The following is a 288,358-nucleotide window of genomic DNA, read 5'->3' on the forward strand; positions in this document are numbered from 1 at the left end:
TTTCTTATAGTTCAAAGAGCTGGTAAACCAATTCTGTTTTCTTACTGTAATTGTAGATAGTAAGAATGTTTTGGGATAATGCACGACTTTAACTTGGAAGATTCAGTGGACTATTTTGTAATATAAAAACATAGAAAATAAGAAAAGGTCAAATTTTAATTTTTCTGAGAATGAGTTCAATGTTGGCATAAATTATTGATTAAGTACAATTTTCTAAGGGTAGAATATAAAAAGAATTTATTATATAGACACATATGCCGCTTTTAGGCATTCGTTAGAAAATAGTAAATTTTAATATGTCTAGGATGTCCATTTTTCTCTAGACATCCTAACTTTCAGCAGAACTTCTCCCTCCCATACCCTACGGTTGAAACTGAGTCACTGGATCTGTTTTGGCGTAAGCAGAATCCCACACTTTATTCTTGCTATGAAGTGAGAGAGTGACTCAGGTCTTCTTGTTCCTTAAAATTACTGTCTCAGGGTTAGATTTCCTGTAAACTTTGCTGGTTTGGGCTGAGTGGTAAGTTCTTTGCAGTTCCTGTAAAGGATGATGTTTTATTACCTGGAGAAGTATTAATCTCCCAGATATACAGTCCCACCTAGAGCAATCTCAGTGATTAAGAGAAGCCTGTAGTCTAGTGAAAAGAGCAAGCTCTCTAGAGTCAGCCAGGTCTGAGTTCTTTTTCTTTTTTTTAATTGAAGTACAGTTGATTTACAATTGTATATTAGTTTCAGGTATACAGCATAGTGATTCAGTATTTTTACAGATTATACTCCATTAAAAGTTATTATAAGATATGGCTATAATTCCCTGTACTATGTAATACATGCTTGTTGCTATTTTATACACAGTAGTTTGTATCTCTTAATCCCTCATCCCTATCTTACCCCTTTCCCCTTTCCTCCCCTCACTGGTAACCACTTGTTTGTTTTCTAGGCCTGTGAGTCTGTTTCTGTTTTGCTATATACATTCATTTGATTTATGTTTTTAGATTCCACATATAAGTGATGTCATACAGTATTTGTCTTTCTCTTTCTGGCTTATTTCACTGAGCATACTATTCTCTAGGTCCATCCATGTTGCTGCAAATGGCAGCATTTCATTCTCTTTTATAGGTTGAGTAATATTCCATTGTGTATCCATTTACCACATCTTCTTTATCCATTCGTTTGTTGATGGACATTTGGGTTCAGGTTGGGGTTCTGATCCAGATTCCACATTGTCCAGGCTGTGTGGTCACGAGCAAATCTCTGCTCTTTCTGAACCTATTTCTTCACCCCTGACATGGGAAGATACTATATACGTGGGAAGATACTATACCCCTGACGTGGGAAGATACATGTATGTAGTGATACATGTAAAGCTCCTGAAGGCTCCCCATTTTATAGTAAAAGCTCAACATATGTTGTCTCTTCTTATTAGGAAAATTATGCCTCTGGTTATTGTAATCCAGTAAGTTCGTTGAGACAACATTGTGCTGCAATAATGTGTACAAAGCAACTAGCACAGTACATAGCTGCAGAGCAGGCACTCGATAAACGACAACTGTTAATATTATCAATAATCTACTCCTTGCTCATAGACATTTTAAGCATTGTACTAAGTGTGTGAGGAAAGAGAAGGAAGGAGTAATCCTAATATGTCGATGTCACCTGTCTTAGGACTTTGAACAAAGTCAAACTCAGTTCCCCTGCAAGAGACTGACGATGGCGATGATCATGACGATGACGATGCTACTGATGCTGGCTGGCGTTTACCGAGCACGTCCTCTGGGACAGAGGGGAAGCTCAGCACATTCTCTCGCTTGTCCCTCCCGACGAACCTGTGAGGTGAGTACTAGCATTACCCCCACACTTTAGCTTGGGTCTCCCCAGTTCACACCTTGAGACAAGGAATTTGCATGGGAGGTAGTCTCAGGAGCATGGTGGGGAACTGGCAAATGACACAGGGAAGGCGGGAGGCCAGGAAAGGGTGAAATAAGGAGATAAGGAGTGAGTCTGCTGTGGGTAACTGGGGTCTAGAAGCACAGATTTCCCATTGGTCACTGGATATTACAGTAAACAAGTCCCCTTGAAAGTCTATTCCTTGGTGCCCAGACCCACGTGTTCTAACTACTGGGGACACAGTGCCATGTAATGCTCGTTGATTTGGGGAGCATAGTAAATTCTGGAGGATGGCACTCACCCTTGCAGGGTACCATCTCCAATCTGCTGCCTCAGCTGTGCATTCAAAAGGCTGTTGCATTGCCCTGATGGTGTGGGACGAGTGATCCCAGCTCAAGTGCTCACGGCTAATAGCCTTTGCTGTAAAATGGTTTCACTGATCCGAAGTGAGAACATTTTCCTAACAAAGCCCCTCTGCCCTTTTTGAGTCCAGGTTAGGGACAAGCATCACATTGCGTATCCCTATCATCTATTGTCAGAACTCCCAAAGGACAGTTTTCCTTTGCAAGACCGAAGCAGCAGGCAGGTATTAGGAAACAATTGCACAGGTGCCTCTGGTGGGAAAGGATATGAATGCAAATGAGAGTGAGCTGGGCAGAGGGATGGACACAGGGTCCTTGGCCAAGTGGGAGGATGCTTGATGCTGTTGGTAGAGGCTCCCAACATAAGGTGTCCAGAGGAGGAACGTTAACTGGAAAAGAACAAATCCCGATACCCAGGAATTCAATTAAAAGAATTATTATAACCAGCACTACTCTTGAGCCAAAGGTAAAGCAAAAAAGAAAAAGAAAAGTAAAATTCTGGAATTTATTCTAGAATTTTGTTGCAGAAAGGGATTCAGTTTTTCCACTTTATTGTATAAATGAGAAACACGGGGTTGGGAAGATGGACCCACAGTCAAAGCAGAGCCTGTTTCAGGTACTTGGGAGAAGGCTGGGGTAGGAGGAATTTGTGTGGACATGAAATCATCAGCTCGAGAGGTTTCCTGAGTCAGGGGACAAGGTTCACAGAACACAGGACAAGGACTGAGCAAAGCCCAGCACTGGGGGAGGCCATGGCAACCCAGAATAAAGAATGCTTGGGACACCGAACGGCAAATACAGATTATCATCACCACACCCTTCTCCCTGCTTTGTGCACTTGCAAAACTTTCAATAATAAGTAGACAAACATGCAGGGCAGATTTGGTGGGTGAGGTTGAGGTCGGCCCCGGAAGGTCTGTGTACCTGTGAAGTTGAGAGCCTTGTGACCCGGGTTTCTCAGTGAGCGTGAACATTGCAGGCTTGTGTTTGAAAGCACTGCTTGGTAACTGGCTTCTCTCAGAACCATATGATTCAAAAATGAATGTTGGCCTGGAAGCAGAGGGACCCTCAATTTGGCCCTGACGTGTACAACTGAAGTGACTTAGGGAAGACCCCCAGAAAACACGTGTCTGGTCCTTGAGCCTGGCACTCCACCATTGCAACTTCAGCCTTTTCAGTGAAGAAGAGATCCCTTATTAAAAAGGTTAATATGCCTGGGAAGGATAACAGATAGTAACTGTTATCAGTCCTCAGTTCCTTGGGGCTCATTAATGCATTCACTGATTAGTTATTAAGCAGTTACTGTGGGCTAAACGCTAGGTGCTAAAAGGAATAACTACAAAAGAATAATGGTAACACTTTACATTCAACAGGGCCTGTACTAAAGGACTCTGTATGCTTATCTAATCGTTGTTAAAATATTAGATATTTGGGAATACAAGGATATATACGAACCAATTCATAGATATCATGGCCAAGTAGGAGAAACTTATGTCTAACTAAAATGAGGATGCAGTGTAGTTTGGCTACCACACAGATATGCCCAGGGCATTAGGGGAGCCCAGCAGAAGGACATCTAATGCAGCCTGTGGGCAGAGGGGTGGAGGTCAGCCTTTCCAGAGGTGGTCAGGATAGGGGTGTGTCTTGAAAGACAGCAGTGAAGGAGCAAAAAGAGCCTGGCTGTGGAGTCAGCCAGACCCAGCTTCAAACCTCTGCCCCAACAGTAACCTGGTATAAGGTATGAACTTTTGACCCTCATCTCTAAAAAGAGTTCTAACACCTTCCTTATATCGTTCAGATGAGGGAGCTGGTGCAAAGATGCCAGTTGTGGCTGATAGTGTGAGAGACTCCCTCAGCACCCATTCCAACCGCTCTGTAGTATGCCTCCCTGGAAAACCAGGAACTACATTTCCCAAGCTCCCTTGCAGCCTGGTTCAACCTGTGACCCAGGTTCAGTCAAGCATTCGTACCTTCTTAAGAGTAGGAGGCAGAAGTGAGCAGTATGGCCTGCCATTGGGAGAGGGGAAGTAGCCTCTTGTGGCAATCAAATGCGGAGGCATCCGGCTCTTCTCGGGTAAAGGCTGTTGTTGTCTCACAGGAGCCAAGCAAAAAGCAGCAGTGATTCTGCTCCCACAGCGCCATGGAATGGCTGGGCATTACTCTGGGCTACCTTGTTCCTGGCTGAGAGCCTTCCAACCTGGGTTTTCTAGCCCTCCCAAAGATTGTGTTGCCTCCTAATATCTTATTAACAAAACCGCATTCTGCTTAACCAGAAAAGAGGATTTGGTTTCTACTGCTAAGAACCCAGGTAGATGCCATCCTTCTTCCCCTGCACCTCCAAATCCAATCTATCACCAAGTCCTGTTGATGCAATCTTTTCCATCTGTCCACTTCTCTTCTTTCCCTCTACTTCTTCCCTGGTTCAGAAACCACCATCTCTTGTCCAGATCCCATCCAGAGCCTCCTGCTGGCTCTCTCTGACCGCTGTATCACCCCACTCGAATTCATTCTCCTCACTGACACCAGCGTCATCTCCCTAAGATGCCAATGTGCTCATGACACTTGCCAGTGCAAATTACCTGCCCCCCCCCAATCTAGGCTTCCACCATAGGGGGTCACTTTCTATTACTAGTGTGTACAGGTGATCCTCTTATCACCAGACTTGTGTGAATTTACCCTTTCTACCTAGAACGCTTTTCTCTCCAATTACCAGGTGGAATTTTACTCATCTTCCAGGTCTTAGGTAAAGTGTTCTTTGCTTCAGGAAGCATTTCCTGACTTCTCAAGTTCAAGTTAGGGGCCTTTGTACTTCTACAGCATCCCAAAACATATTTGACTTGCTGTTTATTTATCAGGATTCCCTACTACACAAAAAGGGCTGGGAATCTTTTGTTTAGTTGATAAGCATGCCTCCAAAATCTGGCAAACAGCCTGAAATATGTGAACACTCAATAAAAGCTAATTAAATGAAGAATGGTTTCGAATGTCTTAGAAAGGACTAAAGTATAAGGATTGACCATCATCCATGAGTTCTGACAACTTAGAGGCTCCTGATGACCTCAGTAGGGGCAGTTTCTGTAGAGAAGTGGCAGCTGAAACCAGGTCCTATGGGGGCGAGGACGAAGTGGATACAGGAAGTCCACTGGTTTATCACATCGTTCCCCACTCCATAACTTGCCAAGATGTTCTGATGAGATCGGGGGGCAGGACAGGCCATGGAAGCAGGAAGGTACTAGATGCCCAGGATATTTGTGTGAAAAAAACAGCAAAGGAGCTGAAGCACCAACTTAGGCTGAATTCTCTACTAGGCACAGGAAGCAGTGTCTAGGACACCCACTACTTTTAGGGGCCCACAGAATTGTTTTAATTTCATTTTTAATAAGAAGAACAAAACCTGGTGATGTAAATGTGCTTTTAATCATCATGAACCTGTTCTAGTGAACCCAGTTTGGTTTATATTCCTCTTTATACCAACACAATCATAAAATATAATTTTTTATATTATTTAACGGGGGAAGGGGACCCCATAGATAAAAGTGCCTGCAGCCCACTGCAGTCGTGATGCAGCCCTGAGCAACTTTGTTGACCTCACAGTATAGTCTTGTCTCTGAGATTCATTTGTCATGAATTGGGTCACCCCCTTTCTTCTTTCTCTCAGCCTCTGGCTCTCACCTTGGCTTTGGCTCTCCTACACTTGCTTCCTGCATTGACCTGATGGGAGCAACCATATCCTCTGATATCTCAGGGGCTGTGGTTTGGAAAGGTCTTGTCAAAGGTCAAAGGGCGATACTGTTTTTCATGATTTTCAAGCAGATATAGGGTTCAGCATTTGGGCATGTCTGTTTCTTTATTTCTGTTTCCACTCAGTGTAAGCAAAGTCTGCAAATAAGATACCATCTTCCCGGAACTGAAGAGAGAGAGAGAAGACCAGTCAAATTGCCAACACAGCACAGGATCTGGAGAGAAGTGCTGACTTTGTTGGATGAAACAATTAGCAACTAGTGTACATGACCAGATAGATGAAGAAACCCTGGCAAAGTAACAGGGGACCCTGGTCAATGATTATTTCTCTCAACAAGGGCAAAGAAAGCTTATCAGAAAACACTTTAACTTGCAGATGCCTTTCCCAACAAGGTAGCCTTTCTTCTAAAGAGAGGTCGAATTTGCTGTAGATAAATTGGGGAAGTTCTCAACTTTATAAGAATCTCCACCTCTTAGAGGAGGTGAAGTCTCTCTGTAGCCCTTGGTATATGGGGCTGGGAGAGGGGTTGCAAGCAGAGGCCATAAAAAGGACTTTGTCTCTTAAGGCTTTTCTTTGGAAACCACCTGCAGCCAATGCACAAGGCCTCAGTTTTGGGGAGATGGAACTAAGGCATGCATGCCCCAGCCACCCCATTTCATGGCTGTAGAGCAAATGCTCTGTCTGATCAGAAGTTCTGCAGGTTGAGTTTATCAAATTAAGTCATTAATCCATTCATCCTCTTAAGCTCCTTCAAAGCTCCAAATGCTGGTGATGTAAATGTGCATAAAACTCCATCCCTGCCTGCTTTGCTGGCACTTATCTTTGTAACCTGATGTTTTATACATTTACTTGTTTACTCTCTCTCCCTCCACCCTCTATCCCACAAGACTGTAATCTCCATGAGACTGGGGACTTGGCTCTTTTGTTCACTACTCTAAATTTAGTGCCTAGAACAGTGACTAACATTGCTAGATGAATATTTCTTGCACGATTTTTGATGAATGAATGAATGAAATTATTTTAGATAATTCTTAATCCTGAACAAAGAAAAAGAAAAGTCCATGAGTTGCATTCAAAGTAGTTTTGATTACCATTTTCCAAAGATTTGATTTTGAAAACATTTATGAAGACATGGTAAAATTAACATGGAAACACCAACACTTTTCTTTAATACAAACTTGATATACGTATGTAACAGGGCACTACCAAGCTCTACCTAAACTTATTAGAAGTTATTCACTTTGAGGAATTTGAACTTCACTTGAACTAGCAATTGTCTTTAGTAACTTCTAAATACAGCATTCACCAGCTCAGTAATGCAATTCACCTTTTAGTTGTTTGAAATTGTTCGTTGACACAAGTCTAGATCCCTTACTAGGAAAGATTAATCTGTTCGCAATGATCTCTGCACATGTTCAAAGCCTGGTTGGCCTGTTTTGACATTTAAAAAGAAAACAGACTTGTGCTGTGAACCAAATCAAACAACTCTCCAAGACTGAGCCATACGGCTTTGTAAAATAATCTGGTAGACAGAATTTGGCCTTAAGAGCATCAGGTATAGAAAGTCATATGCATTGATTGTCTCTTGAGTTCCACTCTTAAAGGGTCAATCTTTTGGGTCACAAAAAGCTTCTTAATCTTTGCGTTTTCCCCTATAAATTTGGGAGAACTAAATACTTTAAGCCAGCATGTCTTGAGCAACCAGACAAAATTATGAATTTGTGAAGTAGGGGGATACATGACAACAGGGAGTTGGTGGGGGGTGGGGTGGGGAAAGTGAACTATAGATGCTTATGCCTCCCGATTTCTGTCCAGCAGCGACTTTAGACTTTATATTTAGAAGGATGACCATCTAACTGGGGCTGGGGATGGGATGGAGTCAAGGGTACTGGTGCTCGAAGCTAAGTTTGCATGGGAGTCTACATAAAATAAACACAGCATCCTTTGCTCCTGTCAAAGCAGGGGGGGACAAAGTACAGATGGAAATTATACGGGAAGAATAACTGAAGTTCTCCAAAGACCTACCTTGAAGCTATTCCTCTCTCAAGTCCATTGCTTCCCTGTGAAAATTGGGCCCAGTATTGTCAGAGCAGTTGCATTTTCTAAAGAAGCTGAAAACCCCAACTTTTCTGGGAAATGTCCTGGTGCTTGTGGTAAATGTTTAGATCAGGTAGTCAGAAAAATCCTGATTGATAAGGTGATATCTGAGTAAAGTCTTGAAGAAACTGAGAAAGAGTGAACCACGAGATAACAAGGGATGAGGAAAAGAGTGCACAGCCCTTCAGCAGCAGTGTGCTTGTGAGTCAGCGAGTGGCCATTGTGTCTGGAATAAAACAAGTGGGGAGAAGAGTGGCTGGAGATGAGGGCAGAGGAGCAGGGGGAGCAGAACATGGAAGTGCAGACAGGTCTAGTGAGGGCTTTGATGAGACCATGATGGGAGTAGCATGGGAAGCCCCTGGAATGCTTTGATCACAAGAGTAGCATGAGCCAACCTGGTATTATTCTGGCTGATGCTGTGGGAGAATAGTTTATAAAGGAGCAGAAGCAGGGAAAAAAATCAGAAGGCATATTGTCTTGAAGGAAGTTCAGCAGGGACAGTGTTCTCCAAATAAGAGAGGCTTTAAGTAGAAGTTGGTTTCTCTCTCATTCATAAGTTCAGAGGTCTGAATCTAGAGGTAGATGGCAGCTTCATTTACCAAGTCCTCAGGGATTCAAGAACCTTCCAACTCATTGCTCTAAGGACTTACATAGGGCGTGAGTGCTGAGAGGAAAGAGTAAACTTAAGGCTGCCACCTCTCTGCGGGTTAAAGAGTTATCTATGTAGCAGGAAGCAGGATGAGAAAAAGATGAAGAGGAAGCTACAAAAGGTACCTTATGACTATCTCTTAAGGAACATTCCTAGAAGTTCCACAGATATTTCTGCTTACATCCCCTTGGCTACACCAAGCTGCAAAAAATGTTAGGAAATCTAAATTCTGGAAGACCAGGTACCCAGTTAAAAATTCTATCAGTATAGAAGGAGGGAATAGAGATATTGAGAAGAAATAAGCAATTTTGACCACAGGATACTATCTTAGTAATCCAGTGAGAGATGATGGTGATGGAGGTGGTGAGAAGGTGTCAGATTCTGGATATAGTTTGAGGTAGAGGCAAGAGATTATGCTGATGCACTGGTTGTAGAGTGTTAGGGAAAGAGAATAGTCAAGGAGGATGAAGGTTTTGGCTTAAGCAACTCAAATATGGAGTTACTTTTATTGAGCAGGCTTAAGGATAATCATGAGTTTGATTTTGGGGAAAGTTAAGTTTGATACCCAAGTGAAGATGTCAGGAAGGCAGTTGGATATACAAGCCTGGGGTTAAAGAGAAACATCTAGCTTAGAAACAGAAATTTGGGATCCGCCTGCATAAATATGGTCTCAAAAGCTATGAAACTTGACAAGATCCTCTAGAGAATGTGTGTACATAGGAAAGAGTAAACATAAGATACTGAGCCTGAGGCATTCCAACATTAGAGGCTGGGGAGATGGAAAAGTGACCAGTCAGGAGGGCAAAGAACCAAGAGAGAAGGGTCCCTGGAAGCCAAGAGATTCAAGTATTTCAAAAAGGAGTGATAGACTGTATTAAAATTTGCTAACAGGTTGAGTAACATGTAGATTAATAATTGACCATTGGGTTTGGCAACATGAAGGTCATCAAGGATCATGATATCAGCTGCTTCAATGAAATGGTGAGAAAGAAACGCTGTTTGGAGTGGGTTCAAGAGAGAATGAAATTAGAGAAAGAGTGAATATAGACAGTTTTTTTTGAAAGATATATAAAAATTAGCAAAGAAATGAGATAATAGTTGAAAGAGGGTGTGGAGTCAAGTTTTTTGTTTTTTAAAATGAGATATATTGCAGCATGTTTTGTGTGTTGATGGGAAAGATCCAGTTTAGAGGGAAAATTTGATGAGCAGGAGAGAAAGGAGAGAGTTGTTTGGAGTAAGACCCTTGAGTAGATAAGAGGAAATGGTGCCCAGTGCACATATGAAGGTTTTGGCTTTAGAAAGGAGCACAGACAATTCACCCAGGAGGGAAGACAAATTACATGAGAACAGATGAAGGTAGGCAGTAGAGGCCTGGTGGGAGCTAGTGGAAATTCTCCCCTGATTGCTTCTGCTTTCTTACTGAAAAAGAATTCAAACTCCTTAGCCGAGAGGGAGGAGGAGGGTCGAGGACCTGGCGATTTGTGGAGGGAGAAGGAAATATGAACTAGTTCTGTAGGAGCCTGGATGAGCGAATGAACTATGGAAATGTAATGAGATTGCTGGGCACCACTACGGACCTATTTTACTTCAGCGGTCATGAATTTAAAGTTCGTGAGTATGGGAGTAGGTAGACAGTTGGGTGTAAGCAGAGCAGGGGATAAGGAGAAAGAGAGAGAGAGAGAGAGAGAGAGAGAGAGCAGTGGTGGGAGAGGGAGAGAAGAGATTCAGAGTGGATTATTCAAGGGAATCGTAAGAAATAAAAAGAGACCATGCAATCTAATCTCATCCTGAAGGGATGGATGGTGATGAGGGACAGTGTAAAGGTTTTGGATTCAATGGATCAGCTATAGCCTTTCTTGGAAAAATTGACAAACTGTGCAAAAATAGACACTACTACTTTTTAGCATGATGTGTTAGGGAACGTTAGGCTGCAGTTAAAATAAAATCCAAATATCGGTAGCTTAAAACTCAAAAAGCCACTACGATAGCATCTGAGTGGAAGGCACCTCTCTTCCACACAGCTGTTTAAGAACCCAGGTTGACAGTGGCCCTGCCAACTTCAACATGTGATCTCTGGGAGTCATCCAAAACCTTGCCATGTCAGTCAGCCAGTAGGGAGAAAGGGCATAGAGGGACAAGAGTGAGAGGCTTTTATGGGCCATGCTTGGAAGTGGCATGTATCACTTTAATAATATTCCACTGAAGAGAACTTAGTCACTTCTCTTCTGGGGTTGTTGAGAAGCGAAGTCTAGCTGTGTGCCCGGAAAGAAGGGGAGAATGGATTTTGGTAGACCTCTAGTAATCTCTATCACAATTAGCCCTTTTGGTCACCATCATCCCTTACATAAAACATGCATACTCTTTAGGGGAGAAAACCCAAAATTTCATCCAGTTATTATATCTGTCTCAAAGTCTAGGATCTCCATGTGATGCTCAGACCACTCCTTCAGATCCAGATATGGTCCCTCAAGGTCAGGCACCCTCTGTACCAAAAGATAAGTTACCTGTGCTCTATCTGCTCACTTAACATACAAAAGTGGACAGGATAACCATAATAAAAACCCTCAAAGCAATCCACAGCAATGATGGTCCACAGCTGGTCCACAGCAATGATGGTCCACAGCTGGTCCACAGCAATGATAGAAAAAGAACCCCAACCCTTAGAAGGAAATGTCTTTTAGACTCTGCATCTGTCCTTTGCAAGGAGCTTTCTTGTCCTTGTTCTTGGTGGCCCTAGTTTTTGCCCGCCTGGAGAATATTCTTGTCCACTGTGCTCATGGTCACCTATGGGGTGGATATCGGGGAGTATGTTATAAGCTGTACATCTTTCAAAGCCCACTTTCTGCTACTGTATGAGGGTAATTTTACAGACCCAAACTTGTAGTTTCTGGGTAGTACAGTTTGCTCAAAAACATGACAGGCTTCTGACCTACTTGCTTCCAGTCAGTTTCATGTAGAAGTAAATAAGCTCCAAATTCTTTTCTAGATCTGTTCTAAAGTCTGTTTTTTTGGTTTTTTTTGCTCAGCCCATCCACTTTGCCCTCATGGAATCTACACTGACCTCTGAAGCAATCGTCTTAGGTGGTAAGGCAACATCCTTGATATCATCTTTGCCACTGGGCTGGGTCTCCCCCCTTTTTTTATGACATACAAATCTTATCTTCTAGTATTTGAGGTACAGAAACCATCAGTTTTCTCAGCCCTAGGAAACCCTGAAGTTTAAAAGTCTTGTTATTTAATTCCACTTCAGCTGTCAAACTAGACAATTTTTGCCTGAGTTCATCTCTTTCTTGTAATACTTTGCTAACAGTGATAAATAGGAGCCAACACACAATAATATTCTTGCTTTTCCAATTGCTTTCCCTTGAGCTACAGGCTTAATAGGCTCTTGGTCTTCCTTCCAAGTCATCATAGATGATAATTTTATTAAGTTTTTTCCCCCATGGATAACACGGGGCTCTAGCTTTCCAGTCTTTGATACCCATTTTCTTCCTTCCTTCGTTCTGAACACTCAGCTAATTCCATACATTTTAGGTGTTTACTATGGCGCTCACTTTCAGGTAATGATTTCAGGAAATTGAGTAGGGAGTATGGTAAACAAATAAACCCTTAAAGTTCAGTGGGTTAAATAGAAATGTGTTCCTCTCTCACTGAGGGAGTTTAAGTCAGCGGCAGCAGTGGCATAGTTTCTCAGGGATCCAGGTGTGATGGTGAGTCTGCCGTTCTCCACACATGGCCACCAAGGCTTCCTATGGTCACCTTCCCAGTCACCCAGAAAGAGGAAAGCACGCGGAGGAGCACGAGTTGGGGGGAGGTTTCATGAGCCCTGGAGGGTGCATATTATTGCTGTTCACATTCCAACGGTGAGAACCAAGTCACCTAAAACAACTGCGAAGGAAATCGGGAAATCTACTCCAGCCATGGGTCCAGGAAGGAGGACAGAATGGATTTAGGTGGCCAGCTTGTGGTATCTGTTACACACAATAATAAGAGTGAGAACAAATAAATGGGACTAATTCTTCCTATAGAACGCCTTAATGTCTTTGAAGTGTCATGACTTCATGGGAAGAATTAGAAGAGGTTATAAGATTTCTAGAAGAAAACAAGGGTTAAATGAAGGGATTTTTAAAAAAATCAATGACAGGAATTCATTAAAACAAGTGCCTAATAAAGATAAAACTTTTTGATTTGATCTGGTTTGCAGCAACAGAGATGGATGGGAAAACTATCTTTTGAAAGTGGTTGGTTTTTCCATTTCTAGAAGTTGAGATTTCCTTTGTTTTGAAAAAAACCCTAAGAGAAGATTTGAGAATAAAAACCACAGCAAGGTAGCTCATTTTAAAGGAGAAAACAGGGCACCATACACCTCAATTATATTTCAGAATAAAATGACAATGCTTTGCTTATGACATGAATTAAGGTCAGCCTTAAACAGAGTATGCTTTGAACAGCTAAAGAAATGATTTTTTGAGACTTCCCTCGTGGTCCAATGGTTAAGACTTTGCTTTCCAATGCAGGGGGTGCAGTTTCTATCCCCCGTTGGAGAGCTAAGACCTCACATGCCTTGAGGCCAAAAATCTGAAACATAAAACAGAAGCAACATTGTGACAAATTAAACAAAGACTTTAAAAGTGGTCCACATCAAAAAAATCTTAAGACAAAAAAAAATTTTTCTTTTAACTGTATAACTGGACTCAAATGGTGGCATCCCCCATGTGGTGTTATTTTATTGAATAACCCAGACTTTGAGAAATATACTAACAGTCATTATAATTCCTTTGCTGCCCTGAGGTCAGGTTACACCCTGTGAGTGGAGGTGAGAGAGCTTATGAAAGGAAACTGATGTTTCCACTGCCAGTCATTCTGGGGATAAGGATGAATGAATAGACTGGGGAAGGGTCTTATTGATGTGAAAGGGTGGGGAGAAGGTTAAAGAGGCTTACTACATATTTGGCCACGTTGGATTTGAACTAGTTTGCTCCCCTGAAACCCAGCAGGAGCTAGACAGGAATGCAAAGGTTAGATTTTGGCTTGCGATCCTCCAAAGTGATGAGTTTTAGGAACACTTAATCATATTTTGAAAGCTTATCCCCTAAGCAACCAATAAAGATAAAAAAAGTTTTTCACTGTTAAATGAAAACTTAGATACAAAAAACTCCATGATACAAAATTATACTTTAATGAATGATTAAAAGGCAAATAACTCTTGTAACCACCGCCAAGTCAAGAAATAGAACTTTGTCAGCTACCTCAGAAGCCCTCCACATACTGGATCCCTCTTCCCTAAAAGTAACCACTCTCTTGATTTTTATTGTAATCACTTTTCTTTAAGAGATCATTTTTTTTTCACCCAGTCTTGCAGCCATCAATGCTATAGTTTATTTTTTTCTATTTTTAGATTTGTCTTTTAATCTAATGTTTCTCCCCAGTTCCCACTTTATCCCTTGTAAAGCATTTGTTGAAGAATCTAGGTTGTTTGGCCTGTAGAGACTCCCATAAGATGATTATGTCATCATGGTGTAGTTTAAGAGGTTCTTCTGTCCTCTGTATTTCCTATAAATTGATAATTGCATCAGATTTGGGTTTGTTTGTTTGTTTACTTGTTTTGGCAAGAGTATAGGGGTTTTGTGTCCTTTCATCAGGGGGCACAGATTGTCTGGTTTCGTCTCTTTTTGTGAAATTAGCAGCTATTTCTGATCAATGCCTAGATCAGTGAATTAAGTAGGGGCTGCAAAAGGGGAATTTCACTTCTTCTTAATTTATTGACTGGAATCTTCCTTTGAAGAGTCACTTCTCCTGATCTGCTATTTAGGTACAGAGATACAATTCATATAGGAAAGACAGGATGAGTGCTTGAGGCTTTCCCCTTGATTAGTTTTCAAGATAATAAGTTGGTTTCCCAAATCCTTCTCTAAGTATGACTAACCCTAAAAACTCATATATTTATTTAAGCACATTTGATATGTACTAATCTATTGTAGTTAATATCTTTATTAAAACTCAAATAGCCCCATATTTGGCCTTGAGGAGCTTCTTCAAGTTGGTTCCATTTAACATGACCCTTATGGGCTAAGAACATGGTCCAGGATCATCTTGTGTATTTCCTGCCACTGTCCTGAAATTAGTCACATCTCCAAGAAACCCTCATTTCAAATCATATTGTGGGTGTTATGCAGGCTCAGTGCTACTGGGTTGTGTCCTTGTTTCCAGAAATTTTCAGTGGATAGATTTAGGATCAGCCCATTGACACAGAGCATCCTTTGCACCCAGACCATGATCTTGAAATGAGAGCTTCTTAAATACATATATATATATACATACATACATATATATTCATAAATATAAATTTGAATTCTACTAATATACACTCATTCAATTCAAATTCAGGACAATTGAGTTTTTACTTACTCTCTTCTAGCTTACATCTGTCTCTTCTTTTTTCCATACTAAGAATCCTGGTTCTCCAGAACAGAGGGAATAATAGAATTAGAATAGGTCGTAATTACTAATTTGTTTTATCCTATGTCATACACAGTGTTGTCCCATAATACTGATATTAATACTATCCATCAGAGGATTATGAAAACAATTAAAAGCTTTTTTGTGATGCTCCCCCCAGGCATTTTTTAGTTAGACTGTGATTACATCGTCAAAACATATAACTATTACACACTATAATCTTGTCTTTTTACACTCATTTCAACTTAGTTCTATAAATAACTACATGCCAGTATTTATGACAAAGTCCTAGACATGTTGTGTGTCTGAAGGTTGATCTCTGGTAGATTCAGGAAAGGGTTAAGTATTGAATATTTAGATGTTGATACTAAGTTTAGAGCTTTTGATATTGAAAGTCAATTTGGCTGGTTATACAACCCTTAGAGCACATTCTTTTTCTTTGAGTGTCTTAAATATATTTTCATTTTCTTCTGGAGCGTTGTTTTTGAAAATCTGATGACAAATTTTCTTTCCGTTATAAGTCACTTGATCATCTCCTCTAGGTGCTCACAAATAAGTTTTGTTAAATAGTTTGGGAATTATGAGAGGGGATCATGTCCAAGCTTAGAGGAATCTGATAAGGATGTGGAATGCTCTATGAGGTGGTGAGAGGGGCTATGCCTGCCTTTGGAGAAGCAGTGGTTCAGAGCATGGGCTGCAGGAACAAGTGGATGACTCCACCAACAGAGAACCATTTATGTAGATACATTCCTTAGAGCTTCTCCAAAATCTATTGGAAAGTGAAACCCTGGAGAAAAATAGGTTTCTAGTAGTCCATGCAATAGCCTAGTACTCTTTGTATCTTGAATACCAAAGAAAATAAAATATTATTTTGCAGTCACAGACTGCTGACTCTGATAATATGCTGGATACATTTTAAAGAGCTTAGCAAAGTGATTAGAACTGAATGCAAGTATGCCTCCTATATACCAGTATTAACTAGCAAGAATAGATAATAAAATAGAGATCTCATTTTACAATAGTAAGCAAAACAAAAATTTTTTTTATAAGTTTATTTTATTTATTTTTGGCTGCTTTGGGTCTTCGTTGCTGTGCTCAGGCTTTTCTCTGGTTGCCGCGTCTTTGTTGCGGTGCGCGGGCTTCTCACTGCAAGTGGCTTCTCTTGTTGCGGAGCACGGGCTCTAGGCGTGCAAACTTCAGTAGTTGTGCAGCACGCAGGCTTTAGCTGTGCGACACGCCGGCTTAGTTGTTGCGTGGCATGTGGGATCTTCCCAGACCAGGGCTCGAACCCGTGTCCCGTGCAGTGGCAGGTGGATTCTTAACCACTGCACTACCAGCGAAGCCCAGCAAAAAAAATTTTTAAAGGACTAATCCAAGACTTCTGATTTTAGAAAGCTGGTGGATCACGTTAATACAAAAACTTGCATAACATGTAGAAATTCAGGATACTATATATAATATATAGAAATTTTTAAAACGTGTGCTTCCCGGGCTTCCCTGGTGGCGCAGTGGTTGAGAGTCCGCCTGCCGATGCAGGGGACGCGGGTTTGTGCCCCGGTCCGGGAAGATCCCACATGGCGCGGAGCGGCTGGGCCCGTGAGCCATGGCCGCTGAGCCTGCGCGTCAGGAGCCTGTGCGCCGCAACGGGAGAGGCCACAGCAGTGAGAGGCCCGCGTACCGCCAAAAAAAAAAAAAAAAAACGTGTGCTTCCCAGTTTCACATGATAGAAAGAAAATCGCAGAAGTGAGAAATAAATAAGGAATGAAAAAACAAGCATAGGTCCAGATGATGTTATAGGCAAATTCCAACAGTTCTTCCAAAACCAATTCTTATCTTATACAAACTGGTCTAGAAAATAGAAAAAGAGGGAAAATATTCCATCTCATTTTATGACATATGGTAATCTCTGCAAATTCAGAGAAAGCATTCATAATGCTAATACTAATTTATAATACGAACTTATAACAAATTTTTTAACCTGAGAAAGGAAATCACAAAGAAAGCCAAGAGCAAATATTACACTTAATAGTAAAATCTGACAAGGATGTCTGTTATGCCAGTTTTAATCAACATTATTATGAAGGACCTAGTTAGCAGAATAATATATGAAAATAGATAAAAGTTAAAATGATAGGTAAAGAAAAATCAAATTGTCATTATTTGTGAGCAAAATATTAATTTCTACATAGGGAACTAAAGGAATTGAAAGGCAAAAACTAGAGCTACTAAGAGACTTCATCAAAGTTGCTAGATACTAGATTACCTTATGAAAAATGAATTCATTCTTGTGCATCAACCACAAACCACAACCAATGAAAGGATACATTTTTAAAAATGCCATTTGCAGTATCAAAAACTTGTAATAAAATCTAGAAGTGACCTAGCAATAAGTCTAATATAGATGTCTAAGATCTTTATGGAGAATATTATAAAACTTTATTGAAAGCCATAAAAGATTTACACAAAATAGAAACATATGCTAACTTCCTGGATGAGAAGTCATAAATATGTAAAATGTCCCAAAATATACCTGTAAAATTCAATGCAATTCTAACGAGCATTTCAACAGAGTCTCCTCACAGAACTTGATAAATTGGTCCAAAAAGCCCAATGGAAGTGAAATGGGCCAAGAACAAAAAAATTCTTGAAGAACAATTAGTCAAGAGGGGGAGAGTCTCCTTACCAGATATAAAGATTTATTATAAAGCTATATGGTAATTAACGCAGTGTGGTGATGGTATAAAAATAGGCACAAAAGTTCAGTGAAAGAGGAGAGAGTGTAGATACAGACTTAGGTTCACACCAGAATTAAGAAATACGGGAAAAGTGGCGTTGTGTCGTACAGGAGGGATGGCCATTCAATTAACAGTGCCAAAAAATCGGCTCCCCATGTGAAAAAAATAAAGATATTTTAACTTTTATACACACACTACTCATTGAACTAAAGTTTCAGATAGGCTTCTAAGTAATAATCATAGACTCCGCAACCGAAGAAAGTGGCATCCTTATCCAACTACGTGATGATTTATAACTAGGAACATGAAGAAATGGAGCAAAGATGGTCCCAGGCTGAAGGACCAGCATTTGCCCTGATGCAGAAAGGAGCAAGGCGAAAAGCAGGAGGCCAGTGCGATGGAAGCTTGGAAAGGGGATAAGTGGCCAGAGTTGAGATCTGATATATCGTTAGGACTGTGTCAGACCACAAAGCTCTTGTGGACCATGTTATGAGTTTTAGAATCTGCCCTAAGAGCAGTAAAAGCCAAGAGAGTTTTCAGTGGGTTGAGTCCCGATCAGACTTCTTAGAAGATCCCTCTAGCTGCTGTATGAAGAATGGATGAGAAGACGCAGGAAAGACCACGCTGGAGGTTCTACCAGTTGTCCAGGGGCTTGAATTATGGAGGGGGCAGTATTATGAGAGAGACATTTTAGAAGGATATACCTAAAATGGGAAAAAGGTCACATGAACAAAAATGTATTCTGTTACAGTTCTTCCCATAATTTCACACAGGGAGTCTAAAGCCGCAAATGAAATGAACCTTTCAAACACCGCTAAGGTCAACAAAAATGTCCTGCTTCTCTATGTTTAGAGCTAAAGGACCAAAGAAGGAGAGAGGCCTCATGTTTGGGTGGGGGAGTGGAGAGATGGAGAGAATGCTAGAATCACATGGAGAGCTTTGTTCAAGTTATATACATCCTGGCCACGCCAACCTTCCAATTCAGACATCAGAAATTCTAATAGGGAGACACAATTAGGTGAATCATTGAGAATTTAATATGACAGCATATGAAAATTCAAACATATTGTTGTCTTACTACTTCTAAGGAAAGTTATGCTGACCATTCTTGGGCGATGGGACAGAGATTGTTGCTCTGGTACAGACTGAGCTCTTCACAACCCTCAGAAAAATATTTGCTCCACCGTGAGAGCTCCAGTAGTCCACAAGGAAGTAAAGGGCAGAGGGAAAGAAGGTATCAATATAAACTTCAAGTCAGGGACAGCTGCAAGGGTGCAAGAGAGGACTAAGCAGGCGTGGAGACACACATCCCTGGACACCACAGCTGAGCACAGGAGCATCATGGCTGGACACTCATGTGAGTGGATAGCAGCATCGCGTGGAGACTCAGGGCCTGGGCCCCTCAGCCTTTTCCCAGCGTCGTGTAACCTTCAACAGAGTAAGAAAAGGAGCCCTAGGAATGAGTAAACCTTTCTCAAACTAAGCATCTCGTTATCTCTACCCCCAGGCCCACAGAGAATAACGGCTGTAAAACTTCAGGAGCCTCATTGTTAAGAAGGGGTCTTTCCTAAGGAGGGCCCTTTTTGTACATTCCAAGTTCTCCAAGGTTTTCTCCAGTCACTTTGGAATGGCTTACATTTATTTTCGTGCAGTTATCCAGATACGCCTAGATTCAAACTGGAAGAGACCTGCAAGAGCATCTAAGCCCCACTTTACAGATGAGACAACTAGGCATTTGGCCAAGGTCACACAGCAAGAGTATGTATCACTGGGACAAGAATTCAGGTCTCTTGCCTCCCGCTCCAAAGCTACATCATCACACTCTCTCCACTTCAGTAAAGGTGACTTGACCCAGAAGCACAAGCTGTTTCTAACCTCCCGCTCATAAATGTGAACTGCTTCTTGGTTTGCGGTCGACTTGTGGAGTCACATCATGAACGTACGATAGGAAAACATTCAGCGGGATGAATTCTTTACTTTCGGGCTCCCTACTGTTCTCACGTATATTACTTCAGCTCTCAACAGGGAGTTGCAGTTTCAAGGAGTCAGTGAAATAACTATGCAGAGCCATTACCTCATGTACAACCAATGGGGGATAAGCAACCGTGGAATACACAATGCCTCGTGCAGGATAACAGCTTGTTTTTTGTTTTGTTTTGTTATTTTTTCCTTGGACAAACATCTTTATTTAGGATATCAAATAAATATGGTAAAAAATTATGCTAACAGCTTCACACAAAGATACAAGACCAAACTTAGAATTACTTGCTCAGGTTACTCAGAATGGAACAAACTTCTTTCTGTGCTCGCAATTAGCACAGAAAATACCCAGTTATATTACTTGCTTTTCAATGGACATTTACTGGTTTACTGTAAGATCCCATGCCATTACAGTACAAAAGAAGTCACTCCTGCCCCCTCCGGTATGATATACAGCCTAAACAACCAAGAGCGCAAGGGTTAATGTGATGCAAGCTTTTCCTTATTTACAATTCTAAAACTGCCGTACAACTTTTTCCTAGTACAGCTATCAACGGGTTCACTTCATCTTTAGTTTACTGTCTGAGGAAAGGAAACATAAGAACATAACCTGTCACTTTGGTCCTAGCCTCCCACTTGACAAACATGGATCCAGGATTCTAGGATTACAGGAGGATCGCCGTTCCCAGTCTCCGACAGGGGCAGGCCTGTGGCATTTGGCACCGCAAGGCTGTCTGCTCTGGCTTCTTAGTGTACATATACTACTTCTATGTATTCTACCTATACGTTTTCATAACATCTCAGATGTATAGATGAGCCCCTGTATGTGCTATCAACTTCATCCCCTACTGCAGAAGCTTTTGGGTTTAAATCTGCCTACCAAATCTTGACCATGACATTTGGAACGAGATCAAGCTATCTGAATGAGGAAATTCAAAAGTTTATTCTCAATTTTTAAAATAGAAATATTTCAAGATTACCGATAAAGAACGCTTCATAAATAACACTGTTCACAAGCAAATATCAATCTGTTGATAATCGTAAGAAACTGAATATACTATGTTTAAATATGAAAGCAATTGCATTAGGTTTCGATAAATTGAGACTACAACTAAAACTTTTCCATGCTGTTTAATCAAGTTACTTACAATGTACACATTCCTGAGTATACCCTATTGTAGTGACACTGTTTACTTCCAAATTTTTTGCATTCAGCATGAAAGGTGTTTCTTCCCAAGAAACTGAACTTTTCTGTCAAATGCGCTTGACCAAATAGGAGAATTGGGTTCATAAAATGGATTCATTTCAAGTTTTATGTATAAATCATAGACATCGATAAAGGAGTTTTTTATTCCGGCTTCTTGCCTGACGTCATGCAACATAATAAATCTCATATGACCCGCAGTGACGAATGCTGAAACAAACCATTCACTGAACTCGGCCCCCGTCTTCAGGTACATGTTGTTTGACAGCCACATGTTCTGTCTACGAGGTCGATAGCAGTGTGAGCTACGAACTCGTTCAGATGGCGGTGATCGTCTTTGGATTCTGCTTTTCCAGCTGGCAGAAACTCCATTTCAAAAACTGGATTATCATGGTGACCAACAATGACAACGTAGAAGCTTCCAGACATTGTCTTCAATAGATAGGCCCTGCGGCAAGACACCAGTAACGGAAATGCCCAGTGAATTCCCGTGGCCTAACAGTTTGTTTTGATGAAGGCTTATTTCTAGAAAAATGAAAAACAACTTACTTTTGTTTCTGATTTAAAAAGAAGACAAATTTAAAATGTACAAGTGCATGTACTTATATCTTTTTGTCTCGGTTCATTTCTTGCAAAAATATCTATTTGTCATCATTCATTCATACATAGGCCTGTAGGAATGTTTCCCAAAATGACTCTCAGGGAATTGGGGTCTTTGAGGTATTTCATGAGAACATGCAGGAGAGCTGCAGTCTTGTTTCCCCTCTTGGACCCTCACCAGGCTCATTTAGCAAACTAAAGGCTTTGGAAGACCTTTCATTTAGCCCTTCTGACCGACGTCTTTGATCAGGAAACCTTGAATATTTTTTTCATTTAACGTCCGTAGAACTCCAGTTCCACAGAACACCCTTTGGGAGGTGCTGGTTCATGATTACTCTCAAGAGCTTAGCACCCTGGAGGGGCATTTTTGGTCCCACTGGCTCTCTGTGGAGCCTCATAAGTGTAGCACTAGCTGTGAGCCCATCATCAAGGTGATCTCCTGACATCAGCAGGTTCTTTTCTGTCACAATGGGACAGACAGCATCTTTCAACTTCTTTTTGCAACTCCTGAATGTCTAAAATTACTCTCAGTGAATATTAGCTCTTATCACATTGAGACATAGACCTTGGGAGAGACATTCCTGACCATCCAGCTCCTGTTTTCATACTGACCATATCACCTGGGCAGAAACCTTAACACTTACTATGTCAACAAGGTGTCCTAATCCCAAGCGCTGGGAGTTGAGTCGTGGAAGATCTGGAGGCTCACAGCAGGCTACTTTGTGCTTTATTCTTTCCTGTCCCTCTTCCTTACATTCTCTTTCCCAGTCCCACAAAGGCCATCCAATTCCTCTCCTTGTCATATGCCTGCGATTTTTGGAAACAGTTTTGTTTTGAACATGCCCTTGGGAGGACTCACCTTTTACCCCAAGCAACAAATATACGTATTTCTACCAAACTGTTGGCATGTTCCTTCAAGAAGAAATCTTCTTCTTCAAGAAGAAATCTTTCCCATATCACTGTTATTGAAACTGCATATATATATATATATATATATATATATAAAGGGAAGATGCCAATGGTAGTGCTTGCTCAATGAATATAAGTCACCCTCCACCCTCCCCTCTCTGTTGGTCTGGAAGTGCTGTCATCAACCCTGGCTGCACATTACAACCATGCGAGGAGCTTTTAAAAACACAGATATCTGGGCCCCGCTTTTAGACATTCTGATTTAAATGATGGAGTCCATATATGCATTGATTTTTTTTAAGCACTGAGGCAATTCAGTTGTACACATCAGGGTAGAGTTTCACTGATTTAGAGCATGGAATCAATGAAGGTGGAAAACGCCATCAGTTACCGAATCATCAGAAAGAAGAAATGCTGAAATATTTCACAGGGAACGAAGACACCTGAGCACCCACAGCACCTATTCAGCTATCCCCCTGATCACCAACAGCTTTCCTTCCATATGTTCAGAAAAGTGTGACAACATAGTAATTTATCCCACTGCACTCCCAGCTTGTGAGAATGGGAAAATGAATCTAGAACATTTAGGCACTTTCTTTATAGCTGTCACTGGTGTGATGTCACAGTTAAAATTCTGCAACCTGGATGAATATTCAACCAACTCTGATGCACCCAGTGCAGGGTAATAGTAACTACCACTAGTAATCTAATTTGAAAATCCCATTCTTATGGTTTGACTTCTAGGGTCACTCCTGATGCCAACCATTTAGCCTGGGCTCCCTTGGAAGCACAGCTTAAAGGCTTGAGAATAATCCCAGAGATCAGGGCAAGGGGAAAGTAGATGTAAGGAGAGCCAACGTGAGGATTCGTTAGCAAGCAGGCTGCCACTAGGTGTGACTGATCGCTCAATTCTGTGTGTCCATCCCCTGAGAAGACATAAAAGCTACATCTTAGACCTGTCCGTTAGTCAAGGGAGAGATAGGACATTACTCAGTAAGAAAGTGATGAACAGCAAGCTTGGTTACCCATTTTGTAAGGATGATTGATTGGCCTTGCGTCTGGAAGGAAAAGGACTGGAAAACTAGGGACAAGCAAGTCTGGGGAAGAGGTATGTACACTCACCTATAGGAATGGGCACAAAGTATGCAGATATTACTGTCCCCCAGGGAACATCCACTGCAGAGGGGTCTCTCAACGACCAGTGGGGAAGGATGATTCTGTGCTGCACAAAAGGCGCAAGAACAGAGTGGGCGTGTGGCAGAGGCTTGATGGGTCCCCACTGATCTAGCTAATGCTGCTCTTGAATGCCCAACCTGCCAGCAGCGGAGACCAAGGAGAGCAGCCAGCCTTTTGGTAGCAGGCTGTTTACAACAGACATCTTCCACTCTGGGGAGACAGAAATTTGTCCTTACAGGAATTGATGTTTCATTTGAATATGGGTTTTCTGTATGTAGAGTCTAAACGTAGCTGTATTGCAACATCTATGGCCCAACAAAGGCAAGGAAAACAAGGGCTCAGCTTCCTCAGAGGTGAAGGTCAGTGTCACTGCACCAGCACGCCAACCCAGACCAGTGTCCTCTGGGACCTGGAGTCAAGAGTAATCATCTTCCTAAAGCACAAATTTGATCGTGTCATTCACTGGCTTAAAAATTTTAATAGCTACTTATTGACCTTAATAGAAAAGTCCAAATTATTTAACGGAGCTAAGAGACTCTCAAGATTTAGCTTCTGCTTCTTTCCATTCTTTATCTTTTGCCACTTCCTCCCTCACAGTGCCAACAACGCTGAACTACTTTCATTTCCTTAAAATGGAGCCAGGCTTTTGTCTGTGTTGCACCTCAGCCTGAAACACCCTCCCCCAGCTTGATTAAGGCCTACTCAGCCGTTAGATCTCAAAGGAGACAGCAAGTGTTCTTGGACGTTTTCCTAGACCCTCTGAGACTGAGTCAGTTGTGGTCATGCCCACTCACCCTTCTTACTTAACTCTTACTGTAATACTCACTATATTACATTGCTTGTCCCTGGATCCCCTATTAGACTAGACGTTTCCCAGTACTCCTGGAACCCAGCAAAAATTAAGCACTTGACAAAAATTCATTAAAAGAATTAATAAATGAGTTGAGTGTTTTTCTTTTCTTTCTATTAAACTGTTCACTATCTCTTATATCATTTAAAAAGATGAGTGTGCATTTTTTCTCATATACTTCTCCAATGTGCTTAAGAAGTAAAAAGAAATGGAATATGGACAGCATGAAATTGATGGGGAAATTCGGCAAGGTAAGGTTCATATCATTGGGCTTAACCTCTTAGAGCCGTCATTTAGGAAAAATAGATTAAGCTCCATATATAGATTCTCAGTCACTGAGCATTCTCCTACATTTTTTACATTAAAAAAAATCCTGGGCTTCCCTGGTGGTGCAGTGGTTGAGAGTCCGCCTGCCGATGCAGGGGACACGGGTTCGTGTCCCAGTCCGGGAAGATCCCACATGCCGTGGAGCGGCTGGGCCCGTGAGCCATGGCCGCTGAGCCTGCGCGTCTGGAGCCTGTGCTCCACAATGGGAGAGGCCACAACAGCGAGAGGCCCGCGTACCGCAAAAAAAAAAAAAAAAAAAATCCTGTGTTATGTTTTTACCACAATAGTATATTGCAAAGCTGAGCACTCTGGCTTTTGACCATTTGTCTTGCAGATGGGCTTGAATTGTGATATCGCAATAATTAGAATCTAGACTTCATGGTGACTAACAGAGAACAGCAACTCAATACAGCTATTCCCTTCTCAGCTGTTAACATAGGGTCCTCAGGGGATAGTGGCTGTCCCTTTCCCAAAAAAGTATCAGTGATGTATCTGCAATGGGTACATAAGTGTCTTCTGAAATGAGAAGAATAAAACTCCCTCTGCATCTTGACCCAAGTAAGACCATTCTTCTATGAGGATCAATCGGTTTTTACTATAAGAGAGAAAGAACAACATGGAAACAGATAGGCTATAAAGTATGGTGGTTAGGGTCACAGGCTTTGGACTCAGACATTTAGATTCAAATTCTTCTGCTGTAAGCCTCTCTAAGCTTCAGTCCTTTCACATACAATGGAGATAATAACACCTACTTCATATGATATTGGGGAGATTAAGTAAAATATTGGATGTAGAGTTCTTAACACATAGTATACTCTCAGTGCACCCCTGGAAGCTGTCACTGATGAGTTCTCATGAAACTGGGACAATAAGGGAATCTGATCAAAAGAGTCTTAGGAACCAGGATATTCATAGAGGGATGGGGGTTAAGAAGAAAGGGGGGAGGTAAGAGGGGATGAGGGGAGTGTTTCCATTTTCTCCAAAGCAGTTTTTATCAAACCACAGCTTCCAATCTGGGGTTTGAAAATCTAGGCAATTGTCCTAGGAGCCAGCAGTGCAGAAATACATTGTGATAAGCCTAGTTATATTATGGAAAATATCCTCAGCAAGCTGCAGGGGAGAGTTAGCCGGAAGATCCATGGCTAATGTACAGTTTTTAAAGGACTCGCAGAACTCACTGGGACGCAAGGATGTTTTGTGCTTTTGTCTACTCATAAACAGATAATAAGCACAGTGGCTCACTTGTCAGGCAGAAAACTTGATTAACCTTGTTTATTTTCCCCCCAGCAATAAGCAGAATCCCAGTAAATCATCTCCTCAATGCAATCCTGGAGTAAACTGGAGGTTAATTCCTCATTAATTCATTTCAAATTTCACATGGTTAAAACATACTGCCACATATAGAATGCATCAAATGCACTTTAGAACTTTTCCTGATGTAAGAATTACCAAACTGCATAGCCATAAATAAAACATATTATATTACCTATGCTCACATACAAAGGCTGAAATGATCAATATGAAATTAGTACTTTGTCATTCCCCATACACTTTTTTTTTTTTTTTTGCGGTACGCGGGCCCCTCACTGCTGTGGGCTCTCCCGTTGCGCGGAGCACAGGCTCCGGACGCACAGGCTCAGCGGCCATGGCTCACGGGCCCAGCCGCTCCGCGGCATGTGGGATCTGTGGGATCTTCCCAGACCGGGGCACGAACCCGTGTCCCCTGCATCGGCAGGCGGACTCTCAACCACTGTGCCACCAGGGAAGCCCTCCCCATACACTTTTATATCTGATATTTCATTTGTACTGAATGACAGATACCATCAGATGGGCAAGGGAAATATTATCTTCATATTGAAGATGAGGAAACTCCGTCTCTGAGAGATTATCTGGCTTTTTCAAGGCCACAAAGCTAGCAAACAAAGGAACAAACACTCGAGCAAGTCTTATGACCCCAAACCAAAATGAAGCCCCAGTGGGCCTCACTGTGGCTGTTGTCATGTATGTTCACAATCCCACACGTTTCAAAGGATTTCAATTATAGATGTTTAGCGGGCAATGCTGCAGTGTAGGAATTTAGACAAGGGCATACAGTCAGACATCTCATGGCCCATGAATAGAGTGCACATGTAACTGAGAAACTGAATACTGTCTGTTCCTCCTCTGGACCCAATCTTGATCCTTGTCTGTCCAGCATTGTGCTCTGAGAGGCTGACCTTATGATCCACAATGATGAGATTCCTGCTTCTGGCCTCCTGATGGGTCACCCAATAGAGACCTTCTACAGAAAATTGGATGGAGGGAGGAGAGGAAGGTTTGGGAATTTGTTGTTTCCCCAGCTCCCATTTTGAGGCTGTATCCTTACTAAAGGTCACAGCTTCAGTCCCGCTGCCCTCTCCAAACAGTCCTCTGTGCCTCCTGGCTTAGGGGTCACCCCCTCCTCTTGCCCCTTCAGGGCCGGGGGGTCAGGGAACCCAGATGTTACTACCCTCCAGATACTGCACCATCTCTGTACCTCCCCTACACCCTTTGCTTTTGTAAATATCTCTTTATTAAACTCTCTTAGATTATCTAAATTAGAGGGAGCCCCTGTTGCCTGCCAGGTTCCTTCCTGACATTACCTTCCAGAGTGAACATTGTGCAAGGTGTCTATTCTCTATAAAAAGAAGACCATTTTCTCCCCTTTCATAAGATTAAATAAACTAACCTTCCTTTCAATTGAGAATAATACAAGGTGTGTGTCTGATGTCACAGGTGTATCTGGGCCACACAGCCTAGAAGGATGCTGTCATAGAAACAGACTCTTTTCCCTCCTCCTTTTGGTAACAATATTCTGATTTTCCATTGAGAAGCCACTCTCTCTTCTCCTTTCAGTCTCTGAGCTTAGGGTGTGACTGTCTTATACTCCAGGAGCATGTGTCATCTATGAGAGAAACTCTAACCACAGTGACTGGTTTAAAGCAGTGAACAAAGGCAGGGGAACCAGCATCTTGAGTCAGGAAAGAGACTCTCTCTTCCCACTGGATTTTCTAAGTTGTGGAACCTTAGGCTGGAGGTGCCAGTAGCCATCTTTGACATGACATAAAAGCCAAAATAGCAGAAGGTGGAAAGGAATGATGGTGAAATATGTCTTCCTGGCAAACTGAGTTGAGCACTTGAATTCAGCCATACCCGAAATTGCCCCTGGAATTTACTTCTCTGGGCCAATAATTTTTTTTCCCCTCTGACAGTTTGATTTGTTGCTTGCATCCAGAGGAGTCTGCAGTAAAGGAAAAACCTGACCTGGGAGGCTTGAAAGTTATTCCAATCTCTGTCATTTAGGAGTTGTGTAAATTATTTTACCTCTGTGAGCTCAGGTTCCTCACCCATAATAGGAGGATTTTGTTCTAGATGTTCTTCACATGCCTCTCTAGAGCAGAATATGGAGAAGGAGAAAAAGAGGCCAACCTTCCAACTCAGTTGGAACTAAGAGGAAAGTCATGTCTCAAAGCGAGCTCATTCTCTGTTTCCAGCGCATCTAGGACAGCAGACAGGTAGCCCTGCTCTCCATCCAATAGCAGCTACTACAAAGTATGACCATACCCAGCCCTTGTCAGCTCCATGGATATTCCTAGGAGCTCTCATCTTGTCTTCCCTTCTTTAAATCAACCAAGTACACCACGTAATTTTCATGATATCTCTCTTCAAATCTAATTAGCACATCGAATGACCAAATAAATCTTCAATGCCTACTGTAAGTAAGCTGAGGTGCTAGGTATTGTGGTTATTAGCATTCTATCTTTGTGTGTATCCTCCTTGGGAGGGGCAATTCATTTCAACAGATGAATGCCAGAGGGGGGGAAAATGAGTTTTGAAGTAAAGAGGAAGGAAACTTTTGAAGAGTAGGTCATCCTCCTTATTATCTATCCATCCATTCTTGCCACACACAGTGTCCTGGATACTGTTTCTGGGCTGTTCCCAGTAGCTCCATTTTCTGCTATTATTTTCCAGTGGAAGAAACTTCAGCTTAAATAAACTAGGCTTATACAAAATGAATGTAACAGCAAAATCCTACACACTTTGTCACATTTTTGTTGAGTTTCAAGGACACATTTTTACATGGACATTTGGATGTGGAGAAGAAACTATTATTATCTTCTTTCTCCCCCCATTCCCACTGAAGGTGGGGAAAAAACTGAAATTTTCACATTGAGGATATTTCAGGCTCTGCTGCTTAAACAGTCTTTTAGAGATTTGTTTAGTATCTTTTGGATAAATACTCAAAGTCAAGATTCCTGTTTCCTCTTAGGACTCACCTTAGATATCCACAAGATGACTCCAGGGTGGAAGGGAAGCTTAGCTGTCCTCTTTGTGGTGAGGAAAGGGATGATGTCCACCTACGGGTCCTGATGCTGTCCCCTGGTCCCCTCTAGCCTTTGAGATGATGTCCTGTCCATCCACTGGGGATCCTCCTGGTAGAAACTGCTGACAGTGCAGTCAGCATGACTTGCGATGTGGTGGCCTACTGGGGTCCAGGGTTTCTCTGTCACCTTGGTCCTCACTAAAGCTGCAGATTCTCTGGGTCTCAGCCATCTCCCTCCATCCTGGGTCTATGGTTTTCCACCATATAGCTTCTGCCACAGGGTCAGTTTCCCCCTGCTCTTCCCACCGCCCTCCTCACTCTTCCACACCTTTCCACCTCTGGGAGCATGTCAGAGTGTTTGGATACCTACCCTGCCCCACATGAGCTGACCGTTCCCAGATACCTTTTCTTTGCACCCTCATGGCATACTACCATGTCTATTTTTCTCTTCTGTTGCTATTTTCTCTTTCTATTTTTTGCAGGAGTTCTCTGAAGGTGGTCTCCTCCTCAGGCCCCAAACAGGAAAGTCCCCTCTGCTTCTGCCTTTCCTCCTTGACCTCTCTTGATTTGACCCCAGGGGCATGTCCTCTCTCTTGCTCTAGCTTTCTCTACCTCATGGCTTCCTCCTAGAATCAGAAGGTATATCTGCTTCAGCTTTCTACCCAGTGGGACATCACTTAGTAATATCTTCTTTCATGAACTATGACTCTTTGATACCTCCCTCTTTTTTCCTGGGCAGTAAACTGAGCTTTAATGATGGATGGGCTTTGAGAGAACATCAGTCATATGAGAATAGAAAGTGTAGCTGTTTAATATCTTCTAAATGTGATTCCTGTTACATCTAGAATGTGCAAAACTTTATGTTCATTTCTAGCAAGGGAGCTGAGCACGGGCTTGGAAGAGATACAGAGGTGAATAAAATGTGGTTTCTACTCTCCAACAGCTTCTGACCTGGTGGAAGAGATACAGGAGATCACCATTGGCAAAAGAACCAAATGTAGCCTCCACTTCAGTGCCATGAGACCAGAGAGGTGAAAGGCTATACAGCCCTTAAAACCCGGCAGCTTTCAGTCTAATTGCTTCTGTTCAATTCTGCGAGTTAGAAACCACAGCCAGAAACCTACCTGGACACAGTTTTTGAAACGTAATGATTTCTGTCTCTTAGTAAACTGCAGGTAGGGACTGGCCTTGGGAGTGGGAGGGACCCACAGATATACTCCCTGCCTGCAGGCTGTATACATTTGTACCTTCACTGTGGGAGAGGCAGTACTTTTTCTCTGGTAGGTGGTAATTGACAAAGAAGATCCTGGGAGAGAGTGGCATGAGATTAGAGCTGGGGTCTCAGTGTGTAGCTCGCCCACATCAGGGTTACTGGGAAACTTGTCAGAAATGCAAATTCTCAGGCCCCACCCTAGCCCTCCTGGATCCGAAGCTCTGGGAATTGGGGCTTTAAAGAAAAAACATACCCAGTTTTTCCTTTACTATGTGTGTTCCATGTGTCTTCTTTAGCACTCACACAAAACACCACTTCTGACACTTCTGGTCACCAAATGTGTGGAGGTTTTTCCCCATACCAAGCAAATCCCGGCAACACCAGCTGGGTGTCCTCCAGTTTAACTCAATTCTGATACTATCTACATGGAGAGGGAGTCAGATCCCACACGTTAAGGGGTCAGTCCCAGAAGACGGCTCCTGCCTCACTTCAGAGGCCAGTCACAAGCAGCAGGAGCCCAGGTTACCCACAGCTTCTGTCCAGTTGGACTTCAGATCAGAGGTTCCTATAACCCTCCTTCAGGTTTGATTAATTTGCTAGAGTGGCTCACAGAACTCAGGGCAACAATTAGGTTTACCAGTTTACTAAAGGATATGAAGAAGGATACAGATGAACACAGGTGAAGAGACACACAGGGCGAGGTCTGGGAGGGTCCTGAGCGCAAGATCTTCTGTCCCTGTGGAGTAGGGGTGTGTCACCCTCCTGACATGGATGTATTGCCCAACTTGGAAGCTCCACACCCCATACTTCGGGGATTTTTATGGAGGCTTCCTCATGTAGGCATGATGAACTATGAACCCCATTTTCAGCCCTTCTCCCTTCTCAAGAGAAAGGAGGGTGGGGTTGAAAGTTCCAAGCTTCTAATCATGGCTTGTTCTTTCAGGTGACCAACCTTCATCCAGGAGCCATTCAGGAGCCCACCCAGTCACTTCATTAAAATTCCTATCACCAAGGAAATTTCAAGGGTTTCAGGAGCCCTGGTTCAGGGATGGGGTCAAACGCCAAATATTAGAACACGAGATGCTCCTGGTGCTCTTGTCACTTAGGAAATTACAAGAGTTTTAGGAGCTCTGTGCTAGAAATGAGGAAGAAGACCAGATATTTCTTACTATAAATCACAATACCACAGGGGCCCAGCACTCTGTTTCAACAAGCCCTCAGGGTGGTTCTGTTGCACGTGAAAGTCCGAGAACCACTTTCTAGACTCTAAAACTGTGCAACTCAACACCCGGACCCAGGGCCTGGCAGCATTGGCATTACCTAGGAATTTGTTAGAAATGCAGTATCTCACAGTCCACCTAAGATTTACTGAATAAAAATCTTTTAAACCAAGATTCCCAGGTGATTCTTATAAACATGAAAGTTTGAGAACCATTGCACTTGTGATTGGACCTGTAGTCAACCTGACTTGTAGGTCACAGGTAGACAGGATTATTTTAAAGAAAGGTATGTTCTCCTCTCTCTCTGTTCCAGTGGGCCCCCTTTAGTCAAAACCTGGGCATCTGAGAGACAATGATCACGCTGGTCTGAATCACCAACTTGCTGGATAGCAGGGAGCAAAAAATTATTTTCCTTGTGAATTAAAGATATATCCACTTCTTCCTGCTTAAACTGTCTCATTGGGTTAACTCAGTTACTTTGGGGTAGATGTTCAATCTTTCAAATATACTCCACCTCTCCTAGCTCCTCCCATGAAGGCTGTGTGAAATGGAAGATGCTTATATAATCTTGTGGTGCCAGGGGAAAGGCAGGGTTAAGCTACTCACATGGCATTCTGTGCAAATTAGAAAAAGATGAGTCTTCCTTAAGACACTCTCCTTCCAGTGTTGGGACATTGTCACACTGATTTTGTTAGAACTTGTTGCTGCCATATGCTCTAAAACTGCCATAATAAATGTATGAATCTATGATGTCTGTGAAATGAGTGTTGCCCTACAGACATGGATTTCTTGTGCAGTGCTCAACCTGCACAACTGTAGGCTGATCTCTAGTTTTGTACCACATTGCTGTGTATCAGGATGCATACGGGACTTCTCCCAGAGACTTGCAGCTCCCTGCAGGGAAAGCAGATTATTAGCATTGACTATTCTCCCCTACACACTCTGAAGTTTCTGCTGCTCCTCAGGCCATGAGGTTCCACATTTGCCTCTGATGTCCTCATTGTAATTTTTACTACCTCCTCCCTACAGTCCACTGGAGTCAGGCGGCCAGGCTTTTCCATTTTCTTGCAAAACAGGAACTTTTGTTTACATCATGACCGCATCATCACTTCCCTTGGCTTAAAGAAAAATCCAAATTTAAGTCATCCAGGCCTGGTTCTTGGTATGAAATGGGAGCCCAAGGGATTTTAAAAATTCTTTTCTTTCTCCATAATGTCTAGCTTTTGAGACTCTGCTCTCGAGTGACTCACAATTAATATTAGCTTCCCTTTTCTAGCTAAAATTCCCCCTTTTCCTGAAGCGTGAAAACATATTGCTCCAGGGGATAGGCCCCTCGGGCAGCAATATTTTCTAGATTTGAAAATATATCAGGAAAGGTCTCACAAAAAATTGTGTTATTGTACCTTTCTCTTGTGGGACCTTATTGAGGGCTATAAAAAGAAGCCCAAAGACTCCAATGTCTTGAGTTTTTCCTAACAATTCCCTAATGGGAGAGCCTTGGTAGGCATTTTCTGAGTCCCAGGACATAGCAGAAAACAGTTGATGAAGCAGTTATTTTGCTACCATTTAGTAACAAGGGCTGCCAACATCGTTCTCAATGGTGAAAAATTGAAACCATTTCCAGTAAGATCAGGAACAAGACAAAGAAGTCCACTCTCACCACTTTTATTCAACATAGTTTTGGAAGTTTTAGCCACAGCAATCAGAGAAGAAAAAGAAATAAAAGGAATCCAAATTGGAAAAGAAGAAGTAAAACTGTCACTGTTTGCAGATGACATGATACTATACATAGAGAATCCTAAAGATGCTACCAGAAAACTGCTAGAGCTCATCAATGAATTTGGCAAAGTAGCAGGATACAAAAGTAATGCACAGAAATATCTTGCATTCCTATACATTAATGATGAAAAATCTGAAAGAGAAATTAAGGAAACACTCTCATTTACCATTGCAACAAAAAGAATAAAATACCTAGGAATAAACCTACCTAAGGAGACAAAAGACCTGTATGCAGAAAACTATGACACTGATGAAAGAAATTAAAGATGATACAAATAGATGGAGAGATATACCGTGATCTTGGATTGGAAGAATCAACACTGTGAAAATGACTATACTACCCAAAGCAACCTGCAAATTCAATGCAATCCCTATCAAACTACCAACAAACTAGTTCTGTTTGTTCTACAGAACTAGGACAAAAAATTTCACTATTTGTATGGAAACACAAAAGACCCCGAATAGCCAAAACAATCTTGAGAAAGAAAAATGGAGCTGGAAGAATCAGGCCCCTGGACTTCAGACTATACTACAAAGCTACAGTAATTAAGACAGCATGGTACTGGCACAAAAGTAGATATATAGATCAATGGAACAGGATAGAAAACCCAGAGATAAACCCACACACATATGGTCAACCTTATCTTTGACAATGGAGGCGAGAATGTACAATGGAGAAAAGACAGCCTCTTCAGTGAGTGGTGCTGGGAAAACTGCACAGCTACATGTAAAAGAATGAAATTAGAACACTCCCTAACACCATACACAACAATAAACTCAAAATGGATTAAAGACCTAACTGTAAGGCCAAACACTATAAAACTCTTAGAGGAAAACATAGGCAGAACACTCCATGACATAAATTACAGTGAGATCCTTTTTGACCCACCTCCTAGAGAAATGGACATAAAAACAAAAATAAACAAATGGGACCTAATGAAACTTAAAAGCTTTTGCACAGCAAAAGAAACCATAAACAAGATGAAAAGACAACCCTCAGAATGGGAGAAAGTATTTGCAAATGAAACAACTGACAAATGATTAATCTCCAAAATATACAAGCAGCTCATGAAGCTCAATATCAAAAAACAAACCACCCTATCCAAAAATGGGCAGAAGACCTAAATAGACATTTCTCCAAAGAAGATATACAGATTGCCAACAAACACATGAAAGGATGCTCAACATCCCTAATCATTAGAGATATGCAAATCAAAACTACAATGAGGTATCACCTCACACCTGTCAGAATGGCCATCATCAAAAAATCTACAAACAATAAATGCTGGAGAGGGTGTGGAGAGAAGGAACCCTCTTGCACTGTTTGTGGGAATGTAAATTGATACAGCCACTGTGGAGAATAGTATGGAGGTTCCTCAGAAAACTAAAAATAGAAGTACCATACGATCCAGCAATTCCACTACTGGGCATATACCCTGAGAAAACCATAATTCAAAAACAGTCATGTACCAAAATGTTCATTGCAGCTCTATTTACAATAGCCAGGACATGGAAGTCACCTAAGTGTCCATCGACAGGTGAATGGATAAAGAAGATGTGGCACATATATACAATGGAATTTTACTCAGCCATAAAAAGAAACGAAACTGAGCTATTTGTAGTGAGGTGGATGGACCAGAGACTGTCATTCAGAGTGAAGTAAGTCAGAAAGAGAAAAACAAATACTGTATGCTAACACATATATATGGAATCTTCAAAAAACAAAAAATGGTTCTGAAGTAGCTAGGGGCAGGAGAGGAATAAAGACGCAGACATAGAGAATGGACTTGAGGACACAGGGAGGGGGAAGGGTAAGCTGGGATGAAGTGAGAGAGTGGCATGGACATATATACACTACCAAATGTAAAATACATAGCTAGTGGGAAGCAGCTGCATAGCACAGGGAGATCAGCTTGGTGTTTTGTGTCCACCTAGAGGGGTGGGATAGGGAGGGTGGGAGGGAGATGCAAGAAGGAGGAGATGTGAGGATGTATGTGTATGTATAGCTGATTCACTTTGTTATACAGCAGAAACTAACACACCATTGTAAGGCAATTATACTCCAATAAAGATGTTAAAAAAAAAGTAACAAGGGCTGCTAATTTCATAAGCTAGAGCTGTCCCCATTGTCCTTTCCTTCAGACCTCTTCAGTCCTATTTCTTCAACAATCTTAGTCTGTAACTTACATCACCTTCACCTTCACTTCCATGTGCACTTCCACATTCCATTAGGACCCTAATGGAACCCTTTGGGGTTCAAGAAAGGAAAAAAATCTGACTCAGACTGATTTACAGAATAAGGAGGCTGATGTGGTTCACATAATTGCCATGTGTGGAGAATCATTGTCTCAGAAGAACCAGCTCCAGTGCTCTGATTCCCTGAGATCTTTCTTCCGTATGTTGGCTATTTCATGACCACAAAATGGCCACGGAGATTCCAGGAAGCTCATCGTCATTTGACATCATCCAGAGTGAAACAAAGAGCCTTTGTCCCAGCATTCTAAGCAGGTTAAGCCACCTGGACACCACTGAACCAATCATAGTTCCAGGGAATTGATCTATTTTGATTGGCTTAACTTAAGTACATGCTACACTCCTAAGAAACCACGTGGATTTTGAAGAGAATGTCGACCTGATGCACAGAACTCTGGGTCATTAGCTGGCTTCTAGTCAGTCTTGTCAATGAGCCCTGGCCCCAGGATAATCAGGGAGGCAGCAAAGAATAACTGAGGTTCAAAGAACCACTGAAAGCTTAGATAATGTCATTGTCAACTGTGATCATTAGAGACTGGAAATCAAAGGTCCCTCCTCCATTTTCTTAACATCATGTAAACCTCCCTGATTCTGGTGTGAACCTGAAAAAGGACAGCCAAGTAATGACTGAGATGGAATTTCCTATAGCTTGGTGGTATGTGGGCTGGGAGTTACATATTTTTTTTGTAGCACTGAGTCAGTGAATAGAGGCAGTCATGTCATTGTATAGTCTGCAACAAAATTTAGTCCATATATGAACAGCTGACTAAAAATTTAAGGGAAGAACAACCTAAAAAACAATTTTCATGAGCACAGAATGATAGATGTTAATCAATATAATACCTATTTTTACCAATTTAAAATGAATGTCATTGAAAATATTTGTTTCTATTTTCCTTTAACAAATGTAAGAAATATTAATAAAATCTTTCTTAAAACTATTTCTCCATAACCTCATTTTCCCATATAATCTTAAAGTTTTTCAACTGGAAGTACAAATAGTTCCAAGGGTTTCAGAAACTGAACTCTGGGGTTAGGACAAAGGGTGAAATTGTACCATTTTTAGTTCATTCCGTTAAAGAACTTTATTCACTTAACAAACAATTCCGATTACCATTGAGAACACCCTTAATAATAGTCCTTTTAGGAGTCAGAACAAGATTTGTAGAGCAAGAATCTCTGCTTATTCCAGACCCTGATTTGGCTTGGCAATTCTTTCATCCAAGGGGAACTGGATGAGTGTTGAAAAGCATTAGGTCTTTCTGTCCCATCATCTTTTTTTCTTTTTTCAAAAAATAAATTTATTTAATTTTGGCTGCGTTGGGTCTTTGCTGCTGCGCGTGGGCTTTCTCCAGTTGTCTCGAGTGGGGGCTACTCTTTGTTGCGGTGTGTGGGCTCTAGGCCACTGGCTCAGCAGTTGTGGCTCGCGGGCTCTAGAGCGCAGGCTCAGCAGTGTGGCACATGGGCTCAGTTGCTCCGCGGCATGTGGGATCTTCCTGGACCAGGACTTGAACCCATGTCCGCTGCATTGGCAGGTGGATTCTTAACCACTGCGCCACCAAGGAAGTCCCTGTCCCATACTCTTTTTGAACATAGGGTGTCACATGCTCCTTTCTTGGGTGAACTGCCAGAGAAGCACAGAAGGCATTGCCCCAAAGATTCAAAACAGATTTCCTTAGCATCAGCGAGTGTCACTTCCATGAATGGGTGAGTGGTATGACAGAGGATTTTTTTTTGTTATTTTTATATATATATATATATATATATATATATATATAAACATCTTTAATGGAGTATAATTGCTTTACAATGGTGTGTTAGTTTCTGCTTTATAACAAAGTGAATCAGCTATACATATATCCCTGGATCTCCTCCCTCTTGTGTCTCCCTCCCACCTTCCCTGTCCCACCCCTGTTATATATATTTTTAAAACACTAATAAAGCTTAACAGAGCTGGCACTTATCATGCACACGCTTCTAAGGTTGCCGGTACGCCGCTCTGTGGCATTCCTACAGAGGCACTTTTTAGTCCATTATCTCAATTCTTTGATTTGATCCATTTAACTATCAAAAGAAAACAGGGTTTCCAAGTTAATCTATTTGTTAGTAAGTGTCAGTAGTCTTAGAAGCAAGATCAGAAATTTTACAATAATTTTGAAAAGGATTCTTTTAGAAGGATGTTTACAAGTTCAATCACATTTCCAAGAAGGATTGATGAAATGCTGAGAACTGAAGTTAATATTTTTCATATCATGGGCAAGTCCAGTCATTGCAGAACAAGATTTCTTGATTGTATTTGATTTTGAAATTAACTGAACACACATTTCCTAGATAATGAAATTTGTATTTTTATTTAAAAGTTTGCACTGAACAATGACATGCAGACTTCCCTAGCCCATTTCTGTATTGGCTTGCTTTTTGAACACCTAATTACAACATTATTTGAGGAATCATAACCTATTTTTTAAATGTGTAAAAACCCACTGGTGCTTCATAAAGAGCTTAAGAAAATTATAGGCAGAAGAAAAGTAGATTATAAGCCATTAATGTGTTTAATGATATGCAAATGGTGTTAAACTAGAAGATGATTGTATTACTGTTCTTTGGGGAAGAACAGATTTAAACAATTCAAAATAACAGACGTAAGTTTTTAGTGCTGAGATCTAACAGTAATAAATTAGAAATGAAAGTCATACGTGTATTGAATTACATCTTGACTTTCATAGATTATAATTTCATCACAGTAGACAAAATTGCAAACCGCTTACAGCTCATATGTTTTATGTTTCTCTTCATGTGAAAGGTGGCCAGTACTTTCTTCTGTGGGTAAGTTAGCTGAATTAGAACAAGTCATCAGTGTTATACCCACGATCCTGCAGAAATGATATGATTTAGCCTACATTCTCTCACATGTAGACTGACCAATTTAACCAACTGGAAAAAAAAAAAATTAGAATGACATAGGGAGTTTAAACCAAGTGAAATTATCTGATGGTTACTGAGCTTTCTAGAAAGCAGAGAAATAAATAATGCAAACTGAATTTCAGCAGTTGCCCCTATTCATTTCCAATTCATAGGGAATCTTTCTTGTTTCTTGGATGGAAAAATGTCATTCTAAGCTCCTCTTTGCTTCTGGAGGGTGGCAGCTAGCCGTGAATTACAGGGTCCTGAATAGAACACGATCAACACCTAGTGGCCACAGACAAGTCTTGAGTGTGATTTTTCTTGGCCAGCAACAAGTGATGTCGTAAGAAAAGGATCTTTGGAAAAGAAGAGGAATCTTAGCTCCCACATCACTTTTCCCTCACCCAGGTTTGACCTGATGCTGCCATTGCCACCTTATTCCTGCAAACAAGGGGCATTCAACTAACGCAACTAACAAATGCTACCATCACACTGTCGTGATGGGTAAGCTGTATGAAATGTGAAAGAATAAAAGAAATAATAGGTGTCAAAAATTTTTTTTTTAACTTGAATTGAATCAAGTGTTTATACCATGAACGAAGAATAAAACAGGACATCCCTGCTTTCGTTTAAATTAACCTTATGTTATTTTCCCCCCAGGACATGTAAATAAAACATCTCAGTCAGAACTAGATTTTTCCAGAATAGTAGAGCAATGGAAACAATGCAGATACAAGTTTTCTTACCATGGCTTCCTTGGCAGCCACTTCTGGTTGAAGGAGAAAGAAGGGAGGAGGCAAGGGGAGGGAAGAATCTCAACAGTGTCTCCCAGCTGCTGACTCAGTAAACAAGAAAATAAAACACTCATGCGTGCATTATTTCAGAAGGCAAAGAGGTCATATGTGTTCTACTTGTTGCTATTAGACATCTTGCAAAAGAGTACAAACATAGGTTAAAAGGTCCCAAGGAATTTTTGTTTGTTTGTTTTTGTGAGGTGAGGCAGGTTGTTGGAGTCTATGAGTATGTGTTCTTTGTGTGTTGTAGCATCTATTGGATGAACAGACTTCTGATTCACAGCAGAGTCACCTGATGGACCTAGACAAAGAAGTCTCTAATCACAAAGGCCTTCACAGGTCAGGGTGTTATTGTAGCTGATGTGTTTCCATAGCAACCTGTGGATGGGTTTCACCAGAAGAGAGGCCCACGTGTAAATGACAGAATGATGACAGTGATGTCTGGGCAAAAAAGAAGCCCAGGGCAAGATAAACATGTTTTAAACAGAAATGCCTACAAGCTATGTATCACAAATTCTATTTAAAAGTAGGTACTGTCTAGTTAAAAACAGGCGAAGTCAACAGAAGCAATTGGTAAATAATTATGTATTTGATCATAACATTAAGGATTGGAAATATAATTTCTTGGGGAGAACATTTAGCTTAAATTAAAAAGAGAAAAGGGAATAAATCAGGTCGGAGAGACAAATTTTCTCAGGATGCTCCTAGGGAAGTGATGCTATGTAATTTGAACAAAATGAGGTGATTTTTTTTATGTCTTTTAACTTCTTCACCCATGAAGCTTCTCCCAGACTAGGTAGAGAAAAGGGAGGTTTTAAAAAGCTCTTCTCAGTCTCTTCACTGACCTATCCAAGATGTCTAATTGAGTTCATTCAAATAAAAAATAACATTCTGAATAAAGAACAAAAGGTCAAAAACTTAAATTAAAAATGGATCTCTACCTGTTTATGGTGACGTACATAGCATGTGTCTCCTCAGAAATGTGAACTCCTAGAAGAAGGCACTATTGAGGATGTGGAAGCAACAATAAAGGCCCTTAAGTTACCATAATGGACTTGTTGAACCATCTGGGAGAAGTAACCATAGCAGTGGTATGTGAGAGCCAGCCCCTACTAGCTCACGCTGCTATATTCCTACGCTCAGAGTGCCTCCAGGGACTGTTCTATCTTGTGGGTAGCTATCCACTAATCATGATGAAGATGAAAATAACTGATAATAAGAAACATTTAGAAAACTCATCATAGTTTACAAAGTGTTTTCACATCTACTTGTTAAAGGCAAGTGATGCTACTCTCCCTGCTGTTTATAGAAACTGAGCCTTAGGGAGAGCTGAACATTTTTTGAGATCAAACGGTTCATAAGTGGATAACTGCTGGTGTTCTAATCTAGGTCTTCTGACAAAGGCGTCCCAGGTAATAATAGCTACAAGGTCTTATTCCTTCCAGAAATCCTTTTAGTTTAATGGAGAACTGTAATCAGGAACCTATAAAGCCGTTCAAGACTAAAGGATTAACTTCCCAATGTTGGGATTGTCCATAATTTTAGATCATGTCTAGAGTGCTTTACCCTAAATCATATGAGCATCCTCCTAATGTGGGTTCTCCATGGTTGGCCCTGCTTATAGATTTTGGCGGCCTGGTTCATTTTGGAACTTACATGTTAGATCAATGGTTTTGCTGTTACTTATTAAATAGAACGTTCTTACTAAGGGGGCCACAAATTTGTATCTGCCACATCTCTTGATATAACCAACTGAGAGGTCAAGTTCTAACCAGTTCTCTGTAACAGATCAGCTTAATTGCTATCTATGACTTATTTTATTTCCAGTGGTATTAATTTATGAAATAACTCTCCTTTTCCTCCTTATTCTTATCTTAAATCCAATGACTATCTTGAACAACTCTCCATGTATATATGCCTTTTGCATCCCTAAAGAAAGAAATGGTAGAAATGTCAAAAAAAAAAACCCAAAACATAAATGCATGAAGGAGGAATAGCAACTCTGGAGGGAAGTCAGGGTTTCTGGGCTCAAGATGTGGCTCTGCTTCCAACGAACTGTGTGATCTCAGACAAGACAATCTGCATCTGAGTTTCCAATGTGGGCAAAATTGTTCCTGGATCTTTTACTTTCACACGTATTCAATGTAGGTGCTGCCAATAATTTATCAGGAAAGAATCGAACAGCCCAAACTATTTTAGTTCCTTTTCATTTCATTGGTGTATCTTTAGCCTTTAAGTATGTATAAGTGTATCTCAGGGTGCCCAGACTCAATCTATTAATTCTCCAGAAACTTTATGATGAGAAAAGTGCAAAGAGCAGAGAAAGCACATAGGGCCTCAAAGCAAGGTGGTTTTCTCTTGTGCACCCAAACTGTCATGGACAACTTTAATAGAAAATGGAGTCAGTTTGTGCACTAACTGAGTTTTTTCAGCGTATATCTAGAAATTCATTATTTGTCTTTTTTGTTATCAGATTTTTGTTTTCTAATATGAGGGCACAAATGATACCAAGACATTTACTATCTGATCAATTTGGGGGACTGGAAGGAACAGATAGTAAAGAGAAGGGAGAGAAGGAGAAAAGGAGAATAGGAGGATAAAAACATCTTCGAAAATCTTAAAAAATACTTTGGTTAAGAAAAATGTTTACCTAATGCCTACTTAAAACTAGGCGGAGTAATTTCTGTAATGAGAAAATATAAATATAAAAGAATATATTATATCAAGATTCTCTAAATACTCTAAACCCCCAAAGAAGTCTCTGAATGTAAGATTTAATATAATAAATGTCTTTTTTGTTTATAGTATATCTTTTTGTCTAAACATTAAACTTCTAATACTGTACTCAACAGCAAATTTTGAAAGAATCAAAATTTTAAAAATTGTGATTTTAAAGAAAGTAAAAAGTTCTCTGATTAACTGAAAGAACTTTCACAAAGCTCATGTCCTTTATATAATGGACGAGACCTTCAGACTCTCACTCAGAGACTATTTACTTTTATTTTATAAAGAACACTTACAAGCTCAGTGGCTATGTTTCCAAACTGATATAAGCTTCAAAAGGCTTATGAGATCATTTCTGTTGTAACCCCAGTACTTACCACAAAACCTAGCACGTGGAGTGGGCTCAATAAATGTTTGTTATCTAATGAGAAGATTAGAAGCAGTATTTAGTAGTTGGTGTTGTTGGCTGGGAGAAATGATAGCCTGAGATCCATAGAAAGAGTGAGAAAAATCACAACAACCAGACACGAAGCTCACCAATTTAAAAACACACGGTCTAGTACATCTTACTGGACTGAGCGATTAGAGCACAGATGCAAAAGCAATTGCCATTCTACAGTGATGACCCTGAGTCATTAGGAATATATTCAATTTTGTTTCATTCTTGTTTAATAAAAGTCAGGGAGCTATAGAGCACACGTTTGAAATATTTCCATCGGAGAGGATTAAAATAGTCCCTCAGTGGGAACATTTACTCCCCTCTCATGCTGAGATTTCCTTTTGAAAATATAATCTTGATGGTATAATATTGCATATCTTTAAAAAATTAGACCGTGGTTCTATTCCAGGATGTCTAATTCCACAGTATCTTTTGTAGACATAGAAAGTATGCTTTTTCCTTGTCCTTTTGATTTATTAAGCTTCTTAGTAAAGACTCTGAATACATTCCACATATCCGATCTTCCTGTTTCAGTTACGAAACAGTACAGAATTGGATCAGCAACACAATTTAAACTTGTTAATGCAACTGTGATTCTATAGATTTTATAACTCTGCTTCCCAGGCTTGTTATGGTCAAACATACGTTCATCTAAGCTCACATCATGCTCTAAAACGCTGCGAATCAGCAACATCACATGAAAGGGGGTAAAACACAAGATAAAAGTCAACGTGATACTAACAAGTAGTTTTATGATTCTCTTCTTTTCACTGTTTTCTGTAGCTTGATTTTGCTGCACAGCTTTGTAGACTTTCTGGTTGCAAGCCATTATGATGACCAAAGGTATCATATAGCCTACACACGTCCTAGCAAAGTTAAACCGGATTTGCCATTTCTCCAAAGGATATTTGTCATAGCATAAAGTAAAGTTAGACTTTGTGGCATCACAATATTCAACAGCTGTTTCATCTTCCCACAGAATGACAGCATTGAAGATGGTTTCCAATATCCAGATGAAAAGGCTCACCATGAACGCACATCTTCTTGACCTAAGAAAAGAAAACTTCAAAGGGTAGACAACTGCTAAATACCGATCAATCGCGATGCAGGTGAGGAAAGCTGTGCTACTGTAAAAGTTCATGTACATGAAGAAGGCACTCCCTTTGCACAGGGCAGGAGAGAATGTCCAGTTGTCTTTATTCCAAGTATAATCAATCCATAGAGGGAGAGTTAAGGCATACAACAGATCCGATAAGGATAAACTGAAGAGGTAAATGCCTAATTCATTTTCCTTCTTTGCTTGCAGAAAAGACACACATAGAGAACCGATGTTGGCTGGAATGCTGACTATTGTCACAAAGATGTAAACAACTGGAAACAAATAGTGATCCAAGTCATGCTGTTCTTCAATACATGTGCTGTTCATGTTTTCTTTTTTAGGTGCTGATTATATGCGTTCTTAGATGATAAGTACCAAGATAAGTCTTGTCTCTTGGTAGTTTGTTTTCAACACCTAACTCTCTTTCACTAAGATTTCTTCAGTTGTCCTTTGCTTTCAAAAGTTCTGATGGATTCATCAATGGTCTTAAAGGATGAGTGGAGATCAAGTTTCACACAGGTATCGATGGCTGGAAGTCAGGATCCAGGTTCCCGGCAGTTACTAAAGTGATCAGGGATTTTAATGTGCAGAAGTCCATGTGCTTATTCTCACAGCCTGCTGATGAAGAACCCTGGAGGATTCGCCACATTATCCATCAGTTTTCATAGAATGCTGTCTTCAGTTTGGTTTTCTTCGTGAAACTCAGAGGAGATTGGGGCGAACGTGAATATAGAAGGCTTTATTTTCACAAAGGTTGACATCTCTTTTTAAAATGGCTTCGTTTCTGTAATGAAAGACAAACTAGAATAGTTTGGGTGCTTAAAAGAGACATCATGAGTTTTGAAACAATCTTATTTTATTTCATTTATTGAGGATATCAAAATGCATGAAATTGCATACAATGAAGGTGTTTAAAAAGGGAAAATTGTCTAATTGACTTCAGTAAATGAAATCAGGCTGAGATATTTGACCTTTTTCAAATAAGAATTATCCAAGGGATGCCAGGTTAGAGGGAATTATATTGCTCACTAAACACAATCTAAGCACGCAACACTAAAGTTAAAAGTCATTTTAGAAGCTAATTTAAAAAAAAGATGGCGGATTCAATTATTTGTTTGTAATCAGTAAATGCATTTGAGTGTATGGTAAACTGTATGATTATAGGATTTCAATTTTTTTATTTCGTGTGCAATCTATGTATAAGGCACTTATTTGCAAAATATGCTTATTAGCCAAGAAAAAATTGTCACAAGAAGTTTGATAAAGTGAAGCACTTGAAAATATAGCAGTTTGCTGAAACTTCGTAAATAATTAGACAACACTACCTCATTTGTTTCTCCTTTGCTTTCTTTGTGGGCTGATTTACGTTATCTTTCTCGTACTCTTGTGAAAGAGAGGGCAGAATGTGCTCCATTCTGGGTAAAATCTGTGGTCATCAGTTTCTACATTTATACCTGATTGTTTACTAGGTTAGCTTTTTAAAAATGTCTGATGTACATCCACGTAGGAACAGAGAATCCATCCTTCTCTCCGTATTGGAATAGAGAGCTACTAGCTTTATTCCTCTGCTAGTGAGTCCTGTTGGTGCTTTGGATGATTTATCTGAGGGGAATCTTCACAGAAAGCTTTGTAGAGTCACCATGTAGGGGGAGGAAGACATGTCCTCTTCCTGTGTGCTGTGAGGCCTACAGGACCTCAAAACCGTCCCTTTCCAAGTGTCGACGCGCCCTTAGCACAAAAGAGACCTGCCACCACAAGGCACCAGTATTCTGCTGGGAGAGTAAACCATATCCAGAGCCCATAGGATATGTCACTCTTAACACAAAATGGAGCACTAAAATTCCTGAAATCACCTAATTTTTCCACACCTAAAAATATGAATAAACAGTCTTTTATTTTTTAAATTTTTATTGGAATATAGTTGATTTACAAATGTTGTGTTAGTTTCAGGTGTACAGCAAAGTGAATCAGTTATACGCATACATATAGCCACTCTTTTTTTTTTTTTAAGATTCTTTTCCCATATAGGCCATTACAGAGTATTGAGTGGAGTTCCCTGTGCTATACAGCAGGTTTTTATTAGTTATCTATTTTATATATAGTAGTGTTTATATGTCAATCCCAATCTCCCAATTTATCTCTCCCCCTCTTAAACAGCCTTTAAATAAATAGGGAAACCTTCCAGAGAGGAAAAAAAGGAAGCAGGAGCTAAGATCAGAGAGGTAAGTGAGCAGTAAAGCTCTGGGTACCCTAAGGCATACGTGGATCTGGAGGAACTAACTAGAGCTTTGACTGCAGAGAACAAGTGACAGAGCATGGACCAGTGACAGAGCATGGGCCAGTGGCAGGGCATGGGCCAGTGGCAGGGCATGGACCAGTGACAGGGCATGGACCAGTGGCAGGGCATGGGCCAGTGGCAGAGCATGGACCAGTGACAGAGCATGGGCCAGTGACAGGGCATGGGCCAGTGACAGAGTATGGGCCAGTGACAGGGCATGGGCCAGTGGCAGAGCATGGGCCAGTGACAGAGCATGGACCAGTGGCAGGGCATGGGCCAGTGGCAGGGCATGGGCCCACACAGGTAGCATGGGGTCCTCGACATCCCACTCATGCTGGGATCCAGGAGCCTCAGCCATCAAAATAAACAAAATAACAAACTTTACAGATATTTGCAGACAGACAGCAGGGAACGTTGGCAAATTCCCTGTCTTACCTTTGTTTCTGTGAGGAGCTATCATAAAAAAAACAATCCCTGAGTACTCATGGCCTCTGGCTGGTCCTCACTTGGGAATGGGGTCTGAGTCTATACTATTAATCTGGTTCCATAAACTTCAGGCCAATAGTGAATTAATATTGGATCTATGTGCTCAACTTCACTAGTCGTCAGAAATCTACAAACTAAAACCACAGAGGGATACAACTACACACCCACCAGAATAAACGGAATGAAAAAAGATAGCAAATACCAAGTCTTAGTGAGGATGTAGAACACCTGGAACTCTCATATACGTTGGCAAGAAAAATGTTTGGCTCTTATGCAAATCATATGGTTCAGCAACTCTACTTCTAGGTATATGCTCAATAGAAATACATCCATGTGGTTCCCAAAAGACGTGTGGTAGAATTAGAATGTTCACAGTAGCACTATTTGTAATATCCCCCAACTGGAATGCCTATTAGTGTTAAGAGAGGTAAATAGATTGTGCTATATTAACACAATGAAATCTATACATTAATGAAAATGAACAAATTATTGTTACATGCAATAACATGGTTGAGGCTCAGAAACAATGCAGAGGGATAGAAAAAGGCAGGCAGAAAGGGTACATATTATCTGATGAAGAACCAGGTAGTGTTAATCTATGCTGTCAGAAATCAGGGTAGCAATCCATTTACTGAGGGCTTTCTGTGTGCTGGACTCCATATAAAATGGCGTGCATATTTATTATAATTTATGTTTTATTGTAACTCTGTGCTGTTTATTACAATCCTATATTACAAAGAAGAATTGAGCCACATATTAGGCAATTAGCCCCATATTGCCTGTCTAATCTTGGTAGAACTTGGCTGCAATCCTAGGTTTAACTCTAAAGCCTCTTGACTCAACTATTTTGTCTTCTGCCTTTTACATAAAAATGCCTTAGATGTCTGAGGTATTTTTGCTACGGCACAGACTAGCTTTGTTGAAAAGGAAGAGAATATTTTCTACTTTCCTCCTAAATAGTAGCACTGATGGATTCGTACAGGTCTTTCAACTCTAATGGCTCTTCTAATTAAAGAAAACAACGTGAATGAAAATTTCTGCAAACTAGATATAAAATAATCAGCCCTACATTTTCTAAAAGATGTCACTTTTATGTTCTCTATTAAACTGTGTGGACTTCAAATAAACTTGTGAGAATCATCACCTTACATCATGTCTCACACTCTGACAATGTGTCCTTATGTTTCCGTATATCTGTCAACACATTTTCTTTGGAAGGTTAAACACGTTCCTTTTCAGTAATTTATATAATGGATAAGGCAACATTTTATTTAGGCTTTTATTTTTCCTGTACTTGATTTTAGAAACAGATGGCTAAAAAGGAGCAAATATCCTGCTACCACGGGGAGGGCGGGAGCGGGGTGGGAGTGGGGGGAAGATCTCCCAGTTTTTTGAGTCAGGAGGCTGAATTTTGAAGGGTCTATTGTTTAGATCAGGAATCATCTGTGAATTGGTTTAAAGCCGAAATTAATTATCTTTCACCACTCACAATGTGGTAATAAAAAAATGTAAATAAGACCAACTGGAAGTGGGAAAACCATCATGCATTCCCGTTCTTCTCAACAAAGCCCACCTACATTGTTGCAAACAACTATGTAGAATGTCATATTAAATATTTAGTTATAAAAAACAGAGAAAGAGGGCTTCCCTGGTGGTGCAGTGGTTGAGAGTCCGCCTGCCGATGCAGGGGACACGGGTTCGTGCCCTGGTCCGGGGGGATCCCACATACCGCGGGGCGGCTGGGCCCGTGAGCCATGGCCGCTGAGCCTGCGCGTCCGGAGCCTGTGCTCCGCAACGGGAGAGGCCACAACAGTGAGAGGCCTGCGTACCGCAAAAAAACAAAAACAAACAAACAAACAAAAAAAACAGAGAAAGAGGAGTCAGATGGCTGTTATCTTTGGCGGGGGTGGTGGTGGTGGTGGTGGTGGTGGGTGAGTAATGACAGGAAGAGGGCACCAGCAGGACTTCTGAGAATTGGGTAATGTTTTGTTTCTTGATATGAGTGTTGATTCCATGAACAAGTTCAGTTTGTAAAAATGAATCATGCTGTACACCTAGGATATGTTCCTTTTTGCTGCATGCAGATTATATTGCAATTAAGGTTAAAAAGTGAAATCAAAAGGCTATGTGAGATGAGATGTAAAAAATCTTGACAACTAACATCTGAATAACCTGCAGATACAGCATATATGTCTTCCTAAGAAATGGTATGATTTCACTTCTTTCCTCACATATAAAAAGTAATTTATAGAAACACAACAAAACAAACAATAAACAACTTAAATAATCTGAAAATAAATTCACCCATAATAAAAGTTTACCATATGAAAGAATAAGTATTCTAGGCACGTGGAAGAAGTAAATACAAACCATGCCTTGAGGGAAGCTCCCTCAACCCAGGCTTTAAAGAGTTCTCACAGATCTTGTTCTAACAAATATAGACTGATTAAAACCCCCCAACCCCAAACACACTCGATTTTAAAAATAGATGGATAAAAAGAACAAATATCCTGCTACCACACTAGAAGAAAACACACACACTTACACACATACAGAAATTAGCTTCTATGTGTGAGATTCAGCAAAAGCAAGAAAGAAGAGTACTAGAACCACAAAAGCTTTAGAGATAAAATTAATAGATATATAACACAAAACAAGTATGTTTAATACATTTAAAGAAATAAGAGAAGGAATCTGAACACATGAGTAAGGCTCAAGAGACTATAAAAGATGACTGGGCATATTTTTTAAAAGATTGAAATAGACCTTTCAGAAATTAAAAAATACAGTAATATAAAATTAAAAATTAACACAGGGACTAACCGACTGCCTAGCTCCAGCTGAAGAGAAAATTAGTATATTGTAAGACAGAGCTAAAGAAATAACACAAAATTATCAGAGTGCTAAAGAGACAGGAAAATACCACAGAGACATGGAGGATAAAGTGAAAAGGTCAGCGTATGTATAATTAAAGTTCACAAGGACAGAAGACAGAAAGTAGGGGAGAGGCAATGTTAGAAAATATGCTGACTGAGAGATGTCTGAAAGTGATGAAGGACATGGCATCCTCAGATTTATGAAGCTCAGCAAACCCCAAATAAGATTAGAAACAAACAGAGCTGGAAATCTATACTTAGCCGACATTGCAATCAAGCTGCAGATCACCAAAGACTAAGAAAAAAAAGAGCCAGAGAGAAAAAATGGACTACCTACAAAGGATGAAATTTTGACCGACAATGACATTTTCAACAACAATGATAACATAAACCAGAAGACAGTGGATTGATATTTCCAAATTGTTATGAAAATATATGTCATCCTATAACTGAATACCCAACAGAACTAAATTTCAAAATGAGAGCACAAATGAGGATATTTTAAGATAAACTACCACTGAGAACATTGGCCCCCAAAATCCTCATTAAAGAGACTTCTAAAGAACATAAGTGAAGAAGGAAAATGACACTCGAAAAATGTCTGAGATGCACAAAATTTAATAAGATACAGAGGATGGAACTCTGACGGTTACGCAACATCATGTCTATCACTAGACTCATGCGTCTGGGGAAGAACACTTAAACCATGAAAATATTCTTCCTTAGAAGAAGGACTTGGGAGAACTGGGTGATGAGCAGGAAGGTGCCCCTTCCTGCTTTGTCCATGTTACTCAACAAATGCTCATCTTAAAAAAAAAAAGATAGGAAGGGTCAAATGGAAAAATAGTTTTGAGAGGACTTACAAAATTCTCAGTGGAATAAATTCCTTTCTCTGTAGAAATATTTCCTGCCTTAACTAAAACAACCATAAGACTGAATGGTTTAATGAAGCAGATACTGGGTGTCTTCTGGGTTGGGCAACAGAGGCAGTGTTTCTGGGGGCTTGTGGTTACATGTGTGAGGGCTCTGGAGACTCAAAGGTTCTCAGCAGCTCTTGGGGGATTTGTGACCATGTGTGTTCTGTCACCTCTCTAAGTTTCAATTTTCACAGGCGTAAGATAGCAACCATTTCACAGAATTCTTGTGAGGATTAAATGAGATAACACATGAAACTCAGTACTGAGCACATGGTAAGCCTTCATGACATGTTAACTGATATTGTTCTAATGACAACACTGGTAGCCTGTGTTGTCCCCTACATTTCCTGAAAGCAGATCATCTTTGGCCACCTATCCAGAGCATAGCAGAGAAACCAGAGGCACTCAGTATATAATTTATATAATAACATTTCACATATGATACCAAACGCTGCAGAGGAGAGCTGTTAAATTAATTTGTGTGAATCTGAGATTTTAACAGAATATATAATTCTTATTATTCATACATCTTTTCAGATATTATTTTGATCGCTTTAATCATATTTTGAGAAAACTGTTTTTAGATCCAGTGCTGAGAAATTTGGATAAGTTTTTAATTCTGATTTTAATTTTTACCTGATGCCCAAAGAAGATAATCCACAGCTCCTAAAACAGTACCAACCATTGATGGTTGGTAAAAATCAGAATTAAAACAGTACCAACCATTGATGACAATGATCAGAAGATAAAATGTTATAGGAAACATTTGCCTTCATTTATCAGTTGAATAGCTACTTATTAACACTTTACTGTGTGTCAATGTGATAGTCATCTCTTAAGAATTATTAATTAATTAATACATACTAGAAATATTAATTAATACTGGAAATATTATTTTCAAATTTCACATAGTTTCTGATGGTATAAAAACATATCACTAGACCTTTATACTGCTGAGGAAGTGGTGCTAGATAGCTCTACAGCCAGGAGTTGGTACATTTCTTCCCTAACCACTTAATTTTCATTTTGCCAATATACTGTTTCCTGTAGAGGAAATGGAGCATAAGCATTCCTCTTTTATATTTTGATAGTGTTACCTATTTCTAAATGTAAATTTTGACATCCTTTACTACTCCTCAAAGTAGAGAAGACATGTGTCATCCTCATTTCTCCCCGTCTTATAATACTTTGCATGACCACATTTATACAGCCCAAACTAGAAAAAAATGTTGCAAATATTACTGACAATCATTCAAAAGTATGTTATCTACTTAAAGTCTTATTTTTTAATCTTACACTTACCCATGTTTCTTGGGATGATGATTTTGTTGACCGAGGAGCCAGATAAATCTGCTTGCACCCAGAAGAGAAACCAATATTATTGAGGGGACAGGAAATTGCACTCATATTTCATCACAAACCAATGAGGAAGCAGCATATTAATGAGAAGGATGTACATTATCCAAGTTTGAGAAACAGAAGTCTCCTAAGTATTTTAAAAGATGTTTTATGTATTATTTACTGTAGTATAATTTTTATTACTCACTTTTCTCTTTGCATCTTAATTACAATTGTATATTGATACTATATGTGCTTTATTTGATAGAATATGTACTAGAATCTCATTCATTCATTCACTCCCTCCCTCACTCATTTGTCTGTCAACACATATATCTATCCTCCTCTCCTAAGAGACCACTGTGCTGGCAGATATATAGGACCTGACCCTAACCCATAAGGAGCTTATCACTTAGTGAAGGAGAAAGCGCTAATAACCGCAATGGTAAAAATAGTAAAAATGGATAAATACTCCAAGAGAGGTACAAAAAGATAGGATGAGTCGTTGGATGTGTAGAATAGGAGAGGCTGTTGTAGATGGAATCAGGGTGATCAAGATCCTGGGAGAAAAACAACAGAGAGAGAATGCGGATGTGTGTATAAAGAGCATGTTCATTGCTTAATGGCATGATGGTGGGGTCAAGGTAGCCAACCAGGTAAAGTTTTTGTTTTTTTTCAAAGGGATTATATATTAGCTATACAGTATTTTATTGTAGAACCATTTTCTCCTTTGATTTTCCTCTTGGAAGAGAAGATTCCATCAGAAATTGCTAAACCATGCTAAAGCCACTTGAACTAACTGGCTTAGGCAAATCAATAATTTTATGAGACTTGAAACTTTATTTGAGAAAGACATGGGATGTTATAATGAAAATTCACTTAGTATAGTAACACCTTGACAGTTGTTGCCAAATCTGTAAGTGATCTTTTTTTTTTTTTTCGGTACGCGGGCCTCTCACTGTTGTGGCCTCTCCCGTTGCGGAGCACAGACTCCGGACGCGCAGGCTCAGCGGCTATGGCTCACGGGCCCGGCCGCTCCGCAGCATGTGGGATCTTCCCGGACTGGAGCACGAACCCGCGTCCCCTGCATCGGCAGGCGGACTCTCTACCACTGCGCCACCAGGGAAGCCCTGTAAGTGATTTAATGTGAAGTGAAATTAGCTCCTGGAACCTCTGAGATATAAAAAAGCCAGAGACTTCACTTTTGAACCTTGCTTTAATAAACTTTTATTACACACGAAGAGGAAATTTTTACTTTATAAGGACAGAATTAATTTGGGATGGAAAAATTTAACTTCATTTTAAAAACTGTAATCATGACAATTTGAGCCTGCCTTTGTAAAAGGACATTAGAAGTTCCTGTTGGTAGGGTTTTTAAAATTTCTCCCCAGAACTGGAAAAGATGATCTTGTGATATAACCAAGATTTTTAACCTTGAGGTTATTCAGGATGTAACAAGAGTATAATGGGTTTCCTATACTTCCTTTGTAGGTCTTTTATTGAAAATAATAAAAGTAATCATTTAGGTTTATAAAGTACATTTGCAAAGTAATTTAGCATATAGGAACTTAAAAATTCAGAATACTTTCTATTTTTACTGAAATAATAAAAAATTTAAGTACAATGTAGAAAATTAATAGTAAGACAAGCCTTTAAAAAAAAATGAAAGTAATGATTTCAGTTTACTTGTCACTCTAATCCAAAATTCTCATTTTTGTTCGGTTTTGCACATCCACTTATCTGTGGCTTCTATACATGGGTATCTCATGACACTCACAATTTCTTATTTTACCTAAATAGACTATACTTCTGCTTTTAGGGAAATGGCATCTTAATATCCACATCAGATTTTTATGTATTTTGCTATTCAAAAGAAAAAAAGGATGTTGTTACAAAGCACAGGAAACGCAAACTTTCACTTCTGATTAATTAGGAGAAAAACTGTGGCTGCCCTATGCTGAAACTTTGTCAGTTCCACATAATAGGACATTTAAGAACCTGTAATAACTCTGCTTCTTATTTAGTCCAGAATATTTGACAATACTGTATTTTCAACTACAGAGCTAGCTGATGAAGAGATGGAAATTCCAGAGCTGTTGAGTCTCTGACATTTAAACAACTCCAAGGTGAGAAAAAGCCAATTAGAAGCATTCAGAATACTACCTTGAGGGGTTTGGTGTTCCTGGCATGTTGGTATCTGGTTTCCTGAGGCCACAGAATGGACACCCAACACTGGCCCGTGCAGGGCACTTGGGCTGCCCATGGGGAAAAGGGGAAGTGAATGTGGTCTTGCTTGGCTCCAACTTCTCCGTGGGGCAGACAGTGGAAGAATCTAATCTGCTGATGAAGGGTCCTTTGCATCCACATTTTCCACTTGCTGCAATTTCACTAGTTCAAGTAGCAGCTAAACATGGCAGGGAACATTCTGAAATACTGATTTATTTCCCCAGCATTACTTCCTTTTACCCCATCCCTATTCCCCCCCACACACACACTCAATTAGCCATTTTGCATTTATTGCCTCAAGAGAAGGAATTCTTGGCAGAAAAATACGAGGTTGGGAGGAGAAGACAATCCTAGGTTTAGAGTTTCAAAGGATTCATGCAACTCAGGAGAATGAAAAGGACTGAGGTGCAGACAATCTGCTTGGAAGAATATCTGTTGAGCTAAAGCAAATCTTCCGGCCCCCAAGAACAGATAAAAGGTTTTTCCTGCCGGTGGGGCTGGGGCTTAGGGTTGTGAGAAGGGAAGTCATGAGAATTCAGATGTGGTTGCCTGATACAGGGACACTGCATCCTGACTGTTTGTACCCTCTCCCCTGCAATCCCTGAGGTGGGGGTGGGGTGACAGTTACTCTGATGAACTGCATGATGTGGGGAGGAGAGTGATCCTGTCTCTCATGTCCAGGGTGAAGTCCAGATAGGAGGCTATCTCAGGACTACATGTGTGAGAGGCCTGAGACAAACTTACCACATTCCCCTGTGCCCAGCACAGCGCTGGTCAGGGCACACGAGGGGTGCACAGAAGTGATGCAAGACCTCAGCCCACCTCATGGCGCTTCCAATGGTCCAGTGTGTCACAGAAGAAGCCTTGTCCGCATTGATGGGGGACAACCCAGGTGAGTCCTGCATGGGCTAACTACTGAGGACCAGAAGGGAATGAGGACATCTCACGAGAGGCCAGCATGCACAGAGGGCAGCCTTGAGAATTGGGGCTTGAGGTAAACCTCTCCAGCCTTACCTACATACAAACTCCCTGGATCCTAGATGGTGTTATGGGCTGACTTGCATCCCCTTACCTCTCTGCCAAAATCCATGTGTTGAGGTCCTAATCCCTAGTATGTCATAATGTGACTGTACTTGGAGTTAGGCTCTTTAAATAGATGACTAAGTGAAAATAAAACTGTTAGCATGGGTCCTAATCCAATCTGATCGGTGGTGTCCTTATAAGAAGAGGAGATTTGGACACACAAAGAGACACCAGGTATGCGCATGCACAGAGGAAAGACCAGGTGAGGACAGAGAGAGTAGGTAGACATCTGTAAGCCAAGGAGAGAAACCTCAGAAGAAACCAACCCTACTGACACCTTGATTTTGGACTTCCAGCCTCTAGAACCGTGAGAAAATAAATTTCTGCTGATTACACCACCCAGTCTGTGGTGTTTTGTAATGGCAGTCCTAGCAAAGTAAACACAGGCAGAATCCAGAGGAAGAAGACGTAGGATCCTGAATTGACTGTGATTAAGTGTCCACCAGTTTGGTAGAATGGGGTATTGAAATGGAATTTTAGTTGAGTTACAGAAAGATAAAGAATATTTTATTTCTGGCATCTCTGATTATGGCCTGAGATTGGAATCCACTTCATGTGTTTGATTTAAAATGTGTAATTCAACAAACATTTATTAAGCCTTTGAATAGGACTACTGAGCAAAAATATTTTTCTCATTACTTGTCAAGGAGCCTAAAATGTAACTATTAGATGACTTTTATTGGGGGGGGGGTCTTGAAACTTTTACCAGCAGGCTTCCTTTCTAAGGATGCAAATATATTCCTTGTGTTCGGGCGGGGGGGGGGGGGGGTGGCGGAATATTAAGTTGTCAGATAAAACCTTACTTGGCTTCTACATTATGGCAAAGCTGCCTGAGATCCATTTACATCAATGGTTCTCCAAGTATGCTTCTTGGATTAGCAGCATCAATGTCACCTCTGAACATTGGAGAATTAAAATTCTCAGTCTCACCCCAGGCCCAGGGAATCAGAAGCTCTGGGGCTGGAGTTCAGTGATGTGTGTTATAAAAAACACTCCAAGTAGTTTTGATGCCCAAAGTTTTGTTTTATTTAAGGAACAAAGTTATTTTTTAAAATAAACAAATAAATTTATTTATTTATTTATTTATTTATTTATTTATGGCTGTGTTGGGTCTTCGCTGCTGCGTGAGGGCTTTCCCTAGTTGCTGCGAGCGAGGGCTACTCTTCCTTGCGGTGCGCAGGCTTCTCATTGCAGTGGCTTCTCTTGTTGTGGAGCACAGGCTCTAGGCACGCGGGCTTCAGTAGTTGTGGCACGTTGGCTCAGTTGCCCCAAGGTTTGAGAACAACTGGTGTACAGGATGGTTGCCTGGGTAAGAGACTGTTGGGGTGGGTGGTGGAGAGGCAGGGAGAACAGAACCTCTAAAAAGGGAAGAGTATGGAAACACTTTATGTTCAAATTCTTGCTTGCTTTTGGTACTTTAACCCTGTCAGAAAGGAAGAAATTTTTCTCTACCCTTCTGTGTTCCTCTGGCTGGTCCAAGAATGAAATTGACATGAGACAGATTAACAGGAGAAAATAAAACAAAAGTTTAATAGCATGTATGCACTGGAGAGGCCCAGGAAAACTGAGTAAATCACTAAAATGGCTGAAATCCTCACCTTAAGTATTATCTTCAGCTAAAGACAAAAGAGGATGTTGGGGGTAGTTGTTCAGGACTGCAAAGAGGAGGAAGGCAATTCATATGGAGATGAAAAAGCAAATGTTTGGTAAACAAATGTTTGCTGGGTCCTGCAGAGACAATGGGGCACACAGAGGACTCTGATCTCTAGGCTCTGCTGAGTTTCCCCCATCACAGTCCACATTTGCAGATATCTCTGGTGATAGCTCTAATCTGGGAACAGGCCCTTTATCCAAATTCTCTTAGACAGTTAAGGGGGGAGGTAGCAAGAAAAACTTCCCAAGTCTTCTGTTTCTTAAAAATAATCAGTCTAAATCAATTCTCATACCAAAGAGACACATTTTGGGGTGGCAGATTTTGTTCCCCTACAGCCCTATTATCCCTTCATCAGTATTTAAATTCCATTCTGCATCATTGTACCATTAGTTCACTTAGCTCTGCCCTTTTCAAAACAGTTGAGCTAATACAGCCTCTCATTTCAGACTTGTAAATGATTTTAACTTAAAGCTTAAGTCTGAACGTAAGTATAGTAACAGTTAAAATGGAGATATGTTATCAAACTAAGGACTAGAGTCTTTAATATCTTAAATACCTTTTCAGAACATCTAATATGTATTTCATGATGTCTGTAAATTGCATAAATGCCTTTTAATTCCTTTGTTATATTCATTTATTGAAATAACCAAATTTAAGAAGATTAACTCCAAATAGTTTCCTCTGATGTATTGCGGATGTGCAGACTGCTGATTAGCTTAATTTTTAAAGTCAGGATAAGAAGTGTAAGTCCTTGTGGAATTATCTGTTGAGTTTGCTTATGGTAGGGATAACCAGCTAATCGTTTAAGTTTTAGGATCGAAAAAATATTTCATGAACTTAGATTTAACCAAGACATGTACTAATATTTAAGGAGGTTCAATCCAAAGGATAGGGCAGAGAAGTAGAAATGATTGGCAAAAAATTGAGTCAACTGGGGCAGAGGGGCTAGGGACAGACAGGAGGGAGGATCTGAAGCCAGCTTAAGTGTTGTGGGTTCTATGGCATCTGGACTGGGGAAGGCAGGTTCTGTTACCCAAAGCTGTGGGTCATACCAGAATCCGCAGAATGAGCAGAGCAGAGCAGAGATTATAGTGAAAACCCAAGAGTGATAGGAATACCTGCCATTTTACAGAAAATAATGCTAGAGTGTTTATTTTCCTTGGTGCTTTTTTAGAGGATGCTAAAGTATCTTTGCAAACGTGCAGTAACTGAGTAAATCCCTTATATCATTTTATCATACCCATTTCTATGAATAAGCCCTCAAAATATTAGTTACTGCAATATTTAATACTATATCATATGAGTGGTTTGCTGAAATGCATCATGGGTAAGTGTTGTGATTTTAAAATATGTTCACAAATTCCTTGGCACCCCTCCTTTCAAGAGGTAGAGCCCGATTTCCCTCCCCTGGAGTGTGGGCTAGACTAGATGACTCATTCCTAGAAAATAAAGCAGAAGTGATGGTGCACTATTTTGGAGACTAGGTCAGAATAATCCTGTGAATTCCTCCTCATGCTCTCTCTCTCTCTGCTCACTTGGTCTTGAGGGACGCCAGCTGCCCTGTCGTGAGAAAAGGTCCACGTGGTGGGGATCTGAGTGAGCCAACAATACTGAGTAACCATCTTGGAAGTACATCTTCAAGCCTCCAGATAATTACAGCTCCTGCTAACATCCCTACCGCAACCTCACTAGGGATTCTGAGCTAGAACCACTCAGTGAAGGTGATCCAGTATTCCCAACCCACAGAAACTGAGAGATACTAAATATTTGTTGTTTTCAGCTACTGAACTTTGGATACTTTATGACACAGGAACAGAAAACAAATTCAGTATATATATTGTTGAGTTGATGTGAATGTTGTGACATGGAGAAATTATGAATTTGGGATTAATTCAGGCAATTGTCAGTGTTCAAGAAATTTTCCCTTTTTGTAGCCAAAATACTCTGTTAACTCTCTGGGTTTATGGCATATACTTAACTCATTTTAAACAAAATTTCCTAATAATCATGGTTACTTATTGCTAATTAAAAGACAACTGTCTGAAAAAAAAAAAGAAATTTTAATCCTATGGTTTGGACATGCAAGCAGTACAGACAGACAGTAGGTGTATAAGTCAGCTCAGGCTGTCATGACAAAATACCGTAGACTGGGAGGCTTCAACAGTAGAAGCCTTGATTTTCTCATACTTCTTGAGGCTGGAAGTCCAAGGTCAAGGTATCTGCCATTCAGTTTCTGGTAGGGGATCTTTTTCTGTCTTGCAGACAGCTGTCTTCTCACTGTGTACTCACATGGTAGAGGTGGTGGGGTAGAAGGGATGAAGTGAGAGAGAGAGAGGATGTGAGAGCAGGGGGCGGGGGGAGAGCCCACAAGAGCGCACTCTGGTGTCTCTTCTTATAAGGACCCTAATCTTAGTGTATCAGGGCCCCATCCTTATGATCTCATTTAACTTTAATCACCTCCTTATAGTTTCTATCTCCAAATCCAGTCACAATGGGGGTTGGGGCTTCAATATATGAATTTTAGAGGGAAACAATTTAGCCAGTAATCAAAGTCTGAGATGGGGTGGGAAAGCAGGTTGTTGTCCAAATTATCCTCTCCTGATGTTGGGGAGAAGTACAGTGAGTGGGGGATGGAAACCAAACAGCATTTGAGGCTTCCATGGGGCCAGAATGCAGGAGGGGGAGGTCTTTCATCCAAACTGTTGGTGTCAAAATCAATTAAGCAAAGTGAGAAGCCAGGGCTGCTGAAGTAGCCTGTGACTGGAGGGATAGAGCCCAAAACAATACTGGCAGTCAGAGTATGGAGACGGGAGTCGGAAATCTAGGGAGGAAGATCACAGCAGTGAATGTAGAACAAGTACTGGCAGGTAATTCTTACAAATAGGCATGAATGAACATGGTGGGGTTATGTTTGCTGCAGGCTGGTGCCTGGGACGACTGGCCACTACTGTTCTGTTTCTCCTTGCAGGACACCTCTGACACCCAGTGTGTGTGGGTTTTCCTTCCACCAACAACCAGTTCTCCAGTACTCCAGACACAAGCTAGAAGTCCTTCAATTTAGTTCACTTCTGACACTAATTACCTGGAGTACGCACCAGATTCCACAAGGTAAGAGCTCCATCCCACAGGGCTGTTTCCACTTCAGATGCTGGTCACAAGACCTCAGTCTCCAGTACTTTGGACCAACTGGCTGTCATTTGGGGGTTCCCACAACCCACTCCTCAGGTTCAATAATTTGCCAGAATGGCTCTTGGAACTCAGGAAAGCATTTTACTGACATTTACCAGTTTGTTACAACTGAACCACTGTTAGATATTGTTACAGGCTGAATTTTGTCTGCCTCAAATTCATATGTTGAAGCTCTAACCCCAGTGCCTCAGAATGTGACTGTATTTGGAGATAGGGCCTTTATAGATGTGATTAAGTTAAAATGAAATTGTTAGCATGGGCCCTAACCCAATCTGACTGGTATCCTTATAAGAAGAGGAAATTTGGATACACAAAGAGACACCAGGGATGTGCATGCACAGAGGGGAGACCGTGTGAGGATGCAGAGAGATGGTGGCCACCTGCATGCCAAGGAGAGAGACTTCAGAAAAAGCCAAAGTTCCCACCACCTTGATGCTGAATGTCAGAACTCTGAGAAAATAAATTTCTGTTGTTTAAACCACTGTTTTGTTGTATTTTGTTATGGCAGCCCCAGCAAAGAGTGGATATCCTTCAATCTCATCTTTAGCAGCCAGAGGCAACCCAGGGCCTGGCATACATGAGATCTGCTCAGTCCAACCCCAGCACCACTGGCCACATGTGGCTATTGTGCACTTGACATGAGGCTAATCCGAATTGAGGTGTGCTATCTGTGTAAGACACACTCTAGATTGTTGAAACCTTCTTATGAAAAAACCCCCACAAAATCTTTTATTAATATATTTTCATACTGATTACATATTTATCAATAATATTTTGGATATCTGGGGTTAAATAAAATGTATCATCAAAAGTTAATCTCACCTGCTTTTTTTTTTAACTTTAATGTGGCTACTAGAAAATTTCAAATTATGTATGTGCTTTGCCTTACATTTGTGGGATGGAATTGTACTAGATGTTTAAAAAAAATCTTTTGAGCCATGGGAACCTCTTGTACTCTTATTTTCTTCATGCCTAAGACTTGAAATTAGGTGGACTCTAGAATTCTTCCCCTGGTAGGAGTGCAGAAAATGGTATTGACGATCCAAAGAAGAATAGACATATCACAGGTGAAACAGGAGGACAGCAAAACTTCCTGGAGTTCCTTTATTGGAACTAATCCATGCATTAACAATTACCAACAGGGACTTCCCTGCCGGTCCAGTGGTTAGGACTCCACACTTCCACTGCAGTGGGTGTGGGTTCAATCCCTGGTGGGGGAACTAAGATCCCACATGCTGCGCAGTACGGCCAAAAGAAAAACCAAAACCCAAAAACAACAACAAAAAACCCAAAAAAACAATTACCAACAAAAGAACTACAGGTGGTGAAGGCAGTGTTTAAAGTAGGGTTAATGCAGACCCAGAGGCTGAGAATTCTTTGCAGTGATCACAACTGGTCTTGATTATTACCTGGTGTATCAGTCAGGGTTCTCAGCTGCAGACAACAGCACCATCTTTGGCTAACCTGAGCAAAAATGAAAGACTTAGAAATCAAGATAAGGCACAGAATTGCTGCTGAGGCTGCAGAACCTGTCTTGTGAAATGGGCCAAAGGACTAGAAAGACAGCCCAGGTCATCCTGCCTGAGCAATAGGTTAGGATGGCACTTCTCACCCTACTGCTCCTGGCACTTGAAGCCCATCTGGTGGAGCCTCTATGCCACCACCTCCTCTGCACTCTGACACTGCTCCAGGGTGCTTTCTCAGCTGTCCATACATCTAATCACTCTTCCAAGATCAAAGTCACAGGTTTGGGGAACTGACTGAGGGAGCTGGGTCACTGGGGCTCTAGAGCCCATGCTGCTGGGGGTGAGAAGAGGGAGGATGTGGCGCCTTAACTCCTGAAAGAGGTGGAATCTGCCTCCCACCAAGACTCACATGAGGGGAAGCAGCCACACGGGACATGGATTTGGATGAGTGTAGACAACGAAAACAGAAAAAAAAATTCAGACCAGTACAAAGACAGGAAGAATCCTTTTCCTCAGGACTGTCTTAGTTTTGTGGAGAGCAATAAACTCAAGAGCTACACTATAGTTAATCTGTATTCTATTTATGTTATTATTTATATAATAAACCCTTTCATAGCATGCAGTATGATTATATATATATATAAATATAAATATGGTGGTCACTCTTCTAAATGTTTCATAAATATTAATTCTGCTAACCTTCATATCAACTTCTCTATCATCATCTCTATTTATGGATGGTTAAACTGAAGCCCAAAGAAGTAAAGTAACTTGGCCAAAATCACACAGCTAGTAGGTGGTAGGAGAGATTTGAAGCTATGTAGTCTGGGGTTCCAGGGCTGATCGTTTAACTACTATACCACACTCCTCCTTACTATAGCAATTTTTATCTGTAGTTATGCTTAAGAAGATGTTTAGTAAGCAATATATAATTTATTCCGTTATGTGGGTTCTATCCTTTGAACCATTTTTACTGTTTTTATATATAAAGCCCTGAGTTTACAGAGAGAAGTCATTGAATAGCGGGTGATGTAATTAACAACTGCAATCAAGCAACTTACGTACAAGTTGTAAAGATCAGATAAATGACAGATGTTACAGGATAGTTCATGATAAGAAAATACTTCATACTTTTGGCCCCAGAGGACTCTTACTTTAAGAAATGTTTCCAACTTCTTTTATAAATAATTCTTTTTTCTTACCCCCTTATATGATTTTTCAGTGATTTTCTAAAAATCAAAATTTATTTTGTTGTGTCAAGATATTGAGTCCTATCCAGACCCCTGGTTATACAGGAATTTACTCATGTTTTCTAATAGAACTTGTAAGGTTTCATTTATTTACATTTAGAGCTTTATCCATTTGGCGGTTATACTTATGTGTGGTGTGAGGTATAGATCTAAAATTTGATCTTTTCCCAAATAGTTATCCAGCTGTCCCAATATCATGTTTTAAAAAGCCCATCCTCTTCCAGTGATTTAAGACACCATCACCTAATTCAGACTTCTAAAAGTAAAGCCATTTCTTAAAGTGAGACAACAGACTTTATCAATAACGTTTCATTAAAAGGCAAGATTGCTCACTTTTCTCAAGACCATCTGATTTTGATCACTTCAGAAAACTGAGAAATTTGCTGTGGCTGAAGTACAGCTGTGATACTCAGAAACGTTGCTTATTTAAGAGAAAAACTGTCCTTACTTTTTAAACTCATCTGACTTTTGAGAACTGAGAGACGCTTCTTTCCTACTGTCTGGTGTATATCAGGGACCCTGAAACCACAGAAGCAAGGGAAGCCGAACACACAATCACTTGTCTGATAACGGCCGTTTCCCTTTATCTCATGTCTTGAGCACATCTGAGTGCCGTGCCCAGCAGTTCAAGGATCTCTCTTTCTCAGCTTGTATTTACTGCTTTTTTATTAGAAACTTTTTTTTTTTTTTCCCCCGGTACGCGGGCCTCTCACTGTTGTGGCCTCTCCCGTTGCGGAGCACAGGCTCCGGACACACAGGCTCAGCGGCCATGGCTCACGGGCCTAGCCGCTCCGCGGCATGTGGGATCTTCCTGGACCGGGGCACGAACCCGTGTCCCCTGCATCGGCAGGCGGACTCTCAACCACTGCGCCACCAGGGAAGCCCTATTAGAAACTTTCTCGTCTAATGGTTTCCTGAGCGTAGATTAGAAATTTGCAACAAGAGACATTTTCCCTGGTAAGGAATTACTTTGGTTATGAACTAATGGGAACTAGTGGTACATATTTACTGTTAAATATTCTGTTTCCTCTTTTACAAATATCACACATTGCACAAATATTTGTGGTGTGCCTTCCAAATACAAGGTGCAACAGTGTGTTACAGAATGACATATGCTGGGTTCTGGTTTCAACTTCCCAGTTTCGCTTGTATGGTATTTTTTCCTCTATTTTCTTCTAGTTACATGATTATGCAGATGTTACATGCATATCCCAGATATAAAATCTCAGGGTTGGTAGGAAGCTTAGCAGTTACTTGATTTATCAGCCACGTCTTGCATCCACTGGTGCTCCGCTCATGTTTAAAATTTTATTAGAACAGATGGATCAGAGTGAGTTCAGAGAAGGTACATCTATGGAACTTGACAAGTTACTGACTTGAATCACAGAATGGTGATTGTAAGGAAGGTAGTTCAGATAAGTGCTGTATGGGGAAAAGAAGAAATGGAAGAAAACAAGTGGCCAATATACAGGGAACTATATAATTTATCATACAAGCAAGAACATTTTTGAGGGTGAAAGGGATACTATCAATAATTATGTTAGGACAATAGACACAAGCTGGGACTGTCCTTGGTAAATCACAATAGACCTATAGTAATTTAGGAAGGTGGAAAGAGTAAGCATATTGTCCATTAAGAACCTAGAGATATCATAAGGGCCTGACGAGTGTGTTTACGGGACTGCCCAGATAAATTTTTCCTCCTGGTATAATCGTAGTCTTGACACTTAAATTTACGTTTGCAGTTAAGGGGCAAAACAATCAGACCTGGGGATCAGAGATGCTTTCTCTGCAGCCTCTCAATAGTCTCTTCAATTTGTTTCAATACCAAGGAAATCAGAAATCTCAGACCAATGCCGGATGTGGCAGGAATCCCAGGACAATCCACAACTTCCCTGCCAATTTAGGGTTATCTGCCTGGAACCATTTCAACTGGCAGCGGCAAGTACCTTATGAAGCAACCAGGATGAAGTTGTTACCAGGATGAAGATCCATGTCAACTAAGGCTTGCTAAGTGTGTCACGCATTCAGCTAAGATTTACTGCCTGTCTGTTGCCTTACTCGTATTTCATTTAATCATATGTCCCCATGCGGCTGCTCTTCTTGCTTCATCTTACGTAAGAGGAGACTCAGGCTCATAAAGCTAAGTGACTCCACCAAGGTGACAGCTGAACAGGGACTAGGATAGAGACTCAAGCCTGCTCCTCTTTCTCGTTCTGCCACGTACTGGCAGGTGGCAGAAGCGCCCGGAGACGTTCGGGGAGGTCCATAACAGGCCACGCACTGCCCTGCTCCCTTGGCCTTGGACATCCACCTCCCCTTCGATAAAGTGCTCCAGTGGGTGAAGCCGAAGGAGAGGCAGCGAACGGATACACGCGAAGGCTTAACTCGGACCGTGAACTTCGGCCGAGTAGGAAAGGCTCGCTCCGCCCTCCCCCAACATTACGGCGGCTGCGTCAACGAGCTGCGGCCCACACTCAACATGGCGGCGGCGGCGGCGCCCGCGGCCTCCTGCCCTTCTCCATCATGGCGGCAACCGGACCCGCCTCCGCGGGCGCTGGAGTCATGTGACCCACACAATGGCTGAGCACCTACTCCAGGCTTCCCGGCAACGCCAAGTGAAAGTCATGACGGCCGCCGCGGGTTCGGCGGGCCAAGCCGCGGTGCCCCTGCTGCTGTGCGCGCTGCTGGCGCCCGGCAGCGCGTACGTGCTCGACGACTCCGACGGGCTGGGCCGGGAGTTCGACGGCATCGGAGCTATCAGCGGCGGCGGGGTGAGCAGCGGGGGGTGGGACGCACGGGTGGCGTCAGGGCACAGCTCCGTCTCGCCCCACAAGCCCCCGCGGCATAGCCCAGCGTTTCGACGCTCTCCCGTCGCGGCCCGGCTACCGGCGGGCGCCCTTCGCCTGGCTGTCCAGACCCGCCGTCGCGGGGCTGAAACCTGCGTTTGCTGGTTTAAAATGAACCTGTAGAGCCAGTTAGATTTAACAGATCCGGGGGTCCACCGAGTAAGTGACAGGTCTAGATAGTGACAAGGCTGGAGCTCAAACCCTTCCTTTCTCTGGGCAGCGGGGCCTGTGTGTGTGTGGGGTCTCTTCGCCTTGGAGAGGGCACTCTGGGAGGGTCGCTCCAGAGACGGCCAGGGAGCCGAGGAGCATCCGTCTGCTGAAGAGGATGCCCCAGTGGGATGCTTTGGCTGTGCCTCTTCTTTTTTAGGGAGGGGGTTCGGGAGTCCTGGACCAGTACTGCAGGATGCGGTTGGGCTCTTTCAAAGGGTCAACTACCGAATAAGTTTTTTTTTTTTTTTTTTTTGGCGGTACGTGGACCTCTCACTGTTGTGGCCTCTTCCGTTGCGGAGCACAGGCTCCGGACACACAGGCTCAGCGGCCATGGCTCACGGGCCCAGCCGCTCCGCCGCATGTGGGATCTTCCCGGACCGGGGCACGAACCCGCGTCCCCTGCATCGGCAGGCGGACTCTCAACCATGGCGCCACCAGGGAAGCACCCGGATAAGTTTTTGTTTGGAGGCACAGCAGGTATCTCAAGGCCTCTTTAGGAAGGTGAGAGGCTAGAAACTGGGACTTTTTTTTTTTTTTTTCTTTTTCTAATGGCAGGCTACACCAGTATCAACTGATAGTTTAGGATTGTTTACTGTTGGAGGGTTGTTTTCCCCTGGGATGGCAAAGGCCTAAGGGGGTGAGTTGCCCTCTGGAAGGGGCAATGCCTCATTGGTGGCTATTTATGTGTGTGAGGAGAGGGAAACGATGGGTCACCAGTCAAGATAGTGACTCACCACCGTTAAGATGCGTAAGAATCACCTGGTCGTTTGTTTCCATGCAGACTCTGGCCTCCCCGCCAGCTCCCATTCTGACTTTACAGTTCTGGAGTGGGGCCTGAGAATCTGCTTTTTAACAAATGCGCCAGTGCCTTCTCATACTAAATGTTGAGAGAACTATTTTCCTGATTCAAGGATCTCTGGAGCAAGCGGTTTTCTGTTTTTTAAATAAAATTTTAATTTAAAGATAGTTTCTGATGTACAGAAAAGTTGCCTAGACAATACAGAGTTCTCATATACCCTGTAGCCAGTTTTCTCCTGTTATCAGCATCCCACATTAGAACGGGACATTTGTCCCAACCAATATTAATTACGTTAATGAAAGTCTGTACTTCCTTTCATATTTCCTTAGTTGTTACCTAATGCTCTTTTTCGGTTTCGGGATCCCATCCAGGATACTAATTGCATTTAATTGGCATGTCTTTTTAGTCTTTTTTAGGCTGTGTCACTTGGGATAAGTTTGTATTATCTGGGCATTTTAAAATACTTATGTTAAGGGAGACATGAGGGCCATTCCAGCTTAATGCAACATTTGTGTGGGCACAGCTGGTAATTTCCTTAGTTCCCTAGTCATGCTGATGGGTGGCTCCTAGGCCTGGGAGCTTGCCACAGTAGCTTGATTGTCCTTGGCTCCTAACAATTTACTTAGTCCTGTCTCATGCTCTTTGTAACCATTGTCTTGTCTTTGTTTTATCTCCTTGTGTTTGTAGCTTTTGGGTCCATGGGGTTTATGGTGGCAGATCTTTGGGTGAGAGGGATTTTCTTTTTTGTACCCCAGATCATAGCTAAAACTGATTTTATTTGAAAATGGTAAGGCAGAATTCTTGAATTGGTTGAATGGGTTGTTTGTTGGGTTGAGTCAGATTGGTGCTTGTATCCTTAGATGCAATTCAGAACCAGCTTGAATGCTTGCTTGCTGGGTGGATGTTTTGGGCTGGTCTCAGCCTATTGATAACCAGTGCTGTGGAGGGACTGGTCCTTGAGCTTCTTTTTTTTTTTTTTCTAACGTTTTTATTGGAGTATAACTGCTTTACAATGGTGTGTTAGTTTCTGCTTTATAACAAAATGAATCAGTTATACATATACATATATCCCCATATCTCTTCCCTCTTGCGTCTCCCTCCCACCCTCCCTCCGTATCCCACCCCTCTAGCTGTTCACAAAGTACTGAGCTGATCTCCCTGTGCTATGCGGCTACTTCCCATTAGCTATCTATTTTACATTTGATAGTATATATATGTCCATGCCACTCTCTCACTTTGTCCCAGTTTACCTTTCCCCCTCCCCGTGTCCTCAAGTCCATTCTCGGGTAGGTCTGCGTCTTTATTCCTGTCTTGCACCTAGGTTCTTCATGACTATTTTTTTTTTTTTTTTAGATTCCATATATATGTGTTAGCATGTGGTATTTGTTTTCTCTTTCTGACTTACTTCACTCTGTATGACAGACTCTAGGTCCATCCACCTCACTACAAATAACTCAATTTTGTTCCTTTTTATGGCTAATATTCCATTGTATATATGTTCCACATCTTCTTTATCCATTCATCTGTTGATGGACACTTAGGTTGCTTCCATGTCCTGGCTATTGTAAATAGAGCTGCAATGAACATTGTGGTACATGACTCTTTTTGAATTATGGTTTTCTCAGGGTATATGCCCAGTAGTGGGATTGCTGGGTCGTATGGTAGTTCTATTTTTAGTTTTTTAAGGAACCTCCATACTGTTCTCCACAGTGGCTGTATCAATTTACATTCCCACCAACAGTGTATGAGGGTTCCCTTTTCTCCACACCCTCTTCAGCATTTACTGTTTGTAGATTTTTTGATTATGGCCATTCTGACCGGTGTGAGGTGGTATCTCACTGTAGTTTTGATTTGCATTTCTCTAATGATTAATGATGTTGAGCATTCTTTCATGTGTTTGTTGGCAATCTGTATATCTTCTTTGGAGAAATGTCTGTTTAGGTCTTCTGCTTTTTTGGATTGGGTTGTTTGTTTTTTTGATATTGAGCTGCATGAGCTGCTTGTAAATTTTGGAGAATAATCCTTTGTCAGTTGCTTCATTTGCAAATATTTTCTCCCATTCTGAGCGTTGTCTTTTCATCTTGTTTGTGGTTTCCTTTGCTGTGCAAAAGCTTTGAAGTTTCATTAGGTCCCATTTGTTTATTTTTGTTTTTATTTCCATTTCTCTAGGAGATGCGTCAAAAAAGATCTTGCTGTGATTTATGTCATAGAATGTTCTGCCTATGTTTTCCACTAAGAGTTTGATAGTGTCTGGCCTTGCATTTAGGTCTTTAATCCATTTTGAGTTTATTTTTGTGTATGGTGTTAGGGAATGTTCTAATTTCATTCTTTTACATGTAGCTGTCCAGTTTTCCCAGCACCACTTATTGAAGAGGCTGTCTTTTCTCCATTCTATATTCTTGCCTCTTTTATGAAAGATAAGGTGACCATATGTGCATGGGATTATCTCTGGGCTTTCTATCCTGTTCCATTGATCTATATTTCTGTTTTAGTGCCAGTACCATACTGTCTTGATTACTGTAGCTTTGTAGTATAGTCTGAAGTCCAAGAGGCTGATTCCTCCAGCTCCGTTTTTCTTTCTCAAGATTGCTTTGGCTATTCGGGGTCTTTTGTGTTTCCATACAAATTGTGAAATTTTTTGTTATAGTTCTGTGAAAAACATCAGTTGTAGTTTGATAGGGATTGCATTGAATCTGTCGATTGTTTTGGGTAGTATACTCATTTTCACAATGTTGATTCTTCCAATCCAAGAACATGGTATATCTCTCCATCTATTTGTATCATCTTTAATTTCTTTCATCAGTGTCTTACAAGTTTCTGCATACAGGTCTTTTGTCTCCTTAGGTAGGTTTATTCCTAGGTATTTTATTCTTTCTGTTGCAGTGGTAAATGGGAGTGTTTTCTTAATTTCACTTTCAGATTTTTCATCGTTAGTGTATAAGAATGCAAGAGATTTCTGTGCATTACTTTTGTAACCTGCTACTTTACCTAATTCATTGATTAGCTCTAGTAGTTTTCTGGTAGCATCTTTAGATTTCTCTGTGTATAGTGTCATGTCATCTGCAAACAGTGACAGCTTTGCTACTTCTTTTCCCATTTGGATTCCTTTTATTTCTTTTTCTTCTCTGATTGCTGTGGCTAAAACTTGCAAAACAATGTTGAATAAGAGTGGTGAGAGTGGGCAGCCTTGTCTTGTTCCTGATCTTAGTGGAAATGGTTTCAGTTTTTCACCACTGAGGACGATGTTGGCTGTGGGTTTGTCATATATGGCCTTTATTATGTTGATGTAAGTTCCCTCTGTGCCTACTTTCTGGAGGTTTTTTTATCATAAATCGGTGTTGAATTTTGTCGAAAGCTTTCTGTGCATCTATTGAGATGATCATATGGTTTTTTTCCTTCAATTTGTTAATATGGTGTATCACATCAATTGATTTTGCATATATTGAAGAATATACATTCTTGCATTCCTGGGATAAACCCCACTTGATCATGGTGTATGATCCTTTTAATGTGCTGTTGGATTCTGTTTGCTAGTATTTTGTTGAGGATTTTTGCATCTATGTTTATCAGTGATACTGGTCTGTAGTGTTTTTTTTTTTTGTGACATCCTTTTCTGGTTTTTGTATCAGGGTGATGGTGGCCTCGTAGAATGAGTTTGGGAGTGTTCCTCTCTCTGCTATTTTGGAAGAGTTTGAGAAGGATGGGTGTTAGCTCTTCTCGAAATGTTTGATAGAATTTGCCTGTGAAGCCATCTGCTCCTGGGCTTTTGTTTATTGGAAGATTTTTTTTTTTTTGTGGTAGTGGGCCTCTCACTGTTGTGGCCCCTCCCGGTGCGGAGCACAGACTCCGGGCACGCAGGCCCAGCGGCCATGGCTCACGGGCCCAGCTGCTCCGTGGCATGTGGGATCCTCCCAGACCACAGCACGAACCCGTGTCCCCTGCATTGGCAGGCGGACTCTCAACCACTGCGCCACCAGGGAAGTCCATATTGGAAGATTTTTAATCACAGTTTCAATTTCAGTGCTTGTGATTGGTCTGTTCATATTTTCTGTTTCTTCCTGGTTCAGTCTCAGAAGGTTGTGCATTTCTAAGAGTTTGTCCATTTCTTCCAGGTTGTCCATTTTATTGGCATATAGTTGCTTGTAGTAATCTCTCATGATCCTTTGTATTTCTGCAGTGTCAGTTGTTACTTCCCCTTTTTCATTTCTAATTCTATTGATTGGAGTTTTCTCCCTTTTTTTCTTTATGATTCTGGCTAATGCTTTATCAATTTTCTTTATCTTCTCAGAGAATCAGATTTTAGTGTTATTGATCTTTGCTATCGTTTCCTTCATTTCTTTTTCATTTATTTTTGATCTGATCTTTATGATTTCTTTCCTTCTGCTAACTTATGGTTTTTTTTCTTCTTCTTTCTTTAATTGCGTTAGGTGTAATGTTAGGTTGTTTATTTGAGATGTTTCTTGTTTCTTAAGGTAGGATTGTATTGCTATAAACTTCCCTCTTAGAACTGCTTTTGCTGCATCCCATTGGTTTTGGGTTGTTGTGTTTTCATTGTCATTTGTTTCTAGGTATTTTTTGATTTCCTCTTTGGTTTCTTCAGTGATCTCTTGGTTATTAAGTAGTGTATTGTTTAGCCTCCATGTGCTTGTATTTTTTACATACTTTTTCCTGTAATTGATATCTAATCTCATAGCATTGTGGGCAGAAAAGATACTTGATACAACTTCAATTTTCTTAAATTTACCAAGGCTTGACTTGTGACCCAAGATATGATCTATCCTGGAGAATGTTCCATGAGCACTTGAGGAAAAAGTGTATTATGTTGTTTTTGGGTGGAATGTCCTATAAATATCAATTAAGTCCATGTTGTTTAATGTATCATTTAAAGCTTGTCTTCCCTTATTTATTTTCATTTTGGATGATCTGTCCACTGGTGAAAGTGGGGTGTTAAAGTCCCCTACTATGATTGTGTTACTGTCGATTTCCCCTTTTATGGCTGTTAGTATTTGCCTTATGTATTGAGGTGCTCCTATGTTGGGTGCATAAATATTTACAATTGTTATATCTTCTTCATGCATTGATCCCTTGATCATTATGTAGTGTCCTTCTTTGTCTCTTCTAATAGTGTTTATTTTAAAGTCTATTTTGTCTGATATGAGAATTGCTACTCCAGCTTTCTTTTGATTTCCATTTGCATGGAGTATGTTTTTCCATCCCCTCACTTTCAATCTGTATGTGTCCCTAGGTCTGAAGTGGGTCTCTTGTAGACAGCATATATACGGGTCTTGTTTTTGTATCCATTCAGCCAGTCTATGTCTTTTGGTTGGAGCGTTTAATCCATGTACATTTTAGGTAATTATTGATACGTATGTTCCTATTACCATTTTCTTAATTGTTTTGGGTTTGTTATTGTAGGTCCTTTCCTTCTGTTGTTTCCTGCCTAGAGAAGTTCCTTTAGCATTTGTTGTAAAGCTGGTATGGTGTTGCAGAATTCTGTTAGTTTTTACTTGTCTGTAAATGTTTTAATTTCTCTGTCAAATCTGAATGAGATCCTTGCTGGACAGAGTAATCTTGGTTGTAGGTTTTTCTCCTTCATCACTTTAAATATGTCCTGCCACTCCCTTCTGGCTTGTAGAGTTTCTGAGGAAAGACCAGCTGTTAACCTTATGGGATTCCCTTGTATGTTATTTGCTGTTTTTCCCTTGCTGCTTTTAATATGTTTTCTTTGTATTTAATTTTTTATAGTTTGATTACTATGTGTCTTGGCGTGTTCTCCTTGGATTTATCCTGTATGGGACTCTCTGTGCTTCCTGCATTTGATTAACTATTTCCTTACCTATATTAGGGAAGATTTCAACTATAATCTCTTCAAATATTTTCTCAGTCCCTTTCTTTTTCTCTTCTTCTTCTGCGACCCCTATAATTCGAATATTGGTGTGTTTAATGTTGTCTCAGAGGTCTCTGATACTTTCCTCAAATCTTTTCATTCTTTTTTCTTTATTCTGCTCTGTGATAGTTATTTCCTCTATTTTATCATCCAGGTCACTTATCCATTCTTCTGCCTCAGTTATTCTGCTATTGATCCCTTCTAGAGTATTTTTAATTTCATTTATTTTGTTGTTCATCATTGTTTGTTTGCTCTTTAGTTCTTCTCGGTCCTTGTTAAACATTTCTTATGTTTTCTCCATTCTATTTCCAAGATTTTGGATCATCTTTACTATAATTATTCTGAATTCTTTTTCAGGTAGACTGCCTATTTCCTCTTCATTTGTTAGGTCTGGTTGGTTTTTACCTTGCTCCTTCATCTGCTGTGTGTTTCCTTGTCTTCTCATTTCGCTTAACTTACTGTGTTTGGGGTCTCCTTTTTGCAGCCTGCAGGTTTGTAGTTCCCGTTGTTTTTGGTGTTTGCCTCCAGTGACTAAGATTGGTTCAGTGGGTTGTGTAGGCTTCCTGGTGGAGGGAACTAGTGCCTGTGTTCTGGTGGATGAGGCTGGATCTTGTCTTTCTGGTGTGCAGGCCCATGTCTGATGGTGTGTTTTGGCGTGTCTGTGACCTATTATGATTTTAGGCAGCCTCTCTGCTAATGGGTGGGGTTGTGTTCCTGTCTTGCTAGTTGTTTGGCAAAGGGTGTCCAGCACTGTAGCTTGCTGGCCATTGAGTGGAGCTGGGTCTTGGCGTTGAGATGTAGAGCTCTGGGAGATTTTTGCTGTTTGATAATACAGTGGAGCTGGGAGTTCTCTGGTGGACCAGTGTCTTGAACTGGGCTCTCCTACGTCAGAAGCACAGCCCTGATGCCTGACTGGAGCACCAAGAGCCTGTCATCCACACAGCTCAGAATAAAAGGGAGAAAAGAAAGAAAGAAAGAAAAAGATAAAATAAAGTAAGATTAAATTAAAAAGTTATTAAAATAAAAAACAAAAAGTAATTATTAAAAAATTTTTAAAGTAATTTAAAAAAAAAGAAAGAAGAGAACAACCAAACCAGAAAGCAAATCCACCAATGATAGCACGTGCTGAATAGTTTATTAAAAAGAGAAAAGAAAATAAAAAAAAAAGGACAGAACCCCAGGACAAATGGTAAAAGCAAAGCTATACAGACAAAATCACACACAGAATCATACGCATACACACTGACAATAAGAGAAAAAGGGAAAAAAAAAATCATTACTCCCCAAATCCACCTCCTCAATTTGGGGTGATTCATTGCCTGTTCACGTATTCCACAGATGCAGGGTACATCACGTTGATTGTGGAGATTTAATCCGCTGCTTCTGAGGCTGCTGGGAGAGATTTCCATTTCTCTTCTTTGTTCGCACGGCTCCCGGGGTTCAGCTTTGGATTTGGCCCCGCCTCTGCATGTAGGTTGCCGGAGGGCGTCTGTTCTTTGCTCAGAGCAGACGGGGTTAAAGAAGCAGCTGATTCGGGGGCTCTGGCTCACTCAGGCCGGGGAGAGGGAGGGGTACGGATCCGGGGTGAGTCTGCGGTGGCAGAGGCCACTGTGATGTTGCACCAGCCGGAGGCGCGCCGTGCGTTCTTCCTGGGAAGCTGTCCCTGGGTCACGGGACCCTGGCAGCGGCGGGCTGCACAGGCTCCTGGGAGGGCAGGTGTGGATAGTGACCTGTGGTTGCACACGGGCTTCTTGGTGGCTGCAGCAGCAGCCTTAGCCCATCTCTGGGGTCCGCGCTGTTAGCCGCAGCTTGCGCCCGTCTCTGGAGCTCCTTCAAGTAGCACTCTTAATCCCCTCTCCTCGCACACCAGGAAACAAAGAGGCGAGAAAAAGTCTCTTGCGTTTTTGGCAGTTACAGACCTTTTCCCGGACTCCCTCCTGGCTAGCTGTGGCCCACTAGCCCCCTTCAGGCTGTGTTCACGCAGCTCCCTCCCACTGGTGCAGGTCCCGTACCTATTCTTTTGTCTCTGTTTTTTCTTTTTTCTTTTGCCCTACCCAGGTACATGGGGAGTTTCTTGCCTTTTGGGAGGTCTGAGGTCTTCTGCCAGCGTTCAGTAGGTGTTCTGTAGGAGCTGTTCCACATGTAGATGTATTTCTGATGTATTTGTGGGCAGGAAGGTGATCTCCACGTCTTACTCTTCTGCCATCTTGAAGCTCCTCTCTGTGCTATTTACTATGATTGCAAGATGCCCTCAGTGATAACTGTCAGAAAACCTTGAAAATAAAAAGTTTATTACTCACAGGTCCTGGAAAGCACATGGCACACCTGGGCCACACAGGGAGGTTGTAGGTAGAGAGGGGGGTGTGGGTCTGGGGTTCTGCTTTCATTAGGGTCAAGGGTGAGGCCTAGGGTTTTGTGGGCTCACTTTTTATTGGTGAGTTCAAAACTTAAGAGTAGAAATTTAAAGTGCAGGAAGAGAAAAAAAAAATGACCCTAATGATGGTCAGTTATCGAAATCAACCAAGATCTCAAACAAAGAATCCCCCCCACCCCCTCCCACCAACCCCAGCCTGGCTCTTTATCTAGTTCTGTGGCTGGCAGTGTGTTTATTTGAGATAGCTATCTCTGAAGTGGATAACTCTGGAGTGGATGCCTTGCAATCAAAGCTTAAGTCCTGCCCTTCCATTACAAAAAAGGAAAAACCAACTGTTGGGGATTACACTACAATCCACCCTTCATGCCTAGGCATCAGAGTCAGTGGTGAGGACGTTAACTGCCTGAGTAGCTGATTTACTAAAAGTCAGGGATAGGGCATGTTGTAACCTAGAAAGGATTTTAGTAGCACTCCTGTAATAATTATATCGAACAAGCAGTAGTCCTGAAATCCAGCTGGTAGCCATTGACCCAAGCTTAAAGGGTCACACCTTGAAACGAGATCAGTGATGTTGGGGCCCTAGGGATCCATTCAAAGATTAGATAATGTTATGATTAACATCTGGGGACATCTGGTGTAAGTAGGTTTGAATCTGTGCTGAGTTGGTGGATTGCTCCGTATCGCACCCAACCACTGTCTTAGAATAGGTCAGTTCAATTAATGGATTGTGTCTCATTTGAGGAGGCAGTGATGCAGGTGTGTTTATAAAGTTAGGCCTCTATGGTGCAAATATTTGATTCAGGTTATTTCATAAGAGGCACTTCTACGGAAACAAAAGAAAAACAATGGTTAGTGTTTGGAGCAGATTATAAACCTAGTCTGAGGCCTGAGGGTAGCCAGTTGAGATTTCTAGATGTAGGACTTGAAGCATATTCAGACGGGGTGGGGACAGATGGTGGCAATCATAGATTTTCCTGGTTTGTAGTCTGAATATCTCTGGTGGTGGGGGGGTTCTTTCTGAGTGGTCCATGCAGCAAGAGGCACAAAGATTGTTCATACATGAACTGTTGTAGTGATTTCTCTGGAGTTTATATCTAGTTGTCCCACTTTAGCTTGCATGGCTTCAGGAAAAGGGCAATTTTAGTTCTCAATAATTCCAAATCAGAAAGGTGGGAAAAAGTTGGAAACAATATCTGGAGAGTTGTAGCCAGATATTAGAGGAAGTGAGAAGACTTCAGTATTCAGTCCAGTTTACAGGTAGAAAACAAACCTCAAAGGCAATTAACAGGACTAAAATCTGATATCCACAGGGTGTCCTATAGTTTCCCCTTCCCCCCACCTTTTATCAGAGATAACCCAAATAAGGCTAATTTACTTGCAAAATAAGTCTGGCCTGATTATTTAATAATTAATTAATTTATTATTTATTAAGTGCAACAAGAATAGTGATAGACCATGTAGGCTCTTTCAAGTATACTCTGCTGGACCTTCACACAAGGAATCACAGATTGGACTCTTAGAAGTCTCTCTTAAGGTAGGAAGCCAAGCTATGAGCTTACCATCAGACTTTCCCTGCAGTACTGATAGATTTGGGTGAATTCCTTTCTTCTCGAGGTCCACCAAATATCCTGAGGTTCCTACATCTGCCAGGAAGCGACCTTCCTTACTCACCTGGTAAGGCTTCTGTAAGCAAGTTGCCAGGCTGATTTTTCCAAGGAGCTTTATTGGCTCCATAAGTCAAGCTTAGTTCCTTAAATCTGTCTGGTCATATCTGAGTCTATGTTCATCTCTCTCAGATATGACATTCCAGTTAAAACCTTAGTAATACAATCAATGTTTCCAATTGTGTCCTGTTACAAGGAGGACAGATTCTTAGGAACTTATGCAAATAAATATATTGCTATGAAAATGAGAATACTCACTAAGAGTTTCTAAATTCTGAAGGGATCAGGTAGGGAGAAATTCGTTTTATCTTTGTTTATAAGGGTACACTTTACCAAATTGCTGTAAGTCATAGACAGCTTAGGAAAAAGGGTTTCCTTAAGTCTGGGGGAAAAAAAAAACCTTTCAAGAACTAATAATGTTTCAGATAAAAAGTCATAAAAATTATAATTATCCTCATCAGTTCATTCAGTTTCTTGTAATTAATTCTGATTGATCTTGATCTTTAGTTAACAGTTTTATGAATCTTTTTTTTTTTTTTTCGGTACGCGGGCCTCTCACTGTTGTGGCCTCTCCCGTTGCGGAGCATAGGCTCTGGATGCGCAGGCTCAGTGGCCATGGCTCACAGGCCCAGCCGCTCTGCGGCATGTGGGATCCTCCCGGACCGGGGCACGAACCTGTGTCCCCTGCATGGGCAGGCGGACTCTCAACCACTGCACCACCAGGGAAGCCCTGAATCTTTTTTTACCTTAGAGTTCTGTAAATTCTTACCCAGTTGAGCAATATGATCTGAAAATTATCAGAATCCTGTACTTGAAGTTAGAGTCCTTTTCACAAGTCTTCTTGAAGATGAAGCACTTTTCAAAGAACACTTTTGCAAAAGCATCAGAGTAAATAATTGTCTGTAAATGACAAAAAGACTTAAACACGACCATGTTAAAGATCTGATAAAGTTTATTATAATGCACATGACAAGGAAATTAGGTTATTTCTGTGACATACAACATTTTAAGTTAATAACTAGAATTACAAGTGATAACATTATACCAGGATATAGCAGGTATCTAGGAATTTCATGTAATTTCTGGAACACATATATTAGTAACATATATCAATACAAATATAACCTAAAGAAGGTTTAGCATTATGTCTTTGACAGTGCTTCCCATGCAATTTAACATACCAAATAAGCCTAATTAGTTTAATGTCTGTCTTTTTATAAGGAGAAAGACCACATCTTTTGAGATGTTCCAGGGCCCATCTGGAAAATCTCAAAGTTATCTTGAGGTCAAAAAGACTTCATTTAGAATTTGATTTTGGGAAGTTTGTCAAAATATCAAAAGCTGTTAAAATACTTGATTAAATAGGATTGTTGGTCACTGTGAAATAATACTTAGTTATCCATTTAACCAAAATGACAAGAACTTCACGGGCAAATACATAAAGTTACTTATTTTAATCCCAGTTTAACCCCCCCCCGCCCCAAACACACAACCTTAGCTCTTTTAATAGAGAAGACTCACGTTTTTTTTTTTTTTAAGTAATTAAAGATTCAGTAAAGATAATGTGAAGCATAGAATATTATTTTGATAAAACACAGAATCTTTATTTCCTAGGCAGGTTACTTAAAAGGTAAAGAAAAACCTTTCACAGGCTTATCAAGAGCAGACCAATAGTCTAATAAAAATTTGTCTTCTTAGCAGATGAAAGATAATTAAGTTTTAGTTTTTACATAAGTACACTATTAAAGTTTATTTAAAAAATCCTTATAATAAATTTATTTCATTTTTAGCTAGCTTGACTACACAGGTAAAATTCCCTCTCTTCTTCTCTCTCTCTCTTTCCCCAGCTTCTATATCCATTCATTTTGTCTACTTTAGGACAAAATTACTTTCATTTCCCTAACAAAAATACATCTCCCTACCTCATACCTTTTCTTAGCCAAAATACATCCTACTTTCCTTGATAGAATTGTTTCCCTTATTATTTCCAGTATTTTAATTACATATATTAGTTAGAATGCTTGACTCTTATAAACCTTAATTTCTAGTGAAAACTAGGAAGTAAACAATTGTGAACTGTTATACCAGTATTCTGTAGGTTGGCAAATTTATGAATATATTTTATAATTTCTAGAAGCATATGCTTCTTTTTTGGTACAGTTTTTCATTGTAGCACAAGACATGTTTTCTAACAGATCTAAATATCTTTTATTTGTCTATGATAAGAAACCAAAAGTAGATAAACCTATGTTCAGTAATTAATGTTTTAGCATTTTATATTATTCGGAAATTATCTATATATTTAATTAATTTCCATCATTTAACTTAGCAAAACTCTAAGGTTTCAAGTTACCGACGAGATTTGGGTGACCATTTTTAAGTAGACGTACCAGAAAACATAATTATTTTTGAAAAGTGGATGCCTTGGTGATCAGAGATTAAGTTTTGCATTTGCATTACAAGAAGGAAAAGCCAGTGGATAACTTGGTCTGTAGTCTGATCACAGATCTGACCTTCTACTGTGGGAAAAAAAAATCTTTTCCCTAACCCAGCTGATTTTTACATTTTTATTTTCTAATGTTGCAACCTCACTCATACGTGCTGGTGCATATTTCAAGGTAAACAGTAGACTAATGGGCTAATAAATAAATACTAATAATACTAATAAATACTAATGTATTTATTCTTTACTACTACCATTCTCCTTTCTATTTTTGTGGTTTAAACCTGGAATAGCCAGTATTTCTTAAAATGAGGACTCATAATGTCCTAATATCTTTACTTTGATATTAAATCCATTGTTTAACTTGCTGAAAATGGAAATGTTTTGTTATTTTATGTTTATTAACTCAGTTTAAAATTATTAAAATGAGAAGAATTGTTTCGTAACTCAGAATAGGAGACTGTTATCTATTCTAATAGTGTCCTTATGTGTAATGCATCACTCATCTTAGGAGTTCGGTAAATACGATTGGATGAAAATGGTTGCAAGACTATATTTGTACACCACTTTAAACTTCTTTCTGAAGTCCCTGGTACCTAGCAAAGTTTGTGGCAATAAGTGTTAGGAATCTTCATATTTGATAGGGAAGGCAGTATGGTGTACATGGACTGAAGAGCAGATTGCTAGGGATCTGTTCTGGGACCTGCCACTCACTGTACAGCCTTGGGCAGGTTATTTAACTTCCCTGTATCTCAGGTTTTTTTCTGGGGACACAGTGATACCTACCTGGTAGGAACATTGTGAGGATAGATGTCAAAGCACAGGATGGCATCTGTCACACGACTAATTTTGGTTAATATCATTCTGTTTCATAGATTAGTGGGGAGGAAGTTATTCCAAGGATTTTAAATGAAAAACGTGTTCCAGTTTGGGTATACAATGCCTGCCATTTGTTGAGAGCTTACTATGTTCCAGCTACTGTGCTAAGGCTTCCTGGGCTGCTTGTAAAGAGCTCCAGGCCTTATTCAGGGAGCGTGATTAGTAATTTGGTAATTTGTTATTGCTTCATGGTACGTTTCAACGTTTGGCTGTACTGCTCCTAACTGACTATTGCCATTGACTAATGCTTTTGCATTCGGTGTGACTGTAGGCTTGCAATAGAGTAATGATGTGGTGTGGTTACTCAAAGTTGGCACTTTCTGTGTTAGCGATAGAAGAGCACAGAGAGAAAAATAACCCCCAAACAGTGAAACACACTGTTCTAACAACAATGTATATCGTTAGCATAATGCAGAGCAGGCAGCTTTGTTTACCTTGGGTCAAGGATAGGTTAGTGTGCATATACAGCATTCATTCACTTTAATATTTGAGCCTCTGCTAGTCTGTAAGCTCTTTGAGAAAGTGACTCTATTTTTAAAAACAATTTGTGTATACAGTGCCTGTCAATTCTTGAGAGCTTACTATGTGCCAGCTACTGTGCTAAGTCCTTTACATATACTTTATTTTAGTCTTAGGACAGCTGAATGAATAAGATAACCCACTTTATGATAAATTGCCCTTGGTCACATTGCTTGTAAATGATGTAATCAGGATACCAGCTTCATGGACGCAAAGCCTATATTATGTTGCCTGTGCAGTGCAACAAATGATAACATAAAAGATATTAAATAAATGGTTATTGAATAATAGAATAAATGGGGATATGAACTTGAATAAGACACAGTCCTTGTCCTCAAGGAACTTAGAGGTGAAACAGAAAAGTAAAGCAGTGATGAGGGTGCAGGGATAGAAGAGTTATGGTAGCCATGTGGACCTTGTGCCGAGGGAGTCCACAGTCCAATCTGCGTCAGTGGTCCCCGACCCTTTTGGCACCAGGGACCGATTTCGTGGAAGACAATTTTCCCATGGACCGGGGGAGGGGGGATAGTTTCGGGATGATTCAAGCGCGTTACATTTATTGTGCATTTTATTTCTATTATTATTACATTGTAATATATAATGAAATGATTATACAACTCACCATAATGCTGACAGGAGGTGGAGCTCAGGCGGTAATGAGAGCGATGGGGAGCGGCTGTAAATATAGATGAAGCTTCGCTCACTCGCCCTCCACTCACCTCCTGCCGTGCGGCCCCGTTCCTAATAGGCCACCGACTGTACCGGTCTGTGGCCTGGGAGTTGGGGACCCCTGACTTACGTCAAACTTATGGGGAGAAGCAGAAGGTGTTCTTCCTTGAAGAGGTGGAGTTTGACCTGAAAGCTGAAGGATGAATTGGATTTGGCCAAATGAAGGTGTAGAATGCATTCCAGACAGAAGAAAGAGAAAAATTAGTTTGTTAGACCTAGATAGATGGTGCGAGAGTGATAAGGGGTAAAGTGTCAGAGTTAGAATCCAAATAATTAAGGGATTTGGGTATAAAACTGAACAATCTGAACTTTATCCTGAAAGCTCTTGGGGGAGGGAAGTCTTGGCATGTTTAAACAGAGTAGTTTCATGGTTAGATTTTTGTTTTGTTTTGTTTTGGGAAGATTAATCTGACAAGTAGTATGGAGGATAAAATATGGGGAGGCAGATGGGAGACCCTGAAACCATTTAGGCTGCTCTAATAATTGAGGAGAGCCTAGGAAGGTAGTGGGGTTGAAGATGAGGGGATGGATTTGAGAGATATTAAGGAGGTCTTGGTGACTGAAGATAGATGGAAAGTTTGATGAAAGGGTGACCCTAAATTTATGGCTCAGACAGGTGTTATTCTTTACTAAGATAGCAAATACATGAGAAGGAAACAGATTTAGGAAAAAGTGCTATGTTTGGTTGGGGATGTGTTGAGCTTGAAGTGGCTAGAGAGTAGCTCCATGGGCCTGTGTGTCAGTGGCAGGGGCTGAGACACCAGTGGTAGCATATATGAGAGTAAAATAGAACATCAAGCCCCATGGAAGTCAAGTCTTGCCCTTGGCATACACCTGGCAAGGTGTTGGTTGTTTCATGTTAAAACCTATCTCTTTATTCCCCTTGCTACTGTTGCCCCCCAAAGTATACATACTTGGTGGGTTATTGATTTTGTGATTTCTCTGTTCAAGCAGTCATCAGCCATGGTTTAGGTATGATCAAGTGTTGTTTCCTGCATCTTCCACCTCTCTCTTTCTATTCTGATGGAAAGTCTTGTGTGAGGTTTCCTTAGTACAGCCTGGCCTGGGGAATCACTGTGTGGTCATTCTTAATAGCAAGAGGTAGCACCTATAAATCTAATAAGAATGAGGAGAGTGGAGGTTCCTTTAAGCAGTGCTGCTTGTAGTATTTTCTTGCAAGACGTTGAGGGGAAAAATTACCTGAGATTCATCTTTCCCATTCTGGCCCCCAGATGTTGTAGTTGACAAACAGCCTTAAGACAGAGAAACTGTTTCATTTCTTCTAAAAACCACTCTGTGAGTCAAGGTCCTCAAGATAAATTTGTAATAATGAGATTCATCAATAGACTTAGCAAGCTTACCTCCCAGCCAACCCTCATCTCAGTAGAAGAGAAACCTGGTTGTTGCTTGGAACCTATGTTTTAGCTATGGGACAGACAACAGCCGTATTTGCCCAATGATGGGCAAAACCAAGACAGGCAAACAGATAACCTGGGAAACGACTTTCCGCAGCTCAATGCTGCCCAAGAGCTGGCTAAATACGGGCATGCTAGATGGCATGCATAAGCACTCTGAAAAGGTGTTCATTATTGGATTTGTTTTATTCATACTTTTGAAAACTTTTTATTTTTTAGGCAACCTCCCGACTTCTAGTAAATTACCCAGAGCCCTATCGTTCTCAAATACTGGATTATCTCTTTAAGGTAATGAAAAAATAATTATTTAATGCTTTCTGTGATATCTTAGAAACTGTGGTGAATGTCACTAATAGTCTTTAGTACCTTCACCATTCTAGTTTTTAAAAAACTAGGCAAATTACTTTTGGAATAAGTTGCTGTTTATTTGAAGTTTTGCTTTGGTTTTCTCATCTGCAAAACCAAAGGCAGTGATTAGTAATTGTCTTAAAGTGTTTTGTCCTTCATACAATGAATCACAGTGTTAATATTGTTACTTCTTTCCCCAGCCGAACTTCGGTGCCTCTTTGCATATTCTAAAAGTTGAAATAGGTGGTGATGGGCAGACAACAGGTAGGAGTATTTGTGGAATGGCATCGTTTTCCCCCAATATTTAAACCTATACTTAAACTTGTGGACTGTGGTTTCAGAATATAAAGAATGCCAACATTTTTGTTGTTGATTACTGCTTAGATTGTTCTTTATTGTTCCTTCTTCATTCTAATTATTTTTAAAATATTATATCAAAATATGCATTTTTTCCATACAAAGCAGCTTGTGGACTTTAGATTGCTTATTTAGTTGAAGTACTAAGCAGTAAACAAATCCACAGTTTTTTATAAACTAATATTTACTAGACAGAGCATAGGGAGAGTTTGGAATTTTACTGAGAAGTTAAAAAAAGAAAGATTTTAATGTATAAAATATGTAAGATGTTATTAGCTTTAAATAAAATATGTGGCAAAAATATAAGTAATTTCAGAGATATTTCAGAGATATAGCTTTTTTGTCTTTTAAAAATAAAATCATTTTCAACCACTAAATTTTCAATCTTCCTTGGCATAATTTTGGCTTTGTGTAGTACATGTAGTCAATTAAAAAATTTATAGGTCTCTGGTTTTCAGGAAGAAAATTCTCTCAATGATTGTATATAACTTACTTTTTATCAGTTAGATTCCATTATAGTGAACCTTAGAGTATTGTCTATATGCCCATGTACCTGTTAGTGACTTGGAAGTGGCTTTTGTTAAATAGATATATCTGTGTAGTGGAATTGGTATTTAATTCATGCTGAAAGAAACAATGCAAATGAAAAACAAAAGAAAATCCCATAACAAAACTATCCCCAACCTATTATAAAAGACATGCATTTTATTGTCAAACCCTATTTTGCAGAAGTGATAATGACTGGCCACCTTCATTTGCTGAAGCTAAATTAGAGGTAGAGATACAGAAGCAGGTAGTTCTTGTGAATTCTGATGTTCACCTTTAAGAAGAAAAGGGCTAGGGCCCCTCTCCTTCTGAGGCCTTTCTTAACAAGGGCAGATGTTTGTGAAATGTGGTAACATGTGAGGACTGATGTCACTTACCTACCTTGACACCCTGTAGAGGTTAGTATAGAATTTTCTTACAGTGGGAAAGTGTACTCGTTTCTTTTTTCTCAAAATTCTGTTGTCTTGATTTAACAAGGCATGTTACAGGCTCAAGGCCTGGGGTATGGAAATTGGGGCTTTGGAGCCCAGGATTCACATCTAGGATTGAGAAGCTGGAAGCTGAGGTGATCTGAACTTAAAGGTGGACATAGGGATTTGAAAACCCCAGAGAGACCAAATCCCAGCAGAATATAGTCCTAGGAATTTTCAATTATATGAGTTGATAACAACTTTTCTTAACACTGCTTACAATAGAAAGTTGTGGTTTTATAATTTAAGACCTTTATGTTGCTTATGGTAATGAAAAAATGAAATAATATGCTTTGATCATCCATCCTTAAGTTATATAAGATTATTCTTATGTGCCCTACGTCAGGATTGGATCTGGAATACTACTTCTCTGAAATGTGTGTATGTGTGTAGGGGAGAGTGGCCTACAAAGCGCCATTAACAGATAGTTTCCTTTCTGTTTTGCTCTCTCCCATGCAGATGGCACCGAGCCCTCCCACATGCACTATGCACTAGATGAGAATTATTTCCGAGGATATGAGTGGTGGTTAATGAAGGAAGCTAAGAAGCGGAACCCTAAGATCACACTCATGGGTAAGAAGTGAAGTTTGATGTACTTTTGTAGTCTGTTTTCCTTTAATTTTTAAATTCTGAATCATGTGTGTGGAGTATCTATTAATACTGTAGTATTAATAATGTTGTTAATACTACCAGTATGCTACCAGCAGCAAAGCATGTGCCAGGCATGATTCCTTCTTTGCTCATATATATTGTGTCTGATATTTATCATACCTCTGGAGTAAGACACTACTCTTCTCATTTTACAGAAGCAGTGGAGGCTTAGAGAGCTTATACCACTGACTTAAGGTCAGAAAAGTAGTAAATGTCAAAATCAGGTTTAGAACCTTATTCTGTTGTTTTCGATTTTTTGTTTTTTTCTTTTTTTTGTGGTGCTATACTAATTTCCTCAACAAAATTTCTCATCAAAATTTGTAAAAGGGCAATACTATTTATAAAATTGTATACTGTATGCAGCAGTATATCCCAACTATTTGCAAAAATTGTGTGCTACATGCAGTAGTAGACCCCATTTCTAGATGAGGTACATACAAAAGTTTTTTTTGGTTTGTATGTGTGTTTGTTTTGAACCTCGAGGATGTGGTGGTCACTGTTCTAGGCACTGGGGATGCCTAGAACAATCCAGCCCCCAATTCCTGTCCTCGTGGAGCTTAGATTCTAGCGGCAGGATGGCTTCTTAAATGGGACTGTACTCCTCGCACTGTTCTCCTGTAGCAGTGCACAGACCTATAAAAGATTTCAAACATACACAGTGGTGACATACTTTTATCATTTGAAATGAATTTGATTTTTTTAAACAGGCTTATACATTCAGGCTAAATTACATGAGTTGAGATCCATTTTATAGGACTTAATTTCAAGTTATTTTAAAAATCATTTTCAACCATCCAATTAAAGGACAAGCCTAAGTTTTTCTAAGTTAAAAAAAAATGAGGAGGTCAGTGTGTTCTTTCTAAATGGACTTTTGTAAGAGATTCCAGAAATGTTTTGAGCAGTAAAAAGCATCATTGACTTCAGCACATACTTGCCCATTGTGCTGTTTTCAAGGTCAGTTCTAATTTAAATGCAGAAAATCTGGCATGCTGAACCATGTCCTAACAAAGACTTCACATGGTGGGCCTTCAGAATGTATTTGGCATTTCATTGTTTTAAAACATTCCATTATTTTAATGTCACATTTATTATTTGGATACACTTAGGCATTCTTCTAGAGTTTAGAAAAATAAGCATTTTGTCACTTTGATTTTAATTTTTTTCAGTGGTGAACTAGATTGGTAATATATATTAACAGTTAAGGAACTTAATGTTGACCTTATTTTAATATTAATATATTAGTAAGAGAATTAGGATTTAGAATCTTAATTAGTGCTTCTCTACTCTTCTCATTTTTTTTTTGATTAATAATAACTGGGGTATTGGAAGAATGTGGATTATTTGTTCTATATCGTGTAACGAAGGTATATTTCCCTATTGAGTCAATGGCATTTGTATTGACATAGGACAAACTAGTTTTGTTAAATTTGATTACCTGACTAATTAGTCTTTAAATAGCTTCAGGTTGTAAGAAGATGTACTAGTGAATAAGGAATTTGTATTGTACTTACCTCACAGAAATAGTTAAGCATAAGCCTTTCAAAACTCTTTGATTTGACCTTAGAGAACAAAAATTGAACATTGTATATCTTTTTAGCAGGAGGTGTGGAAGTTAAATTAAATTGTAGGTTACATTTCTTTATATTGGTAAGTATCATTGAGAGAGGTGTTTGTTTTTGTTTATTTTTCTTGAAAGAGCATTTGGAATTATGGAACCTGACTCTCGGGGTCAATAAGGAATTACTGTGTTCATAAACTGGAAGGGATTTTGAGAATTTGTGCATGATGTGTAATCTTTCCTTTAGTCAGATCTTTATTGGCTCTTTGCTTAGCCTGTGTTTGTTCTTTTTTATTTATTTTGCTTTGTTTTTAATAGTGCCAGCACTCTTATACCTACTCCAACTTTGCCTCTTCCTCTCTGCAGGGCTGCCATGGTCGTTCCCTGGATGGCTGGGGAAAGGTTTCAACTGGCCTTATGTAAATCTTCAGCTGACTGCCTACTATGTCGTGAGTTGGATTGTGGGCGCCAAGCATTATCATGATCTGGACATTGATTATATCGGAGTATGTAATATATTTTTTAGAACATGATTAACCTTTGGACATTTATTTATAATTTTTAAAGTAATTTGTGGCACTTTGTTGACTACTTTGTGTCATGAGACTAATTTGTTCTATTGGTGTCTATTAACAAATTAACTACATGTCACCATTTATTCTTTCTCTCTGCCCATCCAAATTCTTCCCACTTTAGAAAACTGTACTTAGTATATGCCTCCCGGAACTATTTCTTTGTTTTTGTTTTTGGTACTACCCCAGGTCAAATTCTCCTGCTTCCAAGCTTTCCCTGGTTTCTCTAGTTCTTACAACAATATTGTGTTTACTATATAGTTTAATGAATGATTAATCTCATTTTGCTCCATGAGTCTTCCGTGGTCCTAAACCAGAGGGCGACCGACTTCTTCTTAAAGGGCCAGAGAGTAAATATTTTAGGCTTTGTGGCTCAAAAGGCAATATTAAGGATATTATGTAGGTAATTATATAATCATTTAAAACTGTTAACCACTTAAAACTGTTAAAATCCATTTTTAGCTTTCAGGCTGTAAAAAGTACAAATGGTGGGCCAGATTTGGCAAGCTGGCAGAAATCTGCCTACCCTTTTCCTAAACCGTTATTTAACACCTTTTAATGATTTAAAAATGTAAAACATGATATCTTGTGTTTCTAGCTGGTCTGTTGGCAGGCTGGAGGGATACGTCACCCTGCACTGTACCCCATAGAGCCTCACACACACTCATAGTTGGTCTCTATACACTTTTGCTTGTTAATATGCTGTCTGTCAAAACTGATTTTAAAAGTTTTCATGCAATTAGCAAGCAGTTATTGAGCTTCTACTGTGTTGAGGCACTGTGACTATTATGTTTTAGGGATACCAAGATTAATAAGCTCTTGAGGAGTTCAGTGAGAGAGGCAGACACTGGAACAGATAAACTACAGTATCACAGGACATGATATAGGACATGAGGATGAGCCAAGGGCTCTAGGAAGCCAGAATCAAGAATATGCTTGTTTTTGTTATCCTTCCCAAGATTACAACAAAATTGTTTGAGAACTTTCTTAAATGTCAGGGTATGTTTAACCCATAGTGAAACTAAATGTAGGTTTGGGTCAAACAGCATTCTCTTATGGTAAAGTCACACTTAGAAAATGTTTCTGGTAAATAATGGGTTACTCACATCTCTTTTAGACTCTTGATAATCACAAGCTATGGTGAGGAAGCTTCTTTGATAAGAACGCTTTCCAGTATCACTGGAGGCTGAAAAGAGTACCTGGAGGCTAGGCCCATCTCTCAGCTACAAACTGAAAGTCGTGGAAGTTCTCTTTTAACTCTAAAACCTCCTGCTACATGATTCTAAGCCTGAGAGATTTGTGCATGTTCCATTTATCTGTCTTCATTAAGAGTTTGCTTTTGTTATGTAGCACATCGTTGTGATTCTCTGTGTGCACTAAAAAAATTACTCCTGTACATTGTCCTTATTAATACTTGGCTTTGGGGTGTGTGTGTGGGGATCTTATAAGAATTATTACAACAATCCTGTGTCTGTTAGGTCTCCAGTGCCTGCTATAGTCCTCGGCATACATTGCCTTGTCAATCTTTGTTGAATGATTGAATGGATATTCCATTTTTAGAAATCTCTGGAATTAGGTGACTTTTTGAAAAATACCCACCAAATATTTTAAGGTTTTTAAAAATAATATTTTAATTAAAAATTATGTTGTCTTATAAATATCTATAAATTTAATAACAGGACATTCCCTTAAGTAAGAAAAATGGATTTTCAGATGATAAGAAAGATGATGAGAGATAATATTAATGGAGAAAGGTTAATATTAATGATAAATTTGCTTTCTGACACAAAAACTTTCAATTCTGACATTTTGACTTTCTGTTTTGCAGATTTGGAATGAGAGGGCATTTGACATCAATTATATCAAGGTCTGTACAACTTTAAAGTCTTTTTATCTTTAACTTATTAGTGAAAAATTCCTTTATGGTTCCACGGAAATTAGTAGTAGGAACACCATATTTTTTATAGCACAGTTATTTATTTTGCTAGTTATAACATAAAATTCAAGCAAAATGTTAATAATATTTATATTCCTGATTAAGGCATATGTAATTCCCTCTATGCCCCAAATTGCCTTTGTCTGTAGAGTTGTGTTGAGTTTTCCTACTTAAATATTCATTATTTGTGGAATTATGATAATCGCTATAAAAACAATTGTATCATTTTAGATTTTTAGGACTTCAAGAAATGTAGATTTTTCTTTCACCGTCATATATCAAAATTTATAGTATATAATCTCATTCTTGTTTTCTTTGGAATGCCTATTATATTGGAGTGTGTTACATGTTTCTATTTGTGATTAGCAAATAGGTAGCAACTAACATTTGCAAAGTGTGTTACTTTTTGAGCCACTTTTCCTAAATATTTATCTCTATTTAATTCTTACTACCTCCTTTATGAGGTAACTCCTATTATTTCTATTTTTCAGAAAAGGAAAATCTGAGAATAATAACCCCTTCTGTCATTGGAAAACAAATGGCAGTTTAACTTTTCAGGTGGAGATATTCTTTAGTTTACTTTATGGTTATATTTGTCTTGTTTTATGTGTCTTTTCTCCAAGAAATATAATTTTGTGGTTATATTTTCTTTCAGTTTTAAAATTTTTTTTCTTTAAATTGAGTGTCTTATGTTTTTAAGCAGGTAATATCCACTAAATTTCTTTCATTTATTTATTCATTCAGTCTGCCAGGAAGCATTTACTCAACACCTAGTTTGTCAGGCATTGTGTACATGCTTGGAATACAAGGATAAAAAGTACTGTTTCTGCCCCAAAAGAGTTAACATCTGGGGACTGTAGAGTCCCATATGAACAACTAAGATATCAGCTATAATTTCTTTGGCACAATAATGCACAGGGTTGTCAGAAGGTACAGAGACGAGGTGACACCTCTGCATGAGTGGATTTGGGAAGTCTGTTGGAAGACTAGTTGGAATCTTCAAGGTGGGATGGATAGGAACTCCCCAAGTTGCTAAGGCAGGGCCATGCCTTTGAGAAGTGAAGACTGGAAGGTAAAGGGATTTGGGGGAAGAGCAAGTGGAGAAAGATGGATTAGACAAGTGGGGGCACTGAGCCATCAGTAGGCCATTATGTTCACTGCAGTAACAGCACAATTTAATCACTAGTTGTGGGGAGGAGAAGGTATAGATTTAGAGGACTGAATGAAGCCAGAGCCAGGTAACTCAAAGTTAACTCCATGCTGTAGGCATTACCAGTGAAGTGGTGAGAGTGTGGTGGTGTGGAGGTGGGACAGTGGAACTAGTGTAAGATTGAAGCACAAGAGTTGTTCATGGAAAGTTATGACTGCTGTGAGTGCAGGTAGGTCTGATGAGAGCAGCAGGGGGACAGAGCAGAAGCCAAGTTAGTGGCTGTGTCCTGTGTAACCCTATAGTCAGGTGGACCATGTTGCTGCAGTCATGGACTTTCATCTTCCCAAATTTGACATTTCATAGTTTTTTTTTTCTCCTTGGGATTATATATGTCTTTTTAATTGTGTTCATTTCATTTGATGGAAGAATTAGAATTTAGTTTCCTTTTTCTTTTAAACTAATGGTCTGCAACTAAGGTGGTTATTTTATTTATTTATTTTTTTACTATTAAGAGTCTGTTGCTGATTCCATTGCATTCTAATTCAGCTTACCTGATTTGAAAGACTGTAATTCTTGTTCTAGGACTCATCATCAGTGTTTCAAACAGTTCAGACTTCATTTCCTTTTCCCTGAAACTTTAGTTTACCTGCAGTAACATGTCTCAGGAAATAACTTTTAGTTTGCATTTGCCATTTTTGTAGCAAGATTTTATTGGAATCTGCGTCCTGTTTGTTAAAATGCCTATTGAAAGGGTTCAATAATGGCAGATGAATGTAGGTGTTCAGGTTCAATAAGCTTAATGAATATATATTCCGTATAGTATAATAAGATGGCCCCTGGAAATAATGAGGATTTGTTTTTAAGAGTAGAACTAAATACATTACAAACAAGCAATGTATGTAAAGGTGGCAAGGCTATTATTTCTTTTATTTTTGCTATTTACATTGTATTTATGATTTACTCCGGTTTTCAGTGATGTTTTAAAATTGTGTCTGAAAATCCCATCTAGGATCTGAGGGTGGTGGACGGAAATGGATGTGTGAGTCTCTGAACTCTCATTCAGTCCAATCAGAACAGCTTCCTTTTCATTTCTCTTATAGGTAGGGTTTCTATCTAGGCTTTTTAGGGGGCAGAAAGGGATGGGTTCCACAGCAAAAACATTTGGAATACATTAGATAAAACTTTGCTCAAAGAATGCTGCTATTCATACTGATTTTGGCAATCTGTTATAAAACATAGCTTATAGGCTTGTATATTTTGGAGTATTATTTGAATATATACTTACTTAAAAGTAAGCAATCTTAGAGGTGATGGTCTAGGAATAGCACTAGAAAAACTAGATATAATATTGCGATAAATGCAAATGTGACTAAGTTGTTCTCCTTCCTCTCTGTAAGAATAAGAAAGAATTTCAGGGTGATGAAACTCAAGATTGGTCTCCTAATAGAGAGCTTGGGAGTCTCAATCCTACTGAATCTTGAGAGTTGGTCTTTATTTACTATTAAGGATCTGTTCAGATTTCTTCCAGAGTGGAATTGATTCATTATTTGCCTCCTAAAAGAGCACATTAATTGGAAATTTCTTTAGTTCAGAAAAGTTAGAAAGTGAAAAGAGAGCTTGTGAAAATCTTTGTTCTTTCTTATCTTAATTAATTCAACCAATGTTTATTGAGCACCTGCTACTATGAACCTGACAGTTCAGAGTGCTTGGGGGTATAGCAGTGGGTTTATGCATACCCATTCATCAAGAACTACTTCTGTTTTGAAACTAACATGGTATTGTGAAGCAATTATACTCCAATAAAGATCTATTTAAAAACAAAACAAAACTAGTTCTGTTTTGAAATCTGAACCTCCTTCTCCTAGGTGAAATAATGTCTTTTCTCTTGTCTTGTTTTATATTTTGGCAATCTATACATTTCAGTATACACTACTCTCTGATTTTCTAGGACATTCTGTTAGTTTTAGTGTCCTGGTGAGTGTGTTTGCCACCTAATGGTGAGGACCCCATCTTGTGCTTTTTTTAGAGTCCTCATGGGGCCCAGATACAGAACTAAATACCAGAGTAGGCACTCTGTGCGTTGTTCATTTATTTCCTGTTACAGTTAGCTTGTTACTTTTAATCTGGTGGGTAGATAGTCCTACAGGCAGATTTTATTGCCTGTCCTGTGTATACCTATTAAAGACTTGAGGGTAACAGCAGAATATTTCTTATTTCTACTTCTAGTATGGTACAAAATACTAAGAACTGTAATCTTTTCAGTAATGGCAGAATATTTAAAGACATTGGAAAATACTCAAAATAAACTAAGTTAAAGCATTTTATTTACCAAATGGTGTATTTAATTTGATCCCAATTTATTGTGTCTGCGTAAGAGAATTCATGAAAGAATGCATACCAGGGTAATAGTGGTTTTTTTGTGGGTAGTACTGCTCTGATTTTTTAAAAAATATTTCCACCCTTGCACTCAAATTTTCTATGGCTAAACATAATTTTAAATTCAGAGGGAAAATCCCTCTAAAACATTTTTACCTCTTCGTTTTTTTTTTTCTCCTTACATTCCCATGAAGTGGATTATCTTAGTGATAATGCTTTTTCCCCCCCACACGGGGCACATTTCTATTGAGAAATAATATTGACACTATCATCCAGGATGCTGAGTTTGAAGACCTTTTAGCTTTCTTCATTGTAATTCAGCCGCTGAAAACTCATTTTTAACCTTTCCTATGTTCTGCTTCTCTCTCTGAAAGGTGTTAAGAAGAATGCTGAACTATCAAGGTCTCCAGCAAGTGAAAATCATAGCGAGTGATAATCTCTGGGAGCCCATTTCTGCTTCTATGCTGCTTGACTCTGAGCTCTTGAGGGTGATTGATGTCATAGGGTAAGGAATGTTTTACTTTGAAAACTAAGTTTCTGACTGCTTGCTGTGGATATTGACTGTGCCTTTGTTTTTGCCTCCTTCTCCCCATTTGATTATATTTTCAGAAGGTAGCTTTCTTGTATTTATTTAACCAAAGCATGTATAAATGATATTTCATTCCTTTTTTCTTTGAAATGTGTATACTTTGGGAATCTTTCTATGACAATGGAATAATGTACTGGTAACTTAAAATATTGTTTTAATGTTTGGAGTAATAAAACATGGCTTTGTTTAGATTAAGGGGCAGAGTAGTGTTTACATTTTAGAAATTATAAAGGCAGTGCTGTGAAATTAGTTCCTAACCCTCAGACTTCCTGTGCTTGGGGGTTCATGAACACTTAGGTAAATGGTATGATATGATCACTGACCGTGACTTTTGTCACATATCCTTAGCAGTATGGCTTTGACCCTGCTCCTTAGTCCAGTTCTGCCTTTCAGCCTTTGGGGCCTTGACCTCACTGGGTTCCAGCAGTATTATTTTTTTTTAAGTGTATTTGAATTTTGTCTATCATGATAATGTATATAAACATTTGAAAAATAGAATACATATATATGTGGAGTTTGTTCTTTATTCAGTGTGAAGGCTCTGCTTGAACTATGTGTGCTTTTTTTTTTAACGAAGAATTTTCAATGTGCACAAAAGTAGTCAGAATAATATGGTGGATATTCATGTTCCCAACATTCAGCCTCCATAACTATGAACCCATGAACAATTCTCCATTCACATGCCTATCCATTCCTCTTTTCTTCCTCCTCACATTATTTTGAAGCAAATCCCAGACATTATGTTATTTCTTCCATAAAAATTTTACCATTTATCTCTCAAGATAAAAACTCTTTCATTTCACCATAAATAATACCATTATCACAAGAAACTATGTGATGGTTTCTTGATATTATCAAATATCTGTTATTGTTATTTTATAGTTTTATTTGATTGAATCTGGATCCAATTTAGATTCATACATTATGATTAGTTGATATCTAAGTCTCTTCTAATTTTTTGGTTCTTGCTCCATCTCTTTTTTTTTCCTTTCATTTGTTGAAGAAACTGGATTGTTTGTCCTGTAAAGCTTCTCACAGTCTGGATTTTACTGATTTCATCTTTGTAGTTAAGTTTAAAATGCTCATCTATGCTGTTTCTTGTTAGAAATTGATAGAGGCGTGATTAGATTAGATTTAGGCTTATTTATTTATTTATTTTTTGGCAAGAAAAGTAAAATGTATTTTAATATTTTATACATTGAAATTAGAATGTAATTTTTGCCTTTATTGTTAAAACTTGCATAAATAGCTCAAATCTTGAAGGAAAAAAGTTGTGTTGATCTTGAATATATTTGGCTAGGAAAAAATAATTGAAAGTGTGGATTTCACTGTATCTTCACGAAGAAGTTGGATGTTTAATTCATTTTATCTTTATTGATGTTGGTATCTTATGCAATGAATTCTTCTTTGAGCACTGCTTTAGGTCTATCTCATAGAGTCTGTTTTTTTTATCATTATTTTCTAATTTACTGCATTGTGGTCATTTAATGCTGAATGTATTATTTAATTTTTTTCATAAAATTTCCCAAGGTCGTCTTTTTATCTTATTATATTAGGGTATATTTTCTATCAGGATATGAGAACTGAGTGTATATTATCCACCTTACTGATTGCATTGTTTCGCTATTCTGTATTCTAATTATTCTGTTCGCTTAAACTATCCAAGGTTACTAAGAGTGTTAGTTTCCTCTTATTAGTGAGTTTCTATTTTTCCTTTCAATCTCATGAAATTACTGCTGTTTGAAAGTTGTTGCTGTGTTATTTGGTACATAGGTATTAGTAATGTTTTATCTTTATTATGGTTTGTAACTTATTATTAGAAAAAGTCATTCTTTGTCTCATATTATGCTTCTTGGTTGAATTTCGCTTTGCATGTAACTAAGAGAGAACTCTGCCTTTTTTTTTTTTATTTGTATTTGCCTGATAGAATCTTTGCCCATACTTTTATTCTTTACCTTTCAAGGTAATTTTGTTTTAGGTGTGATGCTGCATATAGCATAGGTTTAGATTTTGCTCTGAAAGTCTTCATATTTTAGTGAGTTTAACTCATTTATATTTATTGACATACCTGAAGGTTTTGTTTTCTTTTCTACTGTGTTTGTCATTTAATGATTTGTACCATATATATATTTATATATATATATATATATATATATATATAATACACCCCCACACACATTCTTTTGCTATGTGATTTGTTTTCTTTGCTCTTTTTAAATGAAGTGTCTTTTTCGTTATTTAACAAGTTTTGATTCTATTGATTACATTTATGCTGATACCTTTATACCAGTAGTTCTCAACTGGGGATAATTTTGCCTCCTACAGAACATTTGGCAATAACTGAAAATATTTTTGACTGTCACTGGCGTAGGTGCTACTGGCATCTGATGGGTGGGGGCCAGGGTTGCTTCTCAGCATCCTCCAATGCACAGGATAACTCCCCCACAACAAAGAATTATCCAGCCAAAATATCAGTAGTGCTGAAGTTGAGATCTGCTCTATATTAATAATCTTGGTTCTCTCTCTATTTAGATATTGTCTATTCGTTTACTGTAATTAATATTAAAATTATTTTATAACCACTTCTTCCTCCCCCTCTCTTCTACAATGGAATTTTAATTACCAGAGTTTCTTAATCTTTGTGCTCTTACATGAGCATAAGCTTGTATGATCTTGATTTGTCAGCTGCAGGTTGTAATCTTTTACTCCCAGCTAACTGGCAAACTTAGTTTACATTTCACTTTCTTTCCTCTTATTTTGTGTCAACTATATTAGTTATACATTATTAGAAAATGTAATGTTTATATACTATTTAATTACCCTTTCTTTTAGTCAAGCTCTACTGTTAAGCATATTCAGTGCTCACCTGTAAGTCTTTTACTGAAGTATCTCCTTTAGTCTCTTGAGTGTCAGAAGCATAATATCTGCTATATTTCTCAGAAAGTGCTAATGGAAACAATATTTCTTGAACTTTTACATGTTTATTACTATATATCTGTGGCCTTTAGACTCAAAGGACAGTTTGGCTGGGTATAAAATCCTTGACTCATATTTTCTTAACTCTTGAGTATCATAAAATTTGCTCCATTGGTTACTTACATAAAATGTTGCTGTTGAGAATTCTGATGCCAGACTTATTTTTTCTTATAAATAACTTGGCATAATTCTGGTATGTCCAAAGAATATTTCTCCTTAACTTTAGAGTCTAGTACTTTTATACTGTTTACCATTTCCCAGTAAGTATTGTGCACCCTTTGAATATCTATATTTCAGTATTTTCTTTTTTCAGTAAGTTTTACTTAAATCTTAATTTAAATAATCATCCTGCTCCATTACTTTGGTTTTCTTTGTAGAAAGCCCAGTTACACATATTGGATCTCCTTTGCATATTGTCTTTATTCTATATTTCTCTCAAATTTTTTTAATCTCTTTATTTATTAGACAGTGTCTAATCTGTGTTCCTTCTACTTTAGTCTTCATTTCTAAAATGCTTTTTCTTTTTAAAATAATTATTCTGTAATTCTCTCACTTTAGTTTTATATACCTCTGTTGTCTAATAATTTCATTTCCTTACAAATTATTAAGTATAACATACAAACACACACACATACATACATATAGAAGATCATAAGAGTATAGCTTAATGAATTATCATAAAGTGAACATACCTATACAACTACCACCTAGGTCAGGAAATAGAAAATTATCAGTATCTGTGAAGCTCTCCTCTTGGAAATCTTTCTAAGCAGTAGCCTCTCATTTTGCACCAAAGGCAACTACTAATCTGACCTCTATCATCATAGACTAATTTTTCCTGTTTAAAAACTATTTAAACGGCATCTTAGAGTATCTGTTGTTTTGGTCAACACTATATTTATAAGATTAAGTCATGCTGATTTTAATTACTGTTTCGAATTCAATTGTAGGAATATAACACAATTTATCCATCTAGTCTTTGTTAAAGGTCATTTGGATTGTTTCCAATTTTTGGCTCTTGCCGTACAATGGAATTTTGTTCAGGAGATGTTTATTCTGTGGCTCCCATCTCCATAGAAAGAGTATGCCTCCCTGCCCCATTCATGTTGTGCTTGACCTGCGCTATGTTTGCAGATTTTTGTTTTGCAGTTACAGTACTTTCTGGGGTCTGCTTCCTCTGGGCCCCATTCTCCCTACTGTGTAAATGTTGTCTCTCCCTCATCCTAAGTGTTCCTGTCTTATTCAATTTGGATTCTAATTTAAGCAGCTTATTCTTATGGTGAGACTCTACCATTGCAGAAAGGATTGTTTGCTACCTATTTCTGAAATAGTTAAGGGTTTAAGCTTGTATTGCCCAATATGGTAACCACTAGCCACTTGTGTTTATGGAGCACTTGAAATATGGCTAGTCTGGTTTTAGGTATGTTATAAGTGTAAAGTATGCACTGGAATTTAGAGATGTAATATAAAAAAGTAAGTTATTAATAATTTTTATATTGATTTTATGTTGAATGATAATATTTTGGATATATTGGGTTAAACAGTATATAATTAAAATTTCTCTTCTGCTTTTTAAAAAATGTAGCTACTGGAAGATGTAAAGTTATCTGTATACTTCACATTGTATTTCTATTGGACAAATCTGGTTTAAACTGTCACAGTATTGTGTTTGATCTCTTAGTGAATTTACTGTTTTTGGCACTTGGCCCCAATTTCAAGCCTGTAAAGACATTTTCACTTTAGCCAGTTGTTCTCAATTCTTCCATTCAGGATAGAGTCTGCTGCTGGGGGGTGGTGAGTACCTGTTAGTCCCCTTTCACTTCCACTGTTTCCATATTCTGTCTGTTGATCCTGGCCAGTCCTGATGCTGCAAGGCTCCTGGGGATTTCCTGTCACCTAGATTTGATGCGGATATTGTCTGTGGGTTTTTACTTTCTGTCATCAGGTTGGTCTGTTTGGTTTCAGGAGGAGTACTGGGGGAGTTTCAGAAAGTGGGCTACCATGGTCCACCTCATTCATAAATTCTATTTTTCTTTTAATACACATATATTTTTCTGTTAGGATAAACCTTGGTTTACTTTCATTGATTTTAATCTTGTCATTTAAAGTTTGAAAAATCATGCCATGAAATGATAGAGATGTTTTTGCCTAATTATATGCATTTAAAAATTATATTCTTAAAGAACTTATACATTTTGTTGAACTATGGATCTGGACATTGGGAGAGACCTGGATTTTAGTATCAGTTCTGCCCCTCTTTTCTCAGATCATTTGATAAATCAATCAGGTTTAAAATGTAACAGTTTCATTGTTTTTTGAATGAGGGATATGATACCTATTTCTGTAACTTTAAAAGAGATACTTTTTTAGATTTTAAAAATAGTGCATGCTCATTATAGAAAATTTGGAAAATGTAGAAAGCCATAAAGATAGAGTTAGAACTTACTCAAAATCTAAATATCTAGAGATCATTAATAACATAATGGCATATTATTTTCCAGGCTATTTTTTTTATATAAGTACTTTTTTACCAGAGACACACCAAATATACATTTGGCTGAGTGATAACTAGATGAGTCTTAAAAATAGTATTTGGTTGAGGTGTCAAAATCAAATATCATGACCATAGAATGAAGTTCTGGGATATAGAATAAATCTAAAATGTAAAAGTTTATTAAAATTATATAATTTCAAAGAATAGTAGTCAGGTTATCCAAGTTGGGAATTGTAGTACCAGAACAATAATTTCTTAACCCTGTTAGGTGCTGGCTTGCTCTTGGGGTCTCTGTTGTATATGTTTACAATACTGAATAGATGCCTGTTTTCAACTGAGTTCAGTGACTCAACAAAACCTTGGTGGAATCTCATTTTTTCCCTAATTCTTTATATTCTTTATTATTTATCCATTTCTTCCTTATAAAATCCTGGAATGCCAAATTAATGTTGTGCCTTAATTCGTCTTTACTAGTATAATTAATTCCCAAGTAGGATATTTTTTTCTTAAAAGATTCATGATCTAAATGGATTAAATAAGTAAAAACTAAAGGTTTTCACAATCATTCTTTTAATGTTATGAATACTACTACACCAAACCACAAAGATTAGAATTATGATATAATCCAATCTCTGTTATTCTGCTTGTATTATTGTTAATTTATTTGTAAATAGTTGTTGGCCTAGAAAGTATACATTCTTGTCCCTAAAGTTATTTGGTTCATGTGCTCTCTAATTCTTATACTAACTGTTGGTCTGTTTTCTATTTTCCATTTGAAATTTCTTAATTGTTTTTATATTCAATAATCAGTCACTTCCACAATCATCATTATGGCAGTATTTTACTCTTAGAACAATAAATATACATTTATATTTAGGCTGACTCCTCTCAAATGCTAGAACAAGAGAGGGGTTCATTAGTCTGGGGCAGGGTTTCTCAACCTCTGCACTACTGATACTTTTCACTGGACAATCCTTTGTTGTTGGGACCTGTCATGGGTGTTACAGGATGTTTAGCAGTATCTCTGGCCTCTACTCAGTAGATGCCAGTAGCAAATCCTGCCCTGCCCTGCCTTCTCCACCAGGCAAAAAGCATTCAAGTTGAGAACCACACTGCTCTGGGATAATAACTTCTAGTTTTCCCAAGATTTATTCTTGTTATTCAAAGAAGAATTCTCTGTGCATTTTTGTTTGTTTTAGTGTTTTTGTTTTTGCCTGGGAATAAACAATAAATGCCTCTCTGTCTACAAGGAGTGGGAGCAGGGGAGGAGATACTACATTACATAATAGACCCATTAGTCTTATTTTTCGTTTCTTTCTTACTCCTTCCTTCCTACTGTCCAAGCTCTCTGTTTCCCCTGGGAAGTCTGAATCCTGTCTCCACCTCATTCATCTTTGGAGTGTTCTAGGCCTCTTCTGCTGCCTCTACCTGTCAACATCCTTCCCTCCATGTTATGGTTTCCAGAAAGAAATTTCTCATCCATTGCTATCTTCCTTCCCATTCTGTGTGTTATAGGTTTATCTCATTCTAAGGGTGTTCTGAGACACAGAGTGGGAAGAGGATGCTTACAGTCTGACAGCAACCTGGAAGCTGCCCATTATTTTAAAATAGAAATCTTGGAGAAGATGTGTATTTTTATTCACTCAATAAATAGATATAAGTGCCATGTTCTGACCTTTTTACATTTTCTCCCACCCTTTCTTTTCCAGAGCTCATTACCCTGGGACCCGTACAGTAAAGGATGCTAGGTTGACTGAGAAGAAACTTTGGTCTTCTGAAGATTTTAGCACTTTAAATAGTGATGTGGGTGCAGGCTGCTGGGGTCGCATATTGAATCAGAATTATATCAATGGCTACATGACTGCGTAAGTTATTAGAAACTTTTAAAGGTTTTTATTTTGAAAAATTTCAAAACACGATAAGTAGAAAAAAGTACAGTGGACTTCCGTAGTCTCACAACCTAAATGCAATGATTTTAAACATTTGCCTTATTTCCTTCATCTATACCTAAGCTGTGTCAACTCAAAAAAAAAAAAAAAAAGCAAGAAGCTGCAAGTAATAGAGCTTATTTGGGGTCTGATATATTGTCTCAGATATGGTTATCTCCCTGGCCTGATAATAGCTGTTTGTTCTTATGTTCTTTTATTCCCTTAAAATCACTTACTACTGAGACTGTTCTGTAAGGGCAAGCATTGTGGCCAGGCTTAGATCACAAAATGGCTTAGGCCTAAAATGGCTTCTCTTATGTCAAGAAAGTTATGTCTGGTTCTCTTCCTCTGGGGAACCCTTACCCTATTTGCCTACACCATCATTTGAACCCTGGCAGTCTGACTCTAAGAGTTCTCATTTGTAAAACTTTGCAACAGCTCAGAGTGAAGTTCATAAAATTATGTCTTGAAACTGGGGCATTTAGAATGCTGACCGTCAAAAGGAAAGCAAGTATGGATAAAGCCTTTATTTGTATTTGACTCACATTTGTGACATGTCTGGTACTGGTAGGTCATGATTCATCTTCTGGTTACACCCTTCGTCAGTAAAACTGTACACCTCATGTACATTTGTATTTTTTATTATATGATTCACCATTAAAAATATTTAGATGCATCCAATACTTGATTTTTCAAAGTGTGGGTGAACTTCAGGCAACTTATGTTTTCTTGTTTTGGGTGGTAATTTTTTGTCATTTACATATGTTTGTGTAAACTCTGATAAGGTCTTTTTTACTATAGATATTTACTATAGATATTTACATTTTTATTACAAGCTGCTTTGGTGTTTCATTTTTATCAAACAAATCTTTTAGCACAATTGCTTGGAATTTGGTGGCTAGTTACTATGAACAGTTGCCATATGGGCGTTGTGGACTGATGACTGCTCAGGAGCCATGGAGCGGGCACTATGTAGTAGAAGCTCCTATCTGGATATCAGGTATGGTTCAGATTCCGTCTCTCAATCCCTAACTTACTCTCTAAGAGACAAAGCAGAAAACACTTAGAGGGGATTATATGAACACTGTGTATGTGTGTGTGTGTGTGTTAGTTTTAAGTGTGTCTCTGTTTCAAGCAAGATTTGTCATAGTGTTTTGTAAGAACCTTTTGGGTAACTGTATTCCATTCTCAATTATTCTATAACTAGACTACTTTCTGTATTCCATTCTCAATTATTCTAAGACCAGGCTTTTTTTAGTTGATATATTTTTCTCAGAGTTTTGTAGTCATGACATTATGTAACCATGACATTATACTAAACTCAGGTTGTTATTTCAAAAATATGGAAATATTAAGTTGGATTTGTATATCCTGGTTGGTTAACCCCTTAAATGTTGAAATAGTTGGTCCCACATTATCTATGTGAACTAATGTACTTTTCTAATTTTGTCACTGGTTAATTGTGTCAATTAACACAATTAACCTCCCAAAATGGACAAGGAATATTGCTCAGTACATTTTCAGGACCAACTTTGGAGGTGCCCAATAAATACATATTGTGGAAATAAACTTGTTTTAAACCATAAAGCTTAGTTTTTGGAATATTTTGTTAACTTTTTAAAAACCATATTCTTTGTAGTTATATTAGGATGGGTTAAATAGAGATCATCAAAAGTTGGGAGGGGATAACTTTATTTTTTACTCTTGGTTAAAAAAGATCTACTCAGTAGACTTGAACTGACAGAGTGTGGTTCATTTATTTTCACCAGTCATTCTAAGAATATTCCCATAATTGTACCATTTAACTAGAAGTTGAAACATGAGACTGGTGAATATTCTTCTCCAAAATAGAAAATGGCTGTTAGACTCAATCAGACTTGGGGTGGAGAAGTTTTCCTTCTACCCTCCTAGGTTCTTTGGCTAATCTAATAATTAAATGGCTATAAGACAGATCACCAGGAAAAAAAAACACATTTAATTTTGTACATAAAAATATGAGACTAGGGCTTCCCTGGTGACACAGTGGTTGAGAGTCCGCCTGCCGATGCAGGGGACACGGGTTTGTGCCCCGGTCCGGGAAGATCCTACATGCCGCGGAGCAGCTAGGCCCGTGAGCCATGGCCACTGAGCCTGCACGTCCAGAGCCTGTGCTCTGCAACGGGAGAGGTCACAACAGTGAGAGGCCTGCATACTGCAAAAAAAAAAAAAAAAAAAAAAAAGAGACTCAAATTTGCAGTCAGGCAGTTGAGGTTTATAATGCCATCCTGAGCTAAGGAATGGGATAGGGACCTGGAGCTTCAGAGGGGAGGAAGACAGTTCATAGGAAGAGAAGAGCAGATGTTTGCCCTGCCATGCAGGTGAATCTTTCAGATACAAAGTTGTCTCTGGTAGTAGCTGTCTTTCTGTGCCAGGTCCCCTATCTAAATTCTTTCAGGCAGTTAAAAGAGAGAGAAAAGTTTTTCTTTTGTCTGCTAGGTCTTGATTGCCATCAGCTCAAAATAATCCACATGCTAAAGTGGCACATTTTGGGGTGGCATGTTCTGTTTTCTTTCAGACTCAAATCAGTAAACAGCTTTTTATTTTTTGACGGAATCCTATTATCACAGTTTAATCTTATTTGGGTCTTTCTCTGCTTGTCTATAGCTCATACCACTCAGTTTACTCAACCAGGTTGGTATTACCTGAAGACAGTTGGCCATTTAGAAAAAGGAGGAAGCTATGTAGCTCTGACGGATGGCTTAGGTAACCTCACCATCATCGTTGAAACTATGGTAATTCTTTGTTGTTTTTATTGGATTAATTCACTTTGTTAGTATTGGAAAATATAGCATAAAACACAACTGAACACCTTCTTAAAAAAAAAAAAGAAAACAGGGGAGCTATTCTCCTCTGCATAGGATCCCAGGACTGGGACAGCCAGTCTGTGGCTTGACCTACTCACTCTCCAGGTTGAGAGCAAACCTTCTCTTCCTTTCAGGTCCCTTCCAGGGGTGGAGGACCCAACCTTATGCCTTTTTTGCCATTCTACCCAGTTACGTGGAGATCCTTCTTGCAGCTTTGATTGTATAGAAGTTCTTCTGCCAGTTCCTAGTTAGTTTTCTTTGAGAATTGTTCCACAGGTAGATGTACTTTTGACACGTTTGTGGGAGGAGGTGAGCTCCACATCCTCCTACTCCACCATCTTGATCCAACCTCCTCTGTTTGTTTCTTTGAATCTAAGTTGTCTTTCTTTTTGACAGCATATAGTTGGATCTTGCTTTTTGAAATATTTAGTCTGACCTTTTGATTCAATTGCTTAATCTATTTACATTTAATGTTAATATTGATATAGTTGGATTTACATCTTTCAGCTTACTTTTTAGTTTCTATACATCTCATTATTTTGGTTTATCTATTCTTCTGTTACTGTTTTCTTTTGCAGTAAGTCAATATTTTGTGATGTAATATTTAAATTCTTTTAATTTTTTTTTTACTATATTTTAGTGAGTTATTTTCTTAAGTGGTTGTTCCAGGATTTAGTGTAGAAATCTTGACTTATTCGAGTCTACTTCAGATTTCTATTAACTGCATTCCAGTGAGATATTCATTTTTCAAAAGGTAGTTTTGCTTAATATAAAATTCTAGGCTGACAGTTTTTCCTTGAATGTGCTGTCTTCCATTGTTTCTGGTGATAAACCAACTATTAATCTTATTGAGGTTCCCTTGTAAATGATCTTGTTCCTTTCAAGATTTTCTTCTTTTCTTTGACTTTCAGCATTTTTATTGGGTGTCTGTATGTGCATCTCTTTGTATTTATTCCTCCTGGAGTTTGTTGAGCCTCTTGGATCTGTAGATTAATGTTTTTCATCAAATTTGTAAAGTTTTCAGATACTTTTCTTTGAATATATTTTCTGCTCCTTTCTCTCTCCACTGTTTTCTACTGTCCCATTGTATATATGTTGGTGTACTTAATGGTATCCCACATTTCTCTGAGGTTCTGTTCATTATTCTTTATCCTTTGTTTTTTTTTTCCCCTCAGTTCCTCAGGTTGCACAATTTCTATCGATTGTTTTCAAATCCTCTAATTCATCTGCTATTTCAAATCTACTGTTGACCCCTCTAGTGAATTTTTCATTTCAGTTATTATATTTTTCAATTTCAGAATTTCCATTTGGTTCTTTTAAAATTTTTTTGTCACTTAATTGATATTGTCTGCTTGATGAGACATTGTGATTATATCTTCCTTTACTTCTCTAAGCCTTGTTTCCTTTAGTTCTTTAAATGTATTTATATTGGTTACTTTGAAGTCTTCAACTGTTAAATCCAGCATCTGGTTGCTCTCACAGGTGGTTTCTGTTGCCTAGTTTTTGTGTATGGGCCACACTTTTCTGTTTCTTTGAATGTCTCCTAATTTTATATTGAAAGCCAGACCTTTTATATAATATATTGTGGTAATGCTGGGTACTGATTCCCTCCTTTCCTGGGGTTTGTTGTTTGCTTGCTTGTTTGCTTAGTGATTGGCTGGAGAAATTTAGTGAAGTTTATTCCCTCCACCCACCCCCTCCCCCGCACTGAGAGGCCTCAAATGTTGCTTCTTAGACAGTGCAGCTTTGGGCAGGTGCACCTCTCTGTTATTGCCTCACTGATTACTGGTGGATTGCTCTATTGTTTTCAGCAATGCTCAGGGGCTTAAATTGCTCCATAAGCTGATCCAATTAAATTCCAGCTTATTTGCAGAGGTGGATTTTGAGGTTAGTGTTTTAGGTTTATTCTGACATCAGGAGGGTTCTTCTTAGCTTTCTTTTTTTGTGGTTCTCCCTGTCAAAATAGCTGGGCAGTGGTTTAGCTTATGCATCTAATGAAGCTGACAGTCTCTTTTTATTTGCTTGCCACCAAAACTTCCATTATTTTTAAGAGCACCCTTACTCTTGAACTTCCCCATGCTCTGCATTAAGTACAATCAATTTCTTTGGGGAGACTTTCTGAACTCTTTGTTTTATAACCTGTCTCTCTCCCTGGACAAAATCCCTGAGCTGAAGCTTGGGGTTGGGGATGGGGACAAGGGTGTGTTTCTCTCTTAGTGATACCTCTGATTTAGGAGTATGGTGCTGGGTGGGGGTTTGGAACCCCCATATTCTCAGTGTGCCTTGTTTAAGGTGAGTCTGTGAATGGAACCTGGACAGAGGAAGGGAACCCTCAGCCTCTTGGCCACACTCATGGCTACTTGTCCTCAGCATCAAGTAGCTGAGGGGAAGGGGGGTGAGAAATGCTGATATTCTGTTTCTCTCACGAAGATATTGTTGTCTTCATCTGGGAGCTGGGAGGGAGGGAACCCTGTGTTCTTGGCTGTACCTACTTGGCATGGAGTTTCTGTCACTCTAGGCTGAGAGGGACAGGGAGGGAGTCGATCATGGTTTAAATGCCATGAGTTTTAGTAGATTTTATTGAATAAATGTTTCTATATTTGTTGCATGGCCTTAGGACCATTTCCAGAGACTTTATTGTAATTATTATTTAAATAGTTTTCATCAGGTTCACTCGGAGCAGGTTCATGGAGCTCCTCCCATTGCCATTCTGGAAGCAGATCTCTCCTTTATTCATTATTCATTCAGTGTTTTGAACATATTTAAATACCTGATTTAATGTCTTTGTCTAGGAAGTCTAATATCTAATAAGCAATGACTAGGGTTTCTCAGACATAGTTTCTGTCAACTGCTCTTATGCCTGTGTATGGGCCTTTCTTTCCTGGTTCTCTGCAAATCTCATAATGATTTGTTGAAAACTAGACACATTACATAAAATAGCATGGAGACTCTGGAGATCAGATTCTTCCTCCTATCTGGTATTTGTGGTTGTTGCTCTTTGTTGTGGTTGTTGCTGTTTATTTGCTTTGTGACTTTCCTGAACAAATTCTGTAGTTTGTTAGCTTTATCGTTTGTGGCCACTGAAGCCTCTGCTCAATTATCTTAGTGGTCAGATCATGACTGTACAGATTTCCTTATGTTTGGAACTAGCAAGTGTCCCAGCCTTTGCTGATGGGCTCTGTGTGTACAGTTGGGGCATGCCTCAATACTCAGGCAGGCAGTTTACAACCCTGCCTTAGCTCTTACTTCCTGTTTGAGCAAAGCTCCCAGGTTGACTTGAATTTCCCAGTAAAGCCATCTATCTGGGACCACAATTTTCTCTGTGGGAAACTTTTTAACTACAGTTTCAACTTCCTTTACAGATATCGGGCTATTCAGTTTGTCCATGTCTTTTTCATTGAGCACTGGGTTTTTGTGTCTTCAAAGAAATTTGTCTTTTTAAGTTGTTAAATTTCTGGGCACAGAGTTATTGATATTATTCCCCACTATTCTTTTAATATCTATATACTCTGTATTGATGTCACCTTTCTTAATGTTCATAATTGCAATTTGTGTTTTCTTTTTATCCTGATTTCTTGATTAGTCTGGATAGAAGTTTATTCAATTCTGTTAATCTTCTCAAAGAGTCAACTTTTGGTTTCTCAATTATTCTCTCTTGTTTTTCTGGTTTTTGTTTGATTTATCCTTTCATCTCTATTATTTTCTTTCCTCTGCTTACTTTTTTTAAATTTAATTAAATTTTTTTATTGAAATGTAGTCAATTTACAATATTATATTAGCTTCAGATGCACAGCATAGTGATTCAGTATTTTTATAATTATGCTCCCTTTAAAATTATTAAAAAATAATGTCTATATTTTCCTGTGTTGTGCAGTATATCCTTGCTGCTTACCTATTTTATACATAGTAGTTCGTGTCTCTTAATCCCATACATACCCTATGCTTACTTTGGTTTTAATTTGCTCTTCTTTTCCTAGTATCTTAAGCTAAAGTCTCAAACCCTTTCTTCATTTCTAATCTAGGTGTTCAGTGCTATACATTTTTTTCTAACTACTCTTTTATTGGCATCCCACAAATCCTGATGTGTTGTGTTTTGCTTTTCATACAGCTCAAAATTCTTTCTAATTTCACCTTTTATTTTACTTTTTTTCTTTGAGGCATGAATTATTTAGAAATTTGTTATTTAGTTTCTAAATATTTTGGAATTTTTCCAGAGATTTTTGTTATTCATTTCTGATTTAGTTTTATTGTGGTCAGAGAACAGACTTTCTGTGACTTGAATCTTTTTGAATTTATGGAGACTTCTTTTATGGCTAAGAATATGGTGTACTTCAGTAAATGTTCCCTGTGCACTTGACAGGAATATGCATTCTGCAATTGCTGGATGAAGTGATCTATAGATGTCAGTCCAGGCAAGTTACTTGGTAGTGTTGTTCAAATCACCTGTGTCTTTGTTGATCTTCTGTCTAGTGGTATATCAGTTATTGAGGAAAGGTATTGAAATCTCTAACTGTAATTGTAATTTAAAATTTTCCCACAAAGCCTGTCCCAGAACCTTATATTGTAAGTCCTCTGTGATTGTTGAATCCCCTAAAGTCGGGATGATGTCTCAGACTTCTTTTGATCCCAGCCCATTGTACTGATTATTTTGAAAAAAATGTTGCTGGCAGTGAGATTTGTTATATGTATTTAGCTGACCTCAGTTGTGTATTTGAAGGTTGTATATAGGTGAGATGCCTTTTCAGTGAAAATGTCCCAAGATTTACTTTTGTTTTGATGTATATTACTTGGAAAACAGAACATAAAAGTTAATCTGTGTGCCATCAAATGACTGGAATTCAAAGTTTGATTCAGTCAAAATGCCATTGAGTTTTACTTTGACTAGGCATACACACAATAGACATTCAATAAAGGTTTTTAAGAAAAACGTCTTTAAAAGTTTGAAATAAACTGTTATTTGTCACCTATTATGTGTCATTTCTGTTAATCTATAGGCATTAAATGTCTGTTTGTTTTTTCCCCCCCAAATGGCTTGTATATCATTCGGATAACTTACATGATTCTTTTTTTTTTTTTTTTCCTACTCAGAGTCATAAACATTCCATGTGTATACGGCCACTTCTTCCCTATTTCAATGTTTCACGACAATTTGCTACCTTCAGCCTTAAGGGTTCTTTTGTGAGTAAATAAGTGGAACTTTTATTTTGATTTTGATTTGAGAATTTATATATTTTATCACGGGCTAGCAGTTCTTAAGTGAAGTCTTACAAGTGATTAAGAGTTTGCATATGAATGGGTAAATGCCTTGGTGTCTTATGTCTGCTGACTAGTTTTGGTCAAACATACAGAAGCCACTAGGAGGTAATGCTCTTTGTGGTTCTGAAGAATCCTAACAAAGGTCACTTGCAAGAAAGTTGTTCTTTTTGGTAGAGCATCATTTGTGCAGTTGAGGGAACTTTCAAACATTGATCTTTACAGTACTCTGTACAAAAAAAAGAGACAAGATTCTTGTTATTTCTACCTATTGTTAGATTTGAATACAGAAATACAGTGCTCTTTCTACTAATCATGTAAGAATTGTTTTTTAATGCCAGAAAATTCTTAAAGAACTTTTTACATAGGTATAATAATGAGTATTTTTGAAGCAAAGACACTAAAATCTTTTTGAACATTTGCCAAAAATCTGCAGTATTTTTAAGAAATAAAGTATTTGCTTGAATAATGTCTTCCTACTTTCAAAATGTTTACTATTTAAGATTTGAGGTGGATCTTTGGTAAATAGAAATAGAATGCACCTTGTCATTGATTCATTCTTGCTGGTACAGATTTTAGAAATCCTCAAAGAGGAGATGATGAATCACTCAACTATGCTTTCTTTGTGTTTCCTCCTTAGAGTGAAATACCGGAGCTGCAGGTGTGGTATACCAAACTTGGAAAACCATCGGAGAGATTTCTTTTCAAACAACTGGATTCTCTATGGGTAGTTTTAAATCAATTCCTATAGTGTGAGCATTGCAACAGTAAAGGGAACAGAAATTTGATTAATGAATTAATTTTTAATTTCATAACTGATTTTATGGCTGAAGCATAATAGAGGTAAAGTTTGCCCCCATTCTTTTAAATAGAAGTCCTCTTCAAGGCAGTATGGTTCGGTAGATGTGTTTGTTCTTGGTATTTAGTTTGTCTTGGTGAATGGTAGCAACCATCACTTGGTTGCTCGTCAGAAATTTGAGTCTCATTTGAGACTGTCATTCCCACTCACCCTTTGCGTACCATCAGTGACCAAGTATAGACAATATCACCCACATATCTCTCCTACCCACTCCTTATTTTCCATTCCCACGGCTACTGCTTGTTTCAGTTCCTCATTATGTCTCTCTCAGATTTCGGAAACTATCTCTTGTTTTCTCAGACTCCCCGCCACCCATCACACTACTACCAGAATGATGCATCTAAATGCAGATCTGATTTTTGTCAGTCCCTGCTCAAATGCCTTAGTGATTTTTCCTATAAGTTCACGTTCCTTAGTGTGGCGTGTGACCCACGTTATCACCTCATGAGGTAAAAGACTGCTTTCCTTTCTAGATGCATGTCCTACTAAACTGACCTTTCCTCACAGTCTAAACATCTTGTATTTTTCAGAGCATGGCATGCCAATTTAATTACTTCTGTGACTTTGCACATGCCTTTTCTTTGTCCTAGAATGCCTTCTGTTCATATCATTGTCATCCTTCAAGACTCAGCCCAAGTGTTGCTTCCTCTGAAGCCTTCCCCACCAGTCTTAGGTCATAGCCACCTAGGGATATGTACTTACCTAGTAAACACTTTCCCAACTACATTGGATGCCTCGAGGATTGGGTCCCAGCCTTTTATACCTTTTTTGTCCCAGGTGCCTAGTGTAGAGCTTAGCAAATGGTGGTTTCTCATGAGTAAATGTTTCAAAGAATGAATTGGCCCATGCAAGCACATCGCTTCACCTAACTGACACAAATCTGCTACTTTTTATGGTAATTATTAAAGTTCTGTGACTCAACTAGTCAGTATCAATAACTGAACGCCCACTGTATATTAAATTTGAAAAAAGGAATAGTCTCTAATTTTTGCACAACACATTGCTAGAAATAGCATAATAAAACTGATTTTCCCCATAGGAAAAATAATATCATTTGGAGTTCTTCCTAAGCCAGAATATGGTATTAGATATTTCATAGATCTGACCAACAATTTATTAAAGCAAAGGTATGATATAAACCTCTAATATAAAGTAGAAAAAAAGAGCTACTCAGGTTTCATAAAGTGGACATAATGTTTAGCGCCTGTGACAATTATGCAAAGGACTTCAGTGTCTTCAGAGGCCTGCTTTTACCATAGGACACCTATGATGTAGGGAAGGTTTCTCGTAGGTCACTCACTGAGCTTAGAACTTTATAAACATTTTCTCATTTAATCCTCACAATAGCCCTATGAAGTATGTTTTCTTCCCCTCATTCTATAGATGAAGAGATTATGGCTTTATATGCCAAGGTCATAAATGTGACCTAAATGTAATTTGTTAATTGAAATACGTATTGAACATGTAATGAGTAGGACTTTTTTTATATAGTAAACGTTTTCTGTGTTTAACGGCTGAGTCAACAATAAGATTTTATGGATTTTTCTACCTTAGCAAAGTCCTAAAAAATAAATAAGCAGATCTCTTAGTTGCATGTATTGAATTATACACAGGTGTTAAGGATAGTACAGTCTAATGGAAAAGACAGAGTAATGGAAATAGATTTGGGGATCATCTAGTCCTTCTTCCTTCTGTGAAAAGAAATTCTTTTAATATCCTTTCTAGAATGTTTAATTGTATAAAATCTTATAAATAACTTAAGAAAAATGATTCCAAGGGCCTTGATATTGAGTGTGTCCTTCACAAGTAGTTAGGAAATTCTAAAAGAAATGAGTTTGGCTTATCTTAAGCTTATTTTTTAAAAAGCTATTTGACCCAAATGAGATGAGCCAAAGCACTTGGCCTGAACACAGCATCGTTTCTTTCTCAGCTCCTAGACAGCGGTGGCAGCTTCACGCTGGAACTGCAAGAGGACGAGCTGTTCACACTCACCACGCTCACCACCGGCAGCAAAGGCAGTTACCTGCTGCCTCCGAAGTCCCAGCCCTTTCCCTGTGTCTATAAGGATGACTTCAATGTCGGTAAGTTTTTGTACTAAAGCTTAACTTGGTTTCCAATTTCAGCAGTAGTGGATAGATTCCTACCTGTCAAACCGGTGCCTGATGGAGTGGTTGTGAGAACTACATTAATTTAGCTCTAAATCTCTACGTGGTAAACGGGAACTAATTTTTGTGTTACTTCAAGATAAATCGCAACTTGAGGGTCCTGTAAGTTTCAGTGCCAGAAAAAATGTAGAGGTTATTGTTGGAATGAAAGTTATACAGATCTTACTCAACTTTCGGTGGGGTTAGGTCCTGATAAACCCATCGTAAGTTGAAAATATCATAAGTCAAAAATACCAAACCTCATAACTCAGTCTAGCCTACCTTACATGTGCTCAGAAAACTTACGTGAGCCTGCAGTTGGGCAAAATCATCTAACACGAAGCCTAATAAGGTGTGGCATATGTCGTGTTGTTTATTGATGACTGTACTGAAAGTGAAAAGCAAAGTGGTTGTCTGGGTACAGAATGGCTCTGAGTGTTATCTGTTGTTCACCCTCGTGATTGCGTGGCTGATGGAAGTGTGGCTCACTGCAGCCTGCTGCCACTACCCGGCATCACAGGAGGGCATCCTGATCAAAATTCAGAAGTTGAGGTACAGTTTCTGCTGAATGCATACTGCTTTCGTACCTCTGAGAAGCTGAAAACTTGGTAAGTCAGGGCCGTTAAGCAACTTGCCTGGGGAACCGACTGAGCTAGAATCCGAACCCAGGTCTGCTTATTCCACAACTCATGATCTTTCCTCTTAAGCAGTTGCATGGATTAAGTATGTAAAGTCTGTAGGTCAAACTGATCACATTGATACTTAATAAAGATGATGTAAAAGTCAATAGCTCTTTAGTAACCTAAACCCTAAACTTTGACTGTTTATAAGTATCATTTACTTATTTAAAACTTTTCAAAAGTATATCAAAATGGACCAGAAAATATCAGAGAGGAGAGATTCTGTAAGACTTGATACTAAACAAAGAATTTATTGTGTTCTGAACAGATTACCCATTTTTTAGTGAAGCTCCGAATTTTGCTGATCAGACTGGTGTATTTGAATACTTTATGAATATTGAAGACCCTGGAGAGCATCGCTTCACGCTGCGCCAGGTTCTCAATCAAAGGCCCATCACTTGGGCTGCTGATGCATTCAACACCATCAGTATTATAGGAGATTACAAATGGTATGTAAAATTGACATCCTTATGTAGATCTGGCTGCAATAACCTTGTGATGTTGTCAGGTACATTCTGAAGCCAGGACTTTTCAACAGTTCTTCTGTCCAAGAACCTAATAGGTGTGTTATAATTGTTGAATATCGTGGTGGCCATAAACCAGCCAATTGTTTTATTGCCTAAGTGTCCTTCCCTCAGATTTGCCCAATTTAATAGTAATTGTTGCAGGATCAGGTTGATTTTAATATAAAAATTGAGGACTTTTGGACCCAGTGATAATTTAAGATTTATTTATAAGCAGACTTTGTGATTTGCGTGTTGTTTTTTAAGTTTTTGTTTTTGCTGGAGAGTTGATTTGTTGAAATGGTGTTGCCACCTGCTGGATTCATACTTGAATTACATTGTTTTAGCTTTTGTGGAAAATCTATTTACCAGGTGACAGTAGATGGCAACAGTAAAAAGCAAATCAGCTTTTAGTTGGCTAGAGAATTCCACTCTTTTATTTAGGCATTTGATAAAGAGAGAAGATGTATTTATTCTTCACTTAAAATATAATGGCCAAAGCAAAACTGAGAAGTCAGTTATGGAATTCCAGTGTACTGACTAATTATAACTGTTTTAGGTGTTTCTTTTCTATTTTTTCTTTTAACTAGTATAATGCTACTGTGAAACATAAAACACAAGCATTTCAGGCTTAGTGATAGTAACTATTAATGTCAAGTCACCAAATAGCCATATCTGTAGCTTGGAAATTGGGCAGGGAAGGGAAGATAATTTGGAAAAGAGCTTTGAATTGTTTATCTGTAGAATGCTGCAGAAAGTCTCTATCCTTTCTGTATTGCCTTACTCCCTGTTATAAATCCCAGTTCTAGTCCCAAGCTCAGATAGTAAGTCTTAAGAAACTCCTATCCAGAGCTTCTAGAACCCTTACAGCTCCTTGGAGAGTTACTGGGGGTAGAGTAAAGAATTCTTGCCTAATTTAGAATAACTTCAATGGCTTATCTTCTTATACAACAGAAATACTGTTTATCCCAACATCTCTGTACCAGACACTTTATCTGGACATTCTGGTCATGTCAGCGGGGTTTGTGATTTCGTCATTTGTTACTAATGGTCTTACAGTAAGACAGGTGGCTGTGTTTAATTGTCTAAGGGATGGTCCCTGTTATTTTGATCACTGGTCTGGAAGCCAGCCACCATAGAAAACCTTTAAGTTTCTGTGACAACCCATATCCCCCACGCTCATGAACACTACATAGGGCTCTCTCTGAACCCCAAATCCATTGTTTCTGGCTGGGACTCCAGAAAAACTGGGAGACTCTTTCATTGTAGTAGAGAAATGACGTAGAGCACCACCTACAGATTAAACAAAACTCTTCATACCTTTGAAGGTTTTGCAGTATTTAAATAGCAATACTCAGTCTTTACTATTGCAGTGTGTAAGGAGGTGAAGAGGAGGATGGGGGAAAGTGGGGAGAGAAGGAAGGAGTGACATATTCTGAAAGAAAAAGAACCAGGAAATGGCAATTATGCATGTCAAGAAAGGACTATTTTTGTCTTTCTTAAGCCCTGCTTTCATCATGTTCTTTCACTGCTCAAGAATATGCAGTGGGGCTTCCCTGGTGGCGCAGTGGTTGAGAGTCCGCCTACCGATGCAGGGGACGCGGGTTCGTACCCCGGTCTGGGAAGATCCCACATGTGGCGGAGCGGCTAGGCCCGTGAGCCATGGCCGCTGAGCCTGCGCGTCCAGAGCCTGTGCTCTGCAACGGGAGAGGCCACAGCAGTGAGAGGCCCGCGTACCGCAAAAAAAAAAAAAAAGAATATGCAGTGACTCTTTCCTGCTACTGAACCAGATCTGCACTTCTATGCCTGACTTCCAAGATCTTTTAAAATTTGGTCTCATCCTATTTATTTTGTGTTATTTCCCATTATCTTATCCTGGATTCAAGGGAGCCAGATCTGTTTAGAGATGTACACACATCCCATGTTCATTTCTGTTCTCTGTCTGTGATGCCCATTTATTGCAGGGAAAGGAGAGAATGAAAACTGGGTAACACTAAACACTGATATGAGCTTCCCATAGCTACGTTTTGGCAAAGGTAGCATCCTCTTAACCTTATAGACTGGGAAACTGAGGCTTTGGGGTGAGATTTGTTCAAGATCCCATACTTTTAAATTCCAGAACCAGGGCAAGAGGCCAGGTCTGTTTGGTGCTGTAGCCCATGCTCTTGGACTATACCTCACAGCCTTGTTTTAATCATTGTCTTCTTTCTGAGAGGAGGAAAGGGAAAGTTAGTAAGTTAGTGGAGTTTATCCATAGTGCTGTTCTAGTAAATCGGCTCTATGTGCGCACAGTGCCATCAGTTCTTAGAACTGTGTTTAGGACAGACCTTCTTTCATATTTAGATTTAGTTAAGTATCAGCACAGTAATTTGACTATAAATGGTAGGCTTTACCAAAGCTGTTAAAGACTTCCATCTTGTTAGTAAGCTTTGGTTGGGATCTGAGGACAATCACAAAATTACCTTTCGCTGCACAGACCTGAATTCTGCATCCTTTTGATCAAATTTGCTTAATTATGTTGGCTGGTTTTTGTTCTCTCAGCACTTCCAAGAGATTATGGCTGTGGAAGACTAAACCAAACTTTTATTCTATTTTATTCATTATCTGTAAAATTGCCTGTAAGCTGTGATGCAAGAATCACTTATTCTGGACTGTAATGTATAAAAGGAAAACGTTTGATCTTCTCTCACTCTACCTCTAAATAGAATAAGTTTTTGGTGCTGACAGGATCTGTAGCACTTTCAAACTTCTGATGAGCCAGCAGGGAGGTAGGGGATGTAAGGAACAAGGCTGATCCTTGGTGGGTTCATGCTGGTGATAATCTACAGAGAGAAAAACTCCCTCTGCTGTGGGAGGACATACAAGAGAGACTGGGCTTTAGTTACTTGGCATTTGATTTTCCCGTAAAGTAGCCCAGCTTTAATTAAATGATTAAATGTAGATTTTCCTGATGGTTGTGTACCTGCTGTAGGTGCTTCTTTTTTATGTTTTCCTTTACAAAGTAAAATTTCACTGTGTAAAATTCACTGACAGGAAACTCTGAGAAATGTAAAAGTCACATAATTTCTCCCCATTTCCAAAATATATTTCTTGGCATTCTTAGTTTTATTTTAGATAAATTGCTTGCTTTATTACATGACTGTGTGCAAGCTTTCTAATTCTTTTCCATTTGCACTTAGAATTTGAGTGGGAGGGGAATTATTTTCAGAGGTCGTATTGGATTGGGGTGGTTATTTCATTGCAGAAGGAATCCGGTAGCATTTGTAAAAGGAAGCCTGGAGGAGATGTCATTGTTAAAGCTCTGGTAGTTCCTGGTTGGCCGAACCTTTCTTGTCCTTTGATCTACTGTCAGTGATACCAAAACCAGGGTTTTACTGCCTCTGCACAGACTTAGGTACTCTGTAGGGGAAAACGGTCCTCCAAGTGAGATTCCTGGACCAGAAGCATCAGCATCACCTGGCAATTTGTTAGACATGCACACTCAAGGGGCCCACCCTAGACCTACTGAATCGGAGGGGTGGGGCCTGCAGACTGAACTGAATAAGCCCTCCAGGGTGATTTCAATACTGCTCAAGTGTGAAAAGCCCTACTGTAGAATCAACATAGAGTTGACTGTGTCTTGTTAGGGTTAAATGTAAAAATTAGCCTCAAAAGCAGCTTTTGTTCTCCCAGAGGTTCCTAGCAGTCTCCACTGCTTCTCTTTGCTGATGGAAATGTAATAAACCTTTTTGTTCAGAATGATGTGGAAACTTATCTTTTACGTATTCCTAGAAAAAATGGCTTCTCCTTATATTCTTAGAATGAGAAGTTATTTTATTATAGAAAGACAGGAAATATATTCTTAAGAAGCTTGAAAACAGTAAATATTATTTTCCAACAGTAAGTCATTAAAAGAGGCAATGAAATGACTTGACTTCCATCATGTAAAACTTGAAACCATCATCAATGAAGCCCATCCCTGGTATAAGTGTGGACTTAGCAAATCACATACCTTGATTAGAAGTTTGGAAGCATGTGACTGTGAAAAGAGCCATTTGTGCTACATTTGAAATGACATAATTAAAAGCACTAACACTTTGATTTTGCAGGTCCAATTTGACTATAAAGTGTGATGTGTACCTAGAGACCCCTGAGAAGGGAGGTGTGTTCATTGCTGGAAGAGTGAATAAAGGTGGCATTTTGATTAGAAGTGCCAGGGGAGTTTTCTTCTGGATTTTTGCAAATGGAACCTACAGAGTTACAGGTGATCTAGGTAAGTGGCTTCTTCTATAGCACATGGTTACTATATGATATGTTGCTGTATCTGTCTGTTACTTATGGTAGTAATGAAGGAGCTTTATACCTCATCGTGTTCGAACATCTAATTGAGAAGAGATTCAACACGTGTAAGCAAACGCCAAACGATTCAGAATTATAGTGTTAATTAGTACAGACAGAGGCAGCTCAGTGAAAGAGAAAATTGTTCAAAGCTTATCGGCTATTGTAGAGTTGAGCTAGGCTGTCAGAGTAGGATTACCAGAGATTGGGGTGTGGTGGTAGTAGTAGGGAGAGAATACTCAGGAAACACTATAACTAAAAGCAAGACTATAAGAATGTTGCTGATGTGCTTATGGAAATACAAAAGGAAGGATTGATTTGTTTAAGATGGAGAATTCCTATTTCTTAATTTAGTCAATAATTTGAAAACAGCTGGACTTTTCTCATTCATCTTAACAGTCCTTGTCTTATGTAGAATAGTATTTTATCCAGAATAGGTGCTTAGAATCCGTTCAAGTTGAATCCCATCCTCTTCACCTTGGTTTGGGTCCTCCAAGTGGTTTGGGTCCAACACCGCTCTGTTGAAACTACACCTTATTGGTGGTGACTCTTCTTGATTCATAGTCTCTTGACTTTCATCCTGCATTAATAAAAAATCTTTTCTCCTACAGTTTGTTCCCCTATGCCTCTTCCTAAGGTGAAAAGGGCTCCAATAATAAAATAAAAATTAAAGAGGGAGTGGGTAATGAGGACATTAGAATAGGAATTGCATAATCATAGCATGACTGATCTGGAAGGTACCTTGCATTTTCCAATCCAAAAGAGAGTGCCAGAGAAGTTAATTGCTTTATCCAAGGTCTCAAAATGAGGTAGTGGCAGAATTGGAACTAGGGATTTAAATCTCTGACTTCAGTCCCCACTGCTCTGTGTCTTAAACTGCACACTGGACATCTCATCCTGGCTTTCTCTCAGGCATTCAAATATAATACATTCAAAAATTAGCTTATTATTTTCTCTCTCATTCTCAGCGAGTGCTATTACCATGTAGCCAGGTACACTAGCTGGAAATCTTATGGTAGGTTTTGACTCTTCCTCCTTATCCTTCATATTCAGTCCAGTCAGGTGTACATGCAGACCTGAACTATACACGCTAGTGCGTCATTGTACCATGCTTGGTTTGTAAGTTTATTTTGCTCGTTCTCTTGTGAGCTCACATATGGCTCAGAGTAGGATCTCTCTGCATGCTGGATGGATGCCTGAATGAAGGATGTTTTGTTTTAAATCAATTGTAGGTATGGAAATGTCGATCTTTATTAAGGCTGACTTTACTACATACAAATGCGCCTAAGAACCCCCACTGAGTTATGGGATTCTGTGATTTAGATTCTAAAAATACATCAACTGGGATAATCTCTTTGTGTTACAGCTGGATGGATCATATATACTTCAGGACATGCTGACGTTACAGCAAAAAAATGGTATACACTCACTTTAACTATTAATGTAAGTATTGCTGATCAGAATGCCTGAGGTAAAAATATTCTTTTCTTGTGCTTTTCTAACGTTTTCTGTTATCAAAGGGGGAAAGTACGATAAATAGTGGAAAATAGGCAGAGAGTCTGCCGTGATACCAGCAAACCACCAGTCCCTGGGATGATAGTGTGTGTCTGGGTAAACCCACCCGAGAACCATCAGCAGCTGACTTTATCACCCCCAGTATTTTGTTTTGTTTTGTTTTGTTTTTTAAACGCAGGAGTAATTGGCAGAATCAATAATTGAACTATTTTTTTTTCAAGTTTTCTTAAACCAAGATTCTTATTGGAGCTAATAGGTATAAGCAAAGTCACATAAATTTATTTTTTGATGGTTAAGAATGATTTGGTTTTCAGCTATAAGCACACTTTTTTAGAAGTTAGTTTCCGTGACTCTTTGTCAGAGATGATACCAGATTGACGGTAGTATCATGGAAATCTAAAAATATTTGTCAGAATTATTGGTTGATCATGAGCTATTGATTGACATGCTTCCACGGGATACTGTGTAGAGAAATTCTTCTGTATAATATACTGCTCTCTGCCAACAGTCCTGTCATAATTTTCTTTAGGTTACAATAGAGATAAAACATGGAATTCAAATAACTTTTTGAACTCGTTCTCTTCTCTTACTCAACCACCAAAATTGACAGTACTAATTTTTCTGGCAGTAACAATATTTACTGAAAATCCAGTTTGGGTGTGATACAGTTTATATAACTAAAACCACACTTGATGGGCGTAACCTCGTTCCTAGTTCTTCCCTATTGCAGTGAACTGAGGCAGTAAGGGCTGGCTTACCTGCAGATAGAGGGGAGGCATCTTTTATGTGCCTTTGGTGTGAGGTGGTTCCTGCTGGAACAAATAACAGTACACATGTGCTGTTATTTGTTTAGGCAGATACTAGGTCTTAGAATTGGATTTTAAATTTTAACAGATCCTGCCCCTATTGCTAGCCAAACTATATCAATTTTTATAGCAGTTATAATAATATTTGATATTACTGATTTTAAAGATTTTTTTCAAATTAATAGACATGATTTTTATTTCCTTGATAATTAGGGAGGTTGCACATCTTACTATGTTTATTGGCTGTTTGTGTTTTTTCTTCTCTGAAGTTACCCATTCACACTCTTTCCTCATTTTCCTATTGTGTTGTCTTTTTCTGATGGATTTGTATGAATTTATTATATATTCTGGGTAGTAACTCGTCTGTTATATGTGTCACAAATATTTGCTTCTATTCTGTCACATGTATTTCAATTTGCTTATGGTATATTTCGTGAATAGAAGTTTTAAACTTTGCTACTGTCATATATTTCACTTTTTTTCATTGCTTTTATGTTTTATTTAAGAAGGGCTTCCCCTTTCTCAAGGTCAGGAACATTTTTTCCCCAAAACCAAATAAAGTTTAGGCTTTTTTAAAATGTTTAAGTCTTTAATCCATCTGGAATGTATTTGTGGTTCATAAGGAGAAGAGCCCAACTTAATTTTTTAAAAACAAGTGGATAGCCGTCATATTTAGTACATAGACTGTCCTTTTGCCCATGATTTAAAAGCCATGTTTTCGACATAACAAATCATCATTTGTACATAGGCTTATTTCTGAGCTTTTTTTCTGTTTAATTGCTTTGTTTGTTATTATCCAACATCCCACCTTAAATTGTGTTTACTTTCTAAAATCTTTGGTTACATGGTTTACTTCCTTCAGAGTTCCTTCCTGACCACCTTCTATAAGATAGCACCCCATCTCACTCTCTGCCCCTCTTCTCTTCCTTAATTTTTCACTGAAGCTCTTGTTAACCTCCTGACATCTTACATGTTCTGTTGATCGCTGTGTGTTTGTCCTGCTCCATTCACTAAAACCAAGCTCCTTTAATGACGGGCGTCTGTTTTATTCATTGCTGGCTCTCTGGCACCTAGAAAAGTGCCTGGTGCACACACAGTCAGAGCAAGAACCCTTGTAGAATGAATGAGTGGATATCTGGTGAGGCAAGTTCCTCATTATTTCTTTTTAAAAATTACCTTTGCTATTTCAATAGTATATTTACTCTTCTATTTGAATTTTTAAAACATCTTTTCAATTCCATGAAAAATGCTACTAGTATTACTCTGAATTTATACATCAATTTGGGCAAAAGTAATATATTCTTTTAGAATAATGTGTTTCCAGGGACTTCCCTGGCAGTCCAGTGGTTAAGACTTCACTTTCCAATGTTGGGGGTATGGGTTCGATCCCTGTTTGGAAAGCTGGGATTCCATATGCCTTGTGGCCAAAAGGCCAAAAAACATGATAGAAGCAACATTGTAACAAATTCAGTAAAGACTTTTTTTCTAAAAAAAAAAAGAATAGTGTGTTTCCCCATTCAAGAACATGGTAACAAGAACATGCTGCATCTCACCATTTATTAAGATCTCCCGCTGTGTCCTTCAGTTTTATTTTTATAGTTCTTCCACATTACTTGTTAGGCTTATTTTTAGTAATTTTATGAATTTTTTGACATTTTGAATAGGATTTAAAAAGGTAAATTTCCTGAATTTTATTAGATATTTTGCATACATGTTTAAAAAAAAAGGGCTTATCAAAAACACCTGCCTCCTTCCTCACTGCTGTTCCTGCCGCCTCACCCCATTCTGTGTTCTGCTCCTCTGACACAGCCACTTTGAACTATTTCAGCTGTTTTCTTCTGGTATGTCTTTTATATAATGTGATTTACTACTTTTAGGAGTTAGCTCCAGTCTTGCTACTGGGATGGGCGGGGATATTGCTGACTTACACCTGCTCCACCCCCTACCCCATTATTTCTTGTTCCACCAACTCTGGGCACATAATCCAGAGCGGTCTCTGAGGCGCCCATCATCACATCAACCTGTTTTAATTCTTCACAGGCCACTTATCTCTTAGGTATCATGTGTGTTTGTGTGTCTCCTTCTACTAGAATGTAAGCTGTATAAGAGCAGGGACCTTGTTTTTCTTGTTCGTCCTAAACTCCCAGTGACTTAAGCAACATTTGACATATAAATATTTGTCGCATACATGAAAAACAAAACAAAACAACATCTTTTATGATGTTCATTTTCCAAATTACTGCTAATATGAGGATTTTATGATTTTGAAATTGGCCATTTTTGAATTCTTCTCAGCACACATCAGATGCTTTATCTTAGCGCTGTTGCATGGGGGTTAGAACGATAAACTTTGAAGTCTATTAATAGTCACTTGCAGATATTTTATGTTGCTCCGCTTCTGTTTTACCATCATAATCTCATGAAGACACACCCTTATGCAGATTGAATGGTATCATATATAAATATATATATATATATATGAAAGTTTGTTACAGTACCCAATATATGGTGAGCACTTTAATGAGTCAAGTTAATATTCTTAGGAGTAGGTGTGTTAGGAACCAGACAGGTCAGCATTCATATTTCCTTACTGATATATGCTGAGACTTCCAGGAAGTTATTTCACGTTTTTGAGCCTCTGTTTCCTTATCTGTAAAATGGAGGTAGGCTCTGTAGGTTGTTTTAGAGTTAGATGTTTTTTATTTTTCACTCGACACATTTTTATTAAGCATCTGTTACATGCACTGTTCTAAGTACTGGGGATACAGCAGTGAACAAGACAGACAAGGTTCCAGCTCTCTCAGAGCCTGTATTCTTCTAGGACAGGGATTATTAAACTTTTTTTTTCTTTAAAGAGCCAAAGAGTAAATATTTTAGGCTTTGTGAGCCCTTTGGTCTACATTGCAGTTGTTCAGCTCTGCTTTTGTAGTGAGAAAGGAGCCATAGACTATAGGTAGATGAATGGGGGTGCCTGTGTGCCAATAACATTTAATTTATAAAAATAGGTGGCTGGCCTGTGGGCCACGGTTGGCTCACTCCTGCTCCAAATAAACAAATAAATAAAATTATGAAGGAAAAATGAGATATTGAGTTAAAGTAGCTTCCCTGCCAGATTCTCTAGATAGAGAGGTCAGGGAAGGCCTCTTGAAGTGGGTGATGTTTGAGCTGAGAGCTGAGTGGTGGGAAGAGCAGTCTGAGCACAGGGCACTGCTGTGACTGGTCTTGTGTGACGAGCTGCCAGAGGATAGGTTGGCTGACACCCAGGGGGCGAGGGGCAGGGGGAGGATGAGCTTTAGTGCTGAATATAATTTGTGTACATAAGCTCCTTGGCTCAGTGTTAATATTCACTATCCCCTATGTGGCAGAAGATGTTCAGTAAGCACTTGCAGAGCTGAAGGTAGCTGTGCAGGTGTGTAGTAGCAGAAATGTATGTGGCTCTGAATGTGGAGTTGGGCAACTCAAATTCAAGTCCTAGCGTTGCTGGTAAATCTGTGACTTTGATTTTTAGTCTCATTAAGTCACCGTGTCTCCATGCATAAAATAAAATAAGTAAATGAAGGCCCATTCCAGTATAAGTTTATGACTTCAGAGCAGATTTTATTTTGATCCTTGGCCTAGTGCTTTGGATCTTTTGCTCTTCACTCTTTGAAATTAGCTACTTTTAAATGTAGCTGGAATGAGTGTGCTGTGGATATATGCTCATAAGCATGCTATAATAATGATAATAAGAGCTGTGTGCCAGCCACTTAGCTAAGTAGGAATGGCAGCCGTCTGAGGAGGATATTATTTTTATCTTTCTCTGTCAGTGACTAGGAAGTTGTTCCTGTGGATATTTCTCTTCTTCCATCCACTCAACCCCCTGCCTCTCCCCAGTCATCAGTTTAACTGATGGTTACTGTTTTTCTAACTTAAGTGTAGGCTCTTGATATAACTTTGAAGTGGTATTCTGTACATGAGGATAAAGCAATAAAATGAAGGTTAATTACTCCTCTCCCAGCTGGGCTGAGGCTCCTTAATGAAGACCTTAAATGAACATTTTGAGGCACTTCCCTGGTGGCGCAATGTTTAAGACTTTGCGCTCCCAGCGCAGGGGGCCTGGCTTCGATCCCTGGTCAGGGAACTGGATCCCACATGCATGCCGCAACTAAGAGTTCGCATGCCACAACTAAGGAGCTGGCGAGCTGCAACTAAGGAGCAGGTGAGCCACAACTAACACCTGGTGCAACCAAATGAATGAATGAATGAATGAATAAATAAATAAATAAGAAAAGCCTTTAAAATAAATAAATAAATAAAACATTTTGACCCCAGCAGTCCTGTCTGAAGAGCTGGTGGCTGTAAGCTGTCAGTACAATGCATGTACATGCCAGTACGTGTAAATGACAAATGTTTTTTTATTTTAGTGAACTTTTATCTAAAATTTTATCGTAATGTTATGAAAAGTATTACATTTCTGCAAGTTTTACAGCATTTTGTTGGAGTACAAGGAAATATTGAGGTATTCTTGTACCTTGGAAACTGTTTATATAAATAGATAAGAATTTCCTTTGAGAAAATTTTTTCTGTATTTCAAACTTTTGCTCAAACTTGTGGAATCATTTTGCTATGGTAAATCTTCAGTGAGAAGGATATTTGCTGCACTAAGTAGGTGGGCCATCCATTAAGAAACAGACTTCAGAGGATCAGTTTCACGTGTCTTTAAGGGATGTGTTTCTCCCCACTCCAGGGTGGTTTCTCTTCTGGCACGCTGAATGGCAAGCCTCTCTGGAAAAACGTCTCTGTGAACTTCCCGAAGAATGGCTGGGCCGCGATTGGAACTCACTCCTTTGAATTTGCACAGTTTGACAACTTTCGTGTGGAAGCCATACACTAATACTCACAGAGTGCCATAGAACACTCTCTGGATTTTCTTTCTTTTTGGTTTTGGTTCAGAGCCATTTCTGGTTTTGATGGATCAATATAGGAGCCTTTTGGAAGCTACAAAAAATGGAGAGTAAATGAGGAGGAAAATATATTTTTGCTTGACCATCTTGAAGATTTTTTTTTTTAGAATTCCAAGGGGAAACAGATGAATCTTTAATATAACCCGATACGTCCCGTACATAGGGCACTAGGTAGGTTGGTCAAATCCTGCAGAGTCGTTTGGGTGTTCAGACCTCGAAGCCTTGTGTTAATGCTGAGGTAGCTCTCGTCATCTTATTTGCACATGATCATGCAGATGGCAGGGACTTGATCATCACTGTGATGTATCTATTCATGCTGACTGTGTGTCTAGTGAGCTGGTGTCCTCGTCGTGGGTAATGCTGCTGTAACAGGAAGCTGAAAAACACTGGAAATACTGCTTTTTTTGTTGTTGTTCGTATTACCTTTATTTCATTTTTATTAAAACAAAATTTTTAAACGTCTTTATTGGAGTATAATTGCTTTACAATGGTGTGTTTCTGCTTTATAACAAAGTGAATCAGTTATACATATACATATGTTCCCATATCTCTTCCCTCTTGCGTCTCCCTCCTTCCCACCCTCCCTATCCCACCCCTCTAGGTGGTCACAAAGCACCGAGCTGATCTCCCTGTGCTATGCGGCTGCTTCCCACTAGCTATCTGTTTTACATTTGGTAGTGTATATATGTCCGTGCCACTCTCTCACTTTGTCCCAGCTTACCCTTCCCCCTCCCCGTATCCTCAAGTCCATTCTCTAGTAGGTCTGCGTCTTTATTCCTGTCTTACCCCTAGGTTCTGCATGACCTTTTTTTTTTTTTAGATTCCATATATATGTGTTAGCATACGGTATTTGTTTTTCTCTTTATGACTTACTTCACTCTGTATGACAAATGCTAGGTCCATCCACCTCACTGCAAATAACTCAATTTCGTTCCTTTTTATGGCTGAGTAATATTCCATTGTATATATGTGCCACATCTTCTTTATCCATTTATCTGTCGATGGACACTTAGGTGGCTTCCATGTCCTGGCTATTGTAAATAGGGCTGCAATGCACATTTTGGTACATGACTCTTTTTGAATTATGGTTTTCACAGGGTATATGCCCAGTAGTGGGATTGCTGGGTGGTATGGTAGTTCTAATTTTAGTTTTTTAAGGAACCTCCATACTGTTCTCCATAGTGGCTGTATCAATTTACATTCCCACCAACAGTGCAAGAGGGTTCCCTTTTCTCCACACCCTCTCCAGCATTTATTGTTTGTAGATTTTTTGATGATAGCCATTCTGACCAGTGTGAGATGATGTCTCAATGTAGTTTTGATTTGCATTTCTCTAATGATTAGTGATGTTGAGCATTCTTTCATGTGTTTGTTGGCAATCTGTATATCTTCTTTGGAGAAATGTCTATTTAGGTCTTCTGCCCATTTTTGGATTGAGTTGTTTGTGTTTTGGATATTGAGCTGCATGAGCTGCTTGTAAATTTTGGAGATTAATCCTTTGTCAGTTGTTTCATTTGCACATATTTTCTCCCATTCTGAGGGTTGTCTTTTCATCTTGTTTATGGTTTCCTTTGCTGTGCAGAAGCTTTTAATTTTCATTAGGTCCCATTTGTTTATTTTTGTTTTTATTTCCATTTCTCTAGGAGGTGGGTCAAAAAGGATCTTGCTGTGATGTATGTCATAGAGTGTTCTACCTATGTTTTCCTCTAAAAGTTTGATAGTGTCTGGCCTTGCATTTAGGTCTTTAATCCATTTTGAGTTTATTTTTGTGTATGGTGTTCGGGAGTGTTCTAATTTCATTCGTTTACATGTAGCTGTCCAGTTTTCCCAGCACTACTTATTGAAGAGGCTGTCTTTTCTCCATTGTATATTTTTGCCTCCTTTATCGAAGATAAGGTGACCGTGTGTGCGTGGGTTTCTCTCTGGGCTTTCTATCCTGTTCCATTGATCTATATTTCTGTTTTTGTGCTAGTACCATACTGTCTTGATTACTGTAGCTTTGTAGTATAGTCTGAAGTTGGGGAGCCTGATTCTTCCATCTCCGTTTTTCTTTCTCAAGACTGCTTTGGCTATTCGGGGTCTTTGTGTTTCCATACAAATTGTGAAATTTGGAAATTCTGCTTCTTGAAAACCACTTCAACATGTTATGCTTACACTCTAAAAAGTATTTTTTTCTTTTCCTTTTTAAGATGAGGCTTTTGAATTATAGATATATGGAGTGGGATGATTTGAAGAATGCCCCATTAATAAACTACCTCTAACGCTATTTCTACAGTAATAAATATTAGCAGATTAATTGGGTTATCTGCATTTTTTAATTCTCTTGGGTCCGACTTTTAGTCTCGTGACCCTTATAACTCTCTGTGATCATTTTCCCAGGTGACTGGAAGGAGGAAGAAAACCCTATGTAGCCAATGCTGTGAGTGGGTCCAAAGGTAAAATTGTAGCAATTTTCTTGTGTTTCATTTCATTGTGCCTTTCATTGTCTGTCTTCTCTTGTGGCACTGGTGACAGACTAAAATAACTAGTGAATACTTTTATCTCCTCGTGCCTGGAAGAAAAGGAACACCTATCTACTTTATAGAATTGGATCATCCTCTAATATTTTGTGTGGTTAGAAGCATTTCTTTTGTTAAAGTACAAATATATTTAGGTATAGGTGAGCATATTTCTAATGCAGTATAATTTGTATCTAATCATTAGTGTACCTCCTAGAAGCAAATCAATCATTCATGTGGATAAAGTAAATTCTGGAATTTTTTATAATGAAAGTTTAAAACTATTGAACTAATTCTACAATTTTGGAATTTGTAGTGATTTAATGTAGGCTAAACTGATATGAAGTTTTGTATTACTATTGGAGACAAGAAGCTAAATATTAGAGTAAATCAGATTACAGAGAAAATTTAAAAATTAAAACCAAGTCTAAGTGATTTCCAGTTTAGGTCCCTACATATTTTTTAAAATTAACTTTCTTGAGGTATAACTTACATACAATAAAATGTTCCCATTTTAAGTTTACAGTTCAGTGAGTCTTGATAAATGGATATAACCAAGATATTGAACATTTCCATCACTCCAGAAAGTTCTCTCGTATACCTGTGCAGGCGTTTCCCCTCATCCCCACCCCGATCCCAGGCAACCATCAATCTGATTTCTATTACTGTTGTTAAGTTTCCTTTGTTCCAAAACATAAAAGTGGCATCATACACTTTGTACCCTTTTATGAATGTTTTCTTTTACTCAGCATAAAGTGTTTGAGATTTGTTTATGTGCTGTGTATATCAAAGATTTGCTCCTAATTTCAAAGAGTACTCCATTGAAGGGGTATACCACGATTTGTCCCCCCAGTTTTTGGTATTACAAATAAAGCTGTTGTGAACATTTGTGTACAAGTCTTTGTGTGGACATATGTTTTCATTTTTTCTGGGTAAATACCAAGGAGTGAAATTGCTTCATCTTTTGGGGAAGTGTATGTTTAACTTTATAAGAAACTATCAAAACTGTTTTCCAAAATAATTGTATGATTTTACACTCCCATTAGAAATGTTTGAGAGTTTCCGTTGTTCTACATTCTTGACAATGCTTCCTATTGTTATTCTTTCTAATTTTAACGCTTTCTTGTGAGTTTGTAGTAGGTGTATTAGCTGCTGGGCATCTTTTCAAGGACTTATTTCTCATTCATGTATTTTTTTTGTGAAATGTTTGTTCATATCTTTTGCTCATTTAAAAAATGTGGTACTCTGTCTTATTGAGTTGTGAGAGCTCTTTATACATTCCAGGTGCAATTTTTCTTTTAAATCAGATATGTATTTTGTCAATTTTCTCCAAGTCTATATCTTTTGAGGAGTACAAAATTTTAATTTGGAAGTCCAATTTATCATGTTTTCCTTTTATGGTAGGTGTTTTTTTGGTGTCCTAAGAAATCTTTGTATGCTCCAAGTTCACAAGGATTTTCTCTTTTGTCTTCTAGAAGTGTAATATATTTAGCTTTTACATTCAGGTCTGTGATCCACTTTGTGTTATTTTTGTACATGTTGAGAGGTGAGGATTGAGGTTCATTTTTTTCCTATATGGATATTCAATTTTTTCCAGCATCATTTGTTGAAAAGACCTTCCTTTGTCAAAAATCAATTGACCACATATGTGTACAACCAATAATAAACTCCCTATTCTGTTCTACTGATCTGTGTGTCTATCCTTAGGCAAATACCACATTGTCTTCATTACTGTAGCTTTATAGTAAATTTTGAACTCAGTTTAAATCCCCCAACTTTGTTCTTCAGAATTGTTTTGGATAATTTAGGTCCTTTACACTTACATAAATTTTAGACTCATTTCTGCAAAGGCCTTTTTGGAATTTTGATTGGGATCACACTGAAAGTACAGATGGGGAGAATGGATATCTTAATAATATTGACCCTTCAATCCATGAGCATGTTCCATCTCCATGTTTTTAGGCTTTCTATAATATCTCTCAGCAATTTCTGTAGTTTTCAGTGTACAGGTCTTACACATATTTTATTAGATTTATCCTTAAATCTTTTATTTTTTGATGCTATTGTAAATGGTGTTTTCTCATTTTATTTTTCAGTTCTTTGTTTTGCATACATCAAAATACAGTTGATTTTCTTTTGTCAACCTGCAGTCCTACTGCATTTCTAAATTCACTTATTTTAGTAGCATTAAAAAAAATCCTTAGAATTTTCTGCATATACAATAATATCATCTGTGGATACAGATAATTTTACTTGTTCCTTTCTGAAACATATAGGTGTTGTTTCGGGGGGCTCTGAAGAGCCCAGTCCTTTATGTCTCAGTGCAGAAAGAATTCAGTGAGAGGCAAAGTGATAGATAAGAAGTGATTTATTAGAATAGGACGCTTGTGAGGCTTACAAGTGGGCGGGCAACAGGGTGCTGTGCCCGAGAACTTGGTGGGCTGCAGCTTTATCATCAAAGGAAAAGTGGGGAGGGGAAAAGACCACTTTCTTCTTCATTCTGAGTAGACGTCATGCTTTCGTCATCAGCTTCTCCTCCAGGTTGGGCAGGGGAGTTTTTTTGTCCTTACATGGTCAAGCCAGGACTGTAAAAATTATTTCAGGTCTCTGTACAACGAGCACCTTTCCATAAATTATTGTTTTTTATGTGTGCAGAGAGCATGTCCTAGGGATCATTAACTTACTGAGCTCACTGGGCAAGATGTGGGTCTCATGCCACCATTGTTTTATTGTTTTGGGGCATGTCTCGTGCTTTTGTCGCATGGTTTTGCTGCTAGGCAGCCCTGCTTGGTTTTGTGGTTAAGTAAACCTGCTTTATTGAGTGATCATTAACTTACAGGGGCCTCCCATACTTTTTTTTTTTTTTTTACTTACAATACCCTAATGGGATTAACTAATTACCTAGTTTGTCCCTTTACTCTGTCCCTATCATTTTCAGTATGTCTGCTTTATTTCTGATGTTCTTGTCTTATTGCGCTGGTTAGGACTTCCAGTACAAGGCAGGGAAGAAGTGGTAAGAGCAGATGTCCTTGCCTTATTCCTGATCTTAGGAGAAAAGTATCTTTTGTCATTGAGTGTGATGTTAGCTGTAGAGTTTCTTTTTTGTAGATTCCCTTTATCTAAGGAAAGTTACCTTCTATTTACAGTGTGCTGAGAATTTTATTACGAATAGAGATTTAATTTATTAAATGCTTTTCCTATACCTAATAACATAGTTATATGATTTTTCTCCTTTATTTTACTAAGGTGGTATGTCACATGTTTGATCTTTACGTATTAAAACAACTTTGCATTCCTGAGATATAGCATGACCAACTGGGGTTTATTACCCTGTTTATATAGTAGTGAATTTGATTTCTGGGTATTTGGTTAAGGGTTTTTGGTTCTATATTTATGTGGAATATTGGTCTAGTTTTTTTTTTTTTTTTCGTATAATGTCTTTGTCTGGTTTTGGTAACAGGATGATGCCTTATAAAATCAGTTGGGAAGTGTTCCCTCCTCTTCTTTATTTTTTGAAAGAGTTTGTGAGTTTCTTAAATCTTAGATGGAATTCATCAGTTGTATTGGTCAGGGTCCAGTCAGGAGGCAGAAGCTACACTAGGAAAAACTTAACATAGAGAGATACTAACTAGTAATAGGATTAACTACTAAGGAGTGAAGAGACACCTAAAGAATACAGAAATGGCAGATGTAGAGACCAGCTACTTCCTTGACTGGGGAGAAGTGCTCAAGGAAGGAGCACATTTGGAAGAGGGCTTCCTTGCAAGGCTGGGATTCAGATCTCATTGGAGGTGGTTTGGCTGTGGCACTGTGGATGGCATAGGACTTAGCTGGGATGGTGAGCACTGGGTCTGGCAAGCAGGAAACTGCCTTCCGGGCTGTATTTGAGACTCATTGGGAAACTGCCTCCCAGGATGCTGCTGAAACTCTCTACAAAGTTACCTTTTTTGGTGCTGGTGAAACTTTCTGGGAAAGCTCTTGGAGTGTTGGTGAAAACTACTGGAGGGTAAGTACTGGCTGTCCCAGCCCTCACTGGAAGGGGTGCATCACAGGGTGTCCCCAGGGCTGCTATTAGCCCCACACCACAGGAGCAGGAAGAAGAAAGCACATGGTCTCAAGGATGAAAGCTCCTTTCCTCTGAATGTCCCTGCAGTACCCTCCTTGCTCTCCGGCAAAAGAGAAGTGTTTACAGACCCCAGCTCCAGTATCACAAAGCAGGTCAAAGAAGAGGAGTTGGGGCTGAGAATCTCTAACAGAAGCAGGGTTCTCCAATTTTTAAATTTCTTATGTCAGTTTTGGCAGTTTATGTTTTTCAAGGAGTTTGTCCATTTTATATAAATTGTCTATTGGCATAAACTAGTTTACAGTATTTCCTTTTTATTGTCTGTAAGACATTCCTGATATGGCCACTTTGTGCTTTTTCTCTTTTTATATTTATTAGTATAGTTAGAGTTTTGTAAATTTTATTTATCTTTCAAAGAACCAGATTTTGGTTTCTTACATGTTTTTCCTTAGGTTTCTTTATTTTCTATTTTATTGATTGCTGCTTGTACCTTTGTTAGTTATTTTCTTCAGCTTACTTTGGGTTTAATTTTCTCTTTTTCTAGCGTCTTAAGATGTCAGCTTAGATTTTTGATTTTGGATCTTCTTTTTCTTAGATATAGGCATTTAATACTAAAATTTTCTCTAACCACTAATGTAACTGGATCTCCCATATTTTGATATGTCATGTTTTTATTTTCATTCAGTTCAAAATGTTTTCTAATTTCCCTTGTGTTTTTTGACCTTTGTGTTAATTAGAAGCGTGGTGGTTAATTTCCAATTATTTGAGGATGTTTTAGATTTCTTTTTTATTATTGATATTTAACTTCATTATGTTAGAGAATATGCTTTGGTCAGAGAATATTCTGTTTGATTTCAATTATTTTAAATATATATCAACTTGTTTTATGACCCAATTTATCTTAGTTGATGTTCCCTTGAAAAAGAATACAGATTCTGCAGTGTATGACTGTAATGTTTTAAAATATTAAGTCATGTTGGTTGATAGTGTTGTTTAAGAAGTCTATGTCCTTATTGATTTTCTGTCCACTTGTTCTATCAATTATTGAGAGAGGAGTGTTAAAAGTCTCTGAATACAATTGTGTTTTCTATTTCTCCTTTGAGCTCTGACAGTTTGATTCTTTTGGAGCTTTTAGAGCTTTGTCAGGGCAGATCCAGAGTAGCCTTTACTGCAGGTCTGGAGTAGCCCTGTTCTTAAAGCGTGGAATTCTCTGGGAGTTGAATGAGTTCACCACTATACAGCTCCACTATAGTTCAGACCTTGAGGATCTCCCAGCTCTGTGAGAATTTTAATAGTTGTTCAGCTAATAGGTCCTTTGTAACTATTCTCTCCCTGGTGATGCTTTGCCTGGCCCATGGAGATTCACACTATGAATACATAGCTTAGCCTAGAGCCAAAGATGCAAATGGACCCCTCTGCAGATTTCTGGACCTCATTCTGCGTAGCTTCCTTCTCTCAGGTGCTCTGCACTGCAAATTTCAGGTGTCTCAGCCTCCTTCAACTCTGAACCTATCTCCACAGCTCTATAAGACCCCGCCCCCATACTCGTATTTCCCCTCTGTGTACTGGAATCTGATAAATTCCTCCACATAGAAATAGGAGATCACAGGGCTTGCCTCATTTATTTCCCTTCTTTCAGGGATCACAGTCCTGGGATGTGTTGTCTACTTTCTGAAACAGTTGGTTACAGCGGAAGGACTGGTCCATTTCTAGTTACTATTCTTTCATAGCTGAAAATGGAACTCTCCATTCGTTTAATTTAATATTTAGCCTTCATGGTCTTTTCTAAAATCTTTTAACACTAATAATATGAACCACATGTTATTATAACTTGGACGCTGTTTCAGGTGGCAGCTTGATCTTCTTAAGTAGCTTTTAACCCTTTGGGTAAAGAATGTCTCGTGCTTCTGCATTCCCTGTATTGGTGCACAGTATTAATAGGTGCTCAGCAAGGACTTGACTTCTGGTCAGGTTTGATTCGATACACTGTGTTTATATACGGGTACTGGGAACCATGAATTGTGTTTATTAAAGCAGACAAACCAAACCTCTAGGTGAAAACACTTTGTAAACGGCTAAAGTTACTTCACATACTGTCTTAGCTATTTGGCTGCTAGGACAAAACACCACACAGTGGGTGGCTTATAAACAACAGACCTTTCTTTTTTACAGTTCTGGAGGCTGGGAAGTCCAAGATCCAGGCAACAGCATGCTCCCCTTCTGGTGAGGGCTCCCCTTCTGGCTCATAGCAGCCCTTCAGTGAGTCCTCATACAGTGGAAGGGGCTAGGGATCTCTCTGGAGCCCTTTTATGAAAATAATAATCCCTTGACCTAATCACCTCCCAAATGCCCCACATCCCAATACCATCATATTGGGCATTAGGATTTCAACCTATGAATTTGGGGGAGACATAAACATTCAGATCATAGCACACACCTAAAAGTCACACTTGGAGGAGCGCCATGATAGCAGTATTGAACGTGAGTCCTAAGGTCTGGGTTCAATGCCTGCTCTCTTACTCATTGGCTGATTGAATCCCTTAAGCCTTCTGGACTGAAGCTGCTGTTCCTATAAGCAAAGAAGCGAGGCTGGTTGCTGAGACTCCTTCCGGCTCTTGCTCTGTAATTCTGTGGCTTGTAAATCTGCGTTTCTTTATTTAATTCAGAGTTTGCTTATCTGAAGAGGTAATTTCTTTTCCAAATCAGTACGGTTTGCTATCCATTGTTTCCCATAGAGCAGATGATCATACAATGCCTTGTACATTTTCACTGCAGCAAAATGGCTTCATCGAGTGAAATCATTTTGCAAATGGTATTTTACTTCATTCTAAAGTAATATAGATAAGCTTTGTGGCAGATTCCATTCTTCGAGATATGTGACCTGCTTAGAAAAGGCTAGTTTATCATTCTCACAGGACCATTAGTAATATTTCAAACTATCATGGTGTCCAAACATTGTGATAAGTTAGACTAGAGTCAAGAGGTAATCAAGAGGCATGATTTAGAAGCCACAGTTTTGCTCATAGGTGGATTCTTTCTAACACTTGATTTTTCTTTTATCTTGATATTTTTCTTTCACTTGAAAGAAGTACTTGTTTTCTCTGTATATATGTCAGAAATGTAATTTGGTTTTATTATTCTGAAAATAGCCTTTTGGCTTGATTCTAGGCCATGGGTAACTTGAAACTGTTTTAAAACACGTTCTCCTCCTCTTCCTTCTCCTCCCCCTCCCCTCCCTCCCCTCCCCTCCCCCTCCCCCTCCTCCCCCTCCTCCTCTTCCTCAGCCCACTCCTCCTCCCCTTCTCCCTTCTCTTCCTTCTCCTCCTCCTTCTCCCTCCTTTTCCACCTTCTTTTTCCTTCTTTCTCTCTTCCTCCCTCTTTCCTTCCTTCTCCAAAAAAATTGAACTTGATGCTCCATATAATTGATAATTGTTACTCAACTACAAAAAAATGCAAACACTTTGAGGAATTGTGGGGATTGTTGGGTGAGAAGCTTGAAGTGATTTCATTCCAACAGGATATTTATAATTTTCACATTCACTGAGGGAGGGAAGCATGAAATTCAGTGATTTGAAGATTATACTGGAAAGACAGTTTATTACTTTCTGCATCTGTTTGACAGATTGCACTGTTTAATGTTTTTGAATTGTGTGGTATGTATTGAACACAATGTGGGGAGTGTTTTTGAACCCGTGTTAAAGATTGATATGCAAGGTGGTACCATGTGCTTGTATGGCTCTTCAGTTTGGGGGACACAGTGGCACCCTCCCAGGTGGGGTCGCACACTTTCTGGCCCTGAAGGCTCATAAGATTTCTCAGCTGCTTGTGATACTGCCTAACGGGTGGGAATATGGTCAGATTGTTTACAAATGGGATTCAGGGTATCTCTACCCTCTTGTCTCTTTCCAAGTGCTCTGGAGACTAGATGTGTGCCTGGCTACTCCTTTTGTGTAACTGGTAACAACCCCAGGATCATTTGAGAATTTCCTGTAAGACTGGGTAAGTTGAAGATCAGTTCCTCAGGTATAGCCTCCCCTGGCCAGTCCAGGCCACAGAGCCTCCCAAAGTCTCTTCCTGCCTACCCTCTGTGACAGATTTACATAAACAGTGATTACCTTTGCAAATAATTAAGGTTTGCAAAGAAAATTACCTAAGATGCTAGAATGTTTAATTTTATGTGTCAACTTGGCTAAGCCATGATACCCAGGTCAAGTATTATTCTAGATGTTTCTGTGAAGGTATTTTTTAGATGAGACGAACATTTAAATGAGTAGACTTTTAGTGAAGCAGATTACCCTCCATAACGTGCCTGAGCCTCATGCAGTCAGCTGAAGGCCTTAATTTAAAAAAAGACTGAACTTCCTTGAAGAAGAGGGAATTCTGCCAGTGGATGGCTTTTGGACTCAAACTGCAGCTCTTCCCTGGGTCTCCAGCCTGCTGGCCTACTCGGCAGATTCTGGACTTGCCAAGCCTTCCCAGTTGTGTGAGCCAATTCCTTAAAATAGATCTCTCTCTCTAGATGTATACATCCTGGTGGTCCTGTTTCTCTGGAGGACTCTAATACAGATGCCTTTATCATAGAAGTGCATTTTGGCATTCTTTAAATGGAAGTAGATAAAATCTTTCATTTGGAGTACTGCATTACATTTTCTAATAAAAATGTAACTTAAAACCCAAGGGTTTTTGGCTGTTTTTTATAGAGGATAGAAGAGTGCATGGGAAACCTTCAATGATCATAAACATTTGTGAATGAAAGTAAAATGAAAAGCCTACAATTACTCTGTGATGACATTTCCCTCCCCTAGCAGTATAAAGGGTGTAAGAACCATTTACCTAATCCTCTAAAGAGAGTGCATATGGCTTGCTGGCTTATGGTGATGTTTAAGTAAAAAGCTTGCTAAAAAAAATTGACTTTTGAAAATTACTCTTTTGCATGTTTCAGTAGCATTTTTCTTCCCATATATGCTTCTTGTTGACTGCTCTTCCTGAGGGGAAAAAGGGCCTGGCCCTTTGCATTTGAGAAGATGTACTGGAAAGACCAATTGACATGTCATTGACTGGAATTTAGTAACATTCTAGCCAGAGTCACCAGAGAGGCTGGGAATTAAGGTCTTTTAGCTGTGCACGTTGGCACTCCAAATAAAATTGGGTTCAGTTGCTCAGGAGAAAGGAAAAGTGAATACTGGGGCCAACAACTACCAGCCTCTGCCACCTGGTGCTTGTCTTTGTTAGTGTTATTTAAAATCTCAATCTGTGGAAAAGCATTTTGCCTGGTGGTTTTCAGTCCTGCTACATTAAATCTGGCAGACCTGAATCATCATTGTTTTTAGGGAAAAACAAAAGCCACATACACACACTTAAAATTACTGGAAAATGTTGGAGCTGGCAGGGATCTTAAAGTCTGGCACATTATCTTCCTTTGGCGGAGGAAGAAACTAAAGCACAGAGACGCGAAGTGACTTAAAAGTTACAATGCACTGCGAAGACTTCTTGGAAGCAGGAAGTTGGTTGTCTCAGCCTGTACCTATACCCACCCCACCCCTCACCCCAAACCCTGTCATTTCAAGTTAAATCAAAGTCACAAAGCTATCCAGCCCTTCAGGGCTGCATTTGTTTCTTTCCATGAAACTTAACTCTACAAATACCTGCCATCTGGGAATAAGCAAGCCCAAGTAAAAAGCTGCAAATTCTTGCTGTACCGCTCACACTATTTATTTTTAGCAGCGAAAGGATCATTCCCACTCTTAGCATCTTGAAATAATAAAAGCCGGCATCTATTGAGAATTAGTTTGTAAGCTCCATGGAAGCAGGGATCAAGTTTGATTTTCCTCATCACTCTATCCGTTGTGCCTAGCCCAGTCCGTGGTACGTACTACAGAACACAACAAATAAATAGCTGTTGGATGAGTGGACGTAGTGTTTACAAGGTGACAGACAATGTGTTAAGCACTTTTCATGGGTTATCTCATTCCATCTTCATAACTATCCCATGAGGTAGGTAATATTTAAAACTAAAATTTGAAAATGTGCCCAAGCATACAAACATAGTGAGTGTTAGGACCCGGACTGCTCTGTCTGACTCCATCCTGAATTACTAGGGAGGCTGGAGGTTTCAGGGTTGCCATTGATTATCGTATGAAATGTATAAAACTACTGTTAGATTAAATATGGGGAATTTTAAAAACCTGACTAGCTGGCATGTTATCCAGCACTAAAGATAAGTTACTGAGCCTTAAAAAATAATGGAAGAATAAAATAGGAAAAGACTGACCTGCTGGATTAGCTAAAGATGGTTGGGTATTTGGGGAGGAAAAGAATGAGGTTGAGTGGAGAATAATTATGCAATAAAGTTTCTACCTTATCTTGTTTGAGAGTCCAGGGACTCTCTTCTGAACCGTACATTCCATTTGAAAATGCCATCCTGTGGTGTATCACTTCTAGATCATAGATGAGAGACATTGAAATCTTATTTCCAGGGTTTATTCCCATGATGCTAAACCTTTCAGAGGAAATGGTGCATTTGCACAGACGCAGAGGAGAGCAGTGAGCCCCAAGAACTGACTCTGGTTTCTATGCCTCAGGCACTGCTCTTCCACCTCGTTGGGACAGAATTTTTCTATTTTTGTGTATGGGATTTTTTATTTTCCCCCTGAGGCATTACTAATGCCAGAAGTCTGTGTTAGGCGGTGAGGATGAGATCCTGTTTCTCAGACTCCTACAGCCAGACCTAAGCCATTGTGTCTGGAACAGAATCCCTAAAGCTGGTCCACGGGACTGACTTCATCTAGGGCTCAAGTCTTTGAGTGGATGTGGGTTGGAGACCATGATGCCACATTCCTTTAAAGGTTTTATTTTTTCCCTCCCTCCATATTTCCAGAGCCTGGTTGTTCTCGACCACGGGTGCACATAGAATCATCTGAGGAGACCTAAAATGTGGATGCCCAGGTTCCACCCCTAAGGGTCTGGTTTAATTAGTTTGGAGAGAGGTCCAGGCACTGGCATTTATTTTAAAAGCGTCCCAGGTGATTCTGCTGTGTAGTGGGCGTTAAGCGTCATTCTTGTAGGCTCCTGCCCCAGTGATCATTGTTTTTCTTCGCCTTTCTCCCCTTCCTGTGTCCTGGCTCATGCAGCCTGGGGGCTTCTTCTCCTATTGGATGGCATTTGTAAGGACTGTTAAAGACTGTGCATTTGATTGGGGTGGGGAGGACAGGACACGGAAGGCTTCTATGAAATCACAGAGTGAAGTACATATAACAGTGGACTATTTTTTCTTTTTAATTAAAAATTGATGAATATCCCACATGCTGCGGAGCGGCTGGGCCCGTGAGCCATGGCCGCTGAGCCTGCGCGTCGGGAGCCTGTGCTCTGCAATGGGAGAGGCCACAGCAGTGAGAGGCCTGCGTACTGAAAAAAAAAAAAAAAAAAAAAAAAATTAATGAATAAACCTAAGGAAAGAAATAACTAAAACTAAACAAATGTGAACTAGAAAAATTTTATGGCTTTTCTGTAACCAGTAAATCTGAGCACAGATTATCTTCTAACAACTGGAAAAAAATAGGCTAAATGAATGCTTTTGTAAGAAATGGCCTTAATAAAACTGACTCAAGATGAATTGAAAAGAAAAAAGAAAGCGATCAATTATCATGGAAGAAATTGAGCCATTTGCTGTAAAACGTCAGATACAAACAGTGTCCACTTGGATAATTTTAAAATATTGAGGACCAGATGGTTCCAAGGCTGTTTAAAAGTGTTCTAGAACAGGGAAAAAGAAGTAAAGCTTCTGAATTATCTTTCTGAAACAAGCACACCATTGGTATAAAATAATGGGTGAGGGTAGTTCTTAAAAACAGTTAAGGGATGTGTGTATATGTGTAGCTGATTCACTTTTTTATAAAGCAGAAACTAACACACCATTGTAAAGCAATTATACTCCAATAAATATGTTTTAAAAAGAGCAAAACAGTTAAGCAATTTAATCTTTCCTAAGAACATTGATATAAAATTCCCAAATAAAGCATAAGCAACTAAAGCATAGCAATGCATAAAAGGTTAGCACCATGGCCTAGAGAGGTTCATTTTAACAAATCAAAGATGGATCAGTAGGGGAAATCTGCTAAAGTAATTGTCTATTTTGATGCATAAAGAAGAGGGAAAGGTATGGTGATTTCAATAGACGTGGCAAAGGCATTTGATAAAAGTCAATATATATTCTGGATAAACAAAACAGTAAAATAGTAATAGATCATATTAGGGAAATTTCAATAGGTTTTCATTATGCCTGATGGTGAAACACTAGAACCAGTTTTTAAAGTTAGAAATAGATGGGATGCCCACAGCAATAACCACTATGATTTAACAGATGTAACAACAAGTTTAGAGCACCAAGTGAACAATGCTTTCTATGTTCCAGGCAAATCACTGAATTCTCCCAACACCTTGCAAGAGAAATGCTACTATTCACATTTTACTGGTGAGAAAATAAAAGCACAGAGAAGTAACTTGCCCAAAGTCACACTGCCAGGAAGTGATAGAACTAGGACTGGACTTTGTGCCTACATTGCCTCTTTAGGAACAAAATTCTATTTTTTTTTTTTTTCGGTACGTGGGCCTCTCACTGTTGTGGCCTCTCCCATTGCGGAGCACAGGCTCCGGATGCGCAGGCTCAGCGGCCATGGCTCATGGGCCCAGCCGCTCTGCGGCATGTGGAATCTTCCCGGACCGGGGCACGAACCCGTGTCCCCTGCATCGGCAGGCAGACTCTCAACCACTGCGCCACCAGGGAAGCCCTAGGAACAAAATTCTTGACAATAGGAGACTTGAATAAATGGAGATTGGAAGATAATTTTGTAAGAATGACATTCCCTCTAAATTTATTAATGAATGAAGCAATTCTCTGATCGTAATTCCAATAAGATTTTCTTCACTTGAAAAAGCAATTCTAAAGTTCCTCTAGAGAAATAGATATTCAAGAATAGCCAGAAAAGATCTGTAAAGAAGTATAATGAGAAAGAACTTTCAAGTTGTAGTCATGCAGTGCGCATGATAATGGCCCAAGAATAAACAAATAGGGGATATAGAACAGGGGTCAGTAATCTAAGACGAGCAGGCCAAATACAGCCAAGCCCATCCATTTACATATTATCCATGGCAACTTTCATGGTACAAAGGCAGAGCTGAGTAGTTGCAACAGAGACCATTTGAGCAGTCCCAAAATTATTTACTGTCTGTTCCTTTACAGAAAAAATTTGCCAACCCTTGTGATAGAATGAAGTGTGCATTCAGGTGTCTATGGATGACATTTAAAAATCACGGGGATTATTTGATTACAGCAGTTGTCATAGTTCTTGTGCCCCTTTCTCCTCCAATACACACATACAAATTGCGAATAGTAATAATTGTACTGAAAGAAAATATAGCGTTTATCAACTTGTCATGGAAAAACTTTTTCCAGGGATGCCATAAATGAAGATAAAGAGTTTAAAAATATGACTACAAACAAAATATTGTTTAAATGGCAAGGGAACAGCAGAAACAGTATTGTAAGTTAAATGGAAAACTTGGAAAAATATTTTAAGACACGTTTAGCATGGTTTAACATTTAGTGGTTCAGTTGCAGCTTATAGAACCCACTCTGGCTGGTTAAGCAGGAAGGGATTTAACACAAGGAATTAAGCTGTTCCTGAATTGTTGGGAGGGCAGAAGGAGGAGATCTCAGAGCTGGCCTGCCAGGGCAACTGCTGCTCTGGTTCACCCAGGATGCTGCAGAGGAAGCTGCTGTCTCCTGCCATGGTCACTGGATCCCAGGGTCACCGTTGTGAGCCAAAGATCAGGAAGCTTTAGCCAGCACTGTTGACTCACAAGCCCCATGGAGCCCAGTGACCCCAGAGCAACAAACGTGAATGCCACATGTGCCTGGTGTGCTGACCCAATTTCTCAAGTTTCCTGCCAGCATGTCCCAGGGGTAGAACGATAGCACATTTGCAATCTTAGCTGCAAGGGAGTCTGGAAAGTATGGTTTTCAGCGCTCCCTGAACAGGAGGAGGTTAGGGTAGGTGCTGAAGGAGCCAATCTACTGCCCATAATTGATGCCCCCTGGCAAGTACACAGTGAGAGCTGTGAGAAGCTAACCAGTAAAAGATAAGGGTGCTAATTTAAAAAACAGGCAAAGGAAAAGACATGTAACTCAAAAGAAGAAAACCAGGAGGTCAATAGAAATGAAAAGCTGTCAACCTTATTACAGTCAAAAATTGCAACTGAAATTACCAACGACAAAATTGGTATTGGCCAGGATGTGGGGGGAAGAGGCACCCTCATTCCGCTGTAAGGTCAGAAAACCTTTGTAAAAGCAGGTCAATCCCCTGATTTAGCAATCCTGCTTTGAGGAGTCTCTGCCAAAGAAGGAAATCATCTCATGAAGGTAACAGGAGGCATATCCAAGCATCAGAGTACTGCTATCAGAGTGTTGCTCTCAGTTGCAAAATATTGCAAACTAAATGCCCATCAAATGGGGACTGAGGAAATAAATGGCAGTACATTTACACCACAAAATAGCCTTTGAAAAAGAGGGGCATTCGCAGGGACAGTGTCATGTGGCAATTAAGTGCACAGGCTTTGGAACTAGAGAGCCTGGGTTTGAACCCCGATTCTACCACTTACTAGCTTTGAGATCTTGGAATGTACTCAGTTTTGCCATTTGGAAAACAGAGATAATAACAGCAAAGTAGACATAATAGATAACTTTCTTGGCTGGGGTTTTATGAGAATTAGATGAATTAATACAATGTCTCCTTTTGAGTTCTCAGTGAATATTAGACGTTATTATTTTTGTTGCTCAAGATCAATGACCATCACATGACATTTCAAGTGATAAATTAAGGTTTCAAAAGATCAAGTACATTATGATCCATTTTATGTAAAAAGCAGTGTACCTGTGAGCCCACACACATTAAATAATAGAGGCAACGAGAGAATTTTCCAGAGTATGTTCACCATATTAACAGAAGTCCTCTTTGAATGGGAGTTCTGGTGATTTTACTTAGTTTGCACTGTCTTGTATTTGTGTATGTGTATGTATGTGTGTTTATAAGGTACCATGTAGTGTTTCAAACAGAACCCCAAGGTCCCTGAAGAGAAACTGGGAGTGTCAGCCATGAACACACTGGACCACAGCAGGGAGCCAGGGTCTCATAGCAGGAGTCAGGCACCAGCTCAAATCACCATGGCAACCACGATGGAAAGTTAAAAAAAGCAGTTTTGCGGGAAGAAAGCGCCTCTATCATTAGTGACATAAAAATAAGAAGTTATATTTTTAATATTTTTGACAGCAGCCTTCTTTCCTCCATCACTGAAGCCTCAAAGCAAGAATTCCAGTCCTTTGGCCATAGGTGCAGACAAATAATGAATAATTTGACATATAAGCTCTTTTCATAAACTGTGCTCTTTGGCGGATTTTTCCTGTTCTGGTGATCTGTGGACTCTAGAGATTACTGTTCAATACACGTGTTGGAAATGAGGCATCCAAACGAGTGGTACTCTCTTCAGAACAGAATCAGCAAATCTTCGAGTTATTTGAAAGGTGCTTCGGAGGCTGGATGAGAGGAGAACCCCCGCTTCTGCAGCTCTGACCTGTGGTGGTTTAGCTTCTGCCTGACCCCTCTAGTGATAGGTGTCCCTAGTTGCCTAGAGATGTCTTCATTGTAGGAGAGTTACAATCATTACAAATTAGCTGTTTTGAGCCCCAAATCTGCCTCTCTAGAACGGCCACCAATTGTTTCTAATTCTAGGTCAGAATCAACTCCCAGAAAGTTTAATTCTTGTCCCACTCCAAAGCTTTTCAAATACAGAAAGGTGGCTGGCATGGACCATTTTGGATAATGGTATCCATTTATTGTCTGTGGAGGGGATTTCCGGGGTCCTCAGGTCTTGGGCATGTGAAGGTGAAGCAGACACCCCCTTATAGTCTTGTTTGAAAAGCTGATGTATTATCTCCTCATCTCATCTCCTCCTGACATTTCCCTCTTGATCTAGCTATGCTTCAAAAACCAGGACATTTGCTATGCCTCTGAGAAGGTTTCTTGGTTCTCTCGGGAGCTGCCAGCCTCTGCTGTGGCGCCTTCCCCTATGGCGAGGGGGTTTGTTGTTGGATCCATTTCCTCCCTAAGGCTCACAGTCACTCAAGGTGGTGGTGGTGGGGTGCCGTCCATCTTTGATTCCCAAGTGCCCATCCGACTCTGGGACTCGATAACTGTCGTATGTTCGGTGTGGCTGGCACTGAGAACAGGGGGACAAGCCCCCATGTCTGGTGCCCCTGCTGGTGCCACCTAAGATGACATTCCTGTTCTGTTGGTTGTTAGTGAGTGTGTGGTTGAGCTGCTGACAGATGAGTTGTCACCAACTGAGATGTCACCGTGCTTTGAGGGCTCCAACCAGGGAACCAGGGGGTCCTCCCTGGGGCTTTTCCCATCTTTTCAGTGTGGTATGTTTGAATTCTGATGCTCTCACCCATTTGGTCTTGAGCTGTTAAAATAGTGTAACAGACTGGTGTTGGCCGTGGAGTGCAATCATCTCTCCCTAGAATTGCCCACAAAGCCCCACGGCTGACACCCAATGATGCTAAGGACCCCATGTTCCAAATTCAGAGAACTGCTAGCAGGTGGACCCAGCCCCTCTCTGCAGGGCTTTCCAAGAGAACACCAGCTGGAGAAGTGGCCTTATCCTGTCACCCTAACCCTCTCCTGGTGGAGAGGGGCTGGGGGCAAGGAAGAGGCAGCCTCTTGATGTGTGTATGTGTGTGTGAGCATTATTGGTGAAGAGAGACTATTCCTTTTGCTCTCTTTCCCAAAATAAGGGGAAGGAGGCTCCCAAATCCAAAGAAGGAGTCTAAACCATCCCGTCTCCCACTAGTGTGGGAACTAGAGGTTCCCTGCCTGGGTTCCCAGGCTGCTGGGCTGTGTAGGTGGACTTCCCAGAGACAGCTCCACTGACGCTGCACAACCTCTGTGGGCCTGGCAGGGGCATCCTTTGTTCTAGGACATGCCCCAGAAGGGGTGGCTGGCTGCCTGTCTCAGATCTCCCTGAGAGAGAGTACCTGCTGGAGATGGGTCCCTGCAGCCTCCCCTGGGGTGCCTCCTCTGGGGGTGCTGAGGGAGCTGGGATAAGGACAGACCCAGCAAGGCTTCCTGGGGGGAGAGACCCTGAGGACTCCTCTCCCTCACAAGAATCCCCAAGTGTGCTCCTGAGACTCCATTTTGAAGCCCCATCCCACGGAGATGACTGATGTCTCGTCAGACTTTGACATAGAAACAGGGGCCACCAACTGAGAGGGTCTTCGGCCCCAGGCAGCTCTCTGTCTTCCTGTTCCAACACCACAGCAGTAGGAAACAGAAAAGAGACAGAGAGAGTGAGGGGGGACCCACAGGGCAGAGGGTCTAGGCTGGCTTGCAGAGAGGGCTTAGAATCAAGTATGAGTTTGAAGAGTTAAAATGAAGATTGAGTCTTCAGGAACTGGAACTATACTGTTCTAATAATTGAAAGTGACCAAAAAGTGATGGAATGGCCTGAGATATTATTACAATCCCCTTCTCCAGCAGGGAGATATTTGCAGAGCAGATTCTTTTGGGCAGAGAATTTACTGGAGAAAATAAGTCCATTCCATGTTCGTATCACCACTGAGTGGGACCACCAGAGAATCAGCTTCTTTGGATATATTTATAAAACAGTTAATGAATCCATGGAACTGTACCGTCATGGTCATGGAGGATTCTGGGAGGCTGGATCATCTTCCCATTTTTAGCAAGTCACCTAGAAGTCCCCCGGTCTGGTGAAAGAGGTTGGGAAGAGAAGACCTCTCTTTACTGTACGGGTGTGGATGGGTGTGGTGACATGACTGTGTGCAGTGGGCCCTGGGGGCCTGCAAAGAGTGGGGTCCTTTTCCTGATCAAAGGAAGGAGATTGATTAGGAATGTAAGATGGAGTTACCCAGCCAGTTAGCTATGAATAGGGCACGTTCCTTAGACCAGAAAATCACAGTGGGTCAGATGAAATTAGGAGTGTGGAGAAGTTGCAGAATCCATTCTCTTTTCTTTTCTTTTCTTTTTTTTTCTTTTCCCGTACGCGGGCCTCTCACTGCTGTGGCCTCTCCCATTGTGGAGCACAGGCTCCGGACGCGCAGGCTCAGCGGCCATGGCTCACGGGCCCAGCCGCTCCGCGGCATGTGGAATCTTCCCGGACCGGGGCACGAACCCGTGTCCCTTGCATCGGCAGGTGGCCTCTCAACCACTGCGCCACCAGGGAAGCCCTCTTTCTTGTTTCTTCATTTCTTACTCCCTTCCTGCCTTCCTCTCCATCTCTCGTCTCTCTTTCTTTCCTCCTCCCTCCCTCCCTCCCTCCTTCCCTTCCTTCCTTCCTTCCTTCCTCCCTCTCTTTCTTTCATTGTGTTTCCCTCCCTGTGCTTCTCCTTTGTGGAATTTACAAGCACATAAACATTTGTTTAATTTCTGTTTTTTGTCTGCCTTCTCCTAGACCACAAGCTTCTGAAAACACAGCCATGTCAGTTGGGCTCATTATTCTATCTCTGTTACCTGCCCAATAATGGGCACATGGCAGGCACTCAATCAATATATATTGAATGAATAAATACATGAATACTCGATGGTGATCATTAAAATAATAACCTTTAAATTACTAATTTTATTATAAGCTAAATGTCCTAGTCTCAAAGGTATGATCCAAATAAGGTCATGTTTTCCTTTTTAAGTACCTGCACTGTAGTGTTCTGCGTCTAAGACATAGGCGTCCCCTCCCCAGGGGAATTCTGGGGGTTGTGTGAGGGGCTGTCTGTCAATATATTTATGGTGTGTGTAAATGGTCAGACCATAAATATTTTAGGCTTTGCAGGCCATAGGTCTCTGGGTACAACTGTCAACTCTGCTGTTTCTGCACTAACGCGTCCACAGATAAAATATAAATGAGTGGACATGACTGTCTCCAACAGAACTTTATTTATGAAACAGATGGTTGGCCTGGGTGTTGTAGTTTGTTGATTCCTGTTCTAGACAATAAAACAGTTATTTAACATGGCAGGTATGACAAAGTGCTAAGAATAAAAACAAGACATGGTGGGCAGCAGAAGACAGATTGTGCGGGAAGTTATGCTGAGTAAGATTGGAAATCCTTGGACGATTTAAACAGGGAAATGGTCTGCTCTGACTCCCAGGCCCAGTGGAGTACATTGCAGAAAGGGTGGACACTTGGAGACCAGTTGGAAAGTTATTGTGATGGTCCAGATGCAGAGGGGTGGAGGTTGGTACCGGGATGGGAGTGATGAGGTGGTAACAAGCGGTTGCATTCTAGGTAGACTTAGAAGTTGACCAATAGACTTTGCTCATGGTCTAAATAAAAGAGGGACGTTCAGGGATGACTCTAAGATTTTAGTCTGAGCAGTTGGAAGAATGATTTTTCCATCTACTGAGATGAATAAGAGGGGAGGAGGTATGGGTTTTGGTCAGAAGACCAAGAGTTCTGTTTGGGACATGTTAAGTTTGAGATGACTGTCAGACACCCAAATAAAGCTGCTGAGCAGGCAGGTGGATAGATGAGTCGGGGATTAAGGGGAGAGTCATCAGCATGTGGATGGTCCTTGCAGCGTGAATGAGATCAGCTAAAGAATGAGAATTGCGTGGAAAAGAGGTCCAAGGATTGAGCCCTGGGAGATTCTGAATTTGGAGGTCAGGAAGAGGAGAGCAGGGAGAGGAGAAAGCAGTCAAGGAGGCTGAGGGTTGGGCGGGGGTGGGGAGGCAGCGTGATAGCAGAGAGGCAAGGGAGAGCCGGCTCAGGGCGGGGGGGCATGAGTGGCATGCCCACATTTGCTCCTTAAGCCCTGCACCCGGGGCTTCCTGTGATTAGATGCTGGAGCTCAGCTGGAGAGCTCTTTGCATTGCCTCTTGGACTCTGCATTTCATGTTCCCCTGTGGTTCTGGCTGCTGCTTTCAGCGAACTCCCAGGCCATCACTCTTCCCTGATCCTTTTATTGCCTCACCAGTTGCATTTTCTTTGCAACTTGGCAGGGAAATCATACCTCCCAAATTGCTCATAATCCTTGGCTAAGCTGACTCCTTTTGTACTGAAAAAAGGAAGCCAGCAGAGCCAGAGAATGATTTCTGGAACAAAGAGGAACATTTTCTAACAAAAATACAGGCACATCATATACCCTCCACCCACCCCCTTTCCCTACGCCCTGGGGCAGGATGAACTCTCCTGGCCAAGAGAGCAGCTTTCCCCTTACAGGGTGAAAATGCAGCTCCCCTGAGGGCTGTGGGAAGCATCCTCAGTTTCCCATGGAGGCAGGAGCAACAGGAATGGTCTTTTCTGAGCCTGTGATTGTGTGCACAGAGCAAACGTGGGGTGAGAGGGAGGGTGGACAGAGGTGAGAGAGAAGGGCCCGGGGGCCCGAGGAGGCCGCCGAAAGGAGAAAGACCCAGGCAGAAACCCTGAAACTGGAGGCAGCAGGCTTTTTGTGTATCATCTTGAGTATCTGTGACTGAGAACTGGCCCCATGTTTAAGGTCATGGATCCAGGGAGTTGGTCCCCTCCTTCCTCTCTCCTTTTTCCATCACAACAAAGATGACACCTGGCATTCTGAGCTCACATCTGCTCATGCTTTTGTTCTATTTTTTCCTACTCTGTTCTATTCGGGTGTCTGGCATGAGGGACTGAGGTTTGAAAGCAACACTCCAGCTGTCCCCTCCGTGCCCACTCCTACTGAATTATCCTGAAATCCCTCCTGCTGGCATGATCCCCTCTGGTTCCCCCTACGAAGAGTCTGGGGCAGGCTTCTGTTCTGACACGGAATCATGCCCTTGGCACTCCACGCCCCCAACAGTCTTCTTGGATTTTTTTTGTATTTAATAAATGTAATTTGCAGGCATTAACCTAGGGAATTATTTCTGTGTAAACAGAGAAGAGTTTAGGTCTTTGGTCAGAGATGTAGAATTCACATGTGTTTGGGGGCAACGTTTCTGACAATAGAATAGGAAAGGAAAAAAGCATAAGCTCGCTCACAGAAGATAATCACGTATCTTCTTGTTTAAAACAATCTCTTCTGTTAAATTCAGTATTTCGGGCTATTCAATTTATACCCAGTACACTTACTTTTGGCATACTTATGAAGAAGCGAATGTAACAGATATGTGTTTCTTTGGCTGGCAAGTTAAAAAAACAAATGAAAATTGGAATTTTATCTTTTAAATCATTAAATAAACTATTACAGGGATGCTTTTTTTCCTCCCAAATTAATAAAACTAAACTGCTTTCTGGAAAGAAGATTATTTTTAAACCTAATGTATGAACATCCATCATCACAAGGTAATATTTTTAATACTACGAGCATATTCTTAATTTATTTAAAAAATTTTATGCTGGTCATTTTGTTAGATTATTACTTCTTACTTATGTTTCAGTTCCTACTTTTAGAGAAACATCAAACATAATTTGTATTCTTTACCAGATATTTCTAATACCTGAAGTCCTTTTTAAAAATTGAAATATAGTGACATATAATATATGTTAGTTTCAGGTGTACTACATAGTGATTTGACATTTGCACACATTATGAAATGATCACCTAGATAAGTCTGGTAACCATCTGTCACCATACAAACGTATTACAATATTATTGAACACATCTCTTATGCTGTATATTACATCCCTGTGACATTTATTATAAGCGGTTTGTACCTCTTTTTTTTTAACATCTTTATTGGAGTATAATTGCTTTAGAATGTTGTGTTAGTTGCTTCTTTATAACAAAGTGAATCAGCTTTATGTATACATATATCCCCATATTTCCTCCCTCTTGTGTCTCCCTCCCACCCTCCCTATACCACCCCTTTAGGTGGTCATAAAACACCGAGCTGATCTCCCTGTGCTATGCGGCTGCTTCCCACTAGCTATAGGTCTTACATTTGGTAGTGTATATATGTCAATGCTACTCTCTCATTTTGTCCCAGCTTACCCTTCCTCCTCCCTCTGTCCTCAAGTCTATTCTCTAGTAAGTCTGCATCTTTATTCCCATCCTGCCCCTAGGTTCTTCATGGCCATTTTTTTTTTTTTAGATTCCATATATATGTGTTAGCATACGGTATTTGTTTTACTCTTTCTGACTTATTTCACCCTGTATGACAGTCTCTAGGTCCATCCACCTCACTGCAAATAACTCAGTTTCGTTTCTTTTTATGGCTGAGTAATATTCCATTGTATATATGTGCCACATCTTCTTTATCCATTTATCTGTCAATGGACACTTAGGTTGCTTCCATGTCCTGGCTATTGTAAATAGAGCTGCAATGAGCATTGTGGTACATGACTCTTTTTGAATTATGGCTTTCTCAGGGTATATGCCCAGTAGTGGGATCTCTGGGTCATATGATAGTTCTATTTTTAGTTTTTTTTAAGGAAGCTCCATACTGTTCTCCATAGTGGCTGTATCAATTTACATTCCCACCAACAGTGCAAGAGGGTTCCCTTTCCTCCACACCCTCTCCATCATTTACTGTTTGTAGATTTTTTGATGATGGCCATTCTGACCAGTGTGAGGTGATATCTCACTGTAGTTTTGATTTGCATTTCTCTAATGATTAATGATGTTGAGTATTCTTTCATGTGTTTGTTGACAATCTGTATATCCTCTTTGGAGAAATGTCTATTTAGGTCTTCTGCCCATTTTTGGATTGGTTTTTTGTTTTTTTGATATTGAGCTGCACGGGCTGCTTGTAAATTTTGGAGATTAATCCTTTATCAGTTGCTTCATTTGCAAATATTTTCTCCCATTCTGAGGGTTGTCTTTCATCTTGTTTATGGTTTCCTTTGCTGTGCAGAAGCTTCTAAGTTTCATTAGGTCCCATTTATTTATTATTGTTTTTATTTCCATTTCTCTAGGAGGTGGGTCAAAAAGGATCTTGCTGTGATTTATGTCACAGAATGTTCTGCCTATTTTTTCCTCTAAGACTTTTATAGTATCTGGCCTTAAAAGTCTTTAATCCATTTTGAGTTTATTTTTGTGTATGGTGTTAGGGAGTGATCTAATTTCATTCTTTTACATGTAGCTGTCCAGTTTTCCCAGCACCACTTATTGAAGAGGCTGTCTTTTCTCCATTGTATATTCTTGCCTCCTTTATCAAAGATAAGTTGACCATATGTGCGTGGGTTTATCTCTGGGCTTTCTATCCTGGTCCATTGATCTATATTTCTGTTTTTGTGCCAGTACCATTCTGTCTTGATTACTGTAGCTTTGTAGTATAGTCTGAAGTCCGGGAGCCTGATTCCTCCAGCTCTGTTTTTCTTTCTCAAGATTGCTTTGGCTACTCGGGGTCTTTTGTGTTTCCATACAAATTGTGAAATTTTTTGTTCTACTTCTGTGAAAAATGCCATTGGTAGTTTGATAGGGATTGCATTGAATCTGTAGATGGCTTTGGGTAGTAGAGTCATTTTCACAATGTTGATTCTTCCAATCCAAAAACATGGTATATCTCTCCATCTGTTTGTATCATCCTTAATTTCTTTCATCAGTGTCTTATAGTTTTCTGCATACAGGACTTTTGTCTCCTTAAGTAGGTTTATTCCTAGGTATTTTATTCTTTTTGTTGCAGTGGTAAATGGGAATGTTTCCTTAATTTCACTTTCAGATATTTTCATCATTAGTGTATAGGAATGCAAGGGATTTCTGTGCATTAATTTTGTATCCTGCTACTTACCAAATTCATTGATTAGCTCTAGTAGTTTTCTGATAGCATCTTTAGGAGTCTCTGTGTATAGTATCATGTCATCTGTAAACAGTGACAGCATTACTTCTTTTCTAATTTGGATTCCGTTTATTTCCTTTTCTTCTCTGATTGCTGTGGCTAAAACTTGCAAAACAATGTTGAATAATAGTGGTGAGAGTGGACAACCTTGTCTTGTTCCTGATCTTAGTGGAAATGGTTTCAGTTTTTCACCATTGAGAACGATGTTGGCTGTGAGTTTGTCATATATGGCCTTTATTATGTTGATGTAAGTTCCCTCTATGCCTACTTTCTGGAGGGTTTTTATCATAAATTTGTGTTGAATTTTGTTGAAAGCTTTTTCTGCATCTATTGAGATGATCATATCGTTTTTATTCTTCAGTTTGTTAATATGGTGTATCACATTGATTGATTTGCATATATTGAAGAATTCTTGCATTCCTGGGATAAACCTCACCTGATCATGGTGTCTGTTCCTTTTAATGTGCTGTTGGATTCTGTTTGCTAGTATTTTGTTGAGGATTTTTGCATCCATGTTCATCAGTGATATTGGCCTGCAGTTTTCTTTCTTAGTGAGTCCGGCTAATGGTTTATGAATTTTGTTTATCTTCTCAAAGAACCAGCTTCTAGGGCTTCCCCAGTGGCACAGTGGTTAAGAATCCACTGGTCAATGCAGGGGACACGGGTTTGAGCCCTGGTCTGGGAAGATCCCACATGCCATGGAGCAACTAAGCCTGTGCGCCACAACTACTTAGCCTGTGCTGTAGACCCTGCGAACCACAACTACTGAAGCCTGTGCGCCTAGAGCCTGTGCTGCACAACAGGAGAAGCTACCCAATGAGAAGCCCACGCTGTACAATGAAGAGTTGCCCTTGCTCGCCACAACTAGAGAAAGGTCGTGTATAGCAATGAGACCCAATGCAGCCAAAAATAAGTAAATTAATTTTAAAAAAGAGGAAAGACAGATACTGTATGATTCCATTAAAAAAAAAAAAGAAGATCCAGCTTTTAGTTTTATTGATTTTACTATTGTTTCCTTCATTTCTTTTTCATTTATTTCTGATCTGATCTTTATGGTTTCTTTCCTTCTGCTAACTTTGGAGTTTTTTTGTTCTTCTTTCTCTAAATGCCTTAGGTGTAAGGTTAGGTTCTTTATTTGAGATTTTTCTTGTTTCTTGAAGTACGGTTGTATTGCTATAAAGTTTCCTCTTAGAACTGCTTTTCCTGCATCTCATAAGTTTTGGGTTGTCATGTTTTCATTGTCATTTGTTTCTAGTATTTTTTGCTTTCCTCTTTGATTTCTTCAGTGATCTCTTGGTTATTTAGTAGTGTATTGTTTAGCCTCCTTGTGTTTGTATTTTTTACAGATCTTTTCCTGTAGTTGATATCTAGTCTCATAGCATTGTGGTCAGAAAAGATACTTGATATGATTTCAGTTTTCTTAAATTTACCAAGGCTTGATTTGTGACCCAAGATATGATGTATCCTGGAGAATGTTCCATGAGCACTTGAGAAGAAAGTGTATTCTGTTGTTTTTGGATGGAACGTCTTATAAATATCAATTAAATCCATCTTGTTTAATGTGTCATTTAAAGCTTGTGTTTTTTTATTTTCATTTTGGACGATCTGTCTATTGGTGAAAGTGGTGTGTTAAGTTCCCCTACTATGATTGTGTTACTTTTGATTTCCCCTTTTATGGGTGCTAGCATTTGCCTTATGTATTGAGGTGCTCCTATGTTGGGTGCATAAATATTTACAATTGTTTTATCTTCTTCTTGGATTGATCCCTTGATCATTATGTAGTGTCCTTCTTTGTCTCTTGTTATAGTCTTTATTTTAAAGTCTATTTTGTCTGATATGAGAATTGCTACTCCAACTTTCTTTTGATTTCCATTTGCATGGAATATCTTTTTCTATCCCCTCACTTTCAGTCTGTATGTGTCCCTAGGTCTGAAGTTGGTCTCCTGTAGATAGCATATATATGGATCTTGTTTTTGTATGCATTCAGCCAGTCTATGTCTTTTGGTTGGAGCATTTAATCCATTTACATTTAAGGTAATTATTGATATGTATGTTCCTATTACTATTTTCTTAATTGTTTTGGGTTTGGTTTTGTAGGTCTTTTCCTTCTCTTGTGTTTCCTGCCTAGAGAAGTTCCTTTAGCATTTGTTGTAAAGCTGGTTTGGTGGTGCTGAATTCTCTTAAATTTTGATTGTCTGTAAAGATTTTAATTTCTCCTTCAAATCTGAATGAGATCCTTGCTGAGTAGAGTAATCTTGGTTGTAGGTTTTTCCCTTTCATCACTTTAAATATGTCCTGCCACTCCCTTCTGGCTTGCAGAGTTTCTGCTGAAAGATCAGCTGTTAACCTTATGGGGATTCCCTTGTATGTTATGTTGTTATTCCCTTGCTGCTTTTAATGTTTTTTCTTTGTATTTAATTTTTGATAGTTTGATTAATATGTGTCTCAGTGTGTTTCCCTTTGGGTTTATCCTGTATGGTACTCTCTGTGCTTCCTGGACTTGATTGACTATTTCCTTTCCCATGTTAAGGCAGTTTTCGACTATAATCTCTTCAAATATTTTATCAGACACTTTCTTTCTTTATTCTTCTTCTGGGACCTCTATAATTCGAATGTTGGTGCATTTAATGTTGTCCCAGATGTCTCTCAGACTGTCCTCAATTCTTTTCATTCTTTTTTCTTTATTCTGCTCTGCAGGTAGTTATTTCCACAATTTTTTCTTCCAGGTCAGTTTTCCATTCTTCTGCCTCAGTTATTCTGCTATTGATTCCTTCTAGAGCGTTTTTAATTTCATTTATTGTGTTGTTCATCACTGTTTGTTTGCTCTTTAGTTCTTCTAGGTCCTTGTTAAATGCTTCTTGTATTTTCTCCATTCTATTTCCAAGATTTTGGATCATCTCTACTATCACTACTCTGAATTCTTTTTCAGGTAGACTGCCTATTTCCTCTTCATTTGTTTCATCTTGTGGGCTTTTACCTTGCTCCTTCAACTGTTGCATATTTCTCTGTCTTCTCATTTTTTTAACTTCTGTGTTTGGCGTCTCCTTTTCCCAGGCTGCAGGTTCATATTCCCCATTGTTTTTGGTGTCTGCCTCCAATGGGTGAGGTTGGTTCAGTGGCTTGTGTAGGCTTCCTGGTGGAGGGGACTGCTGCCTGTGTTCTGGTGGGTTTGGCTGGATCTTGTGTTTCTGGTGGACAGGCCTGCTTCTGGTGGTGTGTTTTGGGGTGTCTGTGAACTTAGTATGATTTTAAGCAGCCTCTCTGCTAATGGGTGGGGCTGTGTTCTTGTCTTGCTAGCTGTTTGGCATGGGCCGTCCAGCACTGGAGCTTCCTGGCTGTTGGGTGGAGCTGGGTCTTAGCGTTCAGATGGAGATTTCTGGGAAAGCTCTCACCGATTGATATTACATGGGGCCAGGAGGTCTCTGGTGGTCCAATGTCCTGAGCTCAGCTCTCCTACCTCAGAGGCTCAGGCCTGACAGCAGGCCAGAGCACCAAGACCCTGTCAGCCACATGGCTCAGAAGAAAAGGGAGAAAAAAGGAAAGAAAAAAAATTTTACATGAAAAGAAAAGTAATAAAAATTTAGAGCAACAAAACCAGTAACGAAGTCCACCAGTGATAACAAGCACTAAAAACTATGCTAAGGTAAACATAAAAATCAGAAAGAAATCAGTCACAGACATCAAACCCCAAGTCTACAGTTGCTCCCAAGGTCCACTGCCTCAATTTGGGGATGATTCATTGTCTATTCAGGTATTCCACAGATGCAGGTACATCGAGTTGATTGTGAGGATTTAATCTGCTGTTCCTGAGGCTGCTGGGAGAAATTTCCCTTTCTCTTCTTTGTTTGCACAGCCCCTGGGGTTCAGCTTTGGATTTGGACCCACCTCTGCATGTAGGTCACCCTCAGGCATCTATTCCCACCCAGACAGGATGGGGTTAAAGCAGCAGCTGATTAGGGGGCTCTTGCTCATTCAGGCTGGGGGGAAGATGGGGTACAGTAGTTATAACTGGAATGCCTGTGGTGGCAGAGGCTGGCGTGACATTGCAGCAGCCTGAGGTGCACCGTGTGTTCTCCTGGGGAACTTGTCTCTGGATCATGGGACCTTGGCAATGGTGTGCTGCACAGGCTCCCGGGGGGCTGTGGATAGTGACTTGTGCTTGCACACAGGATTCTTGGTGGCTGCAGCAGCAGCGTTAGCGTTCCATGCCCATCTGTGGTGTTTGAGCTAATAACCACTGCTTGTGCCTGTCTCTGGAGCTCGTTTAGGCAGTGCTCTGACTTCTGTAGGCACACGGGGAGGAATCCCTTCTCCTCGCGCACCACAAAACAATGGTCTTTTGCCTCTTAGGCAGGTCCAGACTTTTTCCCGGACTCCATCCCGGCTAGCCATGGTGCACTAATCCCTTCAGGCTGTGTTCATGCAGCCAACACCAGTCCTCTCCCTGGGATCTGACCTCCAAATCCCGAGCCTCAGTTCCCAGTCCCCGCCCGTCCCGGCAGGTGAGCAGACAAGCCTCTCGGGCTGGTGAGTGCTGGTCGGCACTGATCCTCTGTGCAGGAATCTTTCTACTTTGCCCTCTGCACCCCTGTTGCTGCACTCTCCTCTGTGGCTTTGAAGCTTCCCCCTCGCCCACCCCCCCATCTCCACCAGTGAAGGGGCTTCCTAGTGTGTGGAAACCTTTCCTCCTTCAGAGCTCCTTCCCAGAGGTGCAGGTCCCGTCCCTATTCTTTTTTATTCTCTTTTTTTTTGTGGTACGCAGGCCTTTCACTGTTGTGGCCTCTCCCATTGGAGAGCACAGGCTCCGGATGCACAGGCTCAGCGGCCATGGCTCATGGGCCCAGCCGCTCCACGGCATGTGGGATCTTCCTGGACTGGGGCATGAACCCGTGTCCCCTGCATCAGCAGGTGGACTCTCAACCACTGCACCACCAGGGAAGCACCCGTATTCTTTTGTCTCTGTCTTTTCTTTTTTCTTTTGCCCTACCCAGGTATGTGGGGAGTTTCTTGCCTTTTGGGAGGTCTGAGATCTTCTGCCAGCATTCAGTAGGTATTCTGTAAGAGTTGTTCCACATGTAGATGTATTTTTGATGTATTTGTGGGGAGGAAGGTGATCTCCACATCTTACTCCTCCACCATCTTGAAGGTGCCCCCAAGTTCCATATAATTTTGATTATTTCAGCTTTGTAGTATAGTTTGATAGTTTGAAGTCAGGGAGTGTGACACCTCCAACTTTGTTCTTTCTAAAACTTGCTTTGGCTATTTGGGTTATTTTGTGTTTCCATGAAAGTTTAGAATTATTTGTTCTAGTTTTGTGAAAAATGCCATTGATAATTTGATAGGGATTTCATGAATCTGTAGATTGCTTTGGGTATTATGGTCATTTTAGCAATATTAATTCTTGCGATCCATGAACATGATATATGTTTTTATTTGTTTGCATCATCTTCAATTTCTTTTATCAGTGTCTTATAGTTTTCAGAGTACAAGTCTTTTACCTCCTAGGTTAGATTAATTGCTAGGTATTTTATTTCTTTTTGATGCAGTTGTAAATAGGATTCTTTTCTTAATTTTTCTTTCTTCTTGGATTACTGAACATCTGCCTTCTAGGCTTCAAATCTTGTGGTTGAGGGATGACCAGCTGTCCCTGAATAGAGCTGAGCGTCATGAACTTGATGGGGATTCTGGATGGTTTGGATCCCAAGCCAAGGAATATACAGGTAAACTCTGTGTTTAACACAGACTGGGCCAGTAAAGTCCTGTAGATTAGTGGGATACCCCTAAAGATAGAATGGTGTTAAACTTAATTAATGATTCTTTGTGTTACTGGGCTTTATCAAATCCAGAATATGGCTTTTGTTTATTGTCCTGGCTACCAGGACAAAGTAGGTCAGGGAGAAAATAGGCATGAGAAAAGTACGGAAGAGAGAAGCAGGGAAAGAAGAGGGAAAGAATGTATTATTTTAACATCTGCTACTGGAAATATTCCCAGGAAGGGAGCTATTTTAGGAAAATATCTTGAGAAGGCATCTGGGAATGGAAGTGGAAGCACTGTGGGTTCTTAGGAGTCAAGACAACCCAAGGAATTTCAAAAGTGCTGTGTATAGGGCTTCCCTGGTGGCGCAGTGGTTGAGAGTCCGCCTGCCGATGCAGGGGATGTGGGTTCGTGCCCCGGTCTGGGAAGATCCCACATGCCGCGGAGCGGCTGGTCCCATGAGCCATGGCCGCTGAGCCTGCACGTCCGGAGCCTGTGCTCCGCAACGGGAGAAACCACAACAGAGAGAGGCCCGCGTACCGCAAAGAAAAAAAAAAAGTGCTGTGTATAGATATCAGGACTTGGGGAGAAGGAGAAGGGAGGATGAAGCTGGAGAGGGGGCCAGAGGCCAAAGAAGTATGAAGTGCTTCTATTCTATTAGTCAGTGTTCTCCAGAGAAACAAAACCAATAGGGTATGGATGTATATGTATACGTACATGTACATGTATATGTAAATCTAGAAAGAGATTTATTATGAGGAATTGGCTCCCATAATTATGGAGGCTGAGAAATCCTATGATCTGCTCTTTGCGAGATGGAGTTTCCAGTCAAGGTCTGAAGGCCTGAGCACCAGGAGGAGGAAAGACAGGAAACCGATGTCCCAGCAGCTCAAGCAGTCAGGCTGAGTGAATCCAACCTTTCTCCACTTTCCTGTTCTATGCAGGCCCTCAACAGACTGGATGATGCCCACCCATACCTGAGGAGTGCCACCTGCCTTAGCCCATCAATTCCAATGCTAACCTCTTTGAGAAACCCTCTCACAGACACACCCCAAAATAAAGTTTAACTTGATATCTGGGCATCTTGTGACCTTGTCAGGGTGACACATACAGCTAAACATCATGGTGCCCCTGTTGGTAAAGAGCTCAAAGGAATTTTATGCACAGAGGTGACCAATGCTCAACACCAAGGGGCTGCATGTTAGTAATGTAGCTCTCCCCCCTCCCAGTTTGTTGAGATCTTTGGTGAAGTATATTGTGCACACAAGGGTATGTTTTTTCTATGTGGTGTGCTTGTGTGAATGTATATGTGCTTGTGTGTGCATGTGAATGCAGGCATGGTTGTGGGTATGCATGTATGATGTATGTAAGCATGTGTGTGTATGAGAGAGAGAAATTGAGAGAGACAGAAAAAGAGAAAAGGTGGTTTGTGCAGATACAGGAAACTGCGATGTCCCCGGGGAGGGTTGGTGCAGAGCAGAACAGGGATCGGATGAGGAGATAATCCAGAAATTTAGCCAATTCGGCAGAAGCAGGACTCTAAATCAGAGGCCATGGAAAGGCATGAATCCCCAGAAATCTTGTGGATGGTTGAAATGAAATGGGGGTTACAGCCAATCTTGTCTGGATTATAAGGGACATGGTGATGCCAGTGATGCGTTCTCCATGTGTTATGGATTGTCCATTAACTTCTGGTAGAATATAAAGGGCTGAGGCTAAAAGATTGATAATCTGACCATAATTGCCCTCCACTCTCAACAAAGCAAATAATCGGGATTGTTCTTCTATCGTTATATTCCTCTGTAGTTATCATCTTTATGACAACTTTCCGTCTCCTCGTTTATCAAACACACTTGAACCTAATTTTAGCAGACAAAATTGTTGGGGGTGAGGGTGTGATTTCTGTAGTGGCTTGGGATGCAGGGCCCTTTCAATACTTTTTGGGGGCCAAAAAGTATAATTCGATAACAGCAACTTGTTTTACTTGGAACGTCTAGGACACCAGTTGTGTGAGATGAATTATGTTTTCATGCAAGGTTCTGAGAGGCCAAATGACAAAACATGAGTACAGTGTTTTCTTGAAGGCTTAAATGGCTTTGCAGATGTGAATTAGTCTATAACATCACAGGCACTTTTTCGTGTGGGTCACACCACCCCTTCCCTATTCCACTGTTGTAGACAGAATCATTAGTATGTGTCAGCTGCTGAACTTCAGTCATCAAATACTAATCAGATAAGAAATGGATTAGCAAGGAATCATATCAACTGTATTTTCAGAGTGAAAATAAAGGCAGTGCACATTTAAAATTTGCAGTGAAGCTACCACAGCTATTTAGGATGCAATAAAAGTCCATTTTAATAAGTATCACATAGTTTACCTGTAGCCCATTAATTGCATTTCAGAGATAGGCAAAGTGAAAAGTGTAACCTGCTTTTAAGCATTTTCCACTAATATAAATTACCCAAATGAAGTATTTGGGCATGATTGCACTGCTAAATAAGGCAGAAAACTTTACCAAACTTTTATGTTAATACTCCGTAGGTGCTCGGCTGTGTTAGCAATGAATCATGCAATATAAGTGACCGCCCCCTGCCCCCCCATCGTTGGGCTTGGAAATCCAAACAGACCTCCCTCACCTCTGCCTTTTTTTCTCTGATCTTGGGCACAACACTTCCCTTCTCTGGGCTGCAGGTTCCTCATGTGTGAAACTAGGTAAATTAATCCTATAAGTATGGTTATCAGGTTAAATGAGATTATGCACGCATGGCATATACTAAGTATTCTGGAAATGAGAGCTATCATTACTATAAACTTGTAGTACGTGTATTTAATTCAACACTGTTATTTTTAGCATTCTATTTATTTTAACCATTTAAGATGGAAATTTTAAATAAATTCTGCTCTTCGTGCTTGTTAGGTCAAATTTTATCTGTTATAAGAAGACATTATAACAATGGAAAGGACATTTTAAAAATTTTAAATAATTTGCCATAATACTTACATCCTAACAACAAAGCAATTTCCCTCTTTCTGGATTCCTTTGCCCGTGTATAGGCACATTTTGACATCGTCATAATCAGTCTTCAAAGCATTAGTCTATAGTTTGCAGTTTTGTAAAATGTACTGTATTTTTATGTGGCTTCATAATTGTAATTTTTAGTGGCCATGTTACATTCATTAGAGGTTGTGGACCCTAATCTAATAGTCCCTGTTTTTAGTCATTTTGATTGCTTCTGGTTTTTATATACATGGCAAAGATGAGTATCTTCAGTCTAACGCTCTCCCAACTGAGCTATTTCGGCCACCTAAGATGAATATCCTTTGTAGAAGGAGTCAAGGGATTCTAGATTTGGAGAATTGAAAGAGCTGGGTCCTTTTGATTGGGGCTGGGCAGAGGGCTTTGTAGCTGAGGTGTTTCAAGAGGGACGACTGGGGCTCCTGAGTGCTTCTAGATGCAGCAGCAGTGGGGGTGGGCTTGGGGTTTCCAAAGGAGAAGACCCCACGGGGCTGGCATACAAGGCTGCAGGTTATGGAGAGAGGCAGAGGAAACCTTAAGGTTGCCTTCTAGGTGGACCTACTCACTTCAGCAGAGAAGGAAAAGACCCAGGGAACAGGGGCAGAAGTCCCTTCCAGTAAGAAGAGGGAGTCGGCATCTTGGAGGCAGCCTCTGCTTCTGCTACTTTCAAAGTGAGCTCTTTTAATCCTGTAAAGTACTATTTGCAGAAAGTAAAGCACAGAGAGATGGCGTAGGTGGCCCAAGTCAAGAAGCTGGCACCTTGGGGGTGTGTGTGTGTGTGTGTGTCCAACTCGCCAGGCTTCCCCAAGCTGGGAGCTGCAGATCCCTAAGGGGCACCCATCTGAGTGCCTCTGGGAGTCCTGTGAACAGCCTTCGACCAGTGAAGAGCCAGTTCTATATTACAGTTAAAACCAAAAGCTCGCCTTTCCTGCCGAGTGAATGGGGACACCACAGAGCAAACAGAGACAAGATGGCCACCAGGGGCTCAGCAGTGGTTGATCACATCCTCAGGAGTGTTGCCCTGGAGGGTGATGCGTTTCAGAACAGTGCACCCCGGGGTGTGCAGGTAAAACAGTTCTTCCCTTGAGGACCTCTGCAAAGCCTGCAGGATCCAGGGAGAATGGCCATTTTAGCAGTTTGTGGTGAGGAAGCCACCTTAGCTGCCATTCCCAGGCGGAGACCAAGTCAACCAAAGCATTCTGATGGTCACCATGTGAGACCTGCGTTGCTCTAGTGCACAGGAGATATCGCGAAAATGTATAGATTAATTAAAATAATAAAAGGACAGCATTTTTTGGCTTATCACTTTGGCAAATACATATATATATAAATATTTATGCATTATATATTATTTTATGTATAGCAGGCAATGTATAAACTAATGCATTGTGTATGTTATGTACTTATTCGTATTACATGTTTATCTATTTATATGTGTTTGTAATCCTGGCACAGTACTTGCTTTGTTCATAGGGCAGTAAAGCTCACATATGTAGGTAGATGTACCTGAATGTGCTTTTGAGCGAGGAGTTACTTTCATCATCTAATGCCCCTGCCCTTCTGGCAGAAGGAGAAACTAAGGCTCGGAGAGATGACTCCTTCAGGGTGCACAGCTGAGGAAAGAGCCCAGCCTCTCTGCTTTTTCATTCATGTCCTTCCTCCTCCTGGTGTGACCTCAATCCTGCAGCCATGCATGTAAAGGGGCTAAAGCAAAACATCTCTTTCCAAAGAGTAGCACTTTTGTCACAAAACAGTGTTCATAAATGTCTCAGGACAACAATAAAAAGAAAAAAAAAGAGGAAGCGATTGGCCAGAGTTTCCGTTTGAGGTCTAGCTCCTCAAAGACACGCCATGGAGCTCAACAAAAGGCAGGCGATTGCCCCTCTGATGGTGCTTCTTTCCAGGGGACATCTTTTCTCTTGTGAGAAGCTTCTCATTTTTAGACAAAAGCAGATAAACAGAAATTCTATTCTGACTCACCGAATGTCACTGACATATTTGAAAATATCTTTCTACCAAGACAGGAGAAAGGGATAGTGTAAGAATTCTCTGAGATACACTCAAGGAAATCTATAAAGGAATTCCACAAATTAGCCTCCTAAGGGAAAAGCGATGTCTGACATGAACCTTAGCACTTTAAATCCTTTCTTAACAATTTCCAGGAGATGGAAGAACCGCAGTTCTAAGGGATGTCCACTAGATGACAGCATGACTATGGTTAAAGTCTCAGTAGCTTTCTCTGGCATGGAAAAGGGGATTTATTACTCTGATCAGAGGTTGGAAGTCAAAGGTTTTATGGATACGAATATGCTGTTAAAATATTATAAACTAAACTATATATCTACATATAGCTAATATATAATTCTTACTATTATTGTGTGAAGTATCATATTGGCTTTCTTACCATAATTCTTACTATCTTTACTCAGATCCATGTGTGATTTAGGCAGGTTTAACGTTATGGCTAAAAGTCCTTTGCTGGCTGCCACCACCCTTACTTGAATAATCCCAACGTTTGCCTTTGTTCTTCAAATGCTAATTTATTAAATGGCTTTAGTGTACATTAGCCACACCGCTGTGATCCTGCTAATTACTGGTCAATCCTGATTTTCACTCAGTTGTATGATGTAGTCAATTTCTTCTTTTTCTACCACAATTTAATATTAACTATAGTCCGATTTTTGATATTTTGTGGATGCAATATGTTGTCATTATGTTTTCACTGAGTGCCAGGCTGTGTGTGAGCTGTTGGCAATGCAGACCAAGGTTTTCATGGCGGTTACGCGCTAATGAAATATACCACGACACACAGGTAAAGTACATCCTTCAGTACTAAGTAAATTCTTTTTTTACAAGTCCTTTTAAGATTTAGATACTTTCCCTGTTGATGATGGAAAGTTCTTTTGGAAAGAGCTGGGTGATCAGGAAAAGGGTTTGGACCTGACAGCATCAGAGGTGGCTTTCCAAATTCAAGGATTATTAGAACACCGACACCAGACATGTTCTTTAGGGACCAGGACTGTGCTGCAGCTGTCCGCTATTGTCACCATCTGTCATCTTTAGGAGACATCCACATGGACAAGGCAAAATGTTAGAAATATGTAGACAGTCTGGTTAATTTAGTTAGCTGAATAAATGAATACACACACAGACTGGTGATGAACAGAACAAGTTGTGCTAGGCAAAATAATTCTTTCCTGTCTTAAAGCACTTGATAGTTGATAAAGCGTGTTCAGATATATTACATGTGAGTTTAACAACACTATGCCCAGAAAATGCAGCAATGTGCCCCAGCTGCCAGTGAAGAAAGAATTCAGAAGTAGAAGGATAAAACATGTCAAGTGCCCATCGGAGGTACCCCATCAATTGCTATTTTACTGTGGTTACTATTTACTAGGAGTCAGGTCATTGGTATCCAGGCATAGCAGTCTTACATCACGCTCTATCTGGTTCAAGACTTTATGACTTGAGGTCTCCAGGTGATTCTTTAAGTGCCAGCTCTGACTGTGTGTGTGTGCCTGATATTCACATTCCGCTCCTGGGGTCTCTGTGTATCTGTTCCACTTGTGTTTTGGTGAGTCATGAAGGAAGGGGCGTGCCTTGTCCAGCTGAGGCTGGCAGGACCTGAAACCAAACCAGCATTGTTACTGGGCAGAGGGTAAATGAAACAACAGTGTTTTCCAGAGAAGATGTCTGGAAGGACTACCCCGCATGTGATTAGCCTGGAAAAGGCTTTTCTTGCTGTGGCCAGTGGGACTTAAGAGCGATACTTATTTATAACTCGGGGCAGCAGGAGGGCTCAGCGGTGCAGTGGCTATGAAAGAACATTGAAATGTTAGAGGGAAAAGCTGTTCGCCATAACCTTATAAAATGGGCTTTCTGTTTCCAACAACAAAAACAAGCAAACAGAAAAAGAAATCTGTGAAAAAGTAAAAACAGCAAAATGATGGAGGGGTGTGAGTCAGTTCAGAGGAAAGGTGCCAGGGTTTCTAGGGGTTGAATTTTCCATAAACAAATATATTTAGAAAGTGGCAGTACCTTTTGACATTTGCTAAGTGATTTTGATGATTGACTTTTCAATTGAGTTTCTGTAGCGAGCAAAGGAGTGGTGAGAGGAAAATGCAATTTTCCCAATGGGAGTATAAAACCCTTCAGCCTAATGAAATGTTTTCTCTGGTTTAGAGATAACAACCCACTTTTGGGTTTTATGCCTAATATTGATTCGTTGTGTATTTTTTATAGAGGCCTTGATGAAATTCAGTTAATTGTATTTTATTAGACTGAGAGATTGTCTTTTTTAATATTCTCCAATCTTCCTCACCCGTGGTTCTTCCTACCTTCTCCTTTCTCCCTATCAATAGTTTAACTTTGATGGGTGGTTTGTGGAGGTTAAAAAAAAAAATCAAACTCTCCCTCTACCTTTTTGATCTGCTTCCTGTTTGCACAGTTGCAAAAGCGCTGAAAAAGCCAACTTCCTTTAAGCAATAAGATGCTGAAATATGGTCATTGAATCCCGATGGGTTTTTCATTCTGCACTCATAATTTTAAGGAGAACCGCTTTCTGAGATGGTTGGATAAATGCAGAAAATATAATGAGGGGGAAGTGAGGTCCCAAGGCAGCTTTTCAGTCTGCAGGGTGCTGAGTTTATTTACAAACACCAAAAGAACTCGTGAGTTTTCAGGGTTGCCTTGCCAAACCATGGTGACTCTGGAATACAATATGGCAGGTTTGGGGGAGTCAGCAGTTTGGGGGCTGGCGGCAGGGGCTGAGGCGTCTTCCATCTTTTTACGTCTCAGTGTTTTACCTAGAGAAGGCATTATCTTGAGAGAACTACTTTGCTGTTGGGCAATAAGATGACTTAGTTCTTGGCATAAAGGGTCTCGTAAAAGAATTGGGCAAGAAGACTTAGTGGTTTATAGAAACTGTAATCTTTCTTGACTGATGGGGTGGGCATGGGAAGCAGAACTAAATTTAGAATTGCTCAAAAGATAAAAAGGTTCAGATTTATTTAAACCAAAGAATAATGAAAATGAAAGGTAATAGAGAGACAGGATATTATGGTGCAAAGAGTTCTGCCTTGGTATTTATAAATTTATTTATTTATTTTATTTTTGGCTGCGTTGGGTCTTCATTGCTGCGCGCGGGCTTTCTCTAGTTGCGGTGAGCGGGGTCTACTCTTCCCTGTGGTGCGTGGGCTTCTCATTGCGGTGGCTTCTCTTGTTGCAGAGCACAGGCCCTAGAGCGTGCAGGCTTCAGTAGTTGTGGCATTCGGGCTCAGTAGTTGTGGCTCACGGGCTCCAGAGCACAGGCTCAGTAGTTGTGGCGCATGGGCTTAGTTGCTCTGCGGCATGTGGGACCTTCCTGGACGAGGGCTCAAACCCATGTCCCCTGCATTGGCAGGTGGATTCTTAACCACTGCGCCACCAGGGAAGCCCCTGCCTTAGTATTTAGAAGCCTTGGATTTTAGTCCTGGTTTTGTGACTTAGAAGCCAAATGTACTTAGGGAAATCACTTAACTTCTCTGAGCTTCAGTTTTCCTATCATATAAAAGGGTTTTCTTGGGGCTTCTTTGGGGCTGGATGAAGAACTCTACATGTTCTCTAATTTAACCATCTCAAGAACCTCATGAGGCAGGAACTATTATGATGATTTCTGTTGCACGGATGAAGAAACCGAGGATCATCAAAGGTTAGTAACTTTCCTGAGTCAGTGACTGGGGTAGGATTTGCAGAGTCTAAGACTGGTGTCTGAAACATACATACTACTATGATAGTGCCATGCTAGTGACACAATCCTTGCCTTGCTTACATGATCGTGGTATGATCAGATAAGTTTATACTGGTAAAAAGTACCTATAAAATAAAAACTTATGCATACAAGTAAGTTGGTATTGTTTCCAGTTTCTTATTAATAGCTTCCTTAATGCTGGCTGTGGAGAATATGTCTCCCTTAGGCTGTAGACTCAAATGCCTTGAGGTTGTTCTGCACTGTGGGTGTGCTATTTTCCTAGGGCTTAGAACAGTTCAGTTTTATTGTCTCAGAGTTCAGGAGGCTGGAAGTTCAAAATCAAGGTGTTGGCAGGGCCATGCTCCCTCTGAGGGTGTGAGGACTGTTCCAGGCATCTCTCCTAGCTTCTGGTAGCCTCAGGCATTCCCTGGCTTGTAGATGGCTGTCTTCTCCCTATGTCTCTTCATATCATCTTCCCTCTGTGCACGTCTGTGGTCAAATTCCCCCTTTCATAAGGATCCCAATCACTTTGGATTAGTGCCCACCCTAATGACCTCAATTTACCTGGATCATCTGCAAAGACCTTATTTCTAATGAAGGTAACATTTACAGATACTGGGGATTAGGATTTCAACATTATTATTTTTTTTTTTTTTGAGGATGGGGAGGCAGGGACACAATTCAAACCACAACAGTGAGAAAGCACAGGATGAGATCTGGAGTCAGGCACACCAGAGCGCAAACCCAGCCTCCATCGTTTACTAATGTGAGGTGACTGTGTTAGTTTCCTGTTGCTGCTGTAACAAGTTACACACATGTAGTGGCTTGAAACAGTACGGTTTTCCTATCTTAGAGTACTGGAGGTCAGAAGTCCAAAAGGGGTCCCAGTGGGCTAACGTCAAGGTGTCAGCAGGGCTGTGTTCCTGCTGGAGATTCTGGAGAATCTGGAGAATCCATTTCTTGCCTTTTCCAGCTTCTAGGGCCTGCCTGGACTCCTCGGCTCATGGCCCCTTCCTCCATCTTCAAAGCCAGCAATGTAACATCTTCAAATCTGACTTTGAATTTGACTTTACCCTCTGCCTCCCTCCTCCGTATTTTAAGTCTCCTTGTGATTCCATTGTGATTTCAAGGATCCTTGTGATTACCACCTGGATCATCTAGCATCATCTCCCCATGTCAAGATCGTGAACTTAATCTCATATGCAACGTCTTTTTTTTTTTTTTTTTCTTTGCGGTACGCGGGCCTCTCACTGTTGTGGCCTCTCCCGTTGCGGAGCACAGGCTCCGGACGCGCAGGCTCAGCGGCCATGCCTCACGGGCCCAGCCGCTCTGCGGCACGTGGGATCTTCCCAGACCGGGGCACAAACCCGTGTCCCCTGCATCGGCAGGCGGACTCTCAACCACTGTGCCACCAGGGAAGCCCTGCAACGTCCTTTTGCCATGTAGCTCACTCACAGGTTCCAGGGATGAGGATGTGGGCATCTCTGGGCGGAATTATTCTGCCTTCCACGGTGACTATCCTAAGCCCCCTCTGTAACTCGGGAATCCTCCTGGTTTTACTTCAGAGTGTTGTTGAGAAGGTTGAAGGAAGCCTTTCTTTTGATGCGCTCAGGCCAGCGCCCGGCAAAGAGCAGTGACTCATTTCCTGTTAGCCGCTGACATTATTATCCTTTTCACCCATGTAATGGTTGAATGGAAAACTTTCTCTTTTAAATTCTTTTAAGTAGAGGGGAAACCTGTGCAAATATTTCTGATGTTTGTATGTATCCAAAACAAAGCATGGGTGTTCTGTTTTCTGAGCAAACAGTGAAGCTCCGTGTACCTAATGGTGTGTGGGGGGGACTTGAACATCATTTGTGTTGCCTACGTGTCAGTTTGTTCGGTTCACTATTCAGTCAAGTGGCAATTACTGGAGATTGTGCTTTGGGAAACTAGCCAGTTTCACTTGGCGCTCCTAATATAGTTAAATATTCCATTTTTAAGAATCTTAATGTTTAAGACATTTTAATGGCTGCTGTAACACTTATTCTATCACCTCCCAATTCCCAGCCTCAGTTTAAATCATTTTGGAGTGTTTAATGTGTCTTATATGAGCAGCCCAAAGCCATACCAATAGAAGGGAATAATAAAAATTACTGTTTTTTACAACTACAATAACAATATAAATAACTGAAGAATACTTTATCGTTTTACAAAAGGCTTTCTCATAGACTATCAAATAAATGACTGATTTGATGGTTACACAAGCCTTCTAGTGTCTAATGAGGAGAGTGATTGGGGCACTGGCCTCAGAATGAGACCCAACAGCTTTTTAATCCAACCGTTGCCCCTTATGGACTCTGTGATCCCAGCCAAGTCACCTGGTCCTCTCTGAGCTTCAGTCTCTTCATCTGTCAAGTGAGGCAAACAGCACAACTTCCTCATGGGTTGTAATGAGGATTCAATGAGAGAATACTCATAAAGCGCTTGGTCCAGTGCCCAGTACATCTTAGTGTTAATAGAGGCTACCATCCAAAGTAAGGGGGAAAACCACAGGCAAGACTGTGAACTAAACGTGGGTTCTGACTTCCTCCTGACCACTCACCTCCAGCCTCAAAGAGGTTGGAAAGATGGGCAAGAGGGTGGGAGATGAAAAAGAGAATTGAAGATGGAGGTGTTGGGGGGGTGAGTTGGTCTCCTAAGGGTGCGTCACCTCAGGTCCAGAGAGGAGGGCAGTAAGGAGTCTGCCCAGAGAATGTACTACAACATACTATGTGTCTCTGGCAGCTTGGTGGGTACCACAGACGGGTACACGACTCATCTCCAGGATCCCAGAGGGCGAGAGACCGGCCAGTTGCTGAGAGGATGGAGTGATGGAGAGATTGCGGCTGCCTTGGGGTCAGCTGCACTCCCAGCGCTTCTCTAGGCAAAGGAAGTGGGCCCTGTGGAGCAGATGGGGCCGAGCTTGTGGACAGTGGGGCTGTCTTAGGTTTTAACCAGGATGTTAAAACCAGCAGGGGTGAGGTGCCTCCCACCACAGAGGAGAGGGGGCTCTGGATTTCCAGGGGCTAAAGCAGGATGCGTGAATGTCGGCTGGAAGAGAGGCATTTGTCCAAGTCAACAGAACTACAGCAGAGCAACCCCCAGCTATGGGGCCAGGGAGGGCATGTTTCAGAGGCTCAGGGGAGAGCCCCAGGAGGGAAGCTGGGGGTTCACGCCAGGTCATCCCGAGATGAAACTCCTTTTCTTCTCTCCCTCCCTCAAGCTCTGATCCAGAAGGGTCAGAAACCATGATTAACAAGCTTGAGGAGAAGGGATGAATGTGCAGGATGGGAAAGAGAAGGCAAATGCTCCCTCCTCCCAGGCAGGCAGCCCACCTTCTTGCCCACAGTGAACACGGAGAAGCTGTGAGTGAACAAAGAAGTGAAAAGTTTTATTTATCCATTCAGACCCAAAGATATGAATTACCCAACCAAGACTTGTTTGATTACTTTAAGGTGTCTGGAAGAATCATGTGACTTGCCCTAAATCTGATACAGGGGCAAGAAAAAACCAGTTCTGGGAGATGAACCCATAGAGCTGGTGAGAACTGAATCTGCCCCTTGATCATATCCCACAAGTTATGTTTGTGCGACACAGTGCTTCCCTCATTACTTCTCACAGTAACCTGGAAGGCAAGTATTGCTGTGGGAACTGATAGTGATTCCACAGATGAGGTCGTCAAAGCTCAGAAGCCTGAGGGGTTTGTGCAAAATCCCAGAAGGAAAACAAGCAGAGACAGAACCTGAACCCCAGATTCCTGATTCTACTTGTTCCACAGACCTCAGGGCTCCCAGACCCTGGTGAAAATGGTTACGGAACCAAAGTCCATGAGGACCCTGGAGCCCAAAGCGTACTGTTGGAAAGTCAGAGATTTCTTGGCAGGAGCCCTGCATCTGGTTTGCAAGGTGGTAGCATCCTCCTAGGTCAATATGTGTTTAAATCGGTTGTTTTGTGACAAAATCCAGATCAAGTCTGTGCGCTCCTCTTTCAGCACAGGTATGCTTTAGGGGATTTTGTCTGAAGGAGGTGGTGCCGTCTTTCTTAGAGAAGAACGCACCATGAGTCATTGATTTTCTTAAACACCTCAGTTGTACTGCGTTGTGAAATAGGGCATCGTAAATGGTATTCTCTACAGGAGAGCCAAGATGGTGAAAATGGAAACTGTTACAGGAGATCATGGGTCAGATTCCCTTCAGGGGCCTGAAGACCCCACAGGGGCTCACCTGGAAGGAAGAACTTCTCCTTTTTCATGAGAACAAATTGGCTTAACTGAGCATGGCCACTGTCCCTGTGCTCAGGGCCCTCTCCCCTGGGATATTTATGGCATTCCTGTGACAGGGGGCTCCGTGTCTGGAGGTTATGTTTGCCTGTATCTCTGGAGATGGAGAGGAACCTCCCCTGAATGCCTTGGATGAGACAGGAATGTTTCTGTCCTGGGGAGGAAATCAAAGGTGATGCTCCCCCTACCCCACTGAAGCAGGTTCTTGGTCATGCATGGGGTTGGCTGCGGGGTGTGGGCTACCACAGTATGTCGCCCCCTGTGTGTATGTGAGCAGTGCCAGCTTAGGGGATCACGGCTGCCATTCATTCAAGTCATCACTCCCTTGACCATGGGCTGGAAGCAGCGATTAGAAGAGCTAGATATTGCATTGCACTGTCTTGAGTAGTAACTGAAGGAAAAGAAAAACAAACCCCAAGTCTCTGACCAGTTTCTCTCTCTGTGTCCTGAGGCGTCTGTTTTGCTGCGATGGCAGGAATCAAATCAAGGCAGCAGCCAGTTAGAGAGTCATCTCCGATTCTGACAGATCCTAACACAGAAACCTGGTCTCACCGAGGGTGGTTGAAAGAGAGGAAAGTGTTTAGCTTAGAGACAAATAAAAACAGGGAGGAGGCAGGAATGCTTCATCACCTGGAGGGGGCATAGGTTTGTTCTCTGTGACCCCAGAGACCGGGGAATGGGAACGGGGTTGAGGTCATGTGCAGACAGACTTGGCCTCAACAAAATGAATACTTTTCTAGCTCATCCCTTCTTCTCATCCCAAGAAGTCATCGTGTTCTTTGCAGAGCACTACAAAATGGTGGGCTGAGCAGTTCTCACTCTGCCTCTGGCCTTTCTGCCCCATCTCTCCCCAGAGCTAGTTGTTATGCTACCCTCAGACTGAGTCACCATCAGGGACTGAGGATGGGGTGGAACGCTTTTCTGGATGACAGATTTTTGAGGGGAAGGCAGATTGAGTTTGGTAGTTTTCTCCCAGCTCAGTGGGGTTACAGAAGAGAGCGTGGATTTTGGAAGCAGACTGCTCTTGGTTTCACCCAAGGCTCTGCCACTCATAAAATGGGCGACTTTAGGCAAGTTATTTAAGCTCTCCAAGCCTTAGTTTCCCCAACTGTAAAATGAGGAAAATAAAAATCACTGGTGTATTTGTACAGTTGTTATAATTAAATGTTTATCATGGCCTGGGGCCTTCTACATAGGTGGCAACCTCAAGAGGCACACCTTATTATTTTTTTTTATTTTTAAAAAATTTAATTGAAGTATAGTTGATTTACAGTGTTGTGTTAATTTCTGCTGACAGCAAAGTGATTCAGTTATACATATATATATATTCTTTTCCATTATGATTTAATCACAAGATATTGAATATAGTTCCCTGTGCTATACAGTAGGACCTTGTTGTTTATCCATCCTATATATAATAGTTTGCATCTGCTAACCCCAAACTCCCAATTCTTCCCTCCCCCACTCCCCCTCCTCCTCGGCAACCACAATTCTGTTCTCTATGTCTGTGAGTCTGTTTCTGTTTCATAGATAAGTTCATTCATGTTGTATTTTAGATTTCACTTATAAATGATATCATATGGTATTTGTCTTTGTCTTTCTGACTTACTTCACTTATATGATAATCTCTAGATCCATCCATGTTGCTGCTGGCATTATTTCATTCTTTTTTATGGCTGAGTAATATTCCTTTTTTTTTTTTTTTTTTGACGATACGCAGGCCTCTCACTGTTGTGGCCTCTCCCATTGCGGACCACAGGCTTTGGACGCACAGGCTCAGTGGCCATGGCTCATGGGCCCAGTTGCTCCATGGCATGTGGGATCTTCCCAGACCGGGGCACGAACCCGTGTCCCCTGCATCGGCAGGCGGACTCTCAACCACTGCGCTACCAGGGAAGCCCTAATATTCCATATTTTATATGTATATACACACACACACACACACACATCACATCTTCATTTGTCAATGGACATTTAGGTTGTTTTCATGTCTTGGCTATTGTAAATAGTGCTGCTGTGAAAATAGAGGTGTACGTATCTTTTCAAATTAGAGTTTTATCTGGGTATATGCCCAGGAGTGGGATTGCAGGATCATATAGTAACTCTATTTTTAGTTTTTTAAGGAACCTCCATACTGTTCTCCATAGTGGCTGTACCAATTTACATTCCCACCAACAGTGTAGGAGGGTTACCTTTTCTCCACACCCTCTCCAGCACTTATTATTTGTTGGCTTTTTAGTGACGGCCACTCTGATCAGTGTGAGGTGGTACCTCATTGTAGTTTTGATTTGCATTCCTCTAATAATTAGCAATGATGAGCATCTTTGCATGTAAGTCACCTCTTATTTGTTCCCCATTTACAATGCTTAGAAATATTGAATATAACGAAATGGTACATTCCATAAAACATGATAACATTATAATTACAGGTCCAAATACCTAGGGTTTTTAAATAAACAATTGCATCTTGGGCATTGATGATCCTGAATTTTGCTGTTAATATCAATTCTTTCTAGTTCTTTTGTGTGGTCCTCTGCTAGCACACACCAGCAGACATGTGATAATAGATTCCCAAAGTATAAGAAAGACCACTGAGAGAAAATCTAAGTTTTACATATTTTTAGATGTTAAATTCAATGTAATTATTTTTGGACTCAAACTGGGCTTGAAGTCCCGTTTGGCTAGGAATTAGCCTTACAACTTTGGACAAATTACTTAACCACTTTAAATAGTTGGTGGGTTAATGTCAAGATGTTGGCAGGGCCGGTTCCTTGTGGAGAATCTAGGGGAGAATGCATTTTCTTGCCTTTCATAGCTTCTGGCGGCCACCTGCATTCCTTGGCTTGTGATCCCTTCCTCCAGCACTCAGTCTCTTGCTTCCATCATCAAACTGTCTATTTCCGTATTCAAATTTTCCTCTAATAAGGACACTGTGAGTCCGTGGGCCCACCTGTATGACCAAGGATAATCTCCCCCTCACAAACGCCTTAACTTAATCACACCTGCAAAGTCCTTTTTTGCCAATGAGTTGATGTTCATTGGTCCTGGGGTTTGAGGCATGGACATCTTGGGGGCGGGGAATGGTAGAGCATGATTCTTGTACTGGCTGGAAGCCTATTTGGGAGAGACACGTGGGCATTTAGAAACTGATTATCAATGAAAGACAATAGGGAAAATTGTACCACCCCTAAATGAAAGAATTTCTCTTTTCTTCTCTGCCCTGTGCTCTAATGTTTCATCTCAACTCAGAAAACCTTTTATCTGTAATTGCATTTTCTTGGGGGTATGTTTCAGCCAATTTGGACTAATCCACAAGCCAGTTGAGCCCCTCTCCTACTCTTTTTGGGGTTCCCCCATTCTTCTGACACTCCTCTCTTTTATACTCTCTTGCCCAAAACTGACAGACCTATCATACTTATATAGCATTTGTATACCAACTCTGTTCTAAACACTTTATATACTTTAACTCATTTAATATTCAAAATATTCTATGATGGATGTATCCCCATTTTTCAGATGAGGGAACTGAGAAAGGGTATAACTTTCTCAAAATCTCAAGTGAGTGTTCAAAGATTTTCTGGCTCTAGAGTCGAATTTTTTTTTTTTTTTTTTTTTTTTGCGGTATGCGGGCCCCTCACTGTTGTGGCCTCTCCCATTGCGGAACACAGGCTCCGGACGTGCAGGCTCAGCAGCCATGGCTCACGGGCCCAGCCGCTCTGTGGCATGTGGGATCTTCCCGGACCGGGGCACGAACCCGTGGCCCCTGCATCGGCAGGCGGACTCTCAACCACTGCGCCACCAGGGAAGCCCTAGAGTCCAGATTTTAACCACTGTCCTCCACTGCCTCTCTGCAAGAAGTACTCAGTAAACGGTCACTATTACTGTTTTTATAGAGCCCAGAAATAAATGTTTTGGAGCCTGACTCCTGTAGTTCTTCTCTGCTTTCTCTCAGAATAAGAAAGACAGAAGAAAGGGAAAGAGAAGAGAGCAGGAGATGTTCTCATTGACTTGATCTGGGAGTGACATCCATCCTGTGGCCGAGCGACGCACATGCGGGTGACGCTGCCAGTAAGCAATTAACGGATTTCATAGTCTAGCATTCAAGTTAGTGCCAAGCAGATGTTGATAGAAAAAATTCAGAGAAGCATCATAAAATGATGATTAAGCGAATAAGAATTTGAGTGGGAAAATCTTAGCATCTTAACATCTATAAATTTATGACTGCTCTGTGCCTTTGTGTGAAAAATTCAACCTTAAATCTGTAGCTGTGATGAGAACTTGGAAAGGCAGAGAGTGGGTGTGGTGGTGGGAGATGACTGTGTCCGTCTCCCCTCTGGTGGACCTCCCTCCTGCTCGCAGAGGTGGTGAGAAGTACAAGACAGCACACTGCATGGTGGGTAACAATCAAAGCTCTGGGGCCAGATGGTCTGTGTTCAAATTCTGACACCACCGTATACTAGCCGTGTGACCATGACCAGGTTTATTAACCCTTTCTGTGCCTTAGTTTCCTCAGGAGAAAATGAGCATAATAATGGCAACAACCTTAGAGGGTTTTGTTAAATTGTTAATACCCATTAGCCATTTGCCTCCCACGTAAGTACTCAATACATGTTAACAGTTATTATTATGCCCTTATCATAGCTTATGGGCTTGGGAGATCATCATGCGTTTGGGAAGAGGGAGATGTTTTTCTTTGGATGGAAATTGTAAGGGAGTCACTCATTGCTTGGGGGAGGAAAAGAGACAGATAATAAGCTGTCTTAGTTAGCTCGGGCTGCTACAACAAAATACCACACTGAATGGCTTAAACTCAGACATTTATTTCCCACCATTCTGGAGGCTGGAGTCTGAGATCAGGGTGTCACCAGGTTGGGTTCTGGTGAGGACCCTCTTCCTGGCTTACCGATGGCTGTCTTCTCACTGTGTCCTCGTGTAGCAGAGAGAGAGAGAGAGAGAGAGAGAGAGAGAGAGGGAGAGAGCAAGCTCTGGTCTCTCTTCCTCCTCTTATAAGGGCACTAATCCCATCGTAGAGGCCCTACTCTCATGATCTCATCTAAACCTAATTCTCTCCCAAAGGCCCCGCCTCCAAATACCATCACATTGAGGGTTAGGGCTTCAACATACACATTTTGGGGGAAAACTAACATTCAGTCCACGCTATTAGCAAACAGAAAATTTAAGGGATGGTTTCAGAGTGCAGTAAATGCCAGGAAGAAAATGTTTCATAAGAATGGGTTTGTTTGTGCCTGGGAAGGGGGTGGGACAGAGAAATCTACTCCAGTTGGGTAGGCAGGGTGGGCCTCTTTGGGCTGGAATCCAAGTGAGAGCAAGGATCTGGGAGGAGGATTTCGGCTATGGAAGCAGGAGGGCGAAGGCCCTGAGATGGGGAAGAGCTTGGGGTGTTGGGGAAAGAACAGCGTTAAGAAGCCTGGTGTGGCTGGAGGAAGAGTGCATGGAGATGGGAAGGGAATGACGCTTGGGAGTCAGGCAGGGGCTGGACGGCGTGTGATAGGGAGGGTGTGTGATCCTAAGTGTGATGAGAGGCCGCTGCGGGTTTTAGCCAAGCGGAGATGTGCCCTGATCGTGTTCCAGACTTGATGTCACTTGATGTGCTTTCAGTGTGCTGTAATTTATGTTCACATTATTGCTATGGGTAGAGGCATTTAGTAAGTGCTTATTTATTAAGCACATGCTGGGCATGTGCTAGCAAACGCACACATGTGATAGGAAGTAAACTGGAAATTCCAATAAAGGCATCAGGATACCATAGACGTGAAATTCCAAAGTAAGATGCCAGACTAAATGCAGATTTTCAAAGGAGCAGGGGCTCGGTGGTAGGCACACCCACCCGTAGGATGTAAAGGGTAGAGAGAGTGGATTTGTGAAGAGGATTTCTTTGGAGACAGCTGATGCCAAACTCCTCCCCCCACATTTGAGGGCTTCAGTGGGACCTACTTGGAGAGTGGATTGTCTGTGCTGGTAATTTGGGGGCACATTGAGATTGGCTGGGTCTGACGTGGGAGAGGGGGCAGGAGGGAGGAGGAAATAGGGAAGCAGGTCAAAGAAAGGTACATGAATAGTTGGCCAGAGGCGCAGACTTGTGGAAATATTGGGTCTAAGGTCATTTAGAAGGAGACAACCCAAGAGGACCCTCTAGAGGGACAGAGTCTTTGTGGAATAGACACTCTCTTGGCGAGGGGAGAAGATTCGAAAGCAAGTCACATGTGACTATTGCCTAGAACTGGACCTTCCCATTTCTGAATTGAGATGGTATTTGAGAAGTGATTGGATGGATTTTATCATCTAGGCCTCATTAGTTGTGGGCCAGGGTTCAGACAGACCTCCATCAACTGCAAAGAAAAATCGTCTCCCACTGAATACATTCTGAAGAGAAGCTCTGAGTTTTCATTACAACCTTTGAAACTCTCTTGTTCCAGCAATACTGGTTATATACGGTAGTTCATTCAAAGACCCTACCATTGGACAGTCTGACAATGAACTGCTGGAGATAGCTCACAGGTGGTGAGTTTTGAATTTTTGTTTGTTTGTTTCTTTGTTTTTTTGTGGTACGCGGGCCTCTCACTGTTGTGGCCTCTCCCGTTGCGGAGCACAGGCTCCGGACGCGCAGGCTCAGCAGCCATGGCTCACGGGCCCAGCCCCTCCACAGCATGTGGGATATTCCCGGACCGGGGCACGAACCCGTGTCCCCTGCATCGGCAGGAGGACTCCCAACCACTGCGCCACCAGGGAAGCCCTTGAATTTTTTAAGAAGGATGTCAGCCAATGTACCAAGCCTGATCCTCTGTCTCTCAGCTGAGGACAACTTGAAAAACTCCCCAGAATGAAGTGGAACTTTGGCCCCATGGCTTGGCATTTTCTCTCATACATTCCAAGAGGGCAGAGACGGGTCTTTAGGGAGATGGGGAAGATGGGGGTGCTTCTTTCTCCCTACCTTCCTGTGGCACTCTTCCCTTGCTGTGTATGCTCCCCAATGCTAGCTTTAGGGAGGACCCAGACTATAAGTTCAGGGCCAGGGCTGTGATTGTTCACCCAGGTCTCCATCTTGTGTCCACTTTGCTGAGCTTTGCAGGGTTGGGGGGCAGTTCTAAAGCCACAGAGCCAATGCTGGAGAGGTGAGGAATTCTATTTTTCAGAGGGGCTCTCAGGGACCTCTCCCTGCTGCTTTGTTACCTTTCTCAGGGAACATCCTGAAACCAGCTTCATCAGTGTGTACCACCATCCCCTGTATAAAGCTGTTGTTAAACACCCCTTGTTAGGATCATGGCTATCAGATAAATAAAATACTGCTGTCTAATCAAGCATGGCCTTTACAGCATTATATTAAAACAATAAACCAAGTATCACAGGCTCAGCGTTTGAGCCAGCTTTTATTGCATTATTCCATTCTCTCCATTATCCAGCTTTAAAAATCCCTTGCCCTGCATTTAGGATTTTGAAACATTACATCAGTTATGTCCCCATGGCACTTTAGTCTAATCCAACACTTTATGGGGGTAGGTAAGTGTTTAGGACACCGGGCCAGGCTCTGATCATTTTATGAAACTGTTGTTTTATAGAAGAACATTACCCTCATTACCAGATTCTATGGCGTGTTTGGGGGGACAATCTGGTTACAATTACAAATAGCATTTCTTAAGAGTTGCAGTAGAAAACTCAGCCATTTGAAGATCAGCTATGGCTTCCTCGGTGGGTTGGAGCATATTGGTGCAAGATGTCAGAAGGAAGCATGCCAATGCCTGCTTCTCCTGGGGGATTTTAGGTTAACTCTTGGTGCAGGTGGTTCCAATGGAAAAACTTGACTCTGGGCCCTGAAGTAATGTTAGTTTTTCTTAGCACAGTTGTCACCTATATGAAAGGAGGGCATTTATGTACTGGCTAAATTCACCCCAAATGAAGTGACGCCATTAAACCTTTAGAGCAACGGACTCCTTCTTACAAGATGGGAGGTCAGACTCCTGGAAGAGGCATCACCTTCTGCGGTGCCGCTTCTCCACCTCTCGGGGAAGAAATGGCCGTCTGTCTCCATCGACTTTCAAGCACCTGCCAATATCCATGTGTGTAGTTCCTTGATACCCATTTCTTTTATTTTACTTGTATTGGGGGGATAGTCCATAGATAAAGTAGTTTTCAACAATAACCCAAACTGGGTCAGTAGGATACTGTTTAAAATTCAAGCAGCCTGTATTTCATATACCACGAGCCTCAGGGAAGCCAATAAACGTCAAAGAAATGTCATATTATGTATGTATTTATTGGGGCCATGGTGAGTTTCTGAGGAAGCCTTGTGGTGTTTGGTCATCGCATTCTTTGAAGGCAACAGACAGAGTAGGGGCCATAAATACATCAAACGAATCTCAGCATCTACCTCTGTACAATCAACAGTTCAGCGTTAGAGAACGTGCAAGGCTCTTCCCTCTCGGGGGTTGCCTTTGCCAGATGATTCTTTTAGCTCTGATGTTGAAAGCAGGTGGGCAGACATGTCCCAACAATCAGTGAGGAAGGCCCAAGTTTGGATGGTCTTTGATGTTCCGAGCCCTTGTGGTGGAAGCCTTTTAACGTTCCAGGTGACTTTAGCAATCACCTGTGGAGTTGGGGAAGGTAAGCAGGTAGGTGTGCCGTGAAGAAAAGTGGGAAGAACGTGGTGTTGGCAGTTGCTGTCGTCAAGGGCTTTCTGAGACCACTCTGGCCCCTGCCTTGGAGGACATGTACGTCTTTCTTTCTGCTTCTTGTACAGAAAGACCCCCTGAGGTACCCAGGCCTTTCTGAGTCAGCACGGCCTTCAGGGACAGAGCTGAGCTGAGCTGAATTCACAGGCAGCCAGTTTAACTATGTCTTTTTTTCTCTTTATTAAAACCGAAAGCGAATGTGTCAAACTTCTTATAAAAATGCTGCATCAGTATGAAGAAGAAATTATTTTCTTTCCAGTAGATCTCTTCCCGCAGCCATTCTCTCAAACTACCTGAATTCTATAACCCAATTTTTCCTTTTCTAATATCGAGGATTCAACATTTATGGAGTACCTACTATGTGACAGGCACTGCGCTCAGCCATTTATGTTTATATTATGTCTAGTTAAGCCTGCAAGACATGTGGAATTATCCCCATTTTACAAGGGATGAAACGGAGACTCCAGTTTGCCGAAGTAACTTAACCTACTCAGTGCCAAAGCAAGTGTTTGAACCAAAGTGTTCCTGGACCCCAGCCTGCTTTCTGCTCATCGCCTCAGGAGGTGCCCAGGAAACGCCTGTTCCTGAATTTGGGGGGCCTCTGAACGAATATATTCAAAGCTGTTCAGCTCTGAGACATATCCAGAAGCAGAATAATTGCAGAGGGCCTCAAACCACACCCATGTTTACCCAGCAATTTTTCATAGGAAATGGAATCCCGGTCTCTTTGCCAACACGTTACAGGGAGGATGTGAGGCTGGTCATCAGCAGTCAGTGCAGTTCAAGGCCAAAAGGATGAAGAATAGGATAAACTGAAATCGAGAAGAGTGTGGCCAACTGTAGTGATTGTGTTATAAGTTATTTATTTGAAGCTTTAAAGAAAAATGGAGTCTTGAATGGGCAGTGACTGGCCATCAGGGAAAAGCGTGAAGTGTGGTGATGCAGAGGCGTGAGCCTGGGCAAGTCCTGTGCGTAAAATGCGCTAAGAGGTTTCAAGAGTTTCTCATTTGACTATCTCTCTGTTATTAAAAGGGGGCGACCACAAATTCCATGTGAACAAAGTCACGCTTGTGAAAGAGCTTTGGAATTTTAGAAAGAAAACTTCTTGGGAAGGAGACCCCATCAATCTAGTTTTATCATTAGAATAACTCTTCATTCCCCATTTGATAAACTGCCCTCATTTGTTCTGTCTCCCTTGAGCCTATCATGAAACCGGTTTGCACTCGCATCAACTTGCAAATTATTCTTCAGCTTGGCCTTGTAGGAGACGCAGATTCTGATCCAGCAGCCACTTAGTCAGGTCCTGCACTAGACATTTGCTTCTATGTCCTTCTGAGGTATTTCTCCCCTCAGGAATTCCACTGACCACAGTAACAGGGGCATGCCTCATGGTGGAAGACATGGGGCATTTTCTGGCTTCTTCCCTGGAATTGCTCTAATGGAAAGGATTGTGTCTTAAAAAAAAAAAGTCCATATACTCAGTGAAATTGTTAGACAAACACTGCTTTACCCCTACTTAGAAGAACATTAATAATTTGGACCTCACTAATACAGAATCTACTTCAAGTCAGACATAAGCTTGAAAAATTACATTTATCAATAACAAAAACTAGGCTGCACGGCTGGGCCCGTGAGCCACGGCCGTTGAGCCTGCGCGTCCGGAGCCTGTGCTCTGCAACGGGAGAGGCCACAACAGTGAGAGGCCCGCGTACCGCAAAAAAAAAAAGAAAAAAAAAAACTAGTTTGCAGAGCACATGGTTGACCTCCCGTGAGAACACGTTATTTGAAAATCCATTCGGCCCCTATTTCCATATCAGTAATTGATGTGCTGTTTACTGATCATTTAAATCTGATTATTTAAGCAGATCCTGAAAGAAATTGACTGGCTACTTTGTAGCAATCCTGTTTTGGCTAAAATATACAGCTGTACTTAATAAGCTTGAGTATCTTTAAACATCCAATAATTCAGGATTATTTTCTCTGACGGATCATTTGCAGAATCAACCTAATTAATGAGACTGTTCTGTACTTCAGTGTTGACAGCTTTCTGTTCCTATGTTTGAATTTTATATTCAAGAATTTTCATTCCTAGAAATATAAACAGATGACACAGGGGTTTTGAAAATATTACTAAAAGTCGACTACAGAAGGGCTTTGTGAGGGGAATTAGAGATGCTCTGAGGCTCATTTCTGAACCATGGCAGCCATCAGAGGTGTGAAGGTTGATTTTATGAGTCAACTTGCCTAGGCCATGGTGCCCAGATATTTGGTCAAACATTAATTTGGATGTTCCTATGCAGGTATTTTTTGGATGAGATTAGCAATAAATTGGTAGATTTTGAGTAAAGCGGATGGCCATCCATGATGTGGAGGAGCCTCATCCAGTTGCTGGAGACCGAAATAGAGCCAAGACTGATCTCCCCTGAACAAGAAGAAATTCTGCCAGCAAATGGCCTTTGAACTGGACTGAGTCTCTTCCCTGGATTTCCAGGTGGCCGGCCTTCTCTGTAGATTTTGGACTTGCATCTCCACAACTGTGTGAGCCAATTCTTTAAGCTCAATCTCTCTCTCTCTCATATCTATCTATATTTCTTCTTGGTTCTCTTTCTCTGGAGAGCCTTGACTAATGCAACAGGTTTCTCAGAATACTAACAGTCTGCAAAAGGACCTAGTCCCACTCGTGGCACATTTTAGAAGATGCCTGTTCAAAGCTTTCTGACTGTGGTGTGATGCTGGCTTTTAGGTCTGACGCAGAACGACACTTCATATAGTTTACTTGTCTCTATTATCAGTTTGATGTTTGTTTAGTACTTAGCACAATGGTAATGGCTGGTAAACATATGCAAGAATTTTGTAGAACAACTGGATGAGAGAGGGCAAAGCAGTCCAATGGCATAAAACCAGAGAGAAAATAAACTTTTATTTCTTGGGCGGAATTCCATTCCAGAAACGGTTTCAAGCAGTTTCTAAATGTCAGGCTTAAACCAGCATATGTGAAAAGTGGAAGAGAATAGATTGTTGAATTTAAATAGAAGATGTTAATTTTTTATGTGTTTAAGGGAACTTTGGAGTATTTAAACAAGAGCAGTTGGCCTCCACTGTATAGTTCAGATATTAAGAGAAATGCTGGTTTCTGTGCAATCAACTGATAAAACAGGTCATATTCATTTTATGAAAGAATATGTATTTCCTTCATAAAAGTGCTGCATAGGAATATATAGACAATTTGGAAAATACAGGAAGATATAAAGTAGGGTAGGAATCACTTTTAGAAGACGACTATTATCAACATGTTGGAGTATTTCTTTCCATTGTTTTTTCTACGCTTTGTTATTTTAGTGTTTGGATTTTGCCTAGTTGTATTACATTGTAATACACGAAATCATTTGTATGATTCTTTTTTTCTGTTTATGTGAAATGAATATTTATTGAGAATTTATGGAAGTCTGGGCAAATTGTCCAAGGAGTAGAGCTCACTTTTCTGGAAATCAAAGCCAAAGACTGTAAAAAATTTAAAAAGAACACGTGTCGTTACTGTCAGAACCTTTTTTCTCTTTCCAGTTGGTAGTTAGTGTCTCTGTGAGTCTCTCTGGACTATAAACCCACAGTGGTGTTTTCAAGACGAGCAGTCCGGACTGGCAGTCAAGTGTAGTTCTGGTTCAAACCCCAGTGCTCACCTGTGGATAAACTTGGCCAAGTTTTCTCCTCAGTAAACTGGGGATGATAAAACCTCCTCTTGTAACTGTTGCAAGGATAACATAAAAACATGGAAAAAACTCCTAGAACAGGGCTTACAACATACCGACAGACCTGTTGGACTATGCTTCCTGGATACTGCATTTTTTACCAGTTGAAAGTTTGTGGCAACCCTGTGTCAAGCACGTCTATTGGTGCCATTTTCCCACAGCAGTTGCCCACTTCATGTCTCTTTGTCACAGTTTGGTAATTCTTTGCAGTATTTCAAACCCTCCACCCTCAGATGATGGTTAGCACTTTTTAGCAATAACGTATTTTTAAATTAAGATATGTACATTTTTTTTAGATATAATGCTATTGCACACTTAATAGACTACAGTATAGTGTAAACATAATTTTTATATGCATTGGGAAACCAAAAAATTTATGTGACTCACTTTATTCTGATATTTGCTTTATTGCGGTGGTCTGGAACCAAACCCACAATGTCTCCGAGGTCTGCCTGTAGTAAGCTCTCAGTTGGTGAAAGCTATTATTAGATAACATGAGACTGCTTCTAATCACATCATTAACATAATTTTCAAAGACAGTAATAAGGCCCTAGTTAGTGAGTGCAATATATTAAGCACTTTGCCTACATACCCATTAGCTCATCTGTTCATTATGACAGTTTGTGATATAGGCAACGGTATGCCCATTTTGCAGATGAGAGAACTGAGGCTTGGATAAGTTACATAGCTTTCCCAAAGTATCCCAGCGGGTAAGTGGGAAGACAAATCACTGATTTTTCAGGACCTCCTTTTGGCCTTTAAAACAAGTAAAACTCAGGTACCTCCAGTTTCACCTGTGCAGATGTGGGAGCAGCTGCCATTGGAGAAGGAAGTGGAAGGGAGAAAGAAAAGGAGTGTTTTAAAAGAGGTTTGTTGTGATCTACAAGGGGTCTGGAAATTCACATAAAGAATGGGAGTTATTGTGAAATCTCTTTTAGTGGCTGTACTCATTCTTTCAGCCCTGCTACTGGGAGACCAGACCAAGTAAGTTACAAAAACAACAAAAGGAGAATGTTCTTCATGAGGAATTGCAGAAAAGGTCGACACACTTTTCTTTCTTCAATTTTCTCTAGGAAATAAGTCATTGTATCTGAGAATGGTAGCTGAGAACAAGAGTCAGTTCTTATGAGTGATTATGTCATCCGCAAACAGCTTTTGAAAGAAACACCAGGGTAATTTTTCAAGGAAACTGCTTTTGAGTCTAGTTTTTCCCCTAGGGTTTATGAAACTTCAGCAGGTGGCATTTTGGTGTTTAGCATGACAAGCTTGTGAAATTGCAACAGCCAGCAAGGAGAGGGGCAAGTTGATTTAGCTTCTTTCAAATAGGAAGGAGAAGGGGGAAAAGAAACTAATATGTATCGAGCTCTTGAACAGACTGAATCATAGGCTATGGGCTGTAACATACATCTAATATAGGTCTAATTTCACATGCATCTCATTAAATTGTCACAGCATTCCTTTAGTCATTCAGCTTACATTTATTAAGTGCCTACCCATAAGCAGAAAATAGGTCAGATGCTGGGTCTACAAGGTGAGCACACAGGTCTCATGGTGCCAGGCTGCACGTAGAGGGTGATTTGAGAATGAACAGCAGGGGCCCCTCCCCAAATAGGGTTTGCAATTGAGATAATTGGGGGTTAGGGTCATTAAAATGGTTGTGCTGACCAGTAAGTAATGAGGCGGGGATTCCTTGTGATTCTTCAAAGCCACTCTCAGAGGGTCTTCTGGGAGTCCATTTAAAATGCTGTATTTCCTACAGATGGCCAATAGGCACATGAAAAGATGCTCAGCATCGCTAATTATTAGAGAATTGCAAATCAAAACTACAGTGTACCACCTCACACTGGTCAGAATGGCCATCATTAAAACATCTACAAATAACAAATGCTGGAGAGGGTGTGGAGAAAAGGAGCCCTCCTACACTGTCGGTGGGAATGTAAGTTGGTGCAGCCACTGTGGAAAACAGTATGGAGGTTCCTCAGAAAACTACAAATAGAATTACCATATGATCCTGCAATCCCACTCCTGGGCATATATCCAGAAAAAACTGTAATTCAAAAAGATACATGCACCCCTATGTTTATAGCAGTACTATTTACAATCACCAAGACATGGAAACAACCTAAATGTCCACCGACAGGTGAATGGATAAAGAAGATGTGGTATATATATATGTGTATGTGTATATATATATATATATATATATATATGTGTGTATATATATATATACACACATACATTGGAATACTATTCAGCCATAAAAAAGAACAAAATAATGCCATTTGCAGCAACATGGATACAACTAGAAATTATCATACTGAGTGAAGTTAAGTCAGAAAGAGAAAGACAAATACCATATGCTATTACTTATATGTGGAATCTAAAATATGACACAAATGAACCTATCTACAAAACAGAAACAGACTCACAGACATAGCAAACAGACTTGTGGTTGCCAAGGCAGGGGTGGTGGGGAGGGAGGGATGGAGGGGGAGCTTGGGGGGAGCAGATGTAAGCTTTTATATATAGAATGGATAAGAGAACTATATTCAATATCCTATTATAAACCATAATGGAAAAGAATATAAAATATAAAAAATAAATATAAAAAAAGAATGTATATATATTTATGTATGTGTATATATATATATATATATGAATGACTTTGCTGTATAGCAGTAATTAAAACAACATACATCATTGTAAATCAATTTTTAAAAATTTAAGAAAAATTAAAAAAAAAAATTAAACGCTAACTCTCTTCCTCATGATGGTAAGTGGTCTGTCTCCCCTCCCCCCATTTCGGAAGTAGTGACCACGCCCCTTTTTATCCTGTGTATTTGCCTTCTGTCTCTTTGCTTCTCAATTCTCTCCCCTCTCTTAACCATCCCCTTAGGGCTGAAGATATGGTAATGACAAACTAGCACAAATAATCCTAACAATAAAACAAGACATCTATTTACAGGTTGTCAGCTGCTCTTGCCTGCCTGTAAGCCCCAGCAGTGGAAAAGCGTGGCTCCTGGATCTCCCTCCCAGGTTTTCCAATGGGGATCATAGTGGTTCACTGTTGCAGATTTTTCCTACTGATTTAAATGGTGTGATAAAAGGCTATAGAGCAGGGGTCTGCAGACTTTTTCTGTAAAGGCCCAGATAGTAAATATCTTAGGATTTATGGACCTTGCAGTGTCTGTCACAACTGCTCCCCTCTGCTATTGCAGTGCTAACACAGCCAAACACAATTCATAAACCAGTGGGCATGGGTGTGTAACAACAAAAGTTTATTTATGGACCGTGAAATTTGAATTTCATAGAGTTTCTATATGTTATGAGATATTGTTCTTCTTTTGACTTTTTCAGCCATTTAAAAAATGTAGAAGCCACTCGTACCCCCTGAGCTATACAAGGACAGGTGATGGGCTGGATCTGGCCCAGGGGCCACAGTTTGCCAACCTCCGCTGAAGAGCATTATAGGTACTATCCCAGGCCCAGCAGCTAGACCTGAATTCAAATCCCCGTTCTACAAGTTACTAGCTGGGCGAACCTGGCAGCTTAGCTGTTTCGAGCCTCGGCTTCTGCACTGGCCCTTGTTTTTGTGACTATGCGAAGCTCTTTCTTGCTTCAGGTCTTTGTCTTCATGGTAGCTTCTGCTTGGACTGCTCTTCCCCCAAAACTTTGCATTATGGGATATTTTTCATTAATCAGATCTCAGCCCAAAGAGGCCACTCTCTACCTCAGTCACTCACTATCCCATTACCTTGCTTTATTTCCCTCATAGCATTTATCAAATCTGAAACATCTTCATTTACTTGTTTACTCATTTACTGTTTAGCTTTCCCAGTAGAATAAGCTCCATGAAAGCACCAAGATTTTTTTTAATGCTTTATTTGCCACTGTATCCCTAGGGCTTATATCAGTGTTCAGCATATAGTAGGTGCTTGATTAATACTGTGAACAAACAAACCTATAAGAAAGTGGATGATTTCTACATTCTCCATTATAGGGTTTCTACTTTATAGGATTTTGGTGAGGAGTAGATGAAATAATATATGTACTTGGTACACAGTAAAGGCTTAAGAAAGGGTAACTATTTTTATTAAAATTGTTATGAATAAACATTAATACAGGAAGGTTAGTAAACTAAAATGGGATCTGTCAAATTATGCACGTCATTACAACAATGGAGTCTTGATAATCTTAGAACTGGAAAGAAACGTAGAGATTAGTTAGCAAGGTAACCTGTCTTTTGCTTTTGTTCATCCTCACTTTTTGCACACAGGGAAACTGTGTTGTGGGAGAGCTTAAGTAACTTGTGTGAGGACACGAGCTTTTGAGAGCATTGTGATAAGCATTATCTATCTATCTGTCTGTCTGTCTGTCTATATCTATTATCTATCTATCTATCTATATATGTAACTACCCTCATACATACATAACTAATTTGTGTGTTTGAGGGAGGAGAGGGGAAGGAAGGGTATATTAGTTTTCTTTCACTGTATGACAGTTCACTTACACAGTGGCTTACGACAATGCCATTTATTATCCCACAGTTTCTTAGCTCAGAAGTTCAGCATGGCTCAACTGGATTCTCTGGTCAGGGACCCACACTCAAGGTGTCTCAGGTGGCTGCAATCTCTTCTGAGGCTCTGAGGAAGAATTTGCTTCTAACTGCATTCAGGTTGTTGGTAGAATTCAGTTCTTTGTGATGTAGGGCTGAGGTCCCCACTTCCTGGCTGTCAGAGGTCAGCTTCTCTCAGCTATTAGGGGCCAAGTTTCTTGTCATCAACCTTATCACAGGGCATCTTACCTCATCACAGTGGTGGCAGGATCCCTTAAGTTGAGTTCCCCTTCACACTCTGAATTACTCTCACTCCTTCCTCTGCCATAGCTGGAGAAAACGCTGGCCCACCCAGATAATCTCCTTTTTGATCAACGCAAAGTCAACTGACTGGTAACTTTAATTACATCTGCAAGAATTCCTTTTGCTCTATAATGTAACATAGTCACAGGAGTGATATCTCATGTTATTCACAAGTATCCCGTGAAGTCAAGGGGAGGAGATTATGCGAGGGTGATGTCATGGGAATTATCTTAGAATTCTGCCTACCACATCATGGCTCCCTGTTACAGTGACGGGGTAATAAATGATGTCCTGGATAAAGTCTAGCTCACAGTGGGCCCACAGGCTCCATGGACACCTTCAGCTGTTATTTCCACAGGCTTTCTCTGGACTCTTCCAGCCAGTGGCTGAGCACAGTGGGGACACAGAGGCAGTTCCATTTCTGCAAGATGCAGTGCTCCTCTGATGGGTAGCATTGGCTCAAGGATTCCCTGACAGCCTGAAGGATCTTTCCTTAGACTGCATGGCAGTCCAAGACACTTCACCCAAACGTTTTCCTTCTGTCTGTTTTTCAGATAGGTCAGACCTGCATTGTGGTCTGACAGCTCTCCCAGTCTCCACCTACTCCTTTCCCATTTTCCCTCAGTGGCAGTTTCCCCAATAAATCTCTTGCTCATCTAATCCCATTTTGGCATCTATACCTTGGAGAACCCAAACTAACACAATAGAAGTTGACGACAGGGTCTCTCGTTTATGCACGTAGCTGAGCAGGCTGTTCCATTGGAGTCTTGCTTTATTTATTTATTTTTATTTTTTAGCACTGACAAATTTTTTTCTTTGTTTTCGCTGTTTTTCCTTTATTCCCCTTAAAAAATTTTTTTTTTCTGGCTTAGTTTCTTTCTTTTTTTTTTTAGATTTTTTTTATTGAAATATAGTTGCTTTACAATGTTGTGTTAACGTGCGGGTCAAATCACACGTTCCTTCCGTCAGTATAAAGCAGCAGAGTGAAATGCGTTCGGTAGCTGGCAGAGCTGTGGTCACATCAGGAGGTGATGCCACATTTACTCCACTGTCATATCAGCTATTTTCTTACTCAATGATTTCAGTCTGCTCTTCAGCAAAGTAGGTTTTGCCAAAGAAAGCCTCTCAATATCTCGAAATATCAGCTCCTCACTGGGACACTTCTTTTTGTGAAGAGGCAACAAATCAAACCCCTTTCCCAGGGACTCAGCATTGATCTGTTTCCTTCTGAAGCAAGTTGCCATCCTTCCCTGTCCTGACAGTGTGACTCCAAGTGCAGAGTTCATAAACTAGTTTATAAAGAGACCGGCCCCTTCCCTCAGCCAAAGTGATTTCTCCAACTTGAGAACACAGAGCTACTATTACCTAGGCCACTAGCTTGGCCTTTACCACCGGCTATTCTGTTTTATGACAGCGATCTTACTGGTTTGTGTAGTGTTTTTAATGTTTAAAAGGAGTCACAGGGCTTCCCTCGTGGCGCAGTGGTTGGGGGTCCGCCTACCGATGCAGGGGACACGGGTTCGTGCCCCGGTCCGGGAGGATCCCACATGCCGCGGAGCGGCTGGGCCCATGAGCCATGGCCACTGAGCCTGCACGTCCGGAGCCTGTGCTCCGCAACGGGAGAGGCCACAACAGTGAGAGGCCCGTGTACCGCAAAAAAAAAAAAAAAAGAGGTCACAAAGAAAAAGGTTAAGAGATCTAAGGAGAGAGGGAGAGAGATAGATAGAGAGAGAGAGAGAGAGAGAGAGAAATTCTGATCCCAGCTCAGATATCCACTAACCATGAGCCCTGTAGTGAGTTTTGTAATGTCTATGTGCTTTAGTTTTCTCATCTGGAAGAGAGAATTATAATGCTGCATGGCTTGGAGGGAAGTAACTTATATAGGAGATCCATTTATGAAGGAGCACCACAGTAAAGAGGTAATGGAACAGGGCCTAATCACTGGAAACCAGGGGGCCAAAATGCTCATGAGCCTGGCAAGGTCTGAAGGGCAGCCAAGGGGGCCTGACCAGCTGGGAGTAAGTAACAGGTGTCAAATAATTGGGCGCTGATACTTAAACCCTGCATGAGTACTATGAACCATCATTCTGGAATTCTATTACAGACTCCTAAAGGGCAGGGCACTTGGGATCCACGGTGCCAGAGGGAGGCCTTGAGCCCAGTAAGCACCGTATACATACTCTGTGGATGAGTAAATAGCAGGGAGGTTGGGAAGGGTAGGAGACCACCAGTACGAGAATATGTCAGTCATTCTCTCCCTAAATCTGTATTCTTTTCCCAAGACATGCACAAAAGGAGGGAGATGGTGGCTTTGAGAGGAAACTATATGTTCAATTGCTCACTCATTTATCAAGCATTTATTAGGCATCGTCTAAGTGCCAGCCTCTAGGCTTGGTCGGCAAACGTGAAAGTAGAAAAAGACTTGATCCATGTCTCAAGGAACTGTCAGTCCAGTAATGGCAGGAGTTTACGACAGGTCACTATGGAACACTACCCAGAGTAGGGAAGGGTTGACCCAGAAGTCTCCTGAGAGGAAATGCCACTGGAGTTTAGTCTGTGAGGTAGCAAGCTGGAACCTGGTAGTTTAAAGAGGGAGCATCACCTCAAGGGCTCAAGGTTGTGAAAAGCCTGGTTGTTGACAGTCCAGGCTACTTTTCATGAGTTATGCACCAGCAAAAGTACAGAAAGTAAGGTGTCTCTCAAGTGAAGGAGATAAATGTTGGAAGGGCTGTAGCTGGGGCATGGATATTATTCCTTTCACCAACAAAATCTGAGATAAAATGCCAGGCTTGCGGATATGCCATGTGGAGTCGGAATTTGTACACCCATATGTCCAAAGCCATAAGATCTTGGTAGATTGGGGTCAGTGTCTCTGATGGGACTTTTAGAGACACGATTTATCTCCAGAGAATCTCTTCTAGAATAGCAGTGGAGATGGACGGGAATATGCATAAAAGAAAAGCAAGTCCTAAGCCCTCGGGCAGCGTTGGCAGATAGCTGGGCTCTATGCGGATTATTTCTTCACTAGGCTGTGGGTTATATTCCGCAGTTCCATAGCAGACAGGTACGTAAGAAACTGCTCTAAGGAGCCATTTAGTTTCTCCGTGCAGCCTGCTTCCTGCCATTTTCCAGCCCACAAGTAGATTCTTTCTCATAAAGGCCTTCACCCCTTCTTGTGTCCCTCCTACCTGGCTCTGATTTCTGCACCTCGCAACAGTGTGTGCACGAGCAAGCTCCCTTTATTTCCCATTTCACCCACCATTGTGTTAAGGAGTTTTCACTCTGTGTTTAGAGCCAACCTCTCCTCTCTGCTTCCTCGTCGACAGCCTGCCCTTTCCCCACCTCATTTCACAGATCCTCTTTGGCTGAAATATCTTTCTTTCTTCCTTAGTTCGTCCTCATCTCCATCTCCCTGAGTCATTTTTATTTACCCTGTAATCATTTTCTCCACCAGTTAATAAACTCTGCTTTATTTATTTTTTTTCCCCATTCAGTGGGTAATGCCGTTTCAATGTGCTTTCTGTCATTCCTTCTAAAAACTGTTATTAAGCTGTGTAGTAACAGTGTCACTTCTCTGAGGGCGGGCGCTTCATCCACCAAGAAGGCTCCGGCTGGGTTCCAGGGGGTCTCCCCATCATCCTCTCCCTGTTGCCTCACATAGAGTAAGCGATGGACTTCAAGCGCTCTTCAGGTCCAACAAAATCAAGCCTGACCTCCCGCCTTCCTACCTGACTGGCCCCTGCTGCATCTGTTCTCATCTTTATCTGACTCACAAGCAATGACTTGAAGCCATTCCAGTTTGTTGAGCTCCAGTGGCTGTGAACTGTATTTTCCAGCCCATCTTTGCGGTGGTGCCTTGGATGAAATGGCCAAGCTGACCAACTGAGAATTAAACTGCATTGTTTTTTTGCGGCTGCACTTTTGCCTGGAGTTGAATTACAATTGTACGTCTACCTGTGGCCCTCACAGACCGTATTGTGGGCTCATTGCTGTGGCTCTAAGACTTGCCCCATCTATTAATTTCCCCTGAGAGTTTGCTTTGTAACAACTTTAAGAATAAAAAGTATTTTATTTTAATATTCAAAGGAAAGCAGGCGTGTCATAAAATCATAAAATGCAGATAAACAGAAACAACATAAATAGAAAATAAATAAAACAAATAATATATTAAATAAAAAGATAAGTGAAAATAAAATGCACCCCTAATCCCACAATCCAGAGATAACCACCTTGACATTGTATCACATCTGCAATTATAGACACACACACAAGGACACATAATAGCGTGGTCTGTGTGTGTGTTATACACACTTTAAAAAAAATAAAATTAGAATCATATTATACAGAAACTTTTGTAGAATGCTTAATATGTCATGAACATCTTTTCATGCTGATGCCTATTTATCTGTTGCAGTTTTAATAGCTAAATAGTACCGCCTCATTTCAGTGTGGCATAATTTTCTTAACTGATTCCCTGTTCTGAGTTGTTTATGCTGATTCAAACTTTTCATTATATATACAAAAGTAGACACCGCTGAATCTTTATGCACAGGCTTATTTTGTCCTTAGCATACATTCTTTCAAGTAGAATTATTGAGTCAAAGGAGGCATATTTTAAGGTTTTGAAAAACATCTAGCCGAATTCTGCTCCATTCCCCCACCTCCTGGATAATTTTTGCCACTATACACCTTCCCCATTAGTTGGAATGTTCCCAGTTTTGCTCACCCTGAGATTTTTGAGTAGGTAGGAATTTTGTGGTCCTGGACAGGCTCTTCAAAAGACAGATAACAGGTGTCTGGGATCCAGAAGTCTGAGTCTAGCTTCCTGTGACTGTGGGTAGATTGCAACTCTGGGTTTGGAAGCCCCCAGATAGTGCCTGGAACCCCAGCAGCAGAACACTGTGCATTCTTCCAAACCTTCCCAGATTTGCCCGGTCCAGGATGCCTTCTCCTGTTGCCTTGCTTCTGTCCTGACCACCTTTATTTCTACTACACATACACCTGGTGTGATTCCCACTACTAGATTCTGTGCTCATTTTTTTTTTTTTTTTTTTTGCATTACACGGGCCTCTCACTGCTGTGGCCTCTCCCGTTGCGGAGCACAGGCTCCGGACGCGCAGGCTCAGCGGCCATGGCTCACGGGCCCAGCCGCTCCGCGGCATGTGGGATCCTCCCGGACTGGGACACGAACCCGTGTCCCCTGTATTGGCAGGCGGACTCTCAACCACTGCATCACCAGGGAAGCCCCTGTGCTCATCTCTTTTTGTCTCTGAGTTCACATATGTAGGTGCAGCTTCTCCACCCTGACCTAACTTCTCCAGGGAGAAGAACGTTTTGAGTTTCTTATGTAAGTTCCACCTTTCCTGGCTCCTACACTGCATACAGTAGGTAATAAATACCTGCTGACCCAGCTGGCTTTCAGATAAGACCACAGCCTTATCCTGTAGCTATTGCTTAGTAGGCATTTCTAGGAAGTGGCATAAGTTGTAGAAACATAGCAGCATGGATGGGAAGAGTGTTTTCTTCACAATTTCTAGAAAATCAAATCATATACTGTGCTGGGGAGCCTTTTTCTAAGGCTTCTGGGAAATGTATCACTTCCTTTATTATCTGCTCAAGGAGTCATAGAGCTTGCTTTTTTTCAAGCTGTGTTACATGGAAAATCAAAGCTTAAATCAAGTTTGCCTCGTGTTGTCCCTCAGTTCCAGTCTCTTGATTTTATTTCCTGAGCCGGAATTTGTAGAAGAAAGGGCACATTCACAGCCTGAGTGGAGTCAACAGGCTGTTTACCGAGGTAACTGATGCCCAAGGAGTACTTGCCTCCTTCCCCAAACTCTCTCTCCCTTCCCAGTTTCACGTACTGTCCTTATAGCTTTCGGGTAAACTACAGCAGAAGCAATTTCCCTCACCTTTAGCGCTGATAATCAGATCACTTGGAATTCTGTTCAAACAGCTTTCCCAGCCTCTTCTCACAGTGAATTACCTCCTGGTTTCCTTGAGTCTTGACATTACTGGGTTGCAATGAGAGGATAGAGTTGTGAGTGATAATAAAAGACATTGTTAGATCGGGACGGTGGTTATAATTTGGTAGTAATTTGATGTAGTTATAGCACCATGAGTCATATTTATATCCATCTATAAATGGAGGAGGGAGCTTGGGGCCTGGGGGTCACCGTGGCAATTGCCTGTGAGGCCTGGAACTGTGTGGACAGCGTAGAGAAAGGGAGGAACCTGGCAATCTCCCAGGTCAGGCTTTCGGATCAACAGATTGACAAAGGTTTGTGATTTATTAGCTGGGAATAGCCACACTCAAGCGCTTTAGCATTGATGAATATTTTTCTCATTACATTTCAAACATAGAAAATGGTCCTTTCTGAATGAGAAATCTGGGGCCATTTTAGTCATTAGTCATTTGAAACTTTCTCTCCTGGTGTTACCGAGAGAAAAAAGTGACAAGAACTAAAGCACATTCCTTGCTCTGAATTGCTTGTATAGAACAAAATGAAATGCTTACGTTCAGTAACTCTATTAGCCTGGTGGCTTGCTTCTTTTTCTGTTTTCTGTTTCTTTTTTAGTAGCTTTGTTGTATCCAAATCTTTTATTATGTGGGAGCTATGAGTAATTGAACACATACTGGGCTGGGTCCATATGCTTATATATTAACTCCCAATGGGTCCCTGTGACACCTATAATAAAATCTAACTCCCTAGTGTGAGTCCAGGGAGGTGCTCAATCCACCTTTGGTTATTGAACTGAGTGAGCGCAAACGATGACACTCAACTCCACACTCATGGAAGCAGATATTCGGAAAATTCTGGGGAAGATTGTTGATTTGTCTTTAGCTACGTCAGTGTCAGACAGATACACCTACCAGGTGGCTTGGTTGAAACCTCTTTTGGGTTCCTGGACCGTATTTCAATGTGTGTGTTTGTGGAGTCCCCACGCAGGTAACAAGGGGTGCTCTGACCAGCTGGCTGTCCTACCATTCAACTCAATTCTGACACCACCTACCCAGAGATAGCATCAGATCCCACTAGTTAAGGGCTCAGTCCCTCAAGACCACCCCCATCCTCCACTTCAGACCCCAGCTGCAAGTCCAGGTTATCACCTGTGCTTCTGACCAACTGACTACAGATGGGAGGTTCCAATGACCCCCTCCTTAGGTTCAATTATTTTGCTAGAGTGGAAAACAGTTTACTCATGTTTACTGCTGTATTATAAAAGGATATGATAAAGGATGCAGGGGAACATCGAGATGGAAGAGATGCATAGGACAAGGTATGTGGGAAAGGGTGGAGCTTCCATGCCCTCTCTGGGTACCTCTCTCCCAGCACCTCCACATGTTCACCAATGTGGAAGCTCTCTGAACACCATATTATTGGGATTTTATGAAGGCTTTCTCACACAGGCATGATCGTTCATTAAGTCCCTTTTCAGCCCTTCTGCCTTCTCAAGAGAATGGGGGCAGAGCTGAAAATTCCAAGCTTCTAATCATGGCTCACTCTCTCTGGTGACCAGTCCGCATCCAGAAATCATCCAGGAGTCTACCCAGAGTTGCCTCTTTAGAGCAAAAGATACCCTTATCACCCAGAAAATCACAAGGGTTTCAGGAGCTCTGTGCCAGGAGCCGGGGTCAGAGACCAATACATATTTTCTATTATCTCACACAACCTCAGACTACTTTGAGGCCATGATCAGCAGCTGAGTACATACAGCTGGGTGGTTTGCAGGGAGCCATTGTCCTTGAAGGAAACCAGTATATGCCACTTTGGCATAAGGATTATTTTGAGCTGAAGGCAATTGAGAAGAAGCAGATACAAGAAAAGCTCCCTGCCCTCCCCCATTTGCCCAAAAGCAGGACATACATTTTCAAAGATGTCCCTGTTCCCCTCTCTACCAGGAAGGACAAAGGTTAATCACGGGAGATGACTTGAAACCCTTATCAGCCTGGAGATGGCACCAGAGGTACCTACATAACTTTACTAACTAGCCTTTATGTACTCTCAGTTTCCTTTATATTTACCTTCCCACAGTTTGCCAGATTAGAAGCCTAAAATAGCTTTCCTTTGTCCTGTCATATCTCTACAGATTTATTGTTCTTTGTTGATGATGCAATGTAAGCCTGAATTCCAAGCCACATTTTCGAGTTACTCATCTCTGGCTATTCTCATGTGTTACATGTGCAATACACATGTTGATAACCATGTTTGTTTTTCTCTGGTGAATCTATTTTTTATTACAGACCCCTAACCAAGAACCTAAGCTAAGTAGAGGAAAAATATTTCCTCCCCTACATTTCCCTGTTCTGACAGTGTCCATCAGATTGTAGAATTCCCTGGTATTTCCAGGAGACTTGCATAGTTGCCAGTGCACTGACTCTAGGAAATTGCAATGACCCATGCAAATGGGCTCAGGTTAAGGTGCTCTGGGTTAATTTAGATTGCTTTATCAAGGTTCCTCATGGTTTCTATAATCCTAGTTGTAGTGTCTGAGGTAGCCATAGTAGTTGTGGTCGCTATGATAGTTTATGAAAGTGGTAGAGGCAGCAACAGCGTCTACAGATGGGAATTGACACAAGCTTTCTCTTGCATTAGCGCATGTAGTCTTCTGAACAATAACAGGAAATTGGAGTTGTTTTCTTACTTCAGATGAGGAAGTTGAGGCCCAGGAAAGTTAAGGGACATTTCTATGTCCACTCAGGAGAGTGTGCTGTAAAATGTTAACGTGACACTGGAATTGTGGCCTCACATGCTAGTTCTGGGACAGTATAGGAAGTTGGTGAAAAGTGAACTTCAGGGAGCAGGTCTATTTACCAAGGGCTTGTGGGCAAATGCAGTGAAGAGATTAGGTAGGGCTTCAATGATTTCTAAGTAATTATTCTTAAACTCTCCAGGCTACATCTCCCAAGTATTTATATGACCATCCTGCTGACTTATCCTGGCGGACACAAGGCAAGTTTACACACTCACTCAGTTCAGACCATCACATCTACCTGTTTTCTGTTCTCCGAGTGGCCCAAATTCAACACCCACCAACATCCCTCCATCTACAAAAGCTTCCTCCCCGTCTCAACTTGCTGAGTGTTCCTTTAAATCCCAACTCCCTCAGGTAGCCTTCCTAGATTTCCCAAAGCCAGCTGTGACCTCTTCCTCCCCTGCATTCTCACAATCCCATGTTTGCGATCCTCGTTACACCACATCTGGCCTCGTGTGTTTTTCTCTATGGGTGTATGTGTCCTATGATCCCTCCCACCATCACTCTTACTTCCTGGAGGGTAGACACCAAGCCATCTTCATCTTTGGGGCACCAAAGTGTCTAGTGATATAATAGATGTTCGATACATAGCTGACAAATGCATATATGGAAGAATATGAGGGTGAGGTGATTTAATCTCTTGATGTCGTTTGGGATCAAAGCAGCTCATGTGTGAAGTGTGCTGGGTGGTCCTAGAGAGTGTCCGGTAGCTCAGGCTCCATGAAGCGGCCACACACGTCCCATGAGGACAGCCACGTTGAGGCCAGAGGCTTGTTCCTGGTGAAGGATAGACCTGAAGATTTGCTTCAAAGCGAGAGCCGCACCCTTTAGGCACTGCAGAGACCAGGCTGCTGCAGGCACTTGGTAAAAGCTGCCCTAAGTGCTTTTCTGAATAAGGTTGGCCTCCACCTAATACATTATTTAGAGCCCTGGGGCCTCAATTCGTCACTAGGAGACTTTGAAATGAGTCAAATATGTCTTTAAAGTATTATATGTACAGCACATGAGTGTGTGTGTGAGTGTGTGTGTATTTTCTCTGCTGTCTACCTGTGATACAATGTAATGTGTTCATGGTGTCTGACATCTTACCAGGACAGATCCACAGAAAGTCTCAATTGAGCCTTTCTCATTCTGGTACATAGGTCTTTGGGTGGATGTCAGATTGTCTGAGTTAAACTGCTCTCTGAGAAAGAGACTTGAAATTATTAAAATCTCCGAGAATATCTACAAATGAAAATGCCTTTGAAATGCACACGTGCTCTAATCACCTCTTATTAAAGACACAACATAAAGCAAACAACGTATTTAAGTATTAAACTTGTTTTAACTATTTTTGATAGAAATGTTTATAAAATGAGGTGAAACTTATCCTGCCTTCTTAAACAGATCTTATGAAATTAGTCCTAAACTTTGTGAGGGCAGGAATCATGTCTGTTTCGTTCATGTTGCATTCTTAGCACCCAACTCTGGATCTAGGACGAAGTAGATATTATATAAGCATTTGTTGAATGAATCAATGAATGCACCAAAAACACATCTAAATAGGACATAATGAATTTTAAAGAAGTTAGAGTATTTTGGGGGGTGATTTCATTTCAAGTCAATGCAGAGCTTTACATGTTTGTGGTCCAATCTGCACCTTTATTTTATTTTATTAAAAAAACCCAAAACTCATCACTTTGCTCTGGATCTGCTTGGAAGCACTTAGCCATAACTCCACAGTTGCTAAACTCAGCTAGAACCAAGTCAAGTTTCAACTCAACTCTATCTGATTTCTATGACCTACTGCACCATGGATTATTTTTCTAAGTAAAAGGAAACTATTTGCTTGCTGACAATTTGCTAATTTAAATATACCTTCAGGTATGGATTTTCCATAAACCTGGTAACCAGCCCAGCCCATTTGGCTTTTAATTCTGAAATTTATTAGCTCTTCCTAGCCATTTGAAGATACCAGCTCATTCTTAATTGTTCATTTTTATTCTTACCCTAAACATAGTAAATCTTAATGGCTATGCTTCCAACATTAAGAGGGAGTGTGGTAGCTGTAGGAAAAAAGTATTCAAAAAACATTAATTTAGCAGCAATATAATAATCTTTACAAGCTGTTCATAGGAACTTATATTGGCTTTCAAAGAGTAATTGTGCTGAGAGGTTTTTTTTGGAGGGATCCACCAGATGGATGCATTCTCCCCACCTCAAGTTTTTGTCATAACATGTTTTCTTCTTCATCTCTGAGTCATTCAGAACCGTGAAAATTCTATTCTCCACTTTAATTACAGAACTGGTTGAGAATGTATTCTGTTGTTTGGCAGTACTACTAATGCACTCTATTTGTTTATGGCTTTTTGAGAAAGCCATTTTAATAAGGTCAGATTTGCAATTTAAATGAACTTTAATATTTCTTGCAAAGGCTGGTGCTGCTTATTTATGTGAGGGGTGAACGTGATAGAAATTTCCAGTTTAAAAATATGTTCTCCTGTTTTCTTTTCCAAATGGTGTATCTCAGGTGATAAATGCTTTCAACTATGTTTATAATTTTTTTTCCAGAAAGGGCTGAAAATCCAAATCAGTGAAATAAATCATGACTCCAAATGGGTTGTTAATACTGTAGTTTTCTGCTTTTCCCATTAAAACCTCTACCCCAAACCTCTATTGTATTCACGAATAAATATTAGTCGCAATTGGATGGGGTGAACTCTTTTATAAGCCTTCTGTCATTTTTATAACACACAAATAAGCAAAAACATAACAAAACAAAAACTGTTCCCTGGACTTTAAGATGTCATCATTTAATGAATTTATTTAATCACTCTTGATGGAAAAGGCTTAGGTAAAAAAAAAAAATGGAGCCCTTACATTTACCTATTAAAAGAATCTGTAACTGACCATCAGGCAGGCCACCTTATATTGTATCCCTACAATTCAATTACTCCCAGGAGGGGTGGGCTTTAGTGAAATTCATTTAATCTGTTGAGGAATTGTTTCTCCATTGGAGTGAGGACAGAGGGAGAAGCGCCACTGTCCTTTCCCTGGCTTGAATTCTGCTGCCCACTTCGTAAGTTCTGTTGGAATCACAATGAAGGATAAAGCAAGGGTTAGAAGACCTGAATGAAGGTTAAGTAGTAGATGCTTGTAGGCACCCACACTGAAAATATTTGACTGCACTGGAATAGGAGGACTCCTACACATTTTTTAAAACAACATAAGAATGAGAATGAGATGAGTTGTATAATGTAAGTTTTCTGAAAGGTACAAATTTATTTGCAGAAACAAAATTCTACCAGGAAGTAAATCTCGGTGAAATGACCCTCCTTTCTCCCTCCATCCCTCCCTCCCTCCCTCTCTTCCTTCCTTCCTTCCTCTCTCCCTCCCTTACTTCCTTCTAACAAATTACTATATTCAGGTTCACCTATTTGAAAGGATTGGTGTTCTTTGGAGTCAAGTAACTCCGGCTGTTATCTTGTCTCTTTCCTTCCCTGAACAGTCAAGCTTCACGGAAGAGTAACCTCAATTACCATTTACAGTTCCTCAGCTTCCACTCACTCCTCAATCCACAACCTTTCCATGTCCACTCCTGCCATTTTGCCAAGTTCAACAAGACCCCCACAATTGGAAATCCAATGGACACACTCTCTCCCTGGTTTGTGTGACTCCTCTTGAGAATAGTCCCTGTTTGTATGGTCCTCCTTTACACGGGCTCTTCCCTCCTCTTGTGAAATCTTGGTTCTACTCATGAATCTGGATATTCCTCCTCGATCTCTTTCAAGAGTGCTGAGACCTTGAAAGTTGATGTCTGTCAGAGTGCTCTTGGGTCCTGTGCTCTTCCTCCATGTACTTTCTCAGGTAACCTCATCTGAACTCATGCCTTTAGTTACCACTTACATGAAATATGAAAGGTAATATCTTGCAGTGTTCTGAGCTGGGGTCAAATAGTGGTGCTCACTTGCTTTGTGGTTACCACCTCCATGAAAGACCCCCCAGATCTATTTATCCGATTAGAATTCTAAGTTGTAGATCCTTTTCACCCCCCACCCCATATCCAATCAATAAGTCATCAGTTTCTAGCTCCTTAAAATGCCTCTATGCATTCACCTCTCTCCACTCCTTCTGTGCCTGTCTTGGTCCCAGCTATTCTCCTTTAGATCCCTCTCTACCTCCAGTCAGGCTTTCATTCTCAGAGCCATCCCCCATGCTATATTTAGAGAGTACTTTCTAAAACATAATATCTGGTCAGGTCACTTTCCTGTTTCAAATCTCCATGGCTATCCAAAACTTTGGGTACAAATTCCAAATCCCTTGACCATCTCTTTGTTATTGCTTTCTTTTAAAATATTATTGTCAAAGAACATACAAAGAACTTGATCTGTATGATGCTGAGTCTTCAGAATTTGTCAAGATCCCTTTTTGTGGACTTGTACAGAATGATTTTTTTAAATTATTAGATCAATGTAGGCTTGAAAAGAATAATTTTCTCTTATTGTTTTTATCCATGAAAATTAGAATTCAATTTCAGTTTTCAATTTTAATTTTTTCTTCAGTTCTAGGAAATTCAAATGTAGCCTTTTTCCTGCTTTATTTTCTTCTTCTGTGTATGCTACTGGGTATATGTTAGACTGTCTCATTCTTTTCACTATCAATTGAATCTCTTGTTGGCATTGCTCATCTCTATATGCTTGTGCACATTCTGTGGTTTCTTTTTTTAAAAAATTTTTGCATATAATTATTTAATTAATTAATTTATTTTAAAAACATCTTTATTGGAGTTTAATTGCTTTACAATGGTGTGTTTGTTTCTGCTTTATAACAAAGTGAATCAATTATACATATACATATGTCCCCATATCTCTTCCCTCTTGTGTCTCCCTCCCACCCACCCTCCCTATCTCACCCCTCTAGATGGTCACAAAGCACCGAGCTGATCTCCCTGTGCTATGCAGCTGCTTCCCACTAGCTATCTATTTTACGTTTGGTAATGTATATGTGTCCATGCCACTCTCTCACTTTGTCCCAGCTTACCCTTCCCCCTCCCCGTATCCTTAAGTCCATTCTCTAGTAGGTCTGTGTCTTTATTCCCATCTTGCCACTGGGTTCTTCATGACCATTTCTTTTTAGATTCCATATATATGTGTTAGCATACGGTATTTGTTTTTCTCTTTCTGACTTACTTCACTCTGTATGACAAACTCTAGGTCCATCCACCTCACTGCAAATAACTCAATTTCATTTCTTTTTATGGCTGAGTAATATTCCATTGTATATATGTGCCACATCTTCTTTATCCATTCATCTGTCGATGGACACTTAGGTGGCTTCCATGTCCAGGCTATTGTAAATAGAGCTGCAATGAACATTTTGGTACATGACTCTTTTTGAATTATGGTTCTCTTAAAGTGTATGCCCGGTAGTGGGATTGCTGGGTTGTATGGTAGTTCTTTTTTTAGTTTTTTAAGGAACCTCCATACTGTTCTCCACAGTGGCTGTATCAATTTACATTCCCACCAACAGTGCAAGAGGGTTCCCTTTTCTCCACACGTTCTCCAGTATTTATCATTTGTAGATATTTTGATGATGGCTCTTCTTACTGGTGTGAGGTGATACCTCATTGTAGTTTTGATTTGCATTTCTCTAATGATTAGTGATGTTGAGCATCCTTTCATGTGTTTGTTGGCAATCTGTATATCTTCTTTGGAGAAATGTCTATTTAGGTCTTCTGCCCATTTTTGAATTGGGTTGTTTGATTTTTTGATATTGAGCTGCATGAGCTGCTTGTAAATTTTGGAGATTAATCCTTTGTCAGTTGCTTCATTTGCAAATATTTTCTCCCATTCTGAGGGTTGTCTTTTTGACTTGTTTATGGTTTCCTTTGGTGTGCAAAAGCTTTTAAGTTTCATTAGGTCCCACTTGTTTATTTTTATTTCCATTACTCTAGGAGGTGGGTCGAAAAGGATCTTGCTGTGATTTATGTCATAGAGTGTTCTGCTTATGTTTTCCTCTAAGAGTTTGATGGTGTCTGGCCTTACATTTAGGTCTTTAATCCAGTTTGAGTTTATTTTTGTGTATGGTGTTCGGGAGTGTTCTAATTTCATTCTTTTACATGTAGCTGTCCAGTTTTCCCAGCACCACTATTGAAGAGGCTGTCTTTTCTCCACTGTATATTATTGCCTCCTTTATCAAAGATAAGTTGACCATATGTTTGTGGGTTTATCTCTGGGCTTTCTATCCTGGTCCATTGATCTATATTTCTGTTTTTGTGCCAGTACCATTCTGTCTTGATTACTGTAGCTTTGTAGTAAAATCTGAAGTCCAGGAGCCTGATTCTTCCATCTCCGCTTTTCTTTCTCAAGATTGCTTTAGCTATTCAGGGTCTTTTGTGTTTCCATACAAATAGTGAAATTTTTTGTTCTAGTTCTGTGAAAAATGCCATTGGTAGTTTGATAGGGATTGCATTGAATCTGTAGATTGCTTTGGGTAGTATAGTCATTTTCACAATGTTGATTCTTCCAATCCAAGAACATGGTATATCTCTCCATCTATTTGTATCATCTTTAATTTCTTTCATCAGTGTCACAATTTTCTGCATACTGGTCTTTTGTCTCCTTAGGTAGGTTTATTCCTAGATATTTTATTCTTTTTGTTGCAGTGGTAAATGGGAGTGTTTTCTTGATTTCACTTTCAGATTTTTCATCATTAGTGTATAGGAATGCAAGGGATTTCTGTGCATTAATTTTGTATCCTGCTACTTTACCAAATTCATTGATTAACTCTAGTAGTTTTCTGGTAGCATCTTTAGGAGTTTCTATGTATAGTATCATGTCATCTGTAAACAGTGACAGCTTTACTTCTTATTTTCCCATTTGGATTCCTTTTATTTCTTTTTCTTCTCTGATTGCTGTGGCTAAAACTTCCAAAACTATGTTGAATAAGAGTGGTGAGAGTGGGCAACCTTGTCTTGTTCCTGATCTTAGTGGGAATGCTTTCAGTTTTTCACCATTGAGGACGATGTTGGCTGTGGGTTTGTCATATATGGTCTTTATTATGTTGAGGAAAGTTCCCTCTATCCCTACTTTCTGGAGGGTTTTTTATCATAAATGCGTGTTGAATTTTCTCAAAAGCTTTCTCTGCATCTATTGAGATGATCATATGGTTTTTCTCCTTCAATTTTTTAATATGGTGTATCACATTGATTGATTTGCATATATTAAAGAATCCTTGCATTCTTGGGATAAACCCCACTTGATCATGGTGTATGATCTGTTTAATGTGCTGTTGGATTCTGTTTGTTAGTATTCTGTCAAGGATTTTTGCATCTATTTTCATCAGTGATGTTGGCCTGTAGTTTTCTTTCTCTGTGACATCTTTGTCTGGTTTTGGTATCAGGGTAATGGTGGCCTTGTAGAATGAGTTTGGGAGTGTTCCTCCCTCTGCTATATTTTGGAAGAGTTTGAGAAGGATAGGTGTTAGCTCTTCTCTAAATATTTGATAGAATTCACCTGTGAAGCCATCTGGTCCTGGGCTTTTGTTTGTTGGAAGATTTTTAATGACAGTTTCAATTTCAGTGCTTGTGATTGGTCTGTTCATATTTTCTATTTCTTCATGGTTCAGTCTTGGAAGGTTGTGCATTTCTAAGAATTTGTCCATTTCTTCCAGGTTGTCCATTTTATTGGCATATAGTTGCTTGTAGTAATCTCTCATGATCCTTTCTATATCTGCAGTGTCAGTTGTTACTTCTCCTTTTTCATTTCTAATTCTATTGATTTGAATCTTCTCCCTTTTTTTCCTGTTGAGTATGGCTAATGGTTTATCAATTTTGTTTATTTTCTCAAAGTACCAGCTTTTGTTTTATTGATCTTTGCTACCATTTCCTTAATTTCTTTTTCATTTATTTCTGATATAATCTTTTTGATTTCTTTCCTTCTGCCAACTTTGGGGATTTTTGTTCTTCTTTCTCTAATTGCTTTAGGTGTAAGGTTAGGTTTTTTGAGATGTTTCTTGTTTCTTAAGGTAGGATTGTATTGCTATATACTTCCCTCTTAGAACTGCTTTTGCTGCATCCCATAGGATTTGGGTTGTCATGTTTTCATTATCATTTGTTTCAAGGTATTTTTTTATTTCCTCTTTGATTTCTTCAGTGATCTCTTGGTTATTAAATAGTTTATTGTTTAACCTCCATGTGTTTGTATTTTTTACAGACTTTTCCCTGTAATTGATATCTAGCCTCATCGTGTTGTTGTTGGAAAAGATACTTGATATGATTTCAATTTTCTTAAATTTACCAAGCCTTGATTTGTGACCCAAGATATAATCTATCCTGGAGAATATCTGTGAGCACTTGAGAAGGATGTGTATTCTGTTGTTTTTGGATGGAATGTCTTATAAATATCAGTTAAGTCCATCTTGTTTAATGTATCACTTAAAGCTTGTGTTCCCTTATTTATTTTCATTTTGGATGATCTGTCCATTGGTGAAAATGGGGTGTTAAAATCCCCTAATATGACTGTGTTACTATAGATTTCCCCTTTTATGGCTGTTAGTATTTGCCTTATGTATTGAGGTGCCCCTATGTTGGGTGCATAAATATTTACAATTGTTATATCTTCTTCTTGGATTGATCCCTTGATCATTATGTAATGTCCTTCTTTGTCTCTTGTGATAGTGTTTGTTTTAAAGTCTATTTTGTCTGATATGAGAATTGCTACTCCAGCTTTCTTTTGATTTCCATTTGCATGAAATATCTTTTTCTATCCCCTCACTTTCAGTCTGTATGTGTCCCTAGGTCTGAGGTGGGTCTCTTGTAGACAGCATATATACGGGTCTTGTTTTTGTATCCATTCAGCCAGTCTATGTCTTTTGGTTGGAGCATTTAATCCATTTACATTTAAGGTAATTTTCTATATGTATGTTCCTATTACCATTTTCTTAATTGTTTTGGGTTTGGTTTTGCAGGTCTTTTCCTTCTCTTGTGTTTCCTGCCTAGAGAAGTTCCTTTAGCATTTGTTGTAAAGCTGGTTTGGTGGTGCTGAATTCTCTCAGCTTTTGCTTGTCTGTGAAGGTTTTAATTTCTCTGTTGAATCTGAATGAGATCCTTGCTGGGTAGAGTAATCTTGGTTGTAGGTTTTTCTCCTTCATCACTTTAAATATGTCCTGCCACTCCCTTCTGGCTTGCAGAGTTTCTGCTGAAAGACCAGCTGTTAACCTTATGGGGATTCCCTTGTGTGTTATTTGTTGTTTTTCCCTTGCTGCTTTTAATATCTTTTCTTTGTATTTAATTTTTGATAGTTTGATTAATATATGTCTTGGCTTGGATTTATCCTGTATGGGACTCTCTGTGCTTCCTGGACTTGATTAACTATTTCCTTTCCCATATTAAGGAAGTTTTCAACTATAATCTCTTCAAATATTTTCTCAGTCCCTTTCTTATTCTCTTCTTCTTCTGGGACCCCTATAATTCAAATGTTGGTGCATTTAATGTTGTCCCAGAGGTCTCTGAGACTGTCCTCAAATCTTTTCATTCTTTTTTCTTTATTCTGCTCTGCAGTAGTTATTTCCACTATTTTATCTTCTAGGTCACTTATCCGTTCTTCTGCCTCAGTTATTCTGTTATTGATCCCTTCTAGAGAATTTTTAATTTCACTTACTGTGTTGTTCATCACAGTTTGTTTGCTCTTTAGTTCTCCTAGGTTCTTGTTAAACGTTTCTTGTATTTTCCCCATTCTATTTCCAAGATTTTGGATCATCTTTACTATCATTATTCTCAATTCTTTTTCAGGTAGACTGCCTATTTCCTTTTCATTTGTTATGTCTGGTGGGTTTTTGCATTGTTCCTTCATCTACTGTGTGTTTATCTGTCTTCTCATTTTGCTTATCTTACTGTGTTTGGGGTCTCCTTTTTGCAGGCTGCAGGTTCGTAGTTCCCGCTGTTTTTGATGTCTGTCTCCAGCGGCTAAGGTTGGTTCAGCAGGTTGTGTAGGCTTCCTGGTGGAGGGGACTAGTGCCTGTGTTCTGGCAGATGAGGCTGAATCTTGTCTTTCTGGTGGGCAGGTCCACGTCTGGTGGTGTGTTTTAGGGTGTCTGTTGCCTTATTATGATTTTAGGCAGCCTCTCTGCTAATGGATGGGGTTGTGTTCCTGTCTTGCTAGTTGTTTGGCATAGGGTGTCCAGCACTGGAGCTTGCTGGTCGTTGAGTGGAGCTGGGTCTTGGCGTTGAGATGGAGTTCTCTGGCAGATTTTCCCTGTTTGATATTACGTGGAGGTGGGAAGTCTCTTGTGGACCAGTGGCAGGAACTTGGCTCTCCCACCTCAGAGGCACAGCCCTGACGCCTGTCTGGAGCACCAAGGGCCTGTCATCCACACGGCTGAGAATAAAAGGAGAAAAGAAAGAAAGAAAGAAAGAAGAAGATAAAATAAAATAAAGTAAAATAAAATAAAATAATTAAAATAAAAAAATAATTATTAAAACTTTTTTAAAAAGTAATAAAAAAAGAAAGAAACTACAGGTCTTTCCTCTATTTCTTATTTGTTTACTTAGTTGTGTATAGTATGTATAATCTGGAATTCAATTTTTCTACTTTACATTGATAATAAAATATTCATTTAAAAAAAAAGAAAGAAAGAAAGAAAGAAGAGAGCAACCAAACCCACCAATGATAACAAGTGCTAAAAACTATACCAAAAAAAAAATAAAATAAAAAAGGACAGACAGAACCCTAGGACACATGGTAAATGCAAAGCTATACAGACAAAATCTCACACAGAAGCATACACGTACACACTCAGAAAAAGAGGAAAAGGGGAAAAAATAATATATCTTGCTCCCAAAGTCCATCTCCTCAATTTGGGATGATTCGTCGTCTATTCAGGTATTCCACAGACGCAGGGTACATCAAGTTGATTGTGGAGATTTAAGCCGCTGCTCCTGCGGCTGCTGGGAGAAATTTCCCTTTCTCTTTGTTCGCACAGCTCCCGGGGTTCAGCTTTGGATTTGGACCTGCCTCTGTGTGTAGGTCGCTGGAGGGCGTCTGTTCTTTGCTCAGATAGGACTGGGTTAAAGGAGCCGCTGATTCGGGGGCTCTGGCTCACTCAGGCCGGGGGGAGGGAGGGGCACGGAGTGCGGGGCGGGCCTGCGGCAGCAGAGGCCGGCGTGACCTTGCACCAGCCTGAGGCTCGCCGTGCGTTCTCCCGGGGAAGTTGTCCCTGGATCCCGGGACCCTGGCAGTGGCGGGCTGCACAGGCTCCCGGGAGGGGAGGTGTGGATAGTGACCTGTGCTCGCACACAGGCTTCTTGGTGGCGGCAGCAGCAGCCTTAGCGTCTCATGCCCATCTCTGGGGTCCGCGCGTTTAGCCGCGGCTCGCGCCCGTCTCTGGAGCTCCTTTAAGCAGCGCTCTTAATCCCCTCTCCTCCCGCACCAGGAGACAAAGAGGGAAGAAAAAGTCTCTTGCCTCTTCGGCAGGTCCAGACTTTTCCCCGGACTCCCTCCCGGCTAGCCGTGGTGCACTAACCCCCTGCAGGCTGTGTTCACGCCGCCAACCCCAGTCCTCTCCCTGCGCTCCGACCGAAGCCCGAGCCTCAACTCCCAGCCCCGCCCGCCCCGGCGGGTGATCAGACAAGCCTCTCGGGCTGGTGAGTGCCTGTCGGCACCGATCCTCTGTGCAGGAATCTCCCCGCTTTGCCCTCCGCACCCCTGTTGCTATGCTCTCCTCCGCGGCTCCGAAGCTTCCCCCTCCGCCACCCGCAGTCTCCACCTGCGAAGGGGCTTCTAGTGTGTGGAAACCTTTCCTCCTTCACAGCTCCTTCCCACTGGTGCAGGTCCCGTCCCTATTCTTTTGTCTCTGTTTTTTCTTTTTTCTTTTGCCCTACCCAGGTACGTGGGGAGTTTCTTGCCTTTTGGGAGGTCTGAGGTCTTCTGCCAGCGTTCAGTAGGTGTTCTGTAGGAGTTGTTCCACGTGTTGATGTATTTCTGGTGTATCTGTGGGGAGGAAGGTGATGTCCCGTCCTACTCTTCCGCCATCTCGAAGCTCCCCATTCTGATGGTTTCTGTAGCAACGCCTTCTCTTCATTAATCTGTTGCTTAATTTTCCCATTGTAGTTTTTATTTCAATCCCTGTGTTTTTCATTTTTTGTCTTACTTGATTCTTTTAGAAATCCATTTTTAAAAACCTAGTGTCCTATTTATTATTAGTGTTTCTATTTCTTTTGTTCTCTTTAATGATTTAAAAAAGAATACCAAATTTTAGTATTTAGGTATTGCAGACATTTCCAGTTTTTGGAATCACCAACCAGAGTTAGTGTGATGGTGATGAGAAGGCAAAATCCAAACTACTTTGCTTAATGAACAGGATGTTTCCTCACCTGGCTGCTCTCTCCTCTGTAGTTCCAGCCTTTGACTTTCCTCTACCGGAGCCCTTCCCTGCAGCCAAGCCAAACTTCTAGGACATTGCTTCACACACAACTGGGTCTATCTATACTTCTCCTAATACCAGGGATGCCATTTCTTGCTGGAATGCCAGCTCCCCAGCTTGCCAAGTTGGTGCCTACACCTTCTTCAGAGTGTAGATGGGATATTATTTCTTCTGAAAATCTTCCCTGGACCCTCTCATCTGAATTGGAGGGCTTGCCTGGGTGTTCTTTCAGCTCAGCATCCTATACATATTTTTCTCATAGTACTAATTACAATGTAGTCTAATCATTTCCTTGTCTGTCTCCCTCACCTTACCTCCCACCAGACTAGGGGAGGGAGGTGCTTAAAGATCTGGACCAGGTCTGATTCCTTTCTACGTCGTACTGTTGAATCATGACGGTTTCTTTTTTGTGTCCCATTGAAAAGGATTAAAAAAATCTTGGAGTCTGGTTTCACCTAGTGTTGCTGTTAAGTCTTCTGCATTTTTGAGAGATCACCCTTGCACCAGTTCATCATTAAAGTAGGGAAATCCATAGGTTCGGTGACCAGTCACAGGACTGTTGGAATAACTCAGGACACAAATGTTGACACACTCAGATTGGGATGAAAAGAGAGTATGGATTCTACAGATGCTTGAAAGTATCACCAGTATGTGGGGTTAAGGAATAAGAAGGATTCACAGGTTTTCTCATGTTTGTAGCGTGAACACTGCAGTGTACAGTGATGCTATTAACTGAGGCAAGAAGTCATTAAGAAAACAGGTTCGAGCAGAGCTGGACTCTGCAAGGGGAAGAGAAAGACCTTGGCTTTTAACATGTTGCTTTTGAAGCATTTACTGGTAGACATAATCGGGGGCATTGGAAAATATGTGTCAGAGGTCAGAAGACAGGTTAAAACTGGACAGCAGTTATTGGCACACAGACAGCGGGTGAAGCTATGGAAATAGATGAGCTTCTTGAAAGGGGTCGTGAGGTGTGAAAGGAGAGAAGGGGCAGTGGTTGGATTCTGGAATAGAAGAAAATCTACTCTAGGGCAGGCAGAGGGACAAGACACAAGGAAGGAGACAGAGAAGGGTATTCAAGGAGACTGGAGGAGAGCAAGGGGAGCGTGTTCCCTAGGAGGCAAGGGAGAAGGGGATGTTGGTAAGAGACGTGGGTTCCACTGGCTTAAATTCAGGACATGTAGAATTTAACCCAGTTGAACCCACCGTCACTGGTCTCCTTTGAGTAAGACTGAAGACAGAATTTATATAATCTGTCTTTGTATAGGTACCCTAGGGGCACCTTTTCCATAATAGAGTACTGTAAACTATGCATTCATGAATTAAGAAAGAAAAGGCATGAAGAGCACAGTTTTACACGGGATTTGGAAACATGTGTCAACAGGTCAACTCTAACGACAGGGGATGTGTAATTAAATTATACCTCCTTGAAAGCTTTTCTGCCAGTTGAATTAAACTCAGACTCAGCCTGACATTCAAAGCCTTTCCCTGTAATGTAACCCTTTTACACTCACTCAGTTCAGACCATCACATCTGCCTACTCACTGTTCTCTGAGTGGACCCAGATTCACCATGAACGAACGTCTCTCCAGCTGCAAAGCCTTCCTCCCCGTCTCAACTTGCTGAGTGTTCCTTTAAATCCCACCTCCCTCAGGAAGCCTTCCTAGATTTCCCAAAGCCAGCTGTGACCTCTTCCTCCCCTGCCTTCTCACAATCCCATGTTTGCGATCCTCGTTACACCACATCTGGCCTCGTGTGTTTTTCTCTATGGGTGTATGTGTCCTATGATCCCTCCCACCATCACTCTTACTTCCTGGAGGGTAGACACCAAGCCATCTTCATCTTTGGGGCACCAAAGTGTCTAGTGATATAATAGATGTTCGATACATAGCTGACAAATGCATATATGGAAGAATATGAGGGTGAGGTGACTTAATCTCTTGATGTCGTTTGGGATCAAAGCAGCTCATGTGCGAAGTGTGCCAGGTGATCCTACAGTGTCCAGTAGCTCAGGCTCCATGAAGTGGCCACACACGTCCTGTGAGGACAGCCAAGCTGAGACCAGAGGCTTGTGCCCTAGCAAGAGACAGGCTTGAAGATCTGCTTTATAGTGAAAGCCACACCCTTTAGGTACTAGATTGAGGGAGGCTCAATTGAGACTTTCTGTGGATCTGTCCTAGTAAAAGGTCGGCTGCCATGAACACAATCACATTGTATCACGGGTGGACAGAGGCAGAGAAAATACACACACACACACACACAGACACACACTCATGTGGCCGTATACATAATTTTTTAAAGACACATTTGACTCATTTCAGCCTCTCCTAGTCATAGGCTGAGGCCCCAGGGCTCTAAATCATGTGTTAGAGGGAGGCCAACCTTATTCAGAAAAGCACTTAGGGCAACTTTTACCAAGTGCCTGCTGCAGCCTGGTCTCTGCAGTAAACAGTGTGCAAATTGGAAATTTTGTCTCTTGCGTCTACCAGGATGAGTCAACAGCAAAGTGGTCATATAAATACTTGGGAGATGTAGCCTGGATGGTTTAAGAATGATTATTTGAAAATCGTTGAAGCCCTACCTAAGCCCACTTGAATTTTGATGTAATTCATTGTAAACTGTTCCTTCTCACAAGACTGTCCAACCAATGGTCCCTTTTTTCTTTCCCTTTGTAAGCTTTTCCCACGCATATTTTCTCCTTTCTTATTTTGAGACAAAAAGGACATTGGATAGAAATTGTTAATGTTCATACTTAGATCTTATTGTCTATCAATTTTCTTTATCAATGATGGTGAAGGTGGGAGTCAAAGTCAGGTACAAATGAGAAAGAAGTACAACAAAGCACAATGCTCTCGGTGCCAAAAATCACTTGGATTCAGCTTATGGCTACATTCAGATTTTTAAAGAGCAGATTTATACTCCTAATCGTTTACTTTTGATTTTATTTATGTCTGCAAAGCCCACAGCATCTGCTGAGCCTTGGCTGGCAATGAGGTACATTGCCTGGGTATATGTCATGCTCTAGATATTAGCACCCAGGGCTGAGTGAATGAATAAATTGCAGAATGGAGGCACAGGTAGACCTGAAGGAGCCCCTGAAACCATGATGTTTTTCTCCATAAGCAGTAACACATGCTCATCGCCCCAGCTAGTGACACCTAACACCACCTTACTGGGGCAATAGCTCAGTGCCAGTAGAGACACCCAGCTACCTCATAAAAGCTGCCAGATGAGGAAAAAAGGAATTACCTTTTAAACGCTTGACATATTTTCAGAGATCACAGGAGTTCAGGCCAGCAACAAATGTGTTCGTCTGTCTTTTCAAAAGAGGAATGATTCCTGAGATTACCTCTAGGAAGTTTAATTGTATGGAGAAAAATAGCCCAGAACATCTAAGAAGTAATGGAATCATGAGTGAATAAGCAGCTTGGTGTTGCCACAAATAAATCATCCAGGACCGATCTGAAAGCTGTTTAAAATTCACAGTGGAGGGGAACAAAGTTACTGCAATTCATCTTGATTTTGGTAATGTATTTGATACCACGTCACAAAAATTTACTTATGGAAGTAATTGACACTGGCTTGGATAGGAACACTGTCATAGGGATTGATAATTTTCAGGGGGTCTGTAAATAAGGCATGGTGATGAACAGTGTGCCACCCAGCCAGAGGTAGTTGATTAGTAGGGGTGCAAAAGAGATTGGTGTTAAGCCTGACCATATGCAACAATGTTATTAATGGTTTCCAAGAGAAAGTAAAGAGAATGTTAATGAAATTTGCAAATTATACAAACTGGGGTGGTGCTGGAATAAACCCAATAAGAAAGATGGATAGAATTTATTCCAAGAGATACAGACAGGTTCAATATATGGGTAATAAACAGCAAAATGAGATTCACTTAAAAAATGCAAACTAGGATAGATCAGGGGAAAAAAATAAAAGAGAAAAATAATCCCTAGAAGGCCACTAAGAACTTAATTTGCAAGATGCTTCAGAGTCCTTTTTAGTTGGGTACCAACCTATCTCTCTATCTCTGTCTGAGTCATCCTTTCCTATTTGTTGTCTACCCCCAATCCCCCAGCACCTTTTCCCAATAATCTCCTTGAATGGTCTATGATCTTTTATTCCTTCATGCTTTTGCAAATACTGTTCCCTTTGACCAAATGCCTTTTCCTTTTATTTGTATTTGTAAAATTGGATACATTCTTCAATATTCTACTCATTGCTCACCTTTGTGATATGGTTCTATCCACCCCCAGAGAGCCACTATCTCCTCTGTATGGTCATCTCACTTGGTAAACACTTTCATTGGGGCTGTTGTCTTATTGCAATGTGACCATTGCAGAGGCAGGAAGGGCAGCGGCTAAGCACATGGTCTTCATGGTCAGAGTCAGGAATCCAGCCTAAGTTCTCCATCAACTGCTTCTGGGCTATGTGACCTTAGCTGAGTTCCTTAGACCATTCCAAGCCTCAGTTGTCCTGGCTATAAAATGGGCATTGTCCTTGTGAGCTCGGGCTGCTATAACAGAATACCATAGACAAGGTGGTTTAAGCAACTAGCAAACATGTATTTCTTACAATTCTGGAGTCTGGAAGTCTGAAATCAGGATGCCAGCATGGTCGAGTCATAGGTGAGGGCTGTTTTCCTGGTCATGTCCTCACAAGGATTTCCTTAGTGGGTGCACGGGGAGGGAGGAGGAAAGAGAGGGAGAGGGAGAGAGAGAATCTCTTGTCTTCTCTTTTTATAAGAGCATTAGTCCCATCATGAGGGCCCCATCTTCATGATCTCATTTAATCCTAACTACTTCCCAAAAGCTCCTTTTTCAAATACCATCACACTGGGGAATAGAGTTTCAACACATGAATTTGGGAGGGGGGATGCAACCATTTGGTCCATAGCAGGCTTTTTGCAAGGATTCAATGACATACTCTATAAAAAGGGGCTTGGCCAGTTTACTGTCAGTTGTTATCATTAAACAGTAGCATTTGCTTAAGCCTTTTTGTTTTCTTTTTACACATGAATTCTTCGAGGGCAGGAAATTAATTTATTTTTTTCCCTTACTCCTTCTAGTGCCTTGCACAGTGGTGTCAGGTGCATAGCGGGGTTTTTAGACAACCAGTGGTCAGCACATTAGTATGAGTTCTTTTGGATGCTCTCAGATTTATTCCTTTTGCTATTTGTATTTTGGATTCAGTAGGGAAAGGGAAATGGAGGATCTGGATAATTTAAGCTCTTTCCCAATTCCTTTTACAGCTGTTTCAAAGGAAAGCACGAGATATTTTCACCTCTGAGTTGTGCGTTATTGCAAACATCCTGTAGAGACTTTCTAGTGTCTTTCTTGTGAGATCATGTCTGAAGGGGTATGGTGAAGCATGAGCCAGATGTAGCCAGATGGGTGGAGTTGGGAACAAAAACCATGTGAATGACCAAAGAGACAGCCAGTCTGATTTATTTAAGAGAGGCTCTGGGGGGCGGGTGGGAAGTTAAGTGCTTTGGGAGGAAAGAAATACCTGGAATTACCTGACATGTGGGGACCCCAAGGAGGGAATAAGGTCTTGGCACATCATATGGCTTGGAGTGAACAGTTTGGACAACAAAGAACAAGGGAAACATGATCCCAGTATTTCTTCTGACTGATGCCAGTAGAATCCCTCTGGCTCTGGAATAGTCATTTTTGTTGAAGTGCCGTGCTCTTACATGCACGAACTTACTGAAAATAGATGAAGCCCCGAGAAGGATGTAGCCAATCAGTTTCTGAGATAAGAGTCTGTGTTGATGACATGTATATATGCTAGAAATCACCCCAGCCTGCCCATATTTGTTCACCAACCCAGTCTCTGCCACCACACATTTGCTGGAAATCTAGTGTTAGTCAGTGTCTGCTGAGTAACAAACCTCTCACCTAAAGCTGTATGATAAACATTGACCTGCAGGTCCGCTGAAGTTTGCCTGATCTAGGCTGAATTTGGATGAGCCAGGCTGGACCCTAGCCAGGTTTGGGTGGAATCTCGTGTGGAATCTCGGGGCATGCTCTTCTCATGGGACATCACAGGGTTACAGGAGATCAAGCCAAGTCGTGCAGGTGCATTTGAAGCCTCTGCTCCATTATACCTGCTAATATTCCACTGATGAAAGCAAGTCACATGGCTAAGCCTAACATCAAAGAGGCAGGGAAGTATACTCAGCCTACAGTATTGGGGGATGCTGTTAAGTTACATGACAAAGATTATGGATGTTTAAGTCTATAACAGGAGGGAATGAAGAATCAGGAAACACTCCAACATCTGTGACTACAATTCCGCTGCTCATCTGTTGTTCAGTCAGCTCTAATAAAGTTTTCTGTCCAATTCTCATCCTTAACCAACTACTCCCACCACTTCTACTCCAACCTCTTGATGTGACTACTTTTTTGTTGTTGTTTGTTTTTTGCGGTACGCGGGCCTCTCACTCTTGTGGCCTCTCCCGTTGCGGAGCACAGGCTCCGGACGCGCAGGCTCATGGGCCCAGCCGCTCCGCGGCATGTGGGATCTTCCCGGACCGGGGCACGAACCCGTGTCCCCTGCATCGGCAGGTGGACTCTCAACCACTGCGCCACCAGGGAAGCCCAGAGAAGCCTTTCTTGATTGCCTGTGATGGCTACTTCTGATTGCTCCTCAGATGTACTTTCTACTGTTCGCTACCCAGTTCTTTGTTCTGAGAGGTACTGAGAGGCTTCCATGCCCTCTGGCTTCCTCTTGGGTTCAGAAGGTCAGAGGGTGGAGAGAGGTTGGGGTATTTACTCCTTGGGCTCCCTCTCTGATGAGTCACACGGGTGGGCTGTGTACCTCTACTGAAAGCTTCTGCCAAGGGGATGTTTCCTACAACCACAGGCAACTTCCTCCCCTTGCCCTTTTGGGTTAGTAAACGTAAACTACTAGCTTTTCGCTTCCCTCCCCCACCAAGGAACTTCACCATTCCTTGCTAGCTTCTCTCAACTCTCCTCACACTTTTTTATGCTATAGTCTTTTTCTAAACTTTCCTCAATTACTCTGCTTGAGTTTGCCACCTGCTTCCTGCCAGGACCTTGGCTGAAATAGTACTTTATCTAAGTACATCTCCCTCCCCCATTATTTTCCTTCACTCAACATTATTTTATCTTCATGTACTTATAGTTACACATACTTTTAAATTTTGTATACTGTTTTATGCATATATCCCCTCCTGATGGTGAGTTCCATGAATATAGGAACAAGTCTTACCTTATTTACCAAGACATAGTCACTACCTGGTACTCTGTATCTGGCTCAAAAACTATTTGTTCAATGAGTGAACAAACAAATGAATGGATAACAAGATACCAGTGAGGTTGCCAGAGAAGAAGTGTCATTAATTGAGCAATTGTTATTTGCCAGGTACTTGTTAAGTGCTACCCATATGTTACCTCATTTACACAACCCAGAGGTAGATGTGATGAATGTCACTGTCATATACATGAGGAGACTGGAATTCTGGGAGGTTATGTAACTTTCCTAAGGATACAGAACTAGCAGGTAGTGGTTCCAGGATTCAAACCTGGCTCTGTCTGACTTCAGGTGCTGTGCTTTTCATCACTGCACTAAACTGGTTGGGCACTGGGAGATAGTACAGGTCCCAGGAAACACTCCCAATCTTCTTTTTGGCTGGTAGAATCCTCCATCATTTTTTCCTCTCATCCATGAGGAACTGAGCCTGGCTTAAGGCTGTGCCGGGGTAGTTCTCATCTAGTGGATTCTCCCTCTTTCGTTGCCTGTGTATACCAAGGATACAGTTAATGATTCGCTCTTATGTATGTATAAGATGTGAAGAGAGGTTAATTCCATACCAAACAGAACACCTGTCAAAAAATTAGTGCCTTAGTTTTATAAATCCCCAGCCTCCCTTTGATTATTGCTGTAACTCACGCAGACAGAAGATAATCTCTAAATTATACAGAGCTTCATGATTAAAATATTTTGCCCCTTTTTAATAGTCGAAGAAGAAAGAAGATGTGGCTTTGGAGGCTCGGTGTCAAATTAAGCAATAACAAGGCCATAGAGGAACATAATAAATATGCATAAAGAGACTAAAAAAAAGCATTTCTCATAGATCCATACCATAGGAATTTGCTAGGTGTGAAATTGAAAGACTTCCCAGGGAAAATCCTTGGCCCATTTGCTTTTAAATTCACTTTTTATGCTCTTTTATTTAAAAAAAAAAAGTCTTAAGCTCCATTATTCCCTTGCAGAAATATCTGATCAAAGGAACACTCTCAGAGCTCTGGAGCTTCCCAAATGCCAGCCTAGAGAAAATCTTTGCTGAGGGCAGGTACCTTCTGAGCTCCCTGCCAGCCTACAGTTAGGGTAGGAACCATCCTTGCCCTGGCTTTTCTTCCAAAGACCATAGCAATAACCCCAGGAAAAATCAATCGATGAAAAGGACGCAGAAATATTTATTGAGACCACCTGAGCTAGGCTTAGTAGGTGAGAGAATTGAAACACAGCAACACGCCTGAGGGACCTTATAATTTATCTGGGGCACTGGACGTACATCTGTCATAAAGGGTGTATGGCAGATTGGTCCAAGGAAGAAAATCTGGGGAGTTCCAAGACTGGGAGTTGAGTGCCCATTGGGGTGACTTTTGGGTGGACGTGGGGCTTAATGCCTCCTTGTAAACTGACGATCTGATCCGGAGTGTGAGAGGGGAAGGCTAGGGCTCATCAAGTGGAGAATGTCACTTCCAAAAGTTTGAAATTGGATCTGCAGTGAATAAAGCTTCTTGCTGAAGTGAAGGCAACACAGAGGCTCTAAAAAGTGTTTTAAGAGCCGATCTAAATTCTAGATGCCACTCTTGCTGCTTACAATATATATGTCCTTAGTTTTTCCTTCAACTCTCAATTTTTGTCTTCCTAATACATTAAGAGGAGGAAATGGTTGGAAGAAACAATGGAGAATGAGAAGCCTTTCACTTTTCAGAATATTCTATCTGTTCTAAGAAAGCCTGCAAATTTGCATGTGGTTCAACCTCTTTGTCCAAGATTTATAACAGTAGTGAAATTACTCCCATGAAGAGGCAAATCTTCCAGACCTTTTCTGCGTGTTATGCAGGTATTTTGTAACTTTGTACCATTTCAGAACTTTATAAGTTTAGGAGGGGTTGTGGATTCATTTAATGTTTTCTCCATCTTAATTCAAATACTAAAGTTTTGGAAAAGTGCCTTAGACTATGTAAATATCTACAAAATTGTTGTATAGGTTTTGTTGATATCTGAGAATTTGGGTTATATAATAGACAATTCTGTAAACAGAGTTGACTGTCAGATAAATATGACTTCGTTTTGTTTGAGATCTTTTATGAGCAGGTTGATTTCTTTAGCTCTTGTGAATCAGACCACATTTATATAGCAACAAAGAAAACAAATGAGCTAATATAACCCCTATATTTTTCATCTCACAGAACTGAGCTGAACTTTTATAGCTAATGTGTTACTGAAGTTTGCCTATTTTCTTTCTATCTAGAGGCAAAGGAGTGAGAAAATAATGATGTATTGAACAACTGCTACATGCTCTGTGTTGGGGGCTTACAATGATTTCTCAGTTCGTTCTCAGAATGATAATCAAGGCAGATATCACTTTTATCATCTATAAAATGGCATAATAATAATGCCTAAGTCTCAAAGACATAATTAGGATATAATAAGATAATGTGTATATAGTATTTCGCTTAACGTCTTCCCTATAGCTGTAATCATTATCATTTTAATTTTATTTACCTCACCAGTGTTATCCAATCAGTAGGAGCTATGATTAAAGCCCCCTTATAAAAAAGGCCAAAACTGATTCATACCTGTAGATAAAATAAGGAAGTTAGTTTACCTATTTATCACCACTTATGTGTAAGAAATAATCTTGTATTCAAAGCCTCCTTAAAAATTCAGTTGGATCTGGATTAATCCAAATTTAGTTGGTACACATCTAGTGCCCAAATCTTGGTTTCTAATATTATTCTTCAGTAAAACGATCCAGGGCTTCTTGGAGGAATGGCTGATCCTAGGTCTGAGGAAGAAATACACAGGGTGAGCCTGGATCATCTTGTAGTGCTAGAAAGTAAGGAAGTGTTCATAAAACAAGCAAACAAACAAACAGACAGACAAAAAACACCATAATGAGGGGCATATGTCAAAGGGACACAAGAGCTCCCAATGGCCAAAACTGGAACAATATGAATAACATAATAAAATAGTATTGCATTATAACCCAAAGTATACAGTAAATATCCATGAGTCCATACTGACATAACTAAATGATTGAATAATTAAATAAATGGGAGGAAGAGACAGCTCATAGAGAGGAATTAAAAATAATTTATGTAGAGTCTTTGTAGTTCATGTAGTATGACTCTCCATCCTTAAGGGTGGGCTGTGCAGAGTGACTTCCTTCCAAAGAAAACAGTATGGAAGTACGGAAAAAAGAGTCATTTTACAGAGAAGAAACTTGACAAACACTATCTCAGCTAAGTAATCAAGGTCAGCACCAACAGGGATAAGTCATGCTAATAGCAAGGATGCAAGAAAACTATTACTTTACCTCTGTGGTCTTCTTCCTAAAAACCCATAACCCCAGTGTAGTCATAAGAAAAACATTAATCAAACTCCAATCGAACGGCATTTTATGTAATCCTGATTAGCACTCCTCAAAACTGTCAAGGTCATCAGAAACAAGGAAACTCTGAGAAACTATCGTAGTTGGGAGGAGCCACACTATGACTGGATACAGTGTAGTGTCCTGGATTGTATGCCGGCACAGAAACAGTATAGCAGGTAGACTCTGATGAAATCTGAACAAAGTATGGGCTTTATTTAATAGTAATTTATGAATATTGTTTCATTAATTATCACAAATTATAAGATGCCAATAATAGGGGAAATTGGCTGTGGGGTATAGGGAACTCTGTATCACCTTTGCAATTTTCTATACTTCTAAAACTGTTTAAAGATATTAATTAGTTTTACATAAACTTGTTGCAATTCATGTGTCCATATGTGTGTCATAAACGAAATAACCAGAAGACATTATGGGTTTTTTGAAATATACTTTAAGGCTGGAGAAGCTATAGAAATATGGGGGCCAGGAAGCAGGTAGCAATTTCTCTTATTTTTAGGTTATGGTTTCTAAACAGAGTATCATATATACTTAATGCCAGGTAACGTGTCAATGAAATGCTAATTATTTCTCCCACATTGCTGCTGGGGGCTATGCTGAGAAGGACGGGGGACTTTGGGAGTCCTGCTTGAAGCCCCTATCCTCACAGTTTTTCTTTGAGCTGCTAAGATTGTGGCTGTGAAAGTGATTTGTAAACTGCAGCACACAACACAAGTCATCCCAATTCTCTCTTCAAGATGGGAGTTTTAGGAATTCCAGCCAAAGGGGAGCTGGGGCAAGGTTGTGATGGGTCTTGTTTCCCTGAGTAAATCCCCTGAACTTCGTTTTGTGAACAAATGGGATGCATGGGAAACCTTTTAGAGCAGGAGGGTGTCATGACCAAGCAATGCTTTGGTGCTACGAATTTGAGAATGGCAAGAAGGCCACAGCAGGATAACGGGAGTCCCATCAACTGAGGAAATGGAGCTCTAGGTCAGTGTGCCAGTCGTGATGAGAGAGAGAAAGAATACATGTGTGAGAACTCATTAAAGAGAAATTATGGAGGATTGGATGGGCGGGGGGGGGGGGGGTGACAGGTAAAAGAAGAGGGAAAGGCATAGATAACTTTAAGGAGGATAAATAAAAAATGAATACCATTTAAAAGAAGTAGTGATCCAGAGGAGAATGTGTATTGTGGGAAAGAATGAGTTCAGACACAGGCGTGTTGAAAAGTGAGTTGGGCTTTTCCGGTGGGTAAGTACTGTTGGCGTAGGAGCTGGGGCTTGGACGTGGGAGCCACACTGCACCTATGGATTAAAGGGATAATTCAGAGAGATGTAGAGAGATTGGCGTCTCAGGTAGTATGGACAGTGAACACCGTGGAGGAGACAGAGAAGCAATGACAAGGCAGAACCTTGTGAGGGACTCATACTGAGAAGTCAGAGGAGGATCTGCATGAAACGCTGTGCTCCAGGGCTCTGGAGGGCTCTCCATGTCAGAGCCTGAGCTGTCTCACAAACCTCTCTTGCCGCTGTCTTGCTGAGACTGGCTAAATCCGGCCTATGAATAGCTGGAAAGGGCAGCCATCTAGTGGGTCTGATCTGAGGTGTGCCTCAAATTCCCATCAGGAAGATTATCCTTTTGCTTGAGAGCCTATTTCCTTAAGGGTTCTGTTACAGGGTCAAATCAATAGGACCACCATATATTTTATCATCTAAATCAAGGCGATTTTAAGAGTGAAATGAAGTGTTATTAATAATTACAAAGGGAGATCATGGGCAAGCCAGGCCTGTCCCAGGCAAATATGATGCATGGTCAACCTATACACCAAGATATTCACAAGGCCAGGAGAAAGTTTTGCCCAAACTATCCCATTTTTTTCAACATCTTTTGGGTGAGCTTACAGACTCTTCAACCACTCTTTCTCTTTTTCTCAAAGAGTTCTGTATATATTGATCCCTACCTATATTTGGCTGACAATTATTTTATTTTATTTATTTATTTTTATTTATTTATTTTTTTTTGCGGTACGCGGGCCTCTCACTGTCGTGGCCTCTCCTGTTGCGGAGCACAGGCTCCGGACGCGCAGGCCCAGCGGCCATGGCTCACGGGCCCAGCCGCTCCGCGGCATGTGGGATCTTCCCGGACCGGGGCACGAACCCGTGTCCACTGCATCGGCAGGCGGACTCCCAACCACTGAGCCCCCAGGGAAGTCCCTGACAATTATTTTAAATGATGTAGCATTTCCCCAGGTAGTTCAAGTATTTGAATAGACTTGTGGTATGGAATATGAGAACAAAATGGACATCTCTAACAGTCGATCATTTTTTACTTCCTAAAGAAGTTTCAACGAGTAGGTAATTTGAGGATGAAATAATAAGTAGTGTGATGTTTGGGGATGAAAGAAGTTCAGGATCCTTAAGGGGCAGAAAGTAATGAATCTAGGGGAGGATGCTGGGTCTTTCTGTTCCCATGTTGCTAAACTTTCTGGCATTTTCAGCTTGTAAAGCACTGGTCTAATAATTTTCTGATAATTCACAAAGTTCCTAGCCAAGTCTTTCTTTACCCAGACCTACATATTATGCCCAATTAACCACGTTTCATGGGCTGCAATTGATAATTAGCCATTACCCTAATACATGCTAATGCTTCAGGGAGATGGTAGCCAAAAATAAGTGGACAAGACTGCTGACAAAGCACAGGGGCAAGTGGAACGGAGAACGGCTTTGCTGATGGCTCACTTAGGCAGTGAAGCATATGCCAAGCTGCTGATGAGGATTTTAATATGAAAACTCCTTTTATTCCTCATAAGATACACTAGATTAAAGGAAAAAGAGTAAAGGGGGTTTTAAAAAGTGAAGTTCCTCTTGCACAAGAGCTCTCTCCTTACAGGTCTGTTACCTCTGATGCATCCTCATGGGATCAGAATCAGATATCAAAGTTACCAGCCGGACAGCTTCACTTGGAACTTTATGTAATTTAGTGGCTTAATCTATGGATCATGGTGGTATCAGGTGACCTTACTACCTAAATGACTATCTAATATACAGTTGACCCTTGAACAACATGGGTTTGAACTGCACGGATACACTTGTTCATGGATATTTTTCAGTAAATACTACAGTACTACACAATCCGAGGCTGGTTGAATTTGTGGATTTAGAACCATGGATACAGAGGGCTGACTATAATTATATGTGGATTTTCAGCTGCTTGGAAGGTGGGTGCACCAAACCCCTATGTTGACAAGGGTGGAATTTGTTCCCAATAATTTGGGATATCAGGTGGCTAAGTTAAGTTATAGATTTCATTTTATAAGATGATGTGATAGTTTTATATGTCAACTTAACTGGGCCATGGGGTGCCCAGATACTTGGTCAAACACTATTCTAGGTGTGTCCGTGAGGGTGTTTCTGAATGAGATTAACATTTAAATGGGTAGAATGAGTAAAGCAGTTCATCCTCCTAAAGAGATGGGCTCATCCAATGAGTTGAAGGTCTGAATAGACCAAAAAAGGTGACCCCGTCCAAGTAAGAGAGAAGTCCTGTCTAACTGCCTTTGAACTGGGACATTGACTCTTTTCCTGCCTTTCACTTGAACTGAAACATCAGCTCCTCCTGGGTCTTGAGCCTGTGGGTATCTACATCATTGGCTCTCCTGGATCTCCAGCTTCTGACTGCAGATCATAAGACAAGACTTGTCAGCTTCCATAATCACATGAGCCAATTCCCTATCTCTCTCTCTATCTATCCATCCATCCTTCCATCTTTCCATCTTTCCTATTGGTTTGGTTTCTCTGGAAAACACTAATAGAGATGGTATTCATTTTCCAGGGCTGACATAACAAAGTACTCCAGATTGAGTGGCTTAAACCACAGAAATTTATTTTCTCACAATTCTGGAGGCTAAAAGACTGAGATCAAGATGTTGACAGAGTTGGTTTCTTCAGAGGCCTCTCTCCTTGGCTTGTAGATGTCTGCCTTCTCCCTGCATTTACATCATCTTCCCTCTATACACTTCTGCCCTAATTTCCTATTCTTATAAAGACAGCAGTCATATTGGATGAGGGCCCACACTAGTGACCTCATTTTAACTTAATTACCTCTTTAAGACCCTATCTCCAAATATAATCACATTTGGAGGCACTGGGGGTTAAGTCTTAAACATGTGAATTTGGGGAGGGAAACACAATTCAGCCCAAAACAAAACCTGTAAAGGAGTTAAGAGCTTCTAAGTCAGGACTTGTTGCTTTAAAAGTAAATGCTGGAAATGGCCTTCATAGAAAAAAAAGAAAGAAAGAAAGAAAGAGATTTTTAATCAGGGGGATTATGAAGTCAAACACCCTTTTCTTTAAAAGTATCTGCTATTTTCCTTAATGGAAACAGTTGAAAGGATAAGGGTGGTTGAATGACTCTAGAGATACACAGAAAGTGAGGAGACGATATAAAAAATTGTGTTTAGATTCCTAAATGGTAAGTAGAGAAATTGCAGCAGATGGCCAGAGGGCATGTCAGCTGAAAAGTAGAGGCTTTTAACTGTGTAGTTCCTCTATGAACTTCCTGCCATAAGAGTCTTCTTAAATGGGACATATACATTAACCTCTTGTATTAGTTAGGACTCCTTGATCAAAGGTGACAGAAAGCAAATTCATTCTACTTAAAGAAAAAGGGGAATGTATTGGCAGGAATCTGGGTATTTTGTGGAAGATAAAAACAGTCAAGGGACAAGAGAAAAATAAGAAGGCAGCTAGGCTCAGCAATGACTAGAAGCAGGTGTTCAAATGTCATCAGGGCTTTTTCCTTTGTCTCCAGTTTTTGCTTCTTGCTGTCATTGACTTCAGTCTTGTCTCTTTTTTTTTCTTTCTCTCTTTTTCCCTCCCTTCCCTCTTTCTCTTTCTTCACCAGGTCAGACAACATCCAAAGCTGTACATCATGGAGCTTTAACTACCCAGAGAATCATAGACTCTCTTTGAGATCCAATGAATACATTCCTGAGAAGGACTCAGGTTGACTCTGATTGGCCCAGAGTGGGTCAAGTATCTGCCTCTGGACCAATCAACTGTAGGCAGTAGGCAGGGCCTTATTGTATAAAATAGCTGCTTTCACAGCCACAGTGGGAGGGAAGAAGTTGCCAGATAAAGGAGGGTAAGCAAATAGTCCTCTATACCTTGGTATCCTCTATACTTTGTGTTAGTAGTTTGTATACCTTTTAGAAAAATGATCTTCTATTATCTATGGCTCCATTTAAGGACTGTTAGACTTCTGGGTGAAGAATTGAAACAATAAACAATTTGATTTCTACAAATTAGGGAGCATTCTGGGATAGTTATGATGGATAATCAAGACACCTGGAAAGTTTCAAATTTTGTTACAAAACAAAATAAAAGAACCCAAATCAGCAGCAGTAGAGTATCTATTCTTCAAGAAGCTTTCAAAAAGTAAAACTGAATTAAATGTTTTTAGAGATAAATGTCTGAGGTCTGTTAGGTTGACATATCAGCAGGATGAGCATGTGTTTTGTTACCTAATCCAGGACAGGTTTTTTTTTTTTTTTTCCTGGACAGGTTTGAAAGACAAAGGAGACACTATTAATATTCAGGCAGGGAGGTCGTGAGAACATGCATAGTCACTTTTGCTTACATTACCCATCTCTTCTTGAAAGTTATCTACTTTTTCCATTAGAGCCCTTAATATATTAATCATAATTATTTTAAATCCCCTGTATGATAATTCCAACATCTCTCTCACATCTAAGTCTTGTTCTGATGCTTGCTTTGTCTCCTCAGACTTTTTGTTTTCCTTTTTGCATGCCGTGTAATTTTTTGTTGAAAGCCCAAGATGTTGGATAATAGAAAGTGAGCTGAATAGGCCTTTAGTGTGGTATTTTATGCTAATTTGGTGAGGAGCTGAGTTGTGCATGTTTGCTGTAGCTGCAGGTGCCTGAGACTTCAAATTCCTTTAGCATCCTAGTTTTTGTCTCTCCTCTTGGTTTTGGGCTTCCGTGAGCACTCCTCTTCAGGGAGAGTCTGTGTCTTGCAATTCTTTCAGCTGTAATCTGCTCTTTATATTGCAGCCCTTGTGGTTTGGTGGTTAGGTATGTGGAATTATAATCATATAATCTTATGATTAAATCTCAGTTGGTTATAGTGGGTTTGTGTCTCAAGGCTGTGACATTCACAAGGGTATCTTAGCTTTCCCCCACTGCTTAGGTGAGACAAGACGGATGGAGTGGGAGACTGTCCTTCCATCAAGAGGGGTAAGACTCTGGTGAAGTCTTTCCTCCTGGTCTTTGTTATGGAGAATATTGACAATGGTAACTTTTCCCCTCTTCCTATAAGAGCCACTAGGGGATATTTCTTGGCTCTTCACCATGAGACCATGATGGAGCTCTAAGGGGTAAAACCAAAGGAAGTATGAGGGCACCCCTAAGATTGTGGCGTTTAGGAGTTTCTCATTCTAATGCTAGTACATCCAGCCTCCAGCAACTCGTCAAAATTACCATTTGTTTGTATCAGTTTATGGCTTCAGTGACTTCTACTCCAGGTAAGCAGATCTCTGCTGTGACTCTCTGGATTCACTCATCTCCCCAGATTTTAGGGCGATGGTTTTCCTTGAGACCTCAGTTCTCTGATGGGTCCACAAGTCATTGATTTTCAGTCTTCCCACTTCTTTTTCACATTGTAAAGATGGGGGACAACTTCCAATCTCCTTAAATATTGGAGCTAAAACTAAAAGTCCTTCAGCATAGAAGTCTTTTTTAGTCTCGTGACAAATTATGTATTTAGTAAGAGTAAAGATATGTTTTTACATGCAAGGATTCAGATATTTTACTACCTACACATATTGTCTGAAAAAAATAGTAAAATTAAAAAGAAATTCAGACTTCCGTTTTTCAGAAGACGGGGTAGGCACACTTTTCTCTATTCCCCCTACTAAGTACAACTAAAAATTTTGAACATTATATATAAAGCAAACAGAAGAAAACTCTGAAACCTGGAAGGACCAGCAAAACAACTTGAAACATTTTTTTTTTGCCTCATATATCCCAGGGATTGAGGAAGCTGATAACCCACCCAGTAACATAAACAAGAGAGACAGAAAAAAAGAGAGACCTAACCAAAGCCTGTTCTCTTTAGCCAAAGGACTAAAAAAGGGGAAGCCTAGCAAGACAGAAGATTTTAGATAGTAACTGCTTTTCCCAAGCTAAATAACACAGAGATAACCTGATGTCCCACCACCAACCATGCCAGCAAAGATCAGCAGGGGCTGTCTAGACTTCCTCTTTTGTCATGTTGTAATGAGGCAACCCAAGAGTCTGTCAATGTGGTGTCAGAGAGGGCCAAATAGGGAGCCAGGACTTTCACCATCATCATATGGTAATGAGGCCGCCCCTTATTCTCTGTGTTAAGAAAGCTATGTGGGGAGCAGTGACAAGACACTCTTACCCCTCTTGACCAGGATAGGATCAGTGGAGGCCTAGTGGGGAGCTGGATCTCTTACTCTGCCCAGCAGTGATGAGGACCACCCTTCCTTAGATGTCTCTGGAGGCTGAGTGGAAAATCTGGACTTTTACTGCCAGTTGGCAATAACAAGATGATGCTTCCCCTTTCCCATGCCAGAGTGATGACAGAAGAAGCCAGCTAACCTGGAGCATTTAAATAAGATCCAGAGTATCATGACATAACCAAAATGTCCAGATTTCAAAACACTTATACCAAGAACCAGGAAAATCTCAAACTAAATTTAAAAAGATTATCAACAGATATTAACAGCAAGATGACACTGATGTTAGAATTATCTGACAAAAGTTTTAAAGAGGCCATTATAAAAATTCTTCAATGAGCATTAACGAATGAAAAACTAAAAGTCTCAGCAAAAAAAAAGTAGAATATGTAGAGAAGAACTAAATGGGTATGTTAGAACTGAAACATACAGTAAGCAAAATACAAAGCTTAGTGGGTGGGATGAATAGTGAACAGAGGGGACAGAGCAAAGAATGAGTTAACATTAAGACAGAACAAATAGAAATTACCCAATCTGAAAAACAGAAAGAAAATATACTAAAAATAAAAATGAATGGAAACAAAAGGATCTGTGAAATAAAAGAGTAAACATTTGCATCATTGGAGACCTGAAGGAAAGAAGAAGAAAGGCAAGACTGAAAAAGCATTCAAAGTAATAATGGCTGATACCTCCTCAAATTTGGCAAAAGACCTAAATCTACAGATTCAAGAAGATGAAAAACTCAGAATAGGATAAACAGCGAAGAAATCCACACCAAGACACATCATAGTCAGACGTTTTTAGAAAACTAAAAGCAAAGAAAAAAATCTTGAAAGTGACTAGAGAGAAATGATCTAAGGAGGAACAGGAACTTGACTGAGAGATTTCTCATCAGAAACCATAAAGGCCAGAAGGAAGTGGTACAGTATTTTTTCATGCTGCAAGAGAAGAACTATCAACCCAGATTTCTATACCTAGTAAAGATATCCTTCAGAAATGAAGGGAAAATCTATATATTCTCAGATAAAGGAAAACAACAAGGATTTTTTCACCAGGAGACCTACCCTAAAATAATGCTTATAAGAATTTAAGATCTCTTAAGAGAAAGAAAACAATAAAAAGAATATTAAGGAGGAAGAAAGAACATGGTAAGCAAAAATATAATAGATTTTCCTCCTTCTAGTATGTTTTCTAAGTTATGTTTGCTGTTTAAAGCAAAAATTATAACACTGTCTGATATGGTTCTAAATGCATGTAGAGGAAATGTTTAAGACAATTTTGCTATAAACAGAAGGTGTAAAGGGATGTAAGGATGGAAAGGATTCTACATTTCACTCAAGCTGGTAAAATTATGACACCAGTGGACTGTGATAATTAAGTTATGTATACATAAAGTTATATCTAGAACAACCACTAAAAAGTTATACAGAGTTCTACTCAAAAGCACTACGGAAAAATCAAAATGGAATTCTAAAAAAAATGTTCAAGTAACTATCAGGTAAACAGGAAAAAGAAAACAGAGACCTGAAAAAACAGAGAAAAAGAAGAAAATGAAAAATAAAATGGCAGACTTAAGCCATAATGTATTAATAATTACATTAAATGTAAATAGTCTAATTACATTAATCAGAGAGATTGGCAGAGTGGATTAAAAAACATTGAATGTTAAAAAACATTGTATGTTATCTACAAGAAACTCACTTCAAAATAATGATATAGGAAAACTGAAGGCAAAAGGTGGAAGAAGATATATCATGCAAAAATTAATCAAAAGAAATCAGATAAATATTAATATCAGATGAAATAGACCTCAGAGCAACAAAAATTCCCAGAGACAAAGGGGAATATTTCACAATTGTAAAAGGGTCAGACCACCAAGGCCTAAAAATATGAAATGTATATGCACCAAACAACTGAATTGCAAAATATGTGAAGTAAAAACTGATAGAACTAAAAGTAGAAATAGATAATTCACAAGTGTAGTTGGAAACATCAACATCCTCTCTCAAAAACTGATAAAAATAACTAGACAGAAAATCAGCAAGGATAGAGAAGAGCTTGACACCACCAATCAAGAGAATCTGACTGAAATTAATACAACACTTCACTGAACAGCAGAATACACAACCTTTTCAAGTGCCCATGAACCATATTCCAAGATAGACCATATTCTGAGTCATAAAACAACCCTCAACAAATTTAGCAGAATTAAAATCATTCAGAGTGTGTTCTCTGACCATAATGTAATCAAATGAGAACTAGCAGTGGAATGATAATAGGAAACTCCCCAAACACTTGGAAACTAAATAACGTATTCATAAATAATCAATGGGCCAATGGAGAAGGAACAAAAGAAATAAAAAGTACATGTACTGAGTTAATATGAAAGCATAACACATAAATGTTTTGGAACATAGCTAGAGCAGTGCTCAGAGGGAAATTTGTAACATAAGTGCCTATATTAGGAAAGATGAAAAGTATCAAATCAATAATCTAAACTACTACTTTAGGAAACTGAAAATAGAAGAACAAAATAAATCCGAAGGAAGCAGAAGGAAGGAAACAATAAAGGGAAGGAGCAGGAACTTCCCTGGTGGCACAGTGGTTAAGAAACCGCCTGCCAATGCAGGGGCCACAGGTTTCTGCCCCGGCCCAGGAAGATCCCACATGCCGCGGAACAACTAAGCCCATGCGTCACAACTACTGAGCCTGCTCTCTAGAGCCCACCGAGCCACAGCTACTGAGTCTGCGTGCTGCAGCTACTGAAACCCGTGAGCCTAGAGCCTGTGCTCCACAACAAGAGAAGCCACTACAGTGAGGAGCCCACGCACCGTAATGAAGAGTAGCCCCGCTCACCGCAACCAGAGAAAGCCCGCGCGCAGCAACAAAGACCCAATGCAGCCAAAAAATAAATAAATAAATTTATTTAAAAAAAATTAAGAGAAGGAGCAGACATCAATAGTATTGAAAACAGAAAAACAGCAGTGGTAAATTAATGAAACAAAAGGCTGGTTCTTTGAAAAAAATCAACAAAATTGATAATCATCTAGCAAAACTGAGAAAAAAAAGAGAGGACATAAATTGTCAATATTTGGAATGAAATAGGGCATATCATTTCAGTTCCTACTGATGTCAAAAGGATAATAACTGAATATTATGAACAATAAGAACTCTACACGCATAAATTTGACAACTTAGATGGAATGGATCAATTCCTCAAAAAACAGAAACTACCAGAATTCAATTAATATTAAGTGGATAAGTTGAATAAATTTATAACTATTAAGAAAGTTAAATTTATAATTTAAGAACTCCCAAAAAAGAAATCTCCAGGCACAGGTGATTTCATTGGAGAATTCTACCAAATGTTTAAAGAAGAATCCTACACAATCTCTTCCAAGAAATAGAAGAGGATGTAACACTTCTCAATTCACTTTATGAACCTAGTATTACACTGACACAAAAATCAAAGACAGTACAAAAAAGGAAAACTAGAGACCAATACCTGTAATGAATATACATGCCAAAATCCCTAACAAAATTTAACAAATAAATTCAGTAGTTTATAAGAAGAGTGACCACATAGGGTTTATTCCAGGAACACATCAAAAAGGAACAAATTGTATTGTATATAATTATATTTATATCTATCTATCTATTTATCTATCTATCTATCATCTATCTATCTATCATCTATTTTTAGAGAGAGAGACCTGGATGAATCTTCAGAGAATTATAGTGAGTGAAAAAAAGCCAATCCCCAAAAGTTATATACTATATAATTCCATTTCTATAACATGATTGAAATGACAAGATTATAGAAATGGAGAACAGATTATCAGTTGTTTAGGGTTAAGGTGGGAGAGAAGTGAATGTGGCTATAAAGGGCAACATAAGGGTTCCTTGTGATGATGGAAATGTTTTGTATCTTAGTTGTTTCAATGTCAATATGCTGGTTGTGATATTGCATTGTAGTTTTGCAAGATGTTACCTTTGGGGTAAAAGTTACCTGGGATCTCTCTTATAAGTGCATGTAAATCTACAATTATCTTAAAATCAAAAGTTTCATAATAATAATAAAAATATCCATGGAAATGGAAGATGTGGATGCAAGAAAAAGTGGATACAACCCAGGAATACAATAAAAAGGAATCCTAGGATGATAAATATGCATTAGTCCCAAAGTCAGTCCACTTTAAAACATGGTGTAGGGAGATGCAAGAGGGAGGAGATATGGGGATATATGTATATGTATAGCTGATTCACTTTGTTATAAAGCGGAAATTAACACACCACTGTAAAACAATTATACTCCAATAAAGATATTAAAAAAAAAACATGGTGTAGAGGCCTTTCTTTTGTTTTCCAGTAGGTGATACTATACCACAAGATGTGCTATATGCACAATGGAATACTACTCAGCCATAAGAAAGGATGAAATCTTGCTAATCTTGCTATTTGCCATATGTGGATGGACCTTGAAGGTATTATGCTAAGTGAAATAAGTTAGAGAAAGACAGATACTGCATGATTTCACTCATATGTAGAAAAAATAAAGCAAAGCAAAATTAATGAACAAACCAAACCAAACACATAGATACAGAGAACAGAGTAGTGGTTACCAGAGGGGAAGGGGATGGGGTAGGTGGAGGGTGAAATGGGTAAAAGGAGGCAACCTTATGGTGAGGGATGGAAACTAAACTTTTGGTGGTGAGCATGCCATAGTGTATATAATAATTGAAATATAATATTGCACACAGGAAAATTATATGTTTTAATCCATTTTAAAACCAAAACAACAAAACTAAACCCACTTAAGGATTCAGAAGTATGCCAAAATAAATTAATACTAATTATTTTTAAAGATAAAATAAGAAATAATTGAACACAACTTTACCAAAACCCATGAGTGTTCAAAGTAAGAGAAGAGAATGTAAAGGTATGTGAACAGGTGCTGTGATTTAATCAATAGTTCTTTTTATAATAAAATTTTAAAGATTAAACAAACAAATAAAACAAAAACAAACAAGGAAAAACAGGGAACAGTAAAATTCCTGGAGATCTGTATGAAGAAAGCTGGTCCTTTCAACCAACAGTGGAATGAAAAGGCTGGGTGATCTTAGTAATACAGTGAAAGTATATTGTTAAATTATTTTATATATATAATTATTATATATGTATAATTGGAATATGCTGGTCCTCCTTCTCTACTCCTCTGAGGTTTGGATACTTAAGCAGAACAGGTTTAGTAGTGTAGGATTACAGAATTTTCTCTGCTGGTCCAATTATGTATTTTATGGTCTGCAGTGAATAATGTATATGTAATCGTATATTGCTAATGCTAGTTATTGGCTTTCAATGTAGAATCAACTTATAAATAAAGCATGAAAGCCTTAGTTATATTTTGACTTTGATGTAAATGTTATAAACCTTGACATTGAACATGTAAAGTTAACGGCGTGTTGGACTAAGGGGCAGATGGGGAGGCAGGAATTGGAAGGCTACGAGGAGACGTTAAGGCAAATGTAGGGGCACTAATTTCCTCATCCTAACATATTGTCTGAAGTTAATGGGTCAAGATATTGTGTAAAGTCAATGGCTCAAAGACTCGAAATGCATCATTTAGACTTGTGAACATAACCTACAAAATTAAAAAACAAAGTGACTGGCAGAAATATTGAGGATGAATAGGGAAGGCAGTATTAACGAACTAAAAATTCCTCATTTTTCATTTCAGGGAATCCATATACAAGGCTTACAGTTAGCAAATTTAAAAAGTAAAGTATAAAATATATTATAGCAGATTAAAAAATAAAGCATATGATTTAGTATTGTGAAGGTAAGCCCATAAGCATTACACAAAAGAAGCATTTATGAGTGGTTACATCTGAGGAGTGGGACTCTTGGTTGCAAAGAGGGAAGGAAGACTTATTTTTCATTTTGAGCCATCTAGTACTATTTGAATTTGTATTACTTTATGGATATATTTCTTTATATTTAATAAGTTATGAAAAACAGAAATGAAAACTTTTCCCTAAAGGTTTCCAAGATCCCAGAAAAAAATGCATGAACTAGGGCTCAAAGTAGTTGAAAAGCAGATTTTTGGAAGAAAGTTTATTATACTAGATACTTTAGCCCTGAAACAGTTGCAGTAGGATGCATATTCTGATTTAAGAGGGAACCTGAAGATCTGAAGCTCCCTCAACTCCTCACCATGGTGCATATATCAATATACATAGTAGCTAATCAGAACTTTGTCATACTCCCAAGAAATCAATCTTTTGAAGGCTCATGCTGTAAAGCCAAAAACCTGATTTGCTGCTAGAAATGGAGACGAGTGGCAGGAAGGTTTGCCCAGTCCTAATTCTAGAGAAGGGAAAGTCCCGTCTTTTCTGATTGTGGTCAGCTTTAGGGGCCTGAGGTAGCGCCTGATCACTCCTAGTAATGATTAGACAAAGACACACCCAGAAGAGAGCATGGAGGTGCTGTGGATGGGAAAGCAGAAGTCTTAGTTTCACAGTCTAGCCTTATAAGAGACATGGGAAGCTGAATCTAAGCTTCTGTCAGGGAGAAGACAGCTGATGGTGTCTCATGAGGGCAGTGACAGTGTGAGGGTGGATTATCTTGCGTGGTCCTGCTGTGACTTGGAATAAAGCGGTGCTGGTAAACCTCCATAAAGCTGTGTATTGGGGGAAGGTGTGAGTGCTGCTGGTGGAGGTGATGGAGGACCACACTGGACAACCTCTTCTTTGGGGAGAATGGAAGTTTCCTTGATTGGTTGAGCTTCGTTGATAATAAAGACCACCTGAAGTTTGTCTTACCAGAAGTTTGGAAGTTTTTTTGTGGTCTAGAACCGTGGCTGACAACACACATGCACACAGGCACCATGCACACAGAGCCCCATCTTGGGCAGTGTTGGAGCTCCGGAAGAGACTACGTGATAACTCTCCTCTCCCCTCCAAATTCTGCAACGGAGGGTCCCCAAGAAGTCAAAGTCTGTCATTTGTATTGCTGATGGGCTGGATTGGACATCATTGTGAATTGAACCTGAGGCCCAGAAGGGCTTCCTCTTTATTCTGTCTCCTCCACCTGCCCTTGAACTCTCCAGCCCAGACACAGGAAGAGCCTCCCTTCAAGCAAGCCCAGCAAGCGAGACAGGTGGAGAGAGACAGGTGAAGACTTGACCAGGTGGGTATAAGTGCTCTGTCCTCACCTGCCCAAGCAGATGAATGACCCCTCCTCCAAGGGAGAGATGGAGAAAGGAGGAGGTGAGGAGAGCAACAACTTTCTCCTAAGTTCTTCCAAGAGGGAACACTTTCCTCTGCAAATCTCCTAGGCAGGTATAGGGAAGGAAAAGTTTTCCTCTACCTCCTTAGGGTTCCTGGCTGGGTCTGAAAATTAAATCGACAGAGACAGATTAACAGGAGAAAAGTGTGACATTTTATTGAATGTTTACATTTACATGGAAGCCTTCACAAGAGAGTAAAGACCTGAAGAAGTGATCAGAGCAGGAAGCTTTTATATCATTTAGACAAAGGAACAATAAATTTGTGAGGAATTGACAAGACAAAGGAGTTTGGGCCGGGGGTGGTATATGGTGAAGAAGTAACTAGGAAGATAAAGGTTAGTTTAACACGGTGTGTTCGGACAGATCTCTCGGCCCCCCAGTTCCCTGTTTCTGGTAATGTCTTCCCTTCTGGAACAGGGAGGGTACTTTTCACAGGGGAGTTTTACGACCTGTTTCAGGGAAGAAGGGTAGGGACAGGGGGAGGTTGGAGTGCTCTTCCTGCTTCTGCCATTAAAAAAAAAATTCCTCAGCTTAAGATATTTAATAACAAGATGCCATATTTTGGAGTAGCATGTCCAGAACCCCATCACAGGAATCCAAGGAGAGAGACTGGTTCACAGATCCAACTGGTGTGCCGTCTGCTGTGGCTTCAAGCTCACGTATGCCTTGAACGTAGCTGATATGTGAAAATCAGCTCTGCTGATTGGTAAAGGACGTTCATTTCTCTCCTCACAAAGGCAAATCGTAACGAGGAAGCGGTGAATATTTAGAAAATGAGAATGGCTAAGCCAGAGTCAGAATTTGGAATGTTTTGCCATGCTTTTTCACTTCGAGCTTGAATCAACCAAACCCGAGACGGTTCAAAGTAACGGTGTCCTCCCAGCATTTTAAATTTTGAGCTAGCATTACCCAACACCAACAAGGACTAGATACCGCACCTTTATTTTTATGTTTTAATCTAGTAAAGAAAATGTAATAAGATAGTAATTGTTTACTTAATACCACTAGATTTGGAAGGTCAACTACCAAAATATAAAATTTAAGGCCATTACTTCAATGGAGAGGTGAAGTATAAATGTGATTTCTGTTAGCTTAGGTGTCATATTAAAGCCTTTTATATACTTTTACATATTAGTGATTTCAGTTGATAATAGTTATAAAATAATATATGTTAACATTTAGAATATAAACGTTAATATTTAGAATAAGAATGGTAAATTGTTAGCAGCTTACTGGGACTCTGTATTGAGAAGGATTCTGAGGCCACATCTGGGATTGATTAGCTGTGCCTGCCAAAGCTGGAAAGGGACAGTATTAATGTCATGTTATTTATCGTCTATGGTTTGGGAGAACCACGTGAAACAATTGTATAAACTGTTTTCTGACATCAGCTTCTGTATCAATTTCCTTATTTGTAAAGTGAGAAATTATAGACAAGTGGTTTTCAGACTGTGATGTGAGAGGTTTCCCTGTGATGGGGGTACATTGAGGAAGCCCAGGGATCAGTTACTGAGCCTCTTATTCCTTCTTTAACCAGAGGAGATCCATTTTTTATGTTTTACATTTTGGCTTCCATATCCTCTTGTGGTTGAACAAGGGTTCTTCAGCTGAAAAGGTTTGAAAACCAGAGGATCTCTAAGATTCCACCAATTACATTTTGCTTCCGTTCTCCATCCCTCTGATCCCCAGCAGTACTGAGTAAGCCCAAAAAAACTTCTCAGTGGTGTAGCATTTAAGTTGGGTCTTGAAGGATGAGTAGGAGTTCTCTATTAGGTGTGTGTGGTTACCAGAATATTAATATTTCTAAATGATCTATAGATCAAAGTTCAAGGAATCAAGACTAGAAATCAGAGAGACAGCTGTGACTGGCTACCCTGGATGACCCTCAGTGGATGGCCACAGTATGGTGGATATGTGAAAGCCCAGAGAATTTTTTAGAGAATGACTCAGGCTGTCCTAAGATCAGATATATAAACTAAAATACAAGTTTATTAAATTAGAGGAGACTATTAATTGTTAATTCCTGGATTATTCCAAACTCTTTCCTCAAATCCATGAAACTAAATTGGTAATCAGAACACAGTTTGGTGAGCATAGGATAGATGCTTTTGATGGACCATTCATCCAGGCCTTTGGAAGATCTTATGAACCTCCCTGGTCTACCTCTGTCATCTGCTGGGCACTGTCTCTCTGCCCTGGCTAAACCCTGACACATTATTGCCCTTGACTCTCCTTTCTAGACATACAGAGACCATCTACTTAGCATAATTCTTCTTGCTGGAATTGCCTAGACTAAAGCTTTCTTTAGTCACAGTCAGGCCTGAGGAAACTCCCGTGTCTTCTCCACTACTATTGAATGTTTCTGAGTCCCTGCAGCTGGGTGATGGGTTTGGGTGGCACTGCTGACATGGTCATGCGCTGACTTTCACCTGGTTCTCTCTAAGAAGGTCGCTTTACCTCTTCATTCAGGAGGCATCTTATTGTTTCTCTGTATTTGGCTCTCAGTCTGTCGTGTTGCCCTGTTCTCCCTTTCCTGTGAAAAATCAAAAGTCAGCTCTGATCAGCTGACATATTCACTCTGCTCTTTCAGGAGCCCACACATGCCTCCACCTCACCTTCGGTTCCAGTGGAGCAGAGATTGAATATGACATTGGCTGGAGGGTATCGCTGCCCTGATTGTTCTTGGAATTTCTAAACACGCTTCTCTCTCTGGAATAGAAAAATTATTTTAATTTGAGTGGTTAAGCCCATTTAAAATCAGAGATGCAAACTCTTTGCCTTATAAATTGTTTTCTTTCTTTTTTTTTTTTTTTTTTTGGTACACGGGCCTCTCACTGTTGTGTCCTGTCCCGTTGCGGAGCACAGGCTCCGGACGCGCAGGCTCAGCAGCCATGGCTCACGGGCCCAGCCGCTCCGCGGCATGTGGGATCTTCCCGGACCGGGGAACGAACCCGTGTCCCCTGCATCGGCAGGCGGACTCTCAACCACTGCACCACCAGGGAAGCCCATGCCTTATACATTTTGATGGGTCCCTCTTCTCAGGGAGATGGGTGTGCCATATGTTATAAGGTATAATTACACAATTCGGGAGTTCAGGGTGAAAATGATGACTATAATTTAAAATGGAATAAGAGAGAGTTTGAGGTTTGGAAAAAGTGTTTTCCCAATTGGGAGATGGAAGATCTGATTGGGGGCATCTAATGAGAGCTGCTTCCATTAGGAATCATGCTTGGCCCGCAGTTACTGTGGGATGTTGATGCATATGTTCACTGAATATTCATTTAATTGATAACTCATGGTATTTCAGGCACTGTGCTGGTGCTATGGATATACAGATGCTCCTTTTCTGTTTCGCAGCTTCCTTCTGCAATGCTTGCCAGGCTGCCTCTGGCTCCTCCAGGGTTGAATTTAAGGCAGAGAGAGGAGTTAAAGAGCAAGGAGATTCTTACTGCGGTAGGCACAATAATGGCTCCCCAGAGAAGTCCAAATACTAATCCCTGGAGCCTGTGAATGTGTTAAGCTACATAGTAAAGGAGAATTAACAAACTCGTAGCTACCGAAGGGGAGGGGGATATAAATTAGGGGTATGGGACTAACAGATGCAAACTACTATATATAAAATAAATAAGCAACAAGGATATACCGTATAGCACAGGGAATTACACCCATTATCTTATAATAACCTATAATGGAATATAATCTACAAAGATCCTGGATCACCATCTTGTACACCTGAAACTAACACAATATTATAAATCAACAGTACTTCAATCAAAAAGGAGAATTAAGGTGATAGATGGAATTAAGGCTGCTACTCAGCTGCCCTTGAGATGGGAGATTATCCTGGATTATTCAGATGGGCTCAGAGTAATCACAAGGGTCCCTGTGAGTGAAAAAGGGGGCAGGAGAGAGTGTCAAAGTGATGTGACTTGGAGAAAACTCATCTGGCCATTGCTGGCTTTGAGGATGAAAGGGAGCCAGAAGCCAAGGAATGCAGGTGGTCTCTAGAAGCTGGAAAAAGCAAGAAGCTCTGGAGTCTGCCTGAAAGCTTCTAGAAAGGAATACAGCTGCTAATACTGACACCTTGATTTTAGCCCATTGAGACAGTTTGAGGTTTCTAGCTTCCAGAACTGTAAAATAATAAATTTTGTAGTTTTTCAGCCCTAAGTTTGTGATTTGTCTAACAGCAGTAGGAAGCTACAATATTAATACACGAAACTAATTTTCTTGAGTTGGGTTTGGCAGTTAACATTGGATTCTTCCTCTCATGGGGTTGATTTCCAATTTCCTTCCCGAGAGAATTCCTCCTCCCTCCCACACCCTTTCCTCCCAGCCTCTTAAAATATACCTTGATTAGCAATTCTTCACCTAGTTTTTCCTTTATATGGGCGAATGCATCTCTGTTCCCGTTTGTCACTTATGGCTTTTTCCTCAATCTTAGGCATTCCCAGCTTATTTTTCTGAGGTTTTCATTACCAGGAACCCTCTTGCTAGCTCCTTCTAGCACATGGCCTGGGTGTGGTCAACAGGGAACCTGGTGCCTTTTGCCCCAGTGAACTCTCGGGATTCAGGCCAATCCAGTGCCGCCTCTCCGCTCCACCGCTCGAAAAGAGCAGTCTGTGTTCTTTGTGCTTCTCAGGTGTGAATCAGACACCGGATTCCTGTGTCCCCATCTGCAGGGGACACATAGTAAGCTCTCCCTGCGGTCCTGGTGAAGTCCCTTTCCCCAACTGGAGCTGAGGGACACTGTTACCCTTGGGAGAGTAAACTTAGAGCACAATTCTCTGAAAAGAGAGCCTCCTCTTCCCCTGGAGCTGCCTACTCATGATTCTTTTTATAGCTACCCTCAGTGTAGGTGAGGGACTAGGAGTTGCGAAGTGTCCCTTTACACCTTCTTGGCAAGTCGTGCTGGGTGCTCTCAAAGTTCACTTTGGAATGTGAGAGTAGTTGGCGTTTAATGTCCTAACACATAATAATAATAAAAGCAAGAAAAATACTGGTAATATTTTCAGCGTACTTCATATCTGGGTAAGAACTGTGGTAAGACCTTTGTAAGAATGACCTCGTTTCAGCCTCAGTGCAGCCTCACAGGCGGTACGAATATGATCTCGTCACAGTTAAGGAAAAGGAAGCACAGAGGTGAAGTCATCTTTTTCAAGCCACTAAGTGATGGAGCCAGACCAGCGTGCAGAGGAATCACAGCCAAGCTGCTCCCTTCATGGGAAACGCCCTATCCTAACCCCACACGTCCCCAACCCTCTCTGTCCTTCAAGGCCTCGTCCAAGTACCTTCTTCTCCTTAGAAACTTCCCTGACGGCTGCTGCACCCTCTGCAACACACCCTCTCCTCTCCCTTTTCTCAACTTCCATCACCACCTGCCCTGGGCAATTTGCCATTTGCATCCTTACGTATTAGTCTGGCCTCCTGAATCAGAACAAAAATGCAAATAGATATGCAAACATCCCCAAAGAACGAGAGGCAGGTCCTAGCCTCAGTGCCATCTGAATCCAAACAGACCAAAGAGGCGTTTCTCCCTCCTCGAAGCCAGGGGGTACCAGCGAGGTGTGCTTCTGACTCAGTTGTACACACCTGTTTACCCCACCACGGAGAGCGTGCCGCTGGGCCGCTAAAATCTCTGTGTTCAGGTGAGTAGAACTTTATAGTTTTCCTCAAGAAAAACTGGTGGTTTTCTTGGACGAGAGAAAGCATTTGCCTCTCAGAGGCTTAAACATCACCAAAACTGCTGAGACAGAACAAAAACAAACAAAAAACAAAACAAAACAAAAACCTGCCTGGAGATCTGAAATAAAGTCCTCCTGCCAAGGCCCTCCGTTAGTGTGAATCCTTCTACACAAGCCAAGAGCACTGTGGGAAAGAGCAGTGAAGACTGACAGGGCCTCACGGCGGGGGGTGGGGGGGGCATCTGGGAAACAAAGGCCCTTTGCTGGCGTGAGGATCTTGCTGGCAACGTGGCCTGGTGTCTGCAGGGTTCAAATCATCTCACATTCTTCACAAACCTCTGCCCCCTCTTCCTGATGCCCCTTCTTCTCAGCAGGGAAACAAAGGCATCAGAGGGTACCTCCTTCCCCTATAAACTCCCTCCCTCCATCTCCTCCACTTCCGCTCCTGTTACAACAGAGGAACGTCCCTCCTCCTGCCTTCAGCCAATTCCTTCCCCTGTGAGCTGTTCTCTATCACCTCCTGCCTTCTCTGGAACCTGATGTACCCTGATCATGTCATTCCTCTTATCTGTGCTCTCCACCGGCACCCCCACACACCAACAAAATGCCTTTCCTCACTTCCTGCTGTTCTCATAATACTAAAGGCAAAGACCTTCATATGGCTGACGAGGCCTTGCGCGGTTGGTTTGCCTCCCAGACTCATTTACTGCCAAGATCCGGCTTGATCTCCGGCTGCAGCAAACTTAGCCTTCTCTCAGGTCCTTGGACACACCATGTTCTTTCCCTTGATAGCACTTCTGTCCTCTCTCCCCACTCCTCTGCTGTCCACCCGGTGAATTCTTACCTCCCTACTGATCTCAGCTCCACTATTGCTTCTTTAGAAACCTCTCTGCCTAAGGTTGGGTCCTCCTCTTGTCCCTGCCTAAAACTGTGCAGCTGCATGGCATTTATCTGAGCCGTGATGTTACATTTCTTTGGTGATTATTCTGTTCTGTCTCTCTTCTCCACTATACTTTGGACTTGTCTAAGGCAAAGATTGTGCCTGTGACTGGTGTTGCTGCATAATAGATGCTATATTATTTTGATTAATATTTATTAAGCCCCTATTATGTGCTCTATAAATTATAATGGCCATTGGATATACAGGCACACCTCAGAGGTGTTCTGGGTTTGTTTCCAGGCCACCGAAATAAAGCGAGTATTGCAATAAAGCGAGTCACGTGAACTTTTTGGTTTCCCAGTGCATATAAAAGTTATGTATACACTATACTGTAGTCTATTAAGTGTGCCATAACATTATGTCTAAAAACAATGCACATACCTTAATTAAAAACTACCTTACTGCCGACAAATACTAGTCATCATCTGGGCCTTCAAGTTGTAATCTTATAATAGTGACATCAAAGATCACCGATCACAGATCATCACAAATATAATAGTAATGAAAAAAGTTTGAAAGATTGCAAGACTTACCAAAATGTGACACAGAGACAGGAAGTGAGCAAACACTGTTGGGAAAACGGTGCTGATAGACTTGTTGGATGCGGGGCTGCCACAGACCTTCAATTTGTAAAACACACAGTATCCACAAAGTGCAACAAAGCAAAGCCCGATGAAACCAGGTATGACTGTAGCATAAGAGATGTGGCAGATACAGGTTTTTGTGGCCTGAAGCATCTACAATTTGGGGGACTCTCAACGAAAAAAAATAATAGATTATGGATATGAAATGCCTGTAGCCCCCTTGAGAGAGGCTCCTGCTACTCAGGGGTCCCTGCAGCGTAAGTGTGTCATTAGCCTGATGATGGGTATGCTTCTGCACAGAGTACTCTATTGGACAAAAGTGACTCTTGGCTGGTTGACCTGGGTTCGGCTGCTGAGAGAGGATTCAGGAGATGGACATCTATAGAGAGTGGAGCCGTTCTGTCCCTGGACACTGGCTGGCTGGGGATGATGGGGCAACACTGTTTGTGCCCAGCAGTGTCTTGACCTGGCCCCTGGGCTCACAGCCCTCCCCTCTGAGTGAATGGGCAGCATGAAGCGAAATGCCAAAGCCTCTCTTTTAAGAGCAGGGCAGCTTGTTGGTCAGGGACAATCGTATTTTCTTTCATGGCTTCTCAGGAGCCACAAATGAATGGAAGTAGTGTGGCTTTTTTAGAGGACTGTTTGTTTCTTTCCCTTTCCTGATTTATGCAGAAAACCCACAGAAAGAAGACACAGGGCACAGAGGGAGAGAGAGAAGGACATGCTAGCATTTAAAAATCTGGACTGTACATCACAATGGAAGAACTGGAGACCCCACAGATGCTGAGATGTGTCTAAGTGGCTTTGCTGGTCTCTCTGCAACGCACAGGGAAGTAGATGTGTTCCTCGTGAAATCTGAGGTGGAGACAACCCGTGAGCTGCTCCGATCTGCTGTGGTGGAATCAATTAAAACAATCGTCCTATTTGGTTGTAATCTGAAGATGAAGCAATATCCAAGAGTTGAGACCATTAGCGCTGAGGTGACACCTTGTCTAGGTGACGGGTCTTTTGCCCTCCAGTCTTTCCTGCCCACTATTTTGTAACTTTAGGGTCCCTGACATGACAGATATTTTAATCACTTTTTAATTAATTATGATTACAGATCATTGTGTTCCTTGGATATTGTGGTGGGTTGAATGGTGGCCCCTAAAATGTATATCTCCATTCGCATCCCGAGAATCTCTGAATGTGACCTTATTTGGAAAAGGGGTCTTTGTAGAGGTAATTAAATTAAGGATCTCAAGAGATCATCCTGGATTTTCACAAGTATCTTTGTAAGAGACACACAAAAGAGAGACCCACAGAGAGGATACCAGGAGGGAGGCAGAGACTGGAGTGATGCAGCCACAAGCTAAGGACTCACTGCAGGCTGAAGGAGGTGAAGAACGGATCCTCCCCTGGAGCCTTCAGAGGCAGCACGGCCCTGCCCACACTTTGATTTCTGACTCCTGGCCTCCAGAAGTGTGAGGGAATACATTTCTGTTGCTTTAAGTGACCAAGTTTGTGGTAATTCATTATGGTAGCCCTAGGAAATGAACACAGTTAAATCTCAAACTCCAGCTTACACTTATACTCAGCTCCTTTTTCAGTCATTATTTTTGCCAGCTTACACAGGTGAATGTGTGTGTGTGTGAATGAATACAAATAATACAAAAAATGTCTATTTAATCATTTATTGGCATCAATCCCTATCCATAAGTTTTCTCAGCACTGCCGAACCCAGGGAAGAGTCATTACCAAGTGTGCTCTGCAGAAAGCAGATGTTCCCAGGAACTCGGGGTTTGTTCCCCAAATCTCTATCATAAATATGCTGGTACTTAGGAGACAGGCTGAAGCATGGTAGTCATTACTCTTTGGTAACTATCTGATAGATTGAATTTTTTTTCTGTGTAACGTATCTGGTAATTATTTACATAAGTAGGAGTCTGTGCTTTATGTAGGGCTTATTCGGGAGGTTTTGGCTTAGCTGGACCAGAGAATATAGCTCTTAGGATGTGAGATCAGAAAACATAAGCTGCTTTTTTGGGAGAATGTGTCTATCAACGTCAAAGCCTAAGACAGCAAACCCCTTTCTTTTCTTGTCAAAAGCAGCAGAGAATGAATACGGATAAATCATTGTAATAACGGTGGCAGTGGACTGTCCGCTCGGTGAAGGAATCCAGCTGAATTTCCATTTTCAGGCCATCAGTTTTAAGCAAATGAGAAGCCTAAAGCAAGGAGGAGAAATAACTGCTCTAAACCAAGAGGATGACTCTAGATACAGGAGATATTAACTGACAGAATTTCCTTGTTCCTACTTTCTTTTCAAGGATGACTGGATACCGTAAAACCTCATTAAATCAAATGTTTTACATTTGCAATTTCCTTTTAGCTCTGACGAGGGCTCTGCTTGAAGTTCCTCATTTACCTATGTCTCCCCTGTGCCTGGCACATGGTATTAATAATGATAACGAGGGCAGTCACAAAATTTGTTGCATGTTTCCCTTTCATCTGGCCCTATTCTAAGTGCATTGCACATTATTTTTGCAACAGCTTTAAGAGGCAGATGCTATCATTATTTCCATCCTCACGTGAAGAAACCGGGGTGCAGAGAGGAAAAGTGCATCACCCATGCCTCACAGTTAAGTGGAGGTGGCATTTGAATCCAGGTGGTCGTGTTCCAGAGCTGTTGACCTTTGAAGCTCCAGAAAGATCAGCAAATGCTCAGTGAAAAGTAGCAATAAAGTCACTCTTACTTAAGCACTTACAGTGTAGCACAGGTCTATGTCTTTTGCATGTGTTAACTCATTTGATATCCATAAGTACTTATTCATAGATACTTTTTCCCAGCTTCATTGCCATATAGCTAACACATAACACTGTGCGTTTAAGATGTACAAGGTGGTGATTTGATACACGTGTACATTGCAAAATGATTATCACAGTAAGATTAGTTAACATATCCATCACGTCACATAATTACCGTTTGTGTGTGCCTTTGTGTGTGTGTGTTGAGAACTTACCTATTCTCTTAGCAACTTTCAAGTATATTATATAGTATTGTCAACTACAGTCACCATGCTGCAGTTCCAGAACATATTCATCTTATAACTGGAAGTCTGTACCCTTTGACTAAGATCTCTCCATTTACCCCATCCTCCAGGCCCTGGCAACTCTACTCAGAGAATCTACTTTCTGTTCCTGTGATTTTGCCTTTTTTTAGATTCTACGTATAAGTGAGACCATACAGTGTTTTCTTTTTCTGTCTGACTTATTTCACTAGCATAATGCCCTCAAGTTTCACTCATGTTATTGTAAGTGGTAGGATTTCCTTCTTTTTAAGGGCTGAATAATATTCCATGTATCTATATCTATATCTCCATTCATCCACTGATGGACACTTAGGTTGTTTCCATATCTTGGCTTTATGAATAATGCTGCAGTGAACATGGGGGTTCAGATATCTCTTCAAGATAGTGATTTTACTTCCTTCAGGCATATACCCAGAAGTGGGATTGTGAGATCATATGGTGGTTCTATTTTTAATTTTTAAAGGAACTGCTATATTGTTTTCCATTGTGTTTGCACCCATTGACATTCCCACCAAAGGTGCACAAGGGTTCCCTTTCCTCTACATCCTTGGCAACATTTGTTGTCTCTTGTCATTTTGACAATAACCATTCTGAAAAGGGTGAGGGGTTATGTCCTTGTGGTTTTGATTTGTGAGGAGTAACATCACCACCGGTGGTTGGTGATATTGAGCTTAGAAGTACCTGTTAAACTCTCCAATATACATATAAGGAACTGAGGCATTGAACAGTTTAGGAAATTACCCAAAGTTGACAGCTATTAAGTGGCAGTAGCAGGTTTCCAAGCCAGGATATCTGACCTATTGTCTGTGCTCCTAATCACTCAGCAACACCAACTTCCACATGAACAAATCACAAAATTCATCTTCACTGTAGCTATGAGGGGAAAGAGAGTTCCTGAAAATGATCATTGCAGAATTTTTAAGGCAGCTTGGGAGCTACCATTTTTTACAATCAAGAGATAAGCAACTAACTCAAGATCATTCTTGACTTCATTAAAGCAGCTTTCCCAGAACCTTAGAGTCAAAATGTGGTTCCCAGACCAGTTGCACATTAGTACCACCTGGGAAGTTTTTAGAAATGCTGACTCTCAGGCCCATCCAAAACTCATTGACCCAGAGTCTGTGTTTTAATAAGATCCCCAGGGGATTCAGTGCAAATTGAAACCTGAGAAGAGCTGCTCTGGACCAGGGTTCTCTACTTTGGTTGCATATCAGAACCATAGTAGGCCTGGGGGTATGGCCTGAGCAATTGAATTTTAAAAGGCCCCCCCCCCAGATGATGCTAATGTACAGTCAAGGTTAAGAACTACTGAACTAGTGCAATGGTTCTTAACACTGGGTGTACCTCAGCATCATCTGGGGAGATTTTTTAAATATCTCAAAGCCTGATTCGTCTCTGGGGTGGCAGTTTTTAAAACCCCCCAGTGATTCAAATGTACAGCCAAGATTTGGAAAAATAGGCGTGGGAGACCCAGCTTGAGTTTTCGAGTTCCTTGGCCTTGCGATTATTTTTTCAACAAATATGTACGCACTCTTAGATAACCCGGGCAGTGGGGTGGGGAGGGGGTACTAGGGCCCTGTAACAGCAACCAGACACAGTCCCTGAACTCAAGGAGTGAGCTGGACAAGTCTGCTTATCCTCTCTGAACTCAGTTCCCTCATCCGTGGGATGTTGTATAGTAATCAGGAGATTGTTTGCCCACTCCAACTTCTCACCTTTGCTATGAATTCCTGACCACACATCTAGCTGACTTCAGAACCCCATCCCCAGCCAGGCCACAGCTGATTGGATGAGGGTGAACACCTGGCCAAGGAGAGGTCACTCCACAGGCTGGCCAAAAGCCTATGACTTGTGCCAGTAGCAAAATAATAATTTGTTTGCAGTGTTTTTTAACCAGAAAATACTGATTCCTGGAACCAGGATTATGATTGAGAAGATAACCATAGTTGGTGAGAGGTTGTTTGCTCCCAAGGGAGCTGACTTTTCTGAAACGACATTTCCCAGCCTGCCTTGGAGCTGCCCAAAGGACAGCATTTGGGCTTGAATGGGCAGATGATGCACTGTGGCTTACTGTCTCCCTCTTGGGGTTTTCACAGACCAAAGCAGTAGCTATTTAAATTGGAAGGATGACAGACATAGAGAACAAACGTATGGATACCAAGGGGGGAAGGGGGGTGGTGGGATGAACTGGGAGATTGGGGTTGACATGTATAAACTATTGATAGTATTTATAAAATAGATAACTAATGAGAACCTACTCTGTAACTCAGGGAACTCAACTCAGTGCTCTGTGATGACCTAAATGGGAAGGAAATCCGAAAAAGAGGGGATATATGTATACATATAGCTGATTCACTTTGCTGTACAGTAGAAAGTAACACAACATCATAAAGCAACTATACTACAATAAAAAAAAATTGCAGAGATGATCGATCTTCACTCTAGAACAACGTTCAAGTAAGCATTTAGTGTCTACTTAGGGTTGCACATGGTATTAGGCATATGCAGATCTCGGTGACTTTGCAAGGAAAATGCGATTTTCCATCTCCCAAGGAAACTGGTGCCCAGGAGGCATCTGCCCATGTTTGCATGGTAAATGCAAGTCTGCCTGACTTCAAAGCTCATGCTCTTTTCACAACCACATGGTGTCCTCCATGGGTTTTTTTTTTTACGATACGCGGGCCTCTTACTGTTGTGGCCTCTCCCGTTGCAGAGCACAGGCTCCGGACGCGCAGGCTCAGCGGCCATGGCTCACGGGCCCAGCCGCTCCGTGGCATGTGGGATCTTCCCGGACCGGGGCACAAACCCGTGTCCCCTCCATCGGCAGGCGGATCCTCAACCACTGCACCACCAGGGAAGCCCCTCCATGCTTTTTGATGTGCCCTTCTCCAATTTATGCTTTTTTTTTTACAGATGTTGCTACTTTGCTCAGGAAAATTTCTTAAAGACTTTCTGTTTTTTTATAAGGTAAGTTTTTAGAATGTATATCATTGTTATAACTTAGAGATTCCTCAGGGATGTATTGATATTTATTTATTACTCTGCAAATTCTTCTAGAAAAAGAAATCACCTTAAAGTTAAACCCAATCAGGATCAGTTCTGGGCTCTGTGAAAATTTTTCTTAGGCTTCTTATTTTCTCCTTCATAATGACATCATATATAGGCATAGAAGCCCACCTGTATGATTTGAGGGACACAGTGGTTGAGCACTTGATAGATTGCCATAATTCTGGAAATGTTTATCAAGGCATTGTATACTTCTGTTCATGCCAATATATTGCATTGAAGGTGAGTCTATCTCATAGTTGGATTAGTTTGTTGGACAGAATTACCAGATAATCATTGAAATGGGAAAACTAGACAGGTAAATTCCAATTAAATAGAGATGTGCTGTCCAAGATGGTAGCCATATTTACATATGGCAACTGAACACTTGAAATGTGGCTAGTTTGAAATTGAGATGCACTGTAGGTATAAATCACATACTGGATTTTTATAACAACAACCAAAAACAGTAAAATATTTCATTAAATGTTTTCTTATCGACTACATGTTGAAATGACAACATTTTGGATATATTAAGTTAAATAAAAGGTTATTAAAAGTAATTTTATCTGTTTCTCTTTGTTTCAACACGGCTACCATAACTTTTAAAGTTCCACAGATGGTTCACATTTGTGGCTTGCACTATGTTTCATTGGACTCTGCTGAACTCAAGCACAGAGAGTAGCAAGCTCTTGAAGAGCTAATGCTCATGAGGGGAACAGGGTAGAACCCAGGGAGGGAGAAGGGAAGCAAAGAAATGACAACAAGGAAGTATTAGAAATTTGTCTGATTCCACGTTTTTGCTACATGTACAACTTATTTTGTCCACAAGGCAAAAGATAACCTCTCCCACCCAAACTTCCCCTGTTGCAAACACAGCCTGGTATTGACAAATATGCTTATGTTTTTCCCTCCGTTTCTGCTGAACTCAGCCACCACTGAATCTAGCTGACGTGCCAGCTGAAGTTGAGCCAGAAATCCCCAACTTTCTGCTTGCTGCCATGGTGCTCTGGAGTGGAAAGTAATGAGTGTGGAGAACATAGTCTCTCAGGAGGCCCTGAGAAGGGCTTGGGTGAAACGGGGCTGTTGTTGTGATGTGATGGATGTGCTCTGGGTGGCCGAGTTGACACTGAAGCCGAGGGCCACCCGATCCTGGCATTTCTGGATTGGTCCTGGAGGACAGGCTCAGCTCTGGACATGGCCCAATCATGATAGGCCTGCTTGGAATGGACCTTAATATTGGCTCCGATCTCTTGCACATTCCCTCGCCATTTTCAGAACTGCCTCCTAGGGCCGATCTAGCCTGAGTCAGAAAACCCCACGGTAACTTTGGATCTTCACACATCTCTGCAGTTTGGGGTGTGCTTGGCTGATTTCAACATGTTGCTAGATGCCTTCTTTTTGCCTGGTTTTCTCACAATGGTGTACTATACATTGTCACAGGCACAAAGTTAGATGATGATTGTATGGTCACACTCTTCAAGGAGATACAGTGTAGTGAAATTTGCTCTTATACATAAAGATGAGGGAATTATTATTCTCATCAACCTGAGATTAATCTTTAAAAGTTTTTAACTGATGGTCTTCCCAGTGTCGAACTCTTTAGTTTCAGTTGGGTAAAGCAAGGACTATCTTACCAGCATAATATAACCTTGCTCGCTACTTATTTCAATTATATATTGCTGTATCATTAATTAGTCCAAAGCATAGTGGTTTAAAAAAATAACCATTTTATTTCTCAGAATTCTGTGGGCCGGGAATTCCATTAGGTCATAGAAGGGACAGTTTATCTCTGCTCCAAGATCAGCTAAGATAGTTCACATTCGCTGCCTGGGATGGCTTGACTACAGCCATACGATTAGGGCCGCAGTTCTTTCAGCTGGGTTTCATGGTTTTCTTCAGCATGGTCTTGCCATGGGATTAGTGTGGGCTTCCTTACAGCATGGTGGTCCCAACGTACAAGAATATCTTGGAGATACTGCAGGTTTCGTTCCAGAGCAGCTCAATAAAGAGTACATTGCAATAAAGCAAGTCACACGAATTTTTTACTTTCCCAGTGCATATGGTATTAGGCATATGCAGATCTCGGTGACTTTGCAAGGAAAATGCGATTTTCCATCTCCCAAGGAAACTGGTGCCCAGGAGGCATCTGCCCATGTTTGCATGCCCATGTTACGTTCACGCTATACTGTAGTCTAGTAAGTGCAATAGCATTTATGTCTAGACAAACAATGCACATAGCTTAATTAAAAAATACTTTATTGCTGAAAAATACTAACCATCATCTGAGCCTTCAGTGAGTCATAATCTTTTTGCAAGAATAACGTCAAAGATCATGGATCATAGATCACCATAACAAATATAATAACAAAAAAGTTTGAAATAGTGCAAGAACTACCAAAATGTGACATGGAGACATGAAGTGACTACAGATACTGTTGGAAAAATGGTGCCGAGAGACTTGCTTGACTCAGGGTTGCCACAAACCTATAATGTGTTAAAAATGCAATATTTGCAAAGTGCAGTAAAACAAAGCGCAGTAAGATGAGGACGCGGTCTGCCCGTAATTGGACTTCTTACACGGTGGCTGGCTTATCTCAAGCAAAAGTGGAAGTTGTCAGGCTCCGTAAAGTTTATGTCCCTTCCTAGGAGAAGAACAATCCTTGACCTCTGGGAGCTGGCCGGGCACTCTCAGCTAAACCTTGATGTTGCTGGGAGTTCCCCTGTGCTCACTGTTAGGCCATGGTTTTTTCTTTTAAATATAAACATTTTCACTGAAGATGAACATTAGACAAGGTCATTCTGTGACCAAGATGGAACAAGACAAAAAGCCAAAAAAAACTCCCCAAACCAAAGCCCCAGACCCCTAAAGCCTCATAACACTCCATAATCATGTCCAAATGCAGACAAAGCTAGGAACGCTGTGGCTACTCCCAGTGCCTGCTGCTGCTTCTCTAATTATAATGCATGCCTCATTCCATTCTTTCTAGCTTCTAGATAAAAATTACTAAGGTTCCCCAGTCGTAGGATTACCCCACTTTCTGACAGCATCCATCCCAGAGACAAGCCCCACTTCCTGAGCTCTCCAAAATCACCCACTGCAAGGCCAGTCTCTAAAGTCCTTTCTAACACCCTCTTATGGAGACATTCCTTGCCCCCTCCGTGGTGTGCATTCCCTCTCCTTGCAGCTGGTCAACAAACTCAATTTTGTTTGACCACAGGTGTGCTCCTGGTAGATTTGTTTAGGGGCCATCGGCACCCCCATCTGGCACAGTGTCACTTCCACTGCATTCCATTGTTCAAGGCAAGTCATGAGGCCACTCAAATTCAAAGGGAAACAGACTCTCCCTCCTGACAGGTGAGCGTGCGCGTGCACGGGACTGGCGTGGCCACCTCTGGAAACCACCTACCATGGCACTGTAGCTTGTTCACTCACACTTCACAGAAAGTAGTTGAATGTTACTTTATAAAGGTATGCGGGGCTTCCCTGGTGACGCAGTGGTTAAGAATCCACCTGCCGATGCAGGGGACACGGGTTCAAGCCCTGGTCCGGAAAGATCCCACATGCTGCAGAGCAACTAAGCCCGTGTGCCACAACTACTGAGCCCGCGTGCCACAACTACTGAAGCCCACGTGCCTAGAGCCGGTGCTCCGCAGCAAGAGAAGCCACCACAATGAAAAGCCCATGCACCACAATGAAGAGGTGCCCCCGCTCGCCGCAACTAGAGAAAGCCCGTGCAGCAACGAAGACCCAACACAGCCAAAAACAAAATAAATAAAATAAATAAATTTTAAAAAGAATGATTTGTAAAAAAAAAAAAAAAAGTATGTGGAACACGGGCACCAGCCACCTCGTTGGGCTGTATTCTGTGGTAATAAAGATTTAGTCTCTTTACACCCTCAAAATGTGACTTCTTTTTCAGTGTGTTTTTTTCCGAAAATGGGGAGGTTTTCTCTCATCTTTTTCCTCATAAAACATGTTGCCTGCAGTACTTCTGCTCTCTCCTAATAGCTGCTTTCTGCTCTGGGCTAGTGTCTCCTTGCTGGTCACCTTCTGGAACTCTGAGACAAGCACCCTTGCTGGCTGTGCTGCTGTTACCACCGTCGTGCCTTGGAGGAGAAGTGGTGGCACCGAGGCCACTTTCCTTCCATGGCTCCCTCCATCCTTCCCAGATACTACCAATTGCTAGGCTACCGGGTGCAGGAGACTTTAGCATTGGGATGTCATATCGCAGACGGAAAGCTGACAACGCAGAGTCTGAAAGCTCAGTCTTTTACATCCATCCGCCATGGGCGAAGGTCCTTACTGTAAATCTCTCCTGCCCTCCTCCCGCAGTGGGAAAATGGCCCCTTTCTGGTACTACTCTCTGGCGCCCCCTTTGGTCTTGATAAATACAGCAATCATAAATAAGGCATCACCCTTAGGGTTAAACTTGGTAATCTGTTTGTGTAAGATTGTGGATTTTTCTCCTTCTCTTTTCTTATCTGTATTTGTTTTTCTGTAAGGAGCATGTATTGCTTTTGTAATATGACAAAAACAATCAAAAGTCTATTTTTAATTACAAATAAAATAAGGGGTTTTAACAGAGTATCCTGATGATTCAGATGTTTGGAAAGACTTTTCCCCTGAGTGTTCCATTTCTTATTACTTCCTGTTTAGCCTTGCCAGTGAGCATAGAGAATGCAGCGTGGAGTGAGGCAGTGTGGTTTCCGACGTAAATGCCTAACGACGTTTTCAATACTTTTTTTAAGATCTGTGATCAGAGACCAAGTCCTAATAAAAAAAACGAGGTGTTGCCTGACTTAGTAGAATAATCAATTTAGTTAGTGAGCAACTGGAGGAAGGAAAAGAGCTGAATTTCTTGGCAGTCAGTAAATACATAGATTACACTCTGGGGCCTCAGAAAATGGCACTGGAGGAGTTGTCTGTGGAAACAAGATAAAGATGAGGTCATCTTACAATAAGATCCTGCATGGACCTCACTCTGGACAGAGCTCTAAAAAATCCCAACTCAAAATGAGTTCTACTAGAAGCAAGAGATGTCCTGCTTCTAGTGCAGAATGAATTTTCCTAGCACCTGGTCATTGAACTTCAAGGTGACAGAATGAGAACACAGGAGAGATTCACATACTTTGTTCTCTAAACATAATAAAAGGGGCATCTTGACTGCCTCCTCTCAAACACCTTGCTTTTTATTTACTTTGTTTCTCATTAGCTTTTTCACTTGTAGGTAAAGTGGTTGAATGAAGCCTGTGCAGGCTAATGAGATGGAGAGTTCATAGCTGAGGGACTCACATACGCACCTACTATTGATATATACCTCCTACTGTGCTATACACTTTCCCATTGCTAGAAATACTTATGACAACGATAATAACAATACCCATTCATTGATACCCACTGTGTGCTACTGTTGCCTTGTATCCATTGTGTCATTCAGTCCTTACAACCCTGAAAGATTTAGGCCAATCCTATTACCTCTTCTTTTACAGATAAAGTAACTGACACTCAGGAAGTTTAAGTAATTGACCCAAGGCCACATAGGTAATATGAATCCATTCTAGGATATTAAACACAGTATTATAGTCTCCTTACCCTCAGTCCTGAGATATTTCCATTAACTTCATTGTGTTACCATCTTGATTTCGATTATTAAACATGCTTTTCTCTTGGAGCAATTGGTTCTTGCTGTTTTCATTTTGATTTTACACTTCAGAATCTATTTCACTGGTGCAAATTCAGTAAAAAGATTATAACCATAACAGTGGAGTCCTCCTACACTGTTCTTAAATTTTTCTTTATCCTACACTGATCTATTAAATATCTGAACTAATGCTAACATGTGCAGTGATTCCCTCTTGCAGTGTTAGTGTTTTACTACTGATTGAATGTTCTCTTCTCGGTTCTTTGGGGCCAACTTGTAAAAGAGTATCCACAGCCATCCCATAATGAGAGCCAAACTCCTGAACCTGTGAAGAGCCCCCTGAACACTCAGTGTTGGCTTGACATTTTCGTCCACCCTGGAATTCTCTTTCATGAGTGATGCAATTTGAAACAAATTCCCTCATAGTGAGAGATCTAGGGAAGCTCAGTGGAGAGCAACAAAGATGATGAAATGTTTTAAAAATAAGACCCTTGAGGAGGAGGTAAGAGAACTGAACATGTTCAGCCTTGTGTCAAGAAGACTTGGGGGAGAAATAACTCTATAAATATGCGTGCTGATGTAGTGGACATAGTGAAAGGCAATTTTCCTCACTGTAAAGGAGGGCAAAGGAAATAGGAAGGGGGCTAAATTATAGTCAGGGAAATTTAGTTTAAAATATGATATTAATACGTACTGAGGTAGCTTACTGAAAATTCCATTTCTTTCCATTTTCCCTAAGGGGTTACTTGGGCAGCACATTTATCCTATATATATACATTGTATTAGATTGACGGTGGCAGGACACAATGATGGGGGGCTGGGCTGAGGGGAAGAGGATTCCTGTATGAATGGAAAAGTATGGTCTTATTTTGTACCAAGCCTGGAAGACTGGATCAATTTTCGACTGGTTTGTAATTTCTATTTTATGTTCGTAGATCAATTTTCATCTTTTAAAAAATTTATTGTTTCTGGAATAATAATAGTAAACATTTATTGAACACTTCTTAGTGCCAGGCATTGTGCTAATAAGTGCCTTACATGCGTTTGTTCATTTAATTCTCACAATATTCCTGTAAGGTAGGAGTTATTGTTACTTCCTCCCTCCCCCACCCCCCCAAGCTGGGCATCAGTTTCCCCATCTGAGAAATGTGTTTGATAGTCGTGGTGAATATGAGGGTGTTATAAGTACTTCGGGAACAGAAGTCAGGTATGCTCTATGTCCTAAAATGCATGGAACAGTTTCCTAAAAGGTGAAGTGGCTCAAAATGCCAATAGAATACCTCTGGAGAACATTTTTGCCTTAAATAAACCCTCAAGTTTCTGAGAACCATCCCAGCACATCTTCTATGTGACATGAAGTTGTTTTCCTATAAGATGGACCATTTAGCTCTCCCAACTTGAGTTAGTTGCTAATAAATACTGAAGGACCCTACCCTTTGTAACAAGATCTCATAATGGCAGCACAAAAAAATGTAAATGCAGTGGAAGGTGATTACTGAAGCTGAAGGGTCTGGGTTTTATCTATAGAGTCCAGTGGTTCTCAGACATGACAGATCTTAAGACTCTCCTGGAAAACTTTGAAAAATACAGATTCCTGGGCACCAGCTCTAGAAATTCTGATGCAATAGGCCTGAGGTGGATAGTCTGGGAATCTTTTTACTGTTGTTATTCTACAAGTGATTCTGTTGATTGGACACCGGAGCCATTGATCCGGCTCAATCTGCCCATGTACAAATGGGGGATGTGAATGCTCAAGGTCACAAGCCAAGCCTAGCACCCAGATCTCCTGCTTCTGCCTTTCCCACCCCAAGGCTCTGTTCATTGTTCGGTGTTAGGTCTTCATAAGGGGAAGAAGCAGAGAAAGTAAATAAAGGACATCCTGAATCTCTGAGATGAGTCAACAATCTTGTGCCATTTCCCCCCTCCACGGGCCTCCACTGGGCACTTGCTGTGCATTTAGGTGGCAGGCCGTTATCTTTTATGATGATTAGTGCAGGTCCGAGGTTGATCATGAGCATGGCTGGAGTCAGCAGCCACCCAGATAATTAGGAAAGCTCCCTAAATAAAACTACAGCTTCAGTACTGTAATTCTAGGTGGCGTTGTGACTGTCAGGGAATAAAATCAAGAGTTTAATTTTCTTTCTTTTTTTTTTTTTTTTTTTTTTGCGTACGTGGGCCTGTCACTGTCGTGGCCTCTCCCGTTGAGGAGCAACAGGCTCTGGACGCGCAGGCTCAGCGGCCATGGCTCACGGGGCCCAGCCACTCTGCGGCATGTGGGATCTTCCCGGACCGGGGCACGAACCTGTGTCCCCTGCATCAGCAGGCGGACTCTCAACCACTGCACCACCAGGGAAGCCCAAGAGTTTAATTTTCTTGAAGGTTTGCAGACGATGTCAGGAAGGAGCGTCAGTCACTCTCTTGGGGAAAAGCCAGCTGCCGTCTCCGTGGGGGAAGAGCCCAGAGGAAGTTGGTTTGATTTTACTTAGTAGCCACTGAGCTCCTGATTCACTGAGGGGAGAACACTGGCTGAGCAGGTGACTGAGTTTGTTTGTATAAGGTGTGTGTGTGTGTGTGTGTGTGTGTGTATGACAACTTCAAAAACTTGAAGCTGGGGGAAAAGTTCACCTCATTTTAGAAATAAGGAAAACAGGGCTTCCCTGGTGGCGCAGCGGTTGAGAGTCCGCTTGCCGATGCAGGGGGCACGGGTTTGTGCCCCGGTCCGGGAAGATCCCACATGCCGCGGAGCGGCTGGGCGCGTGAGCCATGGCCGCTGAGCCTGCGCATCCGGAGCCTGTGCTGCACTACGGGAGAGGCCACAACAGTGAGAGGCCCACGTACCGCGAAAAAAAAAAAAAAAAAGAAATAAGGAAAACAGAAATGCAGCAAGAGGTTAAAACACCTGCTTATGTCAGGGGCAGAGCTGAGATTTGAACCACAGCTTTCTGACCTCCGAGCCTGAGCTCAGACCTGCAGCTCTTTCTCCCTACCCTGGGAAGGTCACATCAAGCCAGGGCAGAACAAAGAAGGAGCCTCTCCAGGGGTCAGCATCCACGTGCTAATCTGAAGGTCTTCTTTCCCAGCCTAGGGCTCAGAACTCCAGATCCTGTCCATTTTTCTGGCTTAAATTCTCACCTAAGGCTTCTTACTTTTGGAATCTGCCTCCACCTGACTGCCCTCCCCCTGCTTAGTGGGGGTCCTGGCGCCCACCCCAACCTGCAGGTGGGACTTGATGCCCTGGCGCCTTGTCTGCAGCTTTCAGCCTGGCCTCAGCCTCATCGTCAGGATTCCTGAATGGCACCAACTCATCTGCATCCTCTATTAACCTCCGATTTCGAGCCGTTCTGCAGCTAGACCCATTCTGGAATGCCCTGTTTTCGTGGGACAAAGAAAATGAAGCTTGAACCATTGGAGCTTCTGTGGGGAGGTTGCTTAAGATGGCCGTGTGCCCTCACCAGGGTGAGTCAGAGCTGCTGTTCCCATCTCTGAGTGCGGCCTTCCCCTGCTTTTTCTTGTATGATTCACAGTGCAGGCAGCTGCCCTACGGAGCAACACTCATGGCCTCTGGAAGGGACGGCACGACAGACAACATGACAAAGGGGCCCGATTTTTGCCTCTGAGTCTCAGAGACCTCAGGCTTGAGGAAAATCAGCACCAAAAGAGAGAGGACCAGCTTCGCTGTTCAGGAGTCTTGGTCTGAGGGGAAATAGAAGGGAAGGAAGAGAAAGACTCACTCTGGGGACTGAGCTTTTTACCAGGGAAGGGGTCGGTTTACATAAACCCCAGTTGGGTTCGGAGGATTTGAGAGGGGAAAGAAAGCCTGTAATCCAGAGTTCCGAATCTCAGGTACAGGTCCGGGAGGCATTAGGCCCCAGAACAGAGGTGGCTGCACAGATGTACAGCAGGTGGTCCTGTGGCAACCTCACTCACCCAGCCCTCCAGCCTCAGCAGGCATAGCATCAACAGAGTCATCCCCCTGCACCCGAGCGTAGGGTACCAGAGGCAAAGGGTGCCAGCCTCACAGAAGCTGTCTGACCCCAGGGTCATGGAAGAGCAGCAAGGCCTCCTACCTGTGAGAGGATCAGGGAAAACGAGAGAGAGGCAGGACCCAAAGAAGGCTTGACATCAGGAACAAGGGTCGATGCTGCACTGAGCAGTGTAGACTGAGGACGGGGGTACACTGAGGACAGGAGACCAGTTGGGGACGGGGACATGTCCCGTGCCAGGGTGCGCAGGTCACAGATGAGGTCCAGGCAGCCATTTCTAGAACCTGCAAACACCCTTATTCTGCACAGACCCCCCTAGAACTTAGACACTGTCCTGGGGGAGGAGAGGAAGGGAAGACTGGACCATGAAACGAAAGAGATTTCTTGTCAAAGAAATGAAGATGATTCAAAAGTTACAGTTTTATAATTTTATTTTTGTTTTTTGGAAACACAAGATTCTGAATGGTGAAGCTTTGCCCTTTTCACAGTTCCTGGGCTTTCTCCCTTACAGGCCTTACCCCCTATTGCACGTCCCTGACTTCCTGGGCTGGAAACACAGAGACAGGTTCTCCTGGATCATTATTCAGCCCCTTCCTTCCCCCCCACCCCACCCCCACTCCTCTTTTGAGTGCTTGCTTACAAGGGAGGTTGCTGCCTCTAACATCCCAACATTCTCGTGGGCTACCATGACTTAATCTCTGAAACAGTAGCTTTGTTATTATCGCCCCGGCTTATCTGGTGCGCTCACAGCACGCGGCAGCTTGCTGAAAGGGAAGTCTATTAGGAGTTGCTTGTTATAAGAGTAGGAGGAGAGAGCAATAGCAAGACTGCTTTACCACTGTCTGTACAGCTGAGCCATTTCGCATTTGACTGATAAGCATGTAAACAAGAAAATACCGTGGCTGGATTCCCATGCTTCAGAGGAGTTCAGTGACACACATAATGCTGTGCTGACAGTTTCATTAATTTAGTTAAATTAATTGAGATGAATGAATGAATGAATGGTTCAAGGCTTATGGAGGACCCACTATGTGCCAGGTTCTGTATCAGATGCAAGGAATACAGACGTGAACTATACCATCTGTGCATTTCAGGCTCTTATGTTCTGATAGGGAAACAGACCTACAGAGGCAGAAACATTTATGCAAACATTACTGAGTAGTTTTGTGCACCAGGCTCTATGGTAAATATCCAGGGAGAAGGGGTATTACGTTGGGCCTTCAAGAATGCTCACTGTTCCATACAGGGTGATGGGGGCTTTGACAGGAGAATTTGCAGTGTTCACCCAATTCAATTCAACACTTATTCTAGGGCACTAGTGTTGTGTGTGTGTGTGTGTGTGTGTGTGTGTGTGTGTGTGTGTATATATATATATAGTATATGTGTATATAATATATTATGGAATATCTATCTATCTTATGGAATCCATCAAAGAAAGTTTCCTGAAACAGCTTTTCAGATTATCTCTATTTTTGGATTCTGAATCGTGCCTATTTCTCTCCAATTTAATGATATGAGTCTGCAATATAGGGATCTAATAGTTTTCTTCCCCTGGTAGCTTTTAATCTCTCCTTTAAAAATGTATTAATAATTGCTATCATTTAGTAATACTTAATATGTCCACATTCTGAATGTGGCACTTTTCTTATATTATTGAATATCAACCTCATAAAAAACTGGTGAGGTGAGAATTATTATTTTAAGAAAATGATTCTTGGAGAGGTTAATTTGCCCAAGGTAACATAGTTGGTAAGTGATAGGGTCAGGATGTGAAACTTGATCTGTGTCACTCCATGTACTCAGCTATACTGAAGTTTATTGAGTCCTTAACTCTGTGTCTGGCACTTACCAAAGGATCCCATACCTATGACCTCTTTACCCTTTGAAGTGGGTACCATTTTACAGATGGAGAAACTGAGGCTCAGGAAGGGTAACTCACCCAAGGTTGGACAGCAAATAGTAGAACTTGAGCCCTGGTCTTACAGATTTCAGTAGCACCTATGTCATATCTACTAGTGCACATTTAACTAATTATACTCAAGTGGAAGGGAAGAAACTAATATTTTTTGAACATCTCTTTCATTCCAGGGCATATATTACTTTTTCCTAAAATGGCTCTGTTAGGTAGAAATTATCTCTACTTAGACTGATAGAGCAGGCTCTCTGGGCAGGTAGATTTTTTTGCCCATGGCATAGAGGAAGTTAAGTTGACATTGATATTTTAACTGGTCTATTTTTTCCCATTATATAATTTTACTTCCCAAAGAAATAAAAATTCATGTATAAGAATCACTTTGCGCATTAATTAGTTTTAATTCCTGGAGGACTAGCAAAGACAAAAAACACTTATTGATAGTGGTAGGGATCAATTCATTTAACTCAATGAATGATTGGTTCTTTGCGTGGTGTTAATAAGCTTCTAATTCTTGTTGCATTTACTTATAATAAGGAAGTGAGTTTTATGGTGTAAGGCATGGAGACAGGCTGTCTCCTGTGTACAGGACACACCCTAGTGCCCATGGCTTAAAAATGCCATATGTGGGCTTTTCACGTGACAGTGAAAATGATTTTACGGGAGTTCCCACTGGTGGTCCAGTGGTCAGGACTCCGCGCTTTAGCTGCAGAGGGCCCGGTTCCATCCCTGGCTGGGGAACTAGGATCCCACAAGCCTTGCAGCATGGTTAAATTAAAAAAAAATAAAATCATTTTACAATAGGAACATCATTGTAACTTAGCAAGAAATAGAAAATAAGAGACTACCCCATGCGGTAAAAATAAATCATGGATGAAAATGAAAGAGATAATTCAGACAAGGTGATGATTAAAAATTAAAAGTGCTAAAAATGTCCTGGTGGGACAGACAGGAGTAGGACACACGTACAGGGCTCAGGGGCTCCAGAACCTCCTCTGTGAGTTTTGTGAACATGTGCTGGGCACTGGCCAGCAACTTCCCGTAATACAACTACAGAATTATCCCTCCCAATATGCAAATTCTGCTATTACAATGTTCGAGGCTAGAATGCCTAGTTAGAATGTTAGGAATCAGGAATCAACCCCTGAGATTCTAGGAGCCCAGAAATATTTAGGAAAGTTACAAGTTTTTTCTGAACCTTCCAAGATCCTATTTAAACAAAATTATGCCTTGTGATCCAGAGAAATAAAAGCCTAACCAAATTTGGCTGTTTTAGTTATTTTCCTTTTTTGTTTTTAAGGGAAAGCCTCTTCTTAGAGACTTTAATCAAATGTATTCTTTTTATATGCTGCTCCCTTTTTTTGGACTCTGGAACCAGGAGATGCAGCATGTATATGCGTGTGTGTGTGTGTGTGTGTGTGTGTGTGTGTGTGTGTGTGTGTGTTGGTGGGAGGCTCTGTGTTATTGCCACAATAAATATTACAGTGCAAAACCCCACCAGGCCATTTCTTCTAGGAATAGCGGTTTGCGAGTGTACTTAGACTTGCTGACTGTGAAATCATGCCTTGCGTACGTTATTGTGAAATGAACATTGTGACAATACATTGTCTTAATGGGTCTGGAACTGGCAGTGAGTGAGAGAGTCAGGCTGAGCGAGGGGGCCGGGTACAGTAGTAGCCGAGGGGCCGGGAGCTGCAGTTTGTCAGGCAGGCCATCTTGAGCCTTTATACTGTGCTTTACTCAAGCAAAAGGGGTCTCTGCCCCTGCTCCCATGTTTTAGAGGGTCCTGCTCTGGTCCTTTTCCATCTGTGTCTTTCCCCAGTAGGCTCAGAGCTCGAGAGCAAGGAGCAATGCTATACTCATCCCTTCTAGATCTTGCTGAAGCAGGCTGGTACCTGGAATTCCCTCTCAAATAGTCCCAGCCCCCCTTCCAGGGTCTATTCCAGGAGTCCATCCTCCTGAGGTGACGAGGCCACTCTGCAGGTAGAAATCTTTAGGTCCCTGGTATGGTCCAGGGTAGGCTGTTAGGAGAGGTGTGCCCAAAGCTTTGCTGCTGGATGGTGTGTCCGCACACGTGCATGTGATGCTCCTCAGGGTGCAAAAGGGAGGTGAGGGTAGGAGACAAGTGAGGTGGGCTCTGTGCTGAGGGCCAGACCAGCTCCCCCCTCACCACCACGCTGCTCTAGCATGAAACTCCGAGTCTGCGATGGGCGAAGTTAAACTGGCCTTCTAGGTCATTGTGAAGGCATGCTTGTCAAGGTAGGCAGATAGAATATGTTTCACATAAAAGTTGTTAGCTTGGTTTCTCACATCTAAAAGTCTAGAGATATGGTGCGTGGGCCTTCATTTGTACTCCTGCAACAGGCCCTGCAAATATTAGGGCTGAGACTGGCAGGAGCTGGCTGTTGGGAAGGTATAGAAGGCTTTGAGAATTTGGGCTGCTCTTAGGTTGGACATGATTGGATATACCCAAAGATGACTTACCTGTTGTCTGGAGAAGGATGGAATTACAGCTGGGCAGTCAATGTCAGACGTGAAAAAGATTCCGGGTCTCTTCTCGACCTCTCCTTTCCTTCCCCTCCTCCTGGCGCCCGGGCTCTCTCTGCATCTCTTGGAGATATTTTCTGATTGGACAGTAACTAGATGTAATGGAAAGTGTATCCTGAGCCAAACTGATGGAGAAACTTTCAGCACCAATTATTAGCCTCAATTTTCCTACTTAAAATGGTGATAATAATACTTGCTCCTGGTTGTTCTGAGGATAAGATGAATTAATGTAAAGTGACGTAATGTAGTCTTAAAGTTAAATAGCTGTTCAACCAAGGGCCACCTCCCTCCTTTCTCTGCCTTGATAAAAAAAAACCCCACATTTTCATGTGTTTTATTTCCTTGGATTCTTGCCAAAAGTCTTGTTTAATATTCAATATAATTCTTACTAATGACATAATATGAACACTCTCAGGAATAGTTTTGAAAGAGAGACTCCTGGAAACAGTGTGCTTTAATGTCACAGAACTACTTTAGGGCAGGAAGCCCCCTTAATTCTCACCCACTGAGTGACCAGTGCCCATACCCAAAGGCTTAACTATATTGAGAGGCAGGTCTCATTGCTCTGGTGTTGTCTTTGACAGATCAACATTGGCTTCATCTCAGTTATTGGATTTTGATTTATTTCCAGAATTACCTGGACTGAGTTCAATGCCAGAGCAGTACTTGGAATGAGGGGCAATCACATGGACTTCATTTTCTTTAAATGTCACATGTTCTAATGTTCCAATTTTTCTGAGCAGACAGTAGTGTGATGGTTAGTTTTATGTCTCCACTTGGTTAAGCAAGAGTGCTGAGTTATTCAATTAAATACTAATCTGGGTGTTGCTCTGAATGTATTTTGTAGTTGTGGGCAGTCAATCAGTGGACTTTAAGTAAAGGAGATTATCCTTCATAATCTGGGTGAGCTTCCTCCAGTCATTTGAAAGACTAAGAGCAGAACTGAGGTTTCTCTGAGAAGGGAGGAATTACTCCTGTGGATGACAGCACCAGCTCTTGCCCAGGTTTCTGGTCTGTTGGCCTCCCATATGGATTTCATATTTTTCTCCATCTCTCTCTCTCTTCCTTCCTTCCTTCCTTCCTTCCTTCCTTCCTTCCTTCCTTCCTTCCTTCCTTCCTTCCTTCCTTCCTTCCTTCCTTTTCTTCTAACTTTCTTTAATCTATCTTCTTTAAACTGGCTCTCCATCTCTTTCAGAACACTGACCAATACAGATTTTGGTAGCAAGAGTGGTTCTAGAAGCACAGATTCTTTAGGATAGCTTTCTGAATTATTCTAGGTTTTCTGGAATTGGTTCTCTAATCTGATTAGATTGATTAGATTTAAAGGCACTAATAACTTATTTTCAGTTGTAAAGAGGGCACTGGAGGTCCATGGCATGATGTAGCAATAGAAATACACAAAATACCATCATTCGATACTCCTAATCAAGTGTGTATAAAAGGCAAGGTAATCAGTGACCATGTATTTGATAGCTTAGAACACTTTAGTCAAACTAAGATATATAATGAGATTGGCTGTTTGCTCCTAACTACCCTGGAGAAACTGGGGACATAAAAGAATGAACTCAGAGCTCTGAATTCCTAGCTCAAGCTCCATGTACGTGACCTGAAAATTTCTAAATCTGCCCTGAAAGCAACCTTTATCTTCTATAGTTGAGGGCTGAGATTTCTGAAAGCCAAACTCTGAGTTTCATCCTGTGAGTGGCTATAATAAAACAAAAACTGAATTCTCAACGTTATAGAGTTTCTTCTGTTAAAGTGAGAGCATTGATTGGGAAGGAATGGGATCCTGAATATTAGAATGAGGATCTACAAACAGATCCCAATGACCCTGAGGTTATTGAACTCCTAAGTTCGGCTGAATCTTCTTTGCCAGTAGAAACCACCCTTCCTTCTCTGTCTGAGGAGGTTAACTCTGTCTTGTCTGAAGAATCTGTAATGGTCCCTCTTGAGGTAGTTCCCTGGCAAGACACTGTTGATCTTCCTTAGGACATATACCTTGCTCCTCTTTGCTTCTAAAATTATAACTAAACTCAATTTCCAGAGGGTGAAATGCAGTGTGTGATGCATGGGGAGATGCAATACACACTGAGAGAACTGCATGATTTTTCCAATTTATGTGTGAGAGTGGGTATTAAATGTGTGGGATAAAACTGGAAGGAGCATAAAGTTGAATCAGGCTGAATTTATTGTCATGTGCCCACAGAGCAGAGGTTCTGCATTCAATTTTTTAACTTGAGGATTTAGAAAGGGCTTTAGACTTGTTTGTTTGATCAGCTGAAATGTGGACCAAAACGTTGCCTGCTCTAACTTAAGTTGAAATGCCAGAACTGCCTTGTTGTATTGTAGAGGAAGGTATTTAAAGGCTTAGGGAGGTTGGAATTTTAGAGTGGATTTATCACATAAGAAGACCTGCTCATCCACCCGGGGAGGATATAGAGGACACACCTTTCACGATGACTGTGAGAAATAAGTTTTTGAGGGCAGTCCCAATGTCCCTGAAGAGCTCTGTGGTCCCCCTTCTCTTTAGTCCAGAAAGTGCAATGGGATCTGCTGCCATCAAAGCAGTAATTAGAATAATCTTACTCACAGAGACCTACGATGTTGGCTAGTGGATCATGCTGTCTCTAGAAAAGGAATAGATGGACATTCTACTAAATTCTTACTTGATCTGTATAAGTTGAAGAGTTCTAGGCTGAATGAAAAGAAGTCTAACTTGAATCACCAAAACAGAGTGCTATGGATAGGAACTGTGTCCCTCTGAAATTGGAGGTCGAAGCCCTAACCTCTAATTTGAATGAATTTGGAGATAGGGCCTTTAAACAGGTAATCAAGGTTAAATAAGGTCATAAGGATGGAGTGCTAATCCAATATAAGTGGTGTCCTTATCAGAAGAGGAAGAGACACTAGTGATGTGTGAGCACAGAGAAAAGGCCATGGGAGGACAAAGAGAGAAGGTGGTCATCTGCAGCCAACTAGAGAGGCTTCAGGGAAACCCATTCCTGCCAATGTCTTGATCTTGGACTTCCAGCCTTCAGAACTCTGAGAAAATAAATTTCTGTTGTTTAAGCCACCCAGTCTGTGGTGTTTCGTTATGGCAGCCCTAGGAAAGTAAGAGAGTCAAGGGTCCTCAGTCAATTCCCAGACTTGAGCAAGTTAAGGCCAGGACCCCTTGATAAAGGACCCTGCTATACTGCCAAAAGCTAATACTTTCACATTTTTTCCCAGACTTCCCCAAAGGGATCTATGATCTTTTACCAGGATAAAAGAGAAAAAAAGGAGAAAAGGAAATAATCAGACCTTTTAGGGTCTACTGGACACTGGCTGTGAAATAACACTAATTCCAGAAGACCTGAAACATCACAGTGGGCAAATAGAATAGGGGCTAAGGAGATCAGGTGGTCAATGGCGTTTTAGTCCAGATCATAACACAGTGGATTCAGAGAGTTGCTGAACCCATCCTGTGTTTTTCCCCCCCATTTCTAGAATACATAATTGAAATGAATATACCCAGCAACTGACAGAATCCACACATTAGTTTCTTGACCTGTGTAATAAGGGCTATTATGGTGGGAAATTCCGTGTGGAGGCCATTAGAACTGCTGCTACCTAAGGAAGTAGTGAACCAAAACCAATATTGCATTCCTGGAGGGACTGCAGTAATTAGTGCCTCTAATCAAGGCCTTCAAAAATGCAAGGGTGGTGATTCCCACCACATCTCCATTCAACTCACCTATTTGACCTGTGTAGAAGACAGATGAATCTTGGAGAATGACAGTGGGTTATCGTAAACTTAACCACATGGTCACTCCAATTGCAGCTGCTGTTCCAGATGTGGTTTCATTGCTTGAACAAATTAACACATCTCCTGGTACCTGATATGCAGCTCTTGAGCTGAAAATGCCTTTTATTGGATACCCATTAGTAAAGACCATCAGAAGCAGTTTGATTTCAGCTGGCAAGGCCAACAATACACCTTCACTGTCCCACCACAGGAGTATATCACCTCTCCATTCCTATGTCATAATTCAGTCTGCATGGACTTTGACCAACTTTGCCCTCTACAAGACATCACATTGTACGTCACATCCATTACGTTGATGATACTATGCTGATTGGTCAGTGTAGACTTTTAGGATTTTGGGACAAAGCCTTGCCTTCCTCTGTAGATAACTACTCTCCTTTTGAGAAAGATCTTTTGGCTTACTACAGGGTCTTAATAGAGGCTGAATGCTTAACCATAAGTCACTAAGTTTCCATTTGACTTGACCTGTGCATCATGAATTTGCTGTTTTCTGACTTACCCAAGCCAAGATGGAATGCATCCCCTTATCAAATGGAAGTAGTATCTACAAGATCAGACCTGAAAGCATAATAAGTTACATGAGGAAGTGCCACAAATGCCCATGGTCCCTACTCCTGCTATATTACCTCCTTTCTCCAAATGGCCTAATAGGGAGTTCCAAACCAACTGACCAAAGAAGAGAAAAAAATTTTGATTTATAGACAATTCTGCATGATAATCAGGCACCACCCACAAGTGGACAGCTGCAGCATCCCTGAAGAACAGTGGCAAAAAGAAATCCTCTCAGTGGTTACTCATTTTGCTTGGAAAGAGAAGTGGTCAGAGGTATGAGTCTATACTGATTCATGGGTTGCCACCAATGGTTTGGCTTGGTCAGGAACTTGGAAGGAAAATCGCTGGAAAATTAGTGACAATATCTGGGGAAGAGATATGTGGATGAATCTCTCTGAATGGGTGAAAAACACAAAGACATTGGTGTCCTACGTGAATGCTCACTGAAGGTTGACCTCTACAGAGGAGGATATTAATAATCGATAGAATAGGATGACCTGTTCCATGGATACCTGTCAGCCTCTTTCCTCAACCATCCCTGTCACTGTGCAATGAACTCATGAACAGAGCGGGTACAGTGGCAGGGACTCAGCAACATGGACTTCCGCTCGTTAAGGTCAACCTGACTATGGTCATTACTGAGTGCCCAATCTGCCAGTAGCAGACCTAACACTGAGTCCCCAGTATGGCACTATTTTCCAGGGTGATCAGCCAGCTAATTGGTGGCAGGTTGATTACATTGGAGCACTTCCACCATGGAAGGGGCAGTGCTTTGTTCTTATTAGAACAGACATTTACTCTGGACATGGATTGTCTTCCATGCATACAATGCTTCTGCCATCTGTGGACTCACAGAATTCCTTATCTCCCATAATGGTATTCCACACAGAATTGTTTCTGATCATTTCATAGTAAACGAAGTGCAGCAATGGGCCTATGCTTGTGGAAATCATGAGCTTTGCCATGTTCCCCATCTTCCTGAGGCAGGTGGCTTGATTAAACAATAAAATGGCCTTTGGAAGACTCAGTTACAATGCCAATGAGGTGGTAATACCTTGCAGGGCTGGAACAATGTTATCCAGCAGGCTATATATGCTCGAAATCAGCATCTAATGTATGATGCTGTTTTCCTAATAGCCAGTATTAACATGTCCAGGAAACAAGGGGTAGAAATGGAAATGGCACTGTTTACTATCACCCTTAATGATCCTCACCAAAACTTTTGCTTCATGTCCCTGTGACCTTACTCTCTGTTGTTCTAGAGGTCTTAGTTCCAAACGGAGGAATGCTTCCAACTAGGAGACACAATGGTGATTTCATTGAACTGGAGGTTAAGATTGCTACTAAGCCACTTTTTGTTCCTCTTGCCTCTGAATCAACAGGCAAAGAAGGGAGTCCTGTGCTGGCTGGGTTTATTGATCTTGACTCCCAAGGGGAAATTGGGCTACTACTATACAGTGGAGCTAAGGAAGATTATGTCTGGAATACAGGAGATCCCTTAGGGTGTTTCTTAGTACTACCATGACCTGTGATTAAAGTCAATGGAAAACGCAATGACTAATTCAAACCAGATTGCTAATGGCCCAGACCCTTTAGGAATGAAAGTTTGGGTCACCCCACCAAGCTAAAAACCATGACCAGCTGAGATGTTTGCAGAGGCAAAGAGAATATGGAATGGATTGTGGAAGAAAGTGGTTATAAGTTCTAGCTATGACCACGTGGCCAATTGCAGAAACAAAGACTGTAATTTTTATTAATGTTTCTTCCTAATTTTTATGAATTTTTTCATTTGTGTGTATGTATGTGCATGTGTGTATTCAGATATATACTATTTTTGTTTTCTTTCCTCTCTCATTCCCTTACAATCTAATGTAAGATGTATTAATAATAGTTATGTTTACATCACAGTATTTAAGTTATAGGATATCAAAGAAAAGTGTACATAATACCCATTTTGCATCCTCTTCTAAGGAAAGGGTTAGTGCATTTTTGATTGTATACAAGATAGATGTATTCTATTAGGCAGAAATATTACTTTTTTTTGGTCTTTAATGGAAGTTTAAGCATTGTTTAAGGAGATATTTATAGGTGCCAAGTTGATAAAGGGTGGAATCTGATGCTTTTATGTGTCACTTGGCTAGGCTGTGATACCCAGTTATTCAATCAAGCATTGATGTAGGTGTTGCTGTGAAGATATTTTTATGTGATTAACAGCTACAATCAGTTGACTTTCAAATCAGGAGATTATTTTACTAATCTGGGTGAGCCTCATCAATCAGTTGAAAGGCCTTCAGAGCAAAACGGAGGAAGAAGAAACTCTACCTCTGGATGGCAGCATCAGATCCTGTCTGAGAATTTCCAGCCTGCTGGCCTACTCTAGATATTTAAAACTTGCCAGTATCTACATTGTGGAAACCAATTCTTTGAAATTATATATATTATATAAAATATATAATTAGATAATATATAAATATATACATTATATATATATATAAAGTGTATCTATTTATCTATCTATATATCTATCTATATCACTCTTTCTATTTCTATGGTAGAGCCCTGACTAATAGAAATAGCACAGTAGATAAGCAATGATATATGTATCATCAAATTCAAAATTATTATATTGGGCAAAATGTTATGTAGTGGAATCATAATGCTGAAAACTCATTAACTTGTACTTCATCCACCTAGGAAAAATAGGTTGAAGAGATTTTCTGGTCATGTATCACTCAAAACAATATTAATTATAAGAGCAACCATTTACTGAACATCTATATGAGCTAGCCTTGAAGCTGAGGGCTTTACCTTTATTGATAATTTTTAAAATGTTGCAAAGTAAATATCATGACCTCTAATATATAGAGTATGAAATTAAGTCTTAGAGAAAGTGAAAAATTTACCCAAGAACATGTTTGTGAAAGGCAGTGAAAGGACTTGAGCTCAGGTCAGCTGGACTCCGGTTTGAGCTCTTCAAAAAACAAGAGCACAGTCTTTCAGCCTAGAATTCCTAGAAGGTAGCCCCATGTATTTGGGGCTGGGTAGTAGCCCTCATGGGTACAAGTGGCATATATGACTGTCAGCATCATCTTCTTATATGTTCTCTGTGATTGGGAAAACCAAACAGAGTGGTTTGTCAGCCTCTGGACAACTGCTGTGCTACACTCTTGGTGTAATAACTCTATTACGGGGACAATGGAAAGATGCCCGTACTGATGGAATTGTGTGTCCATACTTGAGATAAGTCTAAGTGATTTATCTTTGCACACTCAGGACCATAGTTGAATCCCAAAGATGACATAAGGACCATCATACGACACAAAGACAGGCAAAAGAGTACCTTCGGTGAAACCTCTGGTTTTCTAAACCTAATTCTCTTGGCTAGACTATTTCAGTCACTCAGATTTCTAATTGGTCTACATATAGACCAATAGTCAGGGCTGAGGAAGTTGAAATTTAGAGGTCAAGTTGAATTCAGTTAGTAAGGCAGCTCTGGAACAGCAAAGAGAACATTGGACCAGGAGTCAGGAGACCAATACTGGATCATTGGCTTATACCTTACTAAGCACTGTCAACTTGGCCAGGTCACTTAATATTCTTAATCCTCATCGTCTCCATCTATGAAGTGAGTAGAAAACCCCACATGAGGGCTGTGAGGATTTTAATTAAATGAGATATAGAAAATAAATTAAATGAGAAATCATCTGTTGAAAATTATCTAGCACAGTTCTTGGCACGTAACAAGTACTCAATGTTTCACACAACTTAGTAATCACTCCCTTTTTCAGAGCGTAGTGATTCTCTTTCGCCATGGTAAAGGTCTTAGTGGGAGAGTAATTCCAGGCACCTCTTTCCTACCCAAGAAACCAAGAGGATGATTCTCTTCCCACTCCAAGCAGGTCCATAACCTAAACTCTACCCAGATAGCCATGCTCTCCTGGGGCTTTGCATCCTGAGAAAGTGACGCAAAGTCAGAAGAAACAGAGATCATTCATGTTAGGGGCAATGGCAGCTGAGGCTTCCTGATGCAGCTGTTTTAGTTATGGTGCCATTGCTGTATTTTTTGTTTCCCTTTGGAGATTCCTGTTTCTCTATTTATTCCAAAGTCTGACCCTCTAGCTTCTCACTGATTGTGTTAGAAGCATCAGCACTCTTTCTCCATGAATACCCTTCCAAAGAAATCCTTTGCTTAAGTTAGCTGAAGTTGGCTTTTATTGTTTGCCATTAGGACCCTGGCTGACACACATGTCAAGAACTGATATGAAAGGACCGGTAGGCTAGGGCGCATAGTCCTGTTTGCATATTTCTTTAGGTTTGGCGGGTTTGCAATCATTGATGTGGGTGTAAAATTCCAATTTACTTCTCTGATGAGCTCTTCAACGATTGACCTGCTCCTAATTTAGCTGTACATTATTATAGCTAAATGTTGGTTACTACAAAAAGACCTTGTTTTGACCTCATAAGAAAACACCATTCAAAATCAAGGGGAGGAAAGCAAAACATGTGGCCCAAAGTCAGAGAAGAAATTCACTACGTGCGTGTTTCAGGACTGGCTGTGTCCTTATTACCATCTCTTTCCTAATGCGCTAACATCTCTTGTAGATTTGACCACGGTTTAACATGATCAGACAAATGTTATTTTAAAAGGACACATTCTAAGTTAAAAATGACCCTCTTTCTTGGGCGTGTTTTACGGTTTCTGCAGCTGGAGGTTATAATAGGCCATTTGATTAATGAGCTGTTTTATTGGGATGCAAATAATGCCTAATGTCATAAGATCCATATGTTGTACATTACAGAGGCATAAAACTTATCTTGGCACAAAATGGAAAATTTAAAACATCTCTCTTTAAAAAATATATCATGCTCAACAAATAGCATGTGGGTATTCCTGGTATTGATGAAACTGATGAATGCTTTGCCAGCTTTGTTTAGTTTTAGTGCTAACTCTGATTGTGTGTGTGCTATGTGTGTGTGTTTTCTTTGTTCATCAGAAGTACCTTTATGCTTCTGTTCATTCTCAGTCTGTTCAAAATAGTTGAAAAGAGCCAAACAGCTGGTTCTGATAATACACAGTAGCTATAACATGCATGGTTTAGAACTAAAATGCCTAGATACTGGAAGGAAAAGGTAATTATAATTAAAGCAGCAACTGGAGATTAGAGATGTAATTACTCATGCATCACCAGAGAGGAGGGCCATGAGAAGGATATGTAAATGCCTAGTCTGCAGGATACAAATCTCAGAGCAACATAACCCTATGGGGATATAAAAGCTAACAATACATTGAATGTAAAGCATGACAGAGCACTGAAGTTCTGGTTGGAGTGGGAGATTTCACATCCAGTGAAACACTCATAACACCAGACACAACTGATCAACCATCTTCCCAGAACCGTCAAATGGGTAACCACTTTCTATCCTTAAGCTTCTGCTCAAATATCATTTTTCAAATAAGCTTTCTCTAGTTACTTCCTGGCCCCATGGTCATTCTCATTCATATTAACGTCATTTTATTATCTTTATGAAAAGTTTTACTTCCTGAATCATCTTGTTTGTCTGTTGGTTCACTTATGTATTCACATATTTCATAGGAGAAAATAGGCTCCACGTCAGACTTGTTTATAGCTGTAAACTCAAATCAGTGCCTGGAATACAATAAGTGTTCAATAAATAGATACTGAATGTTGAAAAGTGAGGATAAAATAATCCTTCTTCCTTTTAAAGGATGGCTTATCTGAGATAATCCTTGACATGACAGTGCCAGGGCCAGAGATAAGTATTTGGTAACTGTTAGCTAGCATTATTTTTTATTATTTATATTACTTATAACAGTACTGACGATGACAGTAATTGTATTAGTCAGGCTTCTCAAAAGAAACAGTATTCATATAAAAAGAGATTTATTATGAGGAATTGGCTTATGTGATTTGGAGGCTGAGGAGTCCCACAATCTACCGCTGGCAAGGTGGAGAATCAGAAAAACTTACAGCGTAAATCACTGCTTGAACAGAAAGTCCTGACAACCAGGAGTGTCAGTGATGTAAGTCCCAATCCAAGGGCAGGAGAAGACTGATGCTCCACTGTGTCAGGGGGAGAGACAGAGAGAGAGAGAGAATTTTCCCTTCCTCCAGCCCTCAATGGACTGGATGATACCTCCCTTTCCCACACTGGGGAGGGAAATCTACCTTCAGTCTACTGATTAAAATGCTAATCTCACTGAAAACACTCTCACAGACATAACCACAAATAATATTTAACCAAATTTCTGGGACTCTCTTCACCGAGTCAAGTTGACACTCAAAATTAGCCACCACAATTATGATGTATACTGCCACAGAGAAGATTTAATCGACACAAAGGAGATTCCATTGACCAGAAGGTGATTTAACTTGGTGATGTTAATCTACAACTTCTTGAAACATTTTGAAAGTAAAGTTTCACAAACCTAGCTCAAGAATTAATTGCACGGATTATTAAAATAGTCTGTTTGGTATGAAAGTAAGATTATGCGCACTGTGTGAGAATCATGACTTCATTAAGAACTGGCAGGCTATAACAGAGATCCAGCAGTATAGCTCCACAGGAAACAAGTTGAGTCAGAAAGGTCTTTCAGAACCTCCGGGGCACCAGGTTATCGTTAGGAACATTAATTATTTCTCAGCGTTAGGTAAGTGCTTTCTTAGAAATTTCTGGCTCAGGAGAATCATGCCTACACTAGCTCATTTGACAGCATTTTATTCTGCACCTTTAATAAGTCTGCTCTTTAAGAAAAATATCTATCAGATTTCTTTTATTTACAAAGCACAACATATGCAGGCTTGATTCTTAAGCTTCTTACAGATAGAATGATGAGAAATGTGATCCTTCTTGACTTAAGCCCCACTCTTTAAGCAAAGTTAAGAATTTGTTGCTGTTTCTTTTCCCATTGACAGAATTTTATTTTCCACCCAGGTGTGTCTTGCCTACCAGAAGGTCGGAGCAGGGGGTAGTCCCAGCCGCCGAGGGACCGTGAAATGTCTCCTCACTGTTTCATTACAAGCCAGCGCTCCCATTCACAGGTATTGAGTTTTGCACAAATTCTGATGGCTTCCTCAAAGGGGCCAATTTTTTCAGATGAACAGCTGCTCTGTTAATGTCAGAAGAGCTGTATGGTTAAAAAAAGGTCTCTATTTACAGACATCAAAAAGTACGTCTCAAACAATAGGGCCCTGAAATTCAAAACAAAAGGAGTGTAATATATGAAAAATCATAGTTTATACTAACTATCTTCTTTCAATATAATTCACATTAGATAATAAAATCCTGGGGATATGGAAACAGTTGATATTCTCCTTATTTATGTGGTATATTTACTTTGTACCATTTCTACATGGGAAATAAAAATTCAGGATTTAGCATTCTTTTAAATTGTATTTAATTTTGTTAGTGAACCGAGCAATGGCTTAGCTATTTTTTTTTCCGTTGCAGTAGGAATAAAGAGACAAGTAAACATTTATATTTCGTTAGATTACTTGTAGTTTAGCATGGGTCATGGTGGAGATGGGATCTGAATGAAGCCGAGATATCAGGGTTGGACACAGAATTCCTATTTGTCAGAGAACTAGCTGCTTTTCCTGGAAGCAAACAGTAAAGGGGGCTTTTGGCCTTATAGGTCCCATCAGTTTAATCACTTCTGAAACAAGGGGAGAGATGAACACTGCCCCAAGCAAGAAGACAGGAAAACCGCCCTAATTAGGAGAAAGCTGGAAGACACGTGCCACCAACTGGGTTACCTGTGGTGCTGGGTTGATGAGCTTGGGTATGATGTATCACGGTCCCCCACATGCCTTCTGATTGCTGTCTGAGAGTTTCAAAGTTCCAAGGGGAGTGTTTCAGTTCCCAAGTAACTAACAGTCATCTCTCTCTCCAGTTTTTCCCCCTAGTCCAATTCATCATTTCTTAAAATTACTGCTTATCAAAATAATGCAAGCAATATTTTGAATCAAATATTAAGGGACTTATAATGAAAAACAGCGGCAGACAGAAATGCAGCTTGAAGAGATGGAGGGAATCAAGATTAAGAAACACCTTGATCTCTCTCTCTCTCGCCCAACCTTGTGATCTTATACCAGTGTCTCCCATTGGTCGATCTCTACCAGAAACAGGAGAGCCTGGGTGATGCATTTAGTAGGGCAGAAAACAGATGCAGAGAGAATAAAGGAAGCTGGTAAACAAACGAACAAAATGACCAGTTTAGGAGCTCATGCTTATTTACAAGGGCTACTTTGAGACTTACATGAGATAAATTTAAAAAGCATCCAGGCAAAGTAATTGGCATATAATGGGTCCTCAAAATATGTTTTTTCCTCTTTCATCTTTCCTCTTTCTCACTGATGAAAATCTGCTCTCCAAAAATTGTGATTCATTTATTGCACAAGCTGTAAATGTTTAAAAATGCATTTTAACAAGAATGAGACTAATTCAAAGCATTTTGGATATTTCAGAAGTTAATAACTCAGTGAGTGGCGTTTTGGGGAGTGGCATTTTGGTTGAACAGGAGAGGTTTGTCTCCATTCTCAGAGTTCATGGCGAGGGAAACTGCTTGTTTAGTTTGTCCTGCCTTGAGGGTTAAGGTCCTTCCCCATCAGCTCGCCTGTAGGACTCAAGGTGGCTGTTCCCACAGGAAGGTGCTGAAATCTGAAAATGTGGGTCACAAATCTCTCTGGATGCTGGGAAGCCTGGTTTCCCCAGACTTCTGTCCCACCACATGCCAACAGTCCCACTGCAAAGTACCACCTTTGCATTCACTGGCCTGTGTGCGACAGGAGCATAGCACTCAATCAGTGTCAAAGAAATGACTCTCTCTCCTCTAAATCTTGTTTCCCACCAGTACTGCCTCTAATGCTGTGGGTTTTGATGAGCTGCCAGGGCTCCCTTCTTTTTACTATTGGCTATTTCCTTCTCCCTTCCCCTTACTATTAACATTTCAGTGCATGAAAATGAATCCTTGGGTTATCATTAGAGCAATTGCATGGTCCAAGGAGTCATGGCATCTTTCTGGCAGAGGGAAAGAATTTCCCATATTACAGCATCTGCCTCAGTCCCTGGAGACTGAACTCAGGGATTTCGATCCCTCCCCGGGAGACTTGCCTGGCCTCTGGAAGGGGCTGACCAGCAGGGAGTGCACCTGAGAGCCAGGCTGGGCTTCCCATTGGGATTTGACACAGCCCCTCACCGCATGAGCCCTGTGGACTGTCATTTTCTCACAAGGCTCCCCTCCACACACCCATAATCCCCTCCTCTCAGGTTCCTCATTAAAATAAAAATCGTCAGCATTCTTTTAGTGTGGATTTTATGTTTCATTTCCTTTGTTGGTTAAAAAATGTTTCCACTGAAACATTTTATAAGATTTCTATACAGTGCATACATTTTGAACATTTTGTTCCTATTAACATAAAATATTATTCTCATTTCCTCTCCTGTTGTGAAGAAAGAGAAAAAAAAGCATTATAAAAATTAAAAATAATTTCTTTGTTATGAAGGAGGTATGAATGATTTATGAACATAATAAAGGTAAGCCTCTTTGGTCAACCTTATGAATTTGAAAATAAGACTTCTTTTCAGATTTTTGAAATGACTTAGATGACAGTAGGAACTAAATTAACAAAGGAGACCACGTTATAATGGGAAATCCATTTCCCTCTACTTTTCCTCCCCAGGAGATGTGGCATTGCTCTCTACCCCTGGGAACAAGTCGAGTCATCCCAGGGCATGGTCAAGGGAACTCCATGTCAAATAGCTTGTTTCAGAATACATCGGTGAGTCATCTGCATTTGTACAGAAATGCATTTTAGAATTCCCTGTCATTTTGATATGTCCTCAAAGATCATATTTAGTTGAGTCGTCATATCTTACTAGAATCCCCCATGCTGGCTGACTCGTTCCCACCATGAACTTCTTCCCAGTGACCCGGGAGCCCTGGTTTCCTGCGCATGCTGATTGCTCAGTAGCTCTGCAATTCTGCTTTTCTGTTGTGTGTGTTCTTGGGTATTTCCCCTGCCACTCCACCAGGTCCTGGGTCTATAGAGTGAGGGGCTCTGTACTTGGTTTTCAGTTCTGGGTCTCATGATTCCTAGCCCAGGACTCTAGTCTGTAAACACTAAGTTATATATTAAGCTGGAGGTATCACCAGGGGAGGCTGGCCAGCTGGCAGGCTGCAGTGGGTCCTCCTGAGTGGATTTCCTGGGTGATTTCACCCTAGTTTGAGGTCAGGTACCCGGTAGTGTATGCTCAGAAACCAGATTCTCTCAGTATATCAAGAATGTGCTGGGGGATGGTCTCATGTTCACCAGCTTATGAGGCTGAGGCAGATCCTGGCACTCCAGTTTCTTAGTCTGCAAGAGAAACACCACCTTGCACTGTGGCTGGGTCACTGCGCGGAGAAGGGGATTGCTTGCTGAAACTGTATGACCTTGCTAGGATGTTAGCTGCCAAAGGTTCAAGTTTTCAAAAACTTATCGAGTACCTAGTTCAGGGCAGGATCTGGTCTAGGCACTGGGAATACAGCAGTGTGAACCAAGCAGATGAGAACCTCTGCTCTCAAGGAGAGCATATGTTCTAGTGACTATTTTGCCCTGAAGTCTGGGTCTCTTATGCCTGGGCACAGCCAATGTGTGATGTTCCATTTTCTCTGCTCAGAGCTTCACAAACTCACCCCAGGAGTGAAAGCATACCACAGTAGTGCTTTGCAGGAATAACTGAAAGAAAAGGCATTGTGGTATGAATTTTTTTTCCTGCCTTCGATTTTAACCCAGAAAATTCTAGGAGTGGGAATAAGGACAATATTTATTACCTTGTTATGGTTTCCTCTCTTCTCCAATTCTGCTAACTAAAGAAAAGGTCTTGCCAGCCTACTTAGTGAATATAAAATTGATAGAAAACATGGAGAGGGACCGGCCACAGATGTGGAGAAAAGAGAGTGAAACCAAGTCAATTTACATGATCAAGTGCTGGTGGGGTGCACGCTGCAGAGAGAGGAGGGTTTGATTTCGAGATCCAAAGCCATTGTGAAGAGCAAGAGAAGTGAAGACAGGAGGAACGGCTTTAAAAATGGTTGTGCTGGATTGTGAATTGAATTTCCTTTCATGCTTTTTTGAATGGAGTTACTTTTTTTTTTTTTTTTTTCTGGTACGCAGGCCTCTCACTGTTGTGGCCTCTCCTACTGCAGAGCACAGGCTCCGGACGCGCAGGCCCAGCAGCCGTGGCTCACGGGCCCAGCCGCTCCGCGGCATGTGGGATCTTCCCGGACCGGGGCACGAACCCGCGTCCCCTACATTGGCAGGTGGACTCTCAACCACTGCGCCACCAGGGAAGCCCCTGGAGTTACTTTTGAATTACTTTTGATTACTAGTCTGCAAAGATTAAGCCATAAATGACCCTAGGATATATTAAAGTCCATGAATTCTGGGTTTTGCTTTTAACCCAAATATTCTTGAGTCCTTCATTCTGCTGGCCTCATATTTTCCTTTAACCTGCAGTTAAAATAACATGAGCCCCTTTCCACAGCCCTGTGGGAAGTTCACTACTCACTCCAATATTTATCAGGTTCCACAGGTGCTTCGATTACCAGGTAGCTGCCTGTCACTTCTCACTCCAATCTCCTAGCCCAGTTCTTTGCTTCTTAAATTCAATTTTTTTTTTTTTAAAGAAGATGTTGGGGGTAGGGGTTTATTAATTAATTTATTTATTTTTGCTGTATTGGGTCTTCGTTTCTGTGCGAGGGCTTTCTCTCGTTGTGGCAAGCGGGGGCCACTCTTCATCGGGGTGCACGGGCCTCTCACTATCACGGCCTCTCTTGTTGTGGAGCACAGGCTCCAGACGCGCAGGCTGAGTAGTTGTGGCTCACGGGCCCAGTTGCTCCGCGGCACGTGGGATCCTCCCAGACCAGGGCTCGAACCCGTGTCCCCTGCATTAGCAGGCAGATTCTCAACCACTGCGCCACCAGGGAAGCCCCTTAAATTCCATTTTTAATAAAGTAATGTGTGCACTAATTTGAAATTCAAATAGCAAATGGTGTATATTGAAAACCAGAGGTCCCCAACTAAACATTCCCAACTCTGCAGTTCAACTCCCCGTAGACAATTGCTTTCAACCTTTTAGCTCTTGTTTTCTCATACTTACCTCTATATTTCTAAATAAAATTCATGTCTTTTCATGTATTAATTTTAGACATTATGTATCGACATTCTCTTGTAATAGATGAGGATTTAGTTCTCTTACTTTCCTCCTACCCCCTTTCCACCTACCTTTTCTTCCTATACTCTCATTAAAATGATGTAAAGAATTTTGGTCAAGTCACTGATCAAGACTGACATTATTATTACTATGAAAAAAATCTTAATAACCAAGAGCTATATCATAAATATATCTTCTTTCTTGTATGTATTGTTTTTTTCCCTAGAGTTAATATTTTCTTCATATTTTGCTTACTTTTTTGTGTGCTTATACTTTTTTTTAAATGCTTCATTGTATTTCTTATCCATCCATCTATATTATTTTCCAAATGGTCAAAAAAAATCTATAAACTGATTATTTTTCACCAAGTCCCTCTCTCCAAATGCTTCCCCTCTTATGCGTCTATCTGGACAGTTGCCTCCCAGGCCTGCTGCATGGCTCTCATCATGGACTTTCTTTTTTGTGTTCTTGTGTTGGATTCACTCTTTCCTTGGAAACTCTTGGTTTACTCCTTCACTTTGCTGGAGCACATGCTCCTGAATTCATAGGAAGTTTTTCACAGTGATAATTACATGTTTGAATTCTTGCTTTTCTGAAAATGTTTTTAATCTACCTCTATACTTGGTTGATAATTTGGCTGGGTATATAATGCTAGGTTACAAATCATTGTACCTCACAATTGAGAAATCATTTTTTTATTGCTTTCTAATCTCCAGATTTGTTGTCAAGAAGTCTGATATTAGTCCATTCCATACACTTTGTCAATGACCTTTCCTCCCACTTCCCAGGTAATTTATAGGATTTTTTTTTCTTTTACTCTCTGGTGTCCTGAAATTTCATAATGAAGAGCCTGCGTGTTTGCTTTTTATCATTCACTGTGCTGGACACAGTAGGCTGTTCTTTCAATCTAGAGATTCTCAAATCCTTTGGTTCTGGGAAATGTTCTTGGATATGAATTTAAAAATAATTTCCTCTCCATTTTTTTTTTCTATTTTGTTAATCTGTTTTTGAGCTTCCTGGGTCAATACTCTAGGTGTCTTATCTTTTTTCCTCTTAGTTTCAGCTTTTTGTTTTACTTGTTCTACTTCATGAAATGTGTCAATTTTTACTTACCAATCTTAGTGTTATATTTTTTTGTTTGGACTAACAATTTTCCATGTTTTCTAATTGTCTCTCCTCTACTCTTGCCTATACAGCATCCCATCTTATATCTGCAATGTCTTTTTTTATCTCTCTGATTTTATTCCTTCTGGCTTATTCACTATAGCTGATAGTTTTCCTTTCTCACCCCTCCTTCCCCTCTTACCCCTCTTCTCCCTCCTCTTTCTCTTCTTCCTTCTCTTTCCCCTTATCCTTCTTTCAGTCGTTGCGTTTCCGGCTTTCCCTAGATGTTGAAAGCTTTTATTGTGCTTAGGGTTCTTCTAATGTTGGATGCTTTTTATAAATGTCTGGTTGTTCATTCACATTTAATCGTGATGACTCAAAAACTGATTAGAAGCACTGAGAGTATAGATTGAACATCTTTTAAAATAATTTTTAAGATACTGGGATTGACAGCCACCTGTAGATCTGACATCAGTATCTAGCAGACATTTATTTGGGCATCTTAGGTTTCTCAGAAGAAGACTTCTGAAATCACCCATCTGTCAGGCCTATTCATAGAAGCAGAAATGTCACTTAAACTCTTGTTTTCAACTTTTGACCCCTCTCTTCCCTGTATTTTGAAGAATGCCCTGAGCCTTCTCCATTTGGCTTCTCCCGAGAATAAGTCCCTGGTCCCCTGTGTGTGTGCACATGTGCTTGTAGGTAGTTGGTTGGTTTCCTGAGGTGAAGGAGGAGATGGGGGCCAACAACTCTACAAAGAGACTTCTGTTTCCTGTGTTTTATGGGCTGACTTGTGTACCACCTTCCCCACAAATTCATATGTTGAAGAACCTCAGAATGTGACTGTATTTGGAGACAATCTTTAAAGAGGCAATTAAGTTAAAATGAAGTCATCAGAGTGGGCCCTAATCCAATATGACTTGTGACCTTGTAAGAAGAGGAAATTTGAACACAGACAATTACAGTGGGAAAACTATGTGAAGACACAGGGAGGAGACAGCCATTTACAAGACAAGGAGAAAGACCTCAGAAGACAGAAACTCTGCTGACACCTTGATCTGGGACTTCTAGCTTCCAGAACTGTGAGAAAATGAATTTCTGTTGTGTAAGCCACCCAGTTTGTGGTACTTGGTTATCTCAGACTGAGCAAACAAATGTATTGTGATTTCAGCCTTGTGCTCACCCTGAACATGTGTGACACCTGCTGCCTCCAAATTCTACACCTTTCAAAGTTTCTGTGGGGTGAACTGCCTCACATCCCCTCGCAGGCATCTTGGGTTATAGGTGCCCCCACTCGGTATCATTTACTGCTTCTCTAATGGCTAGCTTTCCGGCTTCCTACAGTTTGTTGAAGTTAAAAAAATTCCTTTGTTTTCCTCCTACTGTCTTTATTCATTAGAGCTTTATACTTAAAACATTCCTTTACTGCCATTTTAGTGGGTTTCAGAGGACGGAGCAGTTATACATGCTTTTTTTAACATAAGCCACATTTCTAAATTTCAGATTTTTTCAACCTACAAATAGAAATACTCAACAGAAGTTATGAAATTACAGTTCTTTTAACATATTTCTTAGCACTGGTACCTAATTTGTTGCTTCTCAGTTCCAAATTCATGCTTTTTGCCCTGGTTTGTGATGCTGAAGCTGTACCCGGTAAACATGTCTTGTTTACCAGATGGCTTGACACCAGGCTTTGTCAATAGGGGACTTTGGAGGGACGCGGCAAGGAGGGAGGCTCCTCTTCTGGGTTCTGGTATAATTTTAGCTCTGGCTCTTGCAGTGCGAGGCTGCCAGTGGCATGTGGGGTACCCAGTGACAAAACCCTTCCGTGAGTTTTGCAGATACCCATCTGTGAATTCCTAGTGATTCCCAGTGGCACCCTAATGGGGGGCTTCCTGGTGAGTCTGGTTATACCCCAGCAGGCAGTTTGCAACTTGCCAGCACTGACCTACAGCCCTTTAGTGAATTTTCCACTACCCAGAGGACCCTAACTACACCTTCTTGAGCAAGGTCTGAATCTCAGCCCGGCACGGTGGGTGGTTTTTTCTCAGAGGGCTCTTCTTCGGGCGCTCTATCTGAGCCCTATATCTGCTACTCCTATATTCTCTAGAGCAGGATTTAGCACACTTTTTCTGTAAAGGGCCAGAGAGTAAGTATCTTAGGCTTTGCAGCCATACGGTCTGTTCAGAATTACTCAACTCAATGTTCTAATGAGAAAGCAGCGGCAGACAATCCAGAAATGAATAGGCATGGCAGGTTGGCCCACAGGCCCACTGCTTATCCCACAGTCATCAGTCCTCTGCTACTAGTTAATAATTCTTTACATTACAAATAAAATTTCACTGTTCAAATTACTGGTGTTGTTTCTTCTTCTGACTGGACCCTGATAGAAACAACATATTGAAATTTTAGGTAAGGACTTGGCTTGGGTGACTTTGGCTAGCTGAGAGTCCTTGTTCTGGATCTGACAATTCTGTTCAGTGTTTGCAGGAGAGAGAGAGAGAGAGACAGTAAATGGGAAAATATGCACATTTGAAGTATGTGCAAATTTGTGGCAGCCCTAAATAACGAAGCTAACAAGCAAGCAAACATCTGAGGCAAGGCTTGCCTGTGTACAGAAGGGACTTGGGGAAAGCAGTAGAAAAACATTCTCTTCTTTTTTTTTTTTTTTTTTTTTTTTTGCGGTACGCGGGCCTCTCACTATCGTGGCCTCTCCCGTTGCGGAGCACAGGCTCCGGACACACAGGCTCAGCGGCCATGGCTCACGGGCCCAGCCGCTCCATGGCATGTGGGATCTTCCCGGACCGGGGCACGAACCTGCGTCCCCTGCAACGGCAGGCGGACTCTCAACCACTGAGCCACCAGGGAAGCCCAAACATTCTCTTCTTGTCAATTGCAAACTTCAAGGTGCACAAAATATTCCCTTTAGTTGTCTACTCTATAAAATATTCATGTTTATTTGAATATAGTTTCCCCAAGATCTTCAGATAAAATTGATGCTCTAGGAAGTGCCGGGTGTTTTTTCTGGGGCTCTCCCTCCCCTTGGCTCAGGACGGCCATACTCCTTGGGAGTGTGTGTTGAATGCTCTCTGTAGTGGCAGTCTCACCCCCTCCCCAAGATTTTCTTGGGCAGTGTGCATTGCAATTGATTAGTTTTCTGCTTTCTAAATTGCTGTCAATTTCCAGAGTCATCTCCCTGAGTTTATTCCCATCACCTTTATTGGAGGTTTGGTTGTCTGAAAATTCTTCAGTGACACATTTACAAGCTCTCTTTTGCTTTATGCTCACAGATGGCTAATCACAATCATATCATGTATTTTACTAGTTTAATTCTCAGAGGGTAACCTCTTTTCCAGAATTTTGTTTCTCTATGTATTGCCAATACCAGGAAAATATTCTCTGATCAAAATAGGACATTTACCCCCAGGCTACCCCAAAGACATGGCTCTAGGACTTCCTGAAAATCAGAACCTTGCTTGAGATGGTTCTTCCAGGCTCCTTATGACTTTTTTTTTTTTTTTTTTTTTTGTGGTACGCGGGCCTCTCACTGTTGTGGCCTCTCCCGTTGTGGAACACAGGCTCCGGATGCGCAGGCTCAGCAGCCATGGCTCACGGGCCGAGCCGCTCCGCGGCACGTGGGATCTTCCCGGACCAGGGAACGAACCCGTGTCCCCTGCATCGGCAGGCGGACTCTCAACCACTGCGCCACCAGGGAAGCCCCCTTATGACTTTTAATTCATGTGATGGGTTAGGGAGAGAAGTGGGAAAAAAAAAAAACAAAAACATGCTCACAGGCAATCCTGATGGAAGAGCAACAGGAGTTGGTAAAGCCTTTACCCTGACTGCCCATCAATTTTTCACTTCATTATGGTACAAGCAGGGAAGGTTATAAGGTCAGCTGTTGTAAATGATGAATTAAGACAGAATTATAAGCAGAGGATGCCTTATTGCTGGTGTCAGATTTAAACCTCTGAAGGGAAAGGGGAAAGAAGGGAAATAACATTTTTTTCCTTGCCCATTTAAGGCTTGGAATTGAGTATTCGAAGGGACCTAGACTACCAGCTGACAGCTCTCCACTGCCCTTCTGTCCCATTTTGGACCAATGGATACTCTTTTGTACATAGAATATAGGGACCACAACAACATGCTTCACAAGAATTCGAAGTAGATAAGATTGTTCTCTGAGGGTTAAGCTATACAACTGCCTTAGATCAGTGTGAGAAAGTATAAAGTCATCCTAGAAATAAAATAGTTTCTAGGCTAATACATAATGATGACTAGACTATTGGCATTGATATAGACAAAGAAAGTACTTATGAGAAAGAAGTTGAAGAGAGTCAGAGCCTGTCTAGGTCTGTTCTGCAGGAGAGACTCCACCTCCAAACCCTCTGTCCCAGAGAATCAGGAACATCGGCCATTAGCATCTTTTCACTCATCTTCCTGCCTTTGTTATATCCTCACCAATAAATTCTGTTCCTAACCTTCCTCCCTGTGTGGATTGGGCTTGATCCTCAAACATCACTATCATGTCTGCTTGATAGCTATTTTCTCACTGGAAATGAACAAATTAGCAACATGGCAGCTGTGAACTTGGTTGATTGGTATCTGAAACTTGGGGGGCTGACAGATCAGTTGTCCGCTGTTAGACTAAGGAACCCCATTGTGGCACCAGCTGGACTCCTACGGCACTTCTAAATAATCTTAAAATTTTTCTGAACTTTTTTCAGATAATGACATGTATTCATTATTTTTATTGCCTGGAAACTTCAGCGGGGAAAAGATTAAGTTGCAACTACTAAGAGAGGGAGACTACTATAATGATTAAGTGCCTGGACTTGGGATTCAGACAACATGGGTTCTAGCCCTGTCCTCACACCTTGCTTTATAATGTCCATAGGCACTTGGCTGGGTCTCTCTGTGTTCAAGTTGCTCCATCTATAGAGTGAGCATAATAAAGGTATTTATATAATAGAGTTAATATGAAGATTAAATGAAATTTGCCCATAAAATGCTTATCACAATGCCCGGCACTTGGTAAGCGGTCAATAAATTTTAGCTGTCATCATAATACTTATTAATTATCAAATATTTTTCTCCTTCTTAAAGATGAAAGTCATATGTTATTGCCAATCAGAGTTTCGATCAGCCCAAGAGAATCAGTGTTAATAACTGAGCTGCAAGAACTTTTGACCAGGCATTGTTCTCATATAAAGTCAATGTAAATAAAAAGTAAAGAAAAAGATTCATTTAATCAAAAATATCTAATTTAATTTCAGATAGGAATAAGTGAAATGAAGATAAAGACTGTGAGAAGGTGGGCAATGTTAAATAGAGTGGCTCTATCAATTTCAGATGGAAAGAACAATATCAGATAGAGGGAAAGAGTGAAAGACTTAGAGAAATTGACCTCTGAGCTGAGATGCAAGAAATAAGAGGTCAGCCCTTTAAGATCTGGGGGAAAGATTCAGGAAGATGGCACAGAAAGTACAGCCTAGAGGAGGGAAAGAGCTTGGCAATTACTAGAAAAAGAAAGAAGGCCAGTGAGCATGGAAGACCATAAGGGGGTGGGTGGGGCAATCTAGAAGAAGGTGGTGTTGGGATGGAGGGCTTGACGGTCGCTGTAGAAAGTGGGATTTCATGACAAAGGCAAAAGGAACCTCTGCAGGGTTTGAGGCAGGGCAGTCAAAGACTGGGGCTGGAGAATGGAATGTCACGGGATAATCCATTGCTGAGGAAGCAGGGGTTCTGTCTGGAGGTGAATGACCAAGGCCAGGTGAGAGAGAATCATGACTCAGTCTGGTGCAGAGACAGTGGGAATGGAGAGAAATGGACGGATTCGGGATGTATTGATATTTTGGAAGTGAATCTGATAGGACTTCCTGACTAATTGGATGTGGGGAGTAAGGGCCAGAGAGAAATCAGAAACTATTGCTGGATTTTTGGCTTGAACGACTACATGAGTGATTGTATGAGGGTGGGTAGACTAGGATAATGTGGATTTGGAGGGAAAAAATTAGTAATTTTATTTGGAATATGTTTAGACTATTAAATGTCATTTGGAAATGTGAAGTTTTAGGTATTTAGGTGGCCTTTTCAGGGAATGTTTGTGCTTTCTGTAAAGCTTTTAAAAACCAAAAAGCATATTTTGTGGAGTTCGACCATCCTAGAACTCTATGCTGGGAACTACTATTCTTGTTCAATGCTTTCATTATACATGAAAAAAACATTTAGAAATGTGATTTCCTCTGTGAGTTAGTGGTGGAGCTGACCCTAGAACCTGCACTTACTGACTTATTTATTGATGAGCTATCTTTCTATTCTGAACATTAATCCCAAGATTGTCTCTATAATTAGAAGAGTCTTCAGAAAACCTAAGCCTAACAATGCCTTTTGGATGAACAAGGATTTTGTTTTCATGCAAATGTGGCCTCATAAATAAAGAATGGGAGGTGAAAATGGATAAAGGGCCAAGCTGTGGAAATGAATACATTTTCCTAAATACCACAGCTTCTTAAGGGACTGTCTGCCCATCTGGGTTTACTGGGACTGCCAGGGAAAAAGAGATCAAGGGATCATGTCCAAAGAGTAGGCCTTGTCAGGGATGATATAATTATTTAAATGTGTATTATTGGGATCCTGTCTGAATCCATATTTTTCAGCCTAAGGGGTTGGGAGTGGACAGGGAAGCCATTCGTGATTCCTGAGAAACCAAGACTACAAATCCCGAACAAACCTGTACACAGTGTCCCATAAAAATCTCATTACTCACCTATGTTCTCCCTGAATCAGCACTCTGAGCTGTGCCATAGATATCCTGTAAATTATGCAGTTATAAATTTCTTATTTATAACATCTTTCAGAAGGTAGCTACAGACGCAGGTAATTTTTTTCCCCTTCTGCTCAACTCTGTAGCCGCTTTCTGATTTTGTTTTGATTCTTCTGAGCATCTCTGAAAACCTCAGACCTGTTGTCGACTGGCTCAAGAGTATCTCGGAGTAGGTTCCAATTAATTCAGATTGCCTCCTTGACCCGATAGCAGGGGAAGCTGGAAATCAACCATGTGCCAGGAATTATGCCAGACATCGGGAACCAAGAGGTGAAAGAGACAGACCCCAGTTAAAGATGCCCATGGAGAACTAAGAAAGTCAGTGAGGACTGTACAGCATGAAAAGACCTATTGCAGGGATTTGCACAGGGCATTGATGAGAATGGAGGAAGCATCTAACTCAGCTTGGGTAACATCCTGTTCTTCCTCTGTGTCCAGCCCTTCCCACTTGAGAGGCTTTGCACATGCTCTTCTCCCTGCCTGGGATACTGCACCCAAGGTTTTTGCAGGATTGGCTCCTTCTCTTACTAGGTCTCAGCTCAGGTGTCTCTCCTTAGAGGGCCTTTTCTGGACCACCCTACCAAGTCACGCTTGCCTTGTCCATCACACTCTATCACAACCCTGAGTTTTGTTTTCTTTGTAGCTCGTATCTCATATGTCCATTCTTGCTTATTCTCTGTCTCCTTCCTAGAATGCAAACTCCATGCAAGCAGGGACTTTTTTTTTTTTTTGTGGTACGCGGGTCTCTCACTGTTGTGGCCTCTCCCGTTGCGGAGCACAGGCTCTGGACACGCAGGCTCAGCGGCCATGGCTCACGGGCCCAGCCGCTCCGCAGCATGTGGGATCCTCCCGGACCGGGGCACGAACCCGTGTCCCCTGCATCGGCAGGCGGACTCTCAATCACTGCGCCACCAGGGAAATCCAAGCAGGGACTTTGATTCATCACAGTATGTCCGGCACCTAGCTCAGTCTCTGGCACATGGAAACTTCTAGCACTCCTGATTAGAGAATGCGCAGAGACAAGGAGGGATGAGAGAGGGCAGAGCATGAGGGTTTCTCACGGTCCACAGTGGGATCTGTGTAGGGTGGGTGCGCTGATGGTGGTGGGAGGCGAACGGTGAGCTTGCTGGGGAAGATGGGTGATGCAGGCTTTGTTATTTCCCAGCTGTATAGTCTTAGGAGAGGCATTCAGTCTCTCCAAGCCTCTAGTTCTCCACTTCATTTTTTTATTTTCTTCTTTTTTTTTTTAACATCTTTATTGGAGTATAATTGCTTCACAATGGTGTGTTAGTTTCTGCTTTATAACAAAGTGAATCAGCTATACATATACATATGTCCCCATATCTCCTCCCTCTTGTGTTTCCCTCCCACCCTCCCTATCCCACCCCTCTAGGTGGTCACAAAGCACCCAGCTGGTCTCCCTGTGCTATGCGTCTGCTTCCCACTAGCCATCTATTTTACGGTTGGTAGTGTATATATATCCATGCCACTCTCACTTCGTCCCAGCTTACCCTTCCCCCTCCCTGTGTCCTCAAGTCCATTCTCTATGTCTGCATCTTTATTGCTGTCCTGTCCCTAGTTCTCCATTTTAAAATGGAATTTCTAAAACCCAACTCTTGGAATTGAAATGGGGCATTAAATGTGCACATGTGCATGAAAATCCTGTGGAAACTACCAAGTAACCTATTCATATATTCAGCATTTAATATTATTATCCTGTACCTACAGGGTCTAGGTCCTGACAATTCAGAGATTAATGAAGATGTGCTCTCTGCCCTTGAGTGACCCATGTTCGGTAAGGAAGAGAGACCTGTAAGAGGCCATAAAGGGAATCTTACATGACTGTTACCTCAAGGCCTCTCAGCCCCGGTATCCAACCTCCAGTTAGGACACAACAGCACTGTGTTTTGTCTTTATCAGCACTGGGACCCTCCTTGAGGACAGCAGTACGTCTTCATGTTTCCAGCAGGCCTGAAGGGTCTCTCTGGATCCACCTACTCAGAAGGTCCTACCTCTTCCCTGGACTGGAGGGGTCAGGCCCATCTTCAAACTGTGGGATCACGAATCCTGGGCCTCCAGACCTTGTAACCAGAGTTTCCTTTTACAGCAGGTGGGTTCATTATTGTCCTCACATCATCTCTTCTAGATGCTTGTTCAATCAGTGGCCGTTCTGATGTGACTCTCCCTGCTTGGTCTATGCGGGTTTTATTCTATGTTCTCTCTTTACCACCCTATTTTTCCTCTTCCAAACTCTCTTTTCTTTGATACATTTTGTTCTGCCTAGATTTGATTTTTACAAACTACTGTGGTTCTTTGTGGCTTGGGACTCTGTTTTATACCCCTTCTGGTTTCTAGAGCCTAGCAGTGTCCACAGAAATCTATATGTCCCCAGAATTTTATCCATCCCCCATGATTGTTTTAGGTGCCACATATGGCAGCATGTCTGTTTCTAAGCTGATTCTGACATTAGACTGAAAACTTTTTCAAGCAAGGACTTGGTCTTTGTTTTCTTTTCTGGATGTGGACCATTTTTTTTTTTAAGTCTTTATTGAATTTGTTACAATATTGCTTTTGTTTTATGTTTTTTGGTTTTTTGGCCACAAGCCATGTGGGATAGTAGCTCCCCAACCAGGGATCGAACCCGCACCCCCTGTATTTGAAGGAGAAGCCTTAACCACTGGACCACCAGGGAAGTCCCAAGGACTTGGTCTTTATTGCCTTTTTACCTTCTTGTCGCGGCATGTGTTGGCACAGTGTGGACGACTGATCATTGTTTATGGGGCGGTGGTTTGATTGGCTGCAGCAATGATAGTGACTTCAAACCCATCCTCTGCTCTTCATTGGATCTAAGTAAAATATTCAAGTTAACAGCCTCTTCTTCACCTCCCTAAAACCAGACAGGATGATGCAGCTACCTTTAGGAATGGTGGGTAAAGAGGAGAAGATGCTGTATTTTACTGTCATACTTCTAGTCTCAAGGTTTCTCAAGGGCTTTGTTTCTCTCTCTTTATTGGGTAGTTAAGGGTCTAAGTAGAGTTGGGTATTTTCCCTGCTCTGATTCACCCCAGGATTGGACCAGCAGCTGTGTCTGAGAAGATGGGCTGGTGGGCATGGAAGGAGAATAAGGAGGTGGGTTTTGATTAGAAATAAAGAAAAAAAAAACAGGAAAATGCTTTCTTCACAGATTTAAAGCATATTCACTCGATAAACCTTTATTTATTGTCCAAAGTTGATTTCTTTTGGAAGATTTCTTTGGCAGAGTCTAAAAGTAAAGGCAACTTAACAGAATTGGAAAACTGTAAGCAAAGGGGAGCCTTAGACCATATTGTCCTA

At 40.7% G+C, this 288,358-nt stretch overlaps 2 protein-coding genes, 1 long non-coding RNA gene and 1 pseudogene across 9 annotated transcripts; 2 read left to right on the forward strand and 2 right to left on the reverse strand.

Moving 5' to 3' along the window:
• Positions 1 to 21,026: 21,026 nt before the first annotated feature.
• LOC137219690 (trafficking protein particle complex subunit 2-like) lies at positions 21,027 to 51,659 on the reverse strand (annotated as a pseudogene).
• Positions 42,461 to 51,701, reverse strand: GPR65 (G protein-coupled receptor 65). The gene is made up of 2 exons (XM_067728619.1): positions 51,601 to 51,701; positions 42,461 to 44,525 (listed from the first exon to the last, which is right to left on the reverse strand). The coding sequence occupies exon 2, from the start codon at positions 44,066 to 44,068 to the stop codon at positions 43,043 to 43,045; it is 1,026 nt and encodes a 341-aa protein (XP_067584720.1). The 5' UTR covers positions 44,069 to 44,525; positions 51,601 to 51,701; the 3' UTR covers positions 42,461 to 43,042.
• LOC137219695 (uncharacterized) lies at positions 50,733 to 60,433 on the forward strand. 2 transcript variants are annotated; one of them, XR_010941209.1, is made up of 5 exons: positions 50,733 to 52,768; positions 53,698 to 53,762; positions 54,544 to 54,754; positions 59,568 to 59,707; positions 60,297 to 60,433. It is a non-coding gene; the product is annotated as an uncharacterized lncRNA (long non-coding RNA). The 2 variants fall into 2 exon arrangements; XR_010941208.1 differs by lacking the exon at positions 60,297 to 60,433 and having other exon boundaries at positions 59,568 to 60,231.
• A 4,212-nt stretch (positions 60,434 to 64,645) lies between these two features.
• On the forward strand, positions 64,646 to 128,268 carry GALC (galactosylceramidase). 6 transcript variants are annotated; one of them, XR_010941214.1, is made up of 18 exons: positions 64,647 to 65,278; positions 82,492 to 82,560; positions 82,821 to 82,884; positions 84,453 to 84,566; positions 86,569 to 86,708; positions 88,603 to 88,641; positions 92,611 to 92,741; positions 100,005 to 100,160; positions 101,099 to 101,223; positions 102,867 to 102,994; positions 108,155 to 108,244; positions 108,960 to 109,046; positions 111,109 to 111,259; positions 112,271 to 112,451; positions 116,594 to 116,757; positions 118,189 to 118,265; positions 123,870 to 124,257; positions 126,466 to 128,268. XR_010941214.1 is itself a non-coding variant. In XM_067728677.1 (17 exons), exons 1-17 carry the CDS (start codon positions 65,084 to 65,086, stop codon positions 124,014 to 124,016), a joined length of 2,001 nt encoding a protein of 666 aa, XP_067584778.1. In that variant the 5' UTR covers positions 64,646 to 65,083; the 3' UTR covers positions 124,017 to 124,548. The 6 variants fall into 6 exon arrangements, 5 of the variants coding, with proteins under 5 accessions (XP_067584778.1, XP_067584758.1, XP_067584788.1 ...); XM_067728677.1 differs by lacking the exon at positions 126,466 to 128,268 and having other exon boundaries at positions 64,646 to 65,278; positions 86,569 to 86,651; positions 123,870 to 124,548; XM_067728657.1 differs by lacking the exon at positions 126,466 to 128,268 and having other exon boundaries at positions 123,870 to 124,548.
• Positions 128,269 to 288,358: the final 160,090 nt, after the last annotated feature.

The sequence above is a fragment of the Pseudorca crassidens genome, chromosome 1 (assembly GCF_039906515.1).
Source record: "Pseudorca crassidens isolate mPseCra1 chromosome 1, mPseCra1.hap1, whole genome shotgun sequence".
NCBI lineage: Eukaryota > Metazoa > Chordata > Mammalia > Artiodactyla > Delphinidae > Pseudorca > Pseudorca crassidens.

Coding starts and splice junctions, on each gene's coding strand:
- GPR65 (XM_067728619.1), bottom strand. CDS start 44,068: ATGAACAGCACATGTATTGAAGAACAGCATGACTTGGATCACTATTTG.
- GALC (XM_067728657.1), top strand. CDS start 65,084: ATGGCTGAGCACCTACTCCAGGCTTCCCGGCAACGCCAAGTGAAAGTC. Junction 108,245..108,959: donor TCAGCCTTAAGGGTTCTTTT/GTGAGTAAATAA, acceptor TTTCCTCCTTAG/AGTGAAATACCGGAGCTGCA. Junction 116,758..118,188: donor CAGAGTTACAGGTGATCTAG/GTAAGTGGCTTC, acceptor TTTGTGTTACAG/CTGGATGGATCATATATACT.